The sequence below is a fragment of the Agelaius tricolor genome, unplaced genomic scaffold (assembly GCF_023055355.1).
Source record: "Agelaius tricolor isolate 1412-34295 unplaced genomic scaffold, bAgeTri1.0.p SCAF_6, whole genome shotgun sequence".
Classification (NCBI taxonomy): Eukaryota; Metazoa; Chordata; class Aves; order Passeriformes; family Icteridae; genus Agelaius; species Agelaius tricolor.
Window position 1 is genome coordinate 3,023,625 of NW_027269266.1, and position 288,358 is coordinate 3,311,982.

The 288,358-nt window shown below is 42.3% G+C and overlaps 1 protein-coding gene across 5 annotated transcripts; it reads left to right on the plus strand.

The window, feature by feature from the left end:
- The first annotated feature begins 16,649 nt into the window (after positions 1–16,649).
- On the plus strand, positions 16,650–234,844 carry LOC139590792 (sodium channel protein type 5 subunit alpha-like). Of its 5 annotated transcripts, XM_071428529.1 has the most exons (28): positions 16,650–16,874; positions 57,851–58,169; positions 59,801–59,919; positions 65,177–65,266; positions 68,797–68,925; positions 73,515–73,606; positions 82,089–82,319; positions 96,682–96,745; positions 109,580–109,721; positions 111,358–111,555; positions 115,364–115,537; positions 117,954–118,361; positions 126,729–126,861; positions 130,414–130,652; positions 135,516–135,689; positions 137,122–137,478; positions 157,824–158,291; positions 174,413–174,559; positions 181,377–181,497; positions 190,607–190,761; positions 194,656–194,829; positions 211,698–211,820; positions 218,465–218,746; positions 225,233–225,286; positions 226,864–227,005; positions 227,462–227,562; positions 228,054–228,324; positions 229,989–234,844. In XM_071428529.1, exons 2-28 carry the CDS (start codon positions 57,903–57,905, stop codon positions 231,221–231,223), a joined length of 6,090 nt encoding a protein of 2,029 aa, XP_071284630.1. In that variant the 5' UTR covers positions 16,650–16,874; positions 57,851–57,902; the 3' UTR covers positions 231,224–234,844. The 5 variants fall into 5 exon arrangements, with proteins under 5 accessions (XP_071284630.1, XP_071284627.1, XP_071284626.1 ...); XM_071428526.1 differs by lacking the exons at positions 16,650–16,874; positions 57,851–58,169; positions 59,801–59,919 and having other exon boundaries at positions 65,182–65,266; XM_071428525.1 differs by lacking the exons at positions 16,650–16,874; positions 57,851–58,169; positions 59,801–59,919; positions 73,515–73,606 and adding an exon at positions 73,741–73,832 and having other exon boundaries at positions 65,182–65,266.
- The last annotated feature ends 53,514 nt before the right edge of the window (positions 234,845–288,358 follow it).

Consider the following 288,358-nt stretch of genomic DNA (forward strand, 5'->3'; position numbering starts at 1 on the left):
AGAATCCAAATTATGAATAATGGAGGCAATTAGGAAATCTGGGTTGAAATACTTGGGTCTGGGGTTACCATAAACCTAAGGATGTAATACAAATTCTAAAATTCTACTTCTCATAGAGCTACATGTGCAGGATGGGCTCTCGTGGTTTCTCATCTACCACATTTTCCTTATGAAATCCTTTATCTTCATGTCCTTATACTTGTCAGAAAAACACATGCCCAAACACTACTTACTCTTTTGTCCTGTGTACATTTACTTTGTAGATCCAGCTGTTGCACTTTGCTGTCTAAGGACCGTTGTGTTCCCCTTTGTCACGTACTAGGTATAGTCACAAATTAAGCCTGACATTTTAATTTCTTATGTGCACTAACATCTTTAGGATGCTTTTTATTTTTCTTAGTTGCAAGGTTGCAGCTCTGTGATCACTGTTGGGTTTGGCAGGTTCTGGCAAGGCTCAGGTGAGCTTTTCCCTCCACACTGATTTCAGCCAGAAAAGAACCCAGTGATTGAGCGGGACCTGCTGTGCGCTTCTTTGCAACCTGCAGCAAGTTTTCTTCTCTCTTCAATGCCCCTTCTCCCTGGTAGCAGTTATATTCTTATGTCTTATGTTGCTTTCTTCTCCTGTCTTTTCCACCTCTTCAGATTGTGAGCTTTTTGGACAGAATTTCTCTTTTACTATGGATGGTAAATTACACCTAATAACGAGACTTTGTTTTCAGTTAATATTGTCTGAAGACTGATGCAAATAAATAATATTTATAGTACCTTTTAGTTTCATCTGTGGTATTCCCTTAACTTCTCCCTAGCCATTCCTGAAATGGTAGCACCTTTAATTAGTTTTGACTAATACTCCCTCAGATTTTAATGTAGGTGTGCAGTGCACCAGAAAAGTCAACAGCTCTGTGCCTTTAGGACCCAGGGGCTGTAGTCCTTCAAATAAAAAATAAATCTAACAACTATAAAAGAATTAATGAAATTAAATGGGTTTATTTGGCTAAAATTATTTTTTAAGCACTTTCACAGCATACAAACAACCCCAGCTGAGGAGCTGACTACATGGCACTGGTGGGATGGTCTTTCCCAGCTCCAGCCTGTTCAGTGTCAGCTTCCCAAGATGTGCAGGATGCATTGAGGAGCAGTAATGAGCCATATGCATCATTCTCATGGATTTGGGGGTGCACTGAACAGCCCTGGTATCACATCCTCCCAGGAGATTGCATTAAACATATCCATACCTAAATGTGGTGTGACTCATCTTTGCCAGTTTGTGTACCAGGAAGAAGTATTTTTTATTGTCAGAGCAGTTAATTGTTGGTCAGAATATATACAAGCATCACTGGCTCTGGAAAGCCCACCCTGAAACAGAGCCAGAGCTCCACCAAGGTAGGAGATCAGATGCCAAAGTTCATTTGGTACCCTAAGTGAATTGTTTGTTGGTGTAAGAAATGAGAAATACCATCTAGGGTGAATTTTACCTTCTGCAGAAACTCTGAATAAGGGTGGTACTCTTTTAGGGAAGATAGTTCCCTTGCCATGTACAGAATCAAAGAATGGGTTGGGTTGGAAGGGACTTTAAAAACCCTCCAATTCCACCCTCTGCCATGGGCAGGGACAGCTTCCACTGTCCCAGGTTGCTCCAAGCTCCTTCTAACCTGGCCTTGGATATTTCCAGGCATCCAGAGGCAGCCACAGCTTCTCTGGGCACCCTGTGTCAGGGCATCACCATCAGAAAAATATCTTATGTCAAAGATGAGCCTACCCTCTTTCAGTCTAAAACCCTGATAAAAAGTCTCCCTCCATCTTTCTTATAAACCCTCTTTATGTAATGAAAGGCCACAAGAAAATCTTCCAAGCCACAAGGAGGCCCCAGTCATTTGGGAGATAAAATTCTGAATATAAGCATGGCAGTTAGAAAATGTGCCCTTAGAAATAAATAATCTTCCAAATCCTCCTGGTTCTCCTCTGAGCCTCTTAATTTTGGATTCTACTGATGTCCTTACAAACATCATGCTTTTCTGTGGTGGCAGTGTGATATACAGCCTTATTTCCAGATTAATTGCTTTCCTTTTTTGGTCATTCATAGCAATATTTCATGTGATTTTAGTCATTTAATCCAGACTGCATTAACAGCCTGGTCTCTTCAACAGTTACATCTTCCATAAACTATATAGCACTTAAAATTTTACTCAAATTATTACATTTTTAGAGAGGTTAATAATACAGACAAAAAAAATTTGAGGCCTGAGAGCTTTTCCCTTTGACAACCCATGAGAAACACAAGCTCAACAGCATGATGTATCAATTTGTCCCTTTAATAGTGATGTGGAACAATAAATATATGAATGAATGACCTGAGAACTCAAGAACATCTGTACCTCTCTGTAGTGGGCTTCATTTTAGTACCTAAAGCACACATTTTTCATAGGAAATCAAAGTAATGGAAAATCCTTGAATAATTGCAAACCAGTCAACAGTGTTAAAGGGGATGGGGTAAAAAAAAAAAGAAACTAATGAATAAAAAGCTATTTTCTTCAGCAATATTTTCTTCAGGACCTGTAGCAAAGGCTAAACTGACTTTAGCTTTGTGACTATCATTAATTGAACCACGTGAATAATTTAGTTCAGTGTTTCTCAGCTCTTGGGCAAATTGATGGAGCTGCATGAAACTCCACCGGTGCTTGAAAGAAAAGCAACATATTTTCCTCCTGTTCATCAGAGATCTTTGCAATTCAAAGGTTGTGAATTAAAACTATATCATGTGCTGGGAAGCAATGCTAGGATGAATAATAATGTGTGATATGAGAAATTTAGTGTTGTTTCAGCCTAGAAACAACAGCTGAGAGGATGCATTGTAACTCTCAGCAAATAAAGCAGGTGGGAAAATATGAGGAAGAGAGAAAAACGTTTAAAAGACAAACAGAATAGTCAGGGGGGAATTAATTTGTAAATTACAGGTGGTTTCTCTTCTTCAGAGGATGGAGTCACAAAACTGATTTTAGCAGGAGCAGAGAAGCCAGTTTGACTGGAAGGTAAATAGTTACCAGTGCTTTCAAGGTGTTATGTGCCACAGCAATTTCAAGGGGATCTGTGATCCAGCAGGCCCCTTAGTTCCTGTTTAAAAGGATGTGAATTTAATAAAATTAAGACTGGGATCTACATCTGGACAGGGAAACTTGTTGAATGCTTCCTCCTAGTGGTTTTTGATCAAAATGACATTTTCAATGTCAAAAAAAAAAAAAATGAAGCCTCTGTCTAAAGTATAGAGAGTGAAACTGGAACAGATAAATAACTGTTAATACTGAAAAATATTAGCATGAAGTAGAGAGCTTACAGGGAAGGGGAGGAGGGTTGTGCTTAAAGAAAGCTGCAGTTTAAAGGTCCGAAAACAAAATGAGTGAGAATTTCCAGTGTAAAAGAGAATGAGACCATGAGTAGGAAGCTGAAACAGTAATAAGTAAATCATTGGCTATATAAGAAAGAAGAAGAAAAAGTAAAGAAGTTGTGAGTTTGGTTTAAAATGGGGCAGGGATGAGGGTTTGGATAGCTTTAAAGTTTATCTATATATATATTATAAATATCAGGCACATAATCTCCTTAAATTTTGGTGAAGACAAATATGGGATTATATTTTCTTTGGCAAACAAGAAGTGTTTGAATGGAAATGTGAGTAAATCCATGGATGTTCACAAAAGGGAATTAAAACAATGGAGCTGGAGTCCAGAACAACCCCTTTGCAAAAATCCTGTTGAAAACTGGCACATGAAGCTGCAGATCTCTCTCTCTAAGGATTTTGTGAGAACCTGTCAAATCAGGAAAGGTTACAGGAGAGAAAAAAATCCACAAAATCCAACCTAAATGTAACACTTGCATTAGAAAAGGAGGTAACAAGCAGCTCAAGCAGAGACTTGCTGATCTGAACTAAGTATATTGCAGGGCTGGGGGGCACATTTTGGAGAGAAAACAATCAAAGATTTGAAGGAAAGTGGAAAATTGAATTTAAAAAGATTTGAAATGTGTTTTCTAAGAAATAAGAATGTGGCAAATCTTGTCCCCTGGTATCCTCAGAGAATGTAAAGGGGCAGAGCATGAAGGGCTCTACTGGGGGCCAGATGGGGACATGTGCTTTCAGGGGATGGGAACAGCAGATCCCTGTGTGTGGGGGTACCAGTCATTGGTTTCTCTGGGTCTGGATGGAAGGCACTTGAGACAGTAATTCGTGTTTGGACTCAAGTGTTTATTATTTCTTATCAGTAAAACAGTCTCACTGCTGTGAGTTGGGCAGCTTTTCATTAGAAGGCACAAAATGGGCAACAATCTCTTGTTCCAAGGGCTTTTAAGGCTAAACTATCCAATTAAGAACTGACACCTGGATTATTTTCCCTTTTATCCCAATAACTGATCCCACAGACCTTCAATGTGGACTTTTCTGCCCAATTACAAAATGCCACCCAAAGAAGAAGGAAGAAGCAGCATGAAGAAGAAACCCTGGACAACACCCTGTGCCCTCCATCTTGCTTCCATCCACAACACACTAAAAATCCCAAAACCTCAATTTCTCACCCAGTGACACACCTGCACTGCTCTCTATAATCTATTTCACACTTTTGTGGATTTCCAGTCTATGCTGAAGTCTGGGAAACTTTCTCCATGAATGAGGGTCAAAGTCAGAGCTGCCCTGGGGGCCAGGGCACCTCAGAGCAGACAGGGAAATATTCCCAGTTTCCACACCTGTGGAGACCTGGGTCAGCTACTGGAACAGAAGGGCTGGGATGTGTAACGTGGTGCAATCCTGAAACACAGAAATGAAGTGAAGTTCTGTCAGCTCAGACACAGCCTGTGGGGACAGGTGGTGCTGGGGCAGAGGAGGCACTGGTGAGGCTGCCCCTCTGCCCATGCTGGTATGAGATACTCAAGGAAGATTCATACAAACAAGGTTTAAAGGGTTTCTACAACAGACAGGAAATTAGAGAGCCTTTAGAAAGAAAATTAGAATCATGGTTTCTTCAATCCTGCAAAATGAAAGTTGAGAAATGTGATTGTTTCTGAGAGAGGAATAAATGTGAGGGTTAAAGCAGAGTATTGAGCAAGGTTTATTTTGAACAGACTGCATCAACCACCCTCCCTCCAAAGTCTGTAAGAGGGTGCAGTTTGCAGTTTTCCTGTGGTGAGTTTTGCCTGTGGAAGCTTGCAATGGTCCTGTGGCTATGGACCAGGCCTCCTGCACACAGGAAGATGCACATGCAAAATTTGTCATTTGTACCCTGTTGGTTGTAAAGCACAAGTTTCCCCACAACAGCAAGATCCAATACTCCAAAATGTGTTTGCTTATCCCATCAAGTTGATTGAGATGGTCCCTAACTGAGATTTTAAATATGGTTTGGGAGAGTAACACCAGAAAGGGGAAAGGTATTTTTCATGTTTTCACTGAAAGGAACTGGAAAGGCAGGTCAGTGCTGACAAATATCTTAAATGTGGGTTTGGCTTTATTTGACTAAAGTAATTGGTTCTGCTGGGGTTCCAGCTCTTGACCTGAGGACGTCATGGAGAATGTTTTCCACCTGGTAATTTGTTTCTCAGTTAATCAGCCTCACAGTTAAAGCTTACCTCTTCATTTGAATTAGCTTGACTTTAGTCACTGGTTCTTGACACACCTTTAATGCTACAATAAAATTTTATTTAGCACCTTCAATGAAGATGTTACTCACTATCACCTCTGTATTTATTATTTTCATGTGAGTGGAAGGAGCTCTTAAAACCTCTCACACAGGCATTTTCTCAAAAAATCAAGCAACGCTTTGGCTCTTGTCAACATCTTCCTAATCTGACAAACCAATAACACAGCTGAGTTTGGCATGGTTGTTATAGCCAGGATGGTATGCAGCCAATATTCACCTCCTTGGGTGGAGCTGAAGAACAGGAACCAACAGCTGGGAGCTTAATTGGATGTGCCAAGGAAGGGGTTAACATGTTCATGCATCAGGCAACAGCTGAAAGGGATAAACAATCAGGAAACAAACTATTTATAAGGCAGGAGAGGCGTGGGTAGGTTGGGTGCATTTGAGTGGTGATTTATTTTATTTTTTGTTTGGGTTTTATTTTTGGGGGGGGGGGGAATGTTGGTAGGATTTTTGGGGTGTTTTTGTGGATTTTGTTTTTTTTATAATTTGTTTTTGGGCTGATTGTTTGGGTTTTTTTGTTGTTGTTTCCTTGTTTTTAAATTGTTTTGGGGAGGGAAGGTTGGTGGCTTTTGTTTGTTTGGTTGGTTCTTGTTGTTGGCATAAGGATTAGAGTTTGTTGGTACCTGTGCTCTAAACCAGCAATAGCATTCATATCTAACAAGGTAGCAGTGCAGATATAGGAATGTTTCTCTATTTTTAGAGACATTTTTGCTGTGTTTGTTGAAAGCCAGGCTTTCTATGTCTGTGAATTTGAAGAGTTTATCCTTGATTTTTTTTTTTTTTTCCTAAAGGAATGGCTGCAATTGTTTGCCTGTTTTATGGGATGGGTTTTGTTGTTGTACTTTTCTTTGTCTTTAGTATTCTATATGTGTGAAAAGGCACATTTGGAGTTGTGGTATGTTTTTGGGGTGGGACTGACAGGAGTGATTTACCTGTTTCCATTTTTACTAGAAAAGTAGTTAAATAGCTACCCTATGTGTAAAAGAAAATGGGGCCCATTGTCACAGCATTGAGAAGTTCCTGCCAGTATGTCACCTATGTTTGCTCTTCAACTTTTCTTTCAGTTTAACCAATGTGGAAATTAGGTTCTGTTTATCCTTTTTGTTTTTTTCTACATGAACATGAGTACAGAAGGGGCTAAGGCGTGAAAATCAGTTAGAAAAAGCAATATGTGACAATTAAAAGGTGGTGGGAAGTCCTTTTCCAGCTTCCATCCTTGCTGTTGGACTTCACAATGCCCTGAAAAGAAGGGGCTGTTGCAGTCTCCTAATTCTTTTGGAGACCAGAGTCAAATGTTAGCATTTTGTGTTATTTTCTGTGGATGGCTGTTTTTGTGCTGAGTAGAGCAATTCCTCCCAAAAATCCAGCAGAAGCCCTAATCCTATCCCATTTGCAGCCCCTCCCAAATCAATGCTTGAAAATAGACAAAAGAGTAAATAAAACAAACTCTCCGAGAGAGCACTCAAATATTTCAGAGGAGGAAAAAATTGAGCTTGGCTTGATGCTGAGGAGCATATTCAATACTCAGTCAGGGTCTGACCCTGCACTCAGAGGGATCAGCTTGGAAAAGCAAGATGTGGTGGCTCAGTGTGTCGTTGATGTGCTTTGATGGGACATTTCCAGTCAAGGGCATCTGTTTCTTAAGGGCTCTGTTTGCCAGGGGAAGGATATTGCATTAAAGATGAAATATGAAGAGCTGATGGTCTTGAGTAGTTATAAGCTTGTATAAAATCTTCTCCCAAGAGGTAAAACAAATATTTGAAAGACTCCTCCATTTTTAATAGGTTGAATTTCTGGATGCTTGGAGAACCTGGTGACTTCAATGTAACTTTTCTCAGGAGGTAACTGGGCTTGCTGCATTAGCTGCCAGATGTAGCCTAGTCTAAAATTACTTTCTGCATAGCAATGAGGGAGAAATTGGTGATGGGATGTGATGGAAATATAAAAGTAGGAGTTGGGAGTAAGTAGGAGAGGGTGAGGAGTTTGCAGGCTGCTGGCAAACAAACCAAAGAGAGCAGCAGAAAGCCCAAAGATGTGATGGTTCATGTGTGACTCTTCACCTCTCAGACAGAACATGCAGCTGATTTTGTGCTTGGGGAGAGTTAATTTTCTTCTAGTTAGTAACTAGTATGGGACTGAGTTTTAGATTTAGTTTTAGATGTGCTGAACACAGTGTTGGCAATCAAGAGATGCTCTGGATATTGCTGAGCAGCACCTGCACAGCACCAAGGCCTTCCCTGCTTCTTGTACTGCCATGATGCTGAGGGGTCTGGGGGTGCATGACAAGCTGGGAGGAGACACAGCTGGGACATCTGACCCCCACTGACCAAAGAGATATTCCAAACCACATGATATTATGCCCACTAAATAAAATGGGGGGATGTTTGGGGTGATGGAATATGTCTTCCCAAGTCACCACTATGTGTGATGGGGCCCTGCTCTCCTGAAGATGGCTGAACACCTGCCTGCCTGTGGAAGTGTTCAATGAATTCCTTGTTTTGCTTTGCTTATGTGTATGGCTTTTGCTTTATCTTTTAAACTGTCTTTATCTCCACCCATGAGTTTTCTCACTTTTTCTCTTCTGATTCTCTCCCTGATCCTGCTGGTGGGGGAGTGACTGCCTGGGATTAAACCACAGCAGACTTGCTGTCATGCTCAATGTGCAGCTTGAAGGGTTAGAGACAATGAGAGATTTGATTGAAATGTGCTAGACTGATTTAATAGCTGTTATTGCTATTTAGCTATTAATTGGCAGGCTCCTGTGCTTGCCATGGGGCTCACTTGTCTGCCTGTGCATTAGAGCCTCATTAGTGGCTCCTTTTTACAATTGCTGGTCAAGGTACTCTGCTGTGCCTGGGCACATATTGATAAGAGCCCTGGTGATGATAACAGCCCTGCCTGGGCTGGCAGATGGCCAGGGCATCACTGGTGTGTCTGTGCTGCTGAGCTGGACAGGCTGGGGCCCTGAGTGTGAACTCCAGCCAAAGGGACTGTGAGCTGTGGATGAGCCCATGCTGGAGCAGGTTAATGCCTGAAGGAGGCTGTGATCCTGTGGAGATCATCACACCTGTGAAGAACTGCAGCCTGTGGGCAGGATCTCTGTTGGAGAAGTTTGTGGGGAGCTGTTTCCCATGGGTGGAACACCACTCTGGAGGAGGAGGAGAAGCAGAGATGCCCCTGAAACCTGTGGTGAAGATGATGGTGAGGAGCAGTTCCCTGCAGCTGTGGAGGACTATGCACATTACAGGAATCACTGTACCAGGAGCCACATGACCAGTGGAGGAAAAGCATTAAAACAACCAGTGGAAGAGCAGAGAGACCTGGCCTGAGATGGGTGTGGTGCCCAGTAACTCAGCACAACACACCATTCCTCCTGTCCTGAGTGGGCACTGTGACTGATGGAGCCCAAAGCCATGGACTAAATGAACACAAAGAAGCTTTTGGTGCAGACCTTGTTAAGGAAACTACTCTGACCATTGCTAAAACTCTCTGGCCTATGTTCCCACCACCAGAGGCTTTTACTGCTGGGACTGAGGCCTCTTCACAGCAGAGGGCTCCAGTGATATGATGGGGGCTCTGCTTGGCTCCCTACATACCCTTCTCATGTGCATTCAGACCAGATTTCATGCCCTTTGTGTGAAGAATTGGAAGTTCATGACCTTTCTTCTTGGGCTCTGGTCATTCAGATACCTCATCTGTTTATTGCTTTAGGATGGGAAAGGAAGTCAAGATTAAGTTGTGTTGGGTATTTTATCACCTGACCATGATGCCAATGATATGGAACAAGGAGTGGAATGTGCTGTTTGCCTGGGGCAAATTTTCTTCATGGTAACTAGTATGGGACTATTTGGATTTGTGCTGAAAACTGGTTTTGTAACATGGAGGTGTTTTTGTTATTGCTGAGCAGGGCTTGCACAGACCCAAGGCCTTTTCCGCTTCTCATAGCGCCTTGCTGGTGAGGGGAGTGGGAAAACTTGGAGGTAACACAGCCAGGACAGTTGACCCTAACAGACCAAGGGATTCCAGACCATATGGCATCATGCTCAGTGTATGAAGTGGGGGGGAATGAAGAATAATGGGGGGGATAGTGAGTGGGATGATTTTTGTCTTCCCAAGTGACCATTATGTGTGATGGAGCCCTGCTTTCCTGGGGATCACTAAACACCTGCCTGCCTATGGGGAGTGTAGAATTAATTCCTTGTTTTGCTTGGCTTGTGTGTGTGGCTCTTGTTTTTTCTCTTAAACTGTCTTTTTCACAACCCATGAACTTTCTCACATCTGTTCTTCCAATTCTCTCTGTGATGCCACTGGTAGGGGAGTAAGCAAGTGGCTGTGTGATGCTTACTTGCTCCCTCTCCTCTCCCTGATAACAAGCATAAGGATAAGAGCAAATGGCCTCAACTTGCATCAGGGTGGGTTTAGATTGGATATTTGGAGAAAATCCTTCACAAAAGGGACATTCAGATGTTGGAACACATTGCCCAGAGAAGGGGTGAAGTCACCATCATTTGGAAGGGTTTGAAAAATATGTGGCTATGTCACATAGGGACAGGGTTTAGTGGTGGACCTGGCAGTATTAGGTTAATAGCTGCTGGGATTGATGATTTTGGAGATCTTTTCCTACTTAAATGATTCTTTGCAGTATTGGGCTAAGAATTTCAGAGCTAAAAGAGCTCGAGGGCAGCTCAAGCTGATCAGCTTGAAGATGCTAAAAAATAATAATGATAATCCCTGAATTCAGTCATAGAATCACAGAACCATTAACGTTGGAAAAGCCCTCTAAGATCATGGAGTCCAACTGACCCATGGTCATTTCCCTGTCTGTCCTCATGCTGTTGTCTTTTCAGAAGAAAATATTGTCACATCTTTATGCTCTGTGGGCACTTCTGCAAATAAAATAACATGGATAGTATAGTGAGAGCTGAGTAGACTACAAACCCTGGATTTAAAACTTAATTTAAGGATGAAAGGATCAATGAGAAGCACCTGGGAAAGAAGCACAACATCATCTTTGTCCTTCAGTGCCCTTACAGGAAACTCTACAAGAAAAGGAACAGAAGAGCACAGTTTAATTTGCCTCAGATTGGTCAGGTTTCTTCAGAAATTCTGAGTCACTTAACCACTTGTGACCACAATTTGCCCAAGATCTGACCTGTGTGAGCATCAATAGCCTAGAGCAGTCCCAAGGAAGTCCCCAGGCCTGTTTCTGTGCTGAAAAACATTGTGGTCATTATTGCTTAGGTCTTTGTACCCTAAGCACTTCCCAGAAGCTGAAATGGTGGAGTCTGAATACAAACTAATAGGCATTGAAATTAGTAAGGAGATTCAAATTAAAGAATAAAAAGGAAATGGTTCATGACTCATGTAAAATATTAAGTAAATGTAGTGGAAGGAAGTTTGCTTTTAATTAGTGTTAAAATGGAGCAGGGAGGGCATGATGGACTGCAGTGAAAAAAGAGGGTTCAGGGTATTAAATACAGAAAATTATCACTTGGTATTTCCCTGCAGTCCTTGTGGGGATTTTCTTATTAGCTGTGTCTCAAAGATGCTTCTTAAGGCTTGTTTCAGACTACAGGTTGCAGGTGTTTGAAACCAATCAATCAACCAGCTTACTCTGACTCTGTCAGAGATTATTTTAGTTCTGATGTTCTCTTAGAGAGGTGGAAGGGGTAAAAAGATTTTTGTGTCTTGAAGTCATGCTTTTGGCACAAAAAAGAGGGAATAAATTTTGCAAAGGCTCGGAGTGTGACTATTCTCTTTTAGGAGGCTTTATCTGATGTAGGGAAAGGGGATGCTTGGATATCTTTGCTTCCTCCAAAAAGCACAAAAGCTCTTCTGGAAACTCAAGCTAATCAGGAAATCCCATGTAAATGCTTTTCCCCTGCTAATGAAGCTGTGCTCCTCTGCTCTCTGAACTGCCTAATAACCAAATATTTGTGCTGGCCACAGGTGGCAAAAGCATGGTAATGGGTCATAATTCAGCCCAGCCCAACATAACCTTCTTTCCCCTATGAATTAAAATGCAGCTGTCTTCTGGTTAGACATAAAGTGGCCTAATTTTGGAGGGATTGAGAGGTGAGCTGTTTCAGGGAGAGGAAAATTAATTTTACTTTAATGATGCGAGCTGTTATGTCTATCAGAGCATTGAAGGCTTTCTTTACACTTGGACACAGCCGTTGACAGAGGCACTGCCAGCCTGTAAATTTTTTCCCCCCCCATTAAATTAGATAAGCTCACTTTAGGGTTCTATCTTTGAGTCTGATTGAACAAATGTAGCAATTTATCCAGGCGTTACAGGATTTCCCCGTGGATGCTTGATGAGAGCCGCTCCATGAGGATGATACACTTAATTAAAAGGCAGAAGCTGAAGACTGATACAAATGTATCCTGACACAGCAGCTGGGTTTGTGTCAGGGTCTCTTTGCTTGTTGGAAGTGAAGTGGGGGGGGATGAGGAGGAATCAGGGCTCTCATTAGAGGGAGGAATAAACCCAGATCCCAGAGTGTGTTATACAATGAAGTTTTGACATCATTCCCTGCTGTGATTCAGTGTGGGATCCACACAGGATGTTTGGCAGAGTGGGTTTGTTCCTTAGCATGATGTGGTGGGGTCCCAGCCCTGCTGGCTTGGTTATTCCCTCTCAGTGAGGCTGAAAAACCATCAGTGAAGGGAGTTTGTGGGTGTCCTCCTTGAAGGGAAATCAATATGGGGTGTCCAAACCTCTTTTGCTTGGGTAATAAATGAGCAATGTATTGGTGACTGCCCTTTTTCATCCCACATGCCCCCAAATCTCCCATCTTTGGGCAGGAAAAGCCTTTGATATTCTGGCCTCTCCCTTTATTTCAAAGGAAATTAAAACAAATGACAGTATTTTTCTTTCCCAGTAGAGGGAAGTGTTGGCTAAACTGAATTTTATGCACTACAGCCTCATGGCACCTCGTGCTAAAGGAGCTTCTATCAGCACTTATCCCAGGTGGTAAAAGGGTTTATAAAAAGTCCAGGTCTGTGGAAAGCAAAAGCACTTCACTGAGTGCTAGCAAGGTGGGAGGGCATGGGGAAACCTTTCAAATTGTAAAGGAAAACACTACTACTTTTTTTTCCAAATTGAATTTTGCAAGAAAAAAACACTTAACCTTTTTTTTTACTTGTTTCAATAAAAAAAAATACACAATACATTTTAAACTAAAAGTTTTTCCCAAGCTCAGGCTTTCATGAACTGCATATTTTTCAGACTCTTTATTCCCTTAAAAAGGCAGTGACAAATGTCACTGGGATAAAAGAAAGTTTCTATGAGCATATTTGTGAGACCAAATGGATTTTTTGCAACCAGCACTGCTGTCTATAACCCCTTTAAGAATGCAGTGCTCACTTTGTGGGGAAAAAGGCTTTTTTTTTTTTTTTTTTTGGAGAGAAGTGAAGAGAAAGATGACACCAACTGATCTCCCATAGTTTTTTTTTTTTTTTTTGCTGCTGGTACTTACTCCCACCTCACATGCACCTTTATTAGGTTTCTGCTGACTTGCCTGAACTTTTTCAGACATTCAGTAAGCCAGCATTACCTGACTGCTTCTTGCAGAGAGGAAGATTTTGGCAAGGCAGCACAGGTTTAATATTTTTTTTCTCTGATTAGCTGGTCTATGGGGCTGCAATTAGCAAGGCTACTTCGTGATTAGTGTTTGCACTAGGAGGCCTCCATGCCAAGGGTGTTCCCCACTTGCTGTGGGATTTGGAGATGCTGCCTTCATTGTGTGCTCCTGGATTGCATTTCTGTGTCTTCTGAAGGGAGGCAATTTAAAAAGAGGAACCCAAAGAGCATATAAATGCTTGAAAAGTGGGGGAAAGGATTCTTTTTTTGGGGGTTAGAAAATGGGGGGACCATATCAGTCCTGCTCCTGGCATGGAGGAAATTTTAAGGGTGGCTTTCCTTCTCTTGTACTTCTTCCTACCTTTTATTAATCTGATTTATTGCCTTTGTAAATATTGCTGTTTTTTCTGTAAGCTGAGTTCAGACTGAGCTGATTTCATTATCACAGGATTGAGGATTTTCTAGTATTATGAGTAATTTCTGTATTTGTAAAGACACATGAAACAGATGGGTCATCCTGGTGCTTCAATGAGGTTTTAGCAGTGGTTCCTCCCTCTGTAAAAAAAGCAGTAGAGTTAAAAATTTGCAGAAGAATTCTCTTATAGACTGCAAAAGAAGGACAAGAAATTATTCAGAACCAGGACATTAGGTGAAATGTTGTAGCTTTTCCCTCCTTTCCCTGGCTGTGTTACTCAATCTGTGACACTGAGATGCTGCCTGCTCTTCACCTTGAGATCACTGCTATTGCAGCTCTGAAGGAAGAAGAGAGGACAGAGGATTTACATACATAAATTGTGAGTGGAGTAAGAATGGGATGGAAGAGAATATAAAAACATTTTCATATATAATAGTATAAAATTTTTATTTATGTAAAATATATTTATTATAAAATATAAAAATGTTCTACATAAAATATAAATATATTTAATCTATATTAAATAAAAATATATTCTAATATAAATATATTTTATATTATATGTTAAGATATATATTTAAATATACATCTATTTATATTTTTCATGTAAAATAAAAATTCCCTCAAACTTTCTATTCAGCCCCAAAACACACACCAACACCTGTTGTGTCATCAGCACAGAGCACTGTGCTGCAGTCTGTGAATCACAGAATCACTGAGGCTGGAAAAGACTTCCAAGATCATTGAGTCCAACCATTAAATTTACTCCTCCTTCATAGGAAGCAGCTGTAGGTTCATGTGTCTTCTCTCTGTATAAGCCTTACTATGTCATGATAATATTTTTTAGCTGTTTGGGGCAAGAAGCTCCATTTTTTGATGTCATGGCTCTGTGGTAGGAGTTTCTGAAGGTCTGGATACTCCCCCACCAGGGGTGCTGGTTCTTCTGCCCAGGAACTGGGAGTGTTTCTGGGTGCAGAGAGCACGGATAGGGTGGGACCATACTGTGACCATCCCAGTGTGGAGGATTTCCAGCAGAGCTCTGCTGCTGGCATGAGCAGAGTGACCCCAGCACCCATCCTTGCACATCTTTCTCACTCTGTTGTGAATTCTGTTTTTGGTTGAATTTAAATAAGATGTTGTAAATCCACTAAATATCACTGAAGAGATGTCGTTGCTCTTGCAATTTAGAGGTGTCCTGCAGAGATGTGTTGGCACAGTGGCTGAGATGCCAAGGAGTCACCATTTGCCTTTATGGGGTTAAAGATGTACCTACCCCATGATCTCTTTGTGTCCTCATGAGAACCTGCCTCCCTTTGAGCAGCAACTCTTCAGCCTCGTGTTGAGAGGTTAACATTTGAGGATTTTTCTTCCTTTGTCTTCTGCCTCTTGCATCTTTCTGTGCTGCTCTAAGCTTTCATAGGCTCTGTTTCCCAGGTCCATTTTTTTTCTGCCTTTTTTGGTCCTCATGCCGTTCCATCTCCCATTGTTTGTCATCTTTTTCCAGTGTCTGACCTCCACTCCCTCTTCTCAGCTCCTTCTCTCTTCTTCCTCACCCAGCTCTTTCCTATGATACACTCCATCATTTCCTGCATTTCCAGAATCTCTGCACATTTTCCATCCCTCAGTTGATAATTCCCTTGAGCATGAGCTTGTCCTAGAGTGCACACCCTGCTTTTCCTCAGTTGTCCACTCTTCTTGAGTGAACAACTGCCTTCCCAGAGCCACTGCAGCCCCTCAGTTTTTTCCCTCAATGATCTGCTCTTTTCCCAGCACCTTTCCCCACCCTGAGCTGCTGTCACCTGAGTATTTGTTACAGCTCCACACTCTCTCTCCAGAGTGGCAGCAGACACTTGCCAACACATTGCTGAGGCAGGAAAGCAATACCAGCCTCCCTTTTGTTTTACCTCAGTAATTTGAGGGTTTTTTCAATTTTTCAGAAGTTTCTTTTACTACCTTGAATACTTCCCATGGCTGGAAAATCCTTACCACTCCTCTCTTCACCTACGTCTTCCCATCCATGATCTTCCCAGTCACTGCTGGGCAGCTTATTTTGGGTGAAAGCTGCTGTTCTCACTCACCAGAATTGCTGTGCTGTAATCATGGTCCTTGAGCTGTTCCTTGAGGCGGGGGGCTCTGGGTCAGGCAGCTGCAGGTACTCATTCCCACCTGACAAGCACATTTATTAAGTTTTGGGAGGATTGGGGTTTGGTTGGGGTTTTTCAGAGTGTCCAGCTTTGGCACTGTTCACACCTCCCTGTGTGTGCTGAGGGATCCCTGGCTGTGTCCTGCTGCCAGTGCCTCTCCTCCATCCCCTCAGCCCTGATTAAAACTTCTCTCTCCAAGGTCCCCAGGGCACCACAGCTTCCACTGCAGCTTCCCCTGTCCTCCCCCATTCCCCCGTCCCACCTTTCTTCTTGCCAGTTGTGTTCATCCCACCTCGCTCTCTAGACCATGGCACCAGCTGTGACACTTGGGGACAGGGTTTAGTGGCGGGCTTGGCCATGCTGGATTCAGAGTTGCACTTGATGCTCTTGGAGGTATTTTCCAAACGAAACGACTCTATGACAATATCACTCCCTCACAGCGCTTCCCGCTGCCAAACTAAACGAGCCTATGACTCTAGCAGTCCATAATCTCGTTTCGCGGGGCCGTTTTTCATCCTCTTCTTCTCAGCCCTTCTCATCCTTCCTTCCTCCCCACTTCTCTGCCATAATTTTTCCTTCCCCGCCGCTCACCGCCGCCTGTCCCTCCGCCCTGCTCCGCTCCCGGCCTGCTCCCGCTGCCTCCCCGCCATTTCCCCTCACGCCGTGCCCCACCGGCGGCAGGGGGCGCTGCGGGCCCGCCCCGGCCGCGCTCGGCGGGGCGGGCGGCGCCTCCCCTCCCTCCGTCCCTCCATCCCTCCCTCCTTCCTTCCCTCTATCCCTCCCTCCATCCCTCCCCACTCCCCCCCGCCGCCCGCCCGCCTGCCCGCCCGGCCGGGGCTGCGCTGGCTCCGCTCCGCTCCCGCGGCAGCCGCACAGACGGCGCGGCGGCTCCGAGCCATGCGCGCTCGGCGGCGGGCGGGCAGCGCGCTCCGCGCACGGCAGCCGGGCCCTTTCTCCCCGCGGGACGGGACCGCTCGCGGACTAAAACTCTGTGGATACAATGAAGTGGCTCTGGGACTCTTGGTTTAGCAGGAAAAATTAAATAAACCAATGTAAGTTTCTCTCTTTTTATTTTGTTCCGTTTGTTGGTTTGCTCGGTAATAAAATGATAATAAAAAGAAAGAAACGGAGAGGATGCCCGGTTCAGAGCGTGTCGCGGAGGAGGAATGAGCAGTGCCGGGCTTTTCCCTAACCCAAAGTTTCCCTGGAGGCGGGAGGAGCGGCGGCACCGGCACCGCGACCGTCCCGTCCGAGCAGGGCGCAGAGAGGGACCGGGGGCTGGAGCAGAGGGAAGTTGGCAAAGCAAAGCTTGCGCTGGGCTGTGGAAGCAGAGGATATAGAATGATATAGATAGAAATGCTTATTGCTGTTTAAAGGTAGTTCTGGCAGAGATTCGCTTTAGTTTCCATCTTGCTTCCGCACCCAGAAGTGCCGGGAAGAGCAAGCAAGGCAGAAAATACTCTGCAATTGTTCAGTTGATGTTATCTGGTGTCAGATGTGAGTGGAAATGTGGTGGCAGGTGTTGAAGGGAAGAAATAAGCTGGAATGGTCATTTCTGTGGCGGCAGGGGAAATGTAGCGTTCTTCTGTATGGCAAGGGTGTTACTGGTATTACTTGTTGTAAGAACTGGCATATTTTAAGTGTGTTTCTTAATGGCACCAAGCACCTCAAAGCTGTTTGTAGAACGCCTTGGCTTAAAAAATTTGGAGTTTTACCTGGCACAAATTAAAAACTTGACTTGGCTTATGTAAATAAAAGCAAATCGGGGAGACCTCTGCTGCACTCCAGCAAGGTGATCATGATTTTATCAAGGCAGCCCTGAGGGGAACAGTGACATACTGGGAGCACCAGTGAGAGAGAACAAAAGCTAAATTAAAGCAAAACTTATGCAACCGAAGTGTGGCTGCAATGGGAATAAATCAGACCTTTCAGTTCTATTTTTCTTGGAGATTTGGGTGAGGAGGTGGAGATGAGCTTCTAAAAAGTGCATAAGCACACGAGCCAGGCACATCTATGGCAACAGGTCCCGTTTTGCCATGCAAAGGGTGAGCTGAGCCTTGCGAGTGCTTGAGCCGAGCTTTTCCAGTCACAGCCGGGGCAGTGGCTGCTCCTGCAGACGAGCCTTGGATCCGGGGTTGGTGGCCCCGATTTCTGCCGCTGCCGGGCTGGCGAGCAGCTCTCCCCAAAACACAGGGTGGATGGTGGAATAAACACGGTGATTCAAAGAGGATTTGTCAATACTAAAAATAAACAGGCCCGCAGATGTGTCCTAGAGGGTCATGTCCAGGCACAGCATTTTCGGGGCCAATGAGCCGATTTCGGCGATTTTCCGTCTGTGTGTCCTGTCCAAGGTGCTGAAGTTCATTTTGCTGCAATTTCCCAGGATTTCGGGGTTTGGCAGAAGTTGTCTTGGAGGCTTCCTGTTGTCTTAAGCGGGCGAGGGGGTTCCCCCCCGGGTGGCATGAAGAAAAAGCAGGGATGTGTTTTCAGACACGTATATTTGATCCGTGCTTTTGGCGTGGGGAAGCAGACCAGGTGGAGACACAGATGGATCCAGCAGATCCCATAAGCTTGTGGTGGCAGAGAATTGGAAAGGTCAGAGCTGTGAGGCAGTGAGGAGTGAAACCCTCTGATTAGAATGGACCAAGAAAGTGGTGGTTTTGGATGTGTTACTTCTGCTGGTTTGGGTGCAATGCCTTGATGAGACGCTGTTCCAAAAAAGTTGGGGGGAGCCCAGTGTCAGGATGGGATGGGAATGATACAGCTGGATTTGGAGTGATGTCCACTGGTTTTGTTAGTATTTTTTTAATCTGGTGTAGCCTTTTCAAGTGGTGCATGTAGTTGACAGAGAGCTTCAGAGACAAATGGTCCTTAATAAAAAATGTTACGTCTTTTTGGGGCAAATGTCTCAACATGTAAGCAATGGAAGTTGTGGTATTTTTAGATTAATGTGCCAAAAGCTCTCAGCCTTGAGTAGTGGAGTTTATGTAACTTTGGTAGGGGGCAGATCATAGTATTGCCAGAAATAATCACAGATTAATATTTTACTGAACTTGCTCATGTTTGGAGTTGGATGTTGTAATGTGGTTTTTCTCAGCTCTTGCCTCTCACTCTGAATCATCCATAGAGCAGCTTTGCTCTTCTGTCTGAGGCTCTGAGGGTTTTACAGGCATGAAGGGTCAGCTTCTAAAGCCAGAGTTCTCACACAGAAGTGGTTTGTGCTGCAAGGAGCCCTGCAGATTTAAAGCATGCCAGGGCTCTGTACAGTGTGGCAGAACAGATCCTGTTTCATGCCCTCAATCATTCGTCAGAGGTCACAAAGGTATTCAGTTGCATCATTGGGTATGTAGCCTAAATACCTTGACCATGAAGGGGGTATGTAGACCACGAGACTTTGTGACTCTGAATGACAGCTCATGGGTACAGACTTTAAAACTGCTACAGAGTTTGAGAGCATTTTATTCCTGGCTTGAACCAGAAAGTGGCCTCGGTTCTCGCTGTGATGGACTAACACCTGTGGTACCAGCTACTCCCTCCCAGGACCTTTAGATGTGACAGGAAAAGGTTGAGTAGTTGCTGTGTTCTTGATCTAAACACGTTGTCAAAATTATGTTCTAAAATTTACTGATAGGAAATGTCATCCTGACTGGGAGATTAATGAAATATAGCTACTTTTAATTCTTTAAATATCCTGTTTATGTTGGATAGGGATTGGTTTAACTTGTCATTGCCTTTTTCTGTTTAGTGTGTTGAAGGTGTATGGGAGTAAAGAACATTTTGGGTTGCATGTGAAACCACGTTGGTGATCATTTGGAAATCCTAGTCCCGCTTTTCAGAAGGAACTTGTCATCTGTTATCACCTTTAGTGCCTTAGTTTTTGAAAGCTCAACTTGAAAAATATAGAAGGGACCTGTTGTTTTCAGAGGGTAGGTGCTCAGTTCTTCCTGAAAATTGCTACCTCATAAGTTGTCTCTGATTATTTACTCTGGAAAATTATAGCTCTGATTGTTAAAAGGTGACAACAACTAATTTCTCAGTTCTCTTAAATAGAACTTTGGTAACTCGGAAGAAGTATCAGTCTTAAATATCCACTTGAATTTCTGCTTTGTGTTTGCACATTGTCTTGAGGTGGGGCCTTAATCATGGTATAAAGCAATTTATAATTGGAGTTCTGTCATTGCTTTTCCCTTCTTTCACCATCTAACCTGGAGCAAAATACATGAAGTCTGTTGGGTATATTTCTGTTTGCTTGTAGTGAATATCTCTTCCGTGGTGTCATGGATGATTGCAATCAGTTCAGATAAACTTGTGTTTATTTATCCTTTAAAAAGGATCATCCTTATGAACACCTACCAAAAGGAAACCCTGGTAATGTTTCTATTGATCTTGGTTTATTATTTACTCTGCAGACCAAGCTGAGGAGCCCACTTTGACCTGGCTCCGTCTCTTTGGGTTTCTCTTGCAAAGTGACAGTTTCTAAATCAGGAAGGAAATCAGGTCACATTTCTGGCTCTACAGGATTTATCTCATTGCTCTTCTTTCAAAGTAATTAGAGTTACTAATAATGAGGAAAAGAAAACTTTTCCAGAACTGGAATGTCCCTAACTCCTCTCTCCTTCTGGCAGTTTTTGTGTCACTGAAGAGACCCAGGTAGTTCAGAAACTTTGTTGTGTAGGATCCTTTTGCTCTGTTACATACACTCTGTCTTCCTTTCAATGCAGCTGCAGGTGATCTGCTCACCTTTATAAATGTATCTTCTTTCCCTTAGAATTGTGTTTTCTTATTTATTTCCCAATAATTCTGGAGCTGGTGGTACTAGCTCCAGGCTGCCCATTTGTAGTGAGTGAGATCCCAGATTTCAGCTTGGGAGAAGAATAAGAACACATTTATTACAGTCATTCCCTGTCTCAGTCCCTCAGCTGGCTCAGGACAGAGTGATTTTGTTAAATTTATGCAGTACCAGCTGTCATGACCGCTGTTGTACCCCTCCTTTTCTAGTTTCTAACCAGTCTGAGTTCATAGAGGCAAATTCCCATGAAAGATGGCAAAAGAACCACAAAATTTTTCTCTCTTCTCACACTCCCACCTTTGAGGAGGTGTAGCTTGGCCTCCCACCAGGAGGTCACCTTGTGAGTCATTAAAGTGCAAAATTTTGTCAAAAGATCCCTTATCTTTTATGGCAAAAACATGCCTCACTGCTCTTTGTATTGAACAAAGCCTTTGTTAATCACTGTTCTGCATAACAAGAATGGTCTGAGTTTTATTTTTATCATCATATTGCAAGAGCTTTTTGAATGTAGAGATTTGACACATCAAATAATGCTGTTGTACCAAAACATGCAGAAAAAAATTTAAAATTCTGCTAAGCTTCAAGTTTTCTCTTTACCCTTTTTTATTTAATTATAAAATTAGAAGTTTACTTTTATGTCATGGAAAAAATAAGTCCATACTTCACTGGACTATTTATTTCATCTCTCATCTTGAACTGAGTTTTCCCAGTTTGCTAAACTTTTCCTTTTAGTGCAATGCTGAGAGCCCTGCCAACAGGTTGTAGATTATTTTTAAAGATTTCTGGATCCCCAAGGCACAAAAACTGCTCTGCATTCAAGTTATTGTTTGAAAGATATCTGCAATGTGTACTTTACTAATTTTTAATCCGACTCTAGTATTAAATATCTAAAAAAAGTTTTACTGATTTTATTTGCAAGTGTATAAAAGTTAGGTGGCCGAAAGCAGACCATGGGCATAATTAAGGTGTGTTGAAAGAAATGAGTAATTTTCAATATTCATGGTGCTTGAAGGCTGACTGTGAACACTGAGCCAGGTTTTAGGGTTTTCAAGGAGTCTTGGGAGGTGGGAGTTGTGCCTGAAGTTTTTTCCCCTGCTGATGTTAAATCTTTAGAGAAAACAAAAAAAAAATCTGTGTTACACATAGAAAAACTTGTTCATGAGCAATTTTTTTTAGGATCTATTAGCTAAAGATAGATCAGAGACTAACTTTTTAAGCCAAAATCCATTCTTAAAGACTGTATTAGTTCTAAAATGATTTTTCTATGTTTCTTCTCCTTATCATAATGAAATGGTCGCTTTTACCCCCTAAAATGGACAGTTTTGTTAGAGGCTGAATACGCCACTGGTGCTCCTGGCTGGCTTGCAGCAAGTTGGGCCTAACAAGCTTTGCTTCAGGTTTAACAGAACTTTGGGCTTGGGAAACCAAAAGAGGAGAGTACAGAGGGATAATTTCTGGTAATTTCCAGAGAAAAAATCCCCCCTCTGTAGGAGCCAGCTCAGATTTTGTGCCCCACTGCCAGCCCATTCCAGCCCTCCGAGGAGGCGTCCCTGCTGCAAGGGCAGACACTGCCCCGGGAAACCAACTTTAAAGAAAATGATGATAAGGAAAATAAAAGCCCCCTCCTCATGGCTCATAAAGAGAAGCAGCTCTGTCAAGAAGTTTTTGTTTTCACGTGTCATGCAGCCACCAGAAGTGGGCAGAGGCTTAGGGAGAGCAATGTTAGCGGGAGGCTATTGGGCAGAGGAGAAAGGAGCATCATTAAAGTGTTACAGCCTGACCTGTAGACAGGCACTTAGTGTTGTCTGAGGCCTGACACGCTGCTAGCACGTTACATAATGCACAATTATAAAATCACACTAAAGCCTCTTTAAAATACCTGCCTGATTATAACAGGGTAATTATGCGGCCTTTAATAGAGCCGAGTGCTGCGGGGAAGGGACCCCCCTGCACCAAACTTGTTCCTGCGCCTTCCACCCCGGATGCAGCCGGCGGTGCCATCCCCTTGGAAGCCCCAGAGCCTCCCAAAGCCCCCCGGGTGTGTGCCTGTGCCCTGTTTCGCTCTCGTGTTACAGGGCTCGTCCTTTCCTTCCGGACGCATTTCTGCCTGTCGCTGCTCCCCATATTAGTCCAGCCAGCGCGGCGTGACGCGGCCGCCCTCTCTCCCTCCCCGGGGCCGAGCACATCGCCTCCGGTGCATTGCCCAGCCCTGTCCCCAGCCTCCGACACGGCGCATCGCCTCCGCTGCGTGCCCAGCCCTGTCCCCCAGCCCTGTCCCCCGGCTCCGGCACCGCGCTGTGCCCCGCAGCTCCCGTGCTGCCCAGCCGTGTCTGCAGCGAGAGGGTCTGCAAAGCACTGCAAGTATCTCGACGACTTTTTAATTTTATTTTCCCCGCCCCCCCCTCCCCTCCCATCCTCTTTATCTCTTTTCAACAGCGTCTCACGTCGGGAGGTCTGGTCCGGCTCGATGCGCGCGTGTAGCTCCCATTCAGCCGCTCCGGGTCCCTTGGGAGATCGCCCCAAGTTCCCCGGGTTTGCCGAGGTTTCCCGCAGCTCTTCCCTTCCCCTCGTCCGTCAAACGGAGGGATGAGTCCTCTCCTCGGCTCTGCCGGCGTAAATCCAGATCGATTTGTTCGACTTCAGCAGAGCTAATCCAGATTTACACAGCCCTTTCCCCGAGGACTTCCCCCGTTTTTCGCTCTGGGTGACCGTCAGTGGGCCAATGTCAAAATGCATCTGATCTAGGCAGATTCCCTGTCTACAGATATTAATTATTCCCTGGCAAAAGTTTCTGAGGAAGAGCAGTTGGATTTGAAAACAATATACAAATTCTGTGGCTAATTTTAGAAACTAAGGGGGATTTTTCCCCCTCCTGTTGAAACTAAATATAATTTGAAAGATAATGTACAAAGACTTAAATATAGCCTGCAATTATACATAGCATATGAATAGTTTCTCTTGGTTTTAACATATTTGGTTTATTTTTCCATCTTTCTCAGCAGACAGCTGTTAGATAAAGGGAGAAAAGTAAATAGTTGTTATGAAACCATACGTCATAACTACAAGGAATAATTAAGAAAAAATCATAATTATAAGGGAAGATAAAGACTAAACGAATCCTTTCTGTGCTTCATCCCCTTGCCCCATCATTTTATGACACCTCTGTAGTAGTACTTTAGCTAAAGTACTTGAGTGCTTCTAGAACAAATTTTCTGTAGGTCCTGTTCCTGTTCCTGCTGGATTCAGGCAGTTTTGAACTGGGTCTTTGGATCCTTCATGGGAAGATAAAATTGGGGTAGAAGCTTTCCTAGGAAAATCCCTGGGTTCTTGAGTTCCCTTGCCCTTGGTGGAAATTTTACTTGAGTTATACTGAGTTTGCTTTTCTATGAATTTGCTCAACTTGACAACCTCCAAAAGTTTTGTTGTGTCTGCACGGTGCCTGCGCAAGCACCTGCAAGGAGTACAGATGTCCTGGCTTGAACAACTTGCTTTTTCTGGCAGTTGTGAAACACAGTTCTGCTCCTCAAGTGCTGATACATCTGGAAAAAAAATTGTTCTTTTTGGTTAAAAGTTTCTTGGGTTTTTCCCTGAATTATGAAACCTGAGCAGTGGTGGGTTGGCAGGTCTTGCTCTGAGTGTTGTGTGCTCAATAGTCAGGACCTAGTACAGCTTTTTAGGTGCTTCTAAGGACAGGCCAGAAAGGGCCTGGGAACACTGCACTGGGTCACACATTGCCTTTTTTTACACAGGTATGGAGAATGGCATAAAAGACCCTCAAAAATAATAATAACAGTACTTAAAAGACACCCCAAAATGATGGTTGTAGACTCCTGGGAACAAGGCAAGTGGCTGTGTATGAGGCTGTGATCCAAAAACATTGAAACATTCTGGGCTGTGGTTTTCTTTTATTAATTAGTCTAAGTGATGTTCAGAACTGAAACCAAGGCTTTTAGACACATCTCTGGTGCCTAATTCTGCTCAGTGTCTCATAACAGGGTGAATCAGGAGACTGTTTATTGAAGTCAGTGATGCAGTGTCGATGTAAAAGCAACAGAAGGGAGATGGAGGATTTGTTTACGAGCAGAAAAGTCCCCTGGACAGTTTAACACTAACAGAGAAAATTACTGAATAGCTGCAAAGCACAGAGCTTAAATGTAGCTGAAATAAGTCTTCTGGAGCATTTCCAGAACTATTTTAAGGGCCTGATCCAGAGACTGATGAAGGCAAAGGTAAAGCTCTTTTTGACTTCTTCAGATCCGACATTATATTTCAAAACATCATTCCCTCTCTGGAATTCTCTAAGACTGTCTCCTAGGTGGTTTTTAATTAACTGTTATGCCAGATGTAATGTCTTTTGTATCCCTTTAGTACTTGGATTTGTTAAGTATAAGAAATAATAGCATAATGCCTTTGTTGCACAGGAAATTCTGATTTTCTGTGTAGTCATTAGTTGCACAAGGCATTGAAGCTCATCTTTTGTTGCTTGCCTTGTCCATTGGTTTACCAGTGTGCATCTGTCTTATTCTGTAGCTTTTGAACCCACTGGACAACTTGATTCAGGGGTTCAGGACTAAGGGAGGTTTGGCTTTTGCAAGTGCTGTTAAAGGCTGTTGCTGGGTTGAGAGTAGAGAGGCTCAAAAGAGCATTATATGTAAGAAGGTGACTGTGTGGTGACCCAGCCACACACATTACAGAATTTTTATTGTGTTATTCCATATTATAGTCTATTTTATGTTTAGTGTCCCATTGTTAGGCCAGTGGCTGCTTCACCTCCACCACCCAGGTCCGTGAGATCAGGTAATGCCAGGTGTAGGTTGTAATTGCATTGTTTTAAAAGCAGCTTGCAAACAAAGCCCTTGGGGTCTCAGTGCATTTTGAAATAATCTGAAAAGGCTCCATCATGTGGATTCAGCACTGGATCCAAGCCTGCTGAAGACCCTCATTGGCTTCAGGAGGTTGTGGATAGGTCTTTGTGTCTGAGGAGGAGTGGGTGTCAGGGGTCGGGCGCCAAGGGTGCCTTGAGGTGTGAGAGAGCTTGATCCTGTTGAAAGACTGGAGGAGGTGACAGAGGGACAAAGATGATGTCCTCCCCTCCTTCTTTAATCCTGCCCCATGACTTTGCAGCTGAGTCTCTCTCTGTTCAGGGGGGATGTTTGACTGTATTGGCACTGCTGCCCACTTATGTGCATCAGATAGGGATTAATAACTATATGTAAAAGACAGCTTTTATTTGTCTTTTATATTATAAATAATATAATATAAAATTATATATTTCTTTTTAAAAAGTCAGGAATAAAGCAAGGATATTGAAAATGCAATTTCCAGCTCCATCAGGTCCATTTTGGTGGGAACTGGCCCATCTGTTGTGGTGTCAGATGGGACATGTGTGCCCAGCTACTGCAAGAAGCTGGTGCAAACCAGGCTGAGAGGCAGCAGGGATCTCTCTGAGGGTCCCCTGCCTCGTGTGCACCCATGCAGCGAGGCTGTGGCTGTTTCTCCCCCAGCCCTTGCCCTGCCCATCGCTGCGAGGAAGGGAAAATGGAGGGTGTCCCTGACCCCGGTAATCTCCAGCTGCCACCGAGCCTCCCGGGAGGCACCCGTGGCCAGCACAGATTAACACAGCCCACAGCAGGGACTGGCCTGCAGCCAGCATGGCCCTGGGATCAAAGGAGCATGGAGGTGGCTGAGAGCCACCTTCGGGCCCCTCCTCCTCGCCTCGCTCTGCAGCAGCCTTTGCCTTCCCTGCTAATTCAAACCCACCCTCTGCAGATCAAAGCGCTTCTTCCCCTGTGCCTTGTGGAGGGTGCTGGTGTCCAAGGTGTGCTTCCAGAGCTGACAACTGGATAAAGTCTTCAGGATCTTGCTTGGGGAGTGACATGGATGTGTGCTGGCTGCCTTTTTTCTTGATGGGCAGAAAGAGGGTGTTGTGACCCCAAAGGATAAAGGATGGCGGTGCAAAGCTGGGAACCATCATGGGGATGTCACAGGCAGAGCCAGGGCAGAGGCTGGGAACCACCTCTCAGAATCTCTGCTGGTCAGAGTGACTCTGAGACACGTACAAGCTTCTTTTTCCCAGCCTGGCAGTTGAAGAAGGAGTTAGGACTTTTCTGTTCTCATTCTCAAGGCTGTTAATTTTTTCTTATTTATAAAATTCTTTCTCTGACTTGCCAAGGTCTGTCTGGCAGGTCAGGTTGAGGCACAGTGGCCACCCTCAGGGCAGTGTTATCTTTTTATACTAAAAACCACATGTACATTATTTACAATAATTTTCTAATACCTATCACCTGTGTTAGACAGTGAGCTTCTACTTCAAACTAATCTAAAAGTGCCAACATCCCAGCAGAAGATGGAGGCTAAGAAGAAGAAGGAAAAAGGCTGGACACACCAAGATTCTTCTATCTTGCTTCTTGAACTCTCATTCTGAAAACCTCAAAAAATCTTTTTTTTTTTTTTTTACCTTGGGACAAACTAATTATTATTCTACTTAAATTTTCGTGGCTTGCAGATCTTCATATAAGGATGGTATTTGTTTTTTCCAAGGCCTAAATCAAAGGCACAGGGGTCTTGGGCTCTGTGCCAAGGTCTCTGAGCCCCTTGGGCAGGGACTCGAGTCTTCCAGGGCAGCCAGAGGAATTTTTTGGGTTCTGACATCCATCAGGAGGATGTCACAGGCAGACCCAGTGCAAGGCACAAAATGAGCTCTGCCCAGTTCTCTACAGTGTCCTTGCCAGCCCAGCCCAGCTGCCTCTAGGAGGAAAGGAGCAGGAGGGAACTTTTGCAGCATTATTTTAGAGTTTCAAAGATCACAAGGAGCCAGGGAAAGCACAGAAACTGGCATCACAGCATTGAAAATGGGGTATTTGAATGGCAAACTGGTGCCTTGATTTGGTTTGCAGTGGGTGGTCTAAGTAAGAAGCTTTATTTCTGTTAGAAAGGTTCTTTTTGAGGGCTGTTTGTTTGCCAGGATCAGGAGGAAGGTGGTTTAAAACATATATTAGAGGGATTATCAGTGTTGTCCCCATCAGTTCCAGCAGCCCTCATACCCCAAAACACAGAACCCTTTCGGGGAGGTCCCTCATCCCATGCACTCCCTTTGGACACCTTGGTTTTCAGCTTCTCACCCCTGGGCCCAGAGCAGCTCTGTGCTGAGCAGCACTGCACAGCCACACAGCTGCCAGCAACCAGCCCTGGGCTTGAGAGGTTTGTTTTCCAAGGTGGTGCTGGTGCCAGCTGCTCTGTTTTTATGGTGTGATGGTCCCTGGGGGTGGCCAGGGATCAACCCTGCCTTATCTTCTGTGCACCTGTTGTGTTTCCCCTTCCCAACAGTAACCCAAAATCCTGCTCAGGCAGGAAACAACCTGAGCAACAACCTGGAGGAGTGGCTTTGCAAGGGAATTTTCTCCTCTTGCTTCAGAGGTCCAGAGTCCCACTCTGAATGCAGAGCACGATCACTTCATGCTCATTTTAAATTGTGCCAGCTGAACACGCATGCTGGTTTGCAGGACCGTGGGGCAGGACTCGAAAAGCAGCATTGCACATTTGGGTCTGTGGGATGTCAAATTTTTTTTTTTTTGAATATTTTCTTCCCAATGCCAGTTTGAAAGCTAGTTTGATAGTCACAGTTAGCATTGCAAATGTCTGAGTGGTTCCCTGGTACATGATTTCTTCCGGGAGGCTCCTACAACTTTAATGAATGTGAAAGTTGTGATTTGCATGGGAGATCATTGCTTATAGCAGCTACACAATGTATTAGGCTACCCATCAGTCTTGCTGTTAGAGCACTCTGCAGAATTCAATAAGCAATGTTATTTACTCTGTTGTCTTTAGGAGCTTGAGAAACTTCCCAAAATGTCTTATAATCCAGGAAAAAGCTTTCCTGCAAAGCAAGTTTGCTTCATTGATTGCATTTCTTCACTTTGGTTACTGAATGGCTGGCTAAAAATAAAGTTTAAAAAAACCAAACCAGTATTGAGATCAATCGCTAATTGATTTTGACTTGTCATATCCAGTTAAAAGCAGAACCAATGCTTTCTGAAATGTTACTGATGTTCTGGAGCTTTGTAAAGCTGCATATGAGGGAATACATCAATAGCAGAGTGTAAGATCTCTTAATTTGGGCTTCATATGGAGTTTTAGGCACGTAAATGTCAGACTAAAGTTCAAGGGTTCATCAAAGTCCTGTGAGGATCTCCAGTGTCAATGAAATTCCTATTAAAAACTGTCCTGTGAGGCTTTGCTGCCTGCAAATGCTGGTTTCTTGAAACAAAAGTTGCATGGATTGTTGAAGAAAAGGCCTTCACAGGGTAAAGGGGTGGCTGAAGAGAGTTTCTGAGCAGGAAACCATGAAGGAGCTGCTGTGGGATCTGCCACAAGAGCCAAGCTCAGCTGCTTTGCTCCTGCAGTGACTCGGCTGGGGGCACCATCCTGGAGGGCAGGGACAGTCTGTGTGGCTCTGTCCCCACACCTCCAGTGGCACCAGGGGCTTGGGTGGTATCTCCAGTGCTAGAGGGGCTGGAAATCACTCTTTCCCAGAAGCAGGAGGGCAGGCAGGCACCGGCCCCCCTGTGCTGTGCTTGGCATCACCCTGACAGCTCCCCATCCTCACCTCCCTCTCCAGAGGCATCTCCCGGCTCCTTCTGCTGGGGCTGACCCTTTTCTGGATGGCTTTCCCTGGACTTCCAGCCTTGTGCCTTGGAGGGGGGATGGAGGGAGGGGAGAGCCAAAACAGAGGACAGCCTATTTTTAGGCTGCCTATCTCCCACTCCCTGGAAGGCCGGGTGCCAATTAGGTGGCGTGGCGGGGTGACGCTCGCCTGTCTGTAACGCAGCCCGCTGGCAGAAAGGGAGCCCAGCTTGGAGACATCTTCCTGAACCAAGGCACCCTGAGCCTGTCTAGGTTTTTGCAGTAATGTTTATTTTGTGCTGTTGCATCTGCTCATTTTTATCTGGATAGCTTCCTCCTCCCTCCCATCACAGTTTATAACAGAGCTCCGTGCACACCGTGTTGTGAAGGCCAAGTACGTGATTTTGGCTTGTGCCTTTCTGTTCCTTTTGTAGTGGGATAAGAAAGAAAAGACTGGAAAATTTAGGCTCAACTCCAAAATTTAGAGATTATAAAGCCATGAAATAAAACTGTGATCATCTACTCTGTGTCCAGAATAGCAGAGGGCTCCTCATAATTAGTATTTTTTCAGCTACAGCATGTACTGTCAAGAAAAGAGGAATTGAGCAGGATGGATTTTTCATCCTTCAGTCTTTGCTAGGTTATTAGTCTCTGGTAAAGCATGGTTAAATGATTTTCTTTAAAGTGTGCACATTATGCCTAATTAATATTTCTTTTGTTCCAGTTCTTGACCACTGGATTTCTCCTATATTATTCTGACAGAGTGCAAAGTACTCTGTAATAAGAAGAGGAGCAGCAATGTTTTAGCTGTGTTTGTCCAAGGGTGCTGGGACGGTGATTAATTAGTCCCTTTCCATTTCCTTTGTTGTGATCGAGCTCTTTGCAGCGTTTACTATGAGCCTGATTTCCAGCCCATAATTGTCTTTAATGATACTTCCCTAAACCTTTCTAATTTATCAGCACAACTCTTGTGCTTTGGACATCGGAACCGAAATGGGGTAATGTTCCCATCAGTTTCTATCACTGTCCCCTGAGCCCTGATTAAGCAAACCCTGCATCAGCTCTTCTGCTCTTTCCTCCAGAAAGCAGAAGTGTTTTCAGTCCCTCACATCTTTCTGTTTATCCACATAAAACGCTGCCACAATTGTGGTTTTCTTCTGGTGCTTCACCACGGTGTCCCAGTACTCTGGAAAGCAGCACTGATATTCAGAGTACATGTTGGCCAAATCTGTAGCAACTCTTGTGTTCAATTATCATAACTTGTTGACATAGAAAGTCTAGCTAAAGAAACTAGGGTATTTTAGACTCCTTTTGTACATCTTTATTGCTCTCAAATGTGAAATGTCATTCTCAGCATATTATTGCTCCATTGCATGGATTTTTCCCCAGTACAGAACAGAAATAGGTATTGAACATTCCTGCCCTTTCTGTGCTGTTGTGTCTGATGGTACTTAAAGGATACGTTTTGTTCCTCATGGGTTTGAAAAGTTCCTTTTTGCCCTTAAAAAGGCCAGCAATTTCTCTAGCTGCAGTTTTGTCACTGATTCTTTCTATTCTAACACAAACACCTGTGTTACGTGTTATCATGTTATTCTTGACTTCCTTTCTTTTTTCTTTTTTTTAAGAAAGCATTTTGCACTCTGGATTGTGTGCAGCATTTTGGTTGTCATAGGATAGGAGGTAAAAACTTTTTTGAGCTCTTTCAGGGTCCAGGAAAAGTGACTGCACAGGCTCTGAACAACATGGCCAACACTGGATTGGAAGGATGAAGTTGATATTTGGAGAGAACTGGGGAAATAGGAAAGGGAAAATTACCCTACCTCTCATTAAGGGTGAAATTCCTTCTCTGCAGAAAGCCTCAGCAAAACAGATCTGCTTCACATCACCAAAGCTCAAAGCATCCCTTTTATTAAGGGACAGACTAAGGGGATTATGAGCCTCCAGATACTGATACATGACAGTCTGATATAAGTTCCCACATCATCTCATATGATGGCAACTACAAGTACCCTCTTTTTCCCTCACAAAATATGGTTGGGATATCATGCCACCTTCTTCTGTGTTTCTGCTGGCAGCCCACACATAACTGTGGCTTAGAAAAGTGACACCAGGGTTGAAATCAGAATCATCATCCTACAGCCACTGTCCTTCTGCAGCTGAGCAGTGAAGTGCTCCTCTTTGACTTCATCCTTAGCTGAAGACTGCAACAAAACAGCACCAATGGGACAGTCTGTCCTCAGCACACTCTTGCTGGGCTGAAACACTCAGCACTTTGGGAGAAGTTCTGTGCTCTGTGGGGAAAACCCAGGCTGGGAGGTGAGCTACAGCCCTGGATCACTGAGCTGACCACCAAGGTCTGTGAGGAGGAAGGATAACTTCCCAAATCACTGTTGAATCCCTGCAGAGCACTGAGGTTTTCTTTGATTTGCTGGAAGTATCAGAATTCAGCCTTTCAGACCTCCTGATGCTGGGGTCCATTAGCAAGACACACAAGTCTTGGCTGTGACTGAGCATGAACTCTGGGCTGATGCATATTTATTTATTAATATTTTCTATTTCATGCTGCTGATTGTCCCAGATGCAGGGGAGGGAAATGACTTTCAAATGAGAAGATTTTTCTTAAGCCTAGAGCATAGCTGTACTTGGAATGCAAACTTTAATCAGTTGCTTGATGGAGAAATATGTAATAAAAGTGCAATCTCTGCTGGGTTCCCTTTCATCCCAGTATCAGCTGTAGGGTTATGTCCCTTGGAAGAAATATGGATTGTGTGCAAAATAATTCAAGCTCTTTGTAACAATCTTGTTGCAGAGACCATCTACCTTTCTTGTGTGCTTATCTAATTTATCAAAGCAGTGATAAATATTAATAATAGTGATAAACGTGGCTTGGTGGGGAAGCTGTGCTTCACTGACTTTTTTGGGGGAGTATTTACAGTTTGGAGATTTTCTAAGTCTTACTCTTGCATTCAAGTGTCTGTTTCTTAAGTTCAGCAGCAGTTCAGGGCTCTCAGACACAGGAGTGCCCTTAACCCCAGGGAGGCATCACTTCTTCCAGCAGCCCAAATCCTCTTGCCCCATGCACCTTGCTGGCAGTCAGAACCCAAGCATGAGGAAACTGCACTCAAGAGGAGCAGTATCTCTCTGTGGCTTATTTCATGAGCTGTTGAGGGTCCACATCATCCTTCCCATCCCACTGTGCCCAAGGGGCAGCCCAAACCCTGAAAGCTTTTGCTGTGCACCTAAAAAAGAATCCTGGCTGCCCCTGTAAATGGTTGCAGCAGAGAGCTACTGGAGGAGGGTATTTTTTTTTCAGGGCAAAACCAGAGAGGCTACTTAGCATAGTTTTACATGCTGCTAATGTGGTTTTATTGCTTCTAGGACCTGACCTACTATCGTTATGTGCTGCTGTGGATGCTTTTACTCATTTGGAGCTGGTCCAGGGATCTCTAATGGGGCTGTGCACTGCATGACCTAGGTGTGCTCAGCATAACACCATCCCCTGCACTGGGAGAGCTGGTTTATCATGCTGCTGAGGACTGGGAGGACTGGGAAACTGGGCCAGCAGCATGCTCTGCCTTGTGCTGGGGTCTGGATCCTGTGGAGCACTGGGGGACGGAGGCAGGGACACCCCTGTTGTCCCCATCGCCACTCAGGCCATGGGTTTCTTAATGCTCTGCTGTGGACTTGCTTTGTGCACACACAGAGCACTTCAGTCCAAGCACTGGTGTGCAGGGGATGTGGTGAGCTGTGAATCATCCCCCACTGCTCCTAATGAGAAACCCAACAGATTCCAAGTTAGAAATGGACAAAGAATGGCTTTTGGGATTCACCTTTCCCTGCACTGCTGAGCCTGGGAGTCTGGCAGCCAAAGTAATGAGTCTTAACATTATCCCTTTAGCCCTATAAGCATTTCCCTCAGTGGTATATTTAGCAACATAAATTATGTTTTGTGTGTGTTTGGTGCTCCTAGTTTTGGCCTTCCTTCCCACTCTGCAGCCTCAAATTGCTGAAGTGATTGTGTGCTGTTTTTTGTGCTTTACAAGGTTTCTTGACAGCTATCAGCATTTTACTTTTGGTACAGCTTTCTAATTTTTTTTTTTTCACCTCCATGTATATAATGCTGATCCAGGCAATAACATCTTGGCTGCAAGGCCAGTTTCTTTCTGAAATGCTTAAATACAGACTGAGAAAACCTTATTTTGATGAGCAGTGACTTCTATGCCTGAATAACTCATAGGGACCTAGTCTGTATTTTGAAAATCTGAATGTCTCTCCTTTGTTTCCAAAGTAGTAATTTTATATTGGAATTGGCAAAAAAATTTGTATCACAGAAGTGAAATCTTTGGATGACAGCATGATTTTACTGCTGGGTGCTGTGACCAACAGCACATGTCTTTAGATTTAAGCTAAAGGAGAGGATCACACCTTGTGTTACTTGCCATGATTTTTAAATGTTGTTTTTAGGGGCAGAGCGTTGATTGTCCAGACTCTGTTCCTGGGTTTTATTGTCTGTGAGACTTCACTTGTTCCTCCAGGAGAAAGGAATGGGTGAAGTCACAACAGAGTGATCCCAGGGCTGGACTGAGGGTCAGACAGAGCTCCTTGGAGACTGATCCACTTGGTCTGATCACTCTGCAGTTGCTCCCAGTTCAACCAGCCTTGAGGAAGCTTGGGCTGGCCTGAGATAACCTCCAAAGGAAGGGCTGCAGCAGCTGAGGCAAAGGGAATAATAATTTTGGAGGAGAGGAATAGCAATCCAGGGCAGAGAGCCTCCCCTCCTGTGAGAATGGGAGATCACCCTGAGAGTTGTGTTTGCCTTGGGTATTCTTGAGTTGTCTGAGTGAGGCACTTGGGTTTTGGATGACAGTGGGCTGGAAAAACGAGGCACTGGATTTCAAAGAGGAGAAAATGAGATGGCTGGAAAGAGAAAACCCAAACCAACAAAGCAAAACAAACAAAAAAAAAACCCTCACCAAAAGGTACTTAATTGGACAGAAATCATTTAAACATCCTTTCACCACACAGAGCACAGTTTTTCTTACTTTAGAGGGGTAAAACTGAGGGCAAATTGTATGCCCCAAGTGTTGTTGGAATGACACAGCCTGAGGGTTGCCCCTACACCATATCGTAGTAAATAATTTTTTTGTCCATTTCTTCAAACCTCCACAGAGTGTTCCTTCCAGTCCCAGGGACCCAATGAAGGATCTTTCCACCCATATCTTTCCAGAACTTCTCTCTTCACCACCATTCATTTATTTTTCCCAAATCCTTCCCACTCCTGCCTTGCATTCTGCTTAGGTGAACATTCCCCATCACCTTGCTTTTGCTTCCTCCCAAGCAGAAGCACCTCCCACCCCAAGGGACAGCAGTGGATTCAGTGTTTTCATGGTCAGGAGCAGTGTGAGCATTCCTTACAAGGTTAATCAGGTGTAGAGAAAGAGCACAGTGTGTGTGGCCTTGTGTGACCCCAGACATTGCCAGGAGGCGCCTCTGCGTTGGTGCTGTGTGAACTTGGAGCATCTGTGCTCTCTCCCTGTGCTTTGCTGAGCCAGGATGGCTAAAATGTGCTGCTTAGGTGATGAAACACAGAAAAGCTTTTGTCTTGCAAGGTCTGTGCTGCTCTCCAGCCCTCAGAATATACCTCTCCCGGGCTCTGCCCAGTATTTTCTCTTCATGGAGTTTGCATGTCAGGACTGTGCTGCAAGAACAGGAGAGCATTCAAAGCATGTTGGCATGAGTGATTCTAACCATGATCCTACCCCCAGACAGGCTCTGAAAATGCACGCTCAGCAAAACTACTGAAAATGTGCTGGAGAGCTTAGCCACAAGAGTGCATCTGAAATATTTAAAAAGTAGTCAAAGAGGGGGAAAAGTGAAGAGCAAATGGAGAAGAAAGTGTGCTGCTAGTTCAGCAGAAAAGACAATTGTACCTGCTGGTAGCAAGAACAACCTCATCATCTGATGCATGGAACTCTTCCAGTTTGTCACAACCAATCCTGCACACCCAGGGCTGTTTGTTGCATTAGCAATGAACCAGAGAGTGCAGGGAGCTGCAGCTCCTCTTGGCACATAGGTCAGGCACCAGCTCCTGCCTGTGCAGGTGCTGCTGCTTGGACAGGAGAGGAAAAGGTGAAGATGTGAAATGCCATCAGGGTAATGCTGTGTTTCCCACCTCCTCTGAACTGGGTGTTGATCAAGCCCAAGTGCAAAGTCAAGCCTCAAGTGTTATCTGCTATTTTGTGAGGTATCGGAATATTTACCAACATAGCCGGACGGGATGTGCCTGAACTTGTCTGGCCCTTGGTGCTGAACCAAATAGCAGCAACTGTGGTGTTTTCACCCCAGAGACACCTTTTGGCTGGCTGGACACTGCAGCTGGGTGCTTGGAGACAAGTCCAGGCCTGCAGGGGCTCTGGTGGTCCTCAGGTTTACCTCTGATGGAGCAGCTTTAAGGCCATGGTGAAGGAAAGGAGTCATTTCTGATGGAGGGTTTTGATCCAGAGCTTTATTCTGGCCCACAGGCCTCTGAATCCAGCAACAGCTCAACAGAACTCTCTGAACCACATGTTGCTGGCCCTTTTAACCTGGGGGAGAGGAGGAGGAAAGGGGTAAGGAGGCACCAACCAGGTACATCTTAAAGCTCAGAGGACACCTGGATGGCCCAATGCCCCCCAGGGCATCTTTTGAATTCTGCCAATCACTCAGTGCCCTTCTGGAATGCCAGGACTGACAAACAGCGCTCAGCAGGGGTCAGGGTGTGGAAAGGAGGGATGACTGACACACCTGGCAGGGAATTATCAGGGAAGAACCTGGGGTATCTGAGGCAAACCATGACAACACACTGCAACAGTGAGGAGGACTTAAAAGGCACCGATCACCCTACAGCTGAGGTTTGTCTTGCTGTGGCTAAGACAGGACCAGTTTTTGCTCTTTGGCAGGGGAGGACACAGGAGCAGCTGCCTCCAGATCCCAAATGGCAGCTCAAATATTGAGCTAAGGAGAAATCTGCATTCGGCTGTAAATGAATAGAAAGACATCAATTATCTTACTCTGAATTCAGCCAAGACTGAGGGGAGATATTTTACACAGTATGTGTGAATTCCAGAGGCAGGGTCTGTCTTATGGGCACAGCTCATATCACAGAGTGCTGCATCAGTGCTGGTATAGCTGAGGCTAAAATCTTTCTTGGAGTTTGTTGCTAAGGACTTTCCTGCTGAATGATGCACAGGAGTGAATCAGCAGTGAGATGTGTATTTCATGTGTAATGTGCTCAAGTGGTGTGATTTGTTCAGAAGGCAGATTGCCTCACTACATTCTTGACAAAAGAGTCTTGAAAGTTGGAGCTCTATTGGGTGTGTTGCAATAATGCAGCCTTGCAGTGCCAGGGACCTGAATGAACTTGGTGTGATCTTCATTTCATATCTTCTGTATACCTGAAAGAAACTCCTCTATAGGCAGAAACAATCCTCCAGGTCACAGCTGACCCTCAGGACACATGCCAGATAAGGTGACAAAGAAAAAAGCCCACAAAACTTTTGTTTAAATCACTTGGATGAAGCTCTGTGCTGGAGTTCAGTCTGTTTTATCTTATTGAAGGTAAAATCATCTGACTTTCCTCAAGGTTCCTGTCAGTTCCAGGAGAGACAAGCAAGCTGCACCTTCTGGAAAAGGATTGCAAAGTAGAGTCATTGGCTTTCCTGGTGGAACTACATAACCAACCACACTGGACTTTGCAATCCAGATTTTTCTCAGCATCTTGACCTGAACAGATCTGTTCACAGGATGAAGGAATACAGAAGTGACAGTAATGAGGGAAGAGCAAATAGATGAACTCTCCTGTGGGGAAAAAGTTTGTATTAACTTGCCTCCTGACAGCAGCCCTGGGGCTGCCTTCAAGACAAGACTTGCAGGAGATGCAGACAGTAAATCCTGAGTCCTAGAGATGGGTGAGCATGTGTGGCATTGAAAATCACAAGCTGGGTAATCATTATGGAGTTTTTGTTTGTTGTGTATACAGGCTGCATGGGAAGTGCTCATGAGGGCAGGAGAGAGAAATAGAGCACAAGGTTCCTAGGGATCATGGAGACCTTTCACATCTCCACTGACCAACCCAGAAAAAGCAATCCCAAGTGTGATTTGGCCTTCCTGACACCTGTAGCCTTTTCCTTCCAATTTTCAAAGGCAGCAGCTTGAGTTTGCCTGGCAGGTGCTGATTTTTGAGGTGAGAGCTGCCTCCAGAGTCAGAGCTGACTGATGGGAAAGCAGCTTGGCTGTGGAGCAGGGAGAGGATCTCCCATTGTGGGCATAACTGCTGCATTCCTTCACTGGGAGAGGAGTGGAGCAGGCCTGCCTCAGTAGGACTTACATGGAAATGGCATTTTTAGGGGAATCTTTGAAATGCATCTTACAGGCACCCAGTTAAACACTCCTCTCAGTCTGGCCACGGGCCAGTTTAGAGTCCTTTGAACTTCTTGCCCTCCAGGCAGAACCCAGGGTTGAGCTTTCCTGCCACTTCCAGGATGCCAGGTCATTGCTATCCTCAGTGGAGAGAGCCCAGCTGCCTAAAGTCTCACCCCCAGCTCTGTGTTTGTCTTGTTGGCCCTGATCGTGGTTTCTCAGTCTCATCCAAAGGCAGGCATTGTTTTCTGCAGCTCCTGTGGCACTGTGTCCACTGGCAGACCTCTGTTTTTAGCAGGGTTAGGAGTCAGACCACAGCTGGTAGCCAGGCAGTCTGCCAGTGTGCTGGGCACATCAGCCATTTCTCATGATATAGAGCAGCTGAGCTAGATTTTTTTTTTTTTTTTTTTTTTTTTTGTGTGTATGTGTAAGCTTTGAAACACGTTGAGCTTGCCATGTGGGAAAAAGTTCTGTTAGTCCCGTGCTTGCCTGCATCCAAATGTGGCAAGGGCACAAGAGTTTGGGAGCATATTTCTACTCCTGGCTTAAAACTTGCTCCCATCATATCGTGCCTGCATGCACAAAACCTCCTGGTGAGACACCAAGGTCTTGTTTCTAGCTGCAGATCCTCAGTGTGGTGTGTGTAGGCAGGGAAATGAAACTAAAAGTGTGTGTAAAATTCAGAGGCTGCTCCTGCAGCTCTCGTGCACCAATTGTGGCAAGGGCACAGGAGTTTGGGAGTATGTTTCTGCTCCTGGCTTAAAACTTGCTCCCATCATATCGTGCCTGCATGCACAAAACCTCCTGGTGAGACACCAAGGTCCTGTTTCTAGCTGCAGATCCTCAGTGTGGTGTGTGTAGGCAGGGAAATAAAACTACAAGTGTGTGTAAAATTCAGAGGCTGCTCCTGCAGCTCTCGTGCACCATATGCTGCTCTCAGGAGAGCAGGATTTCAGCCTGACCATCAGGCTCCTGTGGGAGTGTTTCAGTGCTGCTTTGCTGCCCTGGACAGAAGCTTTGCCCCTGAACCAAAAGCAGAGCTGAGTGGCTTTCATGGTCTTGTTATTCTGTGTGGCCCTGCTTTAAGGGATTGATTCATGTTATCAGTGGTGGTTTCCTCCTCTTTCTTCAGGAGATAAGTTTTAGTCTTTACTCTTTCAAGGCAGAAAAGGTAGAGAGAGGAAGCCACAATATTAATACGTGCACAGACACACTGATTCTGATTTTCTGAGGTTATTATCCTAAGACAGGAAAAATAAAGCTCCCTTTGCTTTTTATAGTGTTTAGTTTTTAGTTTTGAGAGTGGCAAAACTAATTCAATGTGATTTCCTATGGGTCTGGCTCATTTACCTTCAACTCACCCTTCCAAGCCCACGGTTTCTTCCTGACCACATGTGGGGCTAAATGGCAATGTGTGCAATGGCTTTTGAAGATTCCTTTGCATCCCTGAACTATGGACATGCTGGCATCCAGCTCTCAGAATGGATAAGGGGTTGGAGGTACACCACGGAGGAGGCACAAACTCCCACTGGTTTATGTTACTTAGCTCTCCATTTCTATACATGAGTTTAGTAAGTCTGAAATACCTACATCTGTCTCAAGTGTGGTTGAAATTGGCCAATGGATTCAAAAGTTATTAGAAGGGATTAAAAGACAGACAGCATGACCAGATAAGCCTTTTTTCCTCAGGAAACTAGGCTAAAAAGGGAAAAAAAAAAACAACTATTGCAAGGACTCCTGTGATGTCCTCTCTTCATCCTGTTTTTTTTCACTGTCTGGGGTAGTTAATACTAAAAGCTCTGAGTATTTACAGAGGATTGGTGCAGCATAAAAAGAAATGGTGCTCTCCTTTCCTCTGACTCTTTATTTACATTACACCTGCAATATTGAATGTCATCAGTCCACTGATGTGAACCCTCCCACTGAGTCCTCTGTCTCAACAGCTGAAATCTGGTGTGTGTGAAAAGTGGCTTGGAGTTACCCACATCTGAACCCTCCACTGCCCAAAACAGGATTGAGCTTCCAGGAGACAAACCCCATGGATTTGTCCCTGTCTGTTGAGGGGCTGTGAGATAAACCAAGTCATTTTTTATTTTAGAGCAGGTGATGATGACTCTGCTGCTTCTTCTCAGTCAAGGTGTGAACGTGGAAATATTTTAGTTGAGTGGGTAAAATAGGCTGTGCCTATCTCAGCCTCAAATACACCCTTGACTGGAACCTTTCACAATGGACAACGTTTTGTAGCCCAGAATCTCCCAGTGGTTGCAGACCTTGGGAGGTTGGAAAGCCCACGAGGTGCTTGGGCTCTGGGGCAGAGGATGCCACTCTGCATGCACAGCAAATCTGATCACCCTTTGATCCCTGTGCACATCTCAGAGCAAACTCCCTTGATTGTGATCCCATGAGCCCAGAGGAGTGCTGGGAAAGGCTTGGATTTGATGGAGCCTTTCATCAGAGAGAAGAGGGCTGGGAAAATATTTAGCTTCAGTTGCAATAAGAAAAAGAGTTAAAGCCTGTGCAGGTATTAAGACTTGGAATTTAATTTCAAGCTAAAGATAGGTATGTTCCTGGAGATGGATCTTGAAATGTGAAGAAAATGGTTGAATGAAGTTAGGATGGTTGGTATGAAGTTAGAATTTGGGGTTCTGGTTATTTTGGCATTTCTAGACCAATTTTCTGTGTTCCTGGTTATATAGCACAGCTGGTACAGCTCTTCAAACAGACACAGAAATCCAGAAATAAAAGGAATAGCTGTCAGTGAACCTGCCACCCCCAGACACAAGTCCAGTGAGGCAGCTGGGCTGTAATGTTCCTCCCTCCCTTCCTGCTCCTGTGACATCCCTGTTGTCCTGGGATGTCCTTCAAAGCATTGCTGGGGCCCACGAGGTGGCTTTGAAGAGCAGGATGGGGAACAACCTCCAGCTGACAGCCTGGAGAGACTGTCCTGTCCCCCTGCACCAGCAGGGCTGGGGTTCTGGTGTTTTCTGAGCATTCTCAAGGTTTGATGGCTTAGAATCAGTGCTCTGAACTCTGATTTGGAGGAATCTGGATGAGGTGGTGGGTAAAGGAGTTGCTTGAGGTGATGGACATCAGATTAAGTTCACACCTGCCAAGGAAAAGGTTTCACCTGGTGCTGTTTGGACTTTCAGACCTTCTGAGTGTGTCCCACCCCAGCTCAGCTGCCCTTTATATATGGGGAGGCCAAGGTTGTAGGGAAAAAGCTTTGGAAAGATGGGATGCCTTCGTCTCACTGGTGGAAGAGGTAAACAACCTCACACTTTTCTGCCTTTTGTCAATCCACAGTGCTTGTCTGGTGCAAAATAATTTCATCTGGTGCTACTGTCAAAGAACAAAAAATAGCAACAGGAATTTTTGGGGCTGGGCTTCAATTTAGAGGCTCAAAATGTTTGTACAGAGTTGGAAATCCTTCCTTGCCCTTCCCCCTCAGCTGGGCACTTAACATGGTGAAGGAATGTGTGATACCCTGCCTGTCCTCGGGATTAGTAATTTCCTTTGTTGTCTGTGTTAATCTAAAGCCTCTGACCATGCAGCAGAACTTCAGCCAAGTTCCTCCTTGGAGGAGTTTGGGAGGAGGGAATTTATGTGGTGTGTGAAACAAAGCTCTGTGTTAAAAAGGGCCATTTTCTGTTACCAAGCTGCCCTTACCCTGCTCCATCAGGTGTGCAGCTGGGGGGAACCCCCTGTGGCCCTGCAGCCAGGAAAAGCAGCTCTGTGTCAAAGAGCAGCTTCCCAGCTGAAGTCTGGCATTCCCTCTGCTCCTGGGCACTGCAGAGCTGCTGCCTTTTGGTGACTTGCTCTCCAGAGGCTGAGGAGAGAGACTTTGTGCCCCTGCCTGTGCTGGCTGTGGGAGATGTGGGTGCATGGTCTGTGCTCCAGGGGTGGCTCACTCCCCACGCCTGAAGATTCCAAGATTCCTTACAAAGCATGCCTCTACCCAGGCCCTCATCCCTTGGCAATGTTGATCCTGTTTCAGGTTCTGCCAAGTGCTTCTCCCACCCCAAGCCTCTGCTGGAACAAGCTCACACCCGTTGTTTTCCTTTGCTGCTCATTTGTGGTGGTTTATTTTTCTTTCTTTTCTTGCTGTGCCACAAGAGGTACTGCCTGACATAACCTAACCCTGACAGACTCCTGATAGCAGCTCCCTCCCACCCTCCTCATTCCCGTTCATCTTGTGGCTCATTTGAAAATTGCCATTATTTCATCCCTCTGGGGCACCAGCTAAGGCTGCCCTGATGATGGATGCTGCCAGACCAGATGCATAAATATTAAGAAAGCGGAAAGAGCCAGACCTGCAATTTCTTTGTGCAGAGCAGTGATGAGGATGCTCTTCTTACAGCTGACCAGCACAACAGCAGTCTGAGCTCCAGGTTTAGAAGGCTTTAGATGCTGGTTAAAATAAAGATTTAACTGGGGTTAACCAGCTTGTGGTAAGGCAGAGAAGCAAGTTATACTGGAAAGTTTTACTGGACTGCTGCTGGGTTTGTTCAGCCCACTGGGCTGGTCTCTAAATATATATGGTACCTTGTTTAAATTCTGATGCTGGTAGTGCAAGACACTTCTGTGACTAGATGATTTTTTCACAGTTTTTTGGATCTTGACATGAAAATATTGGATCCTAGAAATGATTATTCTATCAGTCTGGTGTGTAATGCTTGTAGTGCAGTGTCACAACTCGCTTGCCTGTGTGCCCCCCTTAATAAATCAGTATGGGTTTGCCTGGAATTGCCAGAGGTTTGGTGCTATCAGAAATATTCAGATACTGCAAGAAAAAAATAAAAATTCTTGATTAATGCTGAGTTAGCTGTCTCCCCTCTAATGCTGTTTCCAGTTCAATGGGTGTCTTGATAATGGTGTTTGATCTGAAGGCCACAGACTTATTGATGGTCACAGATCAAAATACCATCCCTCCTAATAAATTATGCTTCTCTCTTTCTGCTAAGAAGCACAGCAAGGAGCAACATCTATAAAAGCAGGGGGAAAATCTGAGCAGTCCCAACAAAGACTCATAACAGCACTACTCAGGGTAAGAGCCAACATGACTGAAGAACATTTCCAGAGGGGAAATTTGGGAAATGAAAATTGGATGCTGGTGCTGCATCTTTATTTTAGACCCCACAGCACAGCAAGGCTCATGGTGTTTCTTTTCCCTCCTGTCAACATCCTTCTGCCCATCTATCCCACCTTAGGTCAGCTATAGCTTTGGGAATTTGAGGATATATAGCTCAGAAATAGTGTTGAACAGACACAGGATATTCTTCTTATGGCTCAGGGCTGCAGCTAATAGTGCAAAGAGTTTTGTATTGACTAACATCAGCTTAGTGCTCACAGTCTCCAAAACATCATCTCTTTGTTATTATCTATGAGCACTGAGAGCAAGGGCTATTGGTGTGGTCACACAAAGATCTCAATAATCCTGCACCCAATCCCCCCTGAGAAAGCTGGAATTTTGTAAAATCAGGGACTATGAATGAGAAATAATCCTCATCTTGCTAGATGTGATCTCTCAAGATTTGCATGGAGTATGCTGGTGATATTGCTATGCTTCTAAGGATCTCACTTTGTCACTTCTCATACTCATCAGAAAAAAAAAAAGAAGTTCATCAGTTTAACATTTTCCAAGACTATTAACTTTCACTTACAAAAAATGTGCAAATTACCTTCCTCTATTTAAAACTAGCAATCAGGACCATTATATTCCCTGTAGCAGGAAGACTGAAAGACATCACATTCCAGACCATACAGAAAACCGCCTGAAATTCCAAATTTCCTCACTTCAGTCTACACACACCCCCAAATCCAGCTGTTTGTAGAGCTCATGTGCTTCCTGAAGATGAAAACTTTTGCTTTGTGGCAACCTTTGAGCATCCATTAAAGCTCAGATGGTGGATGAGAGCAGATTGTGTGGTGCTGCCCATCTGCCCATCGGATGCCCGGGCTCACTTGTTAATAAGAGCAAGGAGCTGGTTGTAATGTCATGCAGTCATAATTCTTGGCAGTTGCTATAGTTCATATGTTTATTGGAAGCTGAAGCTTTGGAGCATTTTTCAGATGTCTTTACACTTCCTGCCTCAGTGCCTGGGATTTTTTTTTTTTTCCTCAGCTGAGCTCTCAGGGTCCCAACGCTCTGTTTATTAGGGAAGGAACCACGTTCCAGTGGAGTTTTTCATGGAGGGAGTGACTATAGTGAAAAAAGGTGAACAAGTCCAGGAGCACCTGCCTGAGCAGTGCATGTTTGTAAACTTAGAGAGTTTTTAGATGTTTTGAAAAGGACAGGGAGATAACTTTTCCTGTAGAAGAGCCGGGTGTGGAATTTTGGGTCTAATCTGAGAGATGATGGACTCTCCCTTAGAGAGAAGGCGAGTTGTGTCAGACTGACCTGGGAGAAGGCAGAACTTTCTGCTGTCTGAAGTGGACTGCAATTAAATAATCTCTCAGGCATTTAGGGGTTGCACTGAGGCTTGGAAGCACAATTTGAAACAGAGCAAATTATAGGGCAGCTGCAGTCAGGGGAGAGTATCTAGCTGGCTCATCCACAACATTTCCTTGTACCACATGCTGCCTCAGCCACATGGGTACTTTAGGAGAAGGCTCCAGAAGTTCTGAAGGAAGTATGGAAGTCCCTCTCCAGTCCTATTCTCCACCTCCTGTGCCATGGCACTGAGAGTTCGGCACCCCTATTCACCTAAGTCAGGCTGGCATGTGCTCCCAGCCACGAAATGAGGGCAGTGCTCCTTGCTGTGCAGTGATGAGGGAGAGGAGATGCTCCTGGGGCTCCACAGCCCTTGGTGAGGGCTTTGGAACCTGCAGGGAGGATGATTTCCAGGCTTTTCTGGGGCAGCCCTGAAATGCAAGAGACGAGATTCACAAACCTCCCTCATTTCTTCTTTTCCCATTGCTTGCATCTCAATTTAGGATGCAGGAGAGCAATCAGAGAGGATGTTTGGAATCCCCACCCTCACAGCCCCAGCCTCCTGAATAAGCAGAGTAACACTGGAGTTTCCCCTCAGGAAGGTGACATGGTATAAAATTTCTTCTAGGACAAAATTCCTTCTCTTAATATGACCCCCCCCCCATTGAAATAACCAAAGTCCCAGAGCTGAGATGCAGCTGGCCCATGTGCCCAGGAGAGCATTTCAGAATACTTTTACCCAACAGTTGGTCTGAGATCAAACAGACTTGGCATTGCGCTGTTTCCTGGATAACACGCCGTCATTATTTATTCATCTGAATCAAAGTGCTTGATGTTTTCATGCTATCAGTTAGACAGAGCCATATCGTCTGCCTCCCCTCTTTTTTTTTTTATTAATTTGTTGTCTTTCAAGAAAGTTTTGAAGCTGTTGCAGTGGGAAATCCATAGCTTAAGTGGCAGCTTGCTCATCTTTTATTTATTTTTGTAATAATCCCGTTGTTACTCATTCAAAGCTCCAAGAGATCCTTATCCTCAATCAAAAGTTTCATGTTTGGATGAGACTGTAATGATGACTTCTAGAAGAGAAGCATGTTCTCCTGGCTTTTAATAGGTACTGTCTTTTTTTTTTTTTTGCTTTGTGATTTAAAGAGATACCAAGTGTTTGGTCAAAAGCAAGTTATTTTAAAATTGGTTTTTATATTTGGATTAAGAAGAGCATATAAAATTCCCGATTTTTAAATTTATTTTAAAAACACAAACACAGGAATGTCAAGCCAGTGGGAGAACCAGCAATGGGATGTGATTAGGGTGATTTCTGGCCTGTTTCCCATCATTCTTGGAGAGAAAGTGGTTTTTTCCCCCTATGAAAAATGGTGATTTTCTCTGATAAATCTGTTCCCTTTTCAGTTTGGAGGCTTCTTTGTTGCAGAAAGAAATTTGTAACTCAAAGTAGATGCTCTTTACTTAAAAGCTTCTCTATTGGAAAAGCATTTTTCCATAGAAATAGTTTCAATAGGAAATTTGCAGTCAGCTGTTCCACACGACAGGCAATGCTGCTCCCCCTTCCCCTCCAAAGGGTGGTTTCATACAGAACCTGCACTTCTGCAGATCCATACCAGCACTGTGGTTTTATAAGCACATCTCCCTATTTTGAAATGTTTTCCTGTCTCCTGTTTTTGTGTAAAACATCCTCACAAAGAGGGAGGATGATTAATTGGAAACTACAGAGGAAACTACAAAATCAATTGCACTCAAAGAACTGTCTAATGCAGAAACTAAACAAATAAAAACCCCCAGAGGATTATATGGCTTTTTTCTCTCTCCTTATTCAGTCATCAGGCTCTTACTTGTTACTTGGAAGATTTTTCTGACATTAAACTATAACCTTTTATATTTCACCTTATTGGTGCTCAGCTGCGCATTATCTGTGAACACAACAAACAATATTACAAAAATAGCTGAAAACTGTCTTGATGGACTGCAGAGTTATTGGGACCATTTACACCAAAAGGAGTTCTGATCTCCAAATTCATTGTGCTTCTTTATAAAATTAATCCATAAGATTTTCTGCTCATAAATAACTGTGAAATGACTGAACTTTAAAACATAAGACATCTTATGTGCTAAACCTCATGGAAGAATAATCTCTTGATAAATTTAGTTTTAAAGTAACGGAAGCATAGATGATTGCAATTCTATTTTCAGACATGCATGGTAAAACTTTTCTATTTTGTTTGTAGCAGTTTAAACGAGGACCTCCAAATGAAGATGGGGGTGTGAGAACAAGCAGGGTTGGTGGGGTGAACAGCCCTGGCCTCGGGTTTGGGGGGAGTTGTGTGAAGATGATGAACCCAGATTGTGTGAGATTAAATGTGAGATTTGAGCTGGTTGGTGCTGATGGCATCACCAGTCATGTCAGAAAGTCTGGAAGAGCAGGGCCTGTGTCTCTGCTCTCCATCTGAGCACTCTGAAACCATCAGATCTGGGATCATTCTGTGTGCATTGAGGCAGCGATGTCTGTCCTATCCAGGCAATACCTAAATAACAGAGACAAGTAGGCCAGGCACTGAGATGTGCTTTGGGTATGTAAGGAGAAAGGAGTTAAGATAAATCAGCAGAACTCTATTTTTTAGCCACTGTGAGGCTAAATGTGAAGCATGTGGGCTGGGATTTCCCATTACTTTGTTAATGTGAGTATTCAATTTAATTTCGATTCATCTGGGAGAATCATAAATTGTAAGAATTGAGAGGATCAGTAATGCTTTTAATGGTCTGATCTTTCAGGCTTGATGTTCTTCTTGCTTGGGCCTCAGGGCTGGCTTGCAGGCTCTCCTGGGAGTTTTCTGATGGTGTTTTGCACAGCTCCCTTTGCCAGCAACATCCCTTCAGGGGACAAAAAGGTGAGGCAGAAGTCAGACTCAAGGACCTTAGGGGTCTTTTCCAGCCTAAATGATTCTGTGATTTTAAGTCATGCTGAAGGCCAAGGCTGCAGTGCAAAGCTCCAATCTGCTCTGCTGTGACCGTGTCTTCCAGGACATCCTTCAACTTCTTTGCAGCTCAGTGACTTGGAGAAAAGGGAGAGACACAATTTCCATAAAGGATGGTGTGGATTAACCTTGTCTGGCTACCAGGTGCCCACCAAGCTGCTCTCTAACTTCATCCTCCTCAGACTGGATTAACCCCCTATAGATGGTTGTTAAACAATCTAATACACAAAAGGTAGCTAAGGGGTCCTTGGAGGCTGTGAAATATATCCTGGAGACAGGGACAAGGGGAATCTGTGAAATGCCATCCAAATTTGCTTTTTTTCTTTCCTCCACTTCATTTCTCTCTCCTTTGTCTGATAGTAGAGATAGGTTGGAGAGAGCTGGGGTCTAAGACAGCTCTTCTGGAGTTAGGTGTTTTGGGAATAATTTTGGAAGAAAAGTAGAGACAGGAAAGAGTATTTTGGAGCCAGGCTAAACATTTATGCGGGGAGAGAGGAACAGTGTGATCCCACTTGTTCTGCCTTTAAAATCATGATATGCTTTGTTACAATCTGCAAGACAAGCCCAAGACTGGAATAGGAAAGTGGCTGTGAGCTAGGACAGATGTGCACTTTCAGCTCTGTTTTGGATTGTTTTGTCGTGATCCCTCAAAGTCATGGGTGCCACTAGCCCCCATTTCACTCTACTTTTAAAAATATTACCTCAAAACCACTTCTGCCCATGTAACTGCACAGTCCAGACCTCAAACACCCCTTTAATTTGTAGAAACACAATGCAAAGCATTAAATATTTTCTAGATTTGTGAGTCTGTGGTGAGTCTGAGAGTATCAGGATAACCTGTGTGACCCTGTTTCTGGGAACAATGTGCTTGTCATTGACTAATTAAATGTATCTCATTTGTTAAAATTGAAGATCTATACTGTGTTCTAAAGTAATTGTGTGCACTGGAAAGTTGTTGTAGAAGTGTTGGGGTTTGCCACACACTGGAATGGAACAGCCCCTTGGTCCATTCCTTTGCCATCATGTGGTTGGAGGTGGCTGGTCTCTATTTTTTAAAATAGTCAAGGCAGAATTAAAACTACCACACCTCAAACACTTTGCATCATATTCCACAATGCTCTGAATTCTGGGGGGAGACATCTCTCAGTCCAGATGCCCCTGCTCTGCCAGAGAGAAGCAAACAGACAAATGTAGAGTTCCCAGGTACCTACAGGCACATATCAACACCAGAATTTTGGCGTCACAATAAACAAATTGAATCATCAGAAGCTTTGCAAGGGTCTAAAGCATAGTTTATCTCTCTGAAGTAGACATTGAAAACAGGAGAGATGACTCATGCCCTAGCAGTGCCTATTTCTCCCTGAATGTGTAACATCCTGCCCTTCTTTGGTTTGGCTAATCTATTCCAATCCATCAGAGAAGCTACATTTTAGTTGATTCATTCTATTCTGAGAATATGAGGCTATTTCACAAGAGTTGCATGTCCAATATATATATTTTTAGTCAAAATTATCTAGAATACATTATTTGCCCTGTCTAAGCTTAGGAACTACACTTTAGGATGGATAAAGATGGATGTAGAGAGGAGCAGGCAGTACTTGAATAATTAGACTCATACATGGCAGATTAAAAATTAACAGATCTGATCAAAATCTTCCATTGCCTTGTCAAATTTGTATTGTTAGTTGAAATTGTCTTGAAAAAACAAAAAGAAAATCTTAATGTTCAAGCAGTACATTTTGCAACATTTTAGGACCCTGTCAGGTTAGGTGATGTTATAACTCATAGGCATAATGTCGTCTGGGGACTCTTAACCCCAGTATTTATATGTATATAGGAAGAAGCTAGGTCAAAATATTGGATACTCTCTCTCTGGAATTGCTGTTTATCACTACTATTAGTTATCACACAGTCATATCACAGAATGGCTTGATTTAGAAGGGACATTAAGGATGATTTTTTTCCAACCCCCTTGCCGTGGCCATGACATCTTCCACTAAACCAGGCTGTTCAAATCCTGTCCAACCTGGCCTTGAACACTTCCAGGGATGGGGTGTCCACAACTTCTCTGGGCAACCTGTGCCAGGGCCTCCCCACCCGCACAGGGAAGAATTTCTTCCTAATATCAAATTAGGAAACCTACTCATTTTCACTTTAAATCAAATCCTCCCCGTTCTAACTCTACATGTGCTTGTCTAAAGCCACTTTCCAGCTCTCTGGGAGCTGCTTTAGGCACTGGGAAGTTCTGTCAGTTCTCCCTGGAGCCTTCTCTTCTCTTAGCCAACTATTGCAGCCTGTCTTCATAAGAGAAGTGCTTCAGTTCTCTCTGACCATCTTTGTGGCCTCCTTTGGACCTGCTCCAACAGGTCCAAGTTTTTCCTGTGTTCAGGGTCCCAGATGTGGCTGCAGCACTCCAAATGGGGTCCCACCAGAGCTAAGCACCTTCTTCCACTTGCTGGTCACACTTCTCATGATGCAACCCAGGACATGGTTGCCTTTCTGGGCCAACCAATAATGAAAAAGTTATTTTTAGTAATAATGTTCTTTGGGTTATTTTGGTTTTTTTCTTACAGGAAGTGCAAGCAAGTTCCCAAAATATGGAGCTAGTGCATTTTCCATTTAGAAAACACTGAGCATTGATACCATCATTAGATATTTCCCTTTCACAGGCCACTTGATGTATTATTTTCTGGTTTGCTCATTGACTGTTTGGTCCCATAAGCTAAATTAAGCAAGGAGCCACAGCAGGGTTTGCAATACTGGGCCTCTATTGTATCCTTCCAGTGCATTGTGCCTCAGGCCCAGCTGAGAATTACCAACCACTCGAGCATGCACCGGTGACACATAAATGCATGTTTGGATGTAGCCTGTTAGTAAATGCAATGTCCCCAGCAGTTTTGTTTGGGTGATTATATTATTGCTAATTAACAGAAAATGTCATGACTTTTGGAATTGAATTGTTTGTGCAATGAGTTATTTACTTTGAAAAATCCTCCCATGGTGAAAAGATGAGGAAATTGTACAGGGGAGAATGGGAGGGATGACTGGGATTGCCATGGGGTTCTCAGAAGCGTGAATCTCATTGGCATCAGTGGGACATAGCCAAAACCACTCCTGGTAATGTGACTCACTCGTCTGCCTCTAAAATCATCCACATTTACCATTCTTTAAATGCTCCTCATCATTTGCTCAGATGCACTTGGGGTTTTAGTTAGTGTCAGGAGAAATAAAGTTTAATTCAGCTAACCTACCAGCAAAATGTAGTAGCTGGAAGGCGGCAATCTTGGTGATAACATTAAAAGGCTACTAGATATTAAAAAAAAAAAAAAAAAAGAAAAATCCCTGGCTGCTCTGCCTCCATGTTTTTGTCAGACTAATTTACATAATGGTTTAGAACATTATGTAATTCAAATCAAATCACTGTCAGTCAGCACCAGCATCCATTGCATCTTTTCCATGGAGCCACGCCGAGTGGCTGAAGTAAACTTCTTTGAAAGGAACAGCAGAAGACAAATAACTCAGTCTCTCCAACGCCAGGGGTCTGACCCACTGCCTATGGCAGTCACACAAAATATTCCCCTTGACTGACATGAGCTGAGGATTGCACCCCCAGAACCCATGTAAGCTCTTAACTCTGATTCCTAAACTTGGCAAACAAACCCAGGCGGTTTTCAATCGCAAACAGGCAGAATATCCCTCCCCTCTGGACAGCAATAATCCCTCTCTGTCTCTTGGGGGGGGGAAGGGGGTCAAAATCTCTTCCATCAGAGTAGAAGAGCCACCAGCTTTAGCCAAATAGTATTGCCAAATTTACAGTGCACTGAATAATAAATCGAATCTTCAATATATTCCAGCAAGCATCAAATCCCTGATAGATTCCTCTATCGTTCCTGAGTCTCCATCACCATTACCTGAAAAGATAATTTTGCCAGTGCACTTCTAAATCTGTACCTTTTTCTTTTTTTCTCTTTTGTATTTTGTTGCCAAAGCAGTGAAAATTGTTGCCAGTAGCTGGGGCTCCATTAACACCAAAAATTATCCAAAAACCACAGACAGAGACCCTGCATCCTTGTCCAGGGTCACCCACAATCATAGACAGAGATGCTTTGCATGGAACAAAGAGGAGAATAAAGTAGTAGTGACAAAATTTCACAGAACTGGTGTGAATGTCACTTGAGAGTTACTGCTGTGGGCAAGGACAGGTTTGTGAAAGGTTATGTTTGCCTGGAATAAAGCAGGTGGGAGGAGGAGAGAATTTTCTTGGCTAAGGCATAGGAAAAGGATAGAAGGAGAGAAGGATGGGAAGCTGGGCATGTTGGAGGTGTATGGATAGGGTGGAGTTTAGTGAAGGCAGTGGTTTTGGAGCAAAGTGCTGTTGCAGACTGGCAGGACCTGCTGTCTCACCTCATATCAGCCAGATGCAGGAGGGGGACCTGCCACCCTCCAACAGCTTAATTTTGTATGGTTTGGGTCTGTCTTCCCCAGCCTTTCACATCCAATTTTTTCTTGACCCTTCCTCAGCCTCTTTTTGTTGCTGTCCCTTGAATGAAGGAAAACCTGAATTGCTTTATTCACTATTAAAAATGAAGTTCGGTTGTTATGTCATGTTATGTCTCTTAATTCAGTTCTACCATTGTGAAAGAGGCCCTGGCTTTGCTTAGAGTTTCATCCATCTCTCTTAATGTAAACATGTCAGTTCTGATGATTGGCTTTTATGAGTCTGTTTGTTTTCTGCTGATTAAATGTGTCTCCATAACTTAGATGGGAGGGATCAGGAAAACCTTACCTATAACTGTGGTAATACATCAGACAGCTCTCCAGACGTGGCTCCTTCTTCCCTAGAAGCATGCAGCCAAGATTTTGCTGTCTAGCCTAAAGCTGCCTTCTTTCTCTGGCATAACCATCCCATAATGGCACCAGAATATATTTTAATAGCTGTTTTACAGCTTCCTTTATCCGTCTTTATGTCTTTACAAAACACTCTATGAATAAAATGGACCAGATTTGATATATTTTATTCATGTGAGCATTCAAAGCACCTAGTGGTGTGAGCACTGTGTATTATGTTTGGCACAACATGGAGTTTTCCTGTAGATTTCTTATTTCTTGTTCAAAAGCTAGTGACTGCATCCTGAGCTGAAAACATCCCTCTTTCTTGGTAGCTCTCTCCAAGCTCTGTTGGTTCAGAGTAGCAAAGGAGAAATCTTTCTGTGTAGTTTATAGTAAAATAACTCTGAGGCCAATTTCTAGTTAATTAAAATAGACATGAAAAACTATTAGGTGCAAAGAATTATAATTCTCAGCAAAATATAGAGATCTGCATTGGTAACTATAATGTGCTGTTTCCCTCTTGCTTATTTATATCATTTGGTTGCAGATTAATTTGAAATAAAGACACCTGCAAAGAAAGCAGAATATTTTTAGCTCACTAAAAATATTTATTTTATCATAAGAGAAGACTTAGTGCCAGCATTTAATTCTTGGCAAAAAATTTATCATTCCAAAATACCCTTCCAATACCAGGATGAAATATTCTGAATTCATTTCCTTTAGCACATGTTGGCTTTCTGCAGACTTTATTTTTTCAGTAAGTCATTGGCAATGTCAGAATGCCATGATTCTGATGAGTGAGCAGCCAGCAAAACCCATTAAACTGGATTTAAAAGAAGATACTGCCTAGGCAGAGCTGGTTGTGACAAAAGGCCTGTGGGTCTGTCACTCTGAAGTTTTGTTTTGGACATTTTGTGATGTTTTGGGTTGTTCTTTCCCAACAATTTGAATTCAGTGAGTTCTCTTACATATTTATTTCTGCCCCTGGTCAGCATTCATGGTGAGCCAGAGGGCTTGTTTTGGGAAATGTGTTAGGCAATGTCATATCAGCCTGCAGGTTGGCCTTGTGACACGGGCAGCAAGAGGAACCCTGGCTCAGATCTCCTCCTGTGTCAGCTAGAACAGGTTTAAACTCTGTACTTTGCCTAGGAGAGCTCCAGGAGCTGAACATTTCAGCCATTTCTATCAGATTTTTGTGGAATTCCACAGTTTTCCCCTGCAGACCAGCCATGGGAGCCTGCCTGGTCCCCACCAGGCACTGGATTCTCCAGCAGATCTTTTTGCACCTCCACCTTGGAGTTCACCCAACAACATGTTTCTGGTTGGACAAGCATTTGTGGATTGCCTTCACAGGGTGCAAAAAGCTCAGGGTTTTCCGGCTCCCTGCAAGCTTGGTTACCTTCTAGGCCTTAGTTTAATACCTGAATTACACACTATCTGTGGTGTTCATGCTCTGCTGTGAAGGTGCTCTTTTTAAAGAAAACATTTCTAGCCAAATATTCTGGGTCCTAAGAGATCAATTCCCCAGGTGTGACTTCCCTGGGCAGAGCTGTGCTGATTTATGCCAGCTGGAGTTGTGGCTGATTATGTGTGTTAAGAACATGTGCTGCAAAAACAAGCATTGTTTGTGGTCTTGAAAAAATTATGCCTGTTGGTGGAAAAAGAAACAAACCAAATATCAGCTTAAGCAGAAGTAACGAGTGTGCTGTGTAAATTTTTGAGGACTGCCTTGATGTGAGCACACAGGCCCTCAAAGTGTGTGCTAACAGCAACTGAAATTTTCCAGTTAAAAGAGAATTTCCCATGACACTTGCTCACTGTGGAATGTGAACTGTGGTATAAATATGAGTGGATTAAGTCTCAAAAGGTTGTTTATTTGTTCGTTTGTTGTCAGTAAAATTATGAAGTGTGTCTCAGTCACCTAGACTCCTTTAACTTCTTCATCTTTTTACAAAACTTCTTTATTTGATCTGAATTAAAAACAGCTCTCCATGAAGCCATTACTTCATGGCTGGAATAAAACTTCCATGTGATCCCATATCAACTTGTCTTTTTAAATCTGATTAGGTGCTTGTGTTTATGTGTAAATTTATGCATATGAATTTATTAATCTAGACCAGTGACATTAAATTAGATGTGTCATTGCTCTGTTCTTTATTTGCCTAGCCTACTATTCTCATGTTTTGCTGTGCTCTGCAGGTCAAAGGAAAATGCCAAAGAGATTATATGGAAAAGGAGTGTGTGGGGGGAAAAGATGACTGTGCTCCATGTAGTCTCAGACAGAAAGAAAACCCATCCACATGACTGTTCTTGTTACCACAGCCGTTAGGAACGCAAAATCGTTATTTAATCACAAACATTTCTTCAACAAAAGGAGAATTTAGGGCTCTGGGATTAGTATTCTGTAAGAGTTTGGACTAGCAGAACCGTAGTACAAACATCCCTCTCCCCAGCCCGTGGTCTGCAGCAGCTTCCTGAGTGGCAGCATGGAAATCAGAAATGATTTCCTACTCAAAATGATCGAGTCTGTAAAAGACACTTTCACAACCTTGATCTTCCACTTTGGTTCCTTTATTACCATTGCCAAGGGCCTGAAATATAAGCTCATGAGTCCTTGATACAACAGAAGGAGTTGCAGGGCACACAGGTGATGTTCTGAGAACCTGAAAGATATTTTGAACTGGAGTGGCTGAAGCCCATGACACTAAGGTTGAAACTGCAATGGAAAACAGCATTTATCTTTCTAAATAAATACCTAATTTGTTTGCTCTCACTTCTGGCCAGACCAAAGAAAGAATTCTTCTTGGGGCTTTATTTTCATATGCATGTTTTGTTTACAGAACCAGTGCATTTTATCAGCAACAACCAATGCTAACTGACCAAGCAAGAGGGAAATTTTCATTCTGTGCGTGGTGATATCACAGAAACAATGTGTTTGAAGCCTTGTACTTCAAAAATATGCCTGTGAGGAATGGAAAAATCCAGGCTCATATTGTAAACACGTGAGTCACAACAGCTATTATCTCTTAAGAAATGGCATTCCAGCCCTTTGATTCAGTCATTGATGATTTCCCTTTTTAACTTGTGGTGCTTTCTCACCCTTTTAAGTAACATCTGGGCTAACCCTGGCTATTTGTAGAAATGTTTGCAATTCACAGATTAAAAGAAATTAGACATAGAAAGGACCCATGAAATTATCTTGTCCATTTCCTGAAAGCATATGAAATTGAAAAAGAATTGTGCTAAATATATATATATTAAAATGTGGAACTTTAGCTTATATACAATATGAAGACAAGGCATGTCACAAATTTTCAATTGTAAGGGTGCTGAAACGTACTTTTTTAAAAAGAAAAATTAAATAGATGACTAGCAAAAATGCTAATGAAGTTTGTGTAGGATTTTCCAGTTCTTTCTAAGCAGCTACCTTTCTGGAAATTGTAGATAAAACTGAAAAGATCTGGATTTGACCAGTTTGAATTTGATTCAGTTTTCTAACGAGAGAGAGCTTTAAGCAAAAATAATTCCCTTTAAAAAAAATAATTAAAACTTCTGATGCTGATTAGGTTTTTGGGGCTATTTTATCTCCCTCACCATCCCCTATCAGTTTGTTTCTCTTTTGAGGAAAAAATTGAGTGGTTCTGTTGCCAGAATGGCTTCTCCTGGAAGTCTTTAAGGACTGTGTGGACAAAGCACATAATTAGGTTTCCTTAGACTGGGAAGAGTGTTAAAGTAGGACCAGCATAAGTAGCTCTTCTTGCTTGCACCCAGGTTCCTGAGTCAGAGGCAGCAACTTGTATTTAAAATCATTTATGGACCTTTTGCCATTGCTCTGTGATTTCATTAGAAGTTTTTCCAGTCTCATATCACAACGTTCTCATCTCCAGTTTAGAGACCTCCTCTCTGCCCTTCCAGCAGTCCTGATCAACCACTGGATTTTGTTGTCCCCCTTCAGCGCTGAGACAGGTTTCAGTCTGGAGAAACAAAAATGGAGAGGACAAAAAAAATATCTCCGAGAATTCTCTGGCCACCTGTATTGATGTCATTTATAGAAAGTGAAATTCTATTTGCTGAGTCACATAGCGTTGGGCGTAGGAAACGCAATTTGTGGGAAAGCTTCTAATTTCCTGTTTTTCAGGAAGGAGGGGATAAAACAAATGGCATAGAGGGGAGAGGGGAAAGGAAAAAGGAGAATAAATCTAACAAAAGAAGAATCTCAGAATATCCCAAACTCCAGGAAGGATAATTCATTTTAGCCCTGCTTGTTCAAACCAGCTGTAATTCAGAGCATAATGTACAAGCTTCAGTAAATCATTCCTGTGTGATAGACTGTGATCAATGACAATTTAATGAATTCATTTTAAAATGAAGTCAGAATAGGAGAGACAGTAGTTATTTGAAAGCGTCCTTTACTCAGAGAAATTGAGTCAATAAATATGCTATTTGTCATGCAGAGTCCAGTTAGAGTCTTGTTTGCTAACAAAAATGCTGTCATCACAGAGCCTAATAGACGCAAACTATCTGGAACTATCCATTGTAAATAGACAAATTCCATCTGAAAGCAGAAAACAAACGTTGTGCCTGAACAAAGAGTGGGATCCTGCACACGTTGCTGAATGAAAGAAGGTAGCCCACCACAAAATCTACTATTTTGTTTGTCACCAGAGTGTATTCTGATGGTGTATGAATGGCCTGGTGGTGGCAAAAATACAAGGTCTGTGTTTCTTCTGTGAAATGAGTTTTAATTGTTGCGGAGTGAGGGCTTCTCTCGCTGGAAAAACATGCCTCTAAAGTGACTTTAAATTACAAAATGGGGCTTCAGTGAACTTGGATGGATTTGTGCAGGCTGCTACAACAGGGATAAGCTTCATCCTTTTTCAAACAGTAGTTTTACATTAATTTTCACAGCCATCCGTGTTGTTTAGTGCAGATACAAGAAGGCTTTTTGTTCGGCTGTGCTTTTCACGCTCGGTTTTATTCATGTAAGTTGAAGAGATGGGAAAATTCGTACTTGTTTTCATTCAGGCAGAGACTGGAAGTGTTAACATTGAAGTACCATCAGGACAAGATGATCAAGCTTTGCAGGTTTGGGTTAGAATCATAGAATAAAAGAATATCCTGAGCTTGAAAACACAAGGATCATTGAGTCCAACTCCAGGATATTCAAATTGGTCTTGGAAGAAAGAAGCCTGCTTTTCAGAGATGACAAGCTGGCAGCAGTGGCTGTTCAGCATCTTAGAAGCTTGGTGTGCTTTCATGAAGGTCTCAGAGCTTTTCCAGGCACATTTGAGCTTCCATCATCCTTCAGATTTCAGGGTGTGGAGGAAAAGAAAATGCTTAAAAGTCCTGAGGAGATATCTTGAAGATGGTATTTCCTGTCCCAAAGGAAAATTAAAATTATGTTACAGAAGCCTAAGACAGAGATTATGAAGATTTTTTAAAGGGATTTAAAAATCTAAACTTGACCCTTCACTCTTTAAATTTGGAATAGAACAGCTGGGGCATTTTTAGATTTTGCATCATGTGGCCAGACATCGGCTGATTTAGATCTGCCTTGCAGTCATCTTAGGAACATTGTTCATCCACTCCCAGAGCTGCGTTTTTAAAAATGAGTTAGGAATCTGAATCTCTGTGGCTTTCAATGAAACTTAAGCTTGTGCGAATCTAAGTTACTTCTCTGGATTTAGGATCCCAAATGACTGAAGAACTTAAGAATATTCCACAGTCTATCTATAAAGTCTTTTTAGATTTGATCATATGTTATTTCTTATTGAAATTACAATTTCGGTCATTTTTGTTTTCCTTGATGTTCTATTAACCACATAAAAACAGATGAAGAACTTCCTGATAATACATAACGAGTTCCTTGGGGGTTGAGTTTGGTGGGATTTTTTTTTTCATTCTGCTGGCTTTGTTCTCCTTGCTTTCCTCACACCGTTAACTTCTGATAACTTTTTTTTTTTTTAATTTCAGCTGTTTCCACTACTAGGAGTAAAGACCAGTAAAGACAGAGCAGGATGAAAAGATGGCTGACTTCTTGTTACCACCGGGTACTAACAGCTTCCACCGGTTCACGCCCGAGTCCTTGGCTGCCATTGAGAAGCGAATTGCAGAGAAGCTCGCCAGGAATGCCAAGCAGGAATACAGGGAGCAGCTGGGCGAGGAAGAGAAGCCTCAGCCTCAGTTTGACTTGCAAGCTTGCAAGAAGCTGCCTGATATCTATGGGACTGTTTCTCCAGAGCTCATTGGGGAGCCCTTGGAGGACATCGACCCTTTCTACAATGATCGTAAGGTGAGCACCAACCTAAAGCTAAAGCATGACCTCTGCTTTGGGTGCTCTGCTTGTTATCTTTCTACAAAAAGTAAAAAAATACTTCTTTCCCAGATTAAGGATCCGAGTGTTGGCATGAGCAGGGCTCCCAGAAAACATCTAAGCAGGAGGGCAAAGAGGGATAAAAAGCATAATTTAAATTTGTGTGTTTCCAGATAACCCTAAGAATGAATATACAATATCTGAAACGAGCAGAGCAGTAGCTGAGTTAATTTAAGTCAGAGGTTTTTATCTGCCCTATCTTGCCTTCTGCATGAGCTGTGACTTCACAGGTCTGTTGTTTATCACTTAAGCCCCTTAATGTTAAGGGCTTCTGGGTGACTTGAGCCTTGTGCGAGCACTCTGCACAAGAGCAGGAGGCACCTTCACAACCACTCCTGGAGAGCAGCAGCTCTGCTCCTGCTGAGGAGGAGCAAAACTCCATTTCAGATGACCAAAGCAGAGCAGAAGGGAGGTGTGAGCAGCATGTGCAGTGCTGGCACTTTGCAGAATGGTGAACTTTGTCCCAAAGCGAGCATCACCTGATGAGGGATCACGTGCAGCCTGGACCAAAGCCACAGCAGTGCAAACAGCTTCTGTCAAAAGGCTGTTGACAGCAGAGCTGGGCTGGTTGCTTACTACAGTTCATTCCCCTTTCCAAGCATTTCACAAAACAGAGGACAAAATGAAGCTTGGAAGCTCTTTGTTTTTTTAGGCAGCTTCCAGTTTTTTCAGGTACTGCTGTTCCTGATTTCAGGCAATGCTATTTCCTGTAAACAATGAATTAATGTGACCATAATGGTACTTCCATTAAAACAGTGTAGAGGCAGGTGCTAGAGCTACAGAACAAAAGTTAAATGGATAAAGACAAACAGATTACTTACCTGGAAGGGCCAGAATTAATTTACCTTTTAATTTGCCTGCTATCCCTGGGCATAAGCAACAGGATATAGATTTGCAATTTTAGTGCCATGAAGTTTTTAGACTCAAGGTGTGTGAATTGCTTAGATTTTGTATATTGGGTGTCTCAATTCTGTCTCTGAGTGAATATTAGCTCCTCTATGCCTGGTGGGGCATCTTCAGAGCTCTGCAATTTGGGTCAGAATCCAATTAACTTTTGTTTTTGGTTTAAGATAACAGAGAATTGTTTTTCTCTGGCCATATTCATCTGAGCACAATGAGAGTGCTTCAGTGCCAAAGTCAGATCCTAGTCTGGAACTGTGCCTTCTACCACTTTTTGCTTGGTGAGAAAAAATTGAGAGCAATAAAGTGTTCAAAGTAGAGAAGCTGTATCAACAACATAGTGAGATCTGCAGGGAAGAAGAACATAACATATTTTTTTCCACCACACTTCAGTCTCCAGGTAATTTTTTTATTTTTGAAGGTGATTCTGCCCTCTTCCCAGCCCCATGGTGGAGGGGGACAGTCAGGACAGTCAGTTCTGTAGGGAAGGCCTTGGACAAAACTTTTCACCAAGTGAGAAGGATTTTGGGGGTCTTGGGAGGGGGGAAAAGTATGAGATGCTGGCAGGAATTTCCCAGTGGGCTGTGGGCTGGAAAAGCTGAGCATAAATGCAAATACTGAATGTTCTCATTTTCTGTTTTGTTTTCCAGACATTTATAGTACTGAACAAAGGGAAGACAATCTTTCGATTTAGTGCCACTCCTGCCTTGTACATACTTAGTCCTTTCCATCCAATCAGAAGAGCAGCAATTAAAATTTTGGTACATTCATATCCTTTCTGTTGATTTTCCTCCTCATGTATTTTATATGGGGTTTAAACACAGATGGATTGAAGTCAGAAACCATTTTATTTCATTAAGCTGTTTTAAATCTTCTGGCTGAATTTGCCTGCACAAGCAGAAATGCACTTGGATTTTCGGTTTGTTTCATTTTATATTGTTATGTGAGCTATAAAAATGCCTGTATCATACTGCTGCCATCAGATAATGTGAACTGCACTGGAGAGTCTGGTGGGTTTACTCAGGATTAAACGATGGGAAGGGACTGATCATCTTTACTGAAGGGAAAGTGGGTGTAGTACCTCAGAAAGGAAGGAAACCAGGGAAAATCTGAACTGATGGAGAGCTTTGCTACCAAGCACTTCAGCAATCCCTCCCAGGGGTAAAACTCTGTGACACTGTCTGCCGACACAATTTAATTTTGAACTGCTTCAGATCAGAATTTTTTTTTTTGTCCTGAAACAGAATATTTCAAAAATTGTTCTGTTGATTCTGTTCTAGTTTGTTTATTTGGATATGTTATCCAAAAAAGAAAAAAGGCACGGACTGTCCTGCTGGACTTTCCAATGGAAGGGCAATGCCTGATTTCCTGTAGCTCTGGTTCTGAAGTCATGCAAGACAGGCTACAGTGGTTGGTTTTGGCTTGTTTTTTTTCACACAACCCCAGAAACATTATTTTCTGACATAGTCCCATCTCTCTGGAAGGCCAAACTGACCCAAATGTTCAGCTTTGTGTGAACATTACTAAAAACACACCTTTTTTCATGACTTGGCTGCTTTCTCTGGGGTGCACATGGGAGACCAGGCAGTGATAATTCAAAGACTTCACATGCTGCCCTGATCATTCTGTGATGTTTTAGTGATGGAAGTCCCTCATCTGCAATGCTCATGTCCACCACAGAGAATAAATGAATACTAAGTAGGTAACATCTTAAAAAGATTGGTTAATTATTAAATTTCAGGGAAAACAAATAGGGAAATAAATTAGATTCCCACTCCATACAGGGAGGAGAAAAAAAAGGTGACACTATAGATATTCTAGCAAAAGGAAAAACAGGTGAAGCTTCTGATTGCAATAATTCTATGCAAAAATGAATATGTGTTATCAGCCAAGATATTATTATGGTTACTAAGAATACACTGTAGAATTCTGCAGAGAGATGAGCTGGTGGATCAGATTATGTGTGCACACAATGCAGCACATGCTGCTGCATACCCAGAGCCCAACCAAGTTTTTTAGGCACAGTTCCCTCAGCACAGCCTTGCTGAAGTTAATCAAGGTCAATGCATTTGCCCAGGTATGGCTAAAGTAAGAATCTGAAAATTGAGCTGCTTAGAAAGAAACTGAGAGTGTTGCCTCCAGCTTTGGAGGTTTGTTCTGTCTTCTTCTCCCTTTTTTCCTACATTGTTTGGTGAAGCCAAGAGGTCACAGGAATGTGTAGCACAGGAGCTACATGCCCTTGGTAGCAGTTGAACAGAAGATAAATAATCAAGAAACCCTTTTCACATTAATTCTGAGGATAAAGACCACACAGGAGAGCATTTGAAATGTCTATCAGGAAAGAAATATGGTCAGATAAGGAGTGTAAGATTTTGGGAGTGGCAGGTCTCAATGCAAACATGAGTTTAGCTCCAGAAAGACAGAAATTATCACCCTGTGTTGATAATTTTGAGAGAACCAACAGCCCAATCTTTGGCAGGCACAGGCAGGAGACAAAAACTCCGGTCCCAGTGAGACAACGAAGATCCTGCATTAGGCACTGATTTGTTTTCTGTCAATAAAGACCTTTTGCATCAACCTGAAATACAAAGGCCAAGTGGCTGAGCAGGCAGTCAATATCCCAGGCAGAAAGGAGCCCAAACCCGCAGGTACTGAAGCAGATAATATCCCAGACATGGACCTGGGACCCAGATCTATCCTCTTGCGTGACTGTAATCAAGCAATCTTTATTTTCCCCAGGGCAAAAGCCTAAAAGGAGCATTAGCAAATGCTGCCCTGTCACGTAAATATCTGTAGCAGCTTCTTTAGTGGATGCCATATTTCAATTTCCAGCCATTGAGTGCACCATGAAGGCCAACAGTGGAACAGAATAGAGAGGACAGAGTAAAATCACCCCATAAAGAAGCTGTGGGGGTCACATTTCCTGGTTAAGTGGCTGTATGTGGAGTTCTTCCTCTGAGATGTCTGGCAGGATAATTGCTATGTGATCACTGCTCATCCAGCCAAAACTGAGAGATACAGTCTTTCAAAAATACACCCTTCCAAGGGGAAAAACTCCCACAGCCTCTTAGTAATGTTTGTTGCAACTAATAATGTATCTTTAAACCCCTTCTAGGTATTTCTCCTCTTATTCAGGGTCTGTGAGGCTTCATGGATGGTCCAGGGCCCACATGGCAGCCCAGAAGGTGGCCCTGCTCCATTCTTGTCCCAGAGGACATGGAGGATTTTATCCCCAATGGGATGAACATTTTCTGTCTTCTGCATCATTATTAGCTGTTATTAACACCTTTATTAACTATCTCCACCTTTTAATGAGATTAAATTACTGGTAACATTTCCTTGATGCCTCATGTTTAAAAGACTCCTCTCCTTGCCTGCAAGCCAAGGATCATTTTGTGGTGTCCTTAGTTTCTCCAAGCAGTTTGCTAGCCTGTATAAAATCTGTAGCAATTCTAATTGCTAGTTTTTCTAGGTTTTATAGCTAGTTTTTCTCACTTTACCACTGATCCAGGCTGGAAGTTTGGTAAAAATGACCTACGTTGGTGCTAGAATTATAGATTGTGGCGCATCAGAAAAAGAAAAATAATCTTTTTACTGAATTTCCAATCTTTGTCCATATTTTCTGCTTGCAGCTTTCCTCCCATCCTATTTTACACACTTTCCATAAGGCAAAATGAGATCTTGTGAAGCACCAATTATGCATTCTCTTCATTGGGACTAACCTTTGCTTGCACATATTATATGTAATTTGGCAATGATCACCTAAAGAGCCTCTAGTAGTCAGTCTGCTAATTAACAATTATCCATCATAATGAAGTCTAGAATAGAAGTGTGCTGCGTTTGACTCAGTATTTTTGTGCTAGGAGATAAAATTTATAACTTTTAGAATCGGTTTGTGCAAAGGCTATTCTGTAACCTCAAATTGGAAATAATAGGTTTGATTTATTGCAGAAAGGATCCTGATGAGTAGCTTAGTATATTTAGTTTGTAGGCTTTGGAAAATTTGATTTAATAGCAGTTCTAAGATAGAGAATAGACAATGCTGCTAATACAGCTTATCTCAGTTTTATCTTCTTTGCTTTGTCCTTTCTGAGTAGATCATCATCATGGACTTTTTCTAATGCAAACAATTGCATTCGATTTCAGGTAGGAATGCTAATTTCCATTCTGTGGGGATTTCTGTTTTCTCTTTCTAATTTAACACAGACCACTAATTTTGGTGCATAACCAGCTGAAATGTTTCATTCTTTCATGTTCTTTGTAGTTTTCAGCTTGATGATGAAACCCAGATTGAATCTGTAGTGTGTTTCTTGTCCCAGAGCTGACCCTTAGGTTCTCAACCTGTGTTCTCTGGTTTGTTCTCTTTGGTGCTTGTATAAGGAGATGATGACACCTGCCTGTAAGAGAGCATTTGGGAAAGCTGTTAGATTCAGTTTGTATCACAAAGAAACAGAGATTAAACTAGTTACCCTAAATTCCAATAGAGGAGTTTATTTTCTTGGAATTGAAATATGCTATTTGTTTGACATGGTCTGAAGATAGCACTCTGCTTTCCTGTGCTTCATCCACAGCATTTCACTGGAGTTGAAAAAGTAATCCAGTGTTTTCTAGGCCAGCTTGAACTTAATAATTATGTTAACAAGAATGACAAAACTTACAGAAATATATCTGAAGCTGATGTGAGCAAATGTGAGTGGGTATCAGACATCCTTGCCAGTCCTTCAGTAGGAGGTGTTGGCCCAGAAGTGGAAGATGTTTGTGAGATGAGCAGTCCCTGTGAGCTCAATTACTGCCTTCTGTGGTGGCCCTGGGGAATCCTCAGGTTGGTTACTACCAATTTTACCTTGCAGTTGCTTATGTGGCCCATTGGAAAACATTCCACTCTGTATTCAGCAGAGATTTTGGCTCTGCAAGAGGATAAATTTAATGCAAACATTTCAGGACATAGGTTTGAAACTAAATCCTTCAATCACTATTCTCAAACAAAAAATAACACAAACAGAATCAACTACAGAGATGAAAAAAAACAACCCAAACCAAATCAAACCAAACTTTTTTTTTTAAAATCCTTTCAAAAAAAGGCAAAAGAAATTTATTTTTGTGTTTTACCTATATTCCCAGGGAAGGGTCCCTGCCTGTTGACTGGGTTGCAGGCTGTTTTCCTTTGCCTTATCTTCTGTAGTTAGATTTTCCTGGTTGCATGAGACCAGTTATTGATGCAGGAGAATCCCATCATATTTTGTAATTTTTTTACAGAAAGTGGCATGTGCTCTTAGTAGAGCCATCCAGTGAATTATGTCTTCAATTTCAGGAATTTGATTTAGGGTGCTTTTTATGTTTATGGTTTCAGCTTAGCAGCAAAGTGTGTGAACTGTGCACTTGGGAGGTTTGTTTTAGCCTCCAAATAGGGAATCTGGTCCCTCAGCAGAGGAGAGAGCCCTGCAGACCAAGGCTGCCTATTTGCCCAGCAGGTTTGCAGACCAAGCCTTAAAATTAATGCTCTGAAACTCATACTTGCTTTTGGTGAAACTTTATACTGAAAGTGAGACCTCAAGCCCATTAAAGAGATTAGAAAGACCAGATTTGTAACTTTCCCCTACTGCCTGAGAAATGTTTCAGGATAAAAAATGAAGTGAGAATTTGCAGACACAGGTTTTTCTGTGGATACTTAAATGAGACTAATCCCTCTTTTCATACAAAGTTGTGCACCTATGCACATTGTCATCTGACCAACACAGCTGTAAATTTGGGGTATTGTACTTTCAAAGGACTGCAGAGTCAGTACATTTGTTTAATCTAAAAAGTATGTTTAAAAGATATAGGAAAAGAAAAAAAAAAGCAGGGAAGGTTCCCCCATTTTTCTATGTTGATATAATTATTTGTCTCCCCATGCACTTGCAAACAAATGCTTATAGTTCTTGAAGCAACTTGCAAATTGTGATTGAGCTGTCACATCTTGTGTGAAAAGACAAAAAATTATAAATTCTTGTATCAAATGCATTGTTTTCCTTAATTTGCCTCTTTACATTGTTCAGTATGTTTATTATGTGCACTATTTTAACTAACTGTGTGTTCATGGCACAATCAGAGACTCCGTCATGGAATAAATATGTTGAGTAAGTATCCTTTACAGCTGCCCCATCCCCACCTCAGCCTTCCTCTTCCTTTTGTTGTGTTCTTGTTTGACTCTTGTTTGCTATTGTCTAATTTCTTTCCAGCAGTACTGACTGTGGTGTCTGCCCTCACAAAATGTTTTTCCAGGTAGTTGTTTTAGCCTGTGAAAACTCCCTTAGTAAGCAAAGTAAACATTTTTAGTCCGTGAATCTCATTCTTATTGCCAAAGGCACCTTTTATGCCACATCTGGATGAAATCACATATTGAGGACAGCCCTGTGTGAAACTTGTCAGCCTTCCACAGTTCCCATGCAACAGATTTGATGGTTGGACACATCAGAATAGGCTGATGGAGCTTAAGTTTAATTATTTCAGAGAATAGTTCCTGAACTGACTTAGTTCTATCCTTGATCTGAAACTTAATGAAAGCAAAAGTTCCTTCTGCACTGAGCACAGCATGAGAAGTGTTCCCCTGTAATCATTGGCAGGAATACTTTATGAGCATCAAATTATCTGGGAATACCTCTATGAGAATTCCTGTCTTTTTAGCTTGACAAGCCTTCAGGGAAAATAGCAAAGGTGCTGCTTGAAGGGGGTTATTTTTTGTTGTTGTGGGTTTTAAAATTAATTTTTAAAGAGGTTAAGGGACCTCAGTGAAATGAAAACCCATTTCATTTCTTTAAGTTGCTTAAAAATATTCCTTTTAGAAACAGATACCAGATGCACAAGCTAATCAACCTACAGTGCATTAAACAATTATTTTGGCTCATTGAACCAATCAGAACACACTTTTTATTTTTGACTGACATATGATAAATGCCATCTGCTGCTTCATAGCCTGGTGGTTGGTCTACTCAGGGCTGTAAGAAAATACAGTAAAATGCCCTTATTTAGGTTCCATAAAATCATGCAGGGCACATCTTCTAGGCCATAAATTACTAATTATAGGCAGCACTGAACCAAATATTTCATCCCATCACAATAACATCCTAATCCCAGGATGTTTCATGTATAGTGTGGTACCCTCAAGTATGTCTGTGCTGTCCTTTCCCCTGATGTTGTCCTTCTCCTATTGAAAACTTTCACAACCATTGCCATGATGTTTTTTGCTGAATCACAGACACCTCATCCACGTGATGATCTCATCAAAATTTGGCCAGCTGGTGTACAGCTGGAAATTCAAATATTCTGGAGGGAAATACCATAAATGATAATATTGTGCCTTCTGCAAGCAGGAGAATTTGGATGATTTTATCAGTGCATCAAGCAGAGCATGCAGAAAACATAGAACAGAAATGCAGATGGGCTCATGCAGCATGGAGTGAATCCTTCCATGTTTCCTCTTCTCCTGTGTCCCTTCATATCTCTCAGCTTTTCCTCCTCAAGTGCATGGAATGAAATCAAAGTCAAGTACTTTGAAGGAGCAAAATAACCCAATGAACTGTAATTCAAATTGATTAATATTGGATTTGGAGAAGATACATTTAATCCATTTTGTTCTGCTGTTTCAGAGACTCACAGGGGATAGAAGAATAACCTTGTGCAAATATTTGTCCTAGATCTTCCATTAAAGCATTTTTCTTACCATTTTGAAAAAAAGAAGGAATCAATTCAACTTTCCCCCACTAAAATTTTTTTTAAGAACCCTGACTTTTATTGTTAAAGAAGCTGTTCAGTTGCTGGAGGACTTTCCCCGATCCATTTAGAATTAGATGATGATTATACAATCAATTAAACCCATCTGACATGCTGAATAAATACAAGTGCTTTATCATTTTAATGAGCTTATGTACTGTTAAGTATTTTTTTTTTTAGTTCTTTGCATGTGTTTTCTGTGTGTATTACTAAATACACATGCTTAAAGAGACTGTCACATGGGTGACCTATATTCGAAATACCAGAGCAAAGCTAAATAGGAGCTGTGAAAAAATTGGGTACAAGATAATGCTCAGGTATATGGTCAAAGAGGAGCTGTGAGACACATTTAATGCCCACTGCTGCACCCAAACTGTCAGGCTAATCCCCATTTTAAGATGAAACACACTGAGATTTTATAACATGTGAGTAGTACTACAGTGTAACACAATGGCAGGAGGGCATGATAACTGTGTATTTGACCAGTTGCAGTTCAGTATAATACAGCTAAATATATTTTATACATAATGATCTTCCTTATATTGCCACCTTCAATTGCTCACACCTTTTTTCTACCAAACAGGAGTCTGAACTGTTACAAATATTTTTAATGTGTGATGGCACCAACTGATGTTTAGGCACTGAACAGAAAACACAAGCCAGTGCTTGCAGTGACAGCCCTTCACATCATGACTTATGAGATTTGTGTTTTAGTGGATTTGAGGTGTTTGAGGTTTTTTAATAGGCTTTGGTATCATCTGCATCTTCATTAGGAGAAAAGGGGTAGGGAATGCCCATGGTAGACACTAAACATTTATTTCTTTTGTTAAGATATGGCCTAGAATACCCAGTCCATTGGGCTAGGTGTCTCAGGCAGCAACATTAAAAAAGAGCTGTTTTATGCCCTGAACTCTGTCTCTGATGGCAAGTAGAACCCTGGGTGAGTCCAGATCTGAGAGCTGTAAATCAGAGGCATTACTGTCCTCCACAGAGATTTGGCTAAATTTTATTACAAGTGTCATCTTTATTATGAAAGGTAAGATCTATGTTCTAGCCCAGATCGTCACAGTCAAGAGGCTGTTGGTAATAACTTAATTTACCAGAGGGGGGAAAAACTAGCCTTGTGTCTCCTTTACTGTCAGGCAGGTAAAAATTATTACATACAGTAGTCAGATGGGAGTTTTTCAATTCTTTCTGGAGAGGGCATTTTGTTGTTTAATTCTCAAGGCTGGTGCGATTTACCAGGGACAGTGAAACACAAGGGAAGTTGAAGGAGAATTACCCTTTCTCGCTGATAAAAACAAGTGGTGGCATTTTTTTAATCTCCAAAATGTCTTGGGCAGGAAGAGATGAGAGGTATGAAGGGAGCAACCACCCTACTTCCGACTGGAAAAGCAAGGAGTGTGGCATAATGCTGCCCAGAGAGGTTGTGGACTTCCCATCCCTGGGAGTGCTCAAGACCAGGTTGGATGAATCTCTGATCAGCCTGGTCTAGTGGAAGGTTTCCTGCTCATGGCAAGGGGGTTGGAAGGAGGTGATTTTTAAGCTCTCTTCCCACCCAAACCATTCCATGAATCCCTAATCCACTCTTGGTCCACTGGAGATAGCAGAGGTTCAGAAGTCCCACAGCCCAGCTTAGCAGGGTGGTGTCCATGCTTGACTTAGTGAGTGAAGATTCATCAAGGGACACCCTGTGCTGGAAATTATCTTCATTCTGAGACTGTCCTGAGTGTTTTGCTGTTCCTTACCTGTTCCTTGGTCCACACACAAGGCTGTTCATGCACAGCCCAGTGCTGCAGCTGTGACTCACACGAGCAACCCCAGAGTGGTGCCCCTGCAGTTTCAGCTGTCTGCTGCTTGCTAATTCTCTTTCTTCTTCGGCCACTCTGTTCCCCAGGTACACTTTCACTGGCATTTACACTTTTGAGTCATTGATAAAAATATTGGCAAGAGGATTTTGCATGACAGAATTCACCTTCCTTCGGGATCCATGGAACTGGCTGGATTTCAGTGTTATCGTTATGGCGTAAGTAGCACTCCTTTATATTTTTCGAGAGTTATATGCAATAGAACTTTTTAAATGGTTGTCTGGATTTTTTTTTTCTTTCAGTCAAATTTTACTGAAAATGAGAAAAGGCTGAAGTGTATTAGGGAGGAGGATTTTTATCCTGAGTGGTTTCAGAGGAAGAAGTCAGAGGAGCTCTCAGTTCTGTTCTCTGAATTCACTACACAATTTTGGAGAAATTATTTACTCCCTCTGTGCTCCACAGAGAGAGCTGTTTGTAAAATATCTGTAATAATATCTGCCTATCTAATGTAGTTTTGGGAAGCTCCAGACCCCTGAATAGAAAGTGTTGTCAGTGTGAGTGAATACCCACGTATTTAAATCCCTATTTATACTCTACCTATCCATCACATCATCAGAGCTGTTTTCATGTCCCTGTTTTCAAAACCTTTTTCACCTGGAAAGTAATTACTATTTTACTATAGAGAATTAATTTGTAGTCCTCTGAAACTTGTTATATATCTTGGAAATAGAAATTTGGCCCCCACCATTATATTCCCCTTCAGCTGTATGCTTCTGCCTAGATTGTTAGAGTTCATTAAGGACATGTGGGGTTCTGGTGCTGTGAAGAAGGTGATGGATTTGTAACATCCAGACAGCTAAAAATACACAGGGGTAGAGAAGCAGTCAGCCAGCACTCACAGGGGACTCAGGGTCAGCCCAAGCTCTAGCCAAAGGCAGAGGTCTGACACTGTCAGTACTCCAGCCACGAGAGAAATCCAGATTTCTTCTTAGTCACAAAAGAGAAAATTGTGCAAAGAATGAGTGACATCTTGAAGTGAAAGCTGGTAGAGATGCCTGAAAGGCTCCACTTCCTAAACACAGAAGGATCTGATCTGATCTCCCTGTTTTATTTTTTTCTGCTTAATGATACCTGTATTCAATTCTGGGTTTAGGTTAGTTCTTGCTGCTGTCTTTCACCCCCGTAATTCACAGCATTAAGTGAGATTCAAGTGTGTTAACACCAACATCTGAGCTGAACTCCAGGGGCTGTGAAATTTGAATGGAACCAAAATCAGGAAAGAATATTCAACCAAAGTTAGCTAAAACACCAGTGAGGGACACTGAAGTTGAAAGCACAACTCTATCAGGGCACAAGGATCAAGGCCAGTGTTCAAGGAGACTCTGGATGATGCTCTTGGTAATATGGTTTAGTTTTAGGTAGTCCTGTGAGGAGCAGGGAATTGCCCTCTTGATCCTTACAGGTCCCTTCCCATAGCTTGAGATATTTTATAATTCTGTGGTTCTTAGCAGCAGAACAGCATGAAGGTGTGTAAAACCTGAGTTTAAAAAAACTTCCTCAGGAGCACTCCCAGTTATTTCAGTAGGCTCTGGATCTAAGCCAGCCCTAGGCCAGGTCCTGGTATCTGTTGCTGCATTCCTATGGATTTGGCTGAACTGACATCTGGCCACTATGATAAGCCTTTAAAAAAACAAATCAGTGCAGATGGGGAGAATCTTTTGGAGGTCAGCACACAGTGTAGTATTTTTTGCAGCTAAACTTTTCCTCAAGCATTGCTAAGTGCAATTCTTCTGCAACTTTTAGTGGCTGGACAACACCACAGAGTCACCATCCTGCTCTCCTGTCTCCTGTCCATCAGGCAGGTGGTAAAAGCAGGGTATAATCATGCATCTGTTTGTGAGTTAGGATGTGAGTTTATTTGTGGTTCTCAGAATTCAGCACAATGTGGAGAATTCCTGTGCATGGATTCTCACTTTTCTAGAAGAAAGGAGGTTTCTGACAGTAGGGTAGAAAAGAGCAGAGAAAAGGACAAGAGGAGCCACAGCTTCCAGCTTTGATTATGAATCTGCTCCTCCTCATCTTGTCAGCTTGGGCAGAGGTTGAGGCATCTCCCTCAGCTCTGGGGGCATCTCAGACTGAAATTCAGGTCTGAACAGTCAGTGGGGGACACGGTCTGAATACCCCTTAAATTGTCTCTACATCATCTCTGGATGTTTGGGATGTAGGGAGCAGGAAAGGTGAGAAGGTTTGCACAGACCTTGAGGTGGACAGTAACCCACAGGGGAATTATTCACTCCCTCTTGGTAGGAACCATGATTTGGTGCCCACAGGTTGTGGGTTTACCCCTCTTTTTTGTTTTCTAATTCTAAGCTTGAACGGCCACTCAGTGCTCCAGCCCAAGGATCATAAAAAATCCTTAAATCCTTTTCTTATGAGAGGCTTGGCATTCTGTGCTTTCTCTCCTAACCACCTTTTGATTTTCTTTCCAAATGATATTTCACATCTTAGAACATCCCTAAAACAGGGGGACCTACAACTGTGAACTGTCAAACTTCTTAATATCAAACTATTTTCTTAATACCAAACTATCTCTTCAGAACCAGAATCCATTCCTATTGTTTCTCACTTTAAGACATATTATACCAAGCTTTGAAGAACGGAAAAATAAATGGAATTCTGGAATAAAAAAAGACATGGAAAAGTGTTTCCTTGAGCCCATGGGCAGCAGTGAGAGAGTTAAAAGTGGCTGCAATATGATCTTCATATGTACAATGAAACCTCCTTCCCAAGTATGCAAGCAGCAGATAGTACAGAGACTTGGATAATGGAATCTATTCTGATACGATTTAGCCTTCATACAAATCCAATTTGCAAGTAATTTAAAGTAAGATGGATCACACAGGTAGCTCTGGTGTTGTCTTTGCTTGTAGCCTGTGTGCTGCCAGAGGTACTTCTGTATCTGCAAACAAAGATGGGCTGGGAATTCAAAATGGAGGAGCCTGATAAGGGGCTATGAGATTCAGATGGACGGAGGGCTTTGAGCTAACAGAAAATACAATTATTTCACTGATGGGTGCTGCAGTGGGGAGAGCATTATTTGCTTTAGAGTTGTTGCAAAATAGCTTCTTGTCTTCTCTTTTGGGCAGAAACAGCACAGATTGGGCCACAGAGAGCTGTTTTAAATAGCACACTTGAGAATAAGACATGCTGCAGGTCACCAGGGCTTTTCTCCTGCCCTGTGCCAGCAGACACAGCCATGGCTTGTGACCCTCTCTGGGGTCAGGGATGGGTTCAAAGGAAATGATGAAACTGCCCTTGTTTAGATCCCTCTCTCCAGACTAGTGAGTTCCTCTTTCCAGGACAGATGAGGGAGAGGCAGCTGTAGCTCTGGGTTGGGAAGTGCCCTGCCAAGATCTTAAAGACAATAAGCAATTCCCTGGCTAATGGGAAAATTCAGCACAGGAATTCCAGCTACTTCTCACTCCCTGGTACAGAAGAACTGGTCAGCAACATTTTAATCAAACCAAAAGACCAAAATAAATCCTAATTGACTATTACAAGCAGCAGTATTATCTGCTTCATATGCTTGTTCACATATTTATAATGTGTTTTTACAAATCTCTGGTCAGCAAAAGCATTTTTCCACCCTAGAACTTCTCCCCAGATTATTTTTTCCTCCACCTTTCATGCTGAAGAAGAGTTTGGGAGAGAAGCACAGGGTAAAGCTGGGGGGGAAACAGGTAAATCATTGCCCAGGCTCCCCTGTGAGATTATGAAGAGAAGCAATGTTGTTCTTCCAGGCTATAATCTGGATTAGTAGATATGGAGAGGATGCTTTGTCCTCCCCAGGGGCCTTTGGACAAAGGCCACTTGAGCAGGCATTTTGGAATAACCAGGTGAGTTTTTTCTCACCTGGTTAACATTTAGAAACAAAGGCCCCAAAGAAGTAGGGCAGTTGAATGAAATTGGGTAGAATTTTAGAAGTGAAATTCGAGGGTCCAAGATCTCTTTTGTTCTGAAGATAGAGTGGTAACTATGGTTTTTCTGCATACTGACTGGGAGGAAATAATTTTGTGCAACACTGATTAAATGAAGCTCATTCCATGACTGGAATGCTCCCTCCTGGGAGCATTTGGCTCGGATGTGATGAGTCTCCAGGATGACCAAGAGAGGCATGGCAGGGAACAGCTGGGAGTGGTATTTTAATAATAAAGAACTTTTAGTAGGATGGCAGATATATTCATTTAGACTCCATCTTCCCACAGTTAAAGGGCATGAAATTGAAATATAAAACAAAATACAATTTAAAGCATCTCTTGAAACCAAAATTTGCTTTACCACAGAACTACAGCATCTTAAACTAAATAACCCAGTCGAAATGTTTGAACTATTTCGCTATGTTGTCCTATATGTAGTTTTCAGAAGCTATTATGTGAAAATTGCTTGAGTATTTGAAGCAGCAAAATAACTCTTAATATTTCCAATAATGTAAAGAATTTTATTTTTTTGTTCAACTACATGATGGTAAAATCTTTAAAGTATTTATGGCTGAACAGCACAATAACAGAGTTCACCCAGTAGTTTTAAAGGATGGATGCCTAATAAAAAAGTTTAATAGTTCAAGTGGCATTTGAAATGATGTGCACTAATAAAAACCTGGGGCAAATGACATCAAAGAGCAGCCTGAAAAGTGGATGCACCTCTCATTTGGCTGCGTTCGCTCCCACTGTGTATGAATGCTTTCTACATTCAGACAAGTCTCATACTCTATTGTATAATTCCAAATAACTGTGACTTAATTCTACAGGTATGTAGGAGAATTTGTGAATGTAGGCAGTGTTTCACCTCTTCGGACTTTCAGGGTATTGAGAGCTTTAAAAACTATTTCAGTAATCCCAGGTAAGACGCCCTGATCCTTACGTTTTGGCTCTCAGCTACAAGTGATTCTTTCTCTGTCTCTCTTTGTCCCTTTGATTGTTGTTTTTTTGGCTGGTGTTTTGTCATTGTCTGTGTGTGACTTTCCCTTGTTACAGATACATAACTGAATTTGTGGACCTGGGCAATGTCTCAGCCTTACGAACGTTCAGAGTGCTGCGGGCGCTGAAAACAATCTCAGTCATTTCAGGTGAAAATCAGGTTAAACACTCGGGCTGCAGTTAAAGCCTACATGCCATTTCCAGTAGTAAACACCGTAATTACCAAAGACTTAACCATAGATACTGATCAGGAAATGGAGGAATGTAGGGAATGTGACCTGTCAATAGAATACACCTTTTCTTACATGTTTTTCCAAAACGGTTTTTGTGGGCAGAAGGAATGAGAGTGCCTCCAAAACGGCAGAGCTCACAGGTGCTGCAGTAAGAACAGTGGCTTGTGAATCACATACATAAAGTGCTCATCTGTGAACCCTGTGAAGATGGCAATGAAAATCTTTTAAAACCTTCATATATTGATTTTTAGAAATGGAAGGTTAATGACCTCAAAATGCATATTCATGTTTAAGAGCGCATCGATAGAGGAATCTAAATCTGTGCTATGAGCTGAGGTTTCAAGACTGCAGGCACAGATAGCCTAATTTGTCATGGTGTTTATCCATTTGCATGTGATAGAAACACTGCTGAAATTTTGGGCCTTGAAGAGATTGGAAAACATTTCAGTGTTTATTTAGGTAGGTTCAGCATTTCCTCCACTCACGTTTTCTCAAATTTTCAAGGATATGATTTCTTCCCTCTTCACCCCCTTAAAGAAAGAAGAAAAATCAGTTTTACTACACATCTGGTATGAAAGAAGATCTTTATATAATCTGTTATTATTAAAACAAAAATATTATTAAGTAATTTATGCAGAGTTGAGTCCACTGAGGACTAACCATGCAACAAAACTTTCTTGCTGAGCATTATCTATGGACAGGTCTCATTCAGCCTCAGTGTTTAACATCTCCAACCTGCATGACAAGGTAGAGAAGATAGCAAAAACCATGCATGGTAGATCCTTTCTGTGATAATCCTGAACAGATGTTGGCAATTACATGTTAAAAATATTCAAAACATTGAGAGAACTGCTCAGATTCTCACTCACAGATCTTTAAGGTTAGAAAGGCTTTTCCACCCACTCTATTATACACTATAGTATCAATCTAAAAAATCTATGTGTAGTAAACTTGCAAGAATATGTATTAAAACTCATCACCACCTGGAGTATAAGCTAGAAATGGGAATTCAGGAATGGAAGTGTTAAGAAAAAATACATATCTGGGTCTAGAGTTTGGTTCCTCATTCCAATACCACAAGTAATGGAAATCAGGGAAATTACTGGGAAAGCAAGGTAGTTTTCATTGGAAGTGTGTGTCCAAATACAGAATTTAAAGAGATTCATTAGGCCCTTGAAACAGGTACCTGTCTTAATTTTTGTCTTTAAGTTTTAAAGAACAATTGATTAGCAGAGATTTTTGGGGATTTTTAAGTTTTCTCTAACAGGATTTCCATTGAGAAAGGATTTTATTTTCCTGTGGAAACAGAGCTGAGCATCACTTTGCAGATCCTGTGAGATGACAGTGGCTATTCAGAGAGAAAGGCAGAGTTTGTTTCCTAGATTCCTCTGATAGCAATTTGAAGACTTAACTTGGAGGGACATCCATCTCCAGGGGACACCTTTCACCTTAGATCTTGTCTCAGGCTTGAGCCTCTTCAGAGCAGAGCATGTCCATTTTTCTGAGCTACATATACAACAATTTTCTGCTGCCCTATATCAGAGGAGGAGCTGAAGCTTGTTTTACATCAAATGATAAGACATGACTTAGTGCGGAAAAAATTGAGTGCTGAGATTCAAAATATCCAGATTCAAATACACCAAAACCCTTCAGTGGTATTAAACACTGAGTTGTTCCATTTGTTACTTAATGGGAAAAAAAAAAAGGAGTGCTATTTATTAAAGTAATGCATAATAACTCACATTCTCTTTTTTCATTCTGACTGAATATTTGATTAGTTTTTTTGATAACTGCATTTTTATGTACAAGTTCCTGAATTATTTGGTGACATAACTGCACGTAACATGCTAATAGAATATCTGGCCTTTGATTTTATCATCAAGATTACTGGTGCCCTGAGTATTAAATTACAAATGTGGAGAGCTACAAATTGCCATAGCTGACAGTGAAAAACAGACAAGGTGGGTTTTTTTTTTAAATATTAGCAGATAATTTCAGAGGAGTCAGTTCATCTTACAGTTAGGCATATATATTTTAAAAGATATATTGGACATGATGCTGTGGTTTCTCTGGAGATCAGTCTGAGATTTTAATGATAACATAGCCTTATGCTGAGGTGAAATATTTTCCCCCAGCAGACTTAAAAATGAAAAGATGATGAGCATTATCATCTTTCATGAGATTTTTGGGGTTAATTGCCATAGAGAGGAGAAGGTGGTTGTTATTTTTGCTTCCTCTTTCACGTCTGAGGTGAAAAACACCAAGCTGTATTTTCCTTTGGAAATATCTGAGCTTTCCCTCAATAAAATTGATCACTTTTCCATCAGGTACTTCTATTTGCACAAACATGCTCGGACTCCTCGTGCTCAGTGAAATTGTTTACAGAAAGCCACGGGCCAAGTCCTCAGTGGTGTGAGGCTTCTGTCCAGCAAAGCACTTAGAGGCTGCTTTTCAAAGGCATTCTGCTTCACTTGGAATCAATGAGTTTCTCTATCGACTCCAGAGGGAGTCAGTAAAGCTGACAATTAGTGCTTTTAAAAATCTCACCTACCTTTAATGTCTGGCTCTAAGTGCTCAAGCAGGCACCGGGATCTTCAGAGGGACACGGGCTCTCAGGGCTGAAAAAGATCTCCCAAATTCAGAGTCCATTCCCCTGGCCTCAGGCTGCATTTAGCACAGCTCAAGCACGGCATGGTATTTATTGCCTGACCTCTTTGAGAAGCCCTTCAAAGCTGGAGGTCCCAGGGTCTTCCTAAGAAGTCCAGGAACTGTTCCAGTGACTCATTGTTTTTGTTATTAGAAGATTTGTCCCAGGTGGATGGTTCAGATCCAGACCCAACAACACAAATGTTGGCATCTCCCAGCCAGCTTCCCTCTCACTGGAGAGCTGGGGCTCAGTTTGAGTGCCACAGTGCCAATATCTACTGCTCCAAATGTCCATGGACCTGCAGGTCCTGTCTCTGAACGCAGCCTCTCCCTCTTTTGCTTCATCAGATCTCTCTTTTTTCCCCTGGAGCTGTGTAAGGCATCAGGTCAGTGCCTGATCTCCTGTGGCAGCCCTTAACGTGCCAGAAGACCTCCATGGAACCCCACAATTTCCCTTTTTCTGCACTGAGCACACCCATTTCTTCCTGTTTTCCAGTTGCCCATGATATTGAGAGGAAAACAAGCTTTGTGCAGGTTCAGGTGCATAGAAATAGGTAACATTTTCTCTATGGGAGCATTTTAAAACCTTTAACTCTCAGTGATTTGATTTACTAATTGGCATCTTGCGTGTTCCCATGGCAACTGGATTCATTTGTTTTTCTAGCCAGATAGGAACCATGGTCAGCAGCAGAACAACCCACTGAAGCCACTCATTTGTCTCCCATTAGCATCCCATTACCAGAGCATCCAAATCCCAATGAGCTCAGTAGGAACAACAACAGAGGGTCTTGAATCATACTTGACCCTCATGGAAATCACTGATGTTTTTGATAAGTACTAATTGAGATAATATAAACCCTGAGGTACACCCGCTCCATCAAAAGGCCACAAAAAGCAGGCCATCATCATCATCATCATAATCCTCATCATCATCCCCAGGATTTTGAAAACTGCCTGTGTGCAGCTGTATCCAGAGAAGCTCCCCTGCTCTTTCTGGAGCAGGCGTGTACACCACGGACATCGCACACGGAACGACAGGGTACCGGGGAAAGGTGACCTCATAGAAAATTGGGCCAAGGCACTTTGGGGCCTGATCCAGCTCCCATTTAAGTTAGTGTGAGACTAAAGGCTATAAATAGTGCTGTGAATGTTATCCAGTGCCTCTGTGATAGCCAGAACAGAGCTCGGAGAACAAGAATTAAGACTGTGTGGAGGAGACTGACCCCCGTTCACTGCACTGAAATCCTGCTGCAGGGAGATAAATGTCACCCTTTTGGTGGGCAAATCACTTAACTCAAGAAGTAACTACCCCAGAGGTGAGAAACATATGGCATATTTGTGTTTTCCTTGGAGACTGGCCTGTCAGTCACTTCTCCACGCTAAGCCACCCTGCACCTGCAGGAATGCTGACACCAATTCAAGTTTGCCAACATTTTGATAAACTCTGTGCTGCCCCATGTCTCAGTAAGTAATGACAAAATACACTCAACAAGGGTGAGCCCTTCTCTCCCTACATGCCTGTGACTCATGCATTTACAGGACACAGGTGTATAATGGGCTCGATGAGGACAACCCTGCTGCAAGTCACACTTTTTTTTTTTTTTTTTTTTGGTGGTTTTTTATTTTTCTTCTCCTTCCTGCTTGTTTCCAGACTGTGCATGAACGTGTCTGATGTTCTGTAGGTGATTGCCAACATCTGGTATGGATGTCATACTGAATTATGCTAATACTTCCTCACATCTCACATAAGGAATGGATGGTGTTTTGGGATCCTGCCATTTCTCATTGTTTGGTGTTGCTTGCATTTTCTATGGTTTCTGATTTGCATTTGAAAAATGATTATTTGATTAACCTCTGAATGTGATAATTTCTACCTGCCTTAACAGGAACATTTGGGCCAAATTCTTTTTGCTCTCTGCAGATGTCAGGCTGCCTACACAGCCCTCATTCCACTGATTTTGGATCTCGTGGTTTTTTTCATGTCATGCAAGCAGGATTTGGCCCAGAGGTGTGGAAAGAAGTCAGTGATTCAGAAAAAGCCTGCTATTGATTTACTCCACAGGGAGTAATCTATAGACCCATTGTTATTAACAGCTGTAGATGTTACTCAGCTTTGGATCAGATCCTCAGGTTTTTTCCTGCATGCTGCCTGGTTTGATGTTTGACTTGCAAGAATGAAGTAAATGCCTTTAATGCCCCATAAATAATATCTTCTATTAAGCTATATTGCTGTGCTCTCATTGGCACTATTTCAAAGAAGGATTATTTCTCCAGAAGATTTAACTGTGCTCTAAATTTGAATACATCTAGCATTGCTTTTACAAAACATGGGATTGATTCAGAGAAATGCAGAGCACCTGCAAGAAGTCCTGAGTGTCCTTAATTCCCCTCAGCCCTTCTGTTTTAGAGGCACAGATAGTTTAAATGAGCAATGAATTAAATATTTTCCTTAGCCTTGGCACTTAGTTGTGTCAACCACCTTGATGGATGCTACTTAATTTTCTGAGAAAATTTTGGTTTTAAAGGGTGAGAAAAAAACAGTTCAGCTGTAAGTACAACACTCTCCAAATGGTTTTCCTGGAAAGTTTTAACAAAGGTCCAGGAGGCAGAGTACAAGTTATTTTTAAATGGTCTTTAATTACAGAAATTGTATTTGTAAAGAATCATCTTCTTAAATTGTTCAGAAACTTGTAAGCTATGAAAACAAAACAAAACAAAAAGTTTAAAAGGAAGTAAAGCAGAAAACCGTCTCATAAAGAAATTATTTGATACCTGCAAGGAATGAACTTGTAAAACAAAGATTATAGAATTGCTATTCTATTTAAAACTCCAGTAAGTAATCTAGGAAAAACATGTTTCATGAAATGACCTTGAAATTGGCAATACTGAGGCCTGATTTTGAAAACAGAGTGTCTTTATTGGTGGCTAGAATTTTGTAGGGTTTTTCTCTAATATTATCCCTATTCATGTTAGGACTCCCATTGTCCTTGCCCATATGAGTAAGAATAATTAGTGCACTTAGATGGTACAAATACAGACTCCAGGTTTGTATTTGTATCACAAACAAATAAATGGTCTTCAGGGATTTCACAGGGAGTATGGCAGTAAAATAATTTGTAGTTATTTTTCCTTAAGACCTTAAGACTCACTTTGCATTTGGATTTCCCAAGTTTAACCAACTACAGTAAAGCAACATCTGTGCATTCAAAGGACAACCACTGAAAAGAATCACTGAAAATATTTCAGAATATTAGATTTAAAAAATTTAGAATTCTAGTTTATTTGCAAATTTTTTCCTCACCTCACTACTTGTGTAAGACCTGGCTGTCTTAAAGGTCTTAAAATGCTGGGCAAGGGTGACAAGCCAGAAGTCCTTTCAGAATTGTGCTACATCTAAAATTAGTTCCTGTTCAGATAAAAAATTTACTCAAGGCTAGATTAGCAGAAGAGGTTTTATTTTATTTTGGCATGAAAACAGGCAGCCAAGCCTACAGATGGGTTCAAAAATTCAAAGTCAGCCTTTTTCTAAGTATCTGAGCATAACTGACCTCATTTGTAAAACCTCTTTCTGGTGAGGAGGAGAGGTAGCATGAAAATCCAGGTTTTGCCTGTTGTTTGTCCTGCAACAATTTATATATACTTTATTTTTGAGCAGAGCAGGGAGCTGTCTAACCTCACCCTCTTTACCATGCCACAAACTCATTTTGGAGAGGCAAACAAAGAATTTAGTGGGGAGAGCAGCAACTGACAGAACCAGGGGTCACAGCCTCAAGCTGCACCAGGTTCCCTTGGTGGGAATATGGGCTGGCTATCAGGAAAAAGTTTTTCACAGAAATGGTGATAAAGTTCTGGAATGGCTGCCCAGGGAGGTGGTGAAGTCCCCATGCCTGGGTGTGTTTAACAAAGCCTGGATGTGGCACTGGGGGCCAGGGTTTGGTTGAGGTGTTGGGGCTGGGTTGGACTCCATGATCTTGGAGGTCTCTTCCAACCTGGTCATTCTGTGATTTCTGTGAGCTCCCCACTCCTGGTGGATCAGTGCCTTTCAGTTAAATGGGCCATTTTACAGATGTTAGTATCATTCACAGATTAGCAATATCCCATGCAGGAGTGGAGTATTTTAGGCTGCTGGATGCAGGGACTGTTGCACCTGTTGGCCATTCCAGCAGCTCATCCTCATCTGAGAAACCCTGGTTTCCACTCACTCTAACCAGAGATTTTTAAGCAAAGCCAAAAGCTAATTTTGCTTTCCTATGAGTCCTGAAGTACATTTTCACATTATTTCCAATTATGCAGCCCTAGCTTAGCCTTTGTGGCTGCCAAATTCTTGGGGTGGAATTCCAAGGAACTGAGATTTAATGTGTGTGTTCATATTCAGTGAGCAAATCAATGTGCTTCTGAATATTGCCCAGGAGAATTCCTTCTGTTTCCTCTTTGCATTTTCTTTTTTTTTCTATTTAAATCAATTTTTCTTATTGCTGCCATACTGGTGGCACAGATTATCAGAAGCACTTATTACTGCTTGCAGTATTAAATAGGAAAGAAATGACAAAATTGCCACCAATGTGCAGCTGATATTAATGTCCAGCTGCAGCACACCAGTTTAGAAGAGAAGGGTCTTTTTTAAAAAAGGAACGGGGTTTTCTGTTGTAGTCATCTAATATTCAATCAGCTCAAACAGTGCTTATCTCCAGGAACACTTCAAAAGCAATAACTATCACTTGAGAAAACTGTATAATTATTTTTATCTGAATATTTATGGAAGAATAAAGTGAAGCTAGTGTTAAAGGGTGAAATAATAAAAGAGAAGCTAATTGGTGTGACCCAAGTCTTTGGTGTTATGCAATGGGATTATTTATCTACTTTGGCAGCATACTATAAAATGATTAACTTTGCCCAGGTAGTTTTGGAGCCTCAGGTTGTTTTACTCAAATAATTTCCACTGTATTTATTTGATTGCCTATATTTGGCTTTTTTTCTAATCCCAAATTCTTGTTGTCTTAAGCAAATGAATTGAAGGCAGAGGAATTATTCATATGAGGACAGCATGTTGGATTTGGCACTAAAATATGTAAAATAATCAGGGAATAAACAGCATTTCCATACCTCTTCATCTGTTTATGTGAGGGATAAAGTTATCAGAATCACCTGAGAGATTTAAAAGCAATTCATGTTCTGAAAATTCAATGGGATTTAGGCTTTACCACCATTACTGCAGCTCCTGAAAATATAAAATATTCCATATTTTCTTTATCCATGGATAGTTTCACATCTCACTGTCCCTCCATCCAGTTCTTCCCCTCCATTTTTAAACCAGTGTTTGTGCAATTCCAGGACTTTTGTACAAAACCAGGCCAAACTAGACATTCATAGTGATCACTTGTCTCTTGTTTCTGACATCCAGTTGCAAGCACATACTCAAAGCCCTTCAGAGTTCCCTTTCCATGGAGATTTTCATCATGAAAAGCAGCTGTCTGCAGACACATTTCAGTCTCTCAGTCTATAAACTCTTGGCTTTTATCTCCCTAGGGCTGAAGACCATTGTAGGGGCACTTATCCAGTCTGTTAAGAAACTTGCAGATGTGATGATCCTGACCGTTTTCTGCTTGAGTGTCTTTGCCCTCATAGGCCTCCAGCTCTTCATGGGCAACCTGAGACACAAATGTGTCAGGGACTACACCATGTTTAACTTCACCAATGGCTCCTTGTACTTGGATGGTAGGATGTGGAACAACTCAGAGGAATTTCTTAGTGATCCAGGTAAGCTCCTCTTTGCCCTGTAACTGGTTTCTGATTATTTGGGGTTTGGAATTTTTTGTTTGTTTATTTGTTCTTGGGTGGGTTTTTTTTTTGTTTGGTTGTTTTTTTTTTTGTTTGGTGGGGTTTTTTTTGTTTGTTTGTTTGTTTGTTTTGATTATAATGATGAAGATCTGTACCTGAATCAGCAAAATGTGACTACTGCCTCATCATGATGCCAGTGTGGTTTTGAAAGGCCTAGGTACCTTTCTCTGAATCTCTATGGTGCCTTCACAGTTCATGCTGAAATGACTTCTGCTGCTTTCCTGTGAAGTCCGAGCTGCCTCACAGATGATTTTCACAGTTTTAGGGGGTCTTATGTATTTTTAAAGCTCTGTTTTCTGGAATTGGGCAATCACATGAAAATTTCAGCTCTGTGTGTGTGGGTCTGGTTTGCATGTTGTTTCTCTGAAGACAATGTATAGCTCTTGCATTTTCTAGAAAAACTTCAACATTTGAGTTAATGGCCTTAAAAAAATTCAAAAGGTAAAGCAAAGCAATTCAATCTTTATTAATCTGAAAAATCCCAAGAGAATTTTTTTAAGGAAAACTTTTGCTGTTTGGGCCTAACTCATTATTTGGGTTGGGCCATCCTGCACAAACTCATGACCTTTTGTATTTTATTTATTTTAAGGTGAAAAATGAACAACATAATCAACCCATTAACTGGAGTTTTGGTTGAGAGGCAGTGTCATTCTGTCTTGGGGTAGCTCTGCTCTGACTCTGTGCACCCTGCAGTTCTACATATCCAGCTACCTGCACTACAAAAACCCCAAACATGACTTGTGGGAGTTGCCTGGCTTGACCCAGGGCTGTGTTGAGCCAGGGATTTTCCAAGGGCAGTCCCTCCATTCCCCACTGGTGACTTCTGGCCTTTCTGATCAGTGCCTCTCCCTGTGGTCTGAGAACCCTGGAAGCAGTGGTGTTAAGAAGGTTTCCTGTGGAAACCCAGGGCACTGGGAATATTTCCCTGTCTGCTCTGGGGTGTCCTGACCCCCAGGGGAGCACTGACTTTGACCCTCATTCATGGAGAAAGTTTCCTAAACTCCAGAATAGACCAGAATCCTCTAAGGTGTGAAATAGATTGTAGAGAGCAGTGAAATAGATTGTAGAGAGCAGTGTAGCTGTATCACTTGGTGAGAAATTGAGGTTTTGGGATTTTTAGTGTGTTGTGGATGGAAGCAAGATGGAGGGCACAGGGTGTTGTCCTGGGCTTCTTCTTCATGCTTCTTCTTCCTCCTTCTCCATGGGTTTGGGTGGCATTTTGTAATTGTGTGGAAAAGTCCACATTGTGGGCTCTGTGGGATCAGTTATTGGGTTAAAAGGGAAATAATCCAGGTGTCAGTTCTTAATTGGATAGTTTAGCTTTAAAAGACCTTGGAACAAGAGATTGTTGGCCATTTTGTGGTGCTTTTCCAGTGCACTGAGCCTGGTGTGGACAGCGTGCAAAACTCTAGATAAAATCACAATAAACCAGAACCTGGAGACTGAAAATCTCCAGTGTGTCTCTCTTTCCTGACACAAAACCACTCCAGGAGGGTCTCCCCCAACAGAGGAGCCCCCTGGGAGGGCCCAGGCAGAGTCCCAGAGGTTGGGGAATCAGCAATGGGTATCCCAACAGTTTCCTTCAAGGAATAGAAAGGTCACCATGGGTGTCTTTAGGGCATGATGTGGTGGATGCAGCATTAAGGAAGGAGAGGTCACAAAGCTCTGCCTGAGTGAGGGTTCTTTTTGGAACTGGCCCTGACCACCAGGCTTGTGTGTCCTCTCCATGCCCCTGTATCAGAGCCTTATCAGCTGAAAGGGGAAAGAGCTCTTGGAATTCTGCTGGATGATGTGGGACCTGCTGAAGTGTTATCCCATCCCTGCTTCCAGCGAGGAACTAGTAAAGATGTTTGTGCACCTGTGCTGGATTAAGGCACTTCAGGGCTCCTCTACCCACAGATAACTGAGACCTGTGTGAGGAGCTGCTTTCCCTGTCTCAAAGAGGCATTGAGGGATAAAACAGTGATGGCTGGAAGCACAAAGCCCTGCAAGAAAGGTGAGAGGGAGAAATGGGGCTGTGAAGATAGTCTGGCTCTCTGGAAATGGAAATAGGCTAAATGTGATACAGGAAAGTCTGTTAAAATACAGATAATGTCAGGGCCAGCTGCAGCATTGCTTTAAATGTGGGGAATTGTACAGCTGCTCCAGCATACCATAAGCAAGTTTATTTATGTAGTTCTGATATGGGGAGGAGGGCAGACACTCCCAGAAATCCATATAGGAAATCCAGCAATGGTAATAGGGTCATGAAAATATACTTGCTATCACTAGAGGAGATTTGCCTATTACAAAGATAACCAACTTGGTGAGATAATGGATTAAAGTGAATTAAAGGTAGTAATAATAATAATCATATTAATTAGTATTTTCATAATATCTGAAAATAAAGACATGGTGCATTATGCCAAACAGTTGTCACTTACTTTGGATAGACAGAAATCACTAAAATTGTGAAAATGTTGAGGCAATACAGCAGGCCCCTGAAGACCAAGAAGAATAGCAGATATATAAGAAAAAAGTAGTGACCTCTGAATAAGAACAATGAAGCTTTCCTCAAAACACTGAAGAAGGAGGCTTAGCTATTAGGCAAGACAGAACAATATTAAGTAGGATTTTCATTTAACATCCCCTATTGCACTAAAGTGATTCAGAAATGGAAGGACTGGCTCATTTTGTGACTAGATGGGATAGTGCTTTGTATTTCATTTTGCATAAGTATTATGGTGAAATGAAGTGACCGTTTAAAGGAGAGGCACTGACCACAATTTAATAACAGTCCGAATTTCAAGTACTGCAGGGAATTAAGCAATACATACAGTTAGATTAAAGCGTAGGCAGACCAAATTAGATAAAAAGAGGAATATATTAAGAAACAGAATCATGTCAGTGTTTGTTCTGAAGAAGAACTAGAGAAGAAAATTGGCCAGCATGTTGAGATAGTAGAGTTCACTCAAAGGGAGCACAGAAAATTACTAGAGCTCTTTGGAGATTTCAAAACCAATGTGGCTGAGTCATTTAGTTTGGAGCAGGGATACTAATCTAAAAAACCCAGAAAACAGAAACCTGAAGTACTGTCAGAGATCCATATTAATACTTTATAGAAAATGGGGGATGTAAAGATATAAAGGAGTCCAAACCACTGAAAATTAAATTGGAGAAATTCTTAATTCTGTTCATCAGGACACCCAAATAGATAATTAAAATGGGGTGATGTGACAGTTCTGCGCTTCTTGAAGAGCAAAAATTTACCTTGGATTCTTTAAGAACATTTTAATATTTTAAAGGACAGCAGGGAGCCTCTGAAATGGCATCAGCCTCCTCCTGTGCCTTATAACTGTTTTTTGCATGAATGAAAAACCAGAAATCAGTAAAACCCCTTAAAAGGGTAATGGAGGGAAGCATTGTTTGGTGCTGCAGAGGAAATACTTGAAAGATTTAGTCAGGAGGTGTGAAGGAAGATAAGAACTTGGGTTTGAGTCTTTCAAAGGCCTTTTTAGTTTGAGATAATTGTGTGCTGTGGGCATTTGCTACAGGGGACATTTTGGTTGTGTCTCTGGGATGGCCCAGGATAGCTCCAGGTCTGCTTTTATATTCAAAACTTCATATCTGGACAAAGTTCTGTAATCTTTCCTTATCTGCTTTCAACCTCCAGGCAGGAAATTTTTTTCTCATCTGTCTTCTAGATCCTCTCATTTTGGTTTTATATACGGGGGAAAAAGTCAGTTTTTAAACTTTGTGTCATCACTGGCTTAACCAGTTATGTGGTAGCTCTTGATTTTTGGTTTATCCCTGAGGAAATAGCCACCACAACCACAGATTTCTGGAGCTCCTTCCCTTAATTCCATAATTCCTCAAGACACATGGGTACTTTCCTGTTCTACCGGTGTGTTCAAGAAAAGTCTTTTTCTATAAATCCTGTCAATCCTGCATCGCAAGGTTGCTAATGTTGTTGAGAATTGTTGGGTTTTCCTCTCCATCTGCCATGAGCTGATCATACACTGAATCCCATAAGGAATTCCTGCCTGTCCACCCAACATTTTGCTTGTTCTTGCCATCATTTCAGTGGCTTCTGCAGCTGGAGGAAGTGCCAGGTAACTTGGGAAGAAAGAGGCAAAATTGTAAGCATGGAGATCCAGTGGGAAGATTTAAACTGGCTCCTATTTAGGTTCACTAAACACTAGAATACAAAGTCCTAGAATATAGAAGTGTGAGCAAATATTACTGATTAGACTATCAAGAAGGGAAGTGTCCAGGCATTGTCATTAAAAGCTTAACTCTGTGGAAGAAACTTCTGCTAAGCTACTGTGGATGCTTCTGGTGTCCCAGCTTAATTACTGGGCACAGCAGTCATGGTAAGATGAGACAAATTTTTAGTCTTTCCTCAACTCACAGTGGAGATTCAGGTCTAAAATCTGCCTTTTGCTGGGCACCTCTCTTTGGGATGAAGAAGAGAACTTTTATATTCTTTCTACCCATTTAAATGGCTCAAAATTTAAACAAGAACTTCTGTCACAGACATATTTTATGAAAAATCCTTTTGTTAGGATCTTTTCTCCTGAGAAGCTGAGAGGCCTCAGAAACAAAATGTAAACAATAATTATCTGCTGCTGTGGAATGCAACAGGTGCATCTTTGATTGGTCTCATGTGGTTGTTTTTAATTAATGGCCAATCACAGTCCAGCTGTCTGACTCTCTGGTCAGTCACAATATTTTATTATCATTCTTTTCTATTCCTTTCAAGCCTTCTGATGAAATCCTTTCTTCTATTCTTTTAGTATAGTTTTAATATATAATTTTCTTTTAATATAATATATATTATAAAATAATAAATCAGCCTTCTGAAACATGGAGTCAAGATTCTCATCTCATCCCTCGTCCTGGGACCCCTGTGTGAACACCGCCACAGAACTTTTAAGAGGAAGGCTTATCAGAAAAATTATTCCATTCTGGCTTTGTCTCCACTGAGTAATGCTTACCACTGCAAAGCTAGAGAGGGGGAAAAATGAAGATTAAGGGAGAAGTAGCTCATCAGGTCTCCCAGTTCCCTCTGTGCAACTACTCTTTGAATGAATGGATTGTGGGATGAGAGACAGCTGAGCATCAGATAAAATCAGGCTAAAAAATTCTTCATGTCAAGTGCCAGTGGTAAAATTACAATCATTCATCTGGGAAAATGGTGACTACTGATAGGTAATTATTTTCCTACCTGCAGTTCTAGATTTGGTAAGAGATTGTGATCAATAAGCCCAAGGAGGATTATTTTTAGACATTAATAATAACAAACCTGGAAGATTGGAGTTTTAGATACAGCAGTGATTGTACATAAAAAATGAAATAAAGGGGGAAAAAGGTTGAAAATAATGATAGTTTACATCCACAGCATTATGAAAATTATGAGATCAATATATCAATGTCAAAGTCATTGTGCTGTTGGTTATCATTAAGAGAGTTACTAGTTTAGAAATACCAGCTGACTAAAAAACTATAAGCCTAATTTCAATACTTGTAAAAATTTCTAGGAAAGCAGCTCCAAATAACATCTGGAAAGCCTGTCTTGGGTTGTGGTGTTTAAATTAAAGACATTTTTGATTAAGTGAAGCTTCATGAATGTACAAGTTAGAACGGATTAAAAGCTGTGGGATGTCAGATGTGTCACTGGCTTAGAGAAGTACCAATGGACTGGGTGTAGTTGGTTCGTGTAGCTGGTGATTTTAGAATCTTTAATGTCATTTATGTATTCCATTATGAAAATGGATTATTGACTAGTCAGTAAGTAGAAATCTGAGTCCTTTTGTTGAGCAGGGTTTAATGTAAGGGCTGAAAGCATAAGAAAAAAAGCTTTAGAGTAGAACCTTAAAACTATAATTAAATTATATAAAGTCACTTATGGAATGATAGTCTTAAACCCCAGCATTTTCTTTTTCTTTAGACTAAATACCCTGTTTAAGACACTCTGAAAGAGTCTTGTTTTCAAATTGTTCTATATACTTTTTCCTCTCAAAATCAGAATCTTTGAAGGTAAAAAAGAGCAACCCTGTAATTTCCGTTAGTCTTGTCCAAGCAACTGATGTTAAAAAAAATTAACAAGTAAAATAAATGAATGTTTAAGCTTTATGAGCCTTTAAATGGGAGGAATCAGCTACTATTTTTATAGTTCAAAATAAGTATTTCAGGGTTGTTATTTTTCGCTTCTAGAGTATTTTCTGGCATTCATTTCATGGCAGTGATTTTTTTCTTCTGCAGTCAAATTGTGTGGTTAACAGTGATCTGGGGGAAAAAACAAAACAACTTTAAAAAGAAAAAATCCAGATCAAGATTAATATAACATTTTTTGTCACCTCCATTTAGACCCGGAAGCCTTAGGGTTGCTTCAGGTTCTGTATTTAGAAAGATGTACAGGGTATGTGAAGTTTTGGGGATACCCATCCAAATCATGGCATTGGGCACTTGAGAAGGGATCAAAGGCTTGTGTGGAAGAGATGCTGAGGCATAGATGTGTGAATATATAGAAATGTGCATCTGCATGTAGATGAGGCTGTGGGGATCTTCTCTAAGCTCTGTTCCTGATAGTTATCTCTGCCTGATGGAATCATTTTTGTTTCCAGAACCACTGAAATGGAGCTCCATGAACAGATACTCTGAATCTGCATGGGAACTGTAGAGAAAAGAATTTTGTGCAAGTCAGATAATAAATATGGCCAATTTTGGGAGAGCTGAAGTGTTTGAGGCGTTGTCTGAGGGGGTAATAGAAGACACTGAGTTCTTGATGAATAATTATGGAGGTGGGAGGAAAGAGAGAAGCAATAAATCAAGTTGGGACTGGAATAGGTGTTTTTTTATGTATGATTGTGAATGAACCAGTGATTAAAACAAGGAACCTCTCTGGGCTTTCAGATGGTGCTTGCCAGCATGGAATCTATTGACATTACTCTAACTGTAAATATTGTGGCTTTGTTCAAGTACTGTGGGTCTTTTGATAAATAGCTTCATCAAAGTTCAAAACTTAATGCTCTGATGTGTTATTAACATGGGTATTGTACCTGTGCACTTTAATTTTTTTAGCTAAATAGAAAAAGAAAACCCCAACAGAAAGACAAGGATCATAGGAAAAAACATAGGAATTGAAAATGCTGAATCCAATACAGTCTTTTCCTGACCATCCAGTAAGACTTCTTTCAGCCTTGTGGTGAAAGATGATGTTCTTATATTATAAATATTTGAAATATTTTGTGAAACAGGAGCATTTCTACCTCAGTTACACCTTTTGTTCTCATCACTGCTAATAGAAAGGAGAGATCTACTTGAGGAAAGATCTGCTATGGAAAATTCAGACTAAACATTTTCCGTTTTCCTGCACCTTCAAATTTTTCATAAACTACAGAATTAAAACACCACCTGGCTTGAACAGTGAGGTGCATTTAGAAGGACTTTCTATGTGCCCATTAAGGTCTGTCCATGCTCCAGGTTCAGCAATAAAGTGATTGCAAAGGCAAGAGGCATCTTCTGCTTTTACACTGAGCACACAGCCCAGGTGCTCCCTGAGCAGAGAATAACTTGCGTTGCTGCTTGCTCTTATTGCACTGGTTTTAAGGAATAAGTAAAGATATATTTTCTCCTGATAATTCCATCAGTGTTGAACTCCCCCAAGCGTGGTAGCGATAAAATATGGGAATTCCCAGGCTCAATCTGGCCTTGGCATACCTAGAGCAGCATCTCTCTGTGCCACTGAACAGTCCCATTTGCTCCAGCAAATGATTAGTAGAGCTCAAAGTATAGGTATTTTTCTCATTTTCTATTAATAATAACTGTTGTAACTCAGGATATCCTTATCTACACAGGCAAAAAATCTTTCTTTGAATGTTTTGTCCACAGGGGCAGCCTGCAGCAGCAACTTCAGCAGTTCAAATGGGAAATACAGTGAAAAATATTTCCTTTATCTTTAGTTTTGAAAATTCTTCTTTTCTTTTCCCCTTTCCATTTTCTTAAGGCAAAAAACATTGTTATCATGTTCTTGTCACTAGGAGCACACAAAGCTCCCTGTTCTCTTTTTCCAGAATACATGCTATTTTTTCACTGTGATAGTCACCTTTTTTCCTAGGATAAAAGATGCCCATTTTTTCAATTGCTGCTCTTCCTAAATTTTACCAGTCATCCTCATTACTTCTCAATGCTTTCCAGTCTGGCAGGTACCCTATTGAAAGTGGTCTTTCTTAAGATCATTAAAACCAACCATTACTCCATCACTGCCACGTCCACCAACAAACCCTGTCCCCAAGTGTCACATCCACACATCTTTTAAACACCTGCAGGGGTGGTGACTCCACCACCTCCCTGGCATGATAACCTTGGAAATATTTCATAATATCCAATCCAAACCTCCTCATGCGCAGCCTGAGGTCATTTCTCCCAGTCCTGTAATCACTCGTTCCCTGGGAGGAGACTGACCCTGACCTGGCTGCACCCTCCTGTCAGGGAGTTGTAGAGAGTGAGAAGCCTTTCCTGCCCTGCAGGAGATTCCCACCCAGCTTGGTGTCATCTGCAAATTGGCTGAGGCTGCACTTGATCCCCCTGTCCCTGTTGCTCCATCCTTGCCCTCCTGTATATCAATATTACATTTTCCTCTGATCACAGCTTCGTATTACATAAAAGTGTTGACTAAGAAACCCTACCAAAAAAAAGAATCCATCTCTCTTATCTGAACTTTTACAGGAAATTTAAGGGCTGACAAGGTTATGAATAGGTGAGATTTTCTCCTTCTCTGCTTCACTTCATTTTCTGACAGCTTAATATTCCATTTTGCATTTCTCTGCTCTTTTTTTTTTTTTTTTTTTTTTTTTTTTTGTGGAGTAGGTGTCTCTAGTGCTCCTCATTCAGTCCATGGCTCAGACTTTATTTACCTGGAAAATACTGTGTACAGGAGATGTTGTTACCTCTCTGCTCACCTTCTCTTTCCCTTGTTCTTATAAATGTAACAAAGAAGTGCAGGTGCAGCCCTCTGTGAGCCCACAGAGATCCTGCACACTCACTTTTCATCTTAACCTATGCTTTCTGTCTCCCCGCCATTTTTTGATCCAATTTATTTGTTTTCTTTATCACAGTAAGTGCAGAAGATGTGGGGTTTTTTTCTAATTTTCCATCATCTGCCTGTAATCACAAATGCATTTGACCTTTGTAGCAGCTTTTGATTTTAATTCTTTTGTGTGAAACATATGAAAAAAATTCCACAAAACACAAAACCTCTACAAAACTTCCAGAGAGCACACTTCAGCACTTTGTTGCCTATTCATGTGGAGCATATGTCTAAACAAGTGGTACTAAATATGCTTTTAGTTACTATGCACCCTACAGCCCTAAGAGTGGGGGTCTGAGTGACTGGTGAGGCACAGAGGCATAGAAGGAGATTATCTGAAGATGTTTAAAAGCCAGCATGTGTGTTTATTGCTAGTCATTGTCTCCTGTCTTGTCTTCCTGGGGATGCTCCTGGGCTTGGCAAGATCCCCAAGACAATTTGAGAGCATCTAAATTCCCTGCTCTCCTCTAGTGCACACCTCCAAAAGCTCCTGACGTGCTTTTTCTCCTCTCCTGATGTGTTTTTGTTCCCCCAGACCATGTGAGCAGCACAAACCAGGTACTGTGGATCTCTGAGGCTTTCAGAGCCTCTTCCTAGTGCACGGGAGCCATCTAGCTCAAGAGGGCTTGATTGATATTTTTAGTAGCTTTTTCACAAAGGGGGAAAAAGCTGTACTGTCAAAATTGGAGACATTTTCTGTGCTGTGGCGACTGCTGAGCCTGGCTGGGAAATTGTTTCTCTGACTTGTCTGGAGAGTGGGGAGAAGCACTAACAGGAGCTACCAGAGAGACTCAAACTGAAGGAGACCACTCTCCTCTCACCACCTGGTTGTATGATTTTCTACAACCTCCCAGCCCCTCCATATCTCCTGCAGGACAACTCATGCCCAGAATTCCGGGCTGTGTTTACCACAAAGTCATGTAGTTGCTAGTGCTGTACATAAAGTTGTCCCCTTGACCTCTGATCCCTCTATCCACCCAATCATCTTGGACATAAGTCCTCCTGTTCTTTTTTGAACTGAAGTTTGGGAAATGTCCTTCCATGTGGTTACAGGGTATGGAGGCATTAGAGAGGTGAGCTAGAAGAGATTTCCCAGGGAAAGAGGGAGGATGGGAAGCAAGGAGATGACAGCACCCAAGAGCCTCTGAAACTCAGCAGAAGGGTCAGCAGCAGCAAATACCAGGGGACAGCAAAGAACACCCAGATCTCCTGTCAGGGGCTGAGCAACAGGAGAGCAGCTGATTATTATAATTATTTACAACCCTTTTTAGCCGGGAAGAACTACCCGGCGGTTCCATTTTTTCCCCAAGCATTCTCCCCTAATAACACCCTTAATACAGCCTGTTCCATGGCTTTTGTGAGGCATGTTTTTCATCTTCAAACTCAATTTCATTTATTAGAGGCTTCTCCGTGTGTGACACAGTGTGCACACAGCAAGTGCAGCAAGGATTCGTTTTAATTATCGCGAATTACCGGGAGGCAGAGCGCGTTCGCGCCGGTGGGCGAAAGGGCGAGGAGGGGGTGTTGTCTATTTCCTCTCCACGCCACATATCACAGCTGTAAGGAGATGGAGCTTTCTGAGCTGCATTTTAAATTTGGAATGGGCACATTTTGTGGCTGGCAGTGCTCTGTGCCAGCCCCAGCGCTGGGAGAAAGTCTCCAACCAGCGAGTGCCCGTGTGGCTGCAATAAATAGTCTGAGATAACAAACACCTCTCTGAAGTTTTTGTTAGAAAGTCAGCCAGAGGACTCTTCTCTGGGCAGTGACTAATGATATTTGAATGTTGCTCTTTATGCAAGTGTGATAATATATAAGGTTGTTGTGGTGGTTTTATTTTTAATTGGAATTAATTTGTTGTAAGATGAGTCAAAATAATGTTTCAGGAGGGCCTTCAAAGAAGGAGCAGAAACTAGAGGCAGAACATATATTTTCTAAGGTAACTCCAAACCTTTTTCAGTTTTCTGAATGAGAAGAATTTCCTTTCCTTCACACAGAAATGATGAAGGTTTCTACCCTGCAGTCAATGTACCCTACTGGTTTTCTGCTCAGTTGTGTGATAAAGGTGTGGAAAGCACAAGCTGGAGCATATTTTTAATTGGATTTTTTTTTTTTTTGAGGAAGTTTGCTTTTTTTTTCCCTGTTAATTTGACAAATGGGGACATTGTGAATGTTTACTCTGTTGGAATCACCTAGTGTAGGAGGGAGCAATGCAGAAACCTGGAAGATATTGAGAAATCAGAAAAAGTGTAGAATGAAACAGACAAAATGATAAGGAACTGACTTTGGGAGGAAGATATTGCAAGAATAGACATGGAAAATTTGTGGTTTTCCCACTTGCACATAGTGACTTTAAAATTATGGCCATTGTTGTTTGCTTTGAGAAGTGTAGGAGGCAGAAAAAGGACTTGAAGGAGACCTTGTTATTCAGACCATTTTTACTTCTTTTAATATGACCAGGTGGTTACCTTACTCTGGAAATTCCTGTAGAAAAATTCCTAAAAAGCAACATGTACCCTATGACTGTGACACAACATTTTAATAAAGCTGGTAAAAAAAAAAAAAGAAATTAGCATTACCTTTGGAAAGAATGGCATGTTGCATAAAGTTTATGTACACACACAGAGGTGCTACAAACATAATGGTTTTGGCTTAATTTCACTTCAAAAATTAAGAAAAAAAACCATAAAGAAGTACCTAAAATAGAGGTTTTCAGTTTTATTTTCCATATTTGTTTTCCTATTTTTTCCCCCACTCACAAGCTGATATTTTTCAGTGGAAAACAAAACAAAAATTAATTGCAATCTTCCAAGGCAATGAAAAATCATTGTGTTTTCATGCAGCGTTGCTCAGTTTGAGCAGTTTTCAGAGAGAAAATCCTGCTCTGCGTGAAAAAGGAGTTCCTAGTTCTTTGCCCAGGTTAGAGTTGGGAACTGATGGGAAGCTGAGGCCATGGGTTAATGTGGTACCAAGGGTGTTCATTCTTTAAAGCAAGAGTGATGCCTGTTTGCTTCTTGCAGCTCTCTGATTGCCCAGCAGGCTTGATTGAAACCCAAACCAACGGGCTTTGAAGCAAAGATTGATTGTTGTGCACATTTTTGATAATACAGCAATTTGTCTCCTTGGGTGTAAAGCTCTAATCCCCTTTTCATTTATCAGTGGGGCATCGGGAGCTCGCCTCTTCCTCAGCCTGAGTTTTGTCACTGTGGCTGTGGCACCCCCTGCACAGACCCCATGGGGAAGATGTGCCCTCCCAGCAGCACCTACTCACCAATTCCTCAGCCTACATCTTATGGGGCTCTTTGGCACCTGCTTTGCTGCTTGGTTTAGAAATGTAAATGCTTAAGTCAACAGCAGACAACAGTATTTTGTGTTTTCGAGATTTTAGATTTCTTGTTTGCACACAGAGAATTCTTGTCGTCCTTAATTCTGTGCCCACACTCTTTTCTTATCTTCTGATATGGCTGACCAGGAGGTGTTGTTTTGGTTTTCAACCAACATTGTGCTCCAGGATTTCAATCAAACCTGGAATCATAGGATGTTTTGTGTTGGATAGGACCTTGATGACCATCTAACTTAGAGAGAAAGTGGTTTGGTGTGTTTGTGTCACTGACTCTGTGTGTCCCAAATAAGATGCCACCTGTCCTGAGAAAAGCACAAGTCCTTGCCCAGCAGAACTGGAGGGTGAAAGGTGATGCAGATATGGCATCTTTCCCTGTTTTGTGGTGATTGATCACCAATCCTCAACCATACCCAGTCCCAAGTGCTGCTGTCTACACAAGGTGTTTCTGTAGAAATCCCACATGACCAGACAAAGTGGAAAAGCATCCAGTGTGAGCAGGATCTGTGCTCTGATAACTTGTGAACACCATCACGTGCCCCTGTAACCACAAGCTCCTGGGCAGTAATTCCCTCCTGGCATGCAGCAGAGCAGGGCTTTTCCACTGCTCCCAGCTTACTGAGAAAGCCACAGCACATCTGTTCAGTGCTTGAGCCACTGAGCATTCTCTGCATAGCCCGCCTGGATAAGCTGTCACTCTTGATTTTTAAAACATTTCACAGCGGAGGGTTAGCCTGGAATGGGGAACCTCTTGTGAGCAGCATCTGCAGAGGCCCCTCTGCTCACAGAGCCTCACCAGGCAAGGCTGCCACCTTCATCCCTTGGCCAAGAGGGGATCATGTCCTCTCTGCTGCAGCAAAGCACACCAGATTATTTACCCCTCCTCAGTGAGCTGCACACCTCTCTTTTGCATTTTTTATGTTTCTAGAGCAATGCTTTTATCTGTTCTTTCCTGCCGCCAGCCAGGTTTTAGAAATGCTCCTTAGAACATCTTTTCTTCATGCTCCCTTCGGAACACTGACTTTGCTTATCCTTTTGAGAAGAAATTGGCCTCCTGTTCTGTTACTCTGCATGTTAGACTGGGTTGGCTGGGGAGAGAAGAAGAAGTGTGTATGCAAAGTCTCTCATTAGCCTGGAGATGCTAATTTCCTTAAGCCTTATTGAGAGTCAACCTGGGAATGATCCACAGCACTTAAATTTAGCTTGCTCTTCTGAGGCTCCCTTGAGAAGTTCCTGTCTCTCTCCATTGCCATTACAGATGACTGCAGTGATAAATATTTGTCTTTGTGAAGACTTCCTTGTTTGTTTGATCTTTAACAGGGTGTATTTTTGTTTCTTTTGCTTTATACTGTGTGTTTCCTATGCTGAGCAGAATCCACCAGACTGAGGGAGTGGGCTGCTTTGTTAATATTGTTACATTCTGAGTTATAGCTGGTTACGCTTTTAACCTATGAGTCAGTAATTTCTGCCACAAACTTCAATTAATACGTGTCTCATCAGTGTAGAGACTAAAAGTTACAGGCTAGCATATGGTTTGGTTTCATTACATTTACAGAATTGAGTAACAATGTTCTTGGCTTGAACAGAGAGACATGGCTGAATAGAATTTCCTAAAAACATTGCCCACAGCCCACCATCACCTTATTCAACAGGTCTGATTTGGAACACAAACAGCAAGTTCTTGCAGAGATTTGAAAACATATATTTATTTTTTCAATTCATAGAAGTTAAAAGTAGCAAAACAAAGCAAAGGAATGCCATTCATCTCCCAGTTGCTGTCCCAATTGAATATGCTGGTTGGTGGATGATATTTTTGAATGTTATCATTCCCGGAATGTGTTTATTAAAAAGCCATTTCTCTATTTCTGTTGCAGTGAACTATTTCATAAAAAATGGTACAGAGGATGTGTTACTGTGTGGCAACAGCACTGATGCTGGGTAAGTACTTCAAAAATATCTTCGATTCTGGTCTGGTTTTGTTGTCTTCATTATTATTATTATTATTATTATTATTATTATTATTATTATTATTATTATTACATTTTCCTCTAGTTCTGTCCACTTTTCACCAGCATGAAGTAGCTATTTCAACTTCTTTAGGTCTAGGCATAATAGTAGAGAGGATAATGACAACATTGTGCATAGTAATACAATTTTCTCAACTGCAGGGAGGAGAAGTTTCTATGTGTCACTTAGGTTTAAAATCTTTAGGGACCTTATTACAGTTCTTTTTCAATACATTTGAATTTCTCAGTAAAAAAATAGTGAAAACTAAGTAAAATTTTGGCTGAGTGGAGAATATTTTAATGGAAATGAAACAGAACACCTAGAGGGATTGAAACTGATGATGAATTCCTGGCTTTTGGCAAAGGAAGATAAACAAATCAACAAATGCCCGAAAAATAGCATGTTTTGGAAGTGGGAAGGTACTCAGGGTTGAATTGTGATCTACATTTACACTTGATTTCCTTATGGACTACGTGTATTTAATTTTCTCATTTTATAGATGGTGAAGAGATCCAGGGGTATACTAACATCCTCTGCATTAAGGACTTTATTCATATCCCTGCCATCTTTAGATGCCCATGGTTCCTCCTGCATCCCATCCCCAGGGTCCAAGTGCACTGTCAGAGCTCGTGATTTTATTTGACAGCTTCTCATGATCTTGATGGAAGTGGAAGAGTTCAGACAGGATGGAAGGAGATGGGATCTTCTGTGGTCAGAGGAAATTATGAGCCAAGCAAAGATTGCAGGCTGTTAGCAGTTGTATAAAGAGGAGGAAAATACTTTGGAGTAGTGGGACAGAGGAGCTTTTGAGCCAAATTTGTGAGAGCATTTGAACCAGGGAGGTGGGTGTCTTAGGGCAAGAAAGGGAGGAGGTGAGACGATCTACTTCTGGAGGAAGATGTTCTGAGCTGGTAGAACCAAATGTGGAAGAAAGCAAAAAAACAACAAAAAAAAAAGGTTTCATTTAGGAGGAATTGATTGAGTTAAAAAAAAGGCATGTATGTGCAGGGACACGAAGGGAAGATGAAATCTGAACTTGCTTGTGGACAAAAAGGCAAGAAAAGCCCTCAGGTCCTGGAGAGAGATGTTTTGCTTTCTGCTGCCACTGCCTGTATCTGTATTGACATGAGACAAAGGGAAAGCTCAGTGTCAGCCTTCCCTCTGTAGGCCTGGTGTGTCTGATGTGTATTGCCAGCCTGAGTTAGACTCCAAGATGCTTGGGCAGAGGGCCATGCTTTCCCCTTTGTTTGTTCCTAGGGAGGTACAATGTCAGCATCCATTAATTAGGGCCTTTGTTGATTGTAATACATTGTGTTTATCTAGGCTCAGGCAGAACTCCAAGACTATTGGGATGTTTCCCGGGAATCCCAGGATCTGGCAATCTCCATCGTGCTGGTGAACCTCAGCCTTTGCAAAGCAATATTGGGAAAAAAACAAGTGCTCTGCACGGCAACAATATTTTGTGTGATGGAATATTCATTGTTCTCACTGATGACCTGAGCTGTGGTGGTGGAAAGCTGCTGCTCATGGGCAGTGCTGAAAGGGTTGATTGCTACTGCTTTGGAATTGCTCAACTGGTGGGAAGTTAAATACCAGTCCAATATCAATGGAGTGTTTATATATTGGCAGCCTGTGTGGATTTAAGGGTTAGTTTGTAGCAAGACAAATTAGCAAACTCACCCTCTTTCCTTCCTGTGAAAGTTAATAAATTTGGGTGTCAGCAAAAAGCCGTGGTTGCAGAAAACCTCTGGTGGAGGCACTGTGCCCACGAGAGAGCTACAGCCTGAAACAGCCAGGGGAGAACTTGCAGTTCCTGAGCATAAGAGGACAAAAATGACACCTTCAAACTGAGTGTTCTTGTACTTGTTTTGATAAATACATCAAAACTCTCAATGCTTGTGACATCAAGGGAAACCAACTTTCCCTTTATGCCTAGCTTCTTTCTTCTTCAGCCTTTTGCTGTTTTAGTTAAGTATTTAATACCACTGGGTAAGGTTTAAATGCCTAAAAATGGGTAATAAATATTCCTACTTACACTGGGTTTTTTTAGCTCAGAATTACCAAGTGTTGTCTCATCTGCTACACACTGCACAGAGTTGCTGCCAGTCATCCACTGCTGTTGTTTAAAGGCATGAAGATAATTAGAAAGATGATATTCAGGCCCCAGGGGATGTGCAAAGTCATGTATTCCCACCTGTTGGGACAAGGAGAGCATCATTTACAGGCTGACGTACCTAAGTGGATTTGTTTTCTCTCACCCTTCAATGACTGAAGCCAAGAGCAAGAGTGGTCAGCAGTAAACCAAAATCTGCATGCTTGGGACCTTCTGCACCACAGGAGCAAGGGAGGGGACTTCAGAGGAAGTAGATGCATGAGGTTATGGTTCCCTCATTTATTAGTAATGAAATTCATGACTCTTGGATTGGGAACCCACCAAGGCATCAGGAAGGTGTGGTAGGGAAAGAGAGCTGGCAAGGCCAGGTCTGAGTGTTCTCAGCATTTATGGAATGTGCTTTTGCTCACAGTTTGAATTCATCAGCCTCTGGGACACACTGAGGACCCAAAGGAAATTCAGGGAAAGGCAGTGTTATGTGTTCTCTCCTGGAAGGATTTGTTGTTAGAGTGAGGGATAGCTGTGCTGTGGCCAGGATATTAAATCTTGAGGTAATTGAAGAAGCCATTTCAGTGCATTTTTAAAAGCATGTTAATGACACTCTGAGGTTTGTCTGGTTGCTGTTATTATGGAAGAGTTAAAAACAAAAATCCAAATAAATCTGCTCTGGCAATTGTTAGGTGATGAGACTCAAGTGGTCTAATGTAGGAGCATGTAGTGATGGAGACTGCAACCTGAGCTGGAGTAGCAAGCCAAAATCAGCAGGGAAATGATCATCAGTGGATTCTGTATCACAGGCAATCTAATTATCTCCAAGGTGGGGGCTTTATTACATTACTAGGAGGGACTGTTTTCTGAACAAGCACCCAAGCTGCCAATAAAGCAGGAGGTAATGGATCTAGGTAATATTGATTCCAGTTCAGAAGGGATTTGAATAGATGTATGTCACTCAGCTGCAGCAAACTTGTCTCTAGTACTTGACCTGGCAGGGAGGCAGGAAAAAACCCATTTATTTGCATTTCTAGATATGCTCAAGCAACCCCAAGAATCTACTTTAAAAAGCATGCTACAGAGACATGGTAGGAATGTCAGGGAGATGGCAAATTTCTTAGGTGCACAAGGGCTAATCTGTCTGTGGGGTTTTTCCCCATGTGATGCCTGAGAAACCTTCTTGAAACCTGAAATATGACTTTTCTTCCTTTAACCAAACAGAACTTTTTTGCTGCTTTTCATTTTGTTTATCCGACTGCATTTTCCCCCTTGATGTGTTGCAAGAAGTTGTTTTGTGCTTACAAGGAACAGAGTACAATAGAAACAAGAAGTAACTTTTGGAGAAGAGAGAAAATCAAATGATTGTGATCAAAGATATTCTTTGGCTCAAAATGACACCTGCTTGGTGTTTCACAACAAGCACATTCAGAAAACTACACTGATAGAAAAATTATTTGCTCTGTGTGACAGATTGGTCAGACTGGGAGCAGTGCTAACAGTAAGGCTCTCTTAACAACAACAACAAAAAAAAATCCAAAGAAAAATGTAGTGTATTTGCAGTTGTTGATGGTTTTAGATGCATTTGGAGGTTAAATTTAGTAGTTCTTTTGGATGTTGCTGCACTGGGATATACACAAATTGTTTCTCTTTGCAATTTCAGCATCTTCTATTTTATTTGTTTAACATAAATGGAGAAAGCTCAGATAGTCTGATTTTTAAAAAGGATTACAAATTCTATACATTTGCTTTTCAATTTAATCCCCAGTACATATCTTATCCAATGTTGAACACCTTGTTTCAGCCTCAAGGAAGGTGCAGTAAAGATCCAGTGCAATGTTCAAATAATTGGGAGACCTTAGGTGGGAGCAGAAGGTGAGAACTGCTCTTTCCTTAGTGAAATCAAGTCCTGGCATCAAGTGGAGCATGATTTTGTCAGGGCTGCAGAGCAGCAGGCAACAGTAGGCACCACCCCATACTTCCTATAAAAATTAATATTTATATACACACATCCTATATGTCTGCCCTCCTGGTCCCCCCTCCAGATCCAAGGAGGCATCCTGCTGGAGCACACCACCGCCAGAGCAGGTTCCAGTGTGTGGAACACATCCCTGTCAGGCCACACCAACCCTCCCAGGCAATTCCAGCTCTTGGTGGCATTTACCCACTCACTCTGGTGAGGTGACAGCACTGCAGAGTCCCCTTCTTCTCCACAGAGTAAAGACTTTCATGGGGGCTGGAGCAGTGTGGAATTATCTGTCTGTGAGAAAGGAAGATGCATTTCAGCTCTAAAGCATTTTCACTTTCATCCTGCTGGAATTTCACAGGGATGTTTGTCTGCTGTGCTTTGGCTGCTGTTTTTATTTCCCCTCCTGCCTGAAGGTTTGGATGAGCAATAGAAACAGCAAGGAAATTTGTCCATTAGGAGAAAGAGACAAGATGTTGTCAATGTACAAGTAAACAAACAGACACGAAAGAGAAACTTAAATTCTTTCTTTTCACTTTTTCATTTGCAATTACAACAAGGAGCTAGCTTTTCAGAAAAGTGTGCATGTTTTAAGTTAGTTGTACCCCCTTTGGATCAGACTGCTTAATTTTTTTTTGCCCTTACACATGATATGTCCTGTGTATTCAGCTCGTGGGCAGCAATAGTCTACAAAATCATCCTGACAATGAAAGCACATTTGCATCATGTCTGTACTGATATTACCAAAAAAAACTAGTGAACAGGAAGGAAAAAGCAGCCAGTAAATCTACTTCAGGAACAAGAAAGCACCTTTGGCAACTGCATCCTAGTAATTGTTGCTATAGAAACTTTAGCTACCTTTATTCTTACTATGACCTTGATTTTTCTTAACAGGATACATTAAAATAATGTACACTGTGGGGCAAGATTCTCTGTGATTTGGTGAATTCTGTCACTGAGCTCATTGCATATAAGGAATGACCGTGTGCTGTAGTGCTCCTCAAAGTCTTCCTGTCAGTCCCAACTCTTTCTAAGGCATTATCAGAAAAAACAAAAACAAAAACAACCAAACAAACATTTGTTTTCTTCTGTGTTGTGGCATTTTACTAAGGGAATTAATACCCCCATGTAAAATTGCAGCAGATGCCTGTTTTCATGGTCTCCATGAGCACCAAAAGCAGAGTTTTTGTGGCAGTTTCTCTCCACCACCCTCCTGCCAGCGCGCTCGTTACACGTACAGCGATGCAGCACTTTGATCTCTCTGAGCTGTAGTAACATTCCTTTACCTTTATGCATCCTCCAGGCAGTGATTTAAAGCCCCTTGTAAAGGCTTATCACACTCCTGAAGGGTAGAGAAGAAACATGCTCCGTGCTGAGGAGCAGAGCTGCTATCGGCTGCTTCCACCAGTGCTACTGCAGCTCTCACCCAGAACTTGGCAAGGGAGAGCCTGGAAAAATGTCAAAGAGCCAGAACATGTCAAACAGCATCCAGCAACACAGCCCCAGCTGCACCAGAAACTGGGGAGCTGCACCAGGGCAGGGTGCACACAGTTGAGTCTGTTATTCTGCTGCTGGCAATTAGGACCATTGCAGCTCTAAGTTGACTTAACTCATATCTGTGTTAATATTATTATTGCTGTTGTTGTTGTTATTAATTGTTTTCTACAAGAAAGTCCTAGATTCAGGCCATATTGTGCTGGATGCTGGACAAATAGGGTGAGAAGAACTCTCTTGGCTTGGAGGTTTGGCATTTCAGAGGTGCAGTCCATGGATGAGTGGGGCAGAGGTGTTGCACATAGACACTCCTGAGGAGCAACAGCAAGACATGAAATTTGAATTTGCTTCACTTAATCAGAGAGAACTTTTTTGTTGCTTTTCATTTTGTTTATCCAGCTGCGTTTTCCCCCTTGATGTACTGCGAGAATTTGTTTTGTGCTTACAAGGAACAGAGTACAATAGAAACAAGAGAGAAAATCTTCAGTTCAGGAGAAAATCCTGGTTGGAAGTCATGTCAGGACAACCCAGTTTTGTCAGGCAGGTCATGGTGTCTCAGTGTTTAACTTGCTGCAGGAATGGGTCCATTCCAGGAAATGGACCCATAGGAGCTTTGGCATGTGCCTAATGGGATTGGTGTGTGCATTACCCTAACCAAATGCAGCCTGATGTGGTACAGCTGGTCTCACAGGTGGGAGAGCCTGTAAAGGCTGCTTGAGTGAAGAAGGGAACACAATTTCCAAATGTGTCCTCTTCAAATGTCACCAAAGCAAGGGTGTTTTGGCAATAACTGTGTTGCTTAAACTACTAGAACTAAAAAGGTAATTACATCCCAGATTATCAAGCAATACTAGTGAATTTGTTTCAAACCTTCAGGCTCTGCAGCACACCTTAAATGTATTTACCTAGATCCTGATGTAAATCACATAAGCTTTTCCATTTACTCTGAGCTGGTTACAGTGACAGGAAAGTGAGGATGGTCTGCTCATGGTGAGAAAACCTCAACAAGCAGAAAGCAAGTGTGACACCTCAAAGGTGCTACAGGGGCCATGGGCATGACTTGAGAAGAGATACAGGTTCAGGAACAATAATAACAGTCCCCATTCCTAGGGATCAGCAGTGTGTTTGGAAGATCATGTCTCTGGTCAAACAGCAGCAGTAGGGATTAAATCCAAATCCACTCAGTTCTTAAGGAGGGGTAATATTACCTCTTAGTCAAAGCTGTAATAAGCTCATCAGCCACATGAGAGGAGCAGACTTACTAGAGGCTACAGCCTTCATTAGGCACTAATCCACTATTATGTTTATGATGATAAATTATTGCCCTACATTTTGTTTGGTGGGTTAGACAGAAGCTCCACTGTCTGGCCACTGGATTGAGTCAGAAGAAACAGGATCCTGCTCGCCTGGCAGCAGTGTGGTGCCTGAGGAAGGTAGGCTGCAGGAGAGGGAGTTGTGCCCCTCTGCGCAAAGCGCTCAGGCTGAACCCAGGGCTTCTCCATCTGCCTGAGCCAGCAGCCAGGGGGGGAGGCTGAAACCTTCCCTGGATTCCAGTCAGCAGCATGCACAGGTCAGTGGGTGCTCTGAGCCTCTGAGCAGGCCTGATCATGGGCACCTTCTTCTCTCTTCTGCTCCAGCCCCAACTCTTGGTTGATGTCGCTCTTTACTCTGAGCATTTCTTCTCTTCTTTGTCATCATCGCTTTTTTCCCTCCATTTCCCTGCAGCATATGGTTCAATTTGCTTGCACTTCCTTCATTTCAGACAATTGGTACCCCTTCTCTTGCTTTTAAAAATGTCATTCAAATTCTCTCTGTCCATTTGGATGCTTGGAGTGAGAGCTGCGGGGAGCTCCTGGTCAGACTTATCCAAGACAAAGCATGGCACTGCAAGTCAGATTTTGGCTTTTAGATGCTAATTAGTGGGGAATTGTAAGTCAGACACTCTAACCATGATTAGTCTTTAATATTACAAAACAAGAAAGAGCAGAGGAAGGAGAAAAACCTGTGACTTTCAAGCACATCAAGCACCCACTGACATCAATGGCTTTGGCTGAAGTGCTGCTGGCTTTTGGCCCCTTTCTCCTACATGCCCAGTTACCCTTACAACATTCATTTTTTAAAATATTTTCCTGTTTTAGAATGGGTAGTTTGATTTTTTTGGGTAAGAGTAAATGTTAGTCTAAGGATCTCTAAGCCACAGTATGATCTTCTATTTTGACCACTGTGTCCTCCCTCAGAGTCCAGGGAAAGGAGAAAATATGGTAAGTGCAGGGAAAAATACTCAAGTCAGTGGTCTAAAGGAAATCTAAGCCTCTCTTTTTGTGGTCTGTGGACTTTAGCAGGATGAGGCAGGTTGAGGAAGACTCTACTGTGCACATCAACCAGCCATGGAGGCCATGGGCATTGTCTGTCCTTCAAAGGCTGCCAGGCTTTCAAACCCCACCTTGGGGGTTCCATTTTCAGCCACCAGGGTGATTCCCATTCCCCAGGATTTAGCCACGTGTCAAAGACATCAGCTATAAACTTTTCAGCTTGATTTCTGCATTCTTAGGCTTAAGGTGTGACCTAAGCAGGGACACTAAGGGACTTTTACCAAAATAGGTGTTTGTTTTTTTAATTTTTGCTGTATCTGTGGTATGTGCTTCACTGCTTCTGTAGTGAGCAAGCCAGAGTGTCCCTTTGCAACCTGAACCCAAGGAAAATGCAGCCCCCACCTCACAGATGTCACTGATGTTGGCTCCTGGTAGCACATGGAAAACCCTCCCTGTGTTTTCAGGATCTGGATGTTACAATCCAGTGCACGGATGTTTTACAAATCTTCCTTTATTGCCCAACCCTATTGGCCACTGTAGCCTGGATCAGCAGGTTGCTTGGCTTGCCTAGATTAAACTCTTGAGACAGAGCATTTTGTAATTATGCCCCTCAGCTACAGCTCTCTGGCATTCCCAGCCTGTGTTATTTAAACCAAAGCTGTTTCTTATGTCCTTTAATTTCCTGTACCAATGCCAGCTTGCAGTGGTGATTACAGCCTGATGGATAGGTAGGTAGGCTGCTGCTTTTAACTTTTCTGAATCAATGACACTAATTTTATTGTGATCAATTGAACAGCATCCTGTGACACTCCTGTGGAGGATGGTATATTTATGTAGCTTGTTTTTGTTGCCCATCCCTGTGCATCAGAGGAGAGTACAAACCTCTCAAATGCTTCCCTGAGGTAAAAGAAGCTGAAGAGTTTGCTAAAAAATTCAGAGGGGGTAAGCTTAATGTCATACATGGAGGAAGGTTCAGTAAAATCTTGAGGTTCCTTAAAAAAATCCTCAAAGGAAATGGTGTCAATTGCAGAATAATATTCTCATGTGAGAGCCTTACACCTAAATTTCTGTAGTGTTTTTCTGGGAAGCAGCATTTTGTTTTCCTCTCAGTGTTTTTAACACATTCCCATACCCTGTGGGTTATCTCTCTGTTGGTCACAAAAGAGGGTGAGTAGGAATAAGGAGTTGACAAGTATGAAATTCTGTCTCAAGGGTCTAGTTAGGCCATAATAAGGCTGTAAGCTAACATTAACAGCATTTTTGGGCTGGGGTTCATGCTTTTCATGCTGCAGCACCTTGTTTGAATGCTCTTAAAGCTGAAAAAAAAATATTAGAGAAGTGTGTTTTCCAGGTTTCAGCTGGGATGGAGTTAATTTTCTTCCTCATGGCTGCTACAGTGCTGTGTTTTGGATTTAGGATCAGAATGATGTTGGTAACACATCGATGCTTTCAGTTGCTGCTAAGAAGTGCTTCCACTAAGTGAAAGACTTCACAGCTCCTCATGCTCGGCCAGTGACGAGGCTGGGGGGCACAAGGAGCTGGGGGGGACACAGGACAGCTGAGCCCAACTGGCCAAGGGGATATTCCAGACCCTACACTCAGTATACAAACAGTGGGGGAAAGCTGGCTGGGGACACTGCTTGGGAAATGGCTGGGCAGTGGTCAGCAAGGGGTGAGCAGCTGCACTGAGCATCACTTGTGTAGTTCAATTCTTTTATTGTTGTAATTATTAATGTTGTTATTATTTTCTTCCTTTTCTACCCTATTAAGCTGTCTTTATCTCAGCACATGAGGTTTCTCATTGTTACTCACCCAGTTTTGTCCCCCATCCCACTGGGGCTGGGGTGAGTGAGCAGCTCTCTTGGGTTCAGCTCCAGCTGGGGTTAAACCATTCCCTGTGGAGTGAGACAGTGGGAAATGACCCATGAGGACAGAACTAAAAATTTAAAAATTGTATTATGTGTGTGTAATGCTAATTGTATTATAAACATAAAATATTCCTCTGAGGTGCTACTGCTCACTTTCACAGTCAGAGGGGTTACATTTCCATGTCCTACAGATTCCCAAGCAAAGTGCTTCGAGCACTTGCTCAAAAATTCTTCTTCATCAAAAATTTCCCTAGAAAGCAGCATTGGCAGAGACCTGAGTGACTTTTTATCCTCTAATACATGCTCAGAAATTCCTATGAAAATTCATCCCAATGTCCCCTTTCTCCCAGGCTGTTGTTCAAAAGGGTGAAGAAATTAAGAGGAAATTTTCCCTACTAATTGAGATTCAGAGGAAAAGCTCACCCTTCTCAATAATTTATATTAATGGCAAAATTTCCATTTTGCCTAAGATTTTAGGTAACTTATTCTAGAAGAAGCCCGATTTCCAAATGACTGCCCTGCCTAGGCTGAAGTCCACCATTAAAGTAACCACCAGCAAAGTTTCTCTCAGCTGCATTGGGTTGTTTTAGCCATTAGTAATAATGTTAAAATAAGAACAATGAGACCAGACCAATGGAGTCACTCAGGATTTCTCTTTAGGGAGAGATCAAGGAAAGGATTCTGCACCTCTGGACACGATCACAAAGTTTCCAACCACACCCAGTGTGTGAGAGAAAAGTAATTTTCCCATGGCAGAAATAATCAGCCTTACAGAAATGTTCATGTCTTGTGCAGACAGGATGTCTTGCAGCCAGCAAAGGGAATTTCCTTCTCAGGAGCCTGGAGAATCCATTTCTCAGAGCTCCTGAGCAGCTGAGTGGCACATCACGGGCAGTGAAGGCTCTTTGCTGCAGCAGATCAGAGGCAGAAATCTCACATCTCTGCAGCAGAGTGACAGCAGATGCTGCCTTTGGGAGAGAGGAGGTTTAGTGGAAATTCTGCCTCAAAAAAGGACATGGGTGTACAAGCGACATTCATTGTGCATCTGCATATTTTAGGGGGGGGAAATGTGAGATTTCTGCATTTTAGTATCTCCTAACTCAGTAATGTTACTGGATTTTTTTATTGGAATGTGGCTCTTATTAGGAAAAAATAGGTAGTTAAAGTAGGAAAGATCTAGAAGGAGGCATTTCTAGACTGGCAGGGAAAAGATTTGGAGTGACTCTTTTTCTTTCTTTGTTGATATAATTGCTATTATCTGCATTCTCAACTGGTATAAGCTAACTTGGCTCTACCTAAGGTGACAGAATCACTTATTATACCCCCACTTGTGTGTAACATTTAATTCACTAAACATCAGCTGTTCATTTTTTATTGCTTTTTCTGAAAACTACTGTAAACAAGGATCTGCACACATTTTGCAATGCTTCAGCACTCCTTTTATCAGCGTTCAAAGCAGACTTACTTTAAAATTTGTGATTCACTGCTGATATTAAATTAAGATTCTAAAAGTGCTGTTGAATGTCTAATGGTGGTGGCAGACAACATAGATTTGTATAAAAACATATTCTCATTTTGACATGCAATAGAGGTTGTTATCCTGTGCTGTAAAATTTATTTTATATCTGTATAAAAATTATAGTTTTTAAAGAAAAAGAACACTGGTTTTCACACTGACACAGACTCTGCTTTCTCCGGGATCAATTTTTTTTTTCTGGAATCCTAAAAATTAGTTTGCTTTATTTGTATTTCTGCTTTGCATTTCAATTTCTGGCAATATTCTGCTTTTGTAAGAAAGTAGCAGTGATTGAGAAACTCTAACATATTTTTCTGGGAGAAAAATGAAGCTTAAAGCTATACAATCTACATGACTGGCCACATGTCCAAAATCCCTCATGTTCCAACCATCCCCAGTTATGGCAGCTGGAATTTGCAGGGAATTGTGCCAGGTTTATCTGTATCTGAAGGATTAGGAGAACAGGGAGAGCTGGTGTAACTGCACATTCTGCTGGGATCTGCTTCTCCAGATATTAGATGGTTCTCACCTAAAAAATTCCCAAATACCATAAGCTCCAGGGCACTTGATCTCATATTTTCTTCCTATGACACATGCAGAAGAAAGCCTTTGCATATTTCTATGTCTTCAGTTTCTAATGGGTCATACCTTATTTTTTGGAGAGTGGCTTCTGATGTGCAAGAGCTGTGGGGGTTTTTGGCTTATCTGTTCTGAGAGAGAGGCTGGAACAACCCAGGATCTTTTCCACCTTGTGTTTCACTTGATGATGCAGTTCAGTGCTTACACAGTACCACTGAGAGCACTTTTTATCTCTTCTGGCATATGGGGCTAGAAAATTACTTGTAAGGAGCCTCAAAGGTTAATGAGAGCCAGCGAAATTCATGCTATCTGCATGCTATTTAATACAGTAATCCACAAGACACACAAGGAAAGCAGTTCCTGGCAGAAATAGCAAAAATGTCATGACCCCAGACTGTGGCGGTGAGTGGAACAAAGGGCTGGGTTTCTTAGATTAAACATTTAATCCTTTTGGGGGTGACTGAGGTCAGGCAGAGGGAGCAATCAGGAAGGTGCTCCCATAGCACAGGCTGGGGGTGCCCAGCCAGTGTCAGACTGTGTAACCAAAAGAGCAGGCTCACCATCACAGTATCACCTGCTACTGTAACTGGAGACACCAGGTTTTTGATTCTTAATTAGGAATAAGTGCCGGGAGAAATCATATATAGGCACCTAATTCCAGTCTATTCGAAATTTTTGAATGCCAGGTGATTATTTGCCATTGCAGCTCGTGCTATGGTTTTTATTTTCCTGTTTATGCTTTCAAAGGAAAAATAAGGTTGCCAAGACCTTGGATATTGTGAAGTAGCATCACCTGTTTAGTAAAGGAGCTTACCATGGATGACCTGTGCTCTTAACCAAGGGCATTGGATGTGTTTCCCTGGAAATCAGTTTCTCCATGTTAGAGCCATCTAAGATGCATCTCACAGATTGTATTTGATGTTTTGCAGCACGTGCCCTGAGGGATATATATGTCTGAAGGCTGGGGAAAATCCTGACCATGGTTACACAAGCTTTGATACTTTTGGCTGGGCCTTTCTCTCCTTGTTCCGTCTTATGACTCAAGATTACTGGGAACGTCTTTACCAACAGGTATGAGGTCATTTTATTACTGTTAAAAATAAAAATAAAGACATCATTTTGTTACAGTGGCATATAAAACAGTTAAAGACAAGAAAGAATTGCTGGTTGTTAGGTAAACTGTGCTTTGTCTATGTTCTAGAGAAGGATAGTCAGATGTTCTGGAGAAGGACAATCAGTTCTAATAATTAATTAATTTTCTTAAGAGGGATGATGCCTGAAGACATTAGGCTGGGTGTTTGGGGAAATTGAGAAGAAGTGGTACTGAGAGAAAGACTCTAATTCACCTGAGTCTAAATGAAGTTCACCACTTAAGGAAGATCGTCACATCACCACTTGCTGATTTTTTGGTGGATGGTGTAACACAAGTTAATCTTTTGAGTCCAGCCCAAGAAAAGGCCAGAGAAGCACCTGTGTTCTTGTGATATCTGATTTTGCAAGGCATGGTGATTAACACAAATTCAGAAAATGGCAAAAGTCCATGATGCATTTCAGTTGTCTCTGCTGCAAGCTCTTCACCATGGACACTCAACTCACAGTCACATGCAAGGTGGTCTCTGAGTAAATGCTCCTTCCAGCATGCACTTCCTGAAATGTGTGCAAACCCCAAAGAACTACACATGCCAGTTTGGTACTGAATTACATTCTCTGTCCATGAAGCCACTGACAATTTGCTGCTGCATCTCAAACCTACCAAAACTGGAAGGTGATTATATGGAAATCAGGGTCGGGGGGATAACTTTGACAGAACAGCTCTGAAGGTACTGAGGTAAACATAGCTGAAGATTTGGGGGATTTCAGCTTCACATACAGCCAGTTGTGCAATTTCACTTCAGGAAAATGTAAAGCAATGAATCTGAAGATTCTTTAAACAGTTGCATTCACTTGCTTGGCAAAGAGCTACGTGTACAACTCTGGAAGACAGAAACTGTCATGGCAAATAAGGATGAACATCAATCCATTTTATTATTTGACCTTATACTATCACACAGAGTGTTTTGTCAGTAGTATCAACTCTCTGAGCATGGGACATATCTGTTACATATCTGTTACACATAAGCTGTCCCCCTAAATTCAAGCTATGCCAATTAATCTGGTGAAGAACCAGGGGATACATTCAACAGAGCCCAAGGTTTGGTTCTTCTCATCCTGACACAGATGTCTCAATGATATTTGGTTGAGTTGCACCCTAACATGTATTTTTCTCCCTGAAAAAGGACCTGGATTATAGACATCTGAAAGGATCCAACACGAATCCCACTTGGATGGTTTCAACACACTAGACAAAACCAGATTGGACTGTGGGGGAATTTTTCACTGCAACTGGCTCTAATATCTATTCTAAAAGAAAACCAGCAAAGATATTTGATACAGGAGGAAAGCATTGAAAGCATTATTCTTTTAGAAATTAATTCACTGCAAAGCACACAATTTTTGATTAAGGTATAAAAATTTATTGGTGAGGAGATTATTTCCTTGTGTGTGGTTGTCATTTCTCATCAAAGCCTTTCTGTTTGAACTATTTAACAAAGGCTGAACTCAATTATATTATAAATCTAATTTTAAAAGAAACCCCTTCTTTTCTTTATTTGTTTTTTCTTTTTAAAAACACGATAAAGCAGTGTTAATTTTGCTTTTGCACGTACAGACTCTCAGATCTGCTGGGAAGATCTACATGCTTTTTTTCATGCTGGTCATCTTTCTGGGCTCGTTTTACCTGATCAACCTGATTCTGGCTGTTGTGGCCATGGCATATGAGGAGCAGAACCAAGCCACTATTGCTGAAACAGAGGAGAAGGAAAGGAAGTTTCGGGAAGCCATGGAGATGTTGAAGAAAGAGCAGGAGGTCAGTGAACAATGTGACATGATTAGCCTTGGGTGACTTGAACAAATGTTACCTTGGGATTCATGTCCTCTTTATTTTACATTTGTGTGATAACCAAAGTAAGAGTTTGCTTGAAAGCATTTTAGTGTTTATTGTACTGGACGAAGTTATTGCAATTTTTTTATTTTGTGTAAGAAAAAATATAGTTCTCCCTGTTAGGAGTGGGGCCATTTGGGGTTTACATAGCCAGAACTGTACTGGTTTAACCATGCCACATATGCCAGCAGAGAAAATTATTATAGTTTGGCATGTGAGATGTTTTAATGATGGCAAAATGACATCTGCATTTGAGCACAACCCAGCTGTTTTGGTAGCTCAGCAAGAGCCCCAGCTGAACCTCCTTCCACCACCCCTTTAGCACACATTATTTTCTTCACTGTCTTGCTCCACCTGCTGTAAATATCCAATTTTTTTGATAACAAAGGTAAAGATGTAGATTAACCTCTTTGAAGCACATACAGCTTCATTCCTGGAAAAGTAAACAGGCAGACCTTGAGGTTAAGAGCTGCAAATTATGCCAAGGGTATGGATTTAATGTTATGTCATAAATTTAAACAAACCAGGGAGGCCAAATGGTAGACGTAGCCTTATAGCCTTAATAACAGTATTTAATTTGCATGTGGTTTGTGTGGGGTAGAAAGCTTTTATTAAACAGCAGAAAAGAACATTTTAGGCGCTGTGAACAAGAAGACAATAAGAAAATTAGTCTGAAATAACACGTAGCACTGTAGTTCAGAGAAATAAATCCTTGAAACACAATATAAACTAATATACATAATTTTCTTTTGGGTACATATGGCTTCAGGGCCTAATCCAAAGCCCATTTAAATCCTTGGAAAGAAAATAGAAAATGCAATTCACTCTTGACAAAGTGCTAGTAGTGGCTTATGAATCATTTAAGTCCTTTTAAAGATCCTCTTTGATAGTTTAAGTAATAGGTAAATGCAATTTAGTCCATATACAGCCACTTTGAACAGAGTAACTCTGCCATAACCTAAGGGAACAAGCTGAGCTCCAGCTCGTACCTATTTTGTACAAATTTTCATGTGTATTGACTCCAGCTGAGCTCTTCCTAATAACAGTCAACTTTGGTAGCCCCAACTATAATTAAAGATATTTAAGAATTTCATTTTGAAAGCTTTGATTTCAATTAAGCCTCTGTGTACACAAAGAAAAGGAACATTAAGCCCAGAAAGCATAATGTGTCAAAAAACAAAGCTGCCCCTGAAAAACTGAATTTTTCCCATTTGTTTATGTGCTTTATAATAGAGTCTTTTCTTCAGCCAGCCATTTCTCATCTTCCCTGTGCCCTGTTCAGTGCAAAGGGTGGACAGTACATGACTCGAGAGCAGCTCTTTGCTTTCTCATCATTTGTTTTGTTGCCTTAGGGCAGCTTGAGCAGAACTTCCCAGCTCAGGCAGTCAAAGCCTGCTTGGAAGAGGAAGGGACTAATGTCCTCCAAGGTTTTTCAGGGCCTCTTGCCACTGCTCAGACTCCATGTGCTTCAAAAATGCTCCTTTGTATTTGCAATATTCCTGGAGTATTATCCTAGTTTAATGGGAAGGAAGTTCAGGAGTGGAGTGATTTGGGTCCATGATGTTCACTAATGAAGTCCAGTAATTCTGCAAATCAACTCCTGGCATCTCAAAGTAGACATTTGGAAGAAGAGGCTCAGGAAAGGGAGTTGGGTGGCTGCACCATGGAGCTTTCAGATGTCCTGCTGAGATATCTCACTCCAGTTAGAGCTACTCGATTTTAATCTGGTTCTCCAAACCTCGATCAAGATTTTAGTTTTGACTTTCTCACTGTACCACTAAGGTCTTGCCTCAAGAGCTCTCTTTTGCATAATCCTCATATCAGGGCTCATGTGAACTAAGCTTTCCTCCCATCCTTCAGCCATCACATGTCCTTGCCAGGTATGCCTGGTCCCACACACCTTTCCTGCCCCTGGAGTTGTTGCAGTGGGTTATGCCCTGCAGTGCCTGAGGAACAGGACATGGTCCAGCCACAGGAACCCAAACAGAACAGGTAGATAGGCAGGACATGGGGACATCCTCAAGCCCAGGCTGGACTGAGGAAACTGGTAAGGAGTCCCTGCTCATGGCAGGGGGGTTGGATGGACTCTAAGCTCCCTTCCAACACAAGCTGTACTGTGATTCTATGGTCCTCCATGCCATGAGGAATAATTCACTATAAATCCTTTTTCAATATCTGAGAGAGGTATTGAGCACAGAAACAATTCAAGCAATAGGTAAAAAAATGATAAGAAACTAAAAATTAGCTTATTTTGCAGTATGAGTGCAGCATGCTTAGTAGCACAACCTGCAATATTTTCTAGATCAACAAAATATGACAGCAATCAAAAAGGAAAACCAAAACTGTTCAGGCCAGCTTTTATAATGTTCAGTATAAAGAGAGCAGAAATATAATTGATAGACCTGCTTGGGGACTATCAGTCAATTTATACAATTGGTCTAATACATTCCTAAATCTGAGCTTAACACCAAAAGACTTGCCAAATCTTTATGAAGAGAAAGCACTTCAGCATAGCAATTAAATCAATTGACTCAAAAAAACCAAGCAACAAACCAACCAAAACAACCTAGACCAGTGTCTGAGCCCTCCTTCTCTCTGCTCTAAGCAGCTTGCTTATGAAAGATATTTCCCACAGGAATTAAGTTTTGTTGTGCTCTCAGCTTGATAGAGCTACCGCTACTCCTTGAAATACATGATTGATTCTTTACACGGCTGTTAAGTGCCTTCACTTTCCTTGGACTGATGCCTGTGGGAGGAAGGGAGTATTTTGCAGTGGAGAGATGATTGCCTGTTTGATTCTAGTGGCTTACAGACAATAGCACTGAGGATTCATCTGTTTCTCCTGTTCTGGGGAACCGGGAGAGGCTTTTTTTAACAATACGCTCTCTTCAGATGTTTCAGCTGGGGGCTCTGCGTTGGGCTGGTCTCCAGGCCACTGATGTGGCCACCACTGGCTCTCCAGCACCTCCAAACCTGATCCTTGTGCCCAGAGTCCCCTCACTCCTCCTGCCTGTGCTGGGGACAGGGCCCCAGCTCCTATCAATCCTTCCTCCTGGCTGCTCATTTTCTCCCAGGGCTGTGATTTTGGTGCCCAGGCTTTGGAATTGGGCTTCTGCAGGGCTCCCAGCAGCTGGTGTGTTATCAGCCTGCTCCTGCAGAGATCCCAGCAGATAGCCAGCACAGCATGGAAGCAGGTGGCACAGCAAAGGCCACCTTATCTCCAGTTAAGCCCATAGCTCTTCCTTTGCATCTCTGGTCGCAGCTGCCTGCGCTGTGATTGGGATAAGTGTTTACAGAAATGTGCCAGCTGAGCTGCCTGCTGCTCCTGGCATCCCTCTGTGGAGGGAGGGAAAATCCCAGCAGCCAGCTGGGCTGCCCTCCTGTCCAGCCTTTCAAGGGGCTGAGGTCCAGGGGGACTTTAATCTGAGGTTCCCCAGTTGGAGATTTTTTCTTTGCCTGGCACCAGAAGCGTTAGTCCAGAGATGTGTGCAGGTGTGTGCACACAGGCTGTTCCTTCATGACATGTCAAACAGTCTTGTGTGGGAGATCCACATAAAAACCACCCTTTTATGCAGCCATTCCTAAGTTTTATGATTACTTATCCCCAGAAATTTTTAATGTCTCTCCTATACAACCTTAAAATTTAAAATGAAAAGTAATTTCTGAGCTGTAGTGGTTTTCACTGATACCCTGAAATAACAATATTTATACCTTCTACAATCTTCTGATTTAGGCACTAGCAGCTAAAGGAATTGATTCAATGTCACTCAGCTCATTGGAAATGTCACCTAAAAGTGCAAAAGAAAGAAGAAATAAGAGGAAGAAAAAGAAATCTTTGGGGGGAGATGAGTACGGGGAAGACCAAAGGAATCCCAAGTGTGACTATGATGATGGTCAAAGGAGGATGGTAAGCCATGGTCTGAAACATCACTTGTTCCACACTGTACTTTCCTGGACAGGCCAGGCTCTGAGCAAGGCAATTTAAACTGAAACTTTTAGAAGAAACAGGTATTTAATATCTTAAATGATATTAACATAGCAGATACAGCATACAGTCTGTGCTAGAACAGTGGAAGGAAACATATTACCGCTTTATTTTTTAAATGAATTTAAAATGCCCATTAAACATTTTTAGAAACCTGTTTTTTTCAATTTGTTTCCTTTTTTTTGCCTCAAGATTACCCTCAATCTGGTTTATTTTCTTTCATTCATCTGATTATATCTATCCTATCCCTACTAGAGATAAAAAAATATCTTAGTGGAAACCTACAAGGCTTAAAAATAAAAGAGAGGAGGAGAAAAGGAGGAAACTTGTCTCTGAGGGCTTTTTAAATATTATACAAAGACATTATTAACATTTTTATATTCTTTTGCTAGTTGCCTCCAAGTCAAAACTTTGTGGCACTTGTTTCTACTTTCTATTGCAGGGAAGGAAAACAGAGTGACAGTGTTATTAAATAAGGTTTTATGTAAATGTTCCTGACATGCATGAATATGAATCTGCCCATGCTGTATGTATCAAGGGATCATAAATAGCTCCAGATAATTTGTCTTTGTTTAACTGAGGGCAAAGTTTAAATCAGTTTGTTTTGTTGTTTTGAGTAGCCATGTAATGGGCTAAGTCCTTCTCTATTTTGTTGTCAGTGAATTTAGGGATACTTGGCAGCCATAAAAAGCTCATAAAAAACGTGTAAGTGGTGTAAGTAAATGTGACCAATTAATGACTCCCCAGCTCACAAAATTTACCCAGAGCTGGATTTCTGTAGATGACATGCATTTTTTAATCCAATTGTTTGTGTTGCTGTCTCATTGGTCAAGAGGGTTGTGTAACAAATTGCACCTTTTCTAAACCCAGAATTGCTCTTTAGCTTCATTCTGGATGGGTTCCAGGACACCACGTGCCAGAAGCACCGTAGATTGGAGCTGTGCATTTTCAGTTTATTTCTCAGATTAATGTTCCTTGTTTTCACTTTTCGCCCCTGGATGTCATATATGCATGAGAAGCATGGGAGACACATTTCAAAGCTTATAGTAAATCTTCTCTGCAAGGCTGTGTCTGGCATGGTTGGAGGGAATAAGGCTGAGTCATCATTCAGATGCTATCTTAGCAGCTGGAAGTGTGTTGCCATCAGAAATCAGTCTCAATGACTGTGCCATGGAAACCCAGGCATGGATTTCTGACCAGCTGAAATTTGGTAGCAATCCAAAAGGGTTGTTTTTAGTTAGAAAGAGCCTGGGTTTTGTACTCCTCCATGTACCAGTGTCACTGAATAGCATCATTACATAACTCAGTGGTGTAAGCTACAGCACAGAATGAAATCAGGCTTCATTTGATTTGTCTGGTTTGTGGGTGCTGTGGCAATCTGACCTCTCTTCATAGATACTTGGCTCATGGGAAAGTTCTGAAGAAGCTGGAAATTCTGTGCAGGCATAAATTCAAAAATATGCTCTGCCTAAATGCTCTTACTCCAGTAATTTCCTCTTTAGAGAGAAGAGAAAGGGATAGCCTTGAATTCCTCACACATTTTCTGAAGATCCTTTTTGCTCTGCCGGATTTTAGGTGTGTTTAGTCCTTGGCTACATCTTGCTGATGCTCTGGCAGAGTTGCAGTCTCACTAACTGACGTCAGAGTGGATCATCAAGGCTGATATTTAAGTGAGGGAGATTGCTGTGTACTGAGGTTACCTAGCCCTTAAGCAGCCATGTGCATTGAGATAATCATTTTACAAACTAATAAACCATATCCCTCTTCTTGCTCTTGGTTTGTTTTTTGGTTGTTTTTTTTTTCTTTTTCTTTTATCACCTTCTTCCGTCGTATTCTGCTTCTTCTTCTTCCCTCTTCTTCTCATTTTCCCTGCAGTTCATTTCCTGCCCTATTTCTTTATCTATTCTTCTCCCACTGCACTGTTCCTTCCCTAGCTGTTATGAAGATGTGTGATAATGCAGTAGATTGGAGCTGGATCCCCCTTCCCTGCTCCTGTCTTCCACTCCTTGTGCTGCCTTCCCAGGTCCTCTGGCACTTGTCCCATGGGGGGGAGTAGAAGCAAAGGAAGTATCACACTGTGAGCTGAATGCCACCTTGACCCTTCCTATTTCAGTACATCTTTAATTGCCAAGTGTTAGACAAGTACCTAAAGGCTAGGAATGACTGTCCAACCTCTTAACTTTGAGGAGCCTGAAAACCTGTAATTAAGTCTCTCTTTCTCCGAAGCGCTTGGTTTAAAATGGAACTCACTGCTCTCCCCCAGAACTTCCTCGCTCCTGAAAAACATGTTGCAAAATGTTGTTTCTCTTTCCCCTTTTTCCTTTCTGGGGGTTTCCAGACTCTCCTTGGCATTAGTTATGGTCCCAGTGCAAACTTGGTGAAGCGCAGAACGAGCCACGGAAGCGTTTTCAGTTTCCGACTCCGTGGCAGAGACACTTGCTCCGAGACAGATTTTGCCGATGATGAGATCAGCATCGCTGGGGAAAATGAAAGCCACCGGGGCTCTCTCTTAATTCCAAGATCTGGGAGGCGTCCAAGCGTGCAAAGTCAAGTGAGCCATAGTTCTCACCCTACTACTCCCAACTACACCCAGACGGGCAAAAGGAACAGCTCAGTGGATTGCAATGGTGTGGTTTCCCTGATAGGAGGAGGAGGAGGCACCGGGGCACTCCACCCAGACCCTACTTCTCCTGCAGGGTTACTGCTCCCCCCAGTTATTATGGAAAAGCCTGGGACAGGCGACCTGGTGAGTACTTTATAACTTTTGTATGTGATTCGCGCTCTCGTTTCCTTCTAAATGTTGTTGGAGATTGCTGTAATTTATTTACACCACATGGAGTCTGTGGTGAGAAACCCAGACCCACCATTCCAGGCAGGGTGGGAAGACAACGAGTTAATTCACTGAGAAAGAAGGTTTCTGCCTTCTGGTGAAATTTTCTCTTCAGAGCTGTCAGGAGGCAAATACCTAAATCTTGAGTTTGACAGAGACTTTCTTTTCTTGAAGGGACAGATTTAAACTTGATTTCTTTTGACTTTTGAATACCTGACATTGTCTGGTGGATAGAAAATTATGGTTTTTAAATGATTCCATGAATCTTGCCATCTTGAAACTGTATTTTCTCTTGCTGGTTGGTCTCTGCATCTGACCTCTGGTCTTCTCTTGGGCCACTTGAGGAAGGCTGTTCCTTCAGTCTGAAGGGAATTCCCAGAAGGGTTTAGCATCCAGTTCAAATAACACCCAGGAAATATGAGCAGATGATCAACAGATTTCAGCCCTTTTGCAGATTGCCAGCATCTTTGTTGCAGAGCAACACCAAGAGATGGTGTTTTTGGAAATAGCTGCTACACAGGCAGAGCAATCTGGACAGGTTGCTAGTTTGAGATAGTGGGAATTTATCTTTTCTTATGTAGATAATCTGTATTGAAGCTCATCACTTTCAACAGTCTTTAGAATGATGGAGGTCACTACTACACACAGTGTGGGCAGAATTCATTTCATTTTAGGGATCAAAACCAGACCAGAATAATCTCTCTCCTTGGAAGTGCCTTTTTCTGTTCACTTTAACCACAAGTCTTAAATTAGGTAAGATAAAGCCCACTCAGAGTAACAAAGTGCCAAAACCAGGTTATGTTGGTGGGGGGAAAAAAAGCAAATGTGATTATAACATGTATTAGCCAAGGTATCTCCTAAAGAGAAAGGTGAGTGTGATGGATCCCAGCTGTGGTGTCAGATTATCAGTAAATTGAGAAGCAGTTTTTTTCTCTGGAGCCAAGCAGCTTTATTCCTTTCAGGGGTTTGGAGTGAATTTTTTTCCTCACCTATCTGGGCATTCCCTGTAGTTCTGCAAATAGACTCTCACACCACCCATGAGAGAAGGGGCCAAGCAACATGTGGGAAACTGGTTGGTGTGAGAATTATCTGTTTTGTTGACAGTTCTGAGACTGTTGCTGCTTTTTTGGATGTTCACATCTTCCTTCATTTAGGACTTTGGTAATCCTACTTTTACTCTCTGTGGACATGGATGACCGATCCTGAGACAATTCTGTAAACAACAGAAATGCTGTAGATAGGGAAGTTTTACTGCATTTAGCTTTGTGCAAAAAAAAAAAAAAAAAAAAAAAAAAAGTGTGTATTAAGGGAGCTGGGGAAGAAAATTTGTGCATCTGTTTTAAAAAAAATTCTGAACCAAAGTTGTAAGACCTCAGCAGATGAGTAGAGGATGTCCCCTTTTTCTCTGTAAGGAAAGCAGCTCTGATGGCTGCTGAGGCTGTCCCAGCTGTCAGAAAAAGTTTAGCAAAGCACAAGAGCACTCAACCCTTCACAGAAAATATCAGTATTTTACAGGATTGGGTCCTGAGGTGACAGGGAGGCTCTGAGCTCTGCTGGCATTTATTTTCATTTGTCGGCTTCCTGTCTTTTGGATAAATGGATGTTGGAAATGGAATGGCCGGGGTGGGGGAGCTCTCTTGGCACTCCCCTGCCCATCTAGGAAACAACACCCAGGCTCTGCAGTAACAGATGCTCATCCAGTGATGCAATGTGAAGGATGTTGTGTCTTTTGCAAAACAGGTTTGGTATCTAATCTGTCCAGAAGATGTGAGCTGGGGTTAAGGGCTAATTGGCGAGGGGCCCGTTGCTGTACAGATGTATTCACTGCAGGAGTCACAAGCACTGGGCACAAACCTGCAGCCTCAGCTGTGGCTCAGGCACAAGGAAATAGCAAATCTGACCCCTCAGCGTGCTTGGAGATAAATCAGCATGTTTCTTGGCTTTACATTTGATGATTTTCACCTTTTTCGTGTTAAAATTTGTAGGTGAAATTTGTTAGCAGCTCTGGTTTCTTTTTACAATTTTTCATATGTTTGGGGAAGGTAGAAGAAAGATTTGCAGTTACCTCATTAACCTCACTGACCCTTCTGCTGTTATTTATTTTGAGCAAGGGTGAGCCCATGGTGGAAAAGGACCCACTTGGGCTATCTGTTGTATCTTTCATGAGCAAGAAATCCATGAAAATGCATCAACATGGCTTAAGCCCTGGCTTGAAGCTTCCTGAGGTGTAACTGTGGCTTTGCTCATGCAAATGGAACACCTGGGTAGATGGAGCTGGAAAAAACCACAATTTACAGCATTAGATTTTTGAAGATGTACTTTTTTTAGTTCATTACATGATGCAGAGTAGTATCAGATGAACACAACACACACCCATCAGACTGCTACTAAGGGGGCAGATCACTGAATTCTGATTTGGGGAAAGCTTGGAGGAGCATTTCTGATTTAAAAGACAGCAAACATCAAACAAGGTCTGACCATCTCTGGTTTTGCATTTTCAACCTGTAGACCTCCAGTCACAAACAGTGACTTAGCCCATAGCTGTCGCAAATGATCCCAAAGTGGGTCCCCCTCAGGTTTCTCCAGGAAAGCACAAACAGTCACAAACCACTTCTGAGCATTTTAGCCTGATCAGCTTTAGCAATATTCGCTCTGAACAGCAAAATGGTTGGGTTGGGACCACAATGAACAACTTCCATGTCTTTGTGTCATCGCACCTGCTACCCCCTGTCCCAGGCAGGGACCATTTCCCCACGGGAATGGCTGCAGGTGGCAGCTGAGCTGACATGAAAACATCTGTGCAGTTCAGCTGCCCCCTCCCAAGAGAGAAGTGGCTGCAGCAGTTTATCCCACTGCTCAGGCTGGTGACTCAGAGGAGTGACATCCTGGCACTTGGCTGCAGAAAAGCATTTAAGATAAAAAAACTCAGTTTCAAATGCTCTTCAGAGGGCCTTGGCTGCTTGGCACAAATGGATGAGTGGGTTTCCATGAGAAACCAAGTGTGTTTGCACCGTCCATCTCCTCTCCCTAATTCCTAAATCCAGCTGAGGAAAAAAGGAGGATTTTAGGTTATCTCAATGGGTGGTGCTAGAGCCCATCAGTCTCATCAGCTGGGGCAGTTTTGATGGCTATCAGGTGTGCTGACCATGGTCAGCATGGTCCATGCTGAGCAGCCACCTGCCCAGGAGCTCATTTCATCAAAGCAGTCCTGAAAGTCACCAGGGCTTCAGTCCCTGAGCAAGAGGAGGGCATCCTACCCTCTACAGGGAGCATCTCTGCGCACTTTGGGCATCCCCATGCCACAAGAGAGTTCCCACAAAGAGTTGTTTTTAGTCAGAAAGTCTGGGGAGCTCTTGGGGAGCTGCACAGAGGGTTCAGTACCATGAGGGTTCCAGCCAGAGGGCATGCAAAGGTGATAGGGAAAGCAAAGTAGTGCAGTGTGAAAGTGTGGACTGCAAAAACCCTTCACAAAATCAGGTCTGGGTCCGGCAGCCGTCACCCAGAGGGGAAGAGCAACAGGTTGTCAAGTCTGAGGGGTGCAGGGAGCTTGTCCCAGGAAACCCATGGCAAGTCCTGGTCACTCTTCTGGAAATGCAGGGGACTCAGTCAGGGCTGCCCTGTTCTCCCACCAGCTTTCTTCAAGTGGTGCAGCTGCTGATTTTATCAAACTTACCCCAGTGTAAATAAGACATAAGGAGGACCTGGTGACCATGCTAGAAGTCCTAATTGTTTGTGTCTTGACCTGAAACTGAGAGTTCTGAAAAATGATACATTCTTATGCTCCTGCTGATTGCTGGGTGACATTTTGGCTTTTGCCTTATTTAGAGAAAATCTGTATGTTATGTAAGTAACTTCAGGGCACACAACAACTTAAAGGTTCTGCACCTTCCTGCAGTATTTATTTGTGGCTTTGCATTGCTCTGTTGTGTCTTGGTGTTTCTTAGTTAAGAGGTTAGAATAACACCTCCCTTCACAAGGTATTGATGTGCTCGGGCAGAATTTGATTTAGTTAATGAACTCTTACCTGGAGCTCAATTTATCCATGGATTCTGATGAGGCTGAGTGAGATCTCACCTGTGGCTGTCAAGAACTTCTAGAGGGTTAAGGAACACACAAAACACCATCCCTTCTTGCCTCCTAAATCCAACTGGAGCCTTTCCTGTAACACTCCAGGGAAATCAAAAGACTTTTAATTTAACCCGACTTAACAATTGTTCCAGAGGTGGGAAGTGGAAGAGAAGTGGATGCAGGACTGAAAGAGCACTGGCTGTTAGGTGGTGATCCCCACTGCTTTGTCTCCCTGGGGCACCTCCTCACCAGAGCTTCCCATCAGGGCAGGGCAGCCTGTGACATGGGTTTGGGATGGACAATCAGGCTGGAGTAACCTGGGGACACCTTCTTGCACACACAGCCTTTCCTGAATTCCCTCTTGGTCACCCTTATGCTTTCTTTTTGGGAACCTTGAAATGCTGAGCACTGCTAGATTGGCAGGAGGGAAAACACCGGGAGAGGGGCCAAGCTGTTTATCAAGGGACTGAAATAAAGATTTAGGAATTTATCTTTAGATGAAATTATTTTAAAAGGAAAAACAAACAAACAAAAAGACCCTGCTTTTTGTTTCAGCTAAGCATAAAAGGCTTTTGCTGACCACATTGGTTTGAGGTTTTCATGTTCATCCTAAAATCACCCTGAGGTAAAATTTCTCTCTTTCACTTTTTGCTTTGGCACAGGACTGGTGAAAAGGGAACGTGTTAGCAGTTTCCCTGTTCAGAAATAAAGGTCAACAGAATAAGTCATCCAAAAATCCTCCAATAAGTTATGTGGATAAAAGCTCCCTCTGATGCTGTCACACAGAGTTGTCACCACAGCTCTGGCTTCTGCTCGTTTCAAACTTTGCTTTTGTACACTCTAAGTGTAAATCACTCTGATTTGGTACAAATATTTCAAACTGCTTTAGTTTAAGGTGCATCTCATTAAATAGTCAGGCATCCCCAAAATCAGGTGGTTTCTTTTTAATGCTGTGCTCTATTATGGCCACCTCCAATTTCATTAAATATTTGTGCTGGTGCATTACTGGGTCCATTGCTCATGGTGTGGCTTGCCCACCTTTTTCTGCTTGAAAAATTTTGAAGTGTACAAGGAAAATTAAACCTGTCCTGGTTCCCAAAAATGGTCTTTAAAAATGCTGCTATGCTTAAGCTCATCTTCACATAATTGTTTTGACATAGTTCAAAACTGTAGGCAGTGAGAAGAAAATATCTCTGTTTTGCATCCTCTACATCTAAATTACTGGATAATTGTCTCTATAGAATTTAGCTAATCCAAAGGAGGAACTTTTCCAGTTCATCAGGGGGCAACAGAAATAATCTCTTCCTGCTGGAGGTGCCTATGTTTAACTCCACTGTGATTTCTCATCTGGATCCTAGGGACACTCCTTGCATAACTGTGGGGACTGCTGTTATTTTTTGCTTAATTTCTATAGAAATATAAGTACAAGGAGAAACTGTGTCTGTGTGTGTTCTCTCAGAGATGATAATAGCCTTTATGCTGCCTGCTTGTCCAGTTCCTGGAATTGTTTCTGTCTCACAGCGCAAAAGCTGCCAGTTCCTTGTGTGACTATCAGCCATCTCTGTTCTAAAAGAAATAAAAATAGTATAAACCCAAACCCACACACAACTATTCTTTACATATGGTAAAAGCTTATGACCTTCCTTAAGCAGCTTTAGTAATTTTAAGCAATTCACCTGGATGGAAACTTTCTTTCCTGGAAAAATTCTTCCTAGTAAGTGACAAAGTGTCTACGTGCTGGATTTACTGCTCTGTTGGCAAATCTTTGCCCAGTGGCACTGCCTGCCACCCACTGTGTCACCTGTGTCTCTGCTGTGTGCCTGGTGCCAGGGGGCTGGCAGAGAACAGGGGCTTGGTTCAATTAAATAAAATTTAAAAAATAGGAAGAATGAACCTCTGAATGTTTTTCCTTTGGGTTTCTACTTCTTTGCACTTGTGAATAAAAGGTGACTTTCAGACAAAGGACTCTTGGGAATGAGGTTGTCTGATGACATGTTGCTAGTACATCCTATGCTTTAGGTCAGATAGGATGGGGAGATATTAAAGCTTAAAAAAGACTGAAATAATCCACAGAGGTTTGAAATTTGAGCTTTTCTTATGGTTCACCAAACTTGTGGTTTGGGGTTTTTTTTCGTCTTTTTCTTTGCTTTTCCTTTCTTCTTTGTTTAAATTTATTCTATCTTAAAAAATTGTCTCCCTCCTGTTTTTCTTCACCCTGTCTAGCTCTTTCTTTTTGGTACCATGTATTTGTTATGTATTCCAAACTGCTGTGAATGATTATGCAATTTTGTAGATGCTTTCTTCATTAATAAAACATTTGTTGTTTCATTGGTTTTTATTGGATGTTTTTGAGGTGAAGGAAATCAAGCAAACTAATGCATCTGAAACACCATTCCTGGTATTCCCTGGCTCCTAAGCCAAGGAGAGAGTGTTTCTAGTTGTGCACAACTCTCTTTGAAGAGTTTCTGATTATAACTTTCCTTTTGAGATGACTTAGTCAGTAACTCAATGGGCAATGAGCAAATTCAGTTGAGTTTTTCTATAAAAGGACATTTTACAAGGGAAGTAAAGGCCATTTTGGAGCATCACTGCTTTTCTGGCCCAGCTAATGTTTTAAGTTCTTGCTTTCAAAGTCCTTACTCTTCTCTGGCCTTGCAGTGATTGGTGTTTTTACTGCAGTGCTTGAAGTGACCTGGGACCAGCATCCTGGTTATCATTGTCATGGTCTACCAGTGGCCAAACATCTTTGCCCTTTGCTGGGGATATCCCCTGCCCTGAAGAGGTCACAGTCCAGAAAGGCAGCTCATAGAGCTTCAGCACCTTTGTTTCTTGCTTTTCTCATGGAATTGCCTTTCTTGAAGAGCGTTTTTGGTAGAGAAATGGTGAAAAGGAGAGCTCCTGGGTCCCTGGGCACAAACAGCAGAGATGTGGAGCTGCTGCTTTTGGCACACCTCATTTGGCATTCCAGGTGCTGATCAGGGGGTCAGGGCTATTTCAGACCCAAGTGATGAGAAGATCCAGAAGACTGAATCTAATTCCTGTAGCTCATTTTTCCATGGAGAAAAATAAAGCAGCTACGCTGATATCTGAATAAACCAGAGGTTCTCATCTTTGTAGGGATTTCTTCTTATTTCCTGTTTCCTTGAGCTATAACACAAGAGCCATTAGGATCCATCCTTCTACACCTGTCTTGTTACACAGTGTCTGGATGATTGATGACCAGGGCAGGGGCTGTTCAACATTTATTTTGGGAAACTGAGGGTCTCAACCAGGAGGTCTTTGACAGAGAATGATGTTAAACCTGGCTTTGCCAGATTCTTGCACCTCAAACACTTTTCTTTCCACTTGTGTGGGATCTGGAGGAGTAAGCCAAGTGGGATTTGTTCTCTATATGAAGTGGGAGCTTGTAATAATAAAAGCCTTAACATCTTGCTCCTATGAGCTGACAAAATGAAGTGTTTCATGCAGTGTGTGTCGTCAGCTATACTGTGTTTCTGTCTGACTTCAGAAACCCAAGCCTACAACAAGCATAAAACTAATTTAAAATGAGACATTAAACAAAGACAGTTTGGGAGTTCTGTTTTTCTGGTATTTGATTTCTTTGGGATTTTTTTTCCTTGAGAAACATGAGAACAAGGGTTAGGTTATTTATTTTTTCCTGAGAAAAAGAAAGCGAAGTCTCTCCCCTAATTATGGAGCTTCAGAATCCATAACACCAAAGATCACCACAATGACAATATGTTCCTGAGATTTGGCAGTGTTTCAGAACAAGGAAAAACATGTGTTGGGGAGTCAGTTTGTTTGGTATGATATCAGAGGTCTGCAATGGAGCTGTTATCCACGCCCTTTTCCTTTTCTAGCTGTATAATTAAATACTTAACACATTTCAGAAATAATGGATTAATTAATGTAATTAAGCAGGCCTTCTTTCACAAGAAAAGAGCATGGAAAAGCAGCACTGCTATTCCTCTGGCATTGTAAGCCTTCCTTTATTCTCACCCACAGCTTGCATGAAGGTGAAGGGCAGAGCAAATTCTCCAAAATTGCCCAAAGTGCCATTTTCAAAACTGTGCCCCACCAGCATGCCTTTAACTCAGAAGTCAGTGAGCTTTAGACTCTTCAGATGACAAAATTAACGCTTAGGCAGTTTTGAAATTTCTGCCCAAGTACCTGCCTTGGCTTTACTGTGCTGATCCAGTGTGTTCCTTTGAACAGACCTCCCCCTCGGACGAGGCAAGCAAGAAACAGCTTTTAATGCCCCACCGGCCCTCAGTGGACCACTCAGAGGAGCCCTTTCAGAGACAGAGGGCAGTGAGTGCTGTCAGCATCATCACCAGTGCCCTGGAAGGTAAGAGACCTCCTCAGTTTCCCAGCTCAAAGTCATCTCATGTGTTAAAAGGCAGTGAAAAAGTGACACAAAATGCCCTGATATCGTTTTGAAAGAAGGTACAAAGGGTTGTTATTGCAACCCCTATAACAGAGGCAGCACAATCCTTATCTTACCCATGGACTTGTAAAAATCCAGAGAAAATGCCGTATAATCAGAATTGGAGCTGCAAGATTTAAGATTTTGTGCTGTTGTGGTGTTAGATGGGCACAGGGCCAGCTGGAGTGCAGGGTAGCAGAGCACCAGCCTGGTTTTGGGTAACTGACTGTACGTGTGCTGGTGCCTCATCTCTCTGGGGCTGATGGAAAGCCTGGCACGTGCAGAACCTCCAAATTGTCAGGGAGGAAAGTCCCAAAGTCTCAAAGTCTCTGACAACAGGGACACTGCAGTGTGGTGTGTGTTTGAGTCCCACCACAAAATCTGAGGATGCTCAAAGGATGCTTTTAACCACACAAATATTTCTCAACAACTTTTTCCAATATTTCTCAAGAACTGCTCTTCTCACGAGCTGCAGGAGAATTTTCCTCCTCTGGGTTTCCACAGGCAGGAACTTTGCATGTTCCTCTTGCAAATTCATTGACAGCAGGACAACTCAGAGCAAGACCCCCACATTCCCAATCTTTTGACTTGTAGCATGAAAGGGCTTCCTACAATTTCTCATGTCTTCTTGCACAAACAGGGATGAGAGAGGAGGTAGCACGTAAGAGCACAGAGAAATGTCAGTCAAGAACACAGTAGCAAGGGAAATTGTGGGTTCTCTGTGTGACTGATGGACAGGGACTCACCTTACAGACAGGACCTGGACATTGCCCAGTGTGAAACCACAAAGCCCTTCCTCTTCCTCAGCTTTTTACCCTCCCCATGGTTATATTCAGCAGTATTGTGGCCAGAAGATATATTTGTGTTTGAATGAATAAAGAACTATGATCTAAATAGGGAAATAATTGCTTTGGTGTATTCCAGTGTTTAATGCACTCTGCAAAGGTTGTATTTGTTTTCTGTGGGGTTTTTAGCAATTAGCTTTGTGACTGATTTGCTCTTTGTAATGTGTTAAGAATGCCTAAAAGGTTTGGACTTCTGGAGTTCTTGTTTATTTAATTGTATTTTTCTATTCCTTTATACCACAGAGATAGAGACCACCCAGGCTAGGATAACTCAGAGGACATGGCACTCAGGAATGTGGTTTAGTGTTGAATTTGGCAGTCAAGGGATAACAGCTGGAATCAGTGATCTTAAATGTCTTTTCCAACCTAAATGATTCTATGATTCTGTGGAGAAGAATCCCTATTAAAGATTTCCTAACTCCCAGACTTTGATTAGTCATTGAAACTGAATACTTGTTAACAGGGAATGTCAGATCAGAATAAAATATATCACAGGATTTAACCATATTCATGGCTGTAAGATTTGTGCCAAACCTTGAAACAGCCAGACCAGAAATCCCTTCCCCTTTACTTACTTGGTTTTTGCTCTTAGCTCTTGGGCAGTCAACAACTGTCTGTTTTTCCCAGACATTACAAAGCCTTGCAGACAAGAAAGGACCTATTTCTGTTTAAATTTAAAAATAAGAGGAAAACCATCACAATACTGGTTGTATTTTTCTGATCATTTTTACAGTAGAGGAAAAAAACAGAGGCTAATTTTACTTTTTCTTTTGCAGATATTAGAAAGAAAATTAAATATCTTGTGTTTTCCAAATATCATATTTACTGGGAAAGGATGTGGATTATTAATTGATTTAAACCATTTTCATGCCACATCACTGCCAAAAGACAACAGTCATACCCTGCTCCTTCCCTGTGTTCCTGCACTTTGTGTGATTGGTTTTCAGCTAGACCAACAAGCAGAACCAGCTCACCCAGAAGGTCCAGGAGCACAAAAGCTGGCAAAAGGACAGAGAAATAACATGTGGCTGAGGCTGAAGAGTGTGAAACCAACCCTTTTAGCAGCAACCTGGACTTAAAGGGGCTTATGTGGTGAAGAATAAGGATATAGATCCATATGTTCAAGATTTACCTGGAAAATTAGATCCTTAAGGAATTGACTGCCCTAAACCCTTTGTTGCTTTCAGAGGCAAATTTTAAAAAAAAAATTGCATTGAAATCCATGGTTCTCAAATAATTTTAGGGTTTACCTGTAATCTCTCTCTTTGGAGGCTGGAAAGAGTCATTTCTTGGGAGCAATTTGATTTCCCAAAGATCTCAGAGCAGTGTAGATATGTGTGTGCAAAACCTGTGCAGGTAGGACACCATAGGGTATTTTGAAAGCTTGATGGAAGACACCTAATACCACAGTTCTGTTGTCCTTTGAAGAAAAGTGGGTAAACATTCAGAGAATCTGAGGAAAAATTCTCCAAGATCAGCAAATCCAACCTTTGACTGAATACCCCCATGCCCACCAAACCCTATTGCAAAGTGCCACGTCCACTCAGTTTTTGAACATTTCCAGGGATGGGGACTCCATCTGTGCTTAACCACTCCTTCAGTGAAGAGATTTTTTTTTCCCAATATCCAATCTGAAACTCCCCTGGCACAGCTTGGGGCCATTTCTCCTTGTCCCAAATGCTTCCTGCCTTGGGAGAGGAGGCTGTTTATGAACTGATTGAAATAACAGCCTTGGCTGAAGTTTTCCTGTTATCAGTGCAGCTTCTAATTATATAGACTAAAACCATAATACAGCATTCCATGCCCATAAAGGAATCAGAAAAGGAAGGCATTAAGCAATTCTGCTGTTCATTGTCATTTAGTCATTAACTGTCTCTTTTTGGACTTTTCTTTTTTTCACGATTTAACATAAATTATACTTGTGAAGCTATTTCAGTTCTTTTTGCATAGGTAAAATGAGCATGTAAAAGTGGTATTACAGGCAATATTTTAAGACCACTTTTAAAAAGCACATTTTTGGTAGAGTTTTGAAACTGGCTTATGTGCTCCCTGATTTTTTCAGTGGGTTTTCAGAAAAATCAGATATTTAATGCTGTTTTGGATTGCACATCAAGGACAGAAACTCTGTTGACAGCTAGTGATACTCTGGTTCTCAAGCACTTAAATAAGGTTTAAATATTGGATTTAAGCTCTTTCATCTCTTATCTACTTTAAAGGTATTATTTAAGATACTTTGAAAATGTGAGCAGGGAATGAAAATTAGATATTCCAATCTAAGTTAAATGAAGATAGTGTGATCTTATCCATTTGAAATTGGCAAAATAGAGTAAGAATCCAAGCCTATATATAATACTAGACTTCACATATTTAGTGTGATTCTCACTTTTTGCCTATGACACTTTTAAAAGGTTTTTACTTTCAGAACAGGTCACTGTCCGCTAAGTGCAGGTCAACTGGCTAAAACCCCAAAGTGTGTAATTTGCCAGCCTGTTAGGACAGGAATATTTTTATCTTTGAAAAAAGTTTGGGGTAATTTGTGGGCCTTCCTCTGTGTAATGAGTAATTTTAAGTGTTCCCTTGTCGTATAACTCAGTGTGAATTGACTGTGACTTTGCTGCTTGTGACTTAGAGCTTGAGGAATCACACCAGAAATGTCCTCCCTGCTGGAACCACTTTGCTGTTAAATTCCTCATTTGGGATTGCTGCCCACTTTGGCTTTTAATCAAGAAATTTGTCAAGTTTGTGGTCATGGACCCGTTTACTGACCTCACCATCACCCTGTGCATTGTGCTGAACACGCTCTTCATGGCCCTGGAGCACTACAAGATGACCAAGGAGTTTGAGCACATGCTCTACATAGGCAATTTGGTAAGTCAGCCTGAACTTGAAGTGCCACCTGAGGGGTGAATTTCCTGCTTTTTAAAGTTTTGGCCATGGGAATGTCCCACTTTGATAACTGCCAGCATTGCTTTGCCTTTGTCAAGCAAGTCCTCACAGCCACCTCTTTCTGAAGAGAACTGAATGAGGAACAAGTGTCTATTTTTATCAAGCTAACATATTCTGATGTTATTAGTAATCATTAAAGCCATGGTTTTGGGCTCTTCCTGATAGATATCTGTTTAAGGAAATAAGAGAAAGGTTAATGAGCTTTATTCAGGTTTGCTGGTAAAGCACCCATAAGGCAGAAGTTCTTGGTGACTAATAGTGGCTTTTATGTTAAAACAGAAACTTACAGAAAAAAAAAGCAAGGCAAGATCTTGGAGGGGAATGGAGTTGTGTTTGATCATGGGTTGATATCTATGCTGGAAGGTGTTGCTGTGCATCTTCTACATGTGCTGGGTCCTGTGAAAACCCTGGGGCAGAGGGGACAGGGAGCAAAGCAGAGCCAGTGCTTTGAGAGGAGATTTAATGTGCAAACCAGAGCAGGTGGGTGTAGAGGTGCAAAGCAAGCAGAGACCACACTTGTCCAAAGCAAAGCAGAGGGACAGTCCACAGTCAAGCTGCAGGGACAGCAGAAAAGCCTTTCCAAGGGCAGTGTGATACAATTTGTGACCCAGGGGGCCACAAAAATTCTGAAGTTACAGCAAAATGGAGTCTTTCTCTTTAATCATCTTTCTCTGTGTTATGTTTAAAAGTTGCCATGTGTTACTGTTTTCAAACTTAATGTTTAGAATCCTTTTAGTTGTAGAAGAGTCTGAATTAGAAAAAGCACAGCCACCTAGCTATGGCCTGGTGGGATTGCCCCTAAAATGTAATGGCAACAGCAGAGATATCCTATAGGAACAAAAGTGATCTGGAGAATCTGGAAAGTGGATGCTGCTAAGTTTGCATTTGAGGAGCTCACAGCAGAGCTTAAAAAGGCCCTTTATTTCTGTAAAAACAGGGGCTGCAGTATCTCAAAGCTGGATTAATGTCACCTAATTTTAGGTATTTACAGTGTAGGAGTCTGTGCCAGTTGTCTTTGTCTCCTTTTAACGTCAGTGGAAAGTAATGGACAGTTCCAAGCCCCATCAATGTGATGCTGCAGTGACATTTACTTTTGGATAAGGTGAACAGTGGCCTGTAGGGCTGTGATGCAGTAGCCATTGACCACAGTGGGAGCACACAGAGACACTGCAGGTGTGGCACCTGCCTTTGGTGAGAAGCTTCTCATTCTGGCAGGTTTGAGTGGGTAGTAGGAATAACCAGGCAATTTGTATCAGTCCTAGAATATGGGATATAACATATAGATTTTTTTTCTTTACCCTGGTCCTTGTTATTTCTAGCTCTGGCCTTCCATGGGCAGGTTGAGGTTATTCCCCTAGGCTGTGGGACCTGTCTCCAGCTTTTCAGCTGATGTGTCTTGGTAAATCTCCTTCTGTTGCTGTGCTAAGCAGAAATCTGTTTGGGTCTCTCTTGCTCCAAACCCATGCTCTTGCCCTCTGCAGAAAGCAGTAGATAAGGACAGCTTGGAAATCATCTTACAGGACTGTACCCAGCTTCACTTTGCAGCCAACATTCCCTGTTGTTGCTCAACAATTTGTGGCCTTCTAAGATGACTTGAAAACATTCCTCTGCATCCATCAAAGCAGGTGGCAAAGCCTCCACTTCCCTCTCTGGCTCTTGGGATAGTCAAGGTGTCTGCTCCTCACTCTGCTTTTGGCAGATCAGCTTCCCCCTTTGCAGACCACAGGCAGTGAAACTTTAGCCCTTGGCTCCCCTCCTGCCAGCAAAGCTCCTGTAGACCTGCCAGGGCTGGGCAGGGCTGTGCCAGGAGCCATCAGGAAATGAGACACTCAGTAGAGACAGGAATTTTTGCAAACAGGGATATTTTGCAGAGAGACTCCTTTTTTTTTTTTTTTTTTTGTTTTTTTTTCCTTTTCCAGAGAGAGAAATTTTACAAAGCAAATTTTGCAAAATTTTGCCAAAAAAAAAGAGAAGAAAAATCTCACTGTGTGTTTCTTAGCACTGCCTAGAGCTATTTCTCTTCCTTGTGCTAAAGTGTAAAGTAAGCAAAACAGCCTGCCTGCATTTTTTGTAGCAGGCTGATGGCTTGGGGCTCCTCTTCTCCTGAGATCCCAGGAGTCTGGGTCTGTGAGAGCCCAGCCTGTCTCAGCTCACCCTCACCAGCTTTACTAAACCCCTGCATAACTGGATTAATTGTGAGCAGAGCAGGTCAGAGAAAGGTAACTCCATTTCGTGGAAGATTTTGCAAAGTCATTTGTAATGAAAATTGACATTTTTTGCAATTCCCTGTGAAAGGGAAGGGAGTCCCAGCTCCAGGGCAGGCTGCCAGGTGACTGCATCCCCTGAGCTGCAGACTGGCAGCCCCCCCTCTGCCCCCACACTGGCTGGCTGGCTGTCTTCCCATTACATCTAACCCTCTTTGAGTGATTATGCTAGCATTAAACAGGGGAAATATTAAACAGGGCAGGTATTTGGCTTTTTTTTTTTTTCTTTTTTTACTCTGAGCAAATGTTTCTGAGAGAAATGAGAGAAGAAAAATGGAATATGGATTTTCTTTCTCTGGGTCTGCCAGTCACTGAGGCTCTCCTGCTGGGATTGTCCATCTACTTCATTCAGCATCTGCTACTTTCAGGCCCCTTTAGCTCATCCCTTACAGGGATGAACATTTTCAAACATGATCAGAAGGCCAGCTGAGCACGTGTACAGAGTTCATCTGCCCACACAGTGCTACCACTTAAAAAATGAGTGGAGAGGGCAAGAACTCCCTCAATTTCTGTTTTCCTTTAGAAGCTGAGGTACCATTATGCAACATTAAAGCCTAAATGGCTGAAACTACAGATAAAAGGGTTTGGTTTGGTTTGGTTTTTTTTGAGACAAAGTGCTCCACATCAGCAGTGACATATTTAGCACCAGTGGGATGTTAAGCTGTTTGTTTTCTTTCCAGCCTTTATCACAAGAAGCACCCAGCCCCTTGTGCAGGTGCAGTGGAGCAGGTGCTGTGTGGAATTTGTGGCTGGTACATACACACACACACAACTGCTGATGCCTTCAGGAAGGCTCAGACATTTTGCTGCCTTGCTGTGACATTTCCTTCTCAGAAGGCTATTGATTAAAATGATTCAGGCAAAGAAAGTGATCCTCCTGAGTCATTTTCTCAGCAAGAGGGTTGCATAATGTGTGCAGCGTGGTCTTGTAGGTTTTTTTTGAGGCAGTCCCCTGGATAGAATTTCACAGACATCCAGTTTTGTCTTGCTCTCTGTCCCAGGAAAAATTTGAGCATTATGATGGGAATCTTTGGTATCTCTAACCCCTGTGACTCAGAAGTTCTTTGCTAATTAGAAATATGAGACAGGTTGTTTGCTGTGTTCTTGATATGAGGTGGTGATGGGAAGTTGCTCCGTCCCAAGGTATTGCTGCAATCCAAGATATCATTTTCCTGAGGGGAAACAGAAGGTATTTTCCATAAGGAATTGTGTAAAATGGCAACTTGGAACAATTAATTCCTGAAGCATTACAGAGCAAAGCCAAGCACTCCTCAAATTCAGGCTATGATAATTTATTTTTATTTTTAATATCATAATTGTATGATTTTACTCTTTGCCTTTCACGTCTTAGTGGGTGTTTCATCTCTGTTGCTCAGAGCTGATCAGTTTTGCTGGGCTAATGTTGCAAATATTCAACTTCTTGGAAGGAAAACATTTCTCTTTGTCTGTATATTAGTGATACATGACCTCTGGATTTCCCCCTCTATTTTAACCAACAAAGTGCATTACTGCTGATTGTTTCACAAAAAAATGTGTATTTTAATTTTAAAGATATCCATTTCTGCAAATGTATCTATTTCTGTTTCAGAAATTCCAGAATTTTCCAGAAACACAAAGCTCTGGGCAGCTTGTACTAGGATGTGACATTAAAATAAAACATTATATGACAAACTTGGTGCCCACATTTTGTCATTTTAAGTTGATTGTAGCATTGCACTATGCATTTAAAACATTACTTAAGCAGGACATGCAAAAGTACAAAATCTGATTCTCTGGGATGCTTTACAGGAATCTATTAAAAGTGAATTTGCTGTCAGCAGCCTTCCTTTCCCTGCTCCCTCTGCCTCATAGGTATATTTATATGTTGTTTTAAAGAAAAATGTTCCAATTAGAAGCTCCACCATATGACATTTGAACTGGGTCATAAATAACCAATGTGTTCCCAAGATGCAATGAGAAGAAAATTGCTGTGACTATTTGTAAAAAAAAAAAACAAAACAAACTCACCAAGACTCAAATTAGAGTTTCTAATCGTCTTTGCTGCCAGCAATAACCTCAGAATAACTGGAGGCGTGCATTGCCCTTCTATTGATAATAAGAACAAAATAAAAAGGGATTAAACACCAGATACACTGCAACACAAACAGCTCTTAACACTCTCCATTCACTTAGCTTTCTCCACTGAAATATATAGATTTAACCTTTATAAAAGACACTTTTATACCTTTTTTTCTTTTTTTTTTAACTACTATGATTATTCAGATGATGGAAGGAGATAGAAATGTATGTTCCAGTCCAGATCCTGAAGTCAGATGTCATTATAAGTTTACAGCAGTACCAGGTATTATTGTGAAAAGACTAGACAAAATTGTAATACAAATAAAGAGTCAGCCACAAAAAAAAGCAAGTATTTGTTTGAATGTGTGTGACTTTCTGCTGGGTTTACCTGTGACAGTGGAAACTCCACAACGAAGGAGTTGTGCTTAAAAGGTTTGTTTGACTTCATATTTTCTTTCTGCAGGTCTTCACTGGGATTTTTACAGCAGAAATGATCTTCAAAGTAATTGCCCTTGACCCCTACTACTATTTCCAACAGGGCTGGAATATTTTTGACAGCATAATTGTTATTCTAAGCCTGATGGAACTGGGCTTGTCCAGCATGGGAAACCTGTCAGTTTTACGCTCCTTTCGACTGGTAATGGTCTTATTCTGTTCTTAACCATCTTTTTTTAATTACATATAAACTCTGACATGAATGCAACATATTTTCTTAAAAATGCATCTGCCTATAATTGCTGCAAGCTGGTGAACAGTATGTGACACTAATTACTGCGGGATAAATGGAATTGTTCCAGATTTACATCAGGGTAAATGAGAACATAATTTGATTCTTTCTAGCTGTGCCAGGTACTTGCAGCACACTTAAAATATTTGAATTCCAATTTGTAATAAAGATCTGCCATTTTATACCTGTGCACCTGTTAGCACAGACAGTAGAAAATTGATAGCCCAAGAAATGCAAGAGCTGATAACTTGTTGTTTTAGGAGCTGTTATTCCTAAATTATGTTATAAACATGCCACTGTTCTTTTAGATGTTGTCAAAAGAAAATGAATTTTTTTTGAATTATTCAGAGAGAGGTTGTTTTTTTTTTTCCTAGAACTGATCAGCATAACATAGCATCTGTCTTTCACGGGCACTCCTGAGCTGTCAGCTCCTTTGTTAAGCAGGGGACAGTGGTGTCCTATTAATGAGAGGCTGGCGACATTCTGGAACAGAAAAGTACTTTCCTTGCCAGCTTGACATTTGTGTTGCACTTCATGTACCAGGATGTCCACGCTAATTATTCTGGCCATGATATGGCTTCAAAATTTTTAAGATCGGGAAAATAAGTCCTTATGGTTACATTTACCAGAAGAAAATATTTGTTTTTTTCCCAAAAATTCTCTGCATTGCTCAAAAGCGCAAATTTTCCATCACTCTCCTAAGTGTCTCCCTCCAGTTTTTTGGAGCAATCCTGCTTCAATAGGGCTTAATTTAGACCTTCAGTTGAAAACACAGCACAAGGGCTAGGCACCATTTACATCCTTAAAATAGGTCTTAAGTGGGCCGTGGGCTGTGCACAGACTGCGGGATCCTCGGCACAGAGGTGATTTTCACCCTGGGAGCTAACAGCTAATAACATCTGACTGAGACTTGCTCTGAAGCACAAAGGAATCCCTTCTCTCTTTTTTTTTTTTTTTTTGTGTGACCAAACCTGAAATCCCTCCCTCCAGATGCCTGCCAGGATGTTTATTTTGAGGAGGAAAAGCAACACAAAAGAAAATACTAAGAAATAGATGTCATTCTTCCATCCTTTCCCCACCAGTGGGGGAATGTGCCATTAAAACCATGTCTATCTAACCAGGCAGAGCATAGCTCAGGAAAACTTAATTCTCATCTGAGAAGCCCAAGTGATGTTTTATTAATAGAAGTAATGAGGTTAACAGGAAGTATGGCTAAAATCACCTTGTACCACACGCACTGCGGCATTTAACATCTTTCACGTTTTACTCACTTGAATAATTCATTGGCTGAGATGGCTGATGCTTCTGTGAGCTGACACTGTTGTTTATGTTCTGTTCACAGCTGAGAGTCTTCAAGTTGGCAAAGTCCTGGCCGACCTTAAATACGCTCATTAAAATCATTGGAAACTCAGTGGGTGCCCTCGGTAACCTCACTCTCGTGCTGGCCATCATCGTCTTCATCTTTGCCGTGGTAGGAATGCAGCTTTTTGGGAAAAGCTACCTGGACAATGTGAAGAAGATAAGCACCACTGGCAACCTGCCACGGTGGCACATGAACGACTTCTTCCACTCGTTCCTCATCATCTTCCGAATTTTGTGTGGAGAGTGGATCGAGACCATGTGGGACTGCATGGAAGTAGCTGGGCAGCCACTGTGCCTTCTCGTCTTCTTGTTGGTCATGGTGATAGGAAACCTGGTGGTGAGTTCTCGAGATGTTTTGGGTTTTTTTTTTTTCTTCCTTTCCTGGTGGGCATGTGCAAATGTACCAGTTTTTAATCCAGAAGTGGCAAATCTCACATTGCTCTACAATTGTAATTCAATGAACTGAGTTGTCACCAAGACAGATTTGCTCCTATCCCAAAGTTGCATTACTAGTTGGCTAGTTGGAAATGAGGACTTGCTATTTTTTTCCAGAAGAGCAGATGTTTTCCTAGAAGAAAGGCACATGGGTTGATCACAGTGATTTTATTTTTTATGCTGTTCATGGGGCTGAAGGATTTCCTGATCTCTTTTCTGTGCAGGTGTGAGTATCACCTCACCTATCCCTGTTTTGGAATATTTATTTTTCCTTTCAATTTTACATATTTATATTTCCCTTCACTTCTGGCCCAGAACACACAAACCATATCACAGCACAGTGTCTTTGAGAGGAGTTTTGAATGTCCTTAGCCTACATGTTTTAGGAAACTGCAGGTTTTGTTTACAGTAATGTCACTGGCTCACTTGCTGGTTTTTTAATAGACTATCCTATAAGCATGGCTTACATAAGCTCTGAACCTATTAAGACTGAGTTATATTTCCCTGTTGACATCTTAAGGAGCGCTTTGCTGGCTTTCAGTCATTGTGGAAATGCTTTGCCTGTTCAGCTTACAGAGCATCTTTGACATTGTGGCTCTAATGGCCTTACTGTTTATGTAGTGAGTTATTTAATAGTAGATGCTGCTGTAGAAAAAAAAAAAAAGAAGGAAAAAAAAGAAAAGTTGTTTGCTTTTAGTGGTTGTTTTGTTTTTAAGTACCCAATGTTTTGGTACTCGGCTGCTGGGGTAGAAAAGTTCTTGAAAAAGCTTGTAAAAAACCAAAGTGTGTTGCTTTGTTTACATTACCTTAAATTTTAACAGTTATTTTCACATGAAAATGTTGATTGCAAGAGCAAAGTATATTTTTAAGGGGTTTTTTAAAATAAAAGTCTAAAGACTAAACTGTAATTACTCAGAAAGTGAGAAATTATTTACATTTTTTTCTATGACTTACCATTTCTATAAATTTTTTTTAATTACATTTGATTAGAAGAGCAGGAGCAGAATATTACTTTCTTTATTTAGGAAAAAACCCATTATTTATTATATGTTTTAGGAGAGTTTAGCCTGAGCTCTAGAAAGTTAATTTCCCCCTGCCATTAAGCAATGTGTTCTGTGTATGATGATGAAAGCTGGAAATAATATGTGTTTAATTCTGGGGAAAATGTTAACATTTGAAATATTCATGGATTATTAAAAGATGTGAATTAGCAACATCTGATACCCTTAGATATTAACACTCATTAGTGTGCACAAGTTCTGCTAAGTATGAAATCTGTCTCAGCAGAGACTGCATTAACATTATCTACGTATATTTAACCTTCAGAGCTCAAAAAAAGAGACTGTCCCAGATGTAAAACCAGATATTGAAAAACTCTATCTGCATGGAGAAGCTGAAGTTATTGGTCAGCTGAAAGAGAAAATCACTAGCTTTACTCTTTTCAGCCAACAGTTCTGTAAGGATGTGGCAAAGACTGATAAAGAGGAATCATTCCTGTGTTTGGGTCTCTCACAGAAAAAAAAAAGAAGGAAATTATTTATAAGTGAAAGAACAGCAGATTGTGAATCATGAGACTCATCCAGTGCCAACATGGAGATTTCATGATGTTGATTAGCAGGTAGAGAGGAGGTCATCTTACACCTCTGGCACCATAAAAATTGTTGCTTTCTTCAGTAAGAGTGGATTGAACTCACCAACTCACTCTCATAACATCACCAGACCCAAAAGTTCTGGTAGCTTAAAAGGGCTCCACAAGCCCTTTCAAGTAAAAATACTCATGTGCATAAACTTTTACCTGTAACTCCATTGCCATCTGTGCCAGCAAAGTCTCTCTTTTAACTTGCTGAGATCCTTTTTCCTCCTCTGAGTTTCAGGAGTCAGTTCTGATAAAGAATATTATCCTGAGGCTGTATCTCATTTGGACTCTAAATTCTTCCATGGTATCTGGAGGCTTGGAGAAAATCTTGGTGTAGCATATCTGTGCATGCATCTAAATTAAATACTTTTATCTGTCCCATCTGCCTTATGGTGATGTCTGTGGTCTCTTTCCCAACTGCAAGTCTGAGGATTGTGGAGCAAACTTGCACCTGAAATCCTGTAAAGTCTGCAAACTGGTGTTGAAATTGTTACAGCCACTGCAATTCTGTGGCATGTTCAGTGATTGGTTTGCAGGTCGTATCTAGCCTCACTAACATGAAAATTCAAAGGAATGGTGAAGAGCCAGGAAACTTAGTAAGTGCCCTGGGCAATACTGTGTTATAGAGCAGTCCAGTTGTTGAAAGGAATTTTAGTATATCCTTAGTCTTTGGGTTGTATTCATATATCCTGAAAATGTCTGGAACAATTTGTGTGCAGTGCCACACGAAACTATATTTAAGGCTGGTCAGCTGGTGAGTGAATCATCTTCAAGGAGCTAAACTTTACAATATAGTTGGAAAATGATGTGCAGTGTTACTGCTTTTTGCACAATAAAGCTGTGCTCCTACTGCCAGGTGGCATTTTAGAGTCACTGAGGCTGCTTTAGAAGGTAAAGTCAAACCAGACAGATCATGAGAATTTCTTCATCATTTGTAAGAGAGAGCTTCTGAAATAGCTAAGTGAATAATTACTCTTTTTGTTAAGTTTTCAAAAGGGTTTAACATGTTTTTAATGTATATTTATGTTACTGAGGTGAACAAGGAAAATCACCAAGACAGGAATCATTGAGATGATGTAGGAGAATTAGGGACAGGAGGAAGGTCCTGGTGCCCCCTGCTCTGGCCAGAGTCAATGTGACACCAGCCACTTCTCAGGGGACAGCTGTGTGTGTGCTGGGTGCTGTGGTGGTGTTTGTGGCTCCCCAGGATGAGGGAAGAGATGAGAATCTTGGCTGCACATTTCAGAAGGCTGATCGATTATTTTATGATATCTATTATATTAAAAGAGAATGATATATTAGAACTATACTAAAGAAAAGAGAAAAGGAGACATCAGAAGGCTAGAAAAGAATGAATAATAAAAGCTTGTGACTGAGCAGAGTCCTGACACAGCTGGACCTGTTGATTGGTCATCAAGTAGAAACAATCCACATGGAACCAGTCAAAGATGCACCTGTTGGCAAGGAACCTCCAGACCACATTCCAAGCAATCAGATAATCATTGTTTGCATTTTGTCTCTGAGGCCTCTCAGCTTCTCAGGAGAAAAATCCTAGCAAAAGGATTTTTCAGAAAATATGTCTGTGACAGGGTGCTAACAACGTGCATGAATAAAAGTGACACTTCCATCACGGGCAGCACAACCTCCCAGGCTCACTGGGTGTGTGTCACACATGCTGGCCAAGCCACACTTTTACCCTCTGGTGGCCACCAGGATGAAGGATGGATCCTGCCAGCCTCTCCTGATGTGCCACCAAGGGAGGGACAGCCTGAAATGCGCTCGCTGCCTCTGCTCCTGCTCCAGCTGGGCTGCAGGAGCCAAAAAGCATCTCTTAGTGTTCAACCCACAGAGCTGCAGTGCATTAAGTGGCCCTCAGGGCTGAGTTCTGGGCTGCTGTTCCCTCACCTCTGTCCCATTCACACATCCCAGTTCATCCATGGTACATCCACCCCTGTTCCCCAAGCCACCACAAGCTGGCAAATCACTGCTGCATTTCCTTGGTGGTTCTTGCATTGCTGGAGCCACAAGCATGTGAACATGTAGGGTCTGCAACCAGGAAAGTGATACCTTAAGAATTTTCCTTAAAAGCAGAATATAAGAATGGAATTCCTCCTTTAGGATCAGTCCAAGCCTTTTTCTTTTTTTTCCCTGCTGTCCATTCACTCAGAAAAATATTGATGACATTTTTTGAGAACACTAAGGTAGAAAGCACAACCAATTTCTAGGGTATCACACTGTCCTGTAGGCAGGATTGCATAACCATTATTGAATTAATGCATGATGCATGGAATTATGAAATATAAAGTGTAAGGTCATGCACTCAGCCCTGTTTAAATATTTATGTTATGATCCAGTAGCTTACCAGCAGAAAATGCTTGAGAGCATATGTATCAGTCACTGTGAACATCTGCATCTGAAATAATTACATGGAGGTGCCTTTATAGTCAGATCTGGTTAATGGAGTCTGTGAAGTCATAAAATATCTTACCACCCAAAAAATCTAAATATATCAGGCTAAATAGCCCCTAAAACTACGTATTTCTGTCCCTGACATCCTAGGAGGCAAACAGCTGTAGAAATCCCCATGTGGCTTGATATGTTGACCCAAGAGGACCTTCTGGTCCTGTTTTTTCCTATGGTAATTTCAGTGCCTGGCAGCAGAGCTGCTCAGCAGGGTTTGGATGAGATTTGAAGTGACCACTTTGGTTAAACTCAGTGGAAACTTTTCTCTGAAAAGTCAAATGTGGCTGAAACCTGTCTTTCTCTTCTGCTTCCACATCTCAGGAAGTATTTATGGATGTTTTTTCTGTTATAATCTGGCTCGTGAGACAGGTAGAAATATGGAAATGTCACATCCTTGGATGGAAGAGGTTTGTGCCTGCCTACATGCCTTTTCTACAATTCCATGTAGGAAAGGATACTTGAAGAGGTGTTCTGGGAAAGTCCCACCAAACCTCCATCAGGTTAAAATCAATGGATTTTCAAGCTGGTCAGACACCAACAGGACCTCATTAGGAGTCATTCACCCCCATTTCCCTCTTGAACAGACAAAATCTGTTGATAAAATGTGTTATCAGAGCTGTTCTGACAGACACAGTTCTGCAGCTGGGCAAGAAAGAAAAATAAAGTTACAGGGTTTTGACCAGCCTGGTCTACTGGAAGGTTCTGTGCCCAGTGCAGAGGGGTTGAAAACAGGTGATTTTTAAGGTCCCTTCCAACCCAAAGCAGGAGATGATTCTATGAATGGGAGCAATGCAGAACTTCTGGGTGCTTCCACTTCATCCTGTTCATTTACAAGAGCCTCCCTTCTGACCATGAGAACATTGTCCTGAGCACCACCAATGCAACCTGGATGGGAATAATGGCTTAGAAGGAGGAGAAAGGCAAGAAAGATGAAGGGTCAATTAGCACAGATCCTGGCCTGACAGATGTGCAAGAGAGAGATTTGGGATTGGGGGGATTGTTTGGGTGGGAAAGAGAAATGGGTACAGCTTTATGTGAAGCTTAATCTATGAGAAGAAATTCACAGCAATTCCCTGCCCTGAATCACTTTCCTAAATAACAGAGCCTAAGCAATATAAGGTGTCACTGGGTCCCATGTGTCTGTCTAATGCTTTTTTTTTTGTTTTGTTTGCTAAAGTTGCCTTTAGTTCAATGTTTAGAGCGAAGAAAACAGATAAAAAACCACAAAAGAGGCAGCCTTGTGTGTGCTTATGCAGCAGCAATGTGTAGTGCTGAAATGTATGAGACAGGGATGATATTTGGATTGCATGGTCTTCAACACAGGGGCTTTGCTTCTGTATAAACCCATTTCTAGAATTAATTACTGAGTTTCAATAATTGAGCACCACAACCTCTAAATGAGGAACGTAAGAGTGAGTCTGTGTGGCCACCTGTGAAGGAGAACTGGTAGCCCACCCTGTGGGAATCCATCAGCTGTATGGGAGCTGTACAGGTCTATCCCAGCTGGAATATTGTGATCAGTGCAGAGTATGAAGAAGTTTAATAACACAGATTGAGATGTTCTTTTGCATTTGCCCTCGGTGCCAGAAAATATCCCTGAACACATTTAATTTATTAGTGTAGGAGTATCCATAAAGTCCTGTCTCACTCAATGCTGATGCTTCTCCATCACTGCAGATTTCTCAGCAGATCACGTCTGGGCTTGAAAGAGGCTTATGGTAATGTCAGATTTTCTCTTTGTTTAAATGAAATGGGTACAGAGAACTATCATTATCCCTTGTGGTAAAACCAGAAGTAATAGCAAAATAGCATCTTACAGGCCTGGGTAAAAGTGGATTACGATTTTGCATTTCAAGAGCTCAGACAACCAAAACATATTAGGATGGTCAAAGGTGGTCTTCAGATGGAGATTTGTATTTCTGCCTGACATGATAGGGCTGTCACTGAGGGAAGATACATCAAAACCCCAATGCTTTTAAAAGACAGGAAGCATTAAACCACGGAATTTCAAGACTATAAAACTTTTTAAAGGGTGATGAAGGGCTGTTTTACCCCAAAAAGTACAAGGCCTCTTTAATTCAGACAACCTTTGCCAAGAAATGAATGCAAATGGAACTCTGATGACATATGATAGCCCTCTTCCAGCTATCTCCCTATTTTCTTTTCAAATTATATACAAATATAGAATACCAAAGCCCCATTTGTGTGGGTTTTACTGTGTATCCCTAGAGAAATGTTTAACTCAAGGGTTCCAGCAAGACTTGCTGCCATGAATCAAGTAATTATTTTTGCATTTAATGACAAACATGACTTACTCATGAGGGCCACTGAGGACGTCCACCGTGTGAATAAAGGTTAATCTCCTTGGAGGAATATGTAGTATTTGTATTGAATCTAATTATTAATAGAAATGAAGTGCAATTTTAAAATATTGTGTGCCTTCTAATTGCAAATCAAACTAGATTTGATCTGCTTGCTGGAAATTAAAGCAGGTTTGGGAAGAAGGTATTACAGCCCAAATTACAACATTTATGGTTTAGATTTTTAATTTTTGAATCACAGTAGAGGTCTGCAGTGTCCTCAAGCTTTACATGTTGTACTTCTGCCTCTAAGCACACACTTTCCTTGGGGTCCATAGGTTCTACTTCTTGCACAATGGAAGGAAGAGAGGATAAGGTGCAACTATGTGAAACCTGTGGAAAAACAGCTTTTTGCAAGGAGCAGGGAAGCCACAGGAGATTTGAAGAGAGCTCAGGTTGTCCCAAGTCTCACACAAACACTCCCTTCCCTCCCCTCTCTCTGCACCCCATTGCTCACGTCCTGGGTGATGCTGTTCACCTTATCTGCTCTTTCAGCAGCTCCCAACATTCTGGAAATCTGCATTTGTGTTTTGGTTACATCAGCTGAGAGGGCCAGCAGATAAACAGGCAGGAATAGGCACGTCAGGAGCAGTCATCGTCAGGACAGACAAAATCTGCAAAGCAGCGAGCGAAGGGCACGTGGGGCACCAGGGAGGAGGAGGATTGATCAGAAAGCTGCAGGAGCCATAATGAGAGCTGGGGAATACTGGCAACAAGGAGAGTTTGAGGGTCCAGAAGAAGCCAGGGAGCCCAAGGGATCCTCAGTGAGGAGTGGAAGTGTCGTTTGAGTCTGTCTCATCAGCTCGGGCACTTACGTAAGGGAGGCGAGTTTCCTCTCCTGAGTCACATGTGGCTCTGCAGGAGAGCAGCCCAGAATCCATCAATAAGCTCAGCTGGGGATACAAAGAAAGTGGTGTCAGAACAACTGTCAGCATGTCACTGCTGTCCTCCTTGCTCCTACTCATCTGGCAGTGGGAATATTTGGTGTGATGCTGCCGAGCTCAAACCTCCAAGGGAGGCAGATAAACCCCAGCACATTCCCAGCTTCTCCCTCCATCATTTCCATGCCAGCTACCTGAACACTCTGTGTGTCCCAAAGCAATTTTAGCCATTTGTATTCCCCATTATCCAGCCTTTCTTGAGAAGTGCCTGGGAAGCAGAGCACTCAGGTAGTCGAGGCTTTTGGGCAAGAATCTGGCTATGTCTGCTTAAGTATTAAACATCCTCAGGGTTAAAGAAATGTCCCCCAGAAACAGATGGCATCATCTGATGCTTCAAAAAAATAAATCCTGACACCAACCATCAATCAGTCCAGTTGCCTCTGATGGCTCCTAGTAGAGATGGAAAGCCTCCATCCTCTTGTGAGTTACAAAGCTTTGAAATACAAAGCTTTTGCCTGACACCCCAGGCTTTAAAAGCTGTATGATTTATCAGTACCCACATAAATAACTATAATTTATTTTATTGGGTGGATATATCCCACCCAATAAAATAAATTATAGTTATTTATAATATACATATAAATAATTATATATATAGTTATTTATACATATTTACTACATGTATAACACTGGATGCTGGTGCTAAAAAGTCTGGGGAAATTAATCTCACTGTATTTATGGTGGGCCATCAAAGACTGCTGGGTTTTCAAGATGCCATTCTATGGTAGATTGGAATCTACTCAAATCTGGGAGGTTTAGGGCTGCTTCCCCCCAGATATGTGAAGGAAATGCAGCTGAAAATAAATAGGAATGACTACTTTCAAAACCTTCTTCTAAAAAGTAATCTGCTTCTTTCTGTCACTTCAGATTTATGAGAGTCTGTATCTGCTACAGGCTCAGTTGTTTCTTCTGAAGAGTTGAGTCTTGGCACTTGGTGACTAAATCTGAGCTTGCATCTTAGGGGGACAAGTGTGTTTTCAAGGTATTACATGGTGTTTGTGTTGAATATATACTAAAATCTGGCAATTTTTTCCCTGCAATATTCATCCACAGAAAGGTAGATATTTGAAAACACAGCTAGCTCAAATCCCAGTAGGAGTTGGCATACATAGAGGAGTGAGCTTTTGCTTCGGATGAAGCTCAAAGGAGGCTGAAAACAAAAAGTGGACTAAAACTTTTTTTTTTTTTTTAAATTTATTAGTGACATAAGGAATTCCCAAAGCAGTAGTCCAAAGCAGATTCATTAGTGGACTGTGACAGATTTTGGCATTTGGTGCAGATTTTCATCAGTAGAATTATAAATATTGCTTCTTGATCTATAAATTAGTCACTGGGATATATCAGAGAGAAATAAAATCTGTTAACAATGCTAGTGCTCTTCTGTAGGCATGGGTATAGGGGAACACAAAACTATCTTCCATTTCTTCCATTAACATTTATGGGTATGAGGTGTCTTGGAAATATGGAGGAAGAAGAATGATAATACATTACTTCAATTGACCCAACCCTTTGTAAACCATCCCCATGCCTTGTGTTCTAATTGTGTTTCCAAATCAAAGATATTTCTCTAAAACCATTGTTGAAGTGTTGACCCCATGATAGGAACTACTGACACGATGGAATATTTTTAATAAGATACACCATATGTATGTTTTATGTTCTCACAGATATTTTACTTGTGAAGATTCTAAGGGAAGCTAAGATATTATTTGGAAAACTGCAGCCCTGGTAGCAGGTGGTGTAGCAGGCATGAGTAGGGTCAGCCTGCCCACTTTCTGTCCTACATGTGTCCTTGATTAGTAGTGTAAGTAGGGGTTTGTCAGTGGTTAAGTTCTTGCTAATAACTGGGTAGTTATTAAAATCTAGAAGGCACTGAGTCAAATTTAATTGGGCAAGAGTGTGCAAAGGTAGGTACAACTAAATGTGTCTCTTTTTATTAATGTCACAGTGCAAGTTGTCTAGATGTCACTGAAAGGGTAATGACAACAGAATTATTCCTAACATGTGCTCAGGGAAAGGCAAGGTTTTAATGCTAAAATAGACCAGGTGGTACAAAATTAATACATTATTTACGACTCCTAAACATCTTACATTTTTTTTTAAAAAAAAATCCTGTTACAAATATTTTTTTTCCTTCACCAAAAATAAGCAGTGAGCTGTTCATTCTTACAGTTGCCTCTAGAAATATCTTGTTAAAAAGAATATGTGAAACAACCAGTGAGTCATGACAGACTTAACCTTCTTAGCAGGTGTATGATATTTAAGAGACACTGGAATTTATTTTTTCATGTACAGTGCACATTCATATCTGGATTCTCCACCCAGCACATGTGTGGCAACACAGTCTGTGGCTTCCCAAGGAAAAATGCTGAATAATGCATTTGGAAAATAAATGTAGTACACAGGGTCAGATACCAGTTTCCTGCTTTTTGGAGTCTTATTGAACAGTAAGAAATTCCTGCAAAGGGAATTCCTGCCTTTGGTCTCCTGCTACCATTCCACATTTCTTCATCTTTCTGAAATTGCATTCATCTGTGTCTTACTGTGCTAAACTTCTTTAAATTCAATAAACTGACTGACCCACACTTACTGAGGAGAATCTCCAATAGATATAGATCTATTTCATCATTTTTATATTATTGCAAACAATACAAGGGAAAGGAGAACCAAACCTATTGATTTTTCATCTCTCTTACTATTTTTGTTTCTTTGCTACTATTTAAGTCCCTTTTGTTCTATTTCCTTGACTCCAGATTCATGTGTTAATTTTTTTTCCTGTTTTGTTTGGGTCATTCTTAGCCAGAATCATGTTTAAATTAGTTCTAATTGAATATGAATCAAATCTGCTGTTCCTTTAATTATCTTCTACCTAAAATGTATTTTCTTCCATTTTGGTCAGTTCTGGGATTCATTGCCTTGGAATCAAAGAGTGGCTTATGTTGGAAGGGACCTTAAATCTCATCTCATTCCAACCCCCCTGCCATGGACATGAATGGACACCTTCACTATCCCAGGTTGCTCCAAGCCCCTTCCAACCTGGCCTTGAATTCTTCCAGGGATGGAACAGTCACAACTTCTCTGGGAAACCTCTCCCAGTGCCTCACCACCCTCACAGTGTAAAATTTCTTTCTTATGTCTAATATAAATCTCTCATTTTTCAGTTTAAAGCCATCATCCCTTGTCCTATCACTCCACGCCCTTGTCCCAAGTCCCTCTGCAGATCTCTGGTAGCTGCAGTAACTGTAACATGATCTCTCCATGGGAATTTTGGAAGCATTCAGAAAGGTGCAGGATTACCCACAGCTCAGCCACAGACCCAAGGGGAGGGGCTGACCACTGAGGACCCTCTGGGGCCCAGGAGCAGGTGCTGGCAGATGAAATGGGTGGCGTTTTAGGACAGCAGTGAGGTGTGTGTGTGTCAGCACCTCCCGCCTTGCAGGGCATGGCTTTCACTGTGGAGATGTAACTGGCCCCACTGCTGCTAAATCCTCCTGTTTCTTTAATGAAATGTGGGGGTTTGTCCCACTTCTGAGTCATGGGGCTTCTACAAGAGGAGTCTGTGAAAGCCACAAGCCCAGCCGTGTGCTGTGAAGGCAGGAGATTTCATACTGTGCAAAATTACTGGTAGAAATCTTTTTTGGAGCTTTTTTGAGATTTTGGAGCTCTTCTGAAAGAAGGCCTCCTGGCTGGCAGGCAGCTCTGTCACTTTGTTCTGCCCTTCCAGGAATCTGCACTTGGAAAATGCACAAAATCAGAACCTCCTTACACCTCCCAAATTCACTGTAGAGGTATCCTTTTCACATTTCAATATCCTTTTCACATTTCCTACTTTTTAATAGGAAAGTATGATTTTGTGAGGGAACCGAAATTAAAATATTAAACCTGGGAAATTGATTAGAAAGTAAGATTTTTAAAGGAAACCATGTTCTCCCTGAAATTAAAAAAAAAAAAAAAAAAGTGGGGGGAAAGATAATATTAATGATTTCTTGACTCTCTGATTTAATTTTCGAGTCTCTGGGCCTACCCTCATAGTGATTTTTCTTTGTTGTAATATATTGGCCACAGGGAGCCTTTACTGTGCCCCTTGTCACTGGTTTTCTTTCAATTTTACTCTGTTTCCATGTGGGATTTTTTTATCCTTTTGGTTCTCTGTGGCTCTTACCTTTCCCCAGCTGTTTTCTGCCATGTGTGAATGAGATTTGCCTCTTTCTCTTGATCTCCAGACCTGACTGCCCAAGGGACACGATGGCCCTGAGATGACTGAGGGCAAAACTTAGCACAGTCCTTGGTCACAACTGAGTGTCCCCCTCTCTGTGGTGGTGTAGGATCTGAATTGTAAGAGGATGAGGATCTGTGGAGGTGTAGGATCTAAATTGTAAAAGGATGATTCCAGGGATCCCACTCTGGCTGGACTGGGCAGTGTCCTCCATGTGAGCCTCCTAGGGTTGGATTTGGTCTTCAGGTAGAAACTGCAGATCTTAAGCATCCAAAATTAGAGGGTTTTTTCATTGTATAATTGGTAGAGCAGCTGTTGTTTGCATGCAGCCAGTGAAAATATTCCAGGGTAATGCAGGTGTTTCTCATTGATCATCACTCCTTGCAGGGAGCAGCAACAGCAAAGACTCCCCAGACTGTGCAGTCTGTCTTGCTCTCTGATTGTCCTGACATCCTCCTCAGCAGGGCAGCCAAACACGTTTTGTTGACTTAGCAGAAGGGTAATTGTCTCTTGGTTTGCAAACAATAAACTTTCCATAGTTTCCCTGGTGTTTTTGGGGTACCTTGAGCCTTTAACATCACGAACACAGCCGGTTTTGCTGGGAGAAGTTTTCAACTGGACTTGTCTCACAGCACATTTTGTCTGTCTAGACAGTGCTTTGAGAAGTCCACAGCAGCTCTGATGGAGCCCTTGCTACTCTGGTGAATTAATGTTGTTTTGATATCTGATGAAAAACCTGCAGGAACATGTTTGTTTTTATGCCATGACTCCAGTACTGGGAAGAATTTATCTGACTCCACTCACCCTCTCTTCCTCCTCATATATAACATTTGGAGTCTTGGAATTTCAGAAATTTCAAGAAAACATTTGGTTTCCAAAGACTCATCATCTAATATTTCTAAGGAACATACTTAGGAAAAAAAAAATAACACTGAAAGTCATCAGCAACAAAAGAAATCCAAATTCAACAGTTCTTGACCAGATTTGGAGTGGTACAATTTGTCTGCACAGTTTCATGCACGTAGGTGAATAACAAATGAAAAAGTCTTGGAAACATGAGGCAAGCACCAGGTTGTGGTAAGAAGTGTCACAGGTTGCCTCAGATTGATGTTTCCAGGATTGTGTTTCAAGTGACAAGGACATGGGCACCTCGCTCTTCCAGCTTGTGGGGTGCTGCAGGACCTGGGGATGAGGAGAGGCAGAGGTTGGTCCCTCCTGTGCAAAGGGAAGAGAACAGGATTGAGGAATCTGCCCTATTAATCACAGATACCCCTTTAAACCCCGAAGTGAGAAATTGGGTGATCATTCCCCACCCCATCAAACACAGGTGAGCACAGCTCCCATCCAGCATCACTTCTCTGCCCTGCACTGCTCAAACAGCTGCACCAGACACACCAAAACTGCAGGGAAACATAAAGTTCAGTCCCTGAAGAGAAGAACTGTCAGTAAAGCCCCCAGCTTTATTGTAAATACCACAAAAACATTCAGGGTAGAGGGAACACCCTCAACTCAACCCATTCCTGAAGATCCAGCTGAAGCTGCATCAGCCTCCCTACTTGTTCTTCATAGGCCAGTGGTAAAATCAAGCATTGTTCTCCACTTTTTCTGGGTAAATAGAAATCATTCACAAAAAATCTCTGAAATTACAGCCACTTTTTGCATATGAAATAATTATTCTTACCATATTACTTACATTTTTTCTTTCCTAAGGAGAACATCCACTCTCATTGCCATCATGAAGTAGTTCAGAAATTTTACTTAGGAAGTAGACTGTATTTTCTGAGTAGTTATTAAAATTCATTTTCTTCTATTTAAACAGATAAACCAGTTATTTCACCTAAGAGGCTAATACAGAGCTGATGAGAAAAAATTCCTGTTGGAAGAATTGGTATTGCAGTGGTACTACAGTGCCCCACAACCCTCCCACCTGCAGCTGCCTGTGGGTTCAAACACTTTCCACATGGGAAGTTGTGTGGCTGCAGGGCAAGAAATTCATATCCCCATTTCCATGTGCTTTCCTAGCTGGTCCTGGGCAAGAAAAATGAAGGAGATTGATGGTGTCCAACCTGTGCTCTCCCTCACTTGCCCCAGGCCACAGGGACCTCTTGCCAATCTTGTGTTATCATGATCATTTTGACAGCAAGAAACTAAGATATCAGAAGAATGGGATTATGAGATTGACTGCAGGATAAAGGGAAACTGGGCTGGGAGGATATAAGCTTCTTATCCAAGCACAAATAACTGAAATAATAGGAAGGGAATATAGAAAATAGGTGATCATGTAAATTGCTTTTTGCAGGAATAGTCTCTCTTAGTAGACTTTGCCCTGGGATGAAAATGCACAAAAGATTGAAAATACAACTCCAAGGAAGGAAATAATCCTCCAGAGAGACTGACTACATTACTGACCTATTACTGCAGATCTCTAACTTAGATCTATCACTTAGTGCAATGAAATCCCCTTTCTGAGCAGTTTTTCTTCGCAGCTTAGTGGATTCTGCTGCAGTAAACAAAATATAATAATTGGCACCTATTTTGTTAGGCTTGCTAGAAGGTCTCCAAAGAACAAACTGCATCTCTCCCATCTGTGCTAGTCAAAGAACAGTGCAGATGTCCACTGCCATCCATGAACAGGAAGGAAATCAGATATTTTCACTGGTCAGAGAGTGCCTGAAGAGCTTCTTGCTACTCTGTATTTACCAGGCACTGCAGGTAGATGGGCCCTGTTTGTCCACAATAAAAAAAGTATTAAATGAGTAGCTGAAAAAAGTATTCAATGGTGATCCTGGCAGGTACTTCACATGCACTGTCTGGCCTTTCCTATGCAGCTGAGTGCCAGAAGTGACAATCAGCTGCCACAGGGTTACAATTTGGATTAATGGCTTCCTTTTTGCACGGTAGATTTCACTGATGGGGGTATTTTCCTGTTGTTACAGCAAATTCTGCTTGGCTGGCTCCTAGGAGATTTCTCTTCCCCAGGAAAGAAAGGTGTAAAATCCCTTCCCTCCTCCTGTGTGACACCAGTGAGGGTCCAGGGCAGTGGATGCAGTGCTGAGTTAATTCACAGGAGCTCAGGAGGCTGCACACTGTCTGACTGAATGACAGATGGAAGGTTAAATACATAAAGATTTATATTGCTCCACTTTTACCAAATCAAGGCAAACAAAAAGGTGGAAGGGAAAGGAAGAAGCAGTCTCATGGTTTTGTTCCAAAAGTGCTCTAACTTCAGCAGCAGAGCTTGCAGATATATCTTCAAACAGGATTCGATGAGAAGGTGTCATCTGAATAGAAATTGTCTGATTTTGCCCTGTGTTGACACAAAAGGAGATGATGGAGCTGAGATACTCAGAATGCAGCCTACCACAGCATCATGTGTATCTCCCTGCCTAGAGCTTTTTGGGGAGGACAGGTGCTTCCAGCAGCCTGTTTCCCCCCCATGGATGGGGAGCTTGGAATCAGCCTCAGAGCTCCAGGCCCCTGTGCTTTTCACTTTCTGCCAGCACAGAATTGTGCAGCACCTTGCACAGTGCCTGGTTTGTTACCCTGTGCTGCTGCTTGGGTTGGGGCTGGAACACCCTGGGCTCCCCTCTGCCCTGGGGAAAGCTGTAAAGGCTGGTTTAAAGGCTGCTCACCACTGTCCTGGAGTGTGATTGTCCCCAGGATGGGCTGCTGGGTGTGACAATGGACAGTGTTGTTGCTCATGTGATTTAGTTTTAGATAGGCCTGCAGGGAGCTGGACTTGATGATTCTATGGGTCCTTCCAGCTTGAGATACTCTGATTCTGTGTGGCTTATTTGACCTGCATCTACCTTTAATCCAGCTCTGAGATACAAAATCCAAGCTTGCTTAGTCTTGGGTGGGCACTGCTCAGCTCCTCAACATCCCCTGGGATGCCAGACTGTCTCCATTGTCTGCAGACATCCTGGGAAAACTGCAGCTTAAGCACCTCAGGGAGGCACCTGCCACGGGGCTGAATTAATCTGATCATTTGTGCCTCATACTGGCACAACCAGAGTCACGAGCTTTGGAAAAGGCATTGGAAGTGAGAAGGTCAACGAAAGCATGCTGGATTGTCATTAGGCTAAAAGCTTAATATAATTATACTAAAAGAATTTGGGGTTCTTTGAGTGCATCTGTCATTTGATTCCCAACCCCAAAGACCAGAAAAGCGACCTGCTTTCACAGTCTGGCTGCTCAGTGTCACTGGAAAGCAGATTTCTTTCCAAGGGGATCCATATGGACATAGAAATCTGCCATTGCTTTTGCAAACTGAGGTAATCTTTAGTTAGCTTTTACTTAAACTGAAAGCACTGTGTTAGCAGCCAGGAGGACTGGGTATTATTAGTAACCTTTTACAGGAAATGTGGTGTGTCATGGGTTAGGCATATTTTTTTTTTTTCTGGAAAATGCAGTGTACAGTGAAATGTGGGAATAGGTAAACATAAAGTGCTTATTCAGCAGTTCATTCTGTTTGAATGCCCAGCAATGCAACTCTGAGGTTACCTGCTCATGAAGGAAGCAGGGAATGATATTTGAGATTTATTTTTGGCTCAAAGCATGAAGTGCAAATGGTTCTTTGTGCAAAATGTCAGCTGCATTTCTGGGAAGAAAATAAGATTGCTTTAATAATCCATGGTAAATAACAATACTGAGGATGCTACATGAACCTGCAGGTGTATCTAGACAAACATATCTAATGTATACATGTAGCTTGATGTCTGAAATGAGTACAGAAAAGTGAATCAAAGTGCTTCAAACCTTTAGTGAAGAGCAGAGTTAATGAAGTACAGGATGAAATTCAGCTTCAGACAAGGAAATTCCTGTGCATACAAGGAGATATTAATGTATGGAGATATCTGGGCTACAACCACTCTGCAGAGGTCTGGGGATTGACTCAGTTTGGCCTGAGGACCTCTGGGGATACTGCAGGGTATCCATCCTGGCCTCCAGCTGGACACAGATCTCCCAGAATAGCTTTCTGATATTTTTTGTCCTTCTGGGAAATTGCCTGAGGGTGACTTGGGCATGGAAGGGTCAGATGGCACTAGACATATTGGCAGATGCACGTAGCCCTGGCATGGTCACCTGTGCTTGGTCAGTCTCTGTTGTCCACAAGATGAATTTCTGATTGAAATGAGGCTTAGGTGCACCATTAGACTCTCAGGGTTTGATGTTTGAGGCTGGAGGCAGCTGCCATCCTTGATGAGCAATTCAGTCCCCTAAATTTGGCCAATCTGTCTCCCCCTGCAACACATGGGATGCCCTGGTTGGATGGCAGCTGGAGCTTTGAGAGGTCACAGACCTCCTGTGAGATATCTCAGATACCTTCCAGCATCAGCAGACACCTCTGTTAAGATAATGGAATATTACCTACAGAGTCCAGAAGATTTTTATTCTGGCTCCCTTTATCCCCTCCCTTCCTCCAGCTGCTCCCTCTCACATACACACATGGTTATTTTCAGGACACTTGTAGAAGTGTGGTTATCTCTGAGCCCTCATCCTGCTGTCAAACTGGGTTGAAAGTGGCTAAAGGGGATCTCTCAGTGCCTCCTTCCCTGGTGGGCTCCCACCTGCTTGGCTGCACATCCACTGCTCTGGTTTCACACAGCATCAATTGCGAGGGGGATGTGAAAGGAAAAATTGCTTACCACCAGGGCATCACAGTGATGAGGAGACCCACACAAGCTCTCAGTGTGGTGGACCAGCTAAGAAACAATTAGCTTTAATCCCACTTTACCTGGGAGCAGGGCAGTGCTGGGGCAGCAATGGTTTATTCACTGGTTCATAATGGACGGGGGCATCTGCTGTGCCACCAACTGCTTTTGTTTTCAGTCACAGTGATTGCAAAGGGTACTTTACAAAACAGCCCTGACAGGGCACTTCAAACACTGTGCCATCAGAGTGATTAGGACCAGGTTTTCAGAATTCTGTCCCATATATTCTGAATATTTGAAATAAGAGGGAACAGGGTAAGGGGACGATAGCAAAAAGATTGTGGCTCTTTGGTAAGACCCAGTTAAATAGAGGTACTTTTTATGCTGTTTATGTTGGTCTAGCAGGTGTTTTCAACTTAAAGTACTATCAGAAAGAGAGAAGTTAGGAGGCTTACAGGTATATCTGGTAGTATTAAGAGATCACAGAGAAAATACCTGCACAAAGTCCATTTTATTGCTGTAAATGGCAAGAGTGCTGCAGCACTGACCTCTCCTTGCCAGCACCCAGAGCTGCCACCCACCCACTTGGTACAGGCAGCAGCTGAGTTGATACCAGGCAATTTGGGATTGGTTTGTTTTGGGGTAAATATATTTTAGCAGATATTGGTTTGAGTCACCTTTGCCCTGTTCCTGTCATCCCAAGCATCCACCTGCAGTGTGAACTTTTTGCCCTGATAAATCCAGCACAAAAGCTGTAATTTATTTCTTCTCAGACCATAAGAGATGTAATGTACAATATACAGCAACTGGTGACCAGCCTGTGAGATATATTACTGGGGATGGCCTTTGAGAAGAAGCTGGCTTTATTTATTGGATATAATGGTATTTATTCGGGGCAGGGGTGTAAAAAGAGGTTTAAACCATCAAATATATCACTTAAATGCCTAGTTGTGTCTAATCTTGCCACACACTGCCAGCAAAAGTAGAGAGTTCTGAAATGGCAAGAACAAGAGGAAGGTAACACACAATCTCAACTTCAGTTTGGATCTTTTCATAGACCTGTGAAAATCTTTAAATATTTTTTTTTTTCCTGACTAGTAACAGCATTTTCAGGACCAAGCCTGCTTTGGGAGTGAGTCTTGCTCAATTTGGCCACAGTAATCTGGTTGTGATGGCTTGTTTTAGCCTGGAGGGAGAAGTTTTTGAAGCTATATGACCTCAGAGGTGTTTATTCACAGTCACAATAGATTTCCTTCATGGCCCAGAGGATATTTAAAACAAGACTGTCTGTGAAAATGCATACAAATGTTTAGAAATGTTTCCAAATGTACAGTGTGGTTGAAGTGCCTTGCCTATATACATCATTGTCATAGAATCATAGAAGAATTTGGGTTGGAAGGGACCTTTAAAGGGCACCTAGTGCAGTGAGCAGGGACATTTTTAACTAGATCAGGTTGTTCAGAGCCCCATCCAACCTAACTTTGAATGCTTCCAGTGATGGGAACCTGTACCTCGCCATCCTCATCTTCAAATATTTCTTCCCTAAATCTAGTCTGAGACTCCCCTCTTTTAGTTTAAAGCCATTTCCCCTTGTCCTATTACAACACTCCTACAAGATTTGTCCCCATTTTTCCTATAGACCCTGTTTAAGCACTGAAAGGCCACAGTGAGGTCTTCCCAGAGCTTTTTGGGGAGGTTTTTTTGTATTCTATTTAGGAGCTTTACATTTTATTTTCCATGTTTTGGGGTGTTGGGGGTGGAGAGGGAGGAAGGGAATGTCAGTGTGTGTTATTGTCCATGCTAAATTTTTGCACCTGAGGTCAATGTGTTTGAAAATACCTGCAGACTCCTTTTCCTGCTGAAACCACCTTAGAAATTAGAAACCCTCAGTAATTAGAGGGATTTCCATGATGGGGCTACAGGCCACAGATGAGATGAAACTCAGATCCTTCTGTCTCCAGGACCAAACATGTCTTAGTTGGGATGGTCACAACACAAAGCAACACACTCCATTTTCAGAAGGCTTCAAACCTGTTTTTATTACAGCATGCATGCTTTTTATGCATTCTTACAAAACTCACAAGTTTACACTTTACTCGTTGGTCACGAGAGACAAGATGCTTATAGGAATAGGCATTTGCAGGTTTCTCTTATTTATCCTCCTTTCTTTCTTGGTTTCTCTGTCGATGACCTTGGCAGAAAATTCTTTCAGGGCTGAACATGGATCCTCTTATCCAACTTCTCTCTGGCTCACAGAAGTCACTGTATCTTGGGTTCTCTAGCTGCTCAGAGTGACTTCAAGATGCATTAGAAAGTCTCTTTTCCCAGCCTGGTGGTCGAAGGAGCCAGAGCTCTTCATTTCTCAGTCTCAAGGTTCTCAAGGTTGTTTATTGTTTCTTGCCTATAAAATTCTTTCTCCTGGCCTGCCAAGGTCCACTCAGCAAGATAATCAGAGACTCTCTGCCTGCCCCCGGGGTGGTGTTATCTTTTTATACGAGAAACTATGTGTACATTATTTAAAATAACTTTCCAATACCTATCACCTGTGTTAGACAGTGAGCTTTGACTCTAAACCAATCTAAAAGTGCCAACATCACAGCAGAAGATGGAGGCCAAGAAGAAGAAGGAGAAAGGCTGGACATGCTCAGATTCCTCCATCTTGCCCCCTGAAGCCCCTTTCTAAAAACCCAAAAAAATCCAATAAATTCACTATCATTCTACTTAAACTTTTGTGGCTTGTAAATCCTCATATAAGATTGGTAATTTTTTCCATGGCTTACAATCAAAGGCACAGGGGTCTTGGGCTCTGTGCCAAGGTCTCCGAGCCCCCTGACAGGGTCTCACATCCTCCAGGGCAGCCAGAGGAATTTCCTGGGTTCTGACAACCGTAAAACCTCTTACACACACACACACACACACATGCATGCCCCCCCACATTTAAAACTAACCAATTTCCTTTCAACTTCACTCCTCCCAGGTGCTCAACCTGTTCCTTGCCTTGCTGCTGAGCTCCTTCAGCGCCGACAACCTCTCAGCCCCGGACGAGGACGGCGAGATGAACAACCTGCAGCTCGCGTTCGCCCGCATCAACAGGGGCCTGCAGTACGCCAAAAAAGCCGCCTGGAACTTCTGCTGCCACGTCCTCAGGCACCCCAAGACCACAGCTGAGAAGAAGGCCATGATGAAACTCGCTGCCCAGAACCCAGGAGCCCTCAACAACTGCGTGAACAGCCACGGCACCACCGAGCCCGGCAAAGACATGGAGAACCACAAGGAGAGCCGTGCTGAGGATGGGGTCAACAAAAATGGAGAGAAACACCCAGCAATTACAGATGATGATTTTATGACCAATCCTGACCTGTCTATTTGTGTTCCTATTGCTGTGGGTGAGTCGGATATCGAGGAGGAGGATGAGGAGCAGAGCACCTTTACGGAAATGGAGCAGGTAGGCAGTTAAAATGTTTGTTAATTTTGGCTTATTAAATGCCATTTGTTCCCACCCTTGGTCTGGATCCATGGCTAGAGATGCAAATGTCCTATGGCCTAATCCTGCCTTTGATATGCTGCTAACTTCAGAAGAAGTTACAGATGCATATCCAAGAGCAAAATTCAGTTTCCAACAAGAGAAATTTCCTTTCTTTGTATTCTTTGCGCTTGTCTAGATTAATTCTTCTAACCAGAGCAATTAAATCCTTTCTCACACAGCAGACTGGTTCTTTTGCCTTTCAGCTGAATCATGGGAATGCTGCAGAACAAATCTTAGGTTAGTGGAGGATTTTTCTCAAAATGGGCACTGTCTTGGTTTAATTTGTGCAACAAGAATTGAGGGTCAGGTAGTTCTCTTTAAAATACAGTAAGACAGAGGATTATATGACAAGGCCCCAGAGAAAGAGAGAAGATGTGTTATCATTTGTTTTCTGACAAGAGAAAGTTACTCGCCTGCTCTTCGGTGTGACATGGCAGATTTCTTTTTTTTTTCTCCAGAGCACTCAGTAGTAAAGTCTGAAAAATCCTGTGCAGTTTGAAGTGTTGTATGAAATGAGGAAAAATCTTCAGGGGAATGCTTTTCTTTGTCTCCTTCTCCCCCTCTCCCTTTTCTTTATCTCTCAGCTCCACACACCATATCTAGCTAATGTTTTCCAGAACCTCCAGCCTTGATCCAGCACCTTCTGACACTGGCTGAAACCAGTGGAGTTCAGCAGGCACTGGATCAAAGCTCCTGCTTCAGATCCAGCTGTCAGGAGGGATCCTCCATCTCATGGCTGAGGGGAAGAAAGTTTGAAAACAAAATAGTTGTTAGAGAAGGAAGGACTGTCAGAAAAAAGCTCCAAGGAAGGATTCTGTGTCAGGAGCTGGGCACAAATCAGCTGCTTAAGGTTAATTTCTGCTGCTGTGTTGTGGAAATCTCTTCAGTGTCAGTGCATCACCAAAAAGTCTTTCACAGTGATCATCTCACCGGGGAGTGGAACAGCAAGAGGCCAGAAAACTTAATCACAAGCTCCACTGTCCAAATAGAAACCTAGGTGACAAAAAGACAAGTCTGCAATTTTTGGTGAACACTTTTAGGGTGGGTTTTCTGTGTCTGTTTAGGGACTATTTTATTGAAATGATCTGTGGATCAGTGTGGTAGTATGAATAATATCTAGTTTTTCTCTTTGAAGTCCTTCTCTATTCCCCTGCTTGAACGAACAAGCAGAGAACATTTGAAAAGTGAAATAGGAATGCAGTAGATGAAGAAGAGAATTGGGAAAAAAAAAAGAAGTAAACTTCATTAATTGAGATAAAGAGAGTTTAATAGGAAAGAAAAGAAAGATTTAATAATACTAAGAGTGGAACTAGAATATGCAAAACAAGTGATGCTCCAGGCATTTGCTCACCACTTGCTGACCAATGCCCAGGCAGTTCCCAAGCAGTGGCCCCTGGCCAGCTTTCCCCCCAGTTTATGGACTGAACATTTATTCTCATTCTCAATCCAAAGCATGGCCCTGTACCAGCTACTGGGAAGAAAAGCAACCTTATCCCAGCTTAAACCAGGGCTGTTCCCTAGTATCAGGTGAGCTGTAAATATTTCCTAGTGTATATGTGGATAATGGTGTATAAACATGTTTAATTATGGAATTCTGGGTTTGGTAATTTTTTTTCTTTTTGTTCTTTAAAGATGCCCACACCTTTCTGCTATGTCTGACAGATGGTAACAATCTCCAACACTCTCAGATTTTTTTTCCTTCACACTGAAAGCAAGAGCTTGTTGAAATTTTGAACTCTGGAAGTGTGTGCCTGTGCATGCTCAGGGGTGTGTGTTGCACCACTGTATCATTCCTCTCTCAAGATAAATAGTAACATTCACAATTGCAAGATAAATCCCAGCATAGGGCGTAGGGGGTTTAGGATTTTTATGTCTTCATGTGCTTTAAAAGTGTAGAAATGCAAATTTCTCTTTAGCTGCACTATGTGTGTAAATTAGTGGAAGAAGCAGGTTATCATTATTTTATACCATAAATGTGGAATTAGAGCTTTAGTAAGATCTATTAGAGTCAGGAGAGAAAGAGCTGATGTAGAAAAAGAGGCATTTCACTGAAATAATATTATGAAAAAAAGGTTGATTTGGAAATATTAAGAAAACTCCTAATAGTTTCAATAATATTGAAACCTCATCACATGTAATAGAAACATTGGGGATTCAGAGTGAAACAAAATAAGGGGAAACAAAACCCAGTAGGAGAAGCAAACCAAGATTCTGCTTTCCCACTGTATCTTTTAATGAAATTCTCAACAAACATTAGAGGAACATTGTCACATTACCACAAGATATTTGGATTGCAGTGAAATAATGTGGTTCACTGCTGGCATGTGCATTAAACAGAAGGCATGGAGTTGAGAAATGAATTAATTAGCTTTGTCATTAGTGCTTTCCAGGCTTGGACAAACAGCTGCTGCAGGTCACTGCTGTTCCCCTGTGCAGAGCCCTGATCAATGGTTTGCAGTTTTTATCTGCAGGTCTGAGGGGTCTACTGCAGAAAAGGTCCAAATAAGCAGAGAGTTCATCTACCCAGAAAGCAATTTTAACAAATTCCTAGAGGGGAAAATGTGTGTGTACAAGGCTGTTCCAACTCAAAAACTCAAAATACATTGGCATAATAAATAAACAAAAATAGGAAGAAGCTTAACAGCAGAAATTATAATTGTGTGATGAGCTTTGCATTTGCTTTTCTGCAAAACCCTAATAAATTTGCACAGCTGTAAATATCTCCAAAAGGAGCAGAGCCATGAGAAAGCAGATGCCAACAAATTGAAAGATCTGTCATTTTTACTGATGCCCATTCTAAAGATGTATGATCTCTGGACTCAGAGGAAAATTCTCTCAATCAACATGTGGGTTACTGCAGGAGAAATTATTGTATTTGAAGGCTGATATGAAATCCCAATTCCCTGGATACTGAGTTGTGGGACATTGCAGTGGGCTGGCCCTTTAACCAAGGACATCCCTGTGGGACTGGGGGGAATAAATTTCCTCACTCACAGCCAGAAACTTTAATCCTGCAGGCCCCAGCTCCATGGGTGTCCTTACCTCCTCCCCTCCAGGATGTCCAGGATAACCAGATTAGAGCTCCCAAAGGAAGAACAACATGAACAAGAGCAAAATTTACATGATTGCACTGAGAGGGCACAATTAGGGTGAAGTATCATTTTGTGCAGAGGGCATCACGTAGAAACCAAACAAGAAATACCAAGGGTATGCTAAACATTCAAATCTATTCCAACTTTCCCCTAATTACAATCCATATTTTTACATATTTCAATATTTTAATATGTACAAAGGGAATGTGTATGTACATTTACTTCTGAGGAGCAGACAAAGTACCCTGCTTCCCTTTAAAGTTGTTGGCTGACCTGGAATTGAGCAGCCCTTTGGCAGCACTGCCAGAACATGTTTTCCTCCTCCTGCAAGTGGATTTTGGTGCAGGAGCATGGAAGAGGAGGTGACAGGAGATGCATAAAAAGGGATAACATGGATGAATGCCTTTGCAGTGCACAGCTAGTAAACCTACACAACTCTTACACACCCTTTACACATTCTCTGTCAGTTGAAGATGCCAGCCCAGATATTCTGTGCTTCCATCAGTCTGTATTGTCCAGTCTAAAAGACTTATCCAATCTAAAAGACTTGTCCAGTCTAAAGGAGAGAGGCTAAAGGGATGCTGGTTTTGGGCAGAACCACAAAGTCATTGATCTCAATAGCTTTGAGACTGGTGATGCCCCCTAACTTTGGGTGTTTTAGGGTGAGGATCATCTCAGCTTACAGCTCCTGTACCAGAAAGGGTACTTCCCAGGTTCTTCCCAGAAAGTCACAAAACTACTCCAAAATAAGCCATTGTGGCTATGAGAAATGGGCCCCAGAGCATTGCACACAGCAGCTTGAAATTTCAGATGATGAGAAAACTTTCTGTGACTGCACATTTTCCTCTGAGTAATGGAAATGTCTAAGTTTAAATTTCAGCTGCCATTTCTATTATCAAAGCTTGCACTGGCAGCAGCCATGCTCCTGAAAGCTGCCAATTTGTGGCACTGTCATTGAGAGAGTTTTGAAGGAGTGAGCCCACCTGATGGCTCCCAAATCTCCTTTGATTACTGAGATGCAAGTGAGATGCTCTGCCAGATCACAGAGCCAGGGTACCTGTACCTGTAGCCCACACATCCCACAGTGAAAGGATCCAAAAGGAAAACAGAACAATGAAAGTCAGCACAGGCACAAGAAATGGGGAGTGAGGCTGAGAAAGAGCTGCTTTGAGCTAAATTAATTTGTCACTGCTGTGTGATATGTGTGCTGCTGCTGGTCACTGCAGCATTTTAGTTTGTTTCTTTATCTAACCCCTTCTCCTTGACCTGTTTATAGTGCTGGGGAAGTCTCTCCCTCTCAGTCCACAAGATTCCTTAAGGATTTAATGATTTTTAGCCTCATAATGAGAAAAAAAGAATAACTCTCTTTCAATTTTTCCCTGTCTTTGACATATAAAATATGGGCTTTCCCAGCAGGAAAGCAGCTCCCAAGAGCTCAGCAGGACCAGAGTAATGTACAGGCTGCATCTTCTCGAGGTTCTTTTGGGTTCTCATTTTGTCTGCCTAGATGATTAAAATGTGGAAGTTACCATCTTGGGCCTCCACAGAGTGCCTTGTAATTACTTTATGACCATTTTTCATATGTGGCACCACCTTTCAGTGCCCTGAAGAAGAAAGAAATAGATTATGGGGACAGCAAGGTGATGAGATAATTAAGTGGATACAGTCCAGTCCAACTAATGCAATGGATTCTACAACAACTTACCTGCAATTTAGCTACATTGAAGGTTTCAGACATCAGAGGGGTTTGTACCATTTACATTAGCTATCTAAGTGAAAAGCTTTTATCTTCAAAAACTTCTGCTTTAGTTTTGCTTCCCTTTCAAGTGGCCCAGAGTTGTAGCCCAGAACAGTGTGTGCCTTTTTCACAGTGACATCACTTTTTGGTTCAGAGGAATCCTGTGATAAATGGACCTAAAGGAGGTTCCAGATGAGTAATGCTGGGTGTCCTAAATCAGCCCCCAAAATACAACATCCTGCACTTACAGTTAACTCTATCTTGTGCCTATTACCACAGTCTCAGTGAGGTTCAGGTTTTTGGGCTCACTCTCTGGAACCTTCTGTTCATCCATGAGTTCCTACAGCCAGGAAATTTTAGTAGTGCCACCTAAAGAAAGGGCTCTACTCTTTCCTTCTCATTTGAGTCAGTTCATCAGGGTTGTTACATCTTTCTGCCCTTCCTTAAATTGAGTTACTACACATGTTGCCTTACTCAAATCTCTTGTTAATGGCCACCCAGCATGCCACTGAAGAGAAAACCTTTTGTATTTGTTGGGTCCCCAGACAAAGGAAGGAATAATGAATCTGACTCCATGTTCTCAGAAGGTTAATTTATTAATTTATGATACTAAATTATATTAAAGAATACAGAAAGGATACTTAGGGAAGGCTAAAAAGATAATAATGAAAACTCCTGACTCCTTCCAGAGTCCCAACACAGCTTGGCCCTGATTGGCCAATGAGTGAAAACAACTCACACCAGAATCCAATGAAACAATCACCTGTGGGTAAATGCTCTCCAAACACATTCCACATGAGCAAAACACAGGAGAAGCAAATGAGATAAGAATTTGTTTTCCTTTTTCTCTGGGGTTTTTCAGCTTCCCAGGAGAAATATCAGAACCCAGGACATCCCTCTGGCTGTCCTGGATGGCTCCAGCCCCTGCCAGGGGGCTCAGAGACCTTGGCACAGAGCCCAAGACCCCTCTGCCTTTGATTCTAACCCATGGAAAAAATTACCAACCTTATATGAGGATTTACAAGCCACAAAAGTTTAAGTAGAATGATAGTTAGTTTGTTACAAGATAGAAAAGTAGAATTTTGAGGTTTTAGAATGGGGGCTCGGGGTCCCAAGATGGAGGAATTTGGGCATGCCTTGTCCTTCTTTCTCCTTCTTCCTAGCCTCCATCTTCTGGGTGATGGTGGCACTTTTGGATTGGTTTAGGGTATGAACACACTGTCTAACATAGGTGATAGGTATAGGGAAATTGTAAATAATGTACATGTAGATTTTAGTGTAAAAAGATAACACCACCTCTGAGTTGGGCAGTGTGCATCTGTCTGACCTGCTGGACAGACCTCGGCAGGCCAGGGAAAGAATGTTATAGATAACAGCAAATAAACAACCTTGAGAACCAGAACAGAAGAATCCTGAGTCCTGCTCCGGTTGCCGGGCTGGGAAAAGAGACTCTGACACATCTTAGGGTCATCCTGAGAGAGAAAAATCCTGGGTGAAGGGATTTTTCAGAAAATGTGAATGCCACAACAACCCCACACTGCAGTGGCTCATGGGCACATCTCACATTGAGCCCCTCTGCAGTGACAGAACCCGCCTGGACACCAATTTTCCACAGAGATCACACCTTTGTGCCTTCACTGCCGAGCCAGCAGCACTGGCCTGCTTGTCTCCAGAAGATGCCATTATTGATTTGTTCCAAGGCAGTGGCTAATTGGGTCACACACAAAGTGCTGCCTGCCTGCTGCTGGGACCCAGCGCTGCCCAGCCCGGCCTGGGCTCCAGGCACGCACACCCCTGAGTCCTGGCTGGGCTTGCTGGGCTCCAGAGTCCCCCCACAGCCACTTTGTGCCATCCCAGGGAGGAATGGCCCATTCTCCTGCCTCAGGATCACCCCTGGCAACAGGAATCCTGAAACTGCAGAAAGTTGCTGCTGTGTCTCCTGGGGCTCACCTCTTCCTGACCTGGCAGGGAATATTGCCTGCAGGACTGTTTTTCATTGCCTCTCAGGCTTTGCAGCTCCACTTCTCAGTGGGATTTTCCTAGACCACTCTGGGACTGCAGCAGCTCTATTGTCATTTTTGGGATATTTGGAACTAGATCTGCACAGAGGACCCAAGGGCTGGTCAGTACCTGGATTTTGCACACTGGATGGGTATTGTTTGCTCCCGAGCACACTTTGCTCTCTCAGTCATACGTTATTTTTTCTCAGTTGACAGTTCCCCCTCCTTGTATAGCCTGGTCTGGACTTCACCAAACACATTTCCCAGGGAGAACAGGTTTCCAGCTTGTCTCGGTTTGGAAAGACAGGAGTCTGCTAAGGAAGGCAGGAGCCTCCCCTGAAATGGAGAATGTAAACCCTCCCCACCCCTCCAAATTGCTATAAATTTTAAATTAAGGAGCTCTCAGGCAAAAAATATGGGAGCAGGAATAACAGTTCTTTAATAGGGAAGAAAATAAAAGGATAAAATAAACAATGCTGTACACTAGAACAACCCTGACAGAGTCAGAACCCAGCCTGACACCCTGTGGGTCAGGCTGTTGGCAGCAGTCCCATTGGAATTGTGGCTCAGCCCTCCTGCAGTGTCAGGGGTGGCTCTGCTGGAGCAGGGATCCTGTAGAAAGGTGCAGTCTCTTCCTCTGAAGATCCAGTGGAAGGAGAGGCAGCTGCTGTTCCTCTGGGGAATCCAGTGCAGAAGCTGTGCTGGTGTTCCAGAATCTCCAGATTATATCCAGGTAGGAATGCTTGGCTCCTCCCTCTGGGCTCACATCTCCCAATGGGATGCTGTAGTTCTTATCAGCCATGCAGGGACATTCCATGGCTGTTATCAGCAGGTGTCCCCTCCTGAGGGAGGAGTGATTGTGATCACTCAGAGAGAGATAAGCAAAACTGCCCACTTGACAAAAGATAATCTGCCATACAGATGGTAATAGAATACATCTTGCCTTGCAACCTGGAACACAGCTGTAGATGAGTAACTGCCTCTGACACATCAAAGATAGAGCTAGCTGCCCTCCGTCTCCATTCCATTGGTGCAGCCTCTACACTGCCCTGACATGGATCAAAACCCCAAGCTTTTATTCTCTTCTTCCCCTTATATATTTCAGAATTACTAACTCATTTCATTTGACAAGTTGAAAATGTTCCTGATGGCTTTTCTTACAAGTTTCTACCAGTAAGAGATTCATAATTTTGAGGTCAGAAAGGACCATTAAAGTTTGATGGTTTTGCTTTCTCATACCACTGAGTCAAGGACTACAGCTAATTTCTGCAGGGAACCTGTAAGTTTATTTTAGCTATGATGCATCATTTGTAAGATGAGAAAAAAAAAAAAAAAAAGAAATTTCTCAGGTAATAGAAAGTTCACCATCTGCATGTGGACCCACATCTGTTTCCTTTGTACACAGTGGAAATTTTATTGTACAATTCCTCTTCATTACAAACCTGCTTCTAAACCTGAAGGGATTCTGTAAAAGTCAACAGAATTATTCCAGGTTGATGCAAGTGTAGCTGAAATTATTGGAAATTTCTATAAAAATGCCAGTGCACAAAGATTTTGTTATAGAATTGTTTGTGACAATATCTTATGCTCCTAATAATTCTAACACCTATAAATCAGAGATACCATGAAGCCATGTGTTTATTTGACAGGGTACATTAATTTCAGCCTTTTACTGCAGGAAATATACTTTGCTGTCAGGAACCCTAATGCCCTTTTCAAATAGTATTTATTTTCTGTCTGTTTGCAGTTCCAGTCTGTGGGACACGTTCTCCCTGAGTATAACTAGATAAAATACCATTAAATCCTGCTGATGACTCCCCAGTTCTCACTGGGAGGAGAGTGAGCCCATGTGTGTACATGCATGCTGCACACAATAAATCTTACAGCATCCTTCTTGTCACCTTTATTTGGGCCAATATTTTTCTGATCATTAAGTAAGATAACAGGGGGATTTCATTATTATTCTGTACATAGTTTGCCTGGATTTATCACTTTTCAAGCCGTATCTTTTGCTTCGTGTTTCTTGAAAACTGTGTAGAGCTCAATTATTGGCTAATTATTTTTGGCAATAAAAGAGAACATTTCTGGATTTATTGTCTTCAGAAGAATAGCAGCAAAGGCATTAAAAAAAGAAAACAGGACTGTAAATCCCAGCAGCAGATTTAAAGCACCTATGTCCTCATCTGGGATTCTACATGTAGGAAGGTGTTTATGTTTATTTTGTGGCAGTAGAGTGGGGCAGAAACTGCTGTGTCAGATCTCTGCTGACGTGAGTGGAGCACTCACACCACAAACAGAGGTTTTAGGGTGCTTATTCAGGTCTCAGTGCCAGGCAAACATATTTTTCCGCAGCAAAGCGCCTAAGGTGCAGGAAATACAGGGAGCTGATGGAGGAGAGGAAGAAAGGAGGGGAGGGGAAAGCCAGGCTGGCATTGAAAGAGCTGATATCAGGCACAGCAGAGTTGACAACATGCATTTGGACAAGTGCCCGGCCCCGGGACTGCGCGTCAGTCAGTCACAGCTTGCTGGATGCCATTTCCCAGGATCCATGTCCCTCCCCGGAGCAAAAGGCTGACCAGAAATGAGCATTTCTCACTGTTCCTCCCTTGGATAAAGAAAATGCTGACATTTAGCATTTTGGACAAAAAGAGCAGCAGCCAGTTCCCCAACAGCTCCCGTGCCATGTGAGGCAGTGTGTGCATGTGTTGGAGGGGTAAAACTGCTCCCATTAATTACGCCCCAAAATAACATTTCAAATAATTATTGTTTTGTTGCTGTTGCCTGTAATAATATGAAACTTTCTTAATGATCAAAATATTAACATCTTAATTGGGTGAAAGGTTCTGGGTTATTTCAGGCACTCACACTGACTGCAATCCAAGGCAAATTTCCAAAATTTAAACTTCCATCAGAGAAGCCCATTAGTTTGAGTTTTTCATATTATACTGTGGAGAAATCCCAATTACTGAAAGAAACATAAAGTAGATTGTGATTAAACTTCAAAATGCAATTTAGCAGAAGGTATTAGCTTGAACTCTGAACAATGAACACTTATGAAACGCTTTCACTGCCTATTTAAGCCTATTGAATTGATAACAGTATAAATTAACTTTGGCAGTCCATCTTTTTGCCAAGTTCTTCCTCTCAGACAAGTTTTAAGAGTCAACCCTTGGAATAATGAATTTCTGTTTTATTATGGGCAGTGTGTTGCTCAGTGTGGTAAAAGATCTAGGGCCAGGAAGACAGAAGCCATTAGAAAAAAATGTGCCTTGCTCCTCTGCAGCCAGAGTTCAAAGGCTTAAAATATTCTGGATTAATCCAAGAAGGAACAGTGCTGAACTACTGCTTCTAAGGGATGACATTTTGCAAAACATCCAACACTCATGCAGACACCAGCAGTTAGTGGCTGTGATGAGGTTTGTCTGGCAAAGTTTGGCAAAGTTTTAGCTCCCCTTTATTCAAAGTAGAAGAAAACACCAGGTCAGGCTGGTTCCAGGGGAGGTTTTGCTGTTAACACACTCTGCTGAGCAGCTGTGGTTCCTGGCCAGCCCTAGCCTTGGACATCCTGAATTGCAATGGCCAGATAATTTTATCTAGCTAACTACTCTCAGGTGTGTTATTTTTCTGGAGCAGGTACTGGAGTTTTCTTACAAATACCCTGTGACTTTTGGGGGAAAAATGTGTTTCTTACGTCAAACAGGAGGAAAATATCTGTGTTTTACTTACATAGGTGTAACTTCAGGCTTCCATGCCCTTAACTCTGACAGGTGACAGCACACACAAAAATCACCTGGCACCTACAGACATCCAGGTTGGGGGTATCATCTGCCCAGGGGCTGGGCAACAAACTCTGCTCTTTCTGAACTCAGAGATTATTGTATTTAACCTGTTTTGCCCACGTGGCTCTTATGCATGTGTTAGTAGTGATTTGGATTTCTGTTAAGTGTGGTTCCTATAAAGGCTGAGTCATCAACAAAGTGAAAAAAATTGCATATGGATTCACAGAGCAAATGTGAGCAGCACCTTCTAATTCTACTAGAGTAGTAGGTTTTACTACTCCCTTTGCACCATTTTGTTTCTGGCTTTTGCATAGATGAATGACAGGAGCAATGACAGGGAGGGCTGGATAAATGCTGCAAAACAGAACAAAATCAGTGTCCTAAGCTGTGGTGTCTGGCTGCTCCTGCTGAAATGGAATGATGGACCAAGTGGCATAGGATGGAGAGGGGGCATCACCAGTCTCAAATAATCAGGTTTAGACTTTCCTGGCTTTATCCCCTCTATGAGAAATTTGCAGGTCTTAAATGATACATGTGTGTGTCAGCCTTAAGGTAGGACTTGACACACTTTACATTGGTATTGCAAATGTTGTAGTCTGCCAATAAAATGCTCTTAGAAATGAACACAGTGTAGCACAAGTCCTTTTTGTGTCTCAGCTGTAATCCTTGTGCTGTGGTGTGGTATTGCTCCAGGTTTTCCTGTGATTTCCCATTAAACTGAGTAGTGGTAACTCTGCATTACAGAAGCAAATCTTCAAAGCAGGTTAGAGAGATTCTTAAATGTGCACATTTAAAAGTGACAGCTGCTCTCCAGCCTTCTTTTATTCCTAGCAGAATAAGTGATACTAATCTTCCCCTTCTCACATTATGGAAGTAAGGAAATTTTCCTGATATATTTGGTGATCTTCATGCAGAAAGATAAATGCACTGATTTTGTTGGTGCTACAAGGATTTACATTTATTTGTGAAAGAGACGAACCAGGATCATAAATGATCTGTTCTGGTAATAAGCACCAACGATTCGTTTCTCCGGTTTGTGGTTATTTATTTCTCTCCCATTTCAGCTCAGATTTTTCAAGGCTTTTCAGAAAGACTGAATTCAGCATATCTGAGAGTTGTCAGCTCTGCAGACTGCAGCCTCCTGTTTACTTTACACACAGAACAAGTGCCACCAAGGCAGTAATGCAAGCTCACCGTCTTTCAGCACCTCTGCAATCTGCTTGCTTCTCCACTTATGTGGAGGTAGTACATAAACAGTTCCGTTTTCACCATCATTTACTTGTTGGCTCCTTTGCAGAGGAAGGGTGCCAGTTACTAGATGCAAACTGTTGCTGAGAAAGGGTGCCAATTGCCACCAGGCACAGGAATTTTGTGAAATCCATAGTTGTCTGCAAGGAGAAGCACAAACATCAACAACCACTTCACAGAGTAAACAGCCCTCGTGTAAAATCCCTGTCACACTGCTGAAGAGGGTTTACTACACATGAAAGGCTCTGCAGACTACCCTTATGGTATCCAAAATTTGGTTATAGGAAACTTTGCAGGTTAAAATGTGTTGTTATCTGTTAAAGGAGCTGGATTTCTTGAGGAGACTCAATGTCATAGCATCACTCATTAATGAATGGCTAAAGCAGAGATTCTTCTGCTGTCAGAATCCTGCTGCTCCTCTGGTGGGCAACATCCCAAAGTAAAGGGGATCCCCTGGCATGGCCCAGTGTGTGCAGGCATGTGTGTGGGGGAGCAGGACAAGCCTCCACTCCTGAGTCTGTACCTGGAAATGTCCTGACCAGCCCCTTCCTGGAATGTGATTGCAGAATTCAGACACCCCTGAATTCCTATTAGTGTCTCAAATGTGGGCTTCAAAGAGGCAGCTGGATGCATGAGTATGGTGGGGGGTGGAGAACATACATGGCATCAAAGCTTCCCAATGGATTGTGACTTGAATAAAAGGCAGCTGGCATTTGCACTGTCTCACCAGAGAAAGGGAAAATGTTTTCATAAAATAGTAAAATAATTTACTTCATCCATCCACATCATTTTTGCTCACTGGCTCTGCAGTACCAATGACAAGGGAGGAGGGCCCCAGAGCCAATTCCCATTTCTTTCCTCCCCACCTGCTTGGGACAGGAAGCTTCCTGCTATCAAAGGATTTGCACATCTTTCTCACAACAGCCACAGCCAGAGAATCAGGGAACAAATGTCACAAGATAGGGTCATGATCTAGGGAGTGAGAGAAGCATCAGGAGAACCCATTTGAACCGATCACCACCCGAAAGGCAGGTCCTGGGATCCTCTTTCTAAATTTGTTTGCACAGAATGGAAAAAATGATATTTCCATGGGGAAGGAATAAAGTGAATCCACGTTGATGACAGGTATTTGCCTTGTTTTGCCAGCAGCAAGTCCTCTTTCCAGAGGAGTGGCATTTGCACTAATCCCCCTTTGAGCCTGGAACAATTAGCCGATCTGTGCTTTTCAGAGACACGACACAGTGTGGAGCCTTTGCATTTATTTGTGTCAGCAAACAACTATGTGGGTCCGTGCACCAGCACTCTTGAGATGTCACCCAGATTATGCCCTGTTTCCAATCTGGTAGCTGTTTTCCTGGTGCTGCAACTTGGCTGCAGTGTGAGAGGGGACAGCGCTGCCCACCCCCCTCCATGTGCTAATCACTGGTATGGTGTTGGCACATCACCTCTTTTTAGGGCCCATGTCAGAGCAGAGGTCAGCAAACTTTTGGTTCATGCTGAGGTCAGTCCTGGGCTCCCCAACCCTCCCTTTGCATGCACAAAGTTTTAGTACTATTCAATGTTTTTACTTTACAAATGAAGAAGGCGACTGAATTGATAAATATTAACATAATGCGTATTGCCTTGGCAACGTGGCACTTGATACAAAAATTAAACATAAATTATGTAAACCACCCACGGTGGGAAGCTGTACAGGAGATAGACCTGCTGCCGTTGCCACCAGAAGAACAAATCAGCTGGAATAAGGACAAAAGCAAACAGCCTGAAGTTAAACAACATAAACCAAATGCACCTTTCCCCAGACAGGTCTCTGCTGATTTTCAGGTGCTGTGTGCTGGAAGTGAGACTGTCACATCTCAAGAGAATGGTTCACCAGGGCTGTCATGGGTTGCTTGCAAAAACTCAGTTGATTCCCTAACACTCCTTTTGGGATCAGCCTGCACAACCATATTCTTTGGAACAGTCTATTTCTCTTTCTCATTTCCTCCCAGCTTATAAATTTAGAGGACAAGCCTGAAAACCCACGTTGATGAACCAAATTGTTGTCTGAGCACATGTGTGTGATGCCCCCATTGAATATTTTGCCAGGATATATTAATCAGTTTTAATTAACATTAATTAACTCATTGGACACTTGGTGCAAGTGTGATTTCTGGGGAGAAGCCAGGACCACATTTCCTGGAGTTGAGTCTCTATGAAAGCGTTGCTAAGTCCTGGTACCACACAGAGGGATTAGCAAATAGAGAATTGGTGTAAGTTTGGCATTTGACTCTAGCAGATTGCGTTGCACTTTCAGCATGAAACAATTGTTTCTGTTGTTCCAGTGCTATAACCAATATCATGCCATTAAGATTACTTGGTACTAAGTTGTATGCACATTGCATTAAAAAAAAAAAAAAGACCTTTTATGGCTGAGTGCCTTAGTTGTGTATACTGTGCCTTCCACATTGGCTTCTCTGCTGTATATTAAACTATTTCCAAAGAAAAGGACTGCTTAAAAGCCTTAAAAAGTGTAACTTTTTGTCAGAGACATACCTGTACCTCTGTGGTTATTGGCCTATGAAGATAAGTGCTAATGTGTGACTAGAAATTGTATGTAGTACCTTCCTATGCAGAGGGTATAGGTTTGGACATGCATAATTTGATTTATTAAAATTGGAACATATTTTAGACCACGTGCCCTCCGAAGCAGGAAACAAGTAATTTGATTTTAAATTAATTTCCCAGAAACACACAACAACATTTGAAAAGACTGCTACAAACCTGACAGTCCAAAAGTATTTATACAGAGAGCAATTTGCTTAACCAACAGTTTCCTTTGTGTCATTTGGTCTTTCAGATAGTTACATTTGGAATAAAGTGTTTTTCTGCTCCGGGTACCTCTTGAGGGACTTCCTGTGGTGATGTGGCTTTAAAACTGAGGCAGGTAGTCTGGGGCTCCCTGGGGAAGGGAAATTTGCTTAATACCTGAATAACACTGAATGTCAGTCAAGTCGAGGGAAAGGAAAAAAAAAAAGCTGGACAAGTGAAAGATAAATAGGTTTAAATAATTACTGTTGAAATCTGGTTATGCTTGTAATTTTTTTCTCAGCATGGAAGTCCCTCTGTAAGCAATTCAGCACAGCCCTTTGAATCCTGCTGGAGTTTTATTAATATTTCAGTAGCTGCGTTAGTAATGGCACCAACAGTGGTAGTGCTGTGATGAGCTGTGGAGTTTTCAGTGAAATCCCTGCCTTAGGTGGATCAATAAAGCCACACAAACAGAGCACCTGGGCCTCCAGAGGGAGGGACCAACCCTGCAAACGCCCTTTCCTCTGCCATTAGTCCTGGGAGAACTTCTAGAGAGCTCAGCAGCAATAATCACCACCCCAGGAAGAAGCGGCTGGATTTAATGGCACCACGCATAGGAGCGAGCACAAGGTCTACTCAAATGTGTTTACTGAGAGAAAAAAATTATTGTTGTGCTTCCAGAGTCCATCCCCTTTCACGGAAGTGCTTCAGAGTGTGCTCTCCTTTCAGCTTGTGGTTGAGCCCCCTGTGCTTCAGTGGGTGCAAAGTGGCCTTAAGTGTTTTGCTGAATAGGAGCCTCATACATTTGCGCGTTTACCTGCAGCTTTTCCATATCTATTTTCAGATATCTTTTATCTTTTCCAGTGAACTTTGCATTTTCTTCCCCTGCAATGTGTGTCTTCTCTGAGTGTGGGGATTTTTCACTGTTTCAAGTAGACTCGTAGAACAATGTTGGGTTTTGCCCTTGTGCCTTTCTCCAGCTTTTACATTGTCACCAGTTGATTGTGAATTTTCAGAGTACACTTCTTGGTTATTTGACAGCCACCTCTCTCTGCACCTCAGGTCACTGGAGGAAGTTTGTGTCTCAAAACCAGGCTCAAAATGGAGATGGCAAGGGAATTTTCTTCCACCTCAGCAACAAAAGCTCAGAAAAAAAGTTGCCCTATTTGTATGTCCATTTTCCACAGCCAGATATCTTGGCATATCCAAGTTGCTGAAGCTCAAAATTTGCAACACAGACTTGTGTAATCTCATTTCTTGCCATTTTCTTTACGATGTAGTCCCCTGACGAGAATAGCCCAGGCTGTTTTCTCTTCTAGCTGGAGAGTTCTCCTTAAGAAATAAGCATGCTATCAAAGAGAAAGAAAATAAACCCATCTAGGATTATTTCCAGCAGGAAAAGCAGCTGCAGCTGAGGGGGCAGCGATGCCAAAGCCCAGGCGTCCGGAGTCAGAACTCTGAGATTTATGAAGAGTTAAGTGAGTTGCACGTGGATAAGCAGTTGAAGGCTGAGCCACCACCTCCAGTAGGGCAAAAAGAGGTAACACGAACAACTTTCCTACCTGATACTGCATGAAATTCATTGCACCAGCTCCGTAGTGCATGCCACTGGTTTATGGGGGGTTTATGGCTTGTAAAAATACATGTTTGTCAAGGGGTAGGAAAGCAATAGTGTGTAATAGGTATTACAGTCTTAGTAAAGAAGAGAGAGGATTTTGTCGTTATAAAAATAATTGGAAAGCTTGGAAAACGTGCATTATAAATTAAGATGGAATTGTAAGAGGCTTTTGGGAAAAAAAAAAAAAAACAAACCACAAAATCATTTATAATGTTACTGTCTCATTTTAGGAGAAAATATGTGTGTGATTTCCCACTGAAAAGCAGCTCTAGGAATGGCATCTGCTGACTTGGCAGACCTGAATGTTGAGTTCACTGGAGGGCATCTGCTCTCTGTCACAGATTAACATTTCTTTTCCTGTTAACACACACCCAAGAAAGGTGCTGCAATTTAAGTAGCTGATGTGAAGGTACTAACTAAAGAGCAAGCCTTGGTATTATTTTGTTGATTTGGCCAAAGTGCAGCTCATTAATTGTTTCTTGATGGGTACACATTGACATTTATTTTCAAGTTGTATGAGGATGTTGTCCTTATAACCATAAATATCAAAAATAATGTGTTTGTACTGTACACTGAGTGACTCCAGGCTATGTAATTGCCTGTATTATCCTTGCTGACTTGTTGGGGGTTCTTCCCCTTCAGATTTAGTATTTTATTGATATAACTTTGCCTTTATTATTAGAGAGTGATGGATTCCTCTCTTTGAAATCAGGAAATGGAGGTTTGGAATGTCCTGGGAGCTTGGAAAACTCCACAGCTGCTTGAGATTGGATACAGGGTTTGTTGTGTGGGACAAAAATTGATGAGAAGGAAAGGATGGCACAGCACTCACACCCATCACACCTTTCCCAGTTCTGCTGTAAAACTGCTGGCAAGTTTGTGCCCAGCAGGAGCAATCCCATGGAGAAATCTGGACAGGACAACAGGAAACAGACCCATCCCAGAGCCAGGGCTCCCTTTCTCCAAGCCTGCTGATTCATGTTGTCATATGGGTGGAATTTACTGAACTAAATGTAGACAATCTGCATCTGGACTTGCCATCTGAGGCCTCTGTTTAGACAATGTAGGCAGGTAAATGTGTCTCCAGCTGAAATCAGCATTTACATTAGGTCAGATCTCATAAAAGTGCCCATTTCTCCCCATTAACTATAAAGGGAGCACTTAGGTTGCACATTTAGGTGAGATAAATTCCACTCACAGGAACCAGAAATCCTCCAGCCGTGAAGCATTTCTTTAAAGGGCAATCCTTGCCAGAGTACATCTTGGCATATTCATATTCAGAAAGAAAACATCCTGAATTTAGAGGAAGGAGACTCAAATATTTGATATCCTGGTCTCAGGGAAAAAAAAATAGTATGTATATTTAGCAAAGAAATACAAACAATGTAAAGAAGCATTATAACTAGGAGGAATTAGAAGACCACGTCAGGCATTTTTCTCTCAGGGGATTAGGTATCCTTCATGTTTAAATATCTTCAAGACAAATGGACCCTGTGATCCTAACCAGGGAGGCCAGAAAACTATGTCCTTTTTTAGTGCTATAACAAAATGTCATGATAAGTCAGGAACATTCTAGCCTCGATATATTCAGCAACATCGTGATAAAGAAATAATCCCCATTTCCTCCCTCAGCTTTCAAAGGATCCTGAGACACAAATGCCACCTCTCTATAGCAGAGTATAATTGACTCTATTTGCAGCTGCTTAGAGAGAGGTGGAGGAACATGGCAATAATCCAGGGATGGCTTGAAATCGAGCGGAAGTTCACGCGAGGCTATGAATGCCAACACAAAAGAGCAAAGCCCAAAGGATGCTATTTTGGAAGGTCTCGTGTGGACACCACATACCCACGGTCCCCCTGTGCAGAAGCAAGCTTGCTGCCAGCACGCCAGGACACGCTCGTCACATTTTTTGATGAATGTCCCAAGAAGTTGCAAGTGGCCAAATAAAGCCAACAACTGCAAGGGAGTGACAGATTTGGTATGGCCAAGAGGCAGGGCTTCCAGTGATTGTCAGCAACAGGAAGCGCTGGATGTGTTCCGAGTAAAACTCTGTGGGTGTCAGTAAAGGGTCCATTATATGATTAAAAATTCATTCTATATCAATCATCAGAAAGGCACCGTAGAAGTAAAATCATTGGTGTCACGGGTGGAGAAGACTTGGGAGTACAAACTGGTTGCTTTCTCTGCCAAAATGCTGACCCATAAAATATTCACACAACTTTGTGGAATCTGGCTTTAAATGGGTTTCTGCCTTTTAACTTAGATTTCTTCACTTACCAATAGGAATAATTCACTTGCTAAAAAGAAATATCTCATGCCTGGGTAGATTTCCTTAAATACCAGCCTTTTCTCACAATTTTTTTCCCTTTCAAAGTGCCATTACATTAGAGTCTTTTACCAATTTTATCCATCAGTCTCTTTGTTTGAATTAATATCACTTACTTTAATAGACTGTTGCTTGCTTCCTATTGTCTGGGGTTTACCCCCTAAAGTTATATAGCATTGTTCTTTAAATTCATTATTTTTTGTAAATTAATATCTCTGAGCCACTTATCTGACTTTTTTTACCTCTTCCTTTGCAACTCCCTCAACTGTTCCTTTTCTGAGTTCTTTTGCCAAGGAGGAAGTGCAATATTCCAAATACAATTTCTACAGGACTCTAAAAGAAGAAATAATATCTCATTATTGCGACATGATGCTTTCATATGGTTTTCTACATCGTTATATCCCACTGCAAAATCACACCTATTTTTTTTTTAAATATTACTCCAGGTCTCCAAAATGTCCATTAAAATTTTCCTGTAACTTTCCCATTTGTACTTTTTTAAATCATGTCCCATTTTGCTATATTCTCTCCGCATTTCCCTTCTCTTTTCCCTTCTGCTTCCTCGATTTCAATACTCTCTCCAATTTAATATTATCAGCTAACATGAGGATTATATCGGTCAAGACCTCTTCTGTATCTTTAGTGAAGATAATGCTGACCCTAATCCCTGCAGATTTCCTCCTCTGAAGAGAAAGTTTGTGCTATATTTGGATCCTTAGAATGGCTTTTCTCCACACAGCAATGGGTGAACCTGAGCCAATTACAATTTAGTTTAAAAGTAGGCTTTTCTGTAACAGACATCCAACTGTTTTCTTAAGGTTTATATATCATATGTCAATTTGATAGATCAAGGCTCTGATTTTCAGAGGTGAGGCAGAGAAGAAGGGAGGTAAGAGGGCTAAGCCTTGAGCAAACATCAACTTTCGATGAGATTTCAGCCTCTCACTGCTAAAGGTTTTTTGAAAAACACTTTCAGATCAATTTGCTGCTATTACAGGCACAAGCAGTGGGTGTGGAAGCCCTGTCCAGGCACTTAAAACAGTCACTCCATCAACAAACACTTTAAAAACTGCCTTCTGCAGCATGAATTTATGCACCAGGGGAAGATTTTCCAAAGAGGTCTCTGACAGATCCCTTGCCTCTGCCTGGCACACTTGCTCCACTCACCTATTCCAAGAAAGAAGGAGGAGATTATGAATTTGTCCTCTTTGCCTTCTTTTGAGCTCTTTTCACCCTGTTTGTGCAGGATTCTCTTAGCACACAGGAGAGCCACCTCACTGCCTTTATGTCTATGACATTTCACTCTGAGTAAGCTCTCTCCTTTTCTCCTCTCTGTCTTTATTTAATTTACTTTAATCACAGGCTGCAGCAAGTGTTTAGTGATCTGTGATTCCCATGATTATTCCCTTTCCCTCCTCTCTCGGCTCAGTGTTGTGTTTACTTATTGCTGCTCTCCTGGGCCGTTTCCAGTTTTCCATGAGCATTCACTATTGATTGCTAATGATGTGTTAACTGGGTGTATTGGATCCCTTTATTCTCTGCAGCGTGCCTTGCCTGCGTCTGCTGGTTTGTATATGTGTATATATAACCTTTCTGGCTATTTTTCTACTTACATTTATATTAATTCTAACAGGCTCTTCCCCTTCTTGTTACTGATCCCCTTGTTGGATGATTTTAAGAAGTGTTTTTTTTCTTAGACAACTGAATTTTGATTAGCTACATTCCCCTCATCAATTGCTCTTGCATCCCTGACTCTTCCCTGAGTTCATTAAAACCTTCTTAATCCCTTTAACCTTTCTGGCAAAGAGTAACCTTTGCTTCCTTCCCAGAGTCATCCCTAATCTTTTCCTTCTCTCTCATATGTCTGGTTCCATTTTCTAGTCCCTGTTTAGACCCTCAAACCTTAATCTATTGTTTTCTGAATCCATGTTCATTGCCTCTTCTTCTTTTTGAATGCTTTTCAGAAGAAAACCTGTCTGTTTGCCTTGCATGTTCCCCACCTCCCTCTGACACTGATGGATTCTAATATTTCCTGGAAACTCCTCCTGATAAATAACTAAATAGTCTGTGATAATTTCATTGTATTTTGTTCTGTGAATTTCCTAACCTGTCTCTGCTAAATCCAGCTCTCTAGTTGAAAATGTTATCAAGCTGACATTGCTCTCACAGTTTTCTTTGATTTCTGGCTATTGGTAAGAATTATACCCAACAAAGCTTCTCTTCTCATTGGAACCCCTATTTTCTACATCCTACAGCTGCATATGATTTAGGACTATTTCAGTGATCTCTGTTTTGACATCTTCATAACAGAACACATAATGACTAAATGCACTCCCTAATGAACAGCATCATAAAGTTCTGACTGTGCTAGAACTTGGTATGACATTTTTTCCCACCATCATACGCTGTTGTGAGTCTGTAGGAAATGGGCTCTATACGACAGCTGCATTCTGAATATGGCTTTTCAGAAGCTTTATCCGTATCTTGGACCTGTTCTGTTCTTTCTGTTCTCTCTTTTTAAAAGGTCTCTTCTCAATTGTTTGCAGATCTTTTGCGAGCAGCATTAAAAACCCTAGCCAAGACTATGACCTTCTGGATGCTGCAGCTAATTGCAAACAAGTAGCTTCCACCCCCGCTTGCAAGCGCTGCTGGAATGTTCAGTCTTGCCCATTTTACCCCAGGTTCAGCAGTTCTCTGAATTCAGCTATAAATTTTGCATTGACTGTGTATGCTGGAAAACAGAGGACCCATTTTCACATTAATAATAAATATATAAAGCTGTGCCTAGTCTCTTACTCCATCACCATCCTGCTTATGAAAATACTTTATCTGTACGTGCCATCTCTCATATAACTATCTCACAGGCTGTTTAAAAGCGTGGGTAAGTATTATTGCCCTCATTTTTTAAAATGAAGGCAATAGTATTGCAAGATAAAGCACAAAAACTTTTAAGTGGGAACTCAGAGACCAGAGCAAACCAGTTCACAAATGACACGCCTCTCCTGCTTGGAGCTATTTGTCATTGCCATGACCCACAGAAGATACCAGCTTTGGTATTGCCCACTTACACCAGTTAATGCTCTAATACATCCAGAAATAAACTGTGAGCAGGACTGGGCAAATATCAGGTCTTTCACTTTAGTGGCCAAGCTATTTAGCTTGTAAAATTTAAAGGTATATCAAGTAAAATTTAATTTTGGATTAACGCAAAATAGAAATTCTTCATTTTAGCTAGAAAAAGAAAATAGGGGGGAGATATTTCCTCTTTTCTTCTAAAAAAAGTGTCTTGATTCTGTTAAAGGAAAGTTTTACCTGAAATGAAATTTCTATTTCATATTTGGGTGACTTAGTGAATCATGTATCATATGTCTTTTAATCATGAGTTTAGCCTTCAAAACAGATTTTGAAAATAATATATTCCCTAGAATTTTTTTTTACCCACATCTGCTTGAGAGCTCCTGCTCTAAATAGATGAGACAACCAGTGCTTCAGGGAGTGGGAATATTCTTGCCCCATTTTGCAGAAGAGGATGTGAGAAACACTGAATTTAAACAGTGCACCTAAGATGATGGTGTCAAATATTTCAGGCAAGTGGTAGAGCCCTTGGGACACTTCCAAAAGCCATGTGCCCCTCCTCCTGCATCACCTGGAGATCAGAATGGTGTGACAGAAAGGCAAGGGGCCATGTCATGTGCTGAGAACAAGTCAGGCTCAGGATGAGACAGGAGCAAGAGCCCTCTCAACATATTTGTACTTTAGTTTCCTGTGGCTGGATGCTGGAGGAGAGGCTGTCAGCAGGAGCAGAGCACGGTCCTGACTGAGCAGGTGCAGATTTCACCCACCAGCTGTGGGTGAGGAACCTCAGGAATGAGGCCCAAAATACAGGAACCCAAGGCAGGTCATCCAATTGATCCTTCAGCATTTCAGGAGATAGGTCCCACTTCTGGTACCCCCCACCCAAAGGCAGGAGCCTTCAGGATGTCAAGCAGATGAAGTCCATCATTCTAAGGTTCCACCTACCATAAACCAGAGCAACCTGGTCTAGTGGAAGGTGTCCCTGCCCATGGCAGGGGGGTTGGAAATGGATGATCTTGAAGATCCCTTCCAACCCAAATAATTTTAAGATTCTGTGATTAATATTCAATGGCTGTTCACTCTCTTTCTGTGGTTTTCTCCTCTGTTGTTTCAGAAAGTAAGTTCTGTGTGTTAAGTTCTTGTTGTTGATGGGTCAGTCCCTGGTCTCAGGGTAGGCAGAGCTGTCACCAAGGAGTGGCACCTTGGGAAGTGCATGGCAATGTCTCTGTTGTGGTGGCTTCAGCTGGGGTGCTGGTTAGTGGAATGACAACTCAGATCCTTCCTTCAGGGCAACTGATCAATTTGTTTTCCACATCTTTGCTCTTGTTGACAACAAGCTTGATGAAATCAGTCTTTCTGAAGGCAGCACAGTGGATTTGACAAATCCTGCGGAACTGCTGGAGCAGATCCCCGAGTTTGCTGAGGAGCTGATGGAGCCTGAAGATTGCTTCCCTGAAGGTAAGAGCCTGCATGTTTCACTGCAATGCTGGGGCAAGAAACCTTCTTTTCTCCTACTGAACATCTCCCAACCTTCTCACCATGTTGCTCTGGTTGCTTGCAGTGGTATTTCACTGGGTGCACTTTGTTTTTTAGGCACTATAATGCTCCAAAAACACATTCAAAGTCCTTTGTTACCATTAGTCTTTGGATTTCGAAGGTGAGATAAGCCAAGAACGTGCTCTAAAATGCTCTGCAGCTTCTAAAGTCTTAGGCTTTTAAAATCATAATTTGTGCCATAAAGAGTTGTTTGTTTCTTTCTTTGTTTGTTTTTTAAATGCTGATTTTTGTCATTTGGCCAGAGAAGATTTTTGCCTTCCAATATGTGTGCATAATCAAATATGGTAAAGAACCGACCAGATCAGAATGTTTACATTGCTTAAATATATCCAGGCAGTTCACAGAATCTGTCTGGAGGGTTCATGAATCTCAGGGACTCTTTTCCATTTATTTTAAAGTGTGTCAAGATTAGCACATCCAGTAACTTTCATCTAGTCAGAGAACTGCTATGCAAAGGGCATTTAACATAATTATCTTAGATAACAACAGACCACATTTACATATCTCTTTTAATACTGAAATTCACCATCATTTTATTAATATTTTAACACCAGCCTGCTCCAAAACACAGATGTAAAACCCAGCTACATCAGAAGATCTATGTTAAAATAAATATATAAAGTAAACAGCATCCTAAGTTATTTCTTCTCAGAGTGAGTTCTATTTCAAATATTATCTCAGTCAAATTTTTTGTTTTCCTATAAATCTGGGTTGGGAAAAACAGGGTTAGCTGAATGTAAGAATAGTCCCTTGAAAATTCAAGCATTATTATAAACAAAAACAGAGCAGCTCAGATGGGATCAGACAGAGATGATTTGCTGGGTATATGAATGCCCCTGAAGTCAGCAAAAATGTGCATCTCTATATCTGTGAGAAAGATGATTGAATGAGGTAAGGGAGCCCTGCAGGGCTTACAAATGTCCCTTGGATCTAAACATTTTTTTGGCAGCTCTGCTTAAAAGCAGTAGCCAAAAATTAATGCAGTTGACGGAAGAGAGCATGGTGTAACTATTCAGGCCCATGCAATAACATTTCGAAATTAGATCTGGTGTTTTCATTCTTTCACAATATATTTCTTAATGGGGCCAGTGAGCAGCAATCTCTGTTGTGCCCTGCAAAGTGATTATGTTATAGATGCTTAAACAAGCTGGTGCTGTGAGATCAGTGCTGCTCAGATGCCAGTTTACAAATTCTGAAACTGTGCTTGGCCACGACCACCATCCAGTTTTTTAAAAGAAATGGGACAGACACCACACAACAGGTTCCCAGAGCAGCACCACTCTGTAATTTGATCTCTCTTAAAATAACCAGACCTACCTGACACTCCATGGTGCAGGACCACAATGGAACCAATCCAGTCTGTCAGCTCTTCCTCAGGGCTGTCTGTGGGATGCAGGGCTCTTCCAGATGGATCACTGGAAGTATTTAACAGCTTTGAAGCCTGCTGATCAACCTGGCAGCAGAGAAATGCAGAAATGAAGACACAGTGGGCTGAACCCCAGGCTTGCCTTGGGTTACTTCCACCCAGGTTCTGGCTCCTGCACCCTTCCTCCTGAGCACCCCTGCTCCTGCATTTTGCTTTTACTCTAAATCTCTCTTAGTTCCTCACCAGTGCCTGTGCAAGTCAAGGTGTTTTTTTCTTGTCCCAGTTTGCAGCCAGCTGAGCCTTGAGCTCTAAATGGGAATTGAAGGAGAGCCTGCTCTCCTGTCCAGGGACACCTGCAGGTGCAGGGGACATCCTCCTCAACACATCTGCTCTCCTTTCCTGTGCAGCACAGATTATCCATGCACATTTTTCAGACTTTACTGTTTTGGCTAAATGTGATCACATTGCTCATGGATTTGGCAAAAATGCACAAACACAGTGTGATTATTTGCTCATAAAATTTCCACTGAAATTGCATAAACTGAAAGTCCAAATGATTCTTACAGCAATGACATTAACATTAGGTTTAATTTATGCAGAGAAACAAAGTGTTTTCCTGTAATCAACTGCTATTAAATATTTCCAATATTTTTGCCCAAACTTACTATTGCAATTAAACCTCATGCAGCTGTCACTTCAGTCTAGTTAAAAACCAAGTAAGCCAACTAACAGCAGTCTAATTAGCTGAGATGACAAGACTTTAAACTACAAAAATGAAAATATTGAAGGGAATGCACTGGGCAGGTTTATCTAGTGCTGCCTTTAATGACTTTTTATAAAAAGATACAGCAATTTTTGGTTCATTCGGGAGTATGAAAGTTAATATTTGTGAAAGAAGGAGATTATGTGAAAAAGAAGAGGGAGAGGGGAAGGGTTAATTTCTTAACTTCTTTAGCTATCTAAATTCAAACTATGACATTTCTCAACGCATCCATCATAGGTTATGTCCTGAACAAATATGTTCCAGATTCAGGCCCCTTTTTTTCAGATAACAAAGGCAACAAAGATAATGCATGTTCTTGAAATAGTTGCTGAAAGTTTGCTGAGGTCACAGTTTTCCGGGAGTTGGGTGACCCAGATAAGCCATAGGTCGTTTTTCTTGGGGAGACTTGTTAATGTGTTATCATCTCAAAATAGCTTTGATTAGGGTCAACAGGGAACATTCTTAGGTCAGGAAATGTGAAGGCAAGGTAGGGTCACAGCCCTGGCAGCGAGCAAGTATTGCTGGGAAGAACCAGATAGAAATGGAGAGACCATTTCTGGTTGCCAGTTGATGGGAAAGGAACATTTATCCAATGCCAGCTATTTGGGTACTTTTTCCTCCAGATGCCTTGCAACACTCCAGTCCTGTTACCTCCATCGGTATGTGTTCTCTGCAGCAAAATTTACTCCCTGTTTGGACATTATCTTCTGTGTCTCACAGAAGGTCATCCAAAGAGAGCCCTCAGCCCACAGGGCTCTCCTCTCTCCCAGACCCTAATAGGAGAAAGGTTCCACCAAGTCCTCGGGCGTAATTCCCCGCTGGCAGAGGTTTCGAGGGTCATGAGGGAATGAGCAACCTCGCTCAGCGCATGGTTGGTCGCAGCTCGTGACATCAAGGACGCCCAGAACCTTTCCATGGTCACATCCTTCCATGTGACCACGGGGTAGGAGCCATTATCGCTCCTAAAATGCCCAAATGTCAGCTGGAAAATGCCGCGTGCCCAAGTGAAGTTGGTCTGATTAGCGGTGGGATCTGTGTCCTGGCCTTCCCAACCGCGGATAGCGGCTGTTTGGAAGCAAAAAAAGGAATAGAAGAAAAATACAGACCATTAAATGGAATAATTCTGAGCAGAGTTACAGGGACTGCCACTAGATGAGTTTTAAAGGCTGAGTAAAACCAAGCCAAACTCAACAAAATGCGTTCATTGGCATCCTAGGAAAAAAATCATGGAACAAACCCAAGTTTTAAAGTATCGCTTCCCTCTGGCTGTCATACCTGAGATACTCTGTGCTTTTCCACCAGTAACGGTGTGCTGGCATTATGTTGTACACAATTCTCAGGCATCATAAGAATCTTACAGCCCTATTAGGCATTCAGAATTAAATTAATACAGGTTGGACAGGTCCTCTAGATTTAAAACTCATCCACCCCCTCACTCAAAGCACAGATGACATCAGTGGTAGGCCAGGCTGCCCACTGCCTTTGCTCCAAGGCATCACACTCCTTGATGATGGGTTTTGAGGAGAGTAGAAGAAGATAAACAAGAAATGTACCCTTGTTAAGCCCTTGGAAGGGTAAAAACACCTGGCTGTGGTTTTGTCAGATGCCCTCTTGGCAGCCCCCACTTGTACCACACAAGTAAAATCTCAGCTCTCCTGATGTGTCTCAGGTACCCAAACGCTGGAGATAGTGACTGTTAATCTCTCTTTCACACTATAAAACCCAGCTTTGCAGTCACAGAATCATGGAATGCTTCAGGTTGCAAGGGACCTTAAAGGTCATCCCACTCCAACCCGCCTGAGTGAGTTAGTAGTGGGGCCAGAAGATGAGAAAAGAGTTAAATAAGAAGAGTCTGCTGAGATCATGTTCCCTCCAGCATGGGGAGAGAGTTGGGGTCTTTCAAAGGGGGTACAGTTGGGTTTGCTCTCTTATTTGTGCATACCCAGGTAGCCAGACTGGTCATTAGAACCCCATCTTGTCATATATATATATATATATGCCATGTTATGAATACCTGCCTGCTTGAGTTCATGCTTAGGAAGCTGTGTTTTGTGTCAAACCAAGCAATGCTGTAACCAGCGTTCAAAGCTAAGGAAAATACTGTTTTGTTCTAAAAATGAATGTCCCAATAGTTGAGAACCCTTGTGTAAAGGCACTCACAAAATTGCTGTGGTTTGAACACAAGGTACCACATTTGCTGGACAACAGAATGGGAAAAATGAATTGGTGTTCCTGGTTTATTGAGAGAACCAGCAGCCCAATCCATCCAAGGCAAAAATAATAATTTTATGAAAATTTAAGTATATATATTGGTGTGAACAAGCAGTGAACTTATAAATTCTTTGCCCATAAGCCTAAAATCAGTAGGCTTGGCTGTCAGGCATCGAGGAGGAAGGTTTTGCAGTGTAACTCCCACATTTACAAAGAGATTTTTTTTTTTTCCCAGTGCAGCAAGGTAATGCAATCAAATCTAAGAGCTCCATGATTAGAGTGCACCAGGCTAGAAAATGTGAATATGGAACAAAAGGGATATTTACACAGAATGCATTGTATATTAAATTCCTTCTTCTTTTTTTTTAAGATATATTTTAATCTTTAATTTGTGCCATGGGACACCCTAATGACTGAAGGGACTATTTCCCTTGTTATGAAATATGACTGAAAAGTAAATAATATCATGGTGTATTAATGCATTTGGAAAGGCTTCTTGGTAAATAGGCCTCTGTTTTATGAGAAATGGGATGAAATATCCGAATGTCAATTGAAAACAGACATTGTTCTTGGACAACTTGGCCACAGATGCAGCTCAGAACAGCTTCACAGATTTACCAGTAAATAATTCAACCCTTTGGGAGGACTTCTTCCACTGTTTTTGTTCTGATGAGCAGTAATCTACCAACCAAAAGACCGTGGTGGAAATGAATCACTTTGCTCTCAAAAACGATGCAGCCCAACATGAATTACAGTGGCAAAACCAAGCCCTGGCAACATCACAAGGTGGTCAGAGTCTTCTGCACAACCATTTCCCTCCCAGCACCGATTTCAGTGGCATAGCACAAATCTGTTGGACCAGGCAAGATGAGTAACTGTCATAAGAAATGCCAGAGGTTTTATTCCTGCCTCGACACTTGGTGTGATAAAAGGTGTTAATGAATGTTCTCCTTCATGTGGATAAAAGTACACCAAAGCTGAGCTTTGCTGACCACCTGCCTTATTATAGGAACAGCTGGAATTAGGATTGCTCAGATCCTCTCCAGGTCACGCCTTAGATGCATCAAAATTATTTTGAGATTTTGATTTCACAGAAATGGGTAAAAAATAAACCAACAAAGCATTAGACTACAGACCAGGGTCAAGTAAACTTTTTCTGTTTGGTTAAGTAAAGTTTCCAACTCAACAGTAAGCTTAGGTCAAGATGACCAGAGCAGTAGGTTACCAGCATTAGAAAGAGTCCAGAAGGCGTGAAAGAACAGCCAGAAAGGAAAATCACAAAATTTAAATAGAAACAGGTTTCTACTAATTCATTAAAAGACCTGTTTGGGGTCAGGTTTTTTTCTTCTTTCCCTTTTCTCTTTGTGAATAGTTAAAAGCAGCATTTCATCTGAATTGCAGACAGCACAATTATTCACGGAAATACTGCTTGACATTAGCAATTGTAGCAGAATCTGGTCTAAACATTTCTGAATTGGACCCAATCAAAAGCATGGCATTTAATAGCACTGTGATTTTAGGCTGACTCATCTGATAAGCTATTTTGGATTTTTCAAGGTATTACTGTCAGTAACTAGGACTCTTTTTTCAGATTGAAATTGCATGAAAGCAATCAAAGAGCATTAAAAAAAAAAATTAGTGGTGCTACCTGGCTTTCTCTCTTTAAAAATACCTCTTTGTACTTGTAGACTATCAGATGGAAGCCAACTGAATCAGTAATAACCTGGTGTTGTAAGTATCTCCCATCACAAATGAAGTGACTTTGGAAGCCACGGTGCCCTGTTCATTAGTGTCTAATATGAAGGTGATTCCTAATTTTAGCTGTGCCTGGGCTCAGGTAATCATGTAGGCTCCCTGTGTAGTGGAACTCCTCCAGGGAATGATTCATCCAATTTTCTTACAGTGGGGAAAACCACTTCCTGGGAGATTCTAACCTTTTCCAACAGTATTTACAGAGCATTTATACTCTGTAGGAGCATGGCAGAGCATTTCGTACCTGTTATTGGCTGGGGCTAAGCATTTGTCTAAGGGACTAAAAAGTCAAGCAACCATCTAGGTAGAAACTTATGAGAAAAGACTGAGGTGTTTCTGTATAAATGTTTTAAGTAAGAAAAAAAGCTGATTTTTTTTTCCAAATTGAAATTAGTTTTGGGAAGGAGATTGATGCAAGGAGAGATGCAAGCAGTGGCTACTTCCAGTACAAGGGGGGATTTCTGCTTACAACAAAAAATCCCCACTTACAGAGTGAACAACCTGCTCATTAAGCCATTCATTTGATAAGTGAGGAATTTCAGCCCAAGCCTTTGATATTCCTGATTCAAAGCTGGGGTGACAATGAGGTGGGCAATCTCCCTGAATTATAAACCCAGAGAGTGAGCCAGACACCTGAAAGGTGGTGGTGACCATGGGGGCTCTGGGGTGAGAAGCAGTGCAAGAGTTTTCTGGCAGAACTGCTGAGATGCAGATGTTGGTGCCCTTGGTCATGTTGTGCTGGTGGGATTCTCCTGATGGGCCTCTCTCAGCAGAGAATCTGCTTTGTGAAGTCTGTTCTGTGTACCTACTTCCTAAAATACACCCAAACCCACATGCACTGCCAGCTGTGAGCATTGAACTGGTTTTAACAAAAAGTAGTGACTAATATGATGTCCTTTTATCGCTTGCCTCGATTCTTTAGTGTTTGGGATTGAAGTGCTTAGAAGGATAATTCTTGCCTTTGCTGAAGTGGTACCTGGCCCACAAAGGGATAGAGAGCTGGTTCTTATATTTCTATCTTCTCCCAATATTATGCCTTTCTAAAAAAGTTTGAAAAATACAGTGTATTCCAATTGAGCCCAGAATTTCTCTGAGTTCCAGAATACAGTGGTAAACTGGGAGATGCTGTGGGTCTGTGTGATGCAGGCATTTAGAGAACAAGTTGTTATGTGCTATGACTACCTTTACATAAATAATGTAATTATTTAATAATAGTTAATGGTTTATTGTCCTTATAATAAGATTAACCATTATAACCTTATAATGGTTTACTGTCCTTTTAGTCCCACACCAAAACCTAGCACAGCCAAGAGCCCACACCTGACCAAAATCTCAGAAATGTGAGGGGAAAAGTTCTGGGGGTAGATCCTCTATGAAGGATCCTACAGTTCCGCTGCTCATAGGAGGGATCTGGGCCAATAAAAACTCACAGAAAATGCCAGGAGCACCAGAGCAGACTTAGCAGCTCTCTTCCTCCTGGCAGAGCCCAGTGCCAGCACAGCCCCAATTCCAGCTGCTTGGGAATCCCAACATCCCAGGAGCTGCACTTGATCTCCTCCCATATCACAGCGGCTGAGGTGCCTCAGCTGGGCCACCTTGAATGAGCAGCATCTGCTCTCTCTGTAGCCCTGGCACTCGCCCTCTTTCCTCCCCAAGCTGCCTCCCCTAAATATTATTTCTACTCACAAAAACACTGCATTGCATGGCCATGGGAAGACATCCATCCTCCCTTGTCACTTCTCACCACTGGCTGTGTGCTTCAGGACATGTTGGTGACTTTGGCCACATTCCAGCTACAGAAGCAGTTGGCCTGTGGCTTTTTTTCTCATGATTAGGCTAATAAACCTGCACAGTTAAGTCTCTTCTATACAACACATGGACTAAATGTAGGGTAAGAAGCTTGCTTTTGAAAATAAAATAGTTTTTGAGGGTCATTCTCATCAGCAAATGTGAAGTTTGAGATTATCTGATGTAAGACTGACTGGCCAGGACAATTCCTGGCTCCCAGGATCCTCTCACACCATTTTAAGTTCTTGCCCAGCACAAGGAAATGCACATTGGTGTTTTTGAAGAGGGAGAGAGGGATCTGTCTGTTACCAATGACAATATCTTTTTGCTACAACAAATGAGTGTTGCTAAGGAAACTAAAAATGGCCATGGTCTTGCCTATCAGAAATCCTTATGTGGGCCCCATTACCAGCACAGCACTTAGCTATCACACACTATTTGTCACTGAGGTCAGAAAGTGCATCATTGGGGATCCTGCTATGGAGCAGATATCTAAATTTCTGTGACATCAAAGGGGATTTAACTGCCTCAGTGTAATTCCAAGATTGTTCTAATGCCTTATTTAAGCTAATGAGAGTCCAATAGATCAAAATCTGCTCCTGCTTTTGCTGCCTGAGTCTCTTCAGCACATTGGTCCCATCTGCACTGTAGCACCTCCTCTCATCATCTCTCTTTCATCAGATTGCCACTTTTAATCAGTAATTCCAGTGGTATTGTACTAGCAAGAAAATAACCTTCCTCCATTCAAAAGGATGTGGAAGCTATCACTAATAACCTCCCAGAGTTATTAGTCCTGATCAGAAGTGCTGCCTGAGCTCAGTTAACACTTTTTGAATGACCTAGGGCACTGGTGACTCATGGCCAATATATTCTGCATCACAAAAATCATTGGGAGAACTCCCTGGGACACATTTTAAGTGATTTTGAATGTTTTTTAATAGAGGAGTGAGAGAGGGAAATGGAAGGCAGAGCAGAGAGGTTTTGTGAGGAAGGAAAGACACTGTACAGCAATCTATTGCTAAAAGAAATTTTCCTTAGCAGCTTTTTATTTATTTTACTTTCCTTAGAAGCTTTAAGAACTAAATGGGCTTTTTTTAACAATTCCTTTGGTTTTGTTTTATTTCTTACAGTCTGTGTGAGATTCTTCCCATGCTGTTCAGTGGACATCACAAAATTTCCAGGCAAAATTTGGTGGAGGCTGCGAAAGACCTGCTACAGAATCGTGGAGCACAACTGGTTTGAAACATTCATCATCTTCATGATCCTGCTGAGCAGTGGAGCCCTGGTAAATGTGACAGCATTTCCTAACTGGTTATAAGTGGGCATGGGTCTCCAGTGTTCTCCAGTTCAGCTGTCTCTAAGATCTTATGAACCCTTAGTGGTCATTTCTCAAAGCAATGCATTTTAGTCTGGGGCTAAAACAGGTTGTCAGCTTTTCTGATTTCACCTGCCAATACCATATGGTGGGGAATTTTCTTCTGCTGTGACATAAAATTCTGACTTGCACATGTTTTGAAAAGAAAATCCTTGAGGAAGTCTGTGTGAGGAAGTTTGCCAGCACTGCTGCTTCAACATCCCATAGCTGCTTCTCCATGAGAGTTCCCATCTGGAGGCTTGCATTTTGCTCCAGGGGTGGCTTTGTTTTTTTCCTTTTCTTCTCTTTTTTTTTTTTTTTTTTTTTCCCTTTTTTAGCACATTCTGTAACCAGCAAATCAAAATTATAAAAGACACAGAGGGCAGTGAATCAGTGCTATCCATGGAGCTAGTGGGTGCCTGTATTCCTGTTTTGAATGCACCTTAGGTTAACACTCAGTACCTTCCCTGCACAGGTCCTGTTTGTGCCCAGGTGAACGTGGGTCTATGGACACTGGTTTGCAATTGCCCAGGACTCTGACAGGGAATCCTCTCCTCCTGAGATCCCACTGCATTCTGGAATTATCCTCTGTGCATTTTCAGCCCTGTGCTCTTCACAGGGATGTGTTTATATTTCTCTTTTGCATATCAGGAATGTCCCTGGAATTGGTGGGGTTTCTCCCAGGTTTATATCTCAACCTAGAGCAGAGATTTCTATCAAGAGTTCTCCAGGCTTTAGTCTGGTGGTCACCAGTGATCTCCTTTGTGATGGAGTCAGACACACAGTTATTAAATCTGCAGGCAGTGCCAGGTTTGGACAGGTTATCCATGCATTTCCAGAGGTCAGGATTGATTTCAGCCAAGTGGGTAAATCTGCCTTAAGCAGAAGGCAAACATCATCTTAGAAAGCTGCCTGCTTCCCCTCACCTGGAACAATCACAATAGGAAGGTGTGATGAAGGATGGCTGTAAGGAAGCAGATTTACCAAAAAGAACTGGAGAGGGAGCAGGAAAAAAACAGAATAAACTCCATCACAGCCCTGCACAAAAGCCCACCACCCCACTGGACTGTATAAATTATGCTGTTCTTCCACTCCAGTTGGCATCAAGGAGGCCTCAGCTGGAGCACTGGCTTCAGCTCTGGGCACTGCACTTTGGGAAAGACATGGGCTAATTGAAGAAACTCCAGAGAAGAGCAACACAAATTATCAGTGGCCTAAAAAAAGAGGAAAAAACACAGAAGTACTGAGTTTTTATGTAGCTCAAAGAAAGTCTCTGAAGGGAGAGGTGAAGGTGGAAATACATAAATGTTGATGCAAAAAGGGAAGGAAATGGATTTACTGTTCTCCTGGTCCACCAGAGATGGGCTGAAATGTCACCCAGGGGGTTTTATTCTATTATGAAAAATAAGAGGCTGAAAAACTTGGGTAAATAGTAGGCTTCTGAAAATTGTCACAGCTTTGCTGAAATGAATGGACTCTGACAGTTTTTGCACCAGCTTGAGCATCAGAATGTTAATTTTTGAATACATTTTAGAGGGGGAATGTCGCTTGCTATAATATGCTTTAGATGAATACACTTCCTTACATATGTAATTAAAAGTGCCTTAGATAACTGAAGACTGCAATATAAAGCTCATTTAATTTAAATTGCATGCATTCATTTAGTTTTTGCAGCTTTCAATTTAGCCAATGCAGTTCTGTATAAGGGCAAATTATCCTGCATTTTCTCACATATCAGCACCGTGCTTCAGTATTTGGACTGGAGATGTTGGAGGCAACACACAAATTTCAATTTTTTTTTTCCTGGTGTTCTGGGTTGCTCTCTTCCAAAAACTGAGCTCATCTGGCTGCATCTCTGGGACACCCTAAGTTCTTAAGGGAGAAGAGCTATATATACCTTTAAGCCATTATATATATATATGTATGTGGTTAAACCATCAAAATATATCTTCAGCTTACTGCAGAAGATCCAAAAACCTTTCTTAAGATTTTAAGCCATAAGCACCCAAATTGGAAGCCTACTTTTTAATAGTAATTTTGGATAACACTGCAGGTATCCTGCTTAAATCTTTTTTAACACACAAAGCAAAGCAGAAAAAAAAAATAAAACCCCTTCTTGATATTTTATATGGCAGAGGTTTCATCCATTGTCACCGTGAAAAAATGCAAAGCACCAGAATTTTGTCATTTGGGTAATATCCATGGCTTGTCCAGAAGTACAGAAGTGTCCAGGTAGCACATTTTTCATCCCTTAATAAGCTGCTTCCTTGACTGACAGTGTGCTTTTAGTAGACAAAACACAATGTACTTTTGGACAAGCTAATAGAAAGTAGGGAGAGCGAAAGAGGGAGAGGAGGAAATCACTTTAAATGGTTTGTTGTTATTTTTGCAGTAATTGCAAAGTACAGCAAGTCATCTGACAAAGTGAGTGAGCCCCTAGGAGAAGTGATAAACTCCAATCTGTGCATTGTTTTCAGGCTTTCTCCAACAGCTCTTTCACACCCTTGAAATATCATTTTTGAAGGCAAGATAGGAGACAGGGTTGCAGCGAAAACGTCACCCCAAAGTGTGGGGACAAATAGACAAGCTTTGGCACGGGCTGCCAAAGCTTTCTTGTCAGTTTAATTACTGTTCCCTGGCAGGCAAAAGAGCAGTGTGACTGCCTGAGTGACAAGTACCACACTTCTTGTATCTCCAGGCACTGGGTGTTTGCTAACTTTTTGAAGCTTCTCAGAAAGTAGCTACAGATCTGGAAATATGTAAATGCAGATAATTCAGATGATTAGCACAGACCCTCTCAAATTATGTTTCTTGCTGCCAAGTGCTCTGGGTCACACGATGGGATGAGAGTAATATGTCACAGCTTGGGTTATCCAGGTTACAGGGACTTGGGAGCAGCTTGTGTAACAGCAAAAGTAGCTGGGGAAGCAGAGCATAATTTGCCTTAGAAGCCTCAAAACAGGTTGCATATTGGCAAACCTGACACCAGGATCCTGCCTTTTATTTGACTTATGTTATAAAGTGAAGGCTAAATTATGAGACATCATTTTCTTTCTTTTGGGAAACATATTGGTTTATATCTTAAATATTTTAAAGGGGCTATTCAGTTGCTCGTATTTGATACAGACACTGAAACTCTTTTCATAATGCTCTGCATGAGATTAGTTGGAGAGACAGATGAGATGGGGAGATAGATACCTTGACCTTTAAAACATTATTGTTCTGCTAAGTGAATAATAATGAGCATTTCTTGAAGCAGAGAGCTGTAGCCACCTGAAATGTGATGGCTGAACAGAAGCCAGGGAACTCCAGTACTCCATAACACAGGCAGGTTAATAACCCAATTTGTCATCATTAGCAATAAGATCTATTTGGCTAAATGCAAGGGTCATATTCTGCCTCCTAAATATAGACAGCCTGTGCCCTGGGACATCTGAGGTACCTGGGTAGCATTGGCACAGCCAACAGGAGATGAGGCAGGATAAATGTGGAACATTTTGGGGTGGCACTCTGCTCATGGGTTCACATTCCAAATTCAGGATGCAGAAGCTTTTCCTACACTCAAAGTCTGTCCAGCCAGTACAGCCAGGAGAGCCTGGAGAGAGACAGCCAAGCCTGTGTCCATTGTAGGGGAAAGCTGAACAGATCTCTCAGGTCAGGGCCAGTTCTGTTTGTACCTGAAAACTCTTTTTAATTGTAATGTTAAAATACATCAGAAATCACAGACTGTACGTGATAATTTATCAAATATAGACCTGCAGTGCAACACCCATGCTTTCCAACAGGGCTCAGGAGCAGTTATTAACCAATCCTTTGTACTTCCAGGCCTTTGAAGATATTTACCTTGAAGATCGAAAAAACATAAAAACCATGCTGGAATATGCTGACAAAGTATTCACTTACATCTTTGTCCTGGAGATGCTCCTGAAGTGGGTGGCTTATGGCTTCAAGAAGTATTTCACCAATGCCTGGTGCTGGCTGGACTTCCTCATTGTAGATGTGAGTATCATTTTGGAACTACAGCATTTCTCATGTTGGGTTTTGCAGTGGGTGGGAAAGGGCTGTTAAGTTTGGCAGCTTTGCATCTGTGAAATGACAGCTGTCACTCTGATTCTGAGCATCAACCCTAGGCAGAGCCCAAAGGAGGTTTGGATGTGTAACTGAGCATCCCCAGAACCCAAAGCAAACAGGAACGCTGTCAGCGGTGACGTGGATGTGTCACCCTGCTAATCTGAGGCACATCCATCCCCTTCCCATCCTAGGAATTCTCCCTTTCCTTCAGCATTTAACATCTCATTCTGTTGCTGCCCATGGGTTTATGTACAATTCTACAAATGGGATGGGATTGCTGAGGAACCGCTGTTTATTTTCCAGCATCAGCCTCATTACATGGTTATGACAATGGGAAGATGCCAGCAGCTCACATCCCAGGCAGCAGACAAAGAACTTCATGTTACAATTTATGTTAAAAGTTTTTTGACCAATCACACAAAGCAAAAGCACACTGACAGTAGATTTATCCAACCACTATAAGCACAGGTACCTTTGGTTAAAACAGTTCTTGCTTATTTTGAGTACAATACCTGCTTGTAAGCCTTAAAACACAATGCACAGAGCTCCATTATTAAGCTTCAAACTTCTTAATATCTTGCTAGATATACTTTTCTGTAGCTTAGAGATTTATTCTAGCCAAGTGTAAATACACAGATCATTGTTTTATTTGTCCTTACTTTATACTTCTCATATAATTTTTATAGCTCTAATTGCAGCTCTGCTGTTTCTGAGGCCTGCCTTTTGCAGCTTTCCCAAAACCCTCTGATTTTAAGTATCTCCCCTCTTGGTACAACTAAAAAGAAACTTTCATAACTGTGTCATTTATTAACTGCCTTGTGTTTCATAGCTTTACTGTAGTCTGTGTATTACTTGCTTAAAGGATCTTTTTTGCTGTGGAGAGGTGAGCTTACTTTTGAGGACTAACTGCACCATTTTTTGCCACACTAAATGACATTTAAGGATTCCCACATTCCACACTCCCAGCTAGCACAGGGTCCAGCTACCCCAGCCTGCTCTGCACATGACCTGGGCACAGCAGTTTTGAGCAGATTAGAGGAGCTGTCCTTGGCCGAGCTCCTGGCCAGGGTGCCAGCAGTGTGTAACAGCATGTTCAGTTCTGGCTCCCAAATATTTACCAGTGCAGGAGTCCAGGAGAAGGTGTGAAAAGTCCTCTTGGCAAAGCGTCTTCACTACTACAAAACATCGCAAAATACTCCAAATCCTTGAAATACCACCACGCTTACTTCTACTGATTTAAGGATAATCCTCAGAAGTCTGAACAAAAGGAAGCTCATGCCCTGGGAGTGTTGCTAGTACCAGATTTGGCTCCTTCAAAGATTCTCTTTGAATTGATGTGGGATCTGCCAAATCTGGGAAAAGTCAGCAACACCGCGTCCCCCAGATGAAGTCTAACATTTCATCCCAGTGTATCAATGAGGAGGCAATAATCTCCCTGAGGCCACTTCTTATTAGCTTCAGGTATTAATGTGGGAGGCTGGCAGAGCTTTGCCATGATTATGTAATTTATTAAACTTCAGAGAAATTATTTTTCCCCATTTTACATCTGAACCTTGACTCCAGGGAAGAACTGCACTTTCTTTGGCCCCAGCCCAGGAGAGCACTTCAATGGGACAATTTGCTTGTTTGAAGTTATGGTCATGTTTAAGTGCACTGCTGGATCAGAGCCTTTGGAAACTTCTCCAGAGCTTTAATAAATTGATTTATGAAAAGGAAATTCTTTACATAAATTGTAGGCCATAAATTCTTCTTTGCATATATGCTTAGAAACCTTTTAAAGGAAAGGCACTCATTTTTCTCAGATTAGCTCCAGCAGAAGAGGAAGGCCTGGTTTAATTATTTAACCACAAAATTGGAATCTACCTGCTCCTAAGTTATGGCCCAGCTCTGAAAACTGTTCTTACTGTGATTTAGGTGACATAGCTTTTCTTTTCTTGTTCCTCCATCTCCAAAATGGGACTAATAGGACTCACCTAAAGTACTGGATGGGCTTCCAGGAATTTTTTGTTCAGTGAGCTTCTGAAGACTGGAAGGGCCAGATGAGGGATGAATAATGGCACAACCATAAGCAGAGGTCTTCCTGATGGGAGCAGCCCTGTGCAGAATCAATTCACTGAGGCAGCTTGGAAATCTGTTGCAGTTTGAAATTAGCCATACACCTGTAGAATAACATTTACACCAAAGGGAGTAAACCACAAAGCTAAATTCTGTCCTTTGTGTGCAAACCCCCTTGGAACAGGAGCCACACAAGAACACAAAGTCCAAATGTAAATTAGGTGCATGTTTGCCTTTTAATGGTGGAGTTTATAAAGACAGATTGGAGAAGCAGCTACAGATGGCCTGGGAAAGGGGCTTCACCATCCCCTGTCACATCCTGTGGCATAAAACAGGGGGGACACCAGCCCTGGGACTCCCCTTGTCCCCAGAAAATAAACCCCAGAGCCTTCTTAGTGACTCAGAATGTTTTATTATCTCAACCCACATTTAAATGTTCCACCCACATTTAAATGTTCATTTTGCAAGCTCCCAGTCCAACCAAAATTTGCTACACCCTTGAGTTGTTTTGGTTGTTGATTGACTCTAGGCCATCACTTGCTCTTTAGTGTTCTCAGTGAATAAATCTTTTCCCCCTGCACTATTCTTTTCTTAAAAATGTTTTCCCAGTGCAGATTATGAGAACCTGGTGTTATATTTTTAGCAGGTTTAACAGATGCTTTTCTCCTACCCCATTGCTAACCCTGCCACTCTGAATTGGCACAGTAATATCCTATAATTTTTCCAGCACACTTTTTATTTCAATTTACATTTTCTTTTTGGTGCTTTGAGAACCAAATCACTGCAACTGAGCTGCAGAAGGCAGTGAATGGGTGAATTAGCTGCTCCAAAAGAAGCAGATGAACCACTTGTCTGATTTTCTCAAATTTATTTGTTTAAAATTATTCACTTAAAAATTCCTGATCTGCAAATTATTCATTAGTGGTTTGGTATCAGTATTCAAAATTCAAGCTGCAGTGGTCGATTTTTGATTGGACATGTGAAACCATCTCTCATCTGTGTTTTCTCATTGTACAAATGCAACTCTGAATCTATTTTCTGTTTTGAATAATTCATAAAACCAGCTCAAAATTTGCATGTATTCACTATTTCTAAATAGGATTTGAACCCAGAGGGGTTATAAGCATATTGCTTCTGAATTTATTTTTTTTTCTATATATCCTGCCTTGTGAAAGACCTTTGACACTGATTTGGGCCAGTGGAACAGCAGTCTCCATCTGACAGTTGTGGATTACTAAAGAAAATTCTGTTTTGCAATGCCTAAACATCAAAATACAGAGTAATCCACAAACTGAGCTATTTGTGCTGGATGTAGAATCCCTAAAGGATGATCTCTGGTAATGGGCTTCTCAGCATCTCAAAGAAGTGTGCTAGGGGAGCAGAGAGTGCTTTCACATACATTGCAACACAATAATGCCCTCTCAACAACTCTGCTACAGATTTCTCTGGGAGGAAAGAGAAAGGGTTAATCAAACCACAAAATGCAGGCTCATTTCAGCTCAGGGCACCTGGGGAAGATGCTTTAGATGTCTGCTGGAAGTTGGGCATACTGAACAAACATCAATGCACATCCATACGAGTTACCCTGTGAAAAAGAAGTGTACTGCTAAAAGTAATGCCCTTCTACACTGCAAATATCAGCTCTCTGTGCTCATGAACTGCAGAGGTAGCCCTCAATCCACAGCTCTTTCCACATGAGGGAAAGTCAGATTGCAGTATATCTGTGCAGACAGATAGAAGTGTAGACAGACATCAACATCACCATCAGGAGTGACATTTATGCACAATCCTCTTTCCTTGGATGCATGTGCAAGTATTTCCACAAAGAACAGATATTTTCCAAACATCCATTCAATCAAAACCTCTTTGAACAAAGCAGATTAAGTGAGGAGCCTGAACTTGGCCAGGGCTGGAGACAAGTGGCACCCAACGTGTTTGTGGGAACTGCTCTCCACCAAGCCTGTCCTGCAAAAGCAGACAGAGCTGGGCTTTGAAATAAGGAGCAGAAAGACTCCACCAGCTGTGCAGGCTGGTGTCATGCTTGATGTTCCTTTCAATTGTTTCCTCTGACCTATAAATATTATCTTGAGCTTATCTAGCTTGAGCTTCAGCCAATTAATTCTGAGCTATGTCCCAGTCTCTGCTGACAGCGGATGGATTATTCCATTGCATGGTCAGTTTGGGAAAGACATCAGTCTGGGCTTAGCATCATTCAGAGTCAGGAGGTGTTGCAGTCAACAGCTTCTTCACTCACTGCTCATGCACTGGAGGCAGAGGTGAGAGGCTGGAACCCCAGAGAAGCTGTCACAGAAAGCTCATGGGAAAGAGGTGGGAACTCCCAACTCATTAGTGAGAACGCTCAGGAAAAAAGTCACAGTCAAGTTTCATTGCCTGTGGCATTCACAGAGAAATCCTCTTAAACCTGGACTAATGTCATCACTCCACAAAAGTCCATTATCACAAATCCATCATCTCCATTGCAGCTTTTGTGCTCAGTTTAATTGACCAAATTAGTCTCAATCCAGGCTTACAAAAACCCAGCCTGATTGTCCCGTTCTGATTTCAGAGATGAGGGTTTCTCCACCAATTCTTTCTAAGATTATCCTGTCTTTCAAGTCTTCACATGCAGAGAAAGCTATTTTCTTAAACAATTGCTTTGTTATGGATGTTGGCAGCCTCCTTCCCCTCCAACCATCTCCAGCAATGGGTGGTCCTTGCACTGTGTCCTGCAGCAGGGAGGGGAGAGCATCTCTAATTCTCAGTTTTTGCCCTGATGCCCCACTAGTTTCTCTTCACCAGGGATGAAGATTGTTCTTTCCACCCCTTTTCCATCTCCCCTGCCTTGGAGGGAGGGGCTCACAAGAGTTTTGGGTGGTGGATCTGTCTGCAAAACAGCTCAAGCATGGCTCAGCAATGGATTTGAAGGGCCAGGCATCTCAAAAAATTATTCAACAAATCCACTAGGCAGGATTTTGTAGATGCTTTTATGGAAATGAAATTATATGTATTTTTCACTCTCCTCAATAACTTTTGCGAGTGATTCTAACACAGCATGTTTCTGGTGTTTGCCTGGAGCTGCTCAGTTGGTAACTGGAGATTTGTATTCCCCAGTGAGCAGCTCTCCAAATTTCCTGTTTGCTGCCAAATTTCCTGTTTGCTTGTTTGAGATCTACTCATGGATGTTCAGGCATTAAATGCACCATCACTTTCCCTGAACACTTAAACAAAAATAAAGATATTATGTTTTCCAAGATAATTCCTGGAAAGCACTTGCTCTAAGATTTCTGCTTTAAATACTTCACTGTCAGACAAGTTAAAAAGCAGCCAATCCTTGAATTTGAGATGAACATTTTGAAACAGTCTTTCTCTCCCTAGTTAAAATTGAATTGAATTAAATTATGCCCTTGTGTCGGATTGTCTTTAAGTGACAATTAAAAACTTGCTGTGTGAAGTAAATATTGATGGCTTATGATTACTTTAATTGTTTTTTTCCATCTGTATTTCCTGTTGATTAACAAGGTGATTTCTGTTTGCTGTACCAGTAATTACACAATCTGCTGTAATGAGTCGTTCCCAAACAGCACTGAAATCCAATTTGTATTCTTGGGACATTACCCTAAGAGCATGTGAATTTTGTCTAGTTTCTGTTCAGAAAAGCACAGAGGAGCAGAAAAATACAACCGAGGCAAATTAAAGATAATATGTCTTGTCACTTGAAGCAGCATCTTAAGAGAGAACTTATTAGTGCTCTCTGTGAGCTGTCAAAAGTCCATGGGTACAGCAGGGTATTATAACTTCAGAGTTGAGTTTTTGACTGGCTTTTTCCCAGTTCCTCACAGCAAATGCTCACGTAGGATTTTTGAAGTTGTCTCAGTGCACATTCTTCTGAGCCTCCCTGATGGCATAAACCTCCCAGATAACCAATAGGAGTGAGATTCCCTCTCCAGAAGCCAGGGAGCTCGGTTTTGAAGAGAAAAATAAAAAGGAAAAAGAAAGAAAGAAGGAGAGAGAGAAAAAAAATGCTCTTTTAGTACATATTGGCTAATTGAGGATAAGTGACAAGAAAAAAAATCTGCATGAAGAAAGGTGGTTCTAATGTGTGTTAGCAGGTCAGTGGAGGCTGTAAATCTCCCTGCTGCCACCCCACACTTTATCTCAACACAGCACATGCTAAAACATCCTAATGTCTGGTCTTATCTTGGTTTGCACCTCATGTTTGTTACCACATGGGTGCTAAAAGGGGAGAACCCAAGCTTTGCCAGGAGGAAGCACAAGCTGAGTTTCAGACAAGGCACAGCAGGACAAAACGTGCTGTAGCTGCAGGAAAAGGGGTGGAAAACAGAGGTGAGGAGAAAAGTCCACTGTAAGCCTAGTTCACCATCTGCCTGCACCTTGCAAAGTGGTTGGGAGATGAATAATTACTGCAAATGCTGAAGGATTTCAATTACTGAAGCAGATTTTCAACTTTCAAAAGTGCTGTAAAAAACCCATCTCCACTCAGATCTTGCTGAGCTAGATTTACCAAACGTTTTTGTTTCTCAAAGTTATTTAAAGATGGAGCACTTTTCAGTCCTTTTTTAGAAGACTATGCTTAAAATGAAAATAATTAATAAAATCCTGGAGTTCTTGCATGCAGCTTGCTTGACCCTTTCCATCACTGGGAGCGGAGCTGCCAAATTCCATCCACAGGGATGTTCTCCCTTGCATGGAAGAGCTGAGCTGGGAGAGACACATTGGCTGTATTTACCAGTGCAGAGTCTCACAAAGTCTCCAGGGACAGAGGAGGATGGGGAACTGTCCCACAGTTCCTCTCCCTGATGACCAGCACCTTTGAAACCCCAGCTTGCAGATCAAAAAAACATCTTCCCACCGTCCAGGATGGTCAGGAGCTCAAGAGACTCCTCCTGAGGGGGGGGGGGAAAGGAAGAAATGAAGGGGTAGAAGCAGCCTGCAGAGGGACAGGGATTCTTTATAAGTGAGGGAGAGATGAGAGGAATTGGGATGAAACTTGAAAGCTGTGCCTTGGTGGTGTGGAGACTTTGTGCAGACCTCCTACCCTGGTATGGCTGACTTTGGGGTGTTTGTGCTAAGGCAAATGAAGGTTAACATTCCTACTTTTGGTATGTACTCCTACTTGTACATTATCCTTCCTGGCAGAAGTCAGGCGTCCTACAATTCTTCAGAGTCCCTCTCCATTCTGGCAGATTTAATACAATATGGACATACTCAATACAATTCAGGATCAATCAGGTTCAAGAACCCAACCAAATTGAGCTGATTTTCAAGCCAAGGCTTTCCTGTTTCCCACAACAATTTGTTATTTTTTCATATTGATTTGGAACATCTGGTTAAATAAATGCTTTAGGGAAACAAGCAAATCCAGAACAGCACCTTGAGGAGGCAACACAAACAGATTTTTTCTCTTTTGGTTGTGCTCACTGGGTTGGTTTGGTTGGTTTGGGGCTTTTGATTTTCTTTAGGTTTGGGGCTTTTGTTGGGGTTTTTTGTTTGCTTTTGTTGTTGTTGTCATTATGTCATATCTAAGTAGGGTTCATTCTAATCCTGTCCAGAAAGAAACTTGCCTTCACCTCAGCACCTCAACTCCCACCAGCTGGGATGGAAATGCAGCAGAGTCTATGGGGCTGAGCCCCAGGGAAATGTTCTGCCAGGATCACTGTGTTCACCCCTGGCATGGTAACCCTGCCTTCACAAAATAAATAATAACCAAGTCCACTCCTGACTGCAGCATTCAGCATCAGGAAAGCTCCCTGGGATGAAACAGGAGGTGGCTTTGGAGACCTCTTTTTAGGGGAGAAAGTCTTTTCTCTCCAGCTGCCCTGAATCCAGGCTGTCTCCACACAGCATCTGGATGAGAAGCAGAACATAGTTGCTGATGAAGCAATTGTTTTGCTCTAAATCATAACAGAAACACCAGACTTTTCAAGGCACCTGCACCTGCACAGCCACTGCAGAGGGAGCCCTTGGGACTTGGCCAAGCTTTGTCTGATCAAGTTACATCATGTGATCCCCAAAATTCACAGGAATCCCTAGCAGCCTGCCTGGGAAAGTGGCACCAAGCCTGACAGAGTTTAGACAATGCTCCATGGCACAAGGTGTGACTTTTTGGGTGATCTGTGCAGGTCCAGGAGTTGGACTCCATGATCTTTGTGCATCCCTTCCGGCTCAGCAGATCCTGTCATGCCGTGATCCCTACCCAGTGCTAATAAACTGGATGTCAAGGTGTGGCAAAAGTGCCTGTTTGCAGTAAAAAGGTGAATTGAGACGAGCTGAAAATCCATTTGTACGTGGTGATGGGGGAGAAAAGTGCAGATCAATAAGTCAGTTTGCTGCCTGGCTGGATGACAGCTCACAGTTGACTCGCCCTCGGAAATTAGCTGAGGTTTAATTCTTGATTCTCAGCCATCTGCCCTGGGAATTGACTGGAGCTTGTTAGAGAAGCCTGAGCAGGTGTAGGGGAGGTGACAGATTAAGAGAACAGCAAGACATAAAGAGGTTCTTCAGGAAACCGCCAGGAAGCAATTAGGATGCAGGAATGATTTATTTAAAAGCATTTAACCCAACAAGAGTGGCACATGCTGTTTGCAACAAGGCTGCCCTCTGAAAAGGAAACATTGTCTTGAAAAGCTTGGACATGAGGACCTGGAGACAAGCTGAGAACATGGAATATTAAAAGAATTTTATAGCCTTAGTCTGAGTAGTAGATGAAGGGAAAAAAAAATTTAAAAGGTGGAAAAGTCCCAGAGAAACAAAAAAACTCAAAAAAAACCCTCCCAAAAAACCTCCAAAAAAACCAACAAAAAAAGAAGTGTATGAAGCAAATGAGTTTTTAAACCTGAGTAATAGGAAGTAGCACTGGGCTTTCCAGGAAATAATTTTTGTTTATAATTAATCTAGGCACTCGTGTAGCCCATCATGTTATAATACATGAGAGCACTCCAGGAGCAGTAATGAACTGCTGCAGTGAGGGAAGCCCTTTGATAGCTCATTTCCAGACACATTTTTCACCTCCAGGCCATGGAGCAACCCCAGAGCAGCCTTAACAAGTTTTTAGTCTTTACCTGAACATGAGGGCTGTGATTCAAGGAAACAGGGAGCAGAGATGGGAATTTAGGTCACCTTAGTGTCTCTCTAGTGTCCTATTTTTAAAGACTTTCCTTTAACTTTATGCCTTTCTTTCATAATGTGCAATTTCTGGATTGGCAGGTACAATCATAGAGTTTGGCATCTGTATGGAAGAAAATGCAGTGTCAGAATGAAAGGACAAAGGGATATTTTAAAAAATAAAATAACATTAAAAATCTGCTCAGAAAGGGTGGATGCTGAAAGGAATACCAGCCTCATTACAAGCTCCCTTTTCCCAACCATATTTCAGGGAGCCAAAAGAAGTATTTCCATGTATTTCAGTTTATTTGCAAAGCCCCATTTCCCTGCAGGTTTTCCAGCTTGTATCTGGGGTAAGACTGAATTTTGTTCCTTTTCAAATCAAGGGGAGAAACTTTTAACTTCAGGCCTGGCTCTGAAAGATGCTGGACAGTGAAGAGGTCTTTAAGTGATCCTATCCTTGGCAGAAAAAGACAGTGTTAGCGTTCAGAAACACATAATCACATAAGAGATTATATGCAGGTGCTTTTATCAAGAGCTCTGGGTGTCAGGAGTATTCAACTCAAACCTGACTCCGACCATACATTCGAGATGATCGTGTTTTTATATTCTATCATTTTATAACTTTCATGTTAATTATTAAACTTATATTGCTCTATTGTATACATAGATTTCAGCTAAGCATAGCCCCCCTTGAATTTCCAACATAGTTTCTCATGATTCTTCTTATGATTATACAATAATTATATTTAGTTACTAAACAATCATCACATCTAACAATTATATCATTTATCATACTGCTTATGCAGGTGCCGTGATCTGAGAAAACACAAAGCCTAACATTTTCAGAGTCTATCTTTAACATTTTCCAAGGCTCCACTATCAACAGGAGAGGCCAGGCTGGATTGAAAAGAGGCACCCACAGCAATCCAAGCACTATTTCTTCTATTTTTATTTTTTATAAAAGACACAATTAGAGAGGGAGAGACAGGTGTTTCTGGGGCACACAAAAAGCTATTTGAAAGCACCAGGGGCCTGCATTAGCTGGAACTGCTTATTTAAATAAGTGGCCAGAGCTTTCAGCTCAGCTGCTGTGCTTCCATTCAGATGTCTTTTTTTATTTTTTTTTTTCCTGCTGTTCCCTCCCCTCTAATTTGAGCAAGCAGGTTAATTTGATGAAATCCCTGGCTGCATGAAGTGTATGCTGTTGCCCATACCAGGAAGGAGGTCTCCCCTTCTCCCTGAGACAGAGACTCACAGGGTCTCAGATGTGTGCAGCAGCAGGCATTTAGTGAAGATTCTGCTTGGTTTTAGGATTTATTTGATTATCCAAGGATGATTTTTGCTGTCATTTAGGCAGAATTCCTTGCTTTCAGGGCTCTGCTATTAATTCACCTCAGTGGTAATCAGGGGTTAATTAAAACATGCCTGCCTTGGGATGGTGCTGCTCAGGTCTGTCTGCTTCCAGCCTGGTCCAGTGGATGCTCCCAGGTTATCTGAAATCATGTGCTTTTAGGAATAAAAAAATAAAAAAAAAAAAAAAAAAAAAAGAGAGAGAGGAGCAGCCTTTTAGCAGTTTATTTATTCCAGTTTTTTCCTTGCTGTAGGAACCTCACCAGCCCTGGGTGAAGCACTGCTCCCAAACTCTGTGCCCTTGACTCCCTGTCACCCCCCATGGATGGGAGTCTGTGGAGGCTGCTAATATGATATTAAAATGTGTTCATGTAGGGAGGAACTCACTGCTGCTCTAAATGCAATCAATCCTTGGGAAAAAAACCTCTATGATCTTCTAATTAAAGGTTTTTTTCCCTCCTTGTGCTGCATTACCACACTCCCTACTTTGTAATTGTTTTTCTGCCACCTTAAAATTCTGTTCTGGTGGCTTTACTGGGTTTACATTGGTTTACAACTCTGATTGCTTAGGTCACTCTCAGATAATGAAGGTACATAAAATTACTGTAGAATTTTATCTCTGTGTGTTCATGGTGAATAATTTAAATAGTCAGACAATGCTGCACATCTGTAACTGGTGAATGACTCTGAGACCAGCATGAGCACATTGGGAATTTAACACTCCTCCAGGTACCACCTGGACACATACATAAGTCATATTTCTTAGCTTAAGAATGACAGAAATTCTGCAAAATAGTGAAATTATGACAAGAAATTGGAAATTACTGAAAAAATGTTCGGTTTCCTATACAAGACTTTGAAGTGGATTGTCAAAATTAAGGCATTCAGAAATTACTCTCATTAGAGTTATATTATGTATTTATTTATATAATTTATACAGCTATCAGTGAGGCTAACCTTTCATCAGAGATTCTCCCCTGTGTTCTAGCCCTCTAAATTCATTGATTCTTCTTGATTTTGCCTGGAAACACATATGAATGTCATACAGTGGGACACTCCAGACCCCAGCTAATGCCACAAAGGCACAAAGATACCAGGAGATTGGCTTTCAAAACACCAGTCACAGGTTTGTTCACCTCCAGGGCTGGTATTTCCAGTGCCCAGTGCACCAGAATTAAAAGCTCTTATTTTTCCCTTGATCATGAGACTGAAAATGGCAACTATGAAAGCAGTGGGGCCTCATTTATCTCTTCCTTCACCCAACCCCAGGCATCTGTCATGGAAATTATTGTAAAATTTATACAGATAAACTTGTGTGTAGGTATATAGAAATATGTGGGAATATAGAAATAATGTGGGAATGTAGAAATATGTGAGGATATAGAAATACAGGTCTGTATTTATTGACACAATATTCTTATAGATAGATAAAGATAAAAGATAAAGATCACCAGATCTTTAAAGATCACCAGATAAAAGATAAAAATACCAGGTAAAGATAAAGATAAAACTATCTCTGGGCAAAGAAAGTTGGGAACAGGGGCGAAAATCTTCCCTGAATTCCAGGATCAGAGAGAGCTCCACCCTCTCTGCCTGTCTATGATAGCAAGAAGTTGAATGGTTTGGGTAGGATCCACAAGGCTTTGCCAGGAGCCTGAGCTTTGCTGGCAAACTCTGCCATTGAGCTGGGCAGTAAATGCTGACTCTTTCAGGGTTTCCACTCTTTTGGGCTGGAATAAATTTTGGGAAGTGTCTGACAGTGCTGAGGCTGGGCTCTTGGCTGTGCTGAGATGATCCAGCATCCAGATGAGGGAATGCAGAAGGGAAGAGTTAATGTAGGAAAGGAATTGAATCACATCCTAGTCCATGGGGTTAGTGAGACCTGTGTCTCATTTATTCTGATTTATGAGGACCTGTCTCCCCCTCAGGGACCCTCAGTGCTGGCCAGGTTGTGCACTGGACTTCAGGTTAGGCAGAAAATTCCAGTAACAGCTCAAATATTCTGCAGGGGACTTCATGGACACCAAGTGAGCAGCACGCCAAGGGGATAAGGAACAGTCTAGACCCAACACAGGGAAACTCTTCCCTGGTTAAGTTAAAATGGAAAGCTGTGAAAGCTTTAGTAAGATCTAGCAAGCTCTGGAAAGACCTCCAGGGGAAATGCTGGAGGGAAATGGGAGCTGTGATAAATCTGCTTGGTTCAGAAGTGCACAGGAGGATGAGGGATTCCACAGCTTGCCTATAACCTGCTGTGAAAAAGGTGAAGTTGAGGTGAAAGCTCAAGGTCAACAGAAAATTGGGTGTTTTATGGGAAATGGCTCCAAGCAATAGTGAATCCTTAGGATTCACTGTCTCTACCACATTACAGTGCTGCTTCAGGGGTAGGTTTTTACAAAAACCTACAAAACCCTTTGCAAACAGGTACTGAGAAGATTAGAAATGTGTGTGTGACTTATTCTGAATCTGGAGGTTACATTGACCCTAGAGGTGTTTTCTGGGTGCCAGCACATTTTTGATTCTGAGCATAGCACAAAGCAGAACTTTGGAGCAGCTCTGGGCTGCATAGCCTTGCAACAGTAAAAAAAAATAACAGAAATAGCTGACTTCACCTTTTGTTGTGATTATGTGGGGCAGTCAGCACCAATTTTGAAAACTGCTTGATTTTTTTCCTAAAAATAACCTTCTGGGTCACTTTTAATCAAGTCCAAATGGCCAAGTCCCTGCGTTGGTAATTCTCCTATAAATAAAACTTGACAGGGATACCTTCAAAACCAACATCCAAGCATTTAAACAAGTTGTCTCCAACTCTGTTCTGACTCCAGCCTTGTAAATCATTGCCAAATATCACACAGCTTCATGACCTAATCCTCTGCAGAGATATCTAATGCTGTGTAAATCTGTGTCAGGAGGGCAACACCACCTGTGATGTGTCTCAGGGTGACATTGGTGGCTCTCAAAAGAAAATGGGAACCCTCTCAGATCCACTCCAAAGGAAAGGAGAACCCACTCAGATCCAAGTCTGGTCTTGCAGGATTTGAACCAAAAACCCTCTGCCTTTGCAGAAAGGGCAGCTATGGGACACAAATCCAGGATGAAGGAGGAATTGTGCAGATGCTCCAACCACAGCAGTTTGAAATCCTTGATAAGATCTGACTTTGTCATAATGGGTGACACTAGCAAAGAAGGGTGTTGGGTAGCCTCTATTTGATTAATTTTCAATTAAATATCTACATTCATTTTATGGATCAATTTTATATATTAGTTAGCTTCCCTTAGTGTGTGAGTGTATGGATCTTTGTTTCTGTCTCTGAGCATACAATCATTGAGCTGTTCTTCTCATTCCTTCAGCCTTTCTGGATAGAAAACTCCAAGGTTTTGTGAGGTTAAGGCTGTTTCCAGCAAAGACAGAAATATGTGCCACAGTGCTTCTCTTATCATGTATTCTCCTACATGCCAGTTATTTTTTAGACTTTTAAGATGACTTAATTGAATGGTTTTAGTATATAACTGTGGTGCACATTATATACAATAATATATTAGTAATTATAATATTTAATAATATAAATTATAATATTATATATGTTATATAATATTGTATATATTATATAAATATATAATATAAATTATATTGCATAATATATCATAATAATATAAATTATAATATTTAATAATATAATGTTTAATATAATTAAAATTACTAATATATTAGTAGTTATATACTAATTACACATTTGCTTAGTGCTGTTAGACAAATCCTCAGCCCTTTACCATTATTTAGTGGGAAGAGTGAATAAAAGGAGGATTTGAACTCTGTGTTGATGCAGCTTCAGAGTACAGGATGTAAACCAGGCTGGTGAGAAACAGGGAAGGCAGAAAATGGGTGCATTAGTGAGCTGAAGGTGGTTTTTAAGTTAAACCCAGATTTTCTTCTTCAACTGTGAGCTTTGGGTGAGCAGGATTGAAATCCCATCACTCCTCCAGGTGGAAGGAGCATGTCAAACCTGTGGCATTGCTTACTTTAAAATGATTTAGGCATCATGCTCAAGTCACAGGTTCAGATCTGCTGTCCCAGAGATGGAAGCCAAGGATTGCTGGTGATTTTTACTTCCTCAGTGTCTATGAGGCCCAGGACATCAGACCCTGAGCCCAGTCTGCCTGTCTAGTGTGATGTCCTTCCAGGGCACTCAGCCCCAAAAGGCAGAAGTGTTTACTGAGCCCTTTGTTCTGCCCCAGCTGCTGGGGCTGCACACAGGAGGTGAGTCTGTGTCACACCTTGTTAATGAGTGACAAGTTCCAGGGTGACAGCCAGCCTCTGTGCCACTTAGGCATCTGCAGGAGGGGGGCTGACTGATCCTGGCACAAACCCCAGCTCAGGCTGCGTTTCTCTGAGACCTCCTGCCCTTAGTCCCCCACATGACACAATAAAGCCATCAGCAGGTAAATAATTTAACAAATTGAGCCAGTTTTGACAAAGTGCTTAGCTGTGCAGGCAGCACTGGTGTGTAAATAAATGCATATTCAGGAGAAAAGCTGCTCCACAGGGGACACTCTTGGGATCTAGGGCCCAGGTCTTGCCTTGATTTATCCCAGACCTCGTGGGTGATGCTGGGCTGGTCAGCCAGCAGTGGGCTTCAGAGTGAAAATCACCCCATCCTAAAATTAAAAGGAAGGTTTCCCTCCCGAGCTGTCAGTGTTCAAGGAGGTGCTGGAGTTTCCTAACAACAATTTTTTATAATGTAGAGGAATCCCTGCTTTTAGGCTTAGCTGCTATCTTGAAAATGACAACAGCACCCACTCCTCACAGATGAGCTTTGCACACTCCCATTGGTATGAGATATCCAATACTGTGATAACTGGGGCTGTGAGAATGGTAAGTAAGAAAAATAAATAAATTAAAAGGAAGATAAGTAATACACACAGGCTTCTCCTTCTAAAAAGATAGTATTTTATAATGTGGTGATTGATTCTGGTTGGCTTTTTTTGGTTATTTTGGGTTTTTTTAAAACATGCAAATTGGCATGATACCTACAGTGTTGGAGAGCTTTGTTTGTTTTCACTCTTTGCTCAGTAAGATTTCAGGCTGTGAACACTGATTTGAGCATGCAGAACCCTATTGCTCCATATGTTGATAATCTCCACTGCCACTCAGTTAATTCAGAGTCCAATCCAGTGCCTGATACCACCCACATTTCTGACCAACTAGGGCACTACAAAAGCTCTGAGAACACGAAGAGCATGGGAACCCCTCCATGCTGCTCCCAGATTCAGGAAGTTCATTTCAAAGGAATAGTCTTTGAAAGGTGTGAACCTCAACACTGAGCACCTGCCAAATTTCCATCTCCTTTAGAGACTCCAGAAACCAGAAAAAGTGAGTAAGAGCAGAATGGAAGAGCCATGCCCATCATTCTTTTAAGGTCTGTGATATAATCATGTCTGCCAGCAATGCAGAAGACTTGTTTCTAATCACTTAGTTGAAGACTAGTGATTAAATGTAAATACCAAAATCCTTTTTCTCTGCTGGAAAGGGTTAGATGTGCTTTCTTCCAAAAAGCTCTAAAATGTAACATTTATCTGACTCATTTTTGGGTAGTGGAACATACACACACCTTAGGGAGTGCACAGAAAATAGCACAGAGTGGTGGGTCTGTTATGGTGATCTTCTTCTCCTCCACTTTGTGAAGAATCATCTTCTGTGTGGATCCAATGTAATAGCTCCCATTTAAGATTTTTTTCCCCACTGTCCCACTAACCAGCTGTTTCTTTCCAGGGAGGAAAGCCAGAAGAGAAGGAAATTATAGTGAATATTTTCACCCCCTCCATGGGAGAGAGAATGATGCATCTGACTCCATCTTACCAGAAGGCTAATTAATTACTTTATTATACTATATTATTCTATATTATATTACACTATATTACATCTAAACTGAACCTGCCAAGCACTCCACTCTGCACACACTGCACAGAATCTCGTGACTGTCACCAACAGTCCCAGCTCTCACACACACACCTGGCCCTGATAGGCCAAGGAACAAAACACCATCACTGTGGGTAAACAATCTCCATATTGCATTCTACTTTGGCACAACACAGGCACAGCAAATAAGATAAGAATTGCTTTTCCTTTCTCTGAAGTTCAGAGGATGTGAAACAGAAATATTCTTGGGAAGAACTGTGCCTTGCTTTTCTCTGTGACGAAAAATGTGGCGACAGGAAAATGTCAGGAGCGTTCTAACAGGTTGAATTTTCCCTTTTTTGTCTCCATCCAGGTCTCTTTAATCAGCCTGGTTGCCAACACTCTTGGATACTCTGAGATGGGTCCCATCAAATCCCTGCGGACCCTGCGTGCCCTGCGGCCGCTGAGAGCCTTGTCACGCTTTGAGGGGATGAGGGTAAGAGGACACAAAACATCCCTCAGAGCTCACCTTGGTGTGCATCAAAGGGTAACAGGGGATTGCTGCACGTGGCTTTGTCAGCCAAAGCAAATGAATGACGGTGCTTTATCACGGCAACAAAGAAACCCCTCCTGGGTCTTGGTTGTATCATTACATCTTTATCCTTGGGTGGATTTAGTGATAAACTAATCCTGGTGCCTAACTTGTCACACTACACTTTAAAAAAAACAGCCTTTTGGGTGAAGAATCATCTGGTTATCAGCTACCTCTCCATTATAAGGTGTATCAGGGGAGCAGCCAAGCTAAAGTTTGCTCCCTGTTTTGACATGTGTTAAAATGAGAGTGATGAGAAAGTTCTTAAGGACGTTTTCACTAATAATTAAGGCAAAACTTAGAAATGCTCACCTTTGTGTGGATCAAAGTGTAATAGGATTGCTGCACATGGCTTTGTCAGCCAAAGCAAATGAATGACAGTGCTTTATCACAGCAACAAAGAAATCCCTCCTGGGTCTTGGTTGTATCATTACATTTTTATCCTTGGGGAGATTTAGTGATTTAGTGATAAACTAATCCTGGTGCCTAACTTGTCACACTACACTTTAAAAAAAACAGCCTTTTGGGTGAAGAATCATCTGGTTATCAGCTACCTCTCCATTATAAGGTGTATCAGGGGAGCAGCCAAGTTAAAGTTTGCTCCCTGTTTTGACATGTGTTAAAATGAGAGTGATGAGAAAGTTCTTAAGGATGTTTTCACTAATAATTAAAGCAAAAATTAGAAATGCTAAAGATAGGGAAAGCAAATGAATGAATGATTTTTTTTCCCCTTTGAACAGATTGCAGTTTTAATCAAGAATGTTGGGATTAACATTAAAATCATGCAGCTTGTGCTTGTTGCTCCATCTTGTGCATCCATCTCTTTCTTTTCTGCATTCCTTTGCCACCATGGCTATATTCCCACAGCATACCTGTTTATTTTTTAAGCTTACCTGCTAAGAAGAACCAATTATTGTTTAGATAAGCACTTTATTTAATTCCTCACACCATGCATGACATGCAGGTGGTGACAGCTGTGTTCTTACTGCTAACCCTGCAGATTGCATAGCAAGGTAAAGCAAACCTGTGACAAAATTCTGTGTCAAATTATATCAGTGACCCCAAATCTCTCTGCTAGACCAAGGAAAATGCTTCATATTTCACAGTGATGTATATTCAGGGTAAAGCTTTCCTGCAGACAAAATTTTGGTCTGAATCATCAGTGACTAAATGTGTATTTCATGCACTGATCTCCCAGCAATGAATTATTCTCATTGCAATGCTCTCACAGCAAGAGACTGAAGGCTGGAGGACCTAACATCTGAGATGAGCCAGGAAATATCACCACATAGCAGTGTAGGAAAACCCCACATCCATTCTTTTCCTCTTCTGTGGATGACCAGATTTGGCAATATAACACTTTGCTCCAAAGATTTTGTGATTAGCTAAATCATATTATTTTTGTGGATGAAGATGAGGCAAGTATTGTTGCAGACCACCTCTGTGTTGGTACTAGGACCAAAAAGATTCAAAAGGCTCTGTTTATCCAGGCACCCAAACCTGAATTGCTCACAATCTTTCCAGCAGTCAGGCAATATTTTGCAGGTAATTGACCAAATAACACAAAACCAAAGTGCAAAGACTCAAAGTGAGGTTGCACTACTGACAATAATTAAAGCTCTCACTCCTGTCATTTGATGACCTCACTCTAAGTCTTTATTAAACATTCACAGATGGAACTATTTCAGCATTCAGTATTAGCAAAAGCAGGAGTTTAACTGCCAGAGTGATTTGGGCACAGATTCTCTCAAATCAGTTTAGACTTGGCTTATGAAGGCTTAGCTTTTACTGGTGGATTTACAAGCCCAAGCAAAACTCAGTGTGTTCTAAGCTGACATACAATTGTTTGCTCATGATTCCACATCAGTTTAACTAAATTGGATTCAAACCTGAATAGCAGTGGGGAAATGAGCCAAAAACATCAGAAAAGCATTAGTAGAATAGAGAAAAAGTAACATGAAAACTCATTTTTCTCTGAGAATAGCAAGAGGCTGGCTTGATGAAGACTTTAATGTGGATCAGCCCAGCAAATTTCCTTCCCTGACTCAATATCCCCTTTTCTTTCCTGTACCATGGCTGCAGTTGAAACATATTCAGTCATTCTGAGCTATCAGAGGTGGTGAATTAGCTTGTAAACCATGATAAAGTATAATTGAGAATACGTGCTATTGGAAAAGCAAATCATTTTAGTTTTAGTTTGTCTAACCACACTTAACAAGACTAGGGACAGTTAGACCTTTCATTATTAGGAGTTCATATGCTCCAAAATGCACAGGAAAATTGCCAGCACAGGGATGGATTAAATAATGATAATGTTGAGAAGCAAACACTGACAGTGAGAAAATCATTAATAGTTTGTTCTATTATAATGCCTCTTTCTTGAATAACTGAAACATCTCTGAAGGGCTAGAACAGGAGCAAGAAAGTTCTCATTTACTGCAGTAAGAGACTAATTTTACCCATATTGTTGTGCCTAAATTTTGGAAGCAATTTTTCCTGAGACAAAGGCACAGAGTAGCACTTGGGTGGCCAAGAGAATCTGTTGCCATCAGACCTCAATTCTTTCCCTGTCTTCAGACAGTCCTGTGCAAGTTTGACACAAGCCTCAGCAGCTCCTGTGCCATGAGAGGTCTGCAAAACAAGGGTGAACTGGTGCCATCCTGCCCCTCAATCCTCAGAGAAAGACCCCAGAAAAACCAGGATCCCACCTGACAGAGGCTTTACACTCATGAGCCCAGAATAAAGAACCTTAGATCTGCCTGTCCCCAATAATGACATCTCTTATGTCTCCCCATTTGCTGTCCATCAGGGAATTGTTTCAGAGGTGGCACTTCCCTGCAAGGGAGGTTATTTTAGAAGGATGTATTTACAGTGTTTTAGGCAGTATTTTAGAAGGATGAAAGGGATGATGAGAGACCATTTATTGTGAAAATGATACTGGGCAAAGTCATGGTGAGACTGCTGCAAGATGTATGCAGGAAAGAAACAGCATAATTAATGCTAGTTAGCATGATTTCATGGGAATAGTTCTTGTAAAACTGATATGGGCCTTTGATTTGATTACAAATTATGCTGATGACAGTAACTGTGCTGATCCAGAATCCTTGGATTTCAGAGAGGAATCTGATACCATGAGATATTGTGATGCAAACACGAGCTTTGTACCAAGACAAGTAAACACATTTTAAAATGGGTGATGGATCCCCAAAAGTAATTGTAAGCAGTGTCCACCCTGTAAATTTGGTGATGAGCATCTCAGGGTGAGGAATTGTTCAGAATGAGAACTGTCTTTAATCTGTACTTTAACAGCATCTGGAAGAAAATATAAAATATTTGCTGGCAGCACTCAAAATCAGTGTAAGTGAAATTACAGATAAGGGAATTATGCTGGCTGATCTGGATCACAGTGAAAAATAGATCTGTTGTACAACACACATTTTAATGAACCCACATACATTGGCTACCTCAGGAGGAGGAATGCAGGTCACTCTGGGGGATGTTTCTTGGAAAACAGCAGCTGAGGAGGACACAGGGATCAGGATGACTGTTCAGCAGGACACAGGCTTTGGGGCCAGTCTGACCAATGAGGTGACTGCCAGAATCCCAGAATATGCAGGGGAATAACCCAGGAAACAGAGGGACAGTGCAGTGCTTCAGCACTGGAATTCCATGAAAGTGCTGGAAAGGGTGAATTAAAAACGGGAAAGTCTCTGCAGGGAACTATGAGTGTGATTAAAAATCTGAAAGAAACATGATAGCTACAAGGAAGCTCTGATTTTTTAATTACCCAGAGCAATGTGCAGTGGTAACTCCCCCCGCCCAGTGAAGATGGGAATGATAGGAGAAGACATCTAAGATAAGATGCCTCAAGTTCAACAAATTCCACCCAAAAATGCAGCAACTGTTTCTAAAACTGAGGACAAAGGGCACCAGGAACAGATTATCTAATAATACATTCTTTCCTCCATTATTTGACATCATGACACTGTAAATTAGATGTCTTTGCAAAAGCTGTGCCTGAGCTTCACTGGGAGTTTTAGTCTGGGCCTGAAATCACTGGGGGGAGTCTGATGGGCTCTATCAGAGCAAAGGGGGATTAACTCATCGTGCAAGTCTATTTCTGGATTAAAAATCTGAATCAGCTTTGGTTGAGGAGGTGGCCTGTGGGATCAGGGGAGCTGGGGACCAAACACAGGTTATATAGATTGCACCACTCTGAGTTAGGGCAGAGGGTGGCTCAGTTTCCAGGATGTCCCCAGAGAAGTCACCTGGAAGGTGGTTTCACCTGTAAAGGTACTGATGGAAACCAGCAAGTATGAAACCTTTTCTTACACATGGATTTATGTGCTGCTATTCCAAAGTGCAGCAGAAATTCCTCCTTTTCCATGGCAAAATGTGCAACTTTTAATATGAATTTATGATAATCACCTGCCTTTATGTATCCAGGTCTTCCTCTTACCTGTCTCAGTGCAAAACTTCCACCAGAACAAATGGCATCACCCTGGTGTAAGAGCAGAAGCAGTGAGGGAAGAATGAACCCTCCTGTTAATAATTAATTCAGAGAGGTGCTGCAGGATTTGCTCCAGCCTCATGCCTTGTTTTGTTATCTACAGGCCATTGAACATAACTCAGCAGAAGGGAAAAAGCAGGATGTGGGCATGGCCATCACTTGTCCTGCTGAAACCTGGGTTCAGCAGCACATGTAACCAAATACATGTGGTTTTTGCTGGCATGGGTTAAAAATGAAGAAAAATATTGTTGTGCTGAGAAGCAAATGAAAACTTCTTTGACAAGAGCCAAGGCTATATCCAAACAAGCCCTTGATTTGGAAATTATTTGGCATTTTGGTTAACACGGTAAATTTGGTCTAAAAATGATGAAGTTAGAAATTGATTGACGTCCAAAACTGAAAGATAAAATTAGCAAACAAACAAAACAAAAAAAAACCCCAAGAAAAGTCATCAGGAATGGGCCTATACAGAAAAAACAAAACAAAACAATTGGTCAAACAGCTTTTCCTGTGTGAAAATCAGCTTCATTCATAAATGCACAAAATATAAATCTGAGTTTTGGAAGATCTACATAATTTTGTATTGTGTGCTGTAGAGGAAGCTGCTGCTATACATGCATGAAAACCATTTCACTCCTCTGGGTATTTTTCTTCCACAGCAATGCAAAAATGATGGAGAAGGGAATGTTATGTTATTAGCTTGTCAGAAAATTGGACACTAACACAAGAGGAAAGAAGAGCTGACATTTCCCATAATCACATCCACCAATTGAAAAAAGTTTAATTTTTATGGATCAATATCACCTTGTCTCAGTTTCAGAAATGTAGATGGAGAAGAAGAAGAGCTGAGTGCCCCCCTATCAGATTTTAATCTCCAAAGCATGAGACGGGGATGGAGAGAAATTCTTGTTGTGGGGCTGGTTGTCTGCATCCATCTGGGAGGCAGCATTGCCTGGACCATGCAAAGGCAGCATCTCCAAAGGCTGTGGTTGGCATAGGAAAGGGGAAAACTACACTTTGTGACAGAGTTCTTCCCTCAGAAAATGTCTTGCATGGTGTGACTCTTGGAATGTCCCATGCAGGATTGGGAACTGGGACCCTTCCAGCTCAGGATTGATTCTGTGATTGATTCTTTAGTGATCTTTGCTGATTTTTCAGTGTAAGGTTTGATGTGCGCAGATGCCTTTACCACCTTAAACCCCAGCAGCTCCCAGAACAGCAAATGATGTGCACCTTGCCTCTGTGATGTGGTGGTACCACAGCACTGCATTCAAACCTGGCTGTGGAGGGTCTGTAGATGGTCTGAGCTTTGTGGTTTTTGCTTGGCTTCAGCGTGGTGTCCATTTCCAGTGCCATCATTCACACACCTTGAAAGCTCCTTCTGCTTTTTGTTGCAATGTATGATTTTATGCAGGGGCTTACGGCCCTGCCTGGGTTAATGTGTAGGAATTTTACAGCATGCCACAGGAAAAAAAAAAAATTGTTAAATTAGAATGATTTTGCTCATTTAATCATGCATACTGATCAGATAGGGGAAGCTGGCTTAGTACAGTATGTCTCAATCTGTTATTATTTAATTAAGCAAAATTTATCACAGCCATAGTTCACAACCCACTGGCTACAGAGGCCTGAGTGGATTTAAAGACTTCAGAAATCTTTTTTTCTCTATTTTGAGTCACTGTAGTGCACCCCAGCCATTTCCAATTAATCACATTATTATTTTAGTTTGACTGAAGTGTACTATCCAGAAAGATCTGAGAGGTCAAGATGACTTCTGAATTCAGAGATTCCTCTTGAAAGAGCATCAGCCCTAGGGTGGGATGCCAACAGATTCCTTCTTTGAGCACCAAAAGGAAAAAAATAGTCATGTTTGAAGCCTTTAGAGGTGGTCTGGCTCCTTAGGCAGTGTCAGTGCTCATCCCCCTGTCACCATGTGAGGGTTCAGGCTCATTAATCAAGGGTGCACAGCAGCTTGTTAACGAAGTGTCCATACAAGTGCTGACATTAATTCTGTTTTCCCTTTCCTGTTTCCCCCTAGGTGGTGGTCAATGCCCTTGTGGGAGCCATCCCCTCCATCATGAATGTTCTGCTCGTCTGCCTCATCTTCTGGCTCATCTTCAGCATCATGGGAGTGAACCTCTTTGCTGGGAAGTTTGGGAAGTGCATTAATAAGACAGAAGGAGATATGCCTTTGGACTCTAAAATTATTAACAACATGAGTGACTGCATCCTTTACAACGTGTCAGGCACATTTTACTGGACAAAAGTTAAAGTTAACTTTGATAATGTTGGTGCTGGGTACCTGGCTCTGCTGCAAGTGGTAAGTGTGACCCCCAGAAACTCATGGGCAGATGTTGCTGGTTCTCACTGAAACCATCAGTTCCAAAGCTCAGGCTAACCTCTGGGCTGTTCTGGGTTTCTCAGGATAATAACTTTTCTCAAGTGTAAATAAATCACATTTTGCCTATTAACTTGGCCTAGAGATATTATGGCAGTTATGGTTTTAATTTGGGTTTCTGCTGCTGTGTCAATAATACAGTTCTCTCAGAGGTGATTGGACTATTGAGGTGAATTAAATATCATTTTGTCAATATTGTAATCCAGAGAAAAGTTCACTTCCAGAAGTGAATTTTGCTCACTATGAAATCTATGATACAGGAAGGACTGTCCATGCAGACAGGATGTACTGGCCCTCCTGAACAGCCTGGGATTTCACTGTATTCTGCTGGGGAAAAAAATAATTTCTAGTGCCTTCAGTTTCCCAGCTGAAGTTACTGCATGAAGCTGTAGTCTTAATTTATGTCCCTCTATTCACATTCCATTTTTGAGAAGGACACTGGTGCATCTCATTCTGATTCCTCACCTTGTGTCCACCTGCTAAAGTAATGATTCAGATTGAATTTAACTATTGGTCATGGTGGGGATCAGGTTGCTGACCACCCCCAGCCCAGCCTCTCTGGGAAGGTGGCAAGGACATAGCAGAAAAGAGACTGCTGAGGTTCAAAGATGATGGCAATATTTGAGCTATAAAAGCAAAAGGAAGCCACTTCTACAACCTTTCCCACCATCACATGTAAAATATGGATAAATGAGTTGTATGCACTGAGATTCACAATGTTTTGACACAGGACAACCTAACAGAAAGAACTACAGGGGACTCCACCTTGTCCAGTCCCTGCTGCTGCTGGACTGCTGAGTGATTTCAGACAAATTGTTTTGTGTTTCAATTCCACAGGGCCCTCACATAAAGTGGTGGTTATGATGCTTATTTCTATTGTTCCTAATCTGGAGCCAAATGATGGCAGGTGCTGGATGTGCACGTGCAGTATTTGCTCATTGCAATTTTTGCATGCAGAGTTAAATAAGCTCCTTGCTACATTTTTGGGCAGGGAGGTTTATTTCTTGAAACACCTGTGATGGCATCCCTTAATTCTGGGATAAAAAAAATTATGTTCTGGGAGACCAATTCATTTGTCACCCACAGAATCCACCCTTTGCAACACAGCAGGGCACTGCCTTCAGCCCCCTCCTGCCCTTCCAAAGGGGCACAGGCATCCCACAGGTCCCCATCAGATCTGCCAGCCCTTCTCCTTCCCAGGAAGTGAGTTTGTTTTTCCCAGATCTGCTTTTCTCTGTCACAGAGGCATGCAACAGCTCCATGAAACAATTTTCCTTTCTGGTAGAAATCCTTGTTCTTATGTGTGCAGTTCCTGGTACACAAACACTTGAGTTTGAGATCTTCTGGTCAGTGTCCATTGAGTTTTTCTTTCACACCTTCTGGAAAGCAGAAACTTTGGAATGGGCACAACCACTTTTGATTCTTTCCATGACACAAACTTGCTGAGAGTGAGAGCTTTTATCTGTTGCACATAATTATGATATTCAGCTCAGCCATGCAGGGTAGATTATTTCACTTTGAATGCCTTTAATTAGATTTTCTGTTCCAAACAGTGTTTTCTTTGTCTTTCATTTAAACATCCAATGTAGAGGAGCAAGCATTTCCAGGTTTAAAATACTGTGCCTTACCTGAAGTTTCTTAATTCTTCTGATTACATAACAATTGTCTACTTTATGGGGAGGAAAAACTCCATCAGAGAGATAACTATTCCTTCACCATTTCTTTTATAAGAATCAAGCTCCAGTTTTCTGAAAATCTTCAGCTGTTCATAAGTTGGCATTTCCTAAGGAATATCCTGAAGTAGTTGCTTCTGTTGGGATCAGTGGTGGCAGAAGAAACATAACTGGTTGTAAGGTGGATCTCAGCATACATTGGAAGAGAATGGGCTCTTTTCCAGTTGAAAATGGGAAAATGGTTTCTTTCAAACCTGTGATCCTATATTGGGTAGGAGAGAAATAGATCTTATAAAGAAGTCTTATAAACCTAGGCCTGGTCAGGCTGAACAAACTGGTTTTAGCAGGAAATCAGGTAGGATTTCCATGACAGGTGGCAGCTCCTTCTTCACAGAGGAAGAGCAGGAGCCAGTTTCCATCAGGGGATTGATTTTGGCTTTAATCCTGCACCTGGAGCTCTTATGGCAGTAAAGTGAAAAGGTGCCACACACAGAGAAAGGGCCCAAACATCTGGATCTCCTTTGCCAGCAGTGTCTGTGACAGGTGCCCCTTGCCAAATATTCCCCATAAGGGCTCACATTTCACGGGCAAACCCCTGTGGGAAATGCAGGGGCCCAGCTGACAGCCCAGCTCCCCTGGGGAGTCAGACACCTCTGTGCATCCCTGTGCACAGCAGGGCCAGGAGGAGATCAGCATTTGGGTTACAATTGGGATTTGCCAGGATCCCAAACACCAGCGTTTGGCTGCTGACATTTTCAACTGCCACAGCACGGATCCGAGTGGCTCTGAAGTTCCTTTGGAACTCCTGCAAATCCAAATGGAAATGGGGAAAACAAATCTGCTTGATGTTCTGCCTTCTTCAGCAGCATATTTGAAAGAAATGAAAGTTTTTACTGTGGAAGCTTTGGGACATGAGTCTTCCCAGAGGAAAGTTTTCTGCATGAAATTTGCCCCAGATATCTTCTGCTCTTTCCCTGCCTTGATTGGGATCCATTGTGGTGTCCTGAAGTTGCCACTTTGGGTTAATGAGCCTGAGAAAATTCATGCAAAGTGTCAAGCTCCTCCAACTAGAAGCAGGCTGTCCCAAACCAGGTTAGTAAAATAACAGAGGTAACTGCTCTGCTCAGCCTACAAGCAGGAGGAATGCTTCACTCGTGGGGAGGGAAAGATCTTTGTCATCACAGCTTTTTGACTTGCAAGAAGGGTGATTCCCTTTCCTGGTGATTTAACACTCCTAAAACCCTAATCTAGCAGGAAAAAGGTCTTGCTACCACCCAGTGCTTCAGGAATAGTTTTTCTGTATTCCAAATTTCGTTAAAGTATCACAGCACCTGTGTTCTATAAACACAGGTATTTGAACTGATCTGTATTTGAACTGATCAAAGAAATATCTTAAATTTCCAGTAGCAGTTTTGCATTTCCCTTGCATAATCCCATGCTTCCACCCTGTGATCACCTCTGTGTATTTTTTTGCAACGTATTTTGAAATTTCAGCCATCTACTGCAGAATACCCAGGAAATAAGTGGTCCTTCATGCAGCATCTGGCTTGTTTGGAAAAGTTCTTCTCAGAATGGACTTAGATTGACTATATCCCACTTATATTAGAATTTGTCCCATTAACTCTGTCACTTTGGGACTCCAGATGAGGAGTGGGGAGATTAAAGCACTTCTAGACCAGCACAGCAAGCAGGAGCTGCAGAGTTAAAACAATCCCTCATGTCAGGTTTGAAGTCCTGACTGAGCCCATAAATCAGACACAAAATGGTCATGAGGCAGAGCTGTGTGTCTAAAGTTACTGCATTACACCATCTCTTGCACTTCTGTGGACTGCAATGACTGATTTTACTGTCACTGTGGATGCAGAATGTGCAAGAGAATCTCTGGTTTAGCTTTCAGAAATTTCTCTCATCAACACTAATGCCCAAGGAAACATTTCAGCAGTGTGAAGGCCAGTGTTTCAGCCACAAAAAGCAGACATTTTTATTGAACAATTTCCTTTCCTGGGGGGGGAAAAAATTAAAGAGAAAGAGAAAGGGAAAGAGAAAAGGAAAGGGAAAGGGAAAGAGAAAGAGGAAGAGAAAGAGGAAGACAAAGAGAAGGAAAAAGAGAAAGAAAAAGATGAAAAAGAAAAAAAAGAAAAAGAGAAAGAAAAGGACAAAAAAAAGAAAAATAAGAAGATGAAAAAGAGAAAGAATAAGAGAAAAAAAGAAAATAAAAAGAGAAAAAGAAAAAGAAAAAGAAAAAGAAAAAGAAAAAGAAAAAGAAAAAGAAAAAGAAAAAGAAAAAGAAAAGGAAAAAGAAAAAGAAAAAGAAAAAGAGGAAAAGAAAAAGAAAATGAAAAAGAAAAAGAGAAAGAAAAAGAGGAAAAGAAAAAGAAAAAGAAAAAGAAAAAGAAAAAGAAAAAGAAAAAGAAAAAGAAAAAGGGAAAAAAAGAAGAAAAAGAGAAAGAAAAAAGAGAAGTAAATTCCAGAAGCTTACAGATTTAAAGACTTGCTTTACTTCAAGGCACCATTTGGTTTGGGGGCAGCCAGTGCCATCCCACCTTTCCCCCTCCCCACTAATTTGCTGCATTGCAGCTCTAACCAGCAGTGAAATAACGAAATGTAATCCCATCCCAGGATGAGTTTATCAGTAGATAATCTCATCACATGACAGTTTCAGTAGAAAATGGTGCTTCTCTGGACAGCTTCCAGGCAGGATAATATCACAAACACTCAAACACAGATTTTGTCACTTCCTTATCCAGAGTGTAAGTGGTTACTAATTCCAGATAAATAATTTCTTTTCTCAGTGTTATATTTCTTTCATTCTCGGTATCTTTTACCCTCTGCAGGTGAAGTGTCCTGGGAAGCTTTCCAGATGTCCCACAGATTTTTAATTCTCTTGCTTCTCGACAACTGGGGGACACAGAAAATCACAGCAGTTCATTCTCTTAATATTTATTTTTGTCAGATCACTTCATCATCCTTTATCACTGCAAACCCCTGTGCTTTGCAGGAGAGTTGCTGGAGTCTGTGGTACACACTGAGGGGTAAAATAGCTGCTCAAGAGAAAAGATTTCCTCCCAAGTGGGAGAAAAGTACAGGCTAAGATCCAATCATTTTGTGCCACAGGGAAAGGATTTCATGTTTCATCCCAGCCTTCCTTCCTGAGCAGCACTTGGAGCTGAAAGCTCTAATGGCAGCAATGAAAGTCTTTCATCAGATTAGAAAGAGAATGGCAAAGAAAGAAAAATACTAGGATATTTAGGGAGTGTCAGCATGACAGGTTCAAATAATTATTTGAATAAAAATGCTGATTGTTCCTGTAGATACTTCATCTAAAGTGATTTTTAACACACAGCACCATGGAAGAGATTTTCCAAAGGGTTCTGATTTGGGTGACTGGGTTAATCTCTTTCAGGCAGTAGATAAGAATAGGTGCAACCTTTCAAACACCATTTTATGTATACTTTTGTGAGAAATATCACTGATCTCTTGTACATTTTCCTTTGGCTTAGTAGCATTCAGAAGGAATTGGGCAGGCAGCATTACCTCCAGGATTTAATATAATAATAGAGAGTTTATTTAATACAATAATTGAGAGTTCTAAAGCCACTGAATGTGCCCACCTCAGCCCAACTGCCTGGGTTTCTCTTGGTTACCTCTGGCCAAATTCCTACTGGAGTTTTCTGGAATTGTATGCCTACACAATAGGACAAAATTCAACTTAAGTATCAGTAGGATGTAAAAAAATAGTGGGTGTGGGTCTTACATGTATGACAGTGTAAATCTGATGAAATTAATAAATCTAAAAATGCCTCATTATCTGCTCACTCTGACTCAGGTCAGGGTAGGTCTAAATAGGTCAGAAGTCAAATGAGAAACAACTCAGGAGAGCCCAAATGAAGTCAGGGGGGCTTAGGGCAGAGTCAGACCTAATGCCAGGTGTGCTTGGCATCAGCCTGTGCCTAATAAGAGGCAAATATTGGGATCAAAGAGTCATGGGTTTGCTAGAGAATAGTAAAAAATCATTTCCCTGTGTTCCTCCTAGGAATGCTGTCACTGCATTGAACATTCCAATAAGAGACACTGACATCTGTGGAATCTTTTCTTCTTTAAACAATTATTTTAAAAAAACATATTAAAACTACCGACTTCATAAAGCTTAATAAAAAGAAAATCTGAACAGTAAAGCAGATTGATTTTCCAGGGCCAGGCTCACAGCAGGTGTTGATTGCCTTTGCCTCTTTCAAGTCAGCTGTGATTTATGCAACTCCCTGGGGTTTAATATTGTTGTGATTTGCCCTGGTTTAGAAGAGGGCAGAATCCAAGCAGGATGTGGATGGGATCCATCTCACCTGTGCAAGGCTTGTGCAAGACAACATCCTTTAATGTTATGTGTAGCCATATCTCTTCGTTACTTGAAAATTTTCAGGTCAAAACTTCCAAAGATTTAATTGTTATGTTTTCTTTCCTTCTTAAAATCTCTACTAAAAACCTCTCCTTTATCCCTGCAAGTGCAGAAAGTCAAAAAACAGAAATGAGAAAATCCAGGAGAAAAGCATGCTGGAATTAATTTAAATATCTAAATGAGCATAAAGTCAAGGACACATGTTAGATTGCAAGGCAGGCAATGTATTAATTGTGAAGTACATGCTCAACATTGCATTTTGAAAGTTCATCATGGAGATTATATCATTTCAGGGTGTACTTGTTTAATATGCTTATGTCTTATGTGGGATTTTTTTTCCAGGCCACATTTAAAGGCTGGATGGATATTATGTATGCAGCAGTGGATTCAAGAGAGGTAAGTCTCTGCAAGGAAATTAATAATTTCCTATTCTATGGCCTTTTGCAGCACTGATGGTGCTTAACAACAAACACAACAAAATTAAATACATGCAGGGTGCCAGTCCCTGTCTTACTCTGGCTGGGACATTGCAGACCCTCATTGTTGGTGGCTGTACTGGAGCATGATGACCCTGAAATTAAAGTAAATGTGGCCCTTACTCCTACAAAACTGATTTATCTATTCCTGCTGCACAACTTCCAGCACACAGAGGCACCTCAAGAATTAGTCTGAGTCCATCAAAGACTTAAATTGCTCTCTATATTTCTTCCCCTCTCCCTGTTTATTGCCTTATTTTCCAACTTCTGTTGATAACATGTCTTTAAAAGTGCTGTGTTCAGATTGAATTGCCCTGTGAGACAAATGTTTAACCCTCCCTACACCTTCACTTTGAGCAAGTGTCTTTTCTGCAGCCAGCAGCTGCTCTGGAGGAGCGTGGGGAAGCTCCTGGCAGACAAAGAGGGTGCTGTGAACTTCCAGCTCTGCCTGGGATGCGCTGGTGACTGGTGACAGCTCAGCTCTCACCTGCACCCTGTTCAGCTTTCAGCTTTCCATAAAAGCAAACAAACAAAAAAAAGCATTTCCCTTGCTACACCATGTGTGGTTTTTTTATCTTTTTATTGAAAGACCTACAGTATTCTTTCCTGCTTTTAATTGCATGAGAATAACAAGTTTACACTTACAGTTAATTTTTGAGGCAGCTCTCTGGTACTAGGAATTTAAAAGTCTGAATTTAGGGCAAAAGTTGAAGCCTAAGAAGGAATAAGGGATGGAAAAACTTCATGGCACCACAGGAGCAGAGAGCTATCCTTGCATAACATAGCTCATGGTGGTGATTTGTTCTGGTACTACCTGTGCACAGGTATCCTTCCTGCTGCTGAATGAAACTCATGGATTACCCACAAGAAAACATTCCCTGCTGCTGAATGAAACTCATGGATTACCCACAAGAAAATATGGCATTTAGGGAATGCACCTTATTCAGATACCAGGAGCTGATGGGGCAAATCTGAGCACTGTCACCAAACATGGCAGAGGTGACTTGAGGTTATCAGACTCAAATCACCTCTTTCTCACTTCTTCAGCAATAGACCTTATTCCATTCCACTCCTCACTAAAAAAAAAAAATTGCACTTAAAAATGCAGTGTTTTTCATTAGGATTCAATTATACTGCAATCATACTTCTGTTTTATTGTAAGTACCATCAGTTCATGCAGGCATTAGGATAATCAGAAAATGGGTTCTTTTCCTCTTCTGTGTTCAGACTGAGAGCATTTGGTAGGATTTATTCTGGAGTTGCACGTTCTGGAGCAGTGTGATTGCTGTGACACTTGTGAAGTGTTGCTGAAATGACTGTGGCATTGCAGATATCAGTGGTAAATTCAGACGAGAGCTGACTGCTCACAGCAGTTACAGTATTTTTCTCATGTTTCATAACTTTTATTTCCAATGGACAGCTTTGTTTTGACTGCATCAATATTCTGATGTGTGCAGAGGTGGTGCCATTTTCACACTCTCCCTTTTCCCTTTGCAGTGCGAGGAGCAGCCTGAATGGGAATGTAATTTATACATGTACCTTTACTTTGTGATTTTCATCATCTTCGGGTCTTTCTTCACATTGAACCTCTTCATTGGTGTCATCATTGACAATTTTAACCAACAAAAGAAAAAGATAAGTAGTGCATATGCTACACATCATCCTGTGACTGCTGCAGGGACCAAGGCCAGGGGCAGGTTTATCAGCCATGGCTTTGCCACAGCAGCCTTGACATCAGCAGTGGCAGAGCATCTGCAGAAAGCACCTTCAGGACTTCTACAAAGGCTCAGCTGTAGCAGTCCCTGGTGTCCCTAGAGCATGAGCATCCTGAAAATATAGGGTGGGGGACTCTATTCCCCACAGAATGCAGCAAAGCAGCTCAGGCAGAGGGGATCTCTGGCACAAAATTTGACACAGGAGCACAGACCGGGCTGCTGTCCTCTGTGCACCAACACCACTGTCCCTCTGAGCAGTCCAACCTGATGAAAGCTACATTAAAAAGGAAATTAAATAGGAGAGGATTCACCCTTTGGAAGGGGACAGAGGCAAGCTCTCTTCATCAAAGGTAATAGTGTTGTTCTCACCCTATACTTAGGTGGCCAGGACATCTTCATGACAGAAGAACAGAAAAAATATTATAATGCAATGAAAAAGCTGGGATCTAAGAAACCTCAAAAGCCAATCCCAAGGCCACTGGTAAGAACAGCATAATTCAGTTGAACATTGTGTAATAGTTGAACGTTTATTTACTAGAATTAGCACCATTCCACTCTCCAGCATAGGAAGATTTATTGCTCCCAGATGAAAGGCACTTAATAATTATATGTTTTGATTTTGGATGATATTTACAAGTCCAGTGACCTGTGGTACAAAATTCCCTCTTCTGCAGCATTGACTAACATTGCAATTTACATGTGCCATTTACATATGCCAGTGGCCACCTGCCTGCACTGAATAAATTCATGGCCACAGTCCAGTGTCTTGTTTACAGCAGTTTCAAAAAGCATTAGGAGCAAATGGATTTGAAAACTCCATCAAAATAATATTCATCATCATTTTTAAGTTTATGAAGTTCCAACCAGATGCAATATAATCTCTGTTTTCCTCTACTTTCTGATCAATCAGGAGACAATTATATCATTTTTACATGGCTCAGATTTCCCCACTAAACCTTTTCTTTCCCCCAGAACAAATACCAAGGTTTTATTTTCGATGTCGTCTCAAAACAAGCCTTCGACGTCTCCATCATGATTCTCATCTGCCTTAACATGGTTACCATGATGGTGGAAACAGATGACCAAAGTCAAGAAAAAGTGAACATCCTCCACAAAATCAACATGCTTTTTGTTGCCATCTTCACTGGGGAGTGCATCTTCAAAATGCTGGCTCTGCGACACTACTACTTCACCAACGGCTGGAACATTTTTGACTTTGTGGTTGTGATTCTGTCCATCGTAGGTAGGTGACCCTGGATTTTCACCCAGACTCCAAGGTTAGAAAGGTAGATGTAAAATTAATTGGCAAAATTAATTTTGTGCAATAATATATGCTTTCAACTCAGAGAATTGAATCCTAAACACAATTTTAATATGTAATTATGACTAGCATACTACTGCCTAACAAAGACTGGTTTGATCAGAAAAAATAGGAGGCTTATCAAACTCTACACTTAATGATTCATGGTGATAAAACATGAACTGCCTGCTACATACACTTAACACCAGATCTGCATGACCAATGACAGAGAAATAAAAAAGCCACATGAAAGTGGCACACATGGATTGCTATTGCTTTGCTAATTTTTTTTATTACAAAAGTTTGAAATAGTCCTTCAGGGCAGGTTTGGGCAGTGCACTGAATCTGACTTTTCTCAGCCTTGTTATCAGAGCTCTGCACCCTGATACATCCAGGTATGAAACAGAAAGACACAGTTTTATTGTTAACTTGTGCCATTTGCTGTTCTGGAGATATTTTTAGGTGCTAAAGAAGTGCAGGTCAAATGAATCCAAAATCCTACCGAAAGAGTTTTCACTAAAGCTGGAAGTAGCAGCAGCTGGAAGGTGATCAACTGATCCAGTGAGCAGAAAGAGCTCAGAGATTCAACTCTTCTGGAAAAAAAATTTCAATTTTGAGGGAGGGAGTAGGTGAATGAAAAAGTGGTAGGAAAACATCAGCTGATGCTCTTGCTGCTCTGAACACCCTTAGTGGACTGGGGAAGCTGCAAGATCCCAGTGCAGATCTCCGGTGCTCAGACGCTGACTTGTACTTTGGGGGCATTGAACAGCCTGGATATCACAGGTTTGGGTCACCCAGGGAGCGTCACAGCCACCCAGCTGTCACCAGAACCTTGATGTCAGGAGCTCTGGAAATGCCCATAGCACACAGTTAACCAGAGCTGTCACTCTGCTCACAGTGCTGTCCCATGACCAGCCAGGTTGTTTCAGTGTCATAGGCCTTGGGCCATGCCAGTTTTCCTGTAGGAATCAGGAGCTCAGCAGGGCTCAGTGCAGCCAGGGACTTGGCATTAAACTTTCTGGACCAAGTGCTCTGCTCCTGCAGAAGAGTTTAACACAGGGGTGCAAGCTCGTTTCCTTACTAGCCTAGCCTTAGCCCTTAGTTCCCTCCCAGCCCATCAGGGAAACTGGAAAAATTTATAAGCAAACAACCAACTAAGTGGATACACAGTAAAAACCTGCACTGTTCTGGTGGTAGCTCAAATAAAACAGGCCAAGCACACCAGCATTTCTGACTCATTATTTTACAGACAAAAATGTTGTCATATCAGACAAATTCTGACATCTGCACTCACGACAAATTTCTCAGGTGGGTCACGGTCAAAAAGCTGCAGTTATCTGTGTCTTGACTTGATCTTGGTTTCTCATTACCAACAGAAATCTTTCCCCTAATAAAACTGCCACTACCATTCTTTGCTTACAGCCTCACAAGTTCTTATGGATTAAATGGGCATGAAAAACCAACAATGCCCTTCCCTTCATTGTGAGCCTTCCACTCTGGGCAACTTTCCATTTATTTTCTCAATAATCCTGACTGATTGCTTTAAAAGGAAAGCCTGAGATTATTTCCCATGTACTAACTTGCTGTCTGTCTCTTTTCTTTTCAAGGCACCGTACTTTCTGACATCATCCAGAAATATTTCTTCTCTCCCACACTCTTCAGAGTCATTCGTTTGGCCCGGATTGGCCGGATCCTGAGACTCATCCGGGGAGCCAAAGGAATTCGAACTCTCCTGTTTGCCTTAATGATGTCCCTTCCTGCTCTGTTCAACATTGGCCTCTTGCTGTTTCTGGTCATGTTCATTTATGCCATTTTTGGCATGGCTAACTTTGCCTATGTGAAGAAGGAGTATGGGATTGATGACATGTTCAACTTCCAAACCTTTGCTAACAGCATGCTCTGTCTCTTCCAAATCACCACGTCAGCTGGCTGGGATGGTCTTCTCAACCCCATTTTAAACACTGGACCACCATATTGCGACCCAAACCTTCCCAATGCAAATGGCTCAAAGGGAGACTGCGGGAGCCCTGCCGTAGGGATTTTATTCTTTGTCACATATATCATTATATCATTTCTCATTGTTGTAAACATGTATATAGCCATTATTTTAGAGAACTTCAGTGTAGCCACTGAGGAAAGTACAGAGCCTCTAAGCGAGGATGATTTTGATATGTTCTATGAAATCTGGGAGAAGTTTGACCCCGAAGCCACTCAGTTTATTGAGTATTCTGCACTTTCAGACTTTGCAGACGCGCTGTCAGAACCTTTGCGCATAGCGAAACCAAACAAAATCAAACTCATAGCGATGGACCTGCCCATGGTCAGCGGAGACAGGATCCATTGCTTGGATATTTTGTTTGCTTTTACAAAAAGGGTGCTAGGAGAATCCGGGGAGATGGATGCCCTTAAAATACAGATGGAAGAGAAGTTCATGGCAGCCAATCCCTCCAAGATCTCCTACGAGCCGATAACAACGACGCTCAGGCGGAAACAAGAAGAGGTCTCCGCCATCGTCATCCAGAGGGCCTACAGGAGACATTTGTTCCGGCGCTCCATGAAGCAGGCATCCTACCTGTACCGGCACAGAACTTTGGAGAGCAGCATCCTGGAGGACGATGCGCCCGAGAAGGAGGGTCTCATTGCGTTCATGATGAATGAAAACTACGGCAGGCCCATAGACAAATCAGAAACTCTGTCCTCCACCTCCTTCCCTCCGTCCTACGACAGCGTCACCCGAGGCACGAGTGAAAACCTCCAGCTGAAGATAACGGACGTGAGCAAAAGCGATGAGGCTATAGATTGTCTTCTCTCACCCGACAAGGATAAAGAATCAATTGTTTAAGTGTTTGTTTAGAATGCTTTAAAACATTGTTTACAGAATGTAATGCTGTAACTACACAACAATTGAAGCAGCCTTCTTATTAAAAATTAGTTGCAAAAGAAAAAAAGTGGAGTTTTTACCCTTAACTACAGGAGTCTAATAAGTCATATAACATTTGACCCTGCTCTTTTTGACTTGGCTCAATATTTATATTTATATATGCACAGGAAGATTCTCTGCAGGGTCATAGCTGTTATATCAATGGTGTGAATAAGAATAGGCTAGACTGTAAAACAGTAAACACAGTGTATATCTATCCACAGATAAAGCCTGGCTGTATACATTCATTTAAGGTCTTACTCATATTAGTGTGTTTACTTATGGCGATGTATGACCTTGCATTCTAAAAAGAAAAAAAAAAATCACAGCTGCTGTAGCAAAATGTAACACTTACTGTATATGTTGTGAATGGTCTTTCATAAATTTATTATATTTGATATTTTTTTACTTAAAAAAAATGAAGTCTCTTTTTCCATGGAGATTAATGATCCTTACACTCTTCATGATGAACTCTGAGTCAAGGTAATAGAAACTTGCGGGATCCCCATCACTTGAAGAGGAAAGTTGTTGATAATTGAAGTATCAAATTAGCAACATTTAAACTGTTGATTACACTAAACTAAGCCCTCCATCTTGGGACTTGCAACTGCACATCAGCAGAAACACACACAAAAAAAAAAAAAAACCCAACAAAAAAACAGAGAAGCGAATGATGTCAAAATAATGAGAGAAATGGCTTGTTCTATCCTTCAGGAAACTAGACAATAATGGATTCTGTTTGTAAAACTGTTAATAAAAGCACTAATTTTTTAGTATGTTTCAAGAATCTGCTTTGAAATCTGCAATCAAACTCACCATAGAAGTAGCGCATCATGTTTGTGTGTAGTGATCCAAAGCACCATCTAGGCTGGCAAAGTTTCTGTTAAGGTAGTGGGATAGGTTACATTTTCCCCAGGAACACTGAGCTAAGCAGCCTTATTTGGAACTCTGTGCATCGATATTACTCTAAAAAAAATAAATTGCAAATACTACTAGTAGTAATAAATCAATGCCAACTGGCCTGTGCAGAACGGCTGTGACAGTGTGATCAAGAAGGTGGGAGGGGAATTACCTCTGGATTTGTACACAAATTTTGAGGGTTTGAATCCTTTTTACTCAAGGTCCATCTTTCATTTTCTCAGCTAGTACGGTTAGATTTCTGGGGAAGGACAGGAAATACAGGAACTGATAAAAAAAATCTACTAGATAATAGCTATATCCTCATTCCTGTAGGCAAAGTAATATTTACAGTTGATGTGTCCTTCAGCTTCAGGCCAAAGAAATGACAATGTGGTGAAAGGTGGATGTGTGGCTGTAGAAAAGTATTAGAGGTTTTACGTGCTAACATAGGTTATTATTTATTATCTTTCAGCCTCAATAGAATGTGAGAAATTATTTATGGAATTATAGAGACATGTCCATCATTACAGACAAGTTCTTCTTTTTCACCTTCAGACTGATTGTACTTGGGTTTGGTTGGACTTCATGGAAAATCTTGAGATTTCTGTAATGAGCCATTGCACTTTAAAGGAAGAGTAATTGTGCTTTTTCACCTTGGAGAAGCAAAGATATCAAGAATGTATTTAAGGTGTATTGTCATTAACATTTAGTTACATCCCAGGTAGTGAAGGAGTCAAAAAACCACATGGGGTTGGCAACAAGAATTAAAGCAACACGTTACAGTCAAGTTTATCTATGGCCATTGTTATCTGTCCTCTAAACAAGTCAGAATATGTACGACAACATGTCAAAGGGATGACAATGTATCTGTGTAAATATGGGCTAATATATTCTCTCCATTCATTGAGAGGTGTCTCAGGCATTCACTTGAGAGTGGTCTATCGGTTAGTTCAGAGGATTTGCCATCAGGATTCCTGGGGTCTATTCCTGATTCTTACTACATGATTTTTAGGCAAATAATTTAACCTATCTGTGCCTCAGTTTACCCATCTGTAAAATGGGAATAATAATACTTACCTACCTCACAGGGGTGTTGTAAGACTTTCTGATTGCAAAGTGCTATAAGGGAATGAACCATACTATATAAGTATTATTATAATCATGCTCTCTTGCCCTTTTAACCCCATGTCTATGGTGTATAACATAGGGCTGTTCCTCTGGGCATTTTGTTGCCTTTAAATCTTGTATGTAATTAGATTCTAACTTAAGGGGACTACTCGTCGTTCCTTGAAGTAAAAACATTCTTTATTCTTCCCCCTCTCCCCACTCCTCACCTCCCCCAAAAACTCAGAATTGCTCAAGGCTTCTCAAATTAGAGAAACTTTATATTCCCTGTGTATTTATGCTGTAATGTTATTCTGACTGTACATATCACCCAGAAAGAGTATGCGATTTTTATATTTATATGCATATATATATATACACACACACATACGTATATCTATACATATATATGTACCTTGTGAGTTTATAGAGTGGCTGACACTCGGAGGACACGATTTACTGATTGAAATGTTTTCTCCTCAATGGGATTTATCGATCATTAGCAACAAGCTGCTGCCTATAATGAAACTGTTTAATTAGAAAATAGTACATTCATTACTTGCTGAACAAGCATTTATTGGCTGACAAGTAGCAAAATTATTTTCCTTTCAAAGCTTTAGAATATTAAAAAAAAAAAAAAAGACAGAAAAATGCTAAGGAAAAAGGAGCATTTCTCATGGGATTTTTTTTTCATAAATGATGTAAACTGTCTGAAACCCAAGGAAAACGCCAGCCTGCACTCAGAAGTGAGTTGTTGGTTATGCCGCTTTAAAAATATTTTAGTTATTTGCAACTTATATAAGAAAGTATTCAAGAGCTGTTTTTATTAAGAGTCAGGCCCAGTAATGAAGGGAATGTAAAGAGACAATTAGCTGGTCACTGATTTTATTAGAGAAGAGCCCTTCCTTTGGTCATTTCACCCTTGAGTTGGACATTTGAGTGTCATTGCTGTGAGACCCTATAGTACTGATGCAATTACAAATGGTTCTTTTACCCAAAACCTCTATTAAAAAAAAAAAAAGTAATGCAAAAAAAATCTGAAAGAGGGTCTTAACTCTAGATGTTTACGTGCAACTTTCTAAAACTGAATTGTAAATTGCTTTCAAAAACCTTTGTAACTGGAAGGTCGGTTTTCTATTGGGTTTTCTATTGTTCTGTGGTGTGTTTCTTTAGGGATGAAGAGGGAATGGTATCTTTGTATGGTACACAGAACTCCCCTCAAAAATGTCAAATAACCTCACTTGTAGATCTTTGTTACTGGAGATGCCGATCCAAATCGAGCCATGATACAACCTCCCAGTGCAGTGATTTAGTTTAAGACACAAACTCAATAGCTGGCCCACACTGTCTATAAGCATGGTGAGTGCTACCATTTTTTTCCTGTTGATTTGTTCAATAAAGGCTACCACATGAATCACTCAAGCTACAAAAAGAGCAAGGAAAATATCAGCCAATATTATAGGACATATTAAGCTGTTTGTACCTGGAAAAATTCAAGTTTATTATGTTTCTTTATTAAATAAATAAGGATAACAAATATTTCCTCCGCATTTTTTTTGTTATGTTGTCAACATTTATGTTATTATTTCTCTGACTCTTTTTCTATATATTTATTTGGGGAATGCATAGTGAGTTCTGCTAGGAGGTTTGTTGATGAAAACCCCTCCAGTTCACCTTACATTGGAAGGCAACCTACAGAGAATTAAAATCTTATTGAAATCAGTGGAGAATTTCTGGCTACATCAGATTAATTCAAAGCAGATTCAAAAGTCTCTCTTCAAACAGAATCATTTAGAGGATGAACCCAACATTGATATTTCAACCCATCCTGCCCAGTAGAATTAGCTGGAGGAGGGAAACTAGTTTGAGCTGCAATGAAAAAATTCGGTCAGACCTTTGAATTAGTTTAATAAAAATCAGTTTATAATTATGTTTTAAATTAACCTGGGGCAGTCTGACTTGTGGAGAAGAGGTTTTTTTAATAAGCATTTGCTAAAATATGTCATACAGTAATTTGACTTCTGAGTCAACGTGTATAGAATGAATCTGTCTGAAATTCAGGAAGATATTTTTGGTTTGGAAGAAGAAGTTTGCTGAAATTAGAATTCTCCATGGAGACATGTCAGGTTAGTTAAGGAAATTCCTGTTGAGAATTTGTGGTCAAAATTCCCGTGTAGAGGAAATTCAGTGTCATGATCCCCACTAGGAAGATTTTCACATCTAGATTTTTACTATAATTGCCTAACTTCTATACATCTATTCCCATCACTGTGCCAGGGACTGTTTTGGGTTACAGAACTCTCCTTATCTTCATGCACATCTTGGGAAAGTTTCTGAAGGATTTCAGATTTTTTTTCATTTTCAGGATGAAATTTATAAAACCCCAAAATTTGCCAATTGGATTTCTTGTTTTCCAGCCCTAGCAAGGAACTTGGAGGACTGTCTCCTCTGAAAATGTGGATTTTTATACTTGTTTTTTTTAAACATGGAATAATTTGGGTTGGAATGAGCCCGAAACATCACCTAGTTCCAAATCCCCCCTGCCATGGGCAGGGACACCTTCCACTGGACCAGGTTGTTTGAAGCCCAATGCAACCTGGTCTTGAATTCTTCCAGGACAGGGCAGCAGTAACTTCTCTGGAAAACCTGTTCTAGTGTCTCACCATGAATAATCTTCCTACTATCCAATTTAAATCTCTACCTCTTGTAGCTTAACTACATTAATAGGTAAAATAAAGTTGATTTTATAAAGCTTTAATAGATCAACTAAAATAAAGTTGATCTATTAAATCAAGCCTAGGTGCAATCCATGAGGTTGGAGTCTGGGTCTGCAATTTCTAGATGCATTTTGAGATTTTTTTTTTCTTTAGTGGTTTCTGTTCCTTTTTACTTTTGATGCAATTTTTCTGATTATACATCAAGATCCCTCTGGAAAAAGTCAGCATTAAGAGAGAGAGCTAACAGCAGCACAGGCAACCCAGTAAGTTTTCTCAGGAAAAGTTACAGATTAGTAATTTGCTTGAGATTGAAAGAGCCTTTTTGAAGTCAGAAAACATTGCTGTAGGAAGGGGAGAAATACAGAATAAATGCTCTGCAGCGCAAAGCCTCCTCTGGGCTCTAAAGGACGCCCATGTAGGATGGCAATGTTGTGTTTCTGGCACCAGGAATGCATTTTCCTTCTGCGTGCCAGGGGTGTGGGGACTGGAGCAGAGCTGGGTTTATAACTGGAGAAAACAGGAGCAGGGCACAGGGAGAGGAAGCGCCAGACGCCCGTGGAGCGGCTGCTCCTCCGTGTCAATTCTCCCGTCGAGCCGCGAAACACCGTCCAGGCTGGGTGAAGAACAAACATGGAAATCCTCCTGAGTGTTTACATATTGCAAAGAAATAGCAGCCGTGTCAAAGGGAAAGCATGCGAAAGCAAATAGTCCTGGGGGAATAGCTACTGGCAGCCAGCAGAAAAATGCTTCGCGGTCAAACGTCACCGATAACCCCGCGAGGGCTGGAGGTGTTGGGCTGCAGCACAGGCATGGGTTTGTCAGCACCTCCGCCTGAGCTATTTTAGCCAGCTGACAAAAGGGGCTTTGGGCAGCTCCTGGCCCACGTGCCTTTGCCATGGCAAAGTTTCTGAGACTGCTCCTGCAGTTGTTTTTTCCCCTGGAATTTCATTTCATTCGTGTTGGGTTGGGAGTTGCAGCTGGGTCAGAGCATTAGAGGTGTTTTTTCCCTAGAAAATAACTGCAGTCCTAGAAACCTCAGCAGTGTTCAAACACCAGCCTAGTGGCCTAAATAATGAGATTTTAATTCAAAAGAATTGTTTCATTTTCTTCTTCTTCTCTTTATTATTATTACTGCTACTACCACTACTTTATTTTTAATACACCAAAACTTCAAGTTTATATGATCTGGTCATATTTTCAAACTTTCTGGTTTTTATTTTAGTCAAAAAAAATGGGGCTTCAAGAGGAAAAAACAAAAGACACGTACAATTATGATAAAACCATGCAAGGTTCTAAAAGGACTTTAAAGGTGACTTGAACCTATCTCTGCTTTAGAATCCCTGTGGCTTCTGTGGAATCTCAGTTTCTCTAAAGCTAAAGGGAATTTAGCAATTCCCATAGGGAAAACAGGTTTTTGACACTTATTTTTTTCATCTAGATAGACAGTCCCAGTTGCACAAGTTTGTCTTAATTCTCTTGCAAAACTTGCAGACCAAGCAAAAATGAAATAATTTTCATTTTTAGCTCAGGGACACACTGTGTTCATTATAAGAATAGCTACAGAGGATACAAATCTGGAGTGACAGGACTCAATGCAATATGGGACAGTTCAGCCCTTGGTGGCAGTCTTGGTGACACAGACTCATTGAATCTTGGAGGAGTTTGTGTTTGAAAGGACCTTTAAAAGCCACCCAATCCCACTGCCCTGCAGTGAGCAGGGACACCTTCCACTAGACCAGATTGCTCAGAGCCCCTTTCAGTCTGGCCTTGAACACTTCCAAGGATAGGGCAGCCTCAGCTCCTCTTGTTCCAGTGCCTCACCATCCTCATTGTAAAAAATTTATTCCCTATACTATTCTGAATCTCCTATCTTTTAGTTTAGAACCATTACTCCTTGTCCTATCACAACAGAACTCCCCTAAAACAATTATCCCCATCTTCTTTATGTGTTCCCTTTAAGTCATCAAAAAAGCCATCACTTGCAGCCACAGCCATGTTAAACCTTTAACAGGAGAGGACATCACCTCCCCCTGTCCTTGCCTTACCCCACAGGCCAGACAAGGCAGAGAAAGATCCAGAGGGAGCTTCAATCAAATTCCTTTCTTTACTGCAGGAGTAGGGACAGAAGGGGTGCTCTGGGGCTTGGCTGGGTCTGTTGGAATCTGGATTTTTCTGGCAGATTTGCTGGAAAACCTTAGAGAGAGGCAGAAGAGAAGGTCCTCCTTGTGAGGAAGTGGGATGCTGTGGTTTGAGGTGGGTTGCTCTGGATGTTGCAGGAGGAGCTTTGTAGCTGTGCCAAGAGCTTCAGCAGGGCTGTGCTGCACATGTGCAGGGTCTTCTCTAAAACCTGTGATTGCAATGGGGTGAAGATGATTGAAATGGGGTACAGATAGTTGAAATGAGGTAAAGGTAATTTAAATGGGGTAAGGAGAGCTATTTCTCCTGTGCAGTAGGAGAAGGAGCTTCTTACCCAGGCAGGGAAATACCAGCCCTCAAAGGAGGGCAGGTGCCTCTCAGGCCCTACCTGGCTACTGCTGTAACAATAATAGTCACAGGGTCCATGCACCTCTGCCCCTGTCTCTCCCTTGGCATATTTCAGTCTGGTTTGGTTGTGGGATGGAAGTCTCAGAGATAAATTAATTCCTATGAGTTTTTCAAAAATAATCAACTGAGGAGGATGTGAAAATCTGGCAAGCAGGAAAGGTTGTAAAAAGAGGTCAAGTCCTAAGGAAAGATAAAATATTTTCCCACAGTGGCACAGGTAGGTCATATATATGCCTCACAGAGGCAGGTCATATAAATGACTTGTGTTGTAGGGGAAACAATTAATTTGCATTTGGTTTGCCACCAAGGACCAACAATTCCATGGCGCAAAACACAGAAAAACAGATGGTTTTAGTTCTGGTGCCTTGAGCTTTGTTTGGATTGCCTCCATTACCCAATGGGAAGGTACTTGAGATGGAAAGTTGTCACCGTGATATTTTCTGAAAAATCCTCTTTGCCCAGCATTTTCTCCTGGGAAGCTGAGAAGCCTCAAAGAGGAATGAAAACAAAAATTATCTGATTGCTGCTCCTGTGTTTGCTGCTTTGGAATGTGGCTTGGACATTGTTTACTAACAGGTGAATGTTTGATTTGTTCCATGTGAATTGTTTTAATTTAATGACCAATCACGGTCCAGCTGTGTTGAGGCTCTGAGGAGTCAGGGGTTTTTATTATAATTCTTGTTAAACCTTCTGATGTATCCTTTTTCTTTCTTTAGTGTAGTTTTAGTATACCATTCTATAATATAATATAATATAATATAATATAATATAATATAATATAATATAATATAATAATAAATCAGCCCTCTGAGAACATGGAGTCAGATTCTCATCTCTCACCTCATCCTGGAGACCTCACAAACACCACAGAAAGGATTTTACTTTGTGTTTTCCAGGAGGAGCTGGGAGGACAGCTCTGCACCTTAGAGGTAAGATCCTCCCTGTACCTCTCTCCACAGTTGTACAGATGTGAAGTGCTTCTCAGAAAAAGCTGGAGGAAAAAATGGGAAAAGCAAGGTGGTCTTGTATTTGCAGGGTTCCCAGACGAAGGAAGGAAATGATGAATCTGACTCCATATTCTCAGAAGGCTAATTTATTATTTTATTATCTCTATTAAAATAAAGAATGCTATATTAAAAAATATACTAAAGAATACAGAAAGGATACAGAAAGAAGGCTACAAAGATACTAATGAAAAACTCGTGACTTTCTCCAGAGCCTTTTCACACCTTGGCCATAATTGGCCAATAAGTAAAAACAATTCACATGAAACCAATCAATCAATCACCTGTTGGTAAACAATGTCCAAACACACTCCAAAGCAGCAAAACACAGGAGAAGCAAATGAGATAAGAATTTGTTTTCCTTTTTCTCTGAGGCTTCTCAGCTTCCCAGGAGAAAAATCCTGGCGAAGGAATTTTTCAGAAAATACGACAGTGACAAGGTGGGGATTAGAAGTTTGCAAGTACCTTGCTTTGCTTTGGTAGGAGCAGCTGCTGAATAGTGTGGTGGGCAGGTGAAGGGAGGAAGCTCAGTGGTGATGACACTGGCATAAATCTCTCACAGTAGGTGACAGTCACCTGAGTAGCATCAGCAGTGATGTAGCTTCTGTGCAGTGCCATGACAGACGCCTCTGTGTGTGCACAGCACTGATAACTGCTTATCTGCAGGCCTGCTGCTCCAGGAATCATTTATCTCCACAGAAATGCTCCAGGGCTGAGCTGGGCAAGCTCTGCAGCCCCAGGGTTTCGCTGCACACTCCTCTCCAGGCAGTGAGAAGGTGCAGAGGGCAGCAATCTCCATGTGCTCCTGTCAGTGGGGCTCCAGTGCTTGGATTCACCTCCCAGAAAGTTCATCACAAAGCACTGTGATACAGTAAGTCAAAACAAAAGATGTGGTGGGCTAGAGAATACATCCGCTGGAAATAAGATTTTGTTATTTGCTTTTTGAAACTCATGTCTGTGTTGGGAACTTGGACTCAAGTCCTCTTTCTCCTCACTGTCAAAGGAAAGCCCCTCAGGAACCCTGTAATATTCAACCCTAGTGATGCTACTCCTATGAGCAATTATTACCCAAGCTGTTTCTCTCCTTTCCTTACAGGAGGGCACACTGCAGAGCTGGATGTTAGTATAGGATACAAAAATTAAAAACCAAACCCAAACCACAACTGAAATGCCCTGGTTTAAGGCCAAAGTTTTTTTGCCATTCAAGCCATGGTGATTTTTTTTTTTTTTTTTTGCCAGGAGTGGCTGCCTGGGAATAAAGCAGCTCCTTGCAATGGCATTTGCAGTACAGCTGGACTGAGTGAATTATCCTACTGTCCACTGAGAAAACAGCAGAGGCCAGAAAACACCTAACTTCTCATTCACAGAGGCTTTCTAGGCTTCAGGGAGGACATCTTCCCTTCCAGAAAGGGAAATGCTCAGCTGAAATCATGTTTCTGACCCTATTCTCAGCCTGACACTGGACTGCCTTAGTGCAGCCAAAGATACATTGTCCCCCTTGAGGTCAGGGGTGCACAGGTCAGGTGTGACCACCAAGGATAAAACCCCAGTTTTTCCCCCCACTCTTGTTCTAACTTATTGCACCATAAGAAAATCTTGCCTTTCGCATATGGTATGCATATACCAAGAGCCTGAAACCCACAAAGGCTGCAAAGCTCACTTTTGAGTAGGGTCTTGAGGACTAAACAGCTCCAGGAGGCAGAGTGTGAGCCTGCCACCCAGCAGCTGTGATCCCCTCTCACCTCAGCCTCCCTGGGAAGGATGGGGAGATCAGCCTGAAGATTAGTCAGCCTTCACATTCTTGGAGTGTTTGGCATAGAAACACTCCTGGACACTGACAGGGGAAAGGTGGAGAACTACCCAGGCCCCAGAAGGTGGTAAATGTGGCCCCAGTCCAAACCTAACAGGGCTGGTAAGGCTGTTGCTTTATAAGGATGCAGAGACACGGGGAGGGATGACTTGCTGCTTTATGTCAGAACCCAGGACATTGCTCTGGCTACACTGGATGGCTCAAGACCCCTGCAAGGGGGCTCAGAGACCTGGCATGGAGTCAAAAACACCTGTGCCTTTGATTTTAGCCCATGGAAACAATTACCAACTTTGTGTGAAGATTTACAAGCCACAAGGGTTTGAGTAGAATGATGGTTAATTTGTCACAGAGGGAAAAAGTAGAATTTTGGGGATTTAGAATGGGGGTTCAAGAGGCAAAATGGAGGAATCTGGGCATGTCCTGTCCTCCTTCTTCTTGCCCTCCATCTTCTGCTGTGATGGTGGCACTTCTGGATTGGTTTAGAGACAAACTGTCTAACATAGGTGATAGGTATTGGAAAATTATTGTAAATAAAGTACACGTAGTTCTCAGTATAAAAATCTAACACCACCCCAAGGGTGGCCAGTGTGCCACAACCCAACCTGCTGGACAGATCTCAGCAGAGAAAGAATGTAATGGATAAGAGAAAATAAACAACCTTGAAAAACAGAATTGAGGAATCTCGACTTCTTCTTTGGTCGCAAGGCTGGGAAAAAAGACTCTTTAATACCTCAGAAGCCATTTCAGCAACAGAAACCCGAGAGCTTTACCCCTCTCAAGTCAGTTCAGTATTGCAACCTGTATTGAGAAGAGTGGACAAAGCACACTCCTTCGTGCTCACACTGGACTCCCCTCCTTAGTTCCCTCTGAAAGGAATTTAGTTCAAGTGCTCAGAACTGGTGGGGGGTGGGGGATTTTCAGTAAAATTATATTGTCGCCTCCATGTAAGCAAGCAGGACATGTCATCTTCAGCATTCTGTCCTGAAGTAAACTCCAAATGAAGTTAAAAGAACCTTCCCAGAGTAAAGAATGAGATGAAACATGATCCTGCAGCAATCTTTTTATCTGATGATGTTTGCAATTATCAATCTGAGCTTTTTTAATCCTCTCCATTCTTGGTGTAGGCAGTTGATGCTTGCAAGTATCACAGTTCTGGTCTCAGAGCTGTGTCCAAATCCCTCAAGCCTGAAGCTTAAGGTCCTTACCCAGCTCTAATTTGAGAGCTTTGACTCTCACACCAGCTGACTGTGTGGATTAAATGCATGCAAATACCTTCATAGTGACTGGCAAAACAAACTTGTGATGCTGTCCTAAATTGGGATGCTCTCCCTCCAGGGGTGTCAGCTTGATGTTATCACCTACTCAGCAACTAAATCCCTTTATTGAAGGAGGGAGAATTCCTGCTCTCCATCAGGCCCACAAACTGCTTCTTTACCCTATAAGTCTGTTTTCTCCCCTGCCTTGGGATCACCAAAGCTGGTTTTCCTAGCACTGTGAAGATGCTGTTATTAATACTTCAATTACATCTCAACTTGCTGTGACTCACCCCCATGTTTGCACCTTGGTGCTCTGTCTCATTGGTCTATGAAAGATCCAGGATGAGAGTTTCCATTCCAAACACTCATCTCCCTCCCAAGCTAATGGGGCCAGACAGGTCTGTCTGCAAGGCTCAGATTTCCTTAAGGGCATCATGTCACTGACAAAAGCAAAGAGAAGGTGGTCCCTTCAATGTGAATAAAATATTCCCTGGCTTACAGCTCTGTCTATAAACCTGGGCACAAGGCACACCTCACATCCAGAATGAGACATGCTGCATTCCCTCCCAGCTCCAAAATGCTTGAGATGCCCTATGTTGGTTTCAAACACTAGTTTTCTGCTAATTTTCCCCTTTGTAAGGATATGCATTAACTTCCAACTATTGAGTTTGGGTTTTTTTTACTCTGTCTTTACCTTTTAGGTGAGCCAAATAAAAGCCTGCCCCCTGTTAACTCAGTCATCAGTAGTTTTGGGGCAGTGAGACAGTCAGGCTGCTGTGCATGGATCACATCTTGGGCTGTGTTTCCAGCTCATATAAGTTACACTCCTGCTGGATACCAAAATCAATCACAGGTTGATTATTGTATTTGGGTTGCCCCCAGACATGGGAAGGAAGGAATGATGCATCTGACTCCATGTTCTCAGAAGGCTCATTTATTATTTTATGATACTATATTATATTAAAGAATTCTATACTATACTATACTAAAGAATACAGAAAGGATACTTAGGGAAGGCTAAAAAGATAATAATGAACACCCCTGACTCTTTCCAGAGTCCCGACACAGCTTGGCCCTGATTGGCCAATGAGTGAAAACAACTCCCAGCAGAATCCAATGAAACAATCACCTGTGGGTAAACAATCTCCAAACACATTCCACATGAGCACAACACAGGAGAAGCAAATCAGATAATTATTGTTTTCCTTTTTCTCTGAGGCCTCTCAGCTTCCCAGGAGAAAAATCCTGGGCAAAGGGATTTTTCCAGAAAATGTGAATGCCACAGTTGATTTTCTTGCCCAGAGGCTTAATAGGATGGCAGGACTAAACTTTGGTCCTTCTGAGTGGAGTCTCACCTTCCAACCTGCTCAGCTGAAGCAGTCCTTAGTCAGTCTGAACCCTGAAAATCGTGTTTGGGAGACTGATCTAAAACAGAGCTGTCCCAGGGCTCTTTCCCTGTTCACCTGTCAGTGCATGCTGCTAGATCAGTGCCTCCCAAAACCTCCAAACCTTCCTGGAGGCTGCTGGAAACAGAAATGTTGGTAGAACAGGCAGCTGGAGATGGGAGACAATCAGAAATTGGGAAGGGTATGAGGGTGCAGAGGGATGAAATAGGGTGGCATGGGATGACCTGGAGACAGCACCAAGCTGTTAACATGACCAGGAAGCACACAGAGAAAAATTGCTGCAGTGCTCAGAACAGCTTTGCAGTCTGGATGATGGTGTGGCAGCACTGAATTCTGTGTCTGGTCTTGTCTTGTTCAGTGGCATAGGAATAATCATTTTGACAAAGGGCTCTTCCAGCCAGGGAGAAGCCTGGGAAGTTCCCTAGGACAGGCTGCTTCTCCATCTGTTCAGTCCCAGTGAAAACCTGGCTGGCTTGTCAAGCCACCAAAAAGTGTGATAGATGCTGGTTTGAGAGCTCTCCTTGGTAGGCTCCTAGAAACTGGGGGGGCTTTGGGGAAAGGATGTCTGCTGTTTTGTTTTTTTTTTTTCTTTCCCTTTAAGTCTAACCAATCTCATAATATTTTAAAAAATAAAACCAGAAAAGCAGAGCTCTGCATTCATGTGTGTGTATACATAGAAATACCTGGTTTCAGGAGGAATTTCTGAAAGCAAGTCACCTGGAAAGGACTCCTCATCTCCATCCTGAGCTTTTGAGGATATTTTGCTGGGCCAAAACCTGTTCTGCATTTTCTGAGGATGGAAAAGGTAGACTATTTCATACTCTAAAAACGAGTGCAATATTAATGAGGCCAAACCCACAGAAGGGCTCAATTACACTTGCATTACAAAGTAACCACAAAATCTAATGGTGGTGGGGTTCAAATATCTGCTGGCTTGCAAGAAGATGACCACAGAAAATGCAAAGAACGAGCTGGCCACTTCCGTCACCACTCCTGGGGAGAAAACCTTCTGGGCCAAAATGCCATCCCAAGCAGACAATGACAGAAGGTGTGAGTGTAGTTTGGTGCTGCTGTTAATTCCTGCTTGTTATATCTCTTTATTTTATGTTTATCAGTGATATTCCTTGTGCTAGAGACATCTCACTTTGCTGTGAGACAGCAACATCACCCCAGGACCCAAGGCCAGAGTGGGACAAATGCAGCTGACTCAGCAGTAAATCCACTTTCCTCCTCTCCCTGTGTGCAGCATGAACGCTGCTGAGCCACAAAGGGTGCTCTGGGCAGCTCTCCCAACAGCAGCTGTCCCTCTGTGCCCAGCAAAGAGGCATCTAAGAAATCTTGGTATGTCTCCTGCCACGCTCAGCAGGAAGGCTCAAACTGCACCGCAGGCTAAAAGTGATCTTGCAGCAGAGCCAAGAGGTTCAACACCCAGCCGTCCTTGTCATAGCACATTAAAAGCTGGTGATCACTCAGCTGTGAGCAAGCAGAGGCTTTTATGCAGAGCAAATGTAGTTTCTGCCACAGAGAAGCAGTGGGCAAGTTCCAGGAGTGAGCTTTCTGCTGACACTCGGAATCTTTATAAAGATTGCATGCTCAGACCTCTGAGAGGGGAAAACAAGTCAAGGATTCCCCTTTTGCTCTCAAGATGCTTTCTGAAGAGCAGTGGCAGTGGATGTCCTCCAGCCTTGGGGCAGAATCAGTCTGTCCTGCTGCCCATGGCTGTGTTTGAAGCTCAGAGGCCATGGGATGCCTCATGGGAGTATCAGCCATGCCAAGGATCTCTCCAGAAGCACCACAGCTCCTCGCCCCTTTCCCTCCCTCAGGCATGGAGGTCTGCAGCTGATGGGGTCTCTGGTGTCGAGATGACCCCGAGGTGTTGGAAAGTCTCTTTTTCCCAGCCCTGAGACCGAAGAAGAAGACAGAATTTTTTGGCTCTTGTTCTCAAGGTTGTTTATTTTTTCTTATCTAACACATTGTCTTTCTCTGACCTGCTGAGATCTGTCCAGCACGTTGGGTTGAGGCACACTGACTGCCCTTGGGGTGGTGTTAACTTTTTATACTAAAAGCTACATGTACTTTATTTGCAATAATTTTCCAATACCTATCACCTACGTTAGACAGTCTGTCTCTACTATAAACAAATCCAGAAGTTTCACCATCACAGCAGAAGATGGAGGGCAAGAAGAAGAAGAAGAAGGACAGGACACGCCCAGATTCCTCCATTTTGCCTCTTGAACCCCCATTCTAAATCCCCAAAACTCTACTTTTTCACCCTGTGACAAATTAACCACCATTCTACTCAAACCATTGTGGCCAACATGCAGCTCCTCACTGGTAATTCTTGGCCAGGATTTTTCCTAACTTTCAGTGAGAGTAGTGCAGCCAACAGATGGTTTACTTTCAATAGTTGAACTAAGTCCCAAATTCAGATCGTTTGGGCAATTTTATGTTAAACATTTTGACTGCACCAAAACTATGTTTATATTCATTAAGGGCAGTTTTGGCTGAAGACACTGCATTGAAATATTGTGCTCAAGCATTTGGACTCCTCAGTTTTCTCTCTGAATGTGCTGCTCCTTTATCTGCCTTTTGTTTTATTAAGATTCAGGCTACAACTTCAAACTTTGGTCAAGCTTGGGCATTCAGCTCACACCAGATGTCTCTGGCACTGCTGGCAGAATTTAATTCCTCTCTAGTAGCTGTACCATGTCCTGGAGGTGGGAGCCTCCATTTCCCACTGGGGTTTTTGCAGCACCTGGAAGTGCCTCGCCATGGTTAATGCAGCAGTGAGCAGAGCTGGGAGCTGCTGCAGCACAGCACTGTGATTGCAGAGGCAGGAAAGCTGCCCCACATCCAGCCTGCTTCCCTGAAAATCCATGTCAAACCCAGCCCCAGCCTTCAGCAAAACCAGCATTTGCCTCAGGTGGCTGATGCTGCAAAGAACCAAGGTCACCTAATATCTCTTCAAGGTATATATTCTTAATATGCTATTGACAACTGAACGATGTCCAGCCTCATGCATATTTGAAAAAGGGGTTGAGAAGTATCCTGCTGTGCATCAGCAACTAAAAGCTGTTACCTGAAGCCTGCTTGATCTGCTGGAACTTTTTTTGGCTCCTTTGCCATGTTAGCTTTCCCTGGAACAGCCCAAGGAAATGATCACTGTCCTAGAGGATTTTGGTGGCAATGGTGATGTCAATAAACTCTATAATGACTTGCACAGTGTCCTTCCAGCCACACAGTGAAATATTGCCTCTCTGGGTATTGCTGGGTCTGTGGGACTCAGCTGTGGAGTCATGATGACTTGCAATCCCATCTCCTGTTGCTTTCCTACAGGAGCTGGGTTGAGGACACATGGCATGGATTTCCCAGTGCCAGCACTGCCATGGCACCATGGAGCTGCCACTCTTCTGCTACAATCAGGCTCATTAAAAGGTCACTGTTCTTCCTCCTGTGGTTCAGCACCTCTAATATCCCTGATTAGGTGACTCCTTGTCAGAACCCAGGACATCCCTCTGGCTGCCCTGGATGGCTCCAGCCCCTGCCAGGGGGCTCAGAGACCTTGGCACAGAGCCCAAGACTCCTGTGCCTTTGAGTTCGACCCATGGAAAAAATTACCAACCTTATATGAGGAATAACAAGCCACAAAAGTTTAAGTAGAATGATAGTTTGTCAGAGGGTGAACAGTAGAATTTTGGGGTTTTTAGAATGGGGGCTTGGGGTCCCAAGATGGAGGGATTTGGGTGTGCCTTGTCCTTCTTTCTCCTTCTTCCTAGCCTCCATCTTCTGGGTGATGGTGGCACTTTTGGATGGTTTAAGGTAGAAACACACTGTCTAACATAGGTGATAGGTATTGGGAAATTATTGTAAATAATGTACATGTAGTTTTTAGTATAAAAAGATAACACTGCCCTGAAGGTGGGCTGACCAGCAGGAAGGACTGACCTGCTGAACGGGCCTCAGCAGGCCAGGGAAAGAATGTTATAGAAAACAGCAAATAAACAACCTTGAGAACCAGAACAGAAGAATCTTGACTCCTTCAGTTGCCAGGCTGGGAAAAGAGACTCTCTGACACATCTCAGGGTCATCCTGACCACAGAGACCCCGAGAGCTACTGAATCATTTGTGGTGGGATTCAGCTGGCAGCTGCTCTTAAACAGCAAATCCATGATCACCTGCTCTTGCACTCTGTATGAAGGAACAAACCCCGCGTGACCATCCAGCTCCACACTTGCATCTCTCACTTTAAGGACACAAACCCCTAAGGACAGCCTGCCCACACATCTCTGGTGGGTTAGAAAATATTTACATTGCAACAGCCATTGCTGAAGTGTGGCCACTTCTGGGAAGCAAAGCAGCTGCTGTTTACCAGGAGAAGGGAGGCTTTGTGGTTTGGACAGTGGCTGGAGCCCAAGATTTCATTCTGGTGACGCCCCTGCTGGGAGCTGCAGCACTGTGCAGACACGCCTTTGGAAATGGGTATTGCACAGCTCAGGCACTGATGGCAGTGTCACCACAGACATGAGGCAGAGCCCTCTGAGCACTGATTCATCTGCTGGCTTGGGGACATGTTTCAGCACATGCTGACCCCCATGCTGTTGCAACAGGTTTAAAATGAACTCAGGTATTGCTTGTAGCCAGCCCCAAATGCAACCAAAGGGTGACAATGCAGAATAGACCCTTGAAGGATCTGTCAGCATCCTCTGCCCTTTGTGGTGTGGGTTAATGGATGGAGTGTGTGTACACAGATGAGGTGGAAGGGGAAAAAAAAGGTATAATTACAGTGTTAATTAGAAGGGAACACATGTTTGCAGCCCAGCAAGGTCCCATCCTCCCTTGGTTGAGGCTCCATCTGACCTGTCACTGTTCAGGACTGTGAGAGGAGAGGTTGTTACTCAGATGGGACTGGAAAGTAGGAAGAATCTCCTGGGCAGACCTTCCCAAAGGACATTGTGAGGCAAATTTTTCCCAGAGAAGTGGTGGATACCCCACCCCTGGAAGTGTTCAAGCTGGGTTAGGTGGGGCTTTGATCAGCCTGGTAGAGTGGGGGGTTCTCTGCCCATGGCAGGGGAGTAGGAATGAGATGATCCCTTCAAGCTGAAGGACTCTATGTATCTATGATTCTATGAAGCCTAAGGCACTTGAACAACTTTCAGATCTCCTCCTAGTTCCTTTCTCAGAAATGCCCCTTCTCAGTGTGGGTTTAGGAAATGAATGAGGTAGATTGGGAATTCTCCCACATCTCCACACAGAGAGATGGGCTGTCCCATGGTGTAAGCCATGGGAATGCAGCTCTCCCTCTCATCTTCCTGCCTGTCCCAAGGGCAGGTAGAATAGCAAAAGGCTGGTTTTGCCACATAACAGAAAAAAAACAGAAGGTGTGAAGCTGGAAATGACCAAAAGGGCATGAGTAGGAGGTGGTCTGATGATTATTTTACTTAATGAGGAAAGGGATCCTGTTGGATCCTATCCTTAGTATGGCTTAGCCTTTTCTGTAGAGGCAGCATAAGGTCACCACTGGTGGCTCATATCTCAAACCAGACAACACCAGTGTTACTGGAAATGTTTGTTCATTTAGTCTTACACCTGGATGAGCTTTATTTAGCAATCAAACTGGATAGGTTTTTTTAATGGGATCCAGATGTGAAGCAACCTTTAAGCACTAACAAAGAGAGGTTTGAATCCGCTGGGTACAGCTCTTCCTCATCCATCACTTTAACACAATGTAGCAGCCCAGGATTTTGGAGGGATGTGCTGGGAGTCAGCAGACAGCAATGGCTGTGTCTGTCAAACTGCAGGACACTGGTGAGGCTGTGTTTGCAGCCCCCTGGGGATGGCAGGGACTGGCACTGATCAGTCAGACATAGAAAAGCTCTTGAGGGTGGGGATGGGAAGCAGAGCTGTTGTGGGCAGCAGCTGGAGATTCTCCTTCTGCTTCCCTCCTGTTTACCTGCCTGGAAAAAGCTCACCCAGAGATGGCTCATGGGATTTCCTGGATGGGAATCAGAGCAGATTTGTGTTGTCAAGGTAGCCTTTCGATAGTGAGAGGTGTGAGAGCCTCTCTCAGTGCTGTCCCCAGCACACTGATCAGGGCCTGCTGTCCCACCCCCATGGTGGCATCCTGCTGCTCATGCCACAGCACCAAGTCACAGCCCTGGGAAAGGTGATGAGACACTCGATAGGCCAAACATATGGTGAATTGTTGGGAAGGATGAAAGTTTGACAAGAAAGTCTCACAGATATGTGTGCTTAGCAGAAAGATTTTTGAATGTACAACCTGAAGAAGGAATAGAGATAGAAGCAAGTTTTGATGTAGAAGGAAAGAATTGCTGAGCCAGTCTCACTGGCTAACCAACGAGGCAAAGGGTGTGTTAGTTAGAAAGGGTTTTTATGGCTTAGAGCAAAGGATAAACCCACCTCAAACAAGGAGATGTTTTTACCAAGCAGAAAGATAGCACAGGCAAACAAGTCAGCAAAGCTGCAAGTAGAAAAAAGGTCTCAGAATTTTCCACTGCAAGAAAACTGAAAAACAGCTTCTAGCTTAAACTGTAATGTACTAACTTTTAGTGATTGGAGAATGGTAACATGAATATGGTAATTATAGTAGTTATGATAGGCTATATCTTATACTATATATATAAGGTGTGTATATATATATAAGGTATATATATAAAAGTATATATATATATATTTTATATATAAGTGTAAGGTATATATATATATATACACCTTACACTTAAAAGTTAAGGTATAGATTGGTTCTGCTGTATTAAGGTGCTCAGCAAAGGAAAGTATAGAATGCCTTGTAACCAAAACCAAAGGGTCTGCAGGGCTGCCTGCAGCTGGAGCTGACAGCTGTAGGCACAGGCTCTGTCACCCATGACCCTGGACTGCTGTAACTCTTGGATGTAATAAACTGCATTTGGAAGAGCTGCCTGGAGTCCTGCATCTCTCATTCAGGCTGTTACAGTGAATCACAACAGAGCATGAAGAAATGCTCAGTCAGACACTCAGCCACAGGAACACCTCAGCCATCCTGGGTGCAGTAGATCATCTCCCCCAAACGAGACACCCGTGTCTGACAGCCCTCAGTCACAGCCCGCAGTGCTCCTCCAGCCACACATGGGTTTAGCAAGATTTGCTGAATTTGCTGGGGTTTTTTTTTTTTTTTTTGTTGTTGCTGTTTTTAAGGCTGTTTGCTCCTGCTACAGCCTCCAGTCCCTGTGTCCATCCCAGCTGCACGGGATTGCAGGGAAGGGACACCCGGAGCTGCCTCCCTGCAATCCCTGCCCGACAGAGGCGCCTGCGTTTGTCAGAAAGCTCCCATTAGTCCTGCATGCCAGCTGTAATCTCCCAGCCTGAACACAGCAGCATCTGCTCCAGAGCCAGGATTATATAACCACAATTGGCCTGTCCAGGGCATGTTAAAGCCACGGGCAAGAGAGAGCCACTGGCTCCACTGCAGAGCTTGTCTTTAGTAAGAGCATTTCTGTGACTCTGCAAGCTCACACTGGTGTTTTTTTATCCTGGTGGAATCTGGGGGCTGTATCTCTTGCAAGTGTTATAAATCCTAAATTCCCAGTCCTGGGCTACAAGAAATTGAGAAGAGTTTTTTAAAAAAAACACTTAGAAACAGTGACAGTGAGGACACACAGAAGGGAAACTCCACTGTGTCAGATTTGTTGAGACGCTAAAAATATGTCCCTTTTTAGAGAGAAGGGAAAGTGACTGGCAAATAGAATTAATCTGAGACACTCTGAGGCAGATAGAGGGATTATACAGCAGCTCATTTAGGACTGCAGCATTCATTTTCAGTCACTCCTTTGCAAAATGCTCAGTGAGTCCTGTGCACCCAAAGGAAGGTCTCTGAAAGCAGTGTGAAGAGCCCAGGGAGGAACTCCAGCCCCATTATGCACAACTGCAAATCTCTGAGTAGAACATCATTAACTGTACCCAAGTGGCAGCCAAGATTAACTTGGCTGAAAGCAACCACAGCATAGAAACATGTAAGACTAAATTCAAGGGTGCCTCAGAAACTGTGGGGATAATCCACCACAACAACAGCTTTAGGCACGAGAAGCCAAAAGGTCCAGATGGAATTTTCTGCTGTCCTGTGGAACTGATGCACAGGTTTTTAGTGGTTCTCTGTGTGCCTGCGCACAGCACACATGCACAGATATGCACACAACCTCTCCTTTCCTCCTTGGGGTGGTGGAAAACCCTCTCAGAGTGTGACCATGGTCAATCACTCAGCCTTACCCACCTCCTGCTCCTGCAGCCAGGGCTGCCACGTGGCTTCATGAAGGAACGTGAACAAAATCTCAGGATTTCACACACCATCTCTCTCCAGGATGCTTCAAGCCTGAGACTGCAAAGGAAGGTGGTTTTACACAGCCTACCATCACAGGAAGGGGGAGTGCCCAGGGGAAAAGGCCAATCTGCCTGAAAACACACAGGTCACTGCTCAGGAAAAAGGAGCCAGGGGAGAAGAGCACCTTTGGCTTCCAGCTGCCACGTTGGCTCTTGGAGGGCACCAGCAGCACCCTCTGGTGACCTGAGCTGTCCCAGACAGCAGCAGGTACTGAGGAGAAGAGGTTGGACTCTGCAGGGCTTTTGCCATTAGTGGAATAAAGCATTGAAACTCTGACAGTCTGCTGGGGGAGTTTGAGGTCGTGGAAAAGTGATAGGGTAGGAGAAGAAAGAGCTGCACGCTGAGGCTCATAGGAGATGGGTGAAGGTTACCTTTGTGTAGTCATCCTGTACCAAGGCTGTCATAGAATGCAGAGGTAGCTGCTTAAGCAGGTCACAGTGATGTGGGCAGGAGAGCTGTTAGTAGCTGCTGCCTGCCCCAGTTTCTGCCTTCAAAGAGCTGGTGAGAAGTTTTCAATGCTGCAGCCTCTTGGAGGGACAAATCTGTTGGTGCCTTAGAGGCTCCTAGGGCATGAGGCAGTGTCCTGCTATGAGTAACACCTGATAAAGGCATGAGCATCACCCAGAAATTCTCTCCTGGCCAAATATCCTTTTCTGCTGACCAGAGATGCTGTTTGTTAATTCTTCTTTAACCTTTCAGGTGGCACAGTGCAACATGTCTGGCATGGGAAACCCCAGACAGCAGCGAGCTGAGGGTGTCCCTGGTGGCATCAGCTCCTGCTCAGGCATTAGACTCCTGTGCTTCAGGGACTATCAGATCAAAATCACAGTCCTTAGTCCCAACCTTGCAAAGCAGATAAAGTATGGACCAAAATTATCTGGAAAAATTGCCTGTGGCAAAGTTTATAACTTTGATTGCTGCTGGGTAAGTCAGTAATGTGCCATGAGGTCATAAAACCATTCAGGGCCTTGGGAGGTCCAATGCCCTGCTCAAGCAGGGTTCACTCCAAACATTTGGTGTTAAATCAGGTGGGTCAGAGTCCTGTCTCCTCAGTTTCAAATTTCAGCAAGGAAAGGGATGGCACAGGCTCCCTGGGACCCTGTTCCAGGCTGCATCACTCTTCTGGGGATTTTTTTCTCTTTTTACATGTAATTTTACCACAAATTGTGCCATTGCCTCTTAATGTTTTGTTGTGATCCTTGGGAAAAAATACGGCTCTATATTCTCATTAATCCCACATCAGGCAGGTGAAAACAGCAGTGTGGTGTTATCAGGTGCTCAGTCAGGACTGCTGATTTTGACTGACAGACCTGAGGTGGGTTTAGCTGTCACTATGGGCAATGGCACAGTGCAGTTTGCTGGAAAGTTCTTAGCAAGATTAAGCTTAAGAAGATGGTGATGTTGGTTCTGTACTCTGAAAAATTCCCTTTCTTTAGCCTTGCTCAGCTTGTTTACTTTGGAAAAGGGAGCAACAGGAGTGAATTTTACTCTTCCCTGCTTGCATTCAAAGCAGGATATCTCTCCTTTGGGTTTTTATATCACTGGCTCTTATATATTTTAAATGTAATAAATATTAGCCATAAAAGCACTGTCTGTTATCTTCTCTAATCTATTAATTTTATTGTGCCTCAATTTTTTGCTTAGTCTCTTCTTAAAAGGACGACAAAGCTCTGTTTGTTTTCCACCCTCCTGTAGGCCTGAGGTAACCAGAAAATATTGAAAATAGCTTGTACATATATGTTTACATACACAGGTAGGAAATAACTCATCTTCCTTGCTCATGTCCAAAAGCAGACCCAGAGTGTGATGCAGGAAAGCTTGAATGGCTCAACTGGGTTGGCCAACATTTGGTGGAATTCATTCTTTTCCTAATGTCCATTAAAACTCCTCTACCCAAGGCATGTGAAGTCAGTCTGAGGACCAGGCCACTCTAGAAAATGCACCAGCTGGTCACCCTAACTGAGATGAGAAAAGTGACTTTGCAGCTCAAATAATGCTTCATCCATTTTTATATCATCATTACCTAACCATAGAATCACTCATGCTGGATCTCTGAGAGCACAGACTCCAATCATTAACCCAACACTGCCAAGTTCATCACTGATCCATATCCCCCAGGACCACATCTACAGAGCTTTGAAATGACTCCTCCACCCCAGTGGTGTTCCAGTGCTTGACAACCTTTTCAATGAAGAAATTCTTCCTATATCCAATCCAAACCTCCCCTGGTACAACATTATACTTTTTTTCTTCTTGCCTTATCCCTTTTTACCTGGAAAAAGACACCAACCCCCACCTGGCTACCACCTCCTTTCAGGGAGTTGTAGGGAGTAAGAAAGTCTCCCATAATCACACCTGCAGTTCTTGACACACTTGTGAGTGAGGCTGAGCTCTGGGTATGCTCTTCCTAAGGAAGATTTACAGGAGGGATCATTCAGGGGTTGTGGCCAGGGTGGTGAGAATTTCAGGGAGAGTGGGACTGACACAATGTGGGTGCTTTTCTCTCCAAGTTTGGTTGTCTGTGGAAGAGAGGCTTTCACTGAGTTGAAGAAAGGTCTTCCGTTCCAATTATTAAGGAGCTGAAAAACTCAAATCATCCTTTCAAGTGTGAATTACCTTCCATCTGCAGAGGGGTGTGTTCTGCTGCCAGGTCACCTCCCTCTGGTGGGTGAAACTGTGGGGGAGGTCTGCATGAGTCACTGCTGGACCAGCATCCCACTGATTGAAGTACCTCAGCAGAAAAGCTTCCCAAAAAAATGCAGGCTCTATGGAGGGGTATTCTGCTCTCTCCATGTGGGGAATCTTTAAAAAAAGTGTTTTGAAGGGGGAAATTTTAAAAACAAAATAGGGAAATTTTGGGAAAAGACCAAGACTGTGATGTGGACATTGTTTTCACATTGCTCTCCTCATTCACAAAGGGTGAAGCTAAAACCTGCTTTGAAGTTCTAACATTGGAAATATGACTAATTGAAACTGAAAATTTTATTTAATTTTAACCCTAACTCTTTAATTCAGAGGCTGAAAATCCTGTTGGAAGTCCCCTAAAATAGCAAATCTTCTCTTCCAAATTCTCCATTTGGGGTTTCATGCGAGTTAAGACTTTTGTTTCCATGCAGGTGGAATACTCCAAGTATAGATGAGAGTCACAGAGCTACACAATCTCTGCGCCAGGATAAATGTAGAAACCTGAACTCACAGTGCTTAGGTCAGCAGCCTACTTCTGCAGCTGGGGATGGAGGATATTATTATTTTGAGTGTGCTGTTATTATTTTTAGTTCACGTTGCCTTGCCACCTTTCTCACCTGCTTAATCTGATTTCCAGCTGCTTTTGCAGATGGGGTGATGCACACAGCCCCAGAAGTGAGCAAGAGCCAGCTTTACACTGCTTTATTTACCAGCCTCTCCTGACTGCTGAGCTGGCTCTTTGGGTGTCTGCTTTGCTTGGCCTGCAGGATGGAACTGCCCACATCTCTGCTGGTACAAAGCTGCTCCCTCCTCCATGGAATATCTCATTCCTGACTGGACCTGTCAGGGAGCACAAGGCTCTCAGAAGGAGTCAGAACTCCTGGCCAGCTCCATCAGGGTGCTGCAGAGCCTGGCAGGCGTTCTCAGCAGGTACTGCAAGGCAGGGTGATCCTAACACTTGTGACCCAGAGCCTGTCTCAATGAAAGCAGTTTTCTTCTGGGTATGAAGCAAGAAGAAAAGAAAGGAAAATATTTCCCAGCAGGTTTGAAGGAAGAGGGCAAAATAAAGCCCTGCTAGAGTGCAGGGCCTGAGGTTGGCTTCCTGTCCAGAGCCGAGTGATTTCCTTTTTAAAAGCTGATTAATCCAAATGCTTTTCAATTTAGAAGGCAGAGATCAATCAATAATTATCCCATTTAATCCCAACATAAATCCTTTAATTTTTTTTTAATTAAAAGCAGCCAAGCACCACTGGCTGGGATACACCAAATTGCATTAAAACCCTGGAGTGCCAGGGGAGAGGCACAGGCAGCAAATTGTGCATGTGATTTTCTTCTTTCACTGCTGGGTTTAATGGCCGTTCTCTCTGCCTCCTGGTAGAAGATGATGAGCTTGGGATGTGTCTGGCAATGAGGAGGCAAATTAGACATTTCTTCCAAGCATTCAATGACTCACAAATCAAAGTGTCCCCTTTCTGGAAGGAAAGCCAGGAAGGGGAGAAATTTATCAACACCTCCTTTCCTGCAAGTGTCCTCCAACAGAGATTAAGGACTTCAGCCATCCAGGATCCATGAGATTTAAATTTCCCAGCTGCATTTGAGCAAGACTCAGGGATATCCTAAACCTGCCTCTTGGTCTGAGAATTGCCAGGGAACCTAATACTAAAGTACATCCTATTTATTACCTGCCTGCCTACAGCAGAGGCCTCTTTTCTTAGCAATTATCACAGTGTAATTGTAGGTCTAATCAATTGTTCCACCTAAACAAGGGCTGTACCTCAGCTGTCGTGAAACTGCACAGGCACCATGCCAGTAAAGGCTACATCCACAGGATGTACAGCAAATGCCTTTGTTTGCAGCCTTCATTTGGTGCCAATTCTCAGATACAACCAAGTTCTACCTCTGCTGGTCTAAGTAATTAAGCTGGAGTCACACCTTTCTTCTTTGATGCCAAGGAAATCTTCATGATATTTTTATCTAAGTATGCTCCTGCTACAGCTTCAATGATAAAATTTAATTAAAAGCCTCTCTAATTAAATCAAGCTGGGCTGTGTGGCTGTACATGCATTCCCTGCTCCTTACCTGCTGCAATGAGTCATGTGAGGGACACAACCATTGGAAGGGTCAGAGGTTGGGGGGTCCTTTCTACAAACAAAAGCCTCCTGTTCCTCCAGCTTGATGTGAACACAAGCAGGGTTTTAAAAAAATGTAGGAATTGGCTGAAAATGGGGATGCTGCCTTTTACACAGCAGGATGGCAAGGTATCCCCAAGGCACTGTGCTGGAGGGGAAGATCTTCCCATTTGTTTCTTTGCAGAAGAAGCCTGGAAGAACCCTCTGTGACTGACTGCAAGACAGAAATGAAGAGAGAGGATCATAAAAGAAAACAGACTCAAACCCATGAAACATTCCCCCTGGCTTGTAGAGCAACTTTCAATGTAATCTGGCAACAATTTTTCTCCAACCCTAATGTGATGGCCTTTTAAAGACTTCTATGGATTTTAAAAGGCTGTTTATATTGAGTTAAAAATATAAAAAAGGGCTTTGCATCACTGTCCAGTAACAGCAACTACAGAACAAAGGACCCTTATTTAAATACCTCCTTTGTGCTCTGCTTTTGAAGTATGGGTAATTTAGATTACTCTGTAAAAGCAACCTTTCCTTCCTTTCTTGCAGTTTGAGGGTTTGTTGCAGTGTGATGCAATATCCTGTCTTAGCTATCCCAGCCCTTTCCCAGGTATGCCAATACCCTCTCCCTTCCCCTCCCCTTGCCTCCTGCCAAGTGCTGTCCATCAATCTTAACATTCCAGCAAGGGCATCGTCTGATTGGCAAAAGTTCAAAAGATGCCCCTCAGCCCTGGGGTCATTGGGCTACCCAGGTGCCACTTCTCTCCTGAGCCTTCCCCCCTCCTACCTGGTTGGTGGCACACCTATCCCTTCCCTGCCCTGTCCCCAGGGCTTAAAAGGACCCTGGGACCATGTGGTCGGGGTTCTGTTGGAGCTGTTACAAGATTCAGAGATCTGTGACCCTGGAATAAAGCTCTGGATTAAACCCTCCAGCAGAATCCATCTCCTTTTTCCCTTCACCATCGCCTAAAGCCCTTCCACCAGAGGTAAAACTGAGTTCCTGCTTGCCTGGACTTGTTCCAAATGCCAGCTGCAACATCCAGCCAGCCAAAGGTGTCTCTGAGGTGAAAGCCCCCTCAGTTGCCACCTCTGGTCCAGCACAAGGGTCAGACGAGCCCAGGCACGTCCCACCCGGTTATATTGGGATCTTATTCCAGTAAGGGTTTATTTTCTGCCAGCTGTTCTTTGAAAGCCTTTCAATAGAGCAAAGTTTAATTATCCATAGAAAAGAAAAAGAGAAATAAAAAGCCTAGTTATTTTGAAATGATTGAGGCTTTTCAGAAAATAAATTGTCAAATAATGTCACACCTGGGGAAAGTGAAAGCTCTGGTAGAGCCATGCCATGCAGGCATCCCCTGCAGTGCTAGGCTTTACCTAAGGAGTACTCTGGGAATATTTTGGATTGCAGCAAACGCTACAGCATCACAGAGCTTTGCATTGTGGGCTATTAGGGGTGTCTTAAAGATCAAGTCCATTAATTTGAGTATTATGTGCTGGCCTGGCCTTCATCTGTCTCAGCTCTGGAACATGACATTACCCAACATGGCACCTGCTGGAGTGGCTCAGGATGAGGCTGTTTCAGCAATGCTTCAGTGGAATGACCTGTGGGAACAGACATCTGACATCTCCACATGTGTCAGCTCCCTGAAAGGAAAGTGTGAAGGGGAATTCAAAACTTGTTGGTGGTGTCTAGTGCAATCACCAACATGTAGAAACAGAGCTGTGGATGTTGGAGGAGGGGTTGGGCATTTTTCATGATGTTGGCATTTCAGCTGCTTTTGGAACTGCAGGGGGTGGCTGGGAGCAGCAGAAGGTATCAAGACCTGTGGTCAAGATGCCAAACATGATCAACATCCAAATCTGCCTTCCCTAACCTTTGGGCCTGGGCATGTCTGGGCATTCCCTGGACATCCTGATGCTTGTGAAGGCTGACCTAGAACAGAGGCTAGATGGAGCTAAAGAATAAAGTAGGGATTTATTGAGAGGCCTCAATGGATCCACCTTGCACAGCACAACCCAAAATGGCCACAAAAAAATGGATGCATGGTCATGGGGTCTCACACTTGTATAAGTTTTTTCCATTTGCATATTGGAGTTAATTGTCCAATTACAGCTTTAGCCCATGAAGTCCCATCCTTGTTTTCTCTCTTTGGTCCACCATTGTTTGTGCTCTTGGGCCTGAGATTTGGATCATTTGTCCTTGGTGCCCAGCTGAAGCAGGAATTGTTTTGTCTCCCTGCTCTGTGCAGAGAGCTCCCCATCCCCTGATGTGAAGCCCAGACCCACACATTAAAGCAGCACAGAATCTGAAAAATATAAAAGCTAAAACCTGAGGCATCAATCCCACTTCCCTGGACCAGTCCTTTGCTTCATGAAACCTTCTCTTAGATCTGCCTGAGCAGCAAGTAGTTTGGTTTGTAGTCACTCCACCCAAGTTTGCTGCATGTAGAGCCACCATGGCTCCTCTTTTTGAGTTTTATGTTGAGGGTGGGAATGGGAGACACCCCTCCAAATTCTGTCCAATCAGCAGTCTGTGTCTCCTCCAGTTTCCTTCTCAGATCCCTCAGGCCCCAGAATTAACAATTCTGCCAGCTCTGGTGGCTGGGGAGTGTCCCTGGGATGGGCTGCACGTGCTGCTGTCATACTGAGGGTGCTCTGCAAACTCACGGTCCCTTATCAGCACAGCAGCGCCACAACAACACCAGCACTGGGTTTTCTCAGCTGTGTTTTGAGGATACCAAATGTGGGTTTGTGTGGTGGTGTTTGCAGGGGTCCCAGGATGAGAGAAGAGATGAGAATCTTAACTCCATGTTTCAGAAGGCTTGATTAATTATTTTATGATAAATTTATATATGAAAAGAAATTGGTATATTAAAACTATACTAAAAGAATAGAAGAAAGGACTTCATCAGAAGGCTTGAAAGGAATAGAAAGGAATGGAATGATAATAAAATCTTGTGACTGACCAGAGAGTCTGAGACAGCTGGACTGTGATTGGCCATTAATTAGAAACAACCACATGAGACCAATCAAAGATGCACGTGCCACATTCCACAGCAGCAGATAACCATTGTTTACATTTCGTTTCTGAGTCCTCTCAGCTTCTCAGGAGAAAAGATCCTAACAAAAGGATTTTTCATAAAATATGTCCGTGACAGGTTTGGGCACCTGCTGCTGTAGGTAAGCAAGGAGAAGGAAGCATGTCCTGCTCTGAGCAGAAATCATTGAGATTTGAAGTTTGATCAGCTCCTGGGTCACATCCCTGCTGAACTTGGGCTTGGCCTCTGCTGCAGCTTTTCCTTGTGCTCTTGTGAGCACCACCCTTATCGCAGACAGCTCTGCAATGCCTCCGGAGCACAGCTGTCAACATCCAGCCTGTGGCATTCACATTCTCTGATAAAATCCCTTTGCCCAGGATTTTTCTCCTGGGAAGCTGAGAAACCTCAGAGAAAAAGGAAAACAATTCTTATCTCATTTGCTTCTCCTGTGTTGTGCTCACATGTGGAATGTGTTTGGAGATTGTTTACCCACAGGTGATTGTTTCGTGGATTCTGCTGTAAGTTGTTTTCACTCATTGGCCAATCAGGGCCAAGCTGTGTCAGGACTCTGGAAAGAGTCAGGGGTTTTCATTATTATCTTTTTAGCCTTCTGTAGGTATCTTTTCTGTATTCTTTAGTATAGTTTAGTTTAATATTATTTAATTTAATATGATATAGTATCATAAAATAATAAATGAGCCTTCTGAGAACATGGAGTCAGATTCATCATTCCTTCCTGCCACAGGGGACCCCAAAAATACAATACCAGCCCTTGGACTTCTGAGAGGGGGAGGGACCTGCTGGTCTCTTGGAGATAAGGACTGAGAGCTTGGTGTATTTGGTGCTCCCTAGGGATGCTGTGCAAGAGGGATTTTCCCCTGTGCAGGAGCAATGTGTTATAACCTACTACCTGCTAAATTTTCCAGGTGAAACTCACCAAAAAGACAAATTTTAGTCCTTTTGCACAATGTCTCTGAACTGCAGCAGGCACAGGGTTTGGCATATGAGGAGTTCAAGCAGTAAATCCACAGTTCCAGGGAAACCCATCTGTGCTCTGGCTGGATCCACACCTTCAAACAAGGGCCACGTAAGCCAGTGGATGCTGGAGGAGAGGAGAACTTCACTGCACTCTGTGAGACACCTGGGATCTTGTCCTCCAGAGTGAGGTGGCAGCAGGGTGTTGCAAGAGAGGTTGGCAGCACCTGTATACAGTGGATGTGGTGCAAACCCCAGGGCCACAAAGGCTGTGGGAAGGTTCTCTGGGGTCTGCCAGAGGAACACCCTGAGTGAATGTCCATTATCCACACTGGCTGGCAGCCAGGGATCTGGGTTATGCTGCTGCACACCAGCACTGACAGCCTCTCCCTACCCTTCCAGCCCAGCACATTAGGAATGACTGGGAAGAGCTACCACACAGCACAGGCCATAATTAAATATCAGCCCTGTCAGAGAAGCCACATGGAAGGAGATGCACAAACCCATTCTTTATCCTTTAGCCTAAAGCCTATGGTTTAGGTAAGATATGAGGAAGAATATTTTCCTTTTTTTTAACTTTGAGGGAAGTGAGGCCCTGGCACAGGGTGCCCAGAGAAGCTGTGGCTGCCCCTGGATCCCTGGCAGTTTCCAAGGCTGGTCTGGATGGGGTGCTGAGCATCCTGACCTGGGAAAGGTGTCCCAGCCCATGGCAGAGGGGCTGGAACAAGATGATCTTTAAAGTCCCTTCCAACCCAAACTATTTGATGATTCTGTGTTTCTATGTCTTCTAAATGAGTCCCTGCTCCATGTATGTTATTATTAATGCTTTTTCCTGCCATTGTCCTGTGGTAAGAAAAGCTCTTACAAGGGCAGAAAGGAGCCTCCCGTTTCACAATCATGAGTATCCCTGAGAGCGTGGAGCAGCCTCAAGTTACCTTTGCCCTGGCAGTTCCAGCATCTTTTCACTTTTTAGCATGTTTCATTAATCAAAGAAATCCTTCTACTGTGTGTGTGACCCACTCTGCAAGGATATCAGATAAGTTGTTAGTGAATAATGATGTTAATGAGTTACAGTTTCACTGCTTCTGGTTTTGGATCCCTTTATTGCACCCCCTCAATATTTAACTTGTGTTGAGCAGGAGAAATATCCCCGGGTCTGAATAGCAAATTCACATTTTAATTTGCCTCTTGCCTCAGTATGGATTGTAAGCTTCAGAAATGGACTTTGAAAAAAAATTATAATTTTTCTTGCTGTAGTGATCACACCTGCCTTCAGATTATGTTCAGTGACTGACACCATGGCTGTGTAGAAAATGAGGACAGGAGCTGATGTATTCTGGAAAACTGACTTATTCCTTTGTAAACCTTATATTTTCATATTATTCAGGAAAAATGTGAGGGAGTGAAGTTCAGAGCAAAATAGTATTTCTAAATCTGCGTGGCAGTACAAGGGCTGTGCTCTTCTGGCATATTCTTGGTACCAAGCTAGTGAAATCCCTGTCATTTGTCATCCATCAGTAAAATTTGTCCAAGTCCTTCAGGTTGCTTCTTCCACAGCACTGCCAGTATTTTATGTAAAGGACTCAGATTTGTGGGCAGAAACTCAGGACAATGTCCTATTTTGGATTTCTACACATACAGCTGGGGGCAAAGCTTGTTCTGCCTCTTGGTCCTGGGGTCATCTCCGTTCCAGTCAAACCCCAGCTGCAGTGGGAGGGCTGCAGGACACAGTCCTGTCCCCACATGCCCCTCTAGGCTTGTTAGAGAAAATCCCTCTGTGGGATGGGGATGTGGAGCTGCTCCCTGGTCTCATCTATGGCCAGGCCTCCCAAGAATGGGCTCAGCCCAGAGAAGACTTTTGGATGCTACTGGTGCAGGCACCTCATTCAAGAGCCATTAGCAGCAGGGCTGTGGGAAGATTTTGACAGTGATAAATTGCTCACCTGGCAGGACAGGGTCTCAAATCTCCTGATCCTTCTTCATACTTGTTTCAGGTGTTCCTTTCTGCAGCAGATTTGGGCAGGAACAGACTTGTTGAGTTTGTGAGGTCCCCAGGACAAAGGAGGAATTGAGAATCTGACTCCATGTTCTCAGAAGGCTGAATATTATTATATTATTATAGAATATTATTATATCATTATTATATAATATTAATATATATTATATTATATTATATTATATTATATTATATTATATTATATTATATTATATTATATTTATTATGGAGTGCTATACTAAAACTATACTAAAGAAAGGAAAGGATACAGACAGAAGGCTTAACAAGAATGAATAATAAAAACTCATGACTCCTCAGAGCCTCAACACAGCTGATGGTGATGGGCCATTAAGTAAAAACAATTTATATTAAACCCATCAAACGATGACCAGTTGGGAAAAAATGTCCAAACCACATTCCAAAGCAGCAAAACACAGGAGAAGCAATCAGATAATTATTGTTTTCATTTTTCTCAGAGGCTTCTCAGCTTCCCAGGAGAAGAAATCCTGGTGAAGGGATTTTTCAGAAAATATGACAGTGACACAGATTTCTTTCTTTCCAGTCTTTTCCCTAGGACAGGCTTGACAGGATAGGGCTGGAAGACTCAACCTTGATATTGCTCTTCAGGCTGACCCAAACACAGTGAAGGAAAAGTGTGGATTCCCCATCCCTGTAAGTGTTCAAGGATAGTTTGGATGAGGCTTGGAGCAACCTGGTCTAATGGAAGGTGGGGGTTGGAAATTGATGAACTTTAAGGTCCCTTCCGAATCCAAACCATTCTGTGAGTCTGTGATGATTCTATGAAATATTAATAAATTGGGCAAATGTCCCTCCACAAAAAGCTGTTGCTCAATGACCTTCCTTGTGCAGCCAAAGGTGCAGAGCACTGCAGGCAGGTGTGAAGGAAGGCTCAGAGACCTGAGCCTGGCAAGGGCTGGGTTTGGGTCCTGGTGGAGACCCCACAGCTGAGCACCCCTGGAAGCACTGGCAGCCTAAAGCATGAGCATGAATTTTGCCACAGATATATTCAATGGGCTAAAATCAGCTTGCACCCAAGCTTAGAGTCCACCCCAAGGCTGGTTTGCCTTGGGATGCAGCTCACACAGCTGAAACATTTCTGACCATGTAACCCTCATGCCAGTGCCCCTATACAAAAGGGAGAGTTTAGGGAAAAGGAAAGCTGAGCACTGCCTGCCCATCAAAATCTCCTTTCACTGAGAAATTGACTCTGCACTGAAGCCATCTGTTCTGAGAAGTGTTTGCTTGTGATTAACAAGTTTCAGTCTTGTGAGGAAACCAAATCATTTTATTAAAACAAAACCAAGCAAAACAAAACAAACCAAACACCAGAAATCAAACCAACTTTTTGAAAAGGAAAAAAAAAAACAAACCAGTAAATATTTTTTGGGGGAAAAATCATAATTATTCTTAACTTGTGTGTAATCTATATGTTTAGGAATATCCTCCTGCCCAGCCATGAGTGACTCCAGCCCCGGGGAGCATCCATCTCCATGGGATCCCATTCCCCTTGGCTGCTGGAATTACAAATACAAATGCTCCTAAATCATGACTGGCTCCCACTTTTTTCTCCTTTCCTGCCCCCAACACCAGGGTGGAAAAAGGAAACAGTATTAAAGGAAAAAAAAAACAGAAAAAGTTCAAATTCTCTGTTTCTTTTTTTTCTGTTGTTTCTGACATTTCAGCATCTGCAGGTCACATTTTCAGGCTACAACATGAACAGCATTTTCTCCCATGTAAGACAAAATACTTTCTTTTTCAAAATCCTTCCAGAGGAAATTGTTTTAAACATCTCATCACTACATTCCCAAAGCCAGGACTTTAAGGAAGACACAAGCTACAGCAAAAAAAGTAAATTTAGGAGCAAGCCCTAAAAGGGGGTCTTCCTTCATCTGTGGCTCTCCCACAGACCTAAAGGTTTTTATCACCTCTCCCCAAACTAGGACAGACCTCGTTTTGCTCACTGAAATAGTTTTATCCCTTTATTTGGTATCTGAAATGATTACTTTTAGCATGCAGTGACAGTACAGCATGACCACACCCGCAGGCACTCTCTGCCCTTGGGCTGCCAGCATTTTCACAGGATGCAGAGGGAATTTTTCCCATTTTAACACTCGATACCCTGCTCCTGGTTTTGCAAACATGTGCCAGGGCCGACACAAATATGATTTGCATCCAGTAACCTTTGTGCCTGAGCCTCCTGAGAATACATTTCTCATCTCTGTATCACCCTGTAAAATACTTACAGTGAATGGGCAGTAATACACAGATATTACTCCATGGAGCAACCATCTGATATGTAAAGTCAGGAGTTCAAAGAGGATTAAGGATTGCTGGCAATGAGCAAGCTGCATTGCTTGTGGATGTGGAAGCAGCCACAGCTGCTCTCACTTTTCAAGCACTGGAATTATTTCAGCGTCAGGAGAGGATTGCTCTGGAGTTTTTCCCTCTCCAAAAGCCATTGACCCATATTTGTTGTGTTTGGCAGAATGAAAGGTCGTGGGGTGAGGGAAGGTGTCCTGCCCAGCAGACATGAGGAAGCTGTTAGCCACTGAATGGGACAAACCTCACTGCACGGCTGCAAGGTGCAAGGCAGGCTTTCTACATCTGGAAACCTTCCTTGTACTCCAATCAAAACAGGTGAAGGATTTCCCATCCCATTCATGTCATCCCTCTCACGACCACTGGCTGCTTGTTCTAGTATTTGGGCTGTCACACAGACAGGGTATTCTGGCTCATTTCAAATGCATGTCTATTTTTACAGAATAGAAATAATTAAGAACAGAGGTGATAGCACAAGAAAAAAAATACTACAAGAGAAATATTACTTGGATAGTTATGTGTACTCAAGAGAGCTGCTATTTGGGACTATTATAACAATATATATATTTTTTCAATCTAAAGAGGTGAAAGATTTCCCATCCCATTCATGTCATCCCTCTCACGACCACTGGCTGCTTGTTCTAGTATTTGGGTTGTCACATCAGACAGGGTATTCTGGCTCATCTCAAATGCATGCCTATTTTTACAGCTAAGAATAATTAAGAGAACAGAAGTGATAGCACAAGAAAAAGGTACTACAGAGTAATATTACCTGGACAGTTATGTGTACTCAAGAGAGCTGCTATTTGGGACTATTATAACAATATATATATTGCTATATATATATTTTCAAATATATATTGCTATATATATCTTTTCAATCAAAAGAGGTGAAAGATTTCCCATCCCATTCATGTCATCCCTCTCATGACCACTGGCTGCTTGTTCTAGTATTTGGGTTGTCACATCAGACAGGGTGTTCTGGCTGGCTCACTTCAAATGCATGTCTATTTTTACAGCTAATAATAATTAAGAGAACAGAAGTGATAGCACAGGAAAAAGGTACTACAGAGTAATATTACTTGGACAGCTATGTGTAGTCAAAAGAGCTGCTATTTGGGACTGTCATAACAATACATATATATTGTTATATATATTGCTATACATATATAACAATATATATATATTGTTATATATATTGCTATATATATATATCTTTTCTATGTTGTTAATAGAATAGTAGACACAGGTAAAAACCTCTTGGATGCCCTCTCCATATCCTGTCTTCAGAGCACCATTTAAATTCTTGTGGATAAAGTAGGGCGTCTGGAATTAGGACCACCTCACAAGACATGAGAATTGCCTCTTGCAGAACCCATAATTATGGGAACAGTGATATAGATCCTAATTAGCATGAGCAAGTATTACAAACACCCACTGGCTGCTGAGGAGAAGGGCCATGGTATCTCAGAGTGCCATTTGTTCTGGAGGAGCCTGGCTAGATGACAGCTGCCAAGGCAGGGCTCATTCCTGCGTGGGTTGCCAGCTCTTCCCATCCTCCCTTCCCCAGCCCCAGGGACACTGCCCCTCTCACCCCTGAGCCAGGGACAATGAGCCTTTCCAGCCCAGAGATGCTCTTGGTGCCAGGACAGGCTGCTCTCAGCAGGGAGTGGTGGCACAGGCTGGCCCAGCAGCTCATCTGTGACATCTCTCTTGCAGATGCAGCCAGACAAGAGCTGGTGCAGCAGCTGCACACAACTGTCCATTCTCCAGCTGGGGTTTCCTGAGGGAAGGGTCAACTATGCAAGAAAAGCCACACTGAGTGAGGCCACCTCTTGCTTTGGTTGTGTTTGTGGTGTACAGGGCTACTGAACAGGCACAGTGTTGGGGAAGATGAAACAGGAAAGCCTTCTAAGTATGATTGTCTGGCAAAAGATTTTCAGAATATGGAAACTATAAACAAGATTGAAATGAAAGCAAGCTTTGAGATACCTTAGTTACTGAACAACTGGAAAACAATGGTGTGGCCAGCTGAAGGTAATCCCCTTTTGATGAAACAACACCCTCTGCTTGCAGACAGGCCCAAGGGTCAGAGCAGACCCTGCCAGCTTGGCAGAAGGGGCCCAAAGAGGAGTTTTTAGGGTTTAAAATGTAACACAGTATGGTAATGTAATGATTCTTATAGGCTGTATGTGAATGCTATAGGATTTGTATCTTGTACTAGATTGGTTAGTGAGAATTAGAATATTCAACACAGAAGATTTATTGTATTGAAACAGGAACCTCTCTCTCTTACCTCTTGCCTCTTACCCTGTTTATTCTCTTACCCCTTTTACTCGCTTACCCTTTTACTCTCTTACCCTCTCATCCTCTCTCCCCCTCTCTTCTCTCAGGCCTGCTCTGAGCTGTGTCTGGCAGCTCCCAGCAGGGCCCTTCACCCAGGCTCTTTGCAATAAACCCCAAGTTCCCCAACCTGGCCTCAGAGATCTCTCATCTCCATCCATCCTGACCATCCTACCCCCCGATGCTCCAACAGTACAGGCTGAAATAAGTTCTGCCAATGTAATAATGCTGGCTCCTGGATGCAGAACAGGGAGTGCAGCTGTGCTCATGAAGTATGGGACATTTTTTAAATTTAATCCTAGAATTAAACTTTGTGCCAGTACATGTAATCTGGAAGTTTTTTACCCTCTTGTTACAACTCCTGCTGGAAAGCCCTTAACTGCCTTCATGGGATTAAGTTGTGGAAAATCTTAAAGGAATTAAAGAATTCACACATGGATCTTGTTTCCCTTTGCTGCTCTTTTTAAGGCTGAATAGCTGAGTGTTTGTGTTCAGGGATGCTCATGGTTCATGGGTTATGTCACTGCAATGCAGCCTCTTCTCCTTTGGAGCTTTATTTGTGATTGAGATTCATGTGAATGTAAACCCAGAATATTTGTTGTGGGACAGTTTTGCCTCTAACTCTGCTAATTTGCTTGGCAACAAGGAGTAATGGTAGGAGGAAACCCTCTGGAAGGCAGGTAAGCCTTTTGTAGATCTGCTCAGTGTCTCCCCAATATAATTTGGTTTAGCCATAGAGTGGCTTTGCAGAATATTCAATTTTAACCAGCTGCTTTGAGGTAGGGGGTGATGTGCCCTGGGTGTTGCAAAGCCATGGGAAAGGCTGCTCCAGGGGGTGGTTGTCACTGGCAGAATCCAGGTCAGATCCTCTCTCTGACTTTCTCACCTAAAATGAGGTTTCACTCAGAGACAGAACCTCTCAGCTCCACTGGAAGTCAATAGAAACAGGCAATTTCAGAGAGCAATTCCCCATGGACAGCCACATCAGGAGAAGATGGATCACTCTGCTGAGACACCTATTTCTCTCCATTAACTTAAAGACAGCCTGGAGCAATGGTTCAGACGAGGTCCCTTGGCAGCAGAGCCTCACCCTGGCTCTGTCCACCTTGTTGTGCTCTTAGGGAGGCCACAGGCACAGCCACAGGCACAGACTCAATGTCTGCTCCTTGTCCTCAAAGGGACAATTCACCACAGCCACCACAAGAACAGCCTGTCCAAGTGGTCATGTCCAAACACAGGAGGGTCTACACCTGTGTGCTTCGTGCCCAGAGTTTGTTATCTGCCCAGCTAAATTGCTCCATTGGGGCTTCACAATTCCAGATTTATTCTTCCAGGTCTCCGCTCCCAGCAGGTAAAGTAGGAATGATTTCATCTCTGCTCCTTTTGGGGTTTTTGCAAGGACAAGCACAGTCAGGCCTTGAGAAATCCAGCTCCCATAGGAGTTGTGGGGAGAGATGGCAGAAAAACACCTACCTGGCATTTTCAAGAGGGCCTGTGACAGAAGCCACTGGCATTCTGTTATTTGGGAAAAGGTCGCCTCATACCCTAGGAAAAAATTTTTTAAACAGCTCCATTGGATGTTGAATTAAGTTTGTCATTCTGCTTTTTCAGATTATGTAAAGTTTAAACAAATTTTGAACAGAAGGAAAAGTTTTAAATCCCTGTATTCTTCTCTTGCTGTCTGTGAACACAATCTGAGCCCGGATAAGCCACAGACAGATGTTTATCTTAAGTGCATTCTCATACAAGATAATACCACAGGCTTGGAATGAAGATGTCAAGTGACCTTAGAAAAAAAGCCTCAGTGTGGGTGTTCAGCTCTCTGATCCTGGTGCAAGATCTTTGGTAAGATGAAAATCAAAAATAACCAATACAAAATGATGTGAAAAACCCACTGCAAGAGCATGTCCATCTGGTGCTGAAAGGAAATTGTGACTTCTTAGAACCATAGAATATTAGAATGTTAATGTTGGAAATTACCTTTAAGGCCATCAAGCCCAACCATCAAGTTCACCATTAAACCAGGTCTTCAAATGCTGTATCTACACATTTTTGAACACTTCCAGGGATGGTGACTCCAGCACTCCCCTAGGGAATCTATACCAATGCTTTACAATTCTTTCTGTGAAAAAAAAATTCCTAATGTCTAATCTAAACCTCCCCTGGTGCAACTTGAGGCTCTTTCCTCTCATCTTGTCAGTCGTCAGCTGGGTTAGGGAAGAGACACACAAATTATAACTCCTTTCAGGGAGGTTTAGGGCATGATAAGGTCCTCCCTGAGCCCCTTTTTCTCCAGGCCAAGTAACCCCATCTCCCTCAGCTTGTTTAAACAAATTTTTAACAGAAGGAAAAGTTTTAAATCCCTGTATTCTTCTCTTGCTGTCTGCGAACATAATCTGAGCCCAGATAAGCCTCAGGTTGCCCTTCCACCCCCAATCAGAGGAGGTTGTGGACCACAAGAGCCCCAGAAATGTCCTTGGCCATGACAAAAGAGAGCCCTTGTGACTTTGGAGACTCCCTGGCATGTATGGATTTCTGCAAAGATTCAACAGGCAGGAGAGGGGGTACATGATGGACAGGGAAGTAGGAAAAAGTAGAAGACAGAAGAGCTAAAAAATACACCAGGATTAAGCTGATTTATGTAAGATGACAATAAAGATTTATACAGGTGTGTTGTGAAGAGGCAAGTGTGAGGAAAAGTGAGTTATGTTATATTATGTTATATTATGTTATGTTATGTTATGTTCTGTTCTTTTGTACACATATCTAAACTCATGTTAGGTACTGAGGAACAGGTTTTTGATTCTTAGCTTGTAGTGGCTGGTAGGAATGGAGATTGCTTCAGTTAGGATAAAAGGACCTGGAAATTTTAAAATACCATAATATAAGTGATGAAGGAAAGAAAAGAGAAAATCATATCTAAACTAAACTGATGATAAAATTAATGGTGTTTTATGCTTGGATTTCTGGTTACAGAGACACATCCCCAGCAACACCTTTGATACCCAGGAACATCACAGCAATGCTGGAGGGACTGTGCCATCATGTCCAACTCCAAATCAAGCAGAATAATGCAAAAATCAGCCCAAAGTGCAATATTGTAGCTCTGATGACTCTTCAGACCATTCATTTTTCAGCTTTCATTCAGCCACTGGGTCCTTCACCACATCACACAGGTGCCCCAAGAGGAGCTTGGCTGCAAGCAGCAGCAAAGCAGGCTCAGAGGAAGTGTTTGCAGCACCAAAATTGCAAACATTCACCAAAAATTACATCTGCCTTCAGGGGAAACAATGCTGGAAAGAAAGTTTGAGAAGCAATGGGAAGATGAACCCTTTACTCCTCACAGTCTTGTCCTTTCTGCTTGCAAGCAAGTATTCTTAGTCTCTATTTTCAAGGTTGGTTGCTGTCAAAGGCCAACAATGTTCCCTGCTCATTCTGATCTTGATCACAGCTCTGTCTTGAACCAGCAGGGGAGGTGGGGGCATAATTCAACAGACCTGACGTGTCCAAGCTGCAGAAGAGAGTGTAGAAAACAGGAATGTGATGTCAGGTCTTGGGTTTTGTGTTGCTGAAATGGCTCCTGAGGCATTAAAAGTCTTTTTCTTTCCCAGCCCTGTGACCAAAGAAGAAGTCGAGATTCCTCAATTCTGTTTTTCAAGGTTGTTTATTTTCTCTTATCCATTACATTCTTTCTCTGACCTGCTGAGATCTGTCCAGCAGGATGGGTTGAGGCACACTGCCTGCCCTTGGGGTGGTGTTAGCTTTTTATACTAAGAACTACATGTACTTTATTTACAATAATTTTCCAATACCTATCACCTATGTTAGACAGTTTGTCTCTACTCTAAATCAATCCAGAAGTGTCACCATCACAGCAGAAGATGGAGGGCAAGAAGGAGGACAGGACACGCCCAGATTCGTCCATTTTTCCTCTTGAACCCCCATTCTAAATCCCCAAAATTCTACTTTTTCACCCTGTGATAAATTCACTATCATTCTACTCAAACCCTTGTGGCTTGTAAATCTTCACACAAAGTTGGTAATTGTTTCCATGGGCTAAAATCAAAGGCACAGGTGTTTTTGACTCTGTGCCAAGGTCTCTGAGCCCCCTGCCAGGGTCTCGAGCCCTCCAGGGCAGCCAGAGGAATGTCCTGGGTTCTGACAGTCAGGCAGATTCTCTCACCATGCGTGGGAGTTCACCTGGAGTTCACATCTGACTTTACTGTGGAGCTGGAGCTGATGTGTGGGCTCACATCCATCACATCCTCTGGCTGGGGGGGTTTCAGTGGGGGAGCTTGTTTTGGTGGAGGAAGATCACAGGGATCTGCCAGCAGGAACTGAGCAGCAGCAAAGACTCCAGGCAGAGACAGGAAGGAGGAGGAGGAGGAGTTTTAGGTAACACCATACACGTAGGTGTGAAACGTATTGATTCTCCCAAGCCCAAATTGCAGTGCCTGAATTTCAGTGTGAGCTCCCTGACTGTACTCAAACAAAAGCTGTAAGAGACTTGTTGGAATATAGGAGCTTATTTCTGTCTCTGGTGCTTTTGAGCTCTCCAAGTCACAGCAGTGGGGTGATTTCTTACAAACTACACAAGCACTCATGAATGTACAGCAAGGACTGAGGCTAAGTTTATAATATTCAGTGCAGGCAGGTTTGAGCTTGCTTTGACAAAGCTGGGTCAAACCATAAGGGAAGCCCCAAGCCCACGCTTGCACTGCCAGCCTGGTTCAGCCTCTTCTGGGCAATGCAAAGGGAATGGGGGCTGCACAACAAACTCAAACTTCCCCAAATGCCATGCAATGCAGCCTTTAAGCTGTGTGCAGGAAGCACAGGACTCAAAACTGTCTCACATTCCCCTCTCACCATTTCAGTGGATGACCTGAGTTGCTTTTCTCTGCCACCACCCCCGTGAGACAACTGGCTGAGCTTTTTTGCTGTAAAAGCACTCAGCGATACGAGGTTTGGCATCAATCTCTGCAAAGCTTTATTCAGCACTCTTCTGACAGCCCTGCAGAGCATTCCCTGTTAGAGCAGGATGGCAAGACAAAGGAAAGAAGCAGCAAGAAAATCCTGCAATCCTCCTCCTCATGGCTGTTTGTGAGCTCTGACTGTCTGGCCTGAAACGTGTGTACAGGCTGCGTCCTAAGTGCCCTGATAAGATTGGGGCTCCAGAATGTGTTGTCCTGAGAACATTTGCTGCTGTTTATCTGTGAGCTGAAAAACTTTCCAAAGTCCCCCAGCCATCAGCCCCGACACCCTGGCTCAGAGCAGATGACAGGCAGAGGCGATACCCAACAGCTTTCGTGCCACGGGGTGATACAGAAGAGGCTGAGAACCCAAAAGCTCAGCCTGAGCTGTTGAGTGGGGTCTGCTGACACCCTGGTGGCTGCTGATACCCAGCACTGCTGCTCTTGTGGCATCCTGTGGGAAAGTGTGGGATCTGTCCCCTCCCCAGGCCCGGAGCACTCCTCATCCTGAAATCCTCCTGGAGCTGGTAGCCAGGAGGTGACAGCCCCATCCTCCCTTCTGCTCCCATCCAGGCTGTCAGATCCAAGTTAGGGGTGGATATATGCATCACCAGCAGCTTATGAGCACATATAAATATATAAATGTATATATATATTTCTCCAGCACAGATGTTTTTAATGTGATGGATGTGGGGAAGGTGCCAGAGGCCCTGTGTGTGGGCACCTGTGTTTTTCTTCTTTGCAGTGCCAGTGGGCAGGGGCTGTTTTAAACTTGAGGGGATTGACATCAATCAAGCTGTGCCTACTTTCCTTCGATGTGCAGGGTAGGGAAAATGTGGGGAAAACTCCCAGTGTGGTGCTCACTGATGTGGTCCCAAGACTACCCACCCACAACCTGCCTGTCCCTGATTTGCTGATGTTATCCCAATATATTAGATGTTTAAGTCATTTCTATAGAAAAATAGTTTCTGGATTTATTTTTCCATTTTTCAGCCAAAACCCCTCCCAAACTACTAGGAGAAAAACTTAATCTTCTTACTGTACACATCCCTATAAATCCTTCCAGACTCGGTGGGGTGTTGTATGGTTTAATGGCTTAATTAGTGAATGTTTATGAAGCACTTCTGACATCTTTGCATGAAAGATGCTGTAGAAGCACAAACTTACAGTATTTTCATCACCCAATTAAGTTCAAGCAACATATAGGGAAGAGATTTATTTACGTAACTTAAGAATTTTATAATTCTTACAGAGCTTGCAAAAAGCTCAGAGAAGACTTCAGCTCCAGCTCCCAACTGCTGACAGTCCTGGGGGTTTCTGGTAACCTGTGTCCTGTGGGAAGGGAAAGCATTTTCCTGAGAAATTGGGGTTTTTTCCAATCCTGCACAATCTGCTGGTTGGTGAAACATGTTTGGCACTGGGGCTTCCCCCTATAATTTGAATTCCAGGCAGTAGTTGCACTAGGGAAACCCTGTGAAGACTCTGGAGTTAGGCACTATTTCTGGAAATCCTCCTCATCAAACAAGTTAAAAATAACAATAAATGCCCCAAGTTTTTTGGCATGGGGGCAGGAACCAGGGCCCATCATGCCAAGCTCCCACCTACTCAGCTCTGGAGTAAAGGTCTACATGGAGATATTTGCTTCCTTCTCATCCACACCCCTGATGTCTGCTAGCAGCAGGGGTTTTAATCAGTGATTTATGTGCTTTTTGTGTCCAGAGCAAACACAGAGACATTGATTTCCTCCCATCTGTGCTGCTTTGCTCATGTGACTTCAAGTTTTGAAGTCTCTAATCTTCTTCCCAGCTGAGTTGGGAATCTGGCTTGTGCCACCACCACACAGCCAACTCCAGACAGAGGTGGGCAAAACCCCTCTATTTTGGAGAAAGAGCTGCAATGTAGAAAATAAATCTGGGAGGTGAAACAGGTATTCTAAGAAAATATCAGCTGAATGGGTGGTCTTGAGCAGCAAAACAACTTTTAGGCACCGGTGGGAGGGATACCAGCATGCTGCTCCATAAATGTGGGGTGTCTTCAGCAGGTTTCCATCTCCTCCTTGCCCAAAAGATGCTGCTGAGTTGGTGCAGAGAAGGGTGACAGGCAGGATCAAAGGTATGAGACAGCTCTTGTGTGGAAATGGATTTAATAGAGGGCAGATAAAGTGAAGGAGGATGTGATAGAGGGGTATAAAATCATGACTGGCCTGGAAAAAAATGAACAGAGAAGGAGATTCTGGCTCCTCTGATCCAAGGACTAGGGAGGTGTCAAATAAACCAGCAAATGTGGGATAGAAATAAAATGAGATATTCTGCACTGCCTGTGCACTGCAGCCTTGGAGCTTGGACCAGGGATGCTCTGGATATTCTGGGGTTTTTTGGTGGTTTCAATGTGTGACAGTGCAAAGCAATGAATGAAAGATCCCCCAGGGATTGCCAAGCACAGAGTTTGCTGGGATGGCACAGGGCACTGCTCCTGTGTGCCCACCCTGCCCTTGCTCACAGTGACAGTGGGACACTGGGCAGGACTGAGCTCTGGCTTGCCACAGCACAGGTATTTTTGTGTTTCTGTTATGTGACATTAATTTGTCAAAAATGAGCAGTTTCCTGTTAGCAGCTGCAGACAACAGCTCTGTTTTAACACACCAGGACTGAGCCCAAGACACAGAACTCAGGGTGAGATCTGCCTGCTCTGGAAAACCTTCTCTGTGATGGTTCTCACCCAGATATGTCAGGGCCCTCCAGCACATGACCAGCCAATGTAATTTCCATATTTTCTCCTCAAGGGTTTCGGAAAAGAGGTTTAGCAACAAAACCTGAGCAAATGCAGGAGCTCAACACTGATTTTTTTCCTTACTATTTCTTCCTAAACACAAAAGCTTCTTCCTCCTTTTGATTCTGTGATTAAATCAAAGTTCATCCTTCATCATCATGGGAACATTACAAAATCCTTACTGATGTTCTTCCTGACTCTGCACGTTCTAAAATAACCCCCAAAACCAGAGTGTGGAATTTGCAGGCAACCCCAGCAAGGGAAGAGATGAGAATCTTGACTCCATGTTTCAGAAGGCTGATTTATTATTTTAAGATATATATTATATTAAAAGAAAATACTAGAACTATACTAAAATAATGGAGAGAAAGGAGACATCAGAAGGCTAGCAAAGAATGTTAATAAAAATCTTGTGACTGAGCAGAGTCCCACCACAGCTGGACCTGTGATTGGTCATCAAGTAAAAAAAAAAACACATGAGACCAATCAAAGATGCACCTGTTGGTAAGCAACCTCCAGACCACATTCCAAGCAATCAGATAATTATTGTTTACATTTCTTTTCTGAGGTGTCTCAGCTTCTCAGGAGAAAAGTCCTAGCAAAAGGATTTTTCAGAAAATACGTCTGTGACGCCAGAGGACACCATTCCCCTTTGTGGTGATCAGACAGCACTGCCTTCTCCCTTTGTTCAGCAACAGTTCCCATTTTGATGGACTTCTAAAATGCAGAATCATGGAACACCTCGAGTTGGAAGGGATCCATAAGGATCACTAATCTCAACTCCCTGCTCCTTGCAGGACCACTTAAAATTAACCCCATGACTAAGAGCACCATTCTGTGAATTCTGGCAGGTTTGGTGCTGTGACCGCTGCCCTGACCATGTTCTCAGTGAGGAACCTTGACCTAATATCCAAACTGAACTCATCCTGGCACAGCTTCATTCCATTCCCTCACATCCTATCGCTGGCCATGTCATGAGTCTGCTCTGATCTTCCTCCCACCTAAGCCCATGTAAATTTGAAACATTCCCTCTGCCTTTGATCCAGGTTGCCAGCATGAAGAATCTGGCTCTGAAGTCTGGACAGAGGATGTAGCCAGAAGAGCTGATAGAATTCCAGCCCCAAAGTTATCCACAGGACTGTCTTTGTCTTCTGGCTCGCTGGAGACCTGGTCATGTGCAGCTCCACGTGTTTCTTCAGTGTTAGTGAAATTTGGAGAGATACAATGCTCTGCTTTTAGCCTAGGCAAAATGCAACAACTCAACAAATTATTTCAGTCTTATTTACAATATTTTATAGCTGTACACCATTGATCCTCTCTCCTTCACTGGCTGTATTTTCACTTCTCTGTAGAACAGGCCTTTCAAACATTACAGTATCATCATTGCTTCTAATTCAGGATTATTTCAGGCCCTTACATCCCTGTGTACACTGGGAGAGCACAGGGCTCAGATAGCAAAATAAATCTTAAAGCCATTTTTTAGTTTATCATTTTATTTGGAGATCACTCAGGGTTTCCCCTCAGCTGTGGAATTACAGCCTGTACATTACATTAGTAGTTATTTCGTCCCTCAAAACACCTTGTCACTGAATTATTTCATGCAGGAACCTTCTTATAACTTATCTCCTCCTCTGACTTTTTCACACTCAAAGGTCACAGTCCTCTGCCTCTGATATCACCAGCTCTCACTGCAGAAAGGGTAAGAGTCCCAACATGTGGCAGGAATTTGAGGAGGAGACAAAGCACTGCAGGAAAAAAAGCTGCTTCTTTTTTCTTTTTCTTTTAACAGATAATTAATGGGCTGTTAGAGAGGACAGAAAAAAGAGGTAAAAGGAAAAGGAAAAAAGCTTTTGGTTGGAGCCAGGCAGGGCAGACATTGCCAACCCGAACACATGGCTGCACACAGACGTGGGCCCCACCTCTCCCTTGCTCCCTGTATGGATTTTGCTGTCTACCTCACCACTTCTGAGTGATATTATTAAAAAAAAACATCACCTGGCTGGCACCCACTCTCCTGCCTACCCAACAGCAGCAGGGTGCCCTTGTAACAGGCCTTATAAATAAATAGAGCCTGCAAAATGCTCAGTGGAGGATCTGTACCTACAGCAGGAGCCCAGGGCAGGGGTGAAGTCAGCGTGAAATCACCTTGAACCGAATTCCCCCCAAAACAGCCCTGGTGGGGTCCCAAATCTCTGATTTGGATTTTATTGGGGTACGAACCAGAACAGAAAGATCTCTCAGCCAAAAGGAGCAGGGACTTGCTGGGTGAGACAAATGGAAATAAAGCATTTTTGGAAATGGACAAATGGAAATAAAGCAGGCTGGGGGTGGCTGTAGTTAACCCTTCTGCTCCTGGAGGCCTCTCAGCTGCTCAGACCCAGGTGTGCTTAGGGACACCCACGTGTCCTGCTTCAAGGTCAGCACCAACTACGAAACTCCCCATGTCCAGATTTAGACTGGAATCCAAAACACATGAGGGACAAGTTAATTTTGCCTCTGATAAAAGGGAGGGGGGGCTGGCCAGCAGATTTTGCTGTTGTTTCAGTAGCAAGTGGGAAGGAAAGGCAAGGACTATCCCCAGAGGAGGCTTACCCAGGCTGCACAATTCGGGTTTCCATTTGGCAGGAAATATGTTAAAGATAAATGGATTTCCTTTGGAAAAGTAGAAGTTTAACTGAGACAACACACTGTTTTAACACACTTTTAAAGTAAAAAAAACTGTTGTAGAGGCTCTGCAAAAAGCCAGAGCAGCAGGCTCTCCCAAACCAAACCATATTCCACCACGACATGTTATGCAAGGAGCAGAAACCCAGGCAATGACAGAACAATGGATAAAGAGATGGAAGGGCATTTATAGATAAATAGGGATTTGTAAATATTAAATTGAGTCTTAATGGACTTGCATTCTGCGCCAACATATTTACAAGGAAAAAGGATTAACAAGGAGTTTGGCACAAAGACCTCCATCTACAGAGCAGTTTTTCAGGAGGACCTGCTCTTTGAGAAAAAAACATTTATGTGAGTAGCCTAAAACTACTCTGGAAAAATCCATCTCTCACACAGATGCTGACCTGTAAAATGTTTGCTTTTTTCTTTCCATGATGAGCAGAGTCTGAGATCTGCACTGCTGCTCTAAGGTAAATTCTGCTTCTGGAAGAACTGTTTAAATGCCTTATTATTAAATGATACAGATGTGCTTGACTTTACTATTGATTTCCAACAATGGTTTTGTCTGTGTTGACAAAGGAGAAAACTTAGAGGGGGAAGCAGAATATTAAATAAAAACTATTTTTCATGCTTCTTCTAACTCAAAGCCATGATGTGCTTTTAGTTCTATTATCTCCTCAATGTTAGTCCACTGCAAACTCATTGGAAAAGTGAACAGCTCTGTTCATGATTGTGCATTTCTTGGGGAGGAGTCACTACATCTGTAACCAAACAGTGGGTGAAGGATGACTTGTGTGGGGCTGAACTGAGACACTGGGATTGAACTGAGACACTGGGAACTGTCGTTTCTCCCACAGCACTCCTGGTTCTCCACACCTCTGAAATAACTTGCCCATTACAATCCACCTGAACACAGTCTCCATCTCAGGTTGCTGTAGCAACTTCATTAATTTCAAGCTGAATTGAGCTGATTAGGTCCCAGGATAGCATCCACCTTAGCCTGCATTCCCACTGCCTGGCACAGCCGTGACCTTTAAGCAAATTGTTGCTCTTCTCAGTGTGAGCAGAAGCAGCCACCCACGAGCCTCACAAGATGAGAGTTCCCTATCTTCATCACAATATATTACAGAAAAGTTCAGTCTTGATTCCTTCCCTGCACCATCTGAACCATCAGCATTACTGCACTATTCAGGAGTATGAAATGCTCGTGCACCACAGTGGATTTGGTCTTTCTATTCCATTTTCATTCATTCCTGTCCCTCATCTTTACCTGACAGACTCTGTCCATCCCAGGTAGGACTCTGCAGCACAAACACCTCCCCTGCAGGAGCAATATTGGGTATTTTCTTTATTTTTTCTCCCCCAAAGTCTGTTTTTATTCTGATAGCAAATTAAAATTAACAATCTCAAATCAAATTTTAACAAGTTAAAGCCAAATATTTTCCAGCAAGAGTTTCTGGTTTAAGTGTAGAAACCTGGGGAACAAGGAGTGAATGCACTGCCATGTCTCAAACTCTGGGAGCTGAAGAAGGGCCTGTGAGGAGATAGGACAGAATTTCCCTTGGGACCAACTTCCATTTGCTGGTCCACGGACACCACCCAGCACAGAACTGCACAAGCACAGGAATGGGATTGAGGAGTGGGAAAGACAGCTAGAGGTGCATTAAGGTCATCACAGACCCTCAGAGCCCTCTGACCCATTTCCAGGAGGATCCAAGGGAATGGGCTGCATTTGCATTTGCATTTGCATTTGCATTTGCATTTGCATTTGTATTTTCATGAGAAGTGAGAAACCTCACCTGTGAAAAGGTACCCCCATGAAACCTGGGCCTTGGACATCCCGTTGGCTGGATCAGTGCTGGAACCAGGACTTGTGATCTCCTTTCTCTCCTACCTGATCTCCCTTTCACTGTCTCTTTCTTCCTTCTTTTCTTTTATAGTTTTATTCCTCTTATTATTAGAGGCCAGGGGCAAAATTTACCACTTTCCATGCTGAGGGTGTAGCTTGCTATAAAACTCTGTGAGCTTTGTTTTGGGGCCATTTTGGCTTTGCCATTCTTTTTCAACCACAAACATCTACCATTCTTGGGTTTTCCCTTCCACACAGGAATGGGACACAACAGTAAGGGGAAACTTCAGATCTGCCCAACTTAAACATTTACATTTATTTGGGTAGTTCATGAAGCCCTAGATGAACACACCTGGATTGTGTGCAGTGAACAGATCAATACTTTACCCACCTACATTTACCAATGCAAAGTTCATAAAATCATTTTCTCATTTTCTCATTTTCTCATTTTGATACTTGCTTTTTAAGAAACCACTCAGACAGGAGTTTCAAAACCAACAAGTATCAGTTTGTTCCATTATATTGGGACATCATCATCATCATTACTCCAGTGCTGTGTTTGGCTGCTGTTGTTATTAAGTCCTCTGATGTTTGTGCAAGGAAAGAAATCACTGCACTTCAGATTATTTAACATCTAAATGAAAGGGAGCTGGTTCATCCCACGGAGTTGCTAGGCAGCCATGGCAGAGCAGCAAGCAAGGACAAATAAACAGCTCAAGGAACACGAGCTGCAGCAGGGTAGACCCTACCCCTGCAAGCGTGAGCAAACCACACATTTTGTGAGCAGAAAATTACACAATTAGGAGAGGAACAAGGCAAACTGCTTGTGAGGCTGTTCTGAAACTTTTCTGCATTTTTTTTCCTTTCAGAAATTTCAGGCAGGAACAAGTCAGTACCCAGGTTCCCTCCTACTCTCCCCTATGGAGCAGAGACACAAGGGACTGGCTCCTTTTCTATTATAGGATACTCTCCAGGATAAAAATTCAGCCTGGGAATTTTAGAAACTTGAGAGCAGTTCAGGTTTTTCATTTTACAAAGAGCACCATACTTGTAATTATCAATTAAACAGGGGAAAAAAAGTAATATATTTCACACTGGCATAATCTTTCCAGAGGCTCAAGAGGACACTGTATCCAGTGTCAGAAGAAACTTTGGTTTATCAATAGACCAGCCTGATATTCTGACACCTGCTTTTTTGCAAAACTGACCATATAAATCCTGATTCCACTCCAAAAATTGCCAGTGGCTAAGATGTCCTTCTACAGCACCCTCTGACATATTTCATGCTGGTGCATGAGCAACAAGGTAGAGGTTATAGTCATGAAGGAACAGAGATCATGGAGAAATCCCAGGTGCATTCCTCTCCTGGGAAGAGGAGAATTTCCCCACTGGGAAATTGACACTGGGCCTTCTGAGTCTGTGCAGTATATAGTAGAGATAATTCATGCTATTTATGTATAAAATATTGTAAAATCCAAGCTATGTCTCTGACCACCCCAGCCGGGAGCAGAGCCTTATTTTTATTCAATTCGTTCCCAGGTTAAGATAATATCAGTCCTGTTAAGGTATGAATGGAACCTTCCTGGGCCATGATCACTGACTTCCCTGGAATGCCCGGGCCACTCAAGAGTGCTCTGCTCATCGGAGATTGCATCTACTACCTGCTGCCACACTTTACCTGTGGATACTGACTTCTCCTGAGTGCTCTGACACCATCCAGACACCTGGATTGGACTTTTGTCCACCCCTGCACATGTATGGCCCCAGTTCTGCATGTGAAGGGACACAAAGGAACATTCTGGGTCATTTCTGCCCCAGGCAGAATAAACTGTATTTAAGCTCGCTGGGAGAAGCAGTCGGGGTGAACCACAGGGGAGATGCTGACACTTTGTGGGTCTGATCCAGGTTCACCCAGCGCCCATCCTGGGGTTGACGCTGCCTTGGCTGTGGTGGTTGTTTTTCGAAATTCTATTTTGCTGATGGTCTAATAAATCTTTGCTAAATTTTCTTATAAATTTGGCTTCCGATTTGATCATTTATGCATCCTTTGGTAGAGCACCATGGGCTTTATGAAGCTGGATATATCCAGAGCTGTTCTTCAGCTGCACAGTGACTAGAATAAAGTTCAAAAGGAGATGTATGTCAGAAAATGTAGCAACCAGTCACTTTGTTTTTGTTTTTTTGCTTTCAAATGCAAAATAGCTGTTTTGAGTTGAGTCTGACAAGTCTGGAATTTTGTCACGAATTTACAAGTTCTTGACTTGGAAAGAATAGTTCATATTTATTAAAAAATCTTTCAAGAAGCTTAGTTTTCTGGATACAAACAACAATCATGAACTGCCTTAACAACATGTCATTTTGCTCTGGAGTACTTACATGAAGTGCTTTTCATCTATTTGAAGATGAAAGAATGCATTTATTAAAACAAACAAAAAAATAAGGCTGAGTAATTATTTTTTAAGTGGGGGTGGGAAAAAAATATCTAAAGATGTGCCAGGTTTCACATGCAACTGATGGGTTTGTTTGTTTAAGTGAGAACGTCTGGATCTGGTGGGGGCACCAACTGGTACAGCCAGAGGAGAGTGAAACACTTCATGATCTCCATGGTGTGGCTCCAACCAGGGCAGAAAAGCAGGGCTAGAAGTGCTCCTGTCTCTATAGTGACCTCAGTGGGAGTTTGCAGCATTTCTGCAGGTGTCTGCATGGCAGACACCTTAACTGAAATGAGATTAATCCCCTCCCAAAGGTGGTTACAGCAGGCAGAGAGGCTGCGCTGCTCTGGGATCGGCTTTTAAAGGGAGTGGTTGGAAGATGAGCTCTGTCTCTGCCCTGGGGCTTTCTGCCTGCTGTCTGAGCCCTTACAGAGCTGCCTTATGCACCAGATATTTGGGAGATCTGGGCCCATCCAGCTCTGCCATATAAGGGATTTCCCAGAGCGTTGTCTCCATCATGCCTGTTGGGTATTATCTGTATAACCCCTCCGGGCTGGATTATCTCCTTTACTGAAATCTGCTCCATATAAGGGGCTGGGAAAGGGCTGTGCTCCTCCATCTGCTCGTGCCTTGGAGTGGTGAAAGGACTGTGTGCCTGCAAGGGCTTGGCTCCAGCCCCAGACCCCCCCATGCTGACAGGGCTGGAGCAGTTGGCATGGGATGGGAGCTTGCTCTCCCTGTGGTTTGCCACCCTCCAGACCTTCCCTGTGAAAGCTCACCAGAAATTGGGCAGTTTGGTTAGATAATGGTCCTTAGTGCTGGGTAGGTGATGCCCAAATGCTGGTACAGGGTAGGAAATCAGCTCTGGAACGTGTCATCCCTGGGAGAAGTCAACATCCAGGAAAGTGTGGTCAGTTTTGTTGTCATGAAACTGCTAAGATTCATTTTATTTGTGGCAAATGCACTGTTCAATCTCCTTTGTAAGTGCTAAGATGCAGGAGCTTTAGGTAAGATTGATATAGAACAGCAAATGAGAAGCAAAAAGGTTTTCCACCCATTCCTGGGATGCATAATATTAAGTTAATGGCACAAAACAACCCATGGTCAAAGCAACTTTTACATCCCCCCCATGAGTATGTGGTCTGTTTTGTATATGAGTGATTCTTTATAGAATTTTACTCCCATAAAAGCTTTTCTTTCCTCATTTTGTACACGTGCCAAGTGGCAAGGAAAGCCAGAGGCAATTAAAACAAATATGGCTTGAATTACAGGCCTGTTCCCACGAGACCATGTGATAAGTAAATGGGTTAAGATGTGCAACAAGGAAAAGTAGATGCTGTAGAGAATCCACTTTCCCAGCATTGACGTTGGCCTGGTTTTCTTGTGCTCAGCCCTCTCCCTCTGAGCCAGATTCTCTCCAACACCCCTCCATGCAAAGGGGATGAAATGGGCTGCACCTCCATCCAGTGCCTTGTCCCCATCATCCTGCAGTGGGGGGCCTAAAAGGCCAAGTTTTACCTCCCCAGCCCAAATTCCAGCACCTAATTCCATTGTGGTGTTTTTTCTGTGGGTGAAAGCAAGTAAAGAGCTTCATGTTCCCAAAGAAAAAGAGTAAGAATATCAAAATACTGAAGGATGGGGGGAAATGAAAAAGATTGTCCATCTTAGACATCCTATGTTGTCCATCCTCTGCTGTCATATCAGACCAAGGGAAGGCAGAAAAGGTCAGAATATTTATTATTTCAATAGTACATTTCCTCTGGTGAATTCTTGGTAGAGCCACCCTCTTCACGGTGACAAAATAAAAGGATTGGGATTTGGGGGAATGCTGAGTCCTGCACTAGCACTGAGGAAGGCCAAGTGCAAGCTCAGTCACGTTCAAAGGGACGCCTTCAAGGGGTACCAAATCTTTCCATTCCTTTTGACACAGATTTGAGAAGGAAATTGAAAGAATGCTGCATGCAGAATGACCCCAGTGCAAGTGTTGATCAGGGAAGTATTAATATGTGTGCTCTGGTCTCTAGAGTAGAGCATGAGATTCCTGCAAAAGGTCAAGGAGGAGAAATCATCCGGACATCACTGGGGTGCCCCTTTCTTAAGACAAATTTCTGTTCCACACAACCTCAGTCCTTTACACTGTTGTGATTAATACATTAAACTTTGTACTCAGCCCTTTTCCATTAAATTCTGGGCTTAACCCCACATTTCCATTACATTTCTGGTAACTGGGATGGACATGGGCAGGTCTTGGCATCACCAAGGGTTTGAGTCACAGGAACACCATTAATCACCAGGGAAAATGATGGCCCAGTAGAGAGCTTTAAACAAAGTCACACTTCAATATCTTCAAATTATTTAATGTCCTCAAAAGCCAGGGCTTGGTCCACATTCCTTATACTGATTGGTCTGGCACAGAACCATTTGATTGGATAACTGGTAATTCCCCTCTGGCTCTTGGCCAAAACTCTTCATAAGAAAATTTTATTCAGCTGACTTTTTTTTTTCTTCTTTTTTCCTTTTTTCTTTTTTTTCTTTTCTTCTTTTTTCCTTTTTTCTTTTTTTCTTTTCTTCTTTTTTCCTTTTTTCTTTTTTTCTTTTTTCTTTTTTCTTTTTTCTTTTTTCTTTTCTTTTTTCTTCTTTCTTTTTTCTTCTTTCTTTTTTTTATGTTGGCAACATAATTTTGAAAACTAGGAAAAAATGGTGCCTTTGGAATGGCACCTGTGCTTCCCTGAGCTGGGGGGATTAGGAGAAAGAGAAATCTTTCTTGTTTTGCTATCAAGGAAAATTAACCAGACAGCTTACTTTGAAAATTCCATCTAAAATTATGCTATTTTAACAACTTTTGCCATTTTTTCCTTACGAAAAATGTTTATTAGAATTTTTTCTTCATTGTTCTATCACTCATAAGGGAAGGAGTCTCTGGGTAGAACATGTTGAGAAACTTGTTGCAAGGTAGAGGGGAGAGGTAGCAGGAGGAACAAGGTGGCTTTATTTTTTTGCTCTGTATTTTATACTGCAGAAAAGAACATCCCAGACTTTAATTGGGTCCAAGTGAAAAGGGGACCTTATAAACAGTGCAGCTTGAGATTGCAAAGCCTCAGTTCAGGGCTTTTTACCTATTATATTTTCATTGCATTCCCTTCCTTCTGCAGGTGAACCTTCCATGCACACTTTTGACCCGGTATTTGCTGATGTCAAACACCTACCAAGGTTTGCCAAAGCTGGTGTAGGTGACACACTGCAAAGATCCAGATGAATTCTTTGTTCTTGTGACAGAACTCGAGGAAATGGCACAAAGCAGAGTTGGGGAGGTTTAGGTTAAATATCAGGACCTCTGGGTTTTTCACCCAGAGGGTGACTGGGAGCTGGAACCCAGGGCAGTGCTCACAGCACAAAGCCTTATGGAGTTCAAGAAACATTTGGACAAAGCTCTCAGGGACATGGTGGGATTTTTGGGGTGTCCTGTGCAGGGCCAGGAGTTGGACTCCATGATGTTGATGGATCCCTTCCAGCCCAGCATATTCTGTGAACAGAGAAGAAAGGGGGGAACATGTGAGTATCTGAATTAGAGCTTAAGTCTTAACACAGACCACAAATTTGGACAGCTAGGAAGAGGTGAATGGGATCAAAAACCAGTTTAGTTTATAGTTTAAATAGATAAATAAATATAACATATATATATATATATAAAAATATATCGCTTAAATAGACAAATGAATATAACAACACTGCTGACCTGTTTTCCTTGCCAGATCTCGTTGCTCATTGAAAACAGTCACTAATGTTGAGTATTTACAATACATACATCAATTTATGAGCCTTCCTTCACCCAGGCTGCTGTGCCAGAGATGTTTTTAAAACTTTTGCTTACAGGGGAAACCTGTCCTAAAAGGGAATTTGTGAGCTGCTCAACAGATGCTCTAGGTCTGACCCCCCATAAATTTATGGTAGTATTATTGAGGGTAAACAGCCATAATGCAATTTCTCTTAACCCAGTGCAAATAATTGTGCAATATTTTGCTGGCCTAAGAGGTCACTGTCCTCATCTGCCTCCCTGTTTTGGCAAAATGGTCTGGCTTAGCCCTGTATCAAACCTGGGTGAAGGCTCAGGTTGTTAGAGTTTTCTCTTTAGGGACCCACCTCATCTCAACACTGTCCCTACACACTCTTCTTCCAGTCCAGCAAGAGGGAAGGGAAAATCCCCCAGGAACACAGGTCTGTAGCACAGGTCTGTCCAGTGTGAACTTCTTGTCAATACAGCCCTGTATGATCTGGGGGGGGAAAAAAAAACAAACAACTTTCTCACGTGTCAAATCCTCTTCTGGCGACGAACACTCTTATTTTACCACATTTGTGCCTTTTAATGATCATGTTATACTGAACCCCACAATGCTGCTGCTTTAATCAGTCTCTAGGTCAGTTGTGGGTCGTGTGTGGGTGAACACAAATTGTCCTGAGCCTCAGCCATGCCTCTTACAACAGAGGCAAAACTGGGGAGGATGAGCACCAACTAGAATTATCATTATCATGACTGAATGAGCAGGCACAGCCCTCCTAAGAGGGTGGAAAACATTGATTTTTACCTGATTTATTGCTATTTATGCACATGCTTATCCTGTCTCCCGGAAATGGATACAAAGGCTTTGAGTGATCTACTCATGTGAGTTAAGTAGTTCAGAGTTTGCAGGATTTGGGCCTAAATCCATGACAGCAAAGCATCTTGCTGCATGCCTTAAATTTATCTAGACCAGAAACCTTTATTTCAGCTTGAAACTCCCCAGACCCTCTGCCTGTGCTTTCATAAGAGGATGACCTTAAGCCCCCGACATATTCTGTTGAAATGTGATTTAAAGTTCTGGCAGAAAGGCAAAACTACTTCTTTTTTTCTTTTCTTTTCTTTTTTTTCCCTAAAAAAAACACAATAAACAAGCATAAGCTGCTGCCTTTCTCTGGCCCTTTACTTATTCTAGTAGATGGATTCCTCGGTCAGACAGGTAAGACACAATTGAATTTGTGAGCCTAATGCATATCAGTTCATGCACCCTAGACTAGCTCCCAAAACTGCACATCACACCATCTGTCGTGACTAGGTGGAGGGCAAATGGCGGAAGAAAATCTGCCTTGCAACACAAAAGAAAATCATTAGCACTGGAAAGGGGAAAGGGTGCTGTTACCTGAAAAAGAAAGGCAACACATGCCTCAGGGAATGAGAGCTCATTAGAGTGCTTGTCTCTGTTTCCTTTATTGTTAACCTCGGTGGGTAAACACAAGCCCAAATGTTCATTTAAAGGATTTTAATGCTCAGCCACACGTAATTTTCAAGCACTTCCTAGATGTTTGTTCTTACCACGAGCTGTTTTTTCTCTCCTTCCCAGCATTTGGGCTTCCCCTCCATATTGCTCCACATCTCAGCCTGTGGGACTCCATAACAGCCTCTCTGTGAAAATACTTCATTTTCTCAGTGCACCCCCTCACTAAACACCACCAGAAGCCACCAGCTTCCTTCCAGAGCTGCTCTCCATCGTGGTGCAGTGCAAGGAACAGGCTGAAACAAGATGGTTTTGAGAGCAATAGCGAATTTTTCTTTACAAACAAGCTGTGGTAGATAAAACTAGCATTGGGAGATAAAAGAAACAATGGGAAGGGTTCCACTGATTGATGAATGGAAAAGGATATTTGCTTTTACAAATAAACTTTAGGTTTGCTGATAAATGAAATTAGACATTGAAAGATGAAGGAAATAATGGGGATAAAAAAC

Excerpts from the sequence above, each read along its gene's own strand:
- LOC139590792 (XM_071428529.1), top strand. The coding sequence starts at position 57,903 with ATGGCTGACTTCTTGTTACCACCGGGTACTAACAGCTTCCACCGGTTC. Across the intron at positions 135,690-137,121 it reads TTTTACGCTCCTTTCGACTG|CTGAGAGTCTTCAAGTTGGC; the intron begins GTAATGGTCTTA and ends TTCTGTTCACAG. Across the intron at positions 228,325-229,988 it reads TGTGATTCTGTCCATCGTAG|GCACCGTACTTTCTGACATC; the intron begins GTAGGTGACCCT and ends TTTCTTTTCAAG.